At 37.5% G+C, this 226799-nt stretch overlaps 2 protein-coding genes across 9 annotated transcripts; one reads left to right on the forward strand and one right to left on the reverse strand.

Moving 5' to 3' along the window:
• Nucleotides 1-18033: 18033 nt before the first annotated feature.
• LOC117394346 (oxidation resistance protein 1-like) lies at nucleotides 18034-173514 on the forward strand. 8 transcript variants are annotated; one of them, XM_059012690.1, is made up of 18 exons: nucleotides 18034-18181; nucleotides 32915-32998; nucleotides 78440-78639; nucleotides 126505-126587; nucleotides 133322-133429; nucleotides 133918-134031; nucleotides 138887-139039; nucleotides 139481-139665; nucleotides 142458-143224; nucleotides 146607-146699; nucleotides 147836-148004; nucleotides 154377-154539; nucleotides 159413-159493; nucleotides 160930-161055; nucleotides 163443-163595; nucleotides 164725-164820; nucleotides 165563-165636; nucleotides 171191-173514. In XM_059012690.1, exons 2-18 carry the CDS (start codon nucleotides 32982-32984, stop codon nucleotides 171324-171326), a joined length of 2718 nt encoding a protein of 905 aa, XP_058868673.1. In that variant the 5' UTR covers nucleotides 18034-18181; nucleotides 32915-32981; the 3' UTR covers nucleotides 171327-173514. The 8 variants fall into 8 exon arrangements, with proteins under 8 accessions (XP_058868673.1, XP_058868674.1, XP_058868676.1 ...); XM_059012691.1 differs by having other exon boundaries at nucleotides 146610-146699; XM_059012693.1 differs by lacking the exon at nucleotides 159413-159493.
• Nucleotides 173515-175945: 2431 nt separating this feature from the next.
• On the reverse strand, nucleotides 175946-179081 carry LOC117435224 (actin-binding Rho-activating protein-like). The gene is made up of 2 exons (XM_034058226.3): nucleotides 178388-179081; nucleotides 175946-177461 (listed from the first exon to the last, which is right to left on the reverse strand). Exons 1-2 carry the CDS (start codon nucleotides 179029-179031, stop codon nucleotides 176978-176980), a joined length of 1128 nt encoding a protein of 375 aa, XP_033914117.2. The 5' UTR covers nucleotides 179032-179081; the 3' UTR covers nucleotides 175946-176977.
• Nucleotides 179082-226799: the final 47718 nt, after the last annotated feature.

Consider the following 226799-nt stretch of genomic DNA (forward strand, 5'->3'; position numbering starts at 1 on the left):
GTCTTCCTATGTAATGGTTCACTCAATCACGGAGGAAGTGGCTAAAAGTCAGCACTGCAGAGATCTGGAAAGTAGCAGCCCCTACTAGGACTAGAATAAAAAGCACAAGCATAGTAACCATAGTACTTTAGTATAAAAATGTATATTATATGCAATCACATTCACACTTAAAAGATGGGTCTGTTAAAACAATTTTCTGCAAACTCTCACAGGATTACAACTTCACAAGATCAAGATTTAAAAGAGAAAAAACTTAAGATTACATTTTAATTATTTAACAGGTAATACAGTAAATAACAAAATAAACAAGAACTTTGCTAAAGATAACAGGTGCTTTTTATGGCATTGAATGCAGTTTTAGTATTAATTAATTTCACATAATTCTTATCTTTTTTTAGTATTGTCCGCAGGGACATTTTAGTTCAGGCACTCAATGAAAGATGTGTGTGTGTATGAAGACATGCACATATTTCACATTTCAAGAAATCACAACATTATCTTTTCAAATAAGAACATAATTACAATGTCAATATTTTCTCAGCCTGCAATTAGTGTAGGTCAAGGAGAGAACATTCTGGTCACACAGAAAGCCAAATTATCTCTCCACACACTATACTGGATTTAAATAGTCAATTAGATGTTCATGTCCCATGGTAATGAATCCGGTTCTGCATCCATGATCAATTACATGTAGACTTATATCAATGACTGTTCTCATTATAGTTGGTAGAGGCCAGTAAGTTTTAATTGGTTCTACTGTATGCAGATCAACCTCTCCTGCGTTTATCAAACTATCAGAATTAAGTTGGCCAACAACCCCAACAAATCCTGCAATTCTCACCAAATAATTATGGAATCTGATTTATTTTTTCATTATGATTATAATCCTACTTTTTGATTAAATGTGGTCTCTTGAGTAATCTAATGCACAATAACTAGGAAGATGAAAAGGTAAACAATTATAGAGTTTTTCACTACCTGTTCAGATCTAGTTCCATTTATGGAAATTGGTCTCATTACAAACATCATGTATCAATGCAAGCAATACTATGCCAGAAAGATAAGATACTTTCATTTAATCATTTTTGTTCTTATATATATATATATATATATATATATATATATATATATATATATATATATATTATAACTGGAAACTAAACTAATTTATTTAAATGTATACACCGATAGCAAAACCGGCAAGGACTGTTTCTCCTCAGGTGTTCTTCATACAACTAAACAGAAAATATCCTTAGTTCAACAACTGAATTTTAAAAGATTACATTTAGTTCACATGTTTAGAAAAAACACAATCAATATCTTTCAGTTGGAACAATGACGGCAACAAAAATACATTATTCTTGCTTGATTTTAATAGATCTACTTAAAAATAGTCATCTAATAACCCGTTTTTAACAATTGTGCTGATCTGAATTTAATATAGAAAATATATCAATGCAAATGCTATTTAACCTTAATGCACTTTACAGAGGGGTGCTCTTTCCATTAGCAAACAGTAGCATTACCATCAAGAGAAATACACTGGACCAATTTATTAAGGTGTTTGCTTGCTCGTGATAGCGTCATTCAGGGCTCTGCTCATTTATGCTAATTTACAATTTATCAACACATTTCTCTGTGTCTCAGGAGCAATTTGCCAGCATATATCAAGTTGACACCTGTAGTATTTGGGTGTGTGCTGCATGTATAATGACATGGGAGATAAATGTATCAATCATGTTTAGAGATGGTAATATCAGATGTACAATTCTGACTGGTTTTTACTTATGTACTGTTGAATTGACAAGACTAAATTATATTTGCTGCTTCATTTATTTTTTTATAGATACATGCATCTAGTCAAACTGTTTACTTATGTTAAATAAATCATCAACAAAGTGCATTTATGTGCAAGGCTGTGTTATAGACTCAATTGGGTTCAATAACGAGGCACAATTTGGAATGGTGCAATTTGCCCAGTCATTCTGTGGCATTGAATACGAAAATGCTATTGATATTAGATCTCACAAAATTATAGCAATTTTTTCATTAACTACCTATATCCCTGTGGCAGGGAGGGGGTTAAATTCCTCCCTGCCAGACCACACAGGTGTATAAAAAGGGAAATCATGGGTGTTAATATTAGAGTTAATGTCTGTGAGAGAGTTAATGCTGGTGTTAGGTGGGTGAAGGTATTGTTGATGTGTGCTGTGCTGTGCTTTGTTTGGATTGAAGGCCGTATGTACAGTTGTTTTGTCGTTTATTTAAACCTTTTATTTTGGCCCTTGTGCCTCTTTACTTGTTTGTTTAGTGTGTCTTTGTTAGTTTTTGTAATGAATGTGTGCAATAGTGCTTAAACCTGCAGCTTCCTTTGTCTGAGTGTCTCTCCCTGACGAGAACAGCCTTGCCAGTGACGCTACTCTGTCACAAACCCCTTTAAGACATGCTCCAAAACCCAAGTGCTGTAGTTTTTTTGGAATATCGCCAAATCTAAATCTTATCAAGCATCTGTGTTACAATAAACTGAATTTTGTCAAAAACCTTCGAAAAGCAAAAATAGATGGTGTCAACTTACGGAATTGTATTGAAAGGTATTCATCAAGGTATCTTTGGATGTCATGGTATGAACAACATGTTGTATGTACAAAGATTATTCTGAAATATACTTTGTATACCTTGTATAAACCTTTAGCTAGGGTGTGAAATCTCCCACCAAGGAATTTTTAAAGGGTTAAGACCCTGGCTGCTTTCAATTCCTTTGGGTATTCATCAGCAGATATGAACAGATTACAGAGGACAGCAAGGGGTAAATTGGTTTAATTAGCTGACTGTGACTATAGCTAGGTGTGTATCAAAACCATCTGTCCCTCTAGATACTGTACATTTGAATTTGATAACTTGAATTTTGCTGAAAATGAAAGATGCCCTGCCTAGTGGCTTAGAAACAAACAAAACACACATTTTCAGACATCTTCTACTGATCATTGCTGAACATTGTATCAAATCTTGAAGAGGCTGAACTAGAGAGAATGATATTTTGGACTTTATCCAACAACGTCAACAACCCAAACTTATATACTGTACAGTTGCTTCTTATCAAGCTGAGACAACCTGGGGCTCTTTGCAGAGTAATACAGAATAACTTAAGTTATACAGAAACAAAAGTTAGTGAAAAGAAAATGGCGTAGGTTAGATTTAAACACAGAAAGAGTAGCTGAACCCCTAATATACAATGGCACCTCTTGGCAAAGACTCTATAGTGAAGGTGGAACATAGCTAAAAGACTACTAAGCTTACGTATTGGAGACCAGCATCTGGGGAACTAAACTGTGGTATGTGGGCATAATGAATCAGAAGATATGATACATAGCTTGGAGTAAGACATGTATGTGTGGTATTTTTTAGTAATGTGGACTACAGGTAAGTGTGGACCTTCAAACACATTTCACTTACCCAACGAGATTCAAATCCCAGGCTAGCTGCCTAGACACCAAAACCTACTGCCACTGAAGAACGCTTATGTCAAGAATGAAATAGCCAATAACAAACAGAGGTGCTAGAATTTAAATTTTAATTAGACAAATAAAATCAAGGGGATAATTGAGGTGCTAAAATTTAAATCATGTTTGAATCATAGCTAACCAGTTTCTTACGTAACGTAAAGTCTCAAGCTTATAGTCCTTATTCTAGTTAAGCAAATGTCAATGACCTTCTGATAGGTTATAAAAGTATTGTAGATTTTTAACACTAATGATACACCAGTGGGGTAAAGAAGGTGCTCTACAGGTTAGCAATCGCCTGCTATGAGCAGCACATGCATGAGTCATTGAGTTACAATAGTAGTTTTGCTTTTATGCATAAAAAGCCTATGCTATATATTTAAATATGAGTTTAATCTACTGCTTCCATGCCAGCATTCTCATTTATTGTATTTTCTGAAAAAGTAACTCATAGATATGTATCATTGGGAGGTTAGTTAGTCGAGCATAGCCACACAACCCACTGTAAAAACAGACTATTTAACATCAAATACACATTTTTTTTAATTTTATTTCTTGGCTTGCTTACTACATAAGCCTCTCTTTCTGGCATGCATTTGTTATTTTGTTTCTGCAGTATAACTTAACAATATGAAATCAACTTGTTTTGAGACATCTAGGCACATGAACACTGCAACATCTGGGGAAAGAAGTCCATTCAGAGGTGGTACTGTTATGTATGGTGTCCTGTTAATGATATTTAGGTTATTTGCTTGTATTTTATACTTAAATTTGGAATATACAAATAACCAATGGATTTTCAGTACAATACAATGGTGACCATTATGTTAATAATTATATACATTAAAAATATATATATATACAAGAATCATGCTAGTATCAAGCAACCATAAATTCAGGTTCAAAGCAAAAACAAAACAACACAAAGATTAGGAAGAATTTCTTGCACGCCTTGCACAAAAAATGGTGTACTACCTTAGTACATTATTATTACTGATTGAATTGCCAGCTACAGTGATGATATGAGATTACACCTGCTGTCTCAGCTAGGACAGCGTGCTGATACGAACTATAGAACAGAGCAAAGGTTAGTCATTATCACTATTATGACAATACAGGAGAAGTTTTAAAAAAGAATGTATGGACTGTTGTCACATGTATGGATCTGGATCAGTTTGGAAGTTAGTTCAAGGATAGAACTCATGAAGAAAGGACAGCAGCCTGGGTCCCTATGTAGTGAGGCTGCCTCTTTGTTGAAAAGAGGTGTAAAAAGGTGACTTTCGTAAGTTTTTTATTTGGACTTTTTTTTAAAAAAGTGCACATCCCTATGCTGAAACTTAATGTTGCTGTTCTGGTAATGCCTGCTTGCCTGCCTGACCATCAGTCAACCCTTTACAAGAGCATTCACACCAAGGTGTTTCAGGGTGCTGCACAATATGAAAAAAAACTAAATCAGGAACATAATAACAATAAGAATAAAACAAAAACAAGCAATAAACAGTAAATTTTAAAATACATTTAAAACAGGTAAATACAAATAAAAACCTAAGATCATAAAAACAACAATTACAAAAACATTAAAAGTTTTAAGAACAAGTTCACAGGATCACTGTAAAAAAGCTGCCGAGAATCTTAAGAATGGATTCAACGCTGATGTGGAGTCCTGAATGCAGTCAGGCAGAGAGTTCCAGAGAAAAGGGGCAGCACAGCTAAAACTACGCCCACCAAGAGTAACACATGTGGGAGCCACAGGCTTTAGAAGTTCAGAGTTTGACGATCTTCCAGGAATGTATAAGGGCTGAGAAGGTCCATAATGTAACTAGGACCCTGATCGTGCAAAGCCTTGTATGTCAGCAACAGAAGGAAACACGAGAATGAACAGGAAGCCAATGCAAACGCATAAGGACCGGGGTGATATGTTCTCTCCACGTAGTGCCTATCAAGACCCTTTCTGCTGCATTTTGCACCATCTGAAGACGATTCAGAGAATGAGTAGGAAGACAAGCAAAAAGAGCATTGCAGTAATCCAATCAAAAGGTTACAAAGGCATGCACGAGGATCTCTGCTTCCCTGGGAGACAGAAAACGACAAACTCTGGAAATTACTTTAGGTGATAAAACCATGCCTTAACCACAGTAGAAATATGTGTTATGCCACTATGTAGGTCGGATCGTCTCTTTAATGAAGGAAAGTCACGTTTTATATTCATGAAATTGTTCAAGACTGCTGTGGATAGAGGGCTTGGACACTTATGGAATGAATTGGGGTTGTAGTCCCTAAGGAAACTGGTGTTTAAATTAGTTTTAGGTTCTTTCTTCATTTTGTGTTTTGTTTTGAATATATACAGTACTGTGCAAAAGTTTTAGGCAGGTGTGAAAAAATGCTGTAAAGTAAGAATGCTTTCAAAAATAGACCTGTTAATAGTTTATATTTATCAATTAACAAAATGCAAAGTGAGTGAACAGAAGAAAAATCTACATCAAATCAATATTTGGTGTGACCACCCTTTGCCTTCAAAACAGCATCAATTCTTCTAGGTTCACTTGCACACAGTTTTTGAAGGAAGGTTGGCCCAAACAACTTGGAGAACTAACCACAGTTCTTCTGTGGATTTAGGCAACCTCAGTTGCTTCTCTCTCTTCATGTAATCCCAGACAGACTCGATGATGTTGAGATCAGGGTTCTGTGGGGGCCATACCATCACTTCCAGGACTCCTTGTTCTTCTTTACGCTGAAGATAGTTCTTAATGACTTTCGCTGTATGTTTGGGGTCGTTGTCATGCTGCCTCATCTTGTTGTCTACTGAAAGACTTAGGGGGAAGGTCCAGGACAGTGACCTTCTTTATGTAAAGCTTGTATAAATATACATTAATGTAATAATAATAACAAGGCTGGAGTGTATCCCGTAGTGAAGCCTCTTATGCCTTTTTCAAACTGTCTTATCTTCTTTCATTTGTATTCACATGGGGAATCTCCCTGTTCTCAGAAGGTGAAGGGAGACTGTTCAGATCCTGTTATATACCTGTTTTTCAACCAGACGTTTTTAGGTGATTCTTCCTATGCTGATACCAGGAGGTTCCCGGTTCAAATCCTGGCTCAGCCATTGACTCACTGTGTGTGACCCTGAGCAAGTCACTTAACCTCCTTATGCTCCGTCCTTCGGATTGAAAGTAAAACCGAGGTCCTATTGTAAGTGACTCTGCAGCAGCAGAGTTCACCCCCTGACAGCATACAGAATGCATATAGAACCTTGAGTGGTTTTATTAAAATGATATATACCGGTATATATAGGAGAGATAGATGTTTTGTGATACAGTATGACAAAGTAGTCTTGCATTTGTATGTATTATAATTACACCATTTTATGTTTGAAAAAAAATTGTATTCAAATTAATTTAAAGTACAGAGCACTGGCAGAGGCTTAAAAGAGGCTACACACCAGACACGATACGACAAGCAAAACTGTGCAGCAAAATGAATAGAACCTATACTTTTGATAAGTATCTTTCACACCACAGGCGACGTGACAGGGGCACCGGGGTAGCTAAATAAATAGGATTGAAACCTATTTTTCGAGATTTTATGCATGTCAACTAGGGCAATGAGCAATCAGAGAACAGCTTCAATGCATGTGGTCCAGCAAAATGTCATTCAAAATGATGGGCGAAACAATAATACTTTTATGTTGAAAAAATACCCAGAGCTTTATGACAAAGGGCATCACAATTATAAAGATACAGATTTGAAAGACAATATATGGGAGTCAATTTCGAAGGAACTGGATAAGCCTGGTATGTAGGATTTATTGCCATATGTGTTGAAATACTGTCAAAGAAGACACTCATAATTACTACATCATAGATCTGTCAGTTTTCAAACCTGTCGCATCGCCTCTGTGTCTCGACGCCAATTAAAAAATCACATCACATCTGGTGTGTGGCAGCCTTAACCCAGACAGTTTATAAGAAACTGCTTATTATTATTTTATTATTATTATTTATTTCTTAGCAGACACCCTTATCCAGGGTCGATTTACAGTCGTAAACAAAAATACATTTCAAGAATCACAGTACAAGTAATAATACAATTAAGAGCAAGATAAATACAATGACTTTGGTTCTAGCAAGTACAAGTATGACAAAATACGATTCAATAACGGAGCAGATAACAGTGATAGTTACATCAGGATATAATTAAATACAAAATACTACAGATTAAATAACACTTGACAAATTACAGTACTCTAAAGTAAAGGCTTAAATTCAAAAAATAGGAGGCAGATAAGAGGAAGCAAAGCGCATTTGAGGAAGAGTGATAAGTGTCCAGAGGGAAAAAAAGAGGGAGAAGCAGGGGTCCAGGGTGACTCCGAGGTTCTTAGCTGAGGAGGGAGAGTGTGGTAGATTCCAGAGGAACAGAGATAGAGAGATCAGAGGAAGGGGAGGAGGAGGAGGGAAATAAATGGAGGTCAGATTTAGAGAGGTTGAGTTTGAGGTGATGCGAGTGCATCCAGGAGGAGATAGCAGACAGACAGGTAGAGATACGGGAGGGGATGGTGGAGTCAGAGATGGGGAAGGAGAGGAAAATCTGAGCATCATCAGCATAGAAATGGTATGAGAAACCATAGGATGCGATGAGGGGGCCCAGGGAGCGGGTGTAGAGAGAGAACAGGAGAGGACCCAAGACTGACCCTTGGGGGACTCCTGTTGAGAGAGGGCAAGGTGTGGAGGCTGCTCCATGCCAGGTTACCTGGTGAGTGCGGTTGGAGAGGTAGGAGGAGAACCAGGCCAGAGTAGTGCCAGAGATTCCCAGGTCAGCGAGACAGGATAGTAGAATAGAGTGATTGACAGTGTCAAAGGCAGCAGAGAGGTTGAGGAGAATTAGGACAGAGGAGAGAGATGCAGCTCGAGTTTAGTGAGGGCTGTCACCAATGGTTGTAGCTAGCATTTGCAGGTGTGGCTCTTACATGTGTTTCTTCGAAAACTACACATTTGACGCTCAACCACTGTAACCTAAAAAAACATACATTAGTAACTGAGGATCAAACTTCAGTCTCTAGGCTCAGAGACTAAGAAGTAAAAAAAAAATGCAGGCTCCTTCAGAGGATTCAGTAGACTATACAGTATATCATCAGACATATCAAGAGTTTTAATAACAGACTTAAACTTTATACATTTATTTAAAAAAATCTATTCAGAAGTATAAAGTGAAACATTGCAATGCACTTTGTTGCAATACAAATTAAAAGTCATTTCAGTAGTATTTCTAATTTGGATTCAACTTAATTTACTTCAAAGCAACAGCTAATCATGTGCATAGTAATATCATCCACTCATGAGGGTTGCATTTACTAATCCAAATTAATGGCACTGGTTCTATGAAATTACCATTCAGTTGTCTCATTGTCTCACCTCCTTGTTAAACCTGTCTCATTAAGGTCCTTATATTCTTCAGAATCCTATTCAATTAATTACAGAAAAATTGAACGACTTTCTTGAATAGCCTTTGACATGTTTAATATTTATGAAAATCTTGTGTGAATTTTTTCTTTTAAATATAAGGAGAGGCAGGAAGCATTTGATTAATACTTTATTTCAAAGAAACGCCTTAGTTCGTGAAGCATTTCAATTTGAATGTAAAGCAGGGGTTTTGATTAAATTACCTACAGTACACTATCTTAGTAATTTTGTTTGTATTGTGATACAATATGAAACATGTTAAATGTCATATTATGCTTCAAAGATGTAACCACATATAATGCAAAATCCCAAGTCATTATTTCTCCCTTAAAACACCCTTTTCTAGAATGCATAGTGGGTAAAAGCTTTGGGATAAGGTTGAGAGTAAAGAATGTTTTTTTAAAAACACTGAAACATACTTTGTGAAATTGAAAATAACCTTATTAAGAAATGAAGAAAGTGTTACGCTGTACATTCTAAAAAACACTTCATTCCCCCGGCTTTCCAATGTGAAGAAACAGACATCCATTTTACATTACCCAGAGAAGATGTTTTAATTGTGACATAATGCCAAAGCTTTGAATCTGATTATAACAAAACCACATATTTATGCCTTTTGAGATTAGGTTTTATGTCAGAAATAGACAGACAATCTGTAATGGGTTTAAAAAAGTATGTAAATGAGTTGTATGTAAAACCCTATAATACCATCATCTTACTGGATTTTGTTTGTTTATAAGAGAAGACATAAAAGTGACATCAATCTGAAACCAAAAGAAGCATCGTAATTGCTTGTTTGTCATGCACAATATGCCTGCTTTTTATATGGAAAACCTTACCTCACACAGGTAGCAGATTAAAGGTTTCAGTGTGTACAGGTGTTTTGCTTCCTCTTCGCACTTCTCAGCCGTCGTGGATAACATACTGCTATGATTTGCTAAAATCGTTGTAAACGTGTCTATATATGCAGATATACCTATGTATTGTAGATAAACACATTGACTTGATTGATATTAGGTAGCCATTAAAATGATAAAGTTATAGGAGAAACCTCTGTTTGATATAACTTGTCTTTTTTATATTTTCTCAGTTTCAGATTCTTCACTAGAATGTAAAAGCACCATGCGGAATGTTCTTTCTAAACTCATTAAAGCATTTGTTTTACACGTCAAAGTCAAAGAAGTTGAACAAAAATCAAATGTAAGCCTTTTATAGAATTCATACCAACTCTTCATTTTAGCCGTCAGTTGGCAAATATTCCTTTGACAACCGTGTTTGCGAGCATAGCATTACAGATTCTTTGAAATGTTGAAATGCAACTTAATTTTTTATACAGCTAAGTAATATATATGAATTCCCAGAATTACATTTGGAAATACTGATGGAAGCATAATAAAACCATTTGTCCAGCAGCCATCTGGAATAACATTTCTATTTAAACTATTAATACTAGTTGCTGAATCCCTGAAAACAAAATATGTAACACATTACGTATTCTGTAACAAACTTTAATTTGGTAAAGCAGTATTGACCAGTGTTTATTTCACGTAATGAAACAAACAGCTTATGGATTGACACATTTATACAACACCCATTGATTTTGGTGTCAGCAGCAGTCTCACTGTACCAGGCGGAGTACAGGTCTAAAGTGCTTGGGGTGGAGCCACTTTCAGAGGAGAGGCTGAGTTGGATTAAAAAGGTAGTGTGTATGTAGATATAACTGGGGAATTTCAAAGGCCACTTGACACACTGCCAGTCTAACAATGCATAATAAACTGTTCATAATGCATCTAGGAATGTTTGAAATTATGCAGAGACTAATATCCTTGGAAAAACTCAGAGACCTGTGTGTACAAGGTTAAAGAGGGTAATGTTTGTAGCAAAACAGCTGGCAGCAGTGTATGTCGATATGCAAAACAGAAAATGCCAAAAAGGGAGGAGCCACTGCTGTCTCCAGAGCCAAAGGGGGAGGAGCTGCTGCCGTCTTCAGTGCCTAAGGAGGAGCTGCTGCCGTCTCCAGTGCCAAAGGAGTAGAAGCCTCTGCTGTCTCCAGTGCTAGAGGGGGAGGAGCTTCCGCTGGCTACGCCTGCTGCGCAGGGGAGCACAGCGGAAGCTAGCCGCACATCTGGAGGGTCCAGCATCTGCACATCCAGAGGGTCCAACGCTGCCCCTGTCAGAGTGCTCAGCACTGCATACTTCACAATTGTGTTTTAAACACGCAATGATCTTGCATTATTTATGTACGGATATGGAACTGTCGCAAAGACTGTTCACGTAAAGCAGTTTAGTTAAACAACATACCAACAATGTGTAAGAGTTCAACAACTAATAAACCAGTAGCGTTATCTACAGTTCACTGAACCACGTCTTGTCATTTATGTTGATTTAACAAACATTACATGGTACCAGAAGTGGAAATACTACAACTGCAAGCAGTAAACACAATCCAGAGCCATAACAGAAGTGATAAAACCATCGGACCATCTACAGATGGAAGGAAATATAGATAGTAAGACAGCATTCAAGCAGAGACTGACACTGTACCTTTCTGTAATCGGGGCATCGGATAAACCAGACGAACGTGAGGTCACCTTGCTCCTAACAATAGCGGGGGCAACAAGCTATCAATATTTACAACACGTTTGTATTCGAGAATGAAGCTCACAAAGACAAGCTGGAAGAGGTACTGTAGAAGCCTGATGCATACTGTTCTACTAAAAAGAATGTGACATATGAAAGGTATGTTTTCCGTTGTCGCGTTCAGAAACAGAGAGAGACATTTGATAGTTTTCTCACAGACTTTAAAGCGAAGGCCTGTAACTTTGCTGAATTGAAAGCTTCTATGTTAAGTGATCAGATTGTCTTCAGAATTAATGAAAATAAAGTAAGGGAAAGGCTATTGAGAGAAACAGAGCTTAGCTTAGAAGATACAGTCTACATTTGCAAAGCTAGTGAACTTGTGCACCTGCACATAAAGACTTTTAACGAGAGTGCAGGCAGTAACGCAGTAGCGAGTGAAAGTGCAGCCGTGGATGTTGTAACACAAGCAAACAAAACACACACAGAGCGGAATAATTCAAAACAAACAAGCAATGAACTCTATGAATGCAAACGATGTGGAAAGAAGTATCAACCAAGGTAGTGCCCAGTATATGGGGAAATATGTAAGGTGTAATGGAAAAAAAACACTTTGCTAGAATGTGCTTCACCAAAGACAAACTGGAACCTAATAAGCATGTGTGACAGGAATGGTGTTGTGGTGACGTCAGGCCAGATGCAGGAACCAACCACACGCAGGCAGTACTGCAGTTCAAAAGATGCTGCACACCATTTACTTAAATAATACAAAAATAAAATAAAAGGTTTAACAAAAACACTGCTCACAGAGCAAAATAAATAGTCAAATAAAAACAAAGTCTCGGACACAAAAGAACGCTAAGGTCAGGCTGAGCAACTGCCTTCACTGATCCTTATACATGTAAGTTAATCCAGTTTTCTTACTTTTAGTTTTATTTTTCTGTCTCTCTCGCACCCGTTTCTCCTTTCAAACACCCGTCCCGAGTGCCGAGAGCTGCAGGCTTTTATATTAGTGACGAGAGATTAACTAGCTATCAATTATTTATTAATCCCTCGGTCACATTCTGCACGAGTTTTCTAATTACACCTGGCAGAGGACCTAGATTGCTCCAGTAAAAAAAAAAAAAAAAAAAAAAAAAAACACCCAACTGTATAAATGGGTAATTGTATGTAAAAATAATGTGATATCTGTATAATGTGAAATAATGTATAATGTGATATCTTGTAACAATTGTAAGTCGCCCTGGATAAGGGCGTCTGCTAAGAAATAAATAATACTAATAATAATAATAAATAAGAGGACGAGCTACTGACCTCGCCTCTGCCAGAACACATTTAAAATAAAAACAAAACAATAACAAACCAATGTACGGCTACGCCGTCCTAACTACACTATTATTATTATTATTATTATTATTATTTATTTCTTAGCAGACGCCCTTATCCAGGGCGACTTACAATTGTTACAAGATATCACATTATACATTATTTCACATTATACAGATATCACATTATTTTACATACAATTCCCCATTTATACAGTTGGGTTTTTACTGAAGCAATCTAGGTAAAGTACCTTGCTCAAGGGTACAACAGCAGTGTCCCCCACTGGGGATTGAACCCACAACCCTCCGGTCAAGAGTCCAGAGCCCTAATCACTACTCCACACTGCTGCCCTAAATAAATCATAATACAAACAAATACAAAACAACAAATTGCACAGGGGTGGAGGGGGAGACCCTGTTCTAAAAATAAATAAACAAATACCTGTACAGGGCTCCTCGACCTGTTACAGCATGAAAGATATACAGGCTCTAAAAACAAAACCTAAAATAATAAGCAGATCTGTGGCACTGAAAGCATACAATGGGCAAGTCATCGAGACCAAAGGGATGTGCAGACTTAATGTGTTAGTGAAAAACAAGAACCATGTCTTGATGTTTGTTGTTGTGCCAGTGGGACATGACTCGCAGCTAGGAGATAAAGCATGGACACTGATTTAATATCTCATCCGCAGGATGGAGCACAAGGAGGTTATGTGACTTGCTCAGGGTCACACAGTGAGTCAATCAGTGGCAGAGGTGGGATCTGAACCGGTGACCTTTTGGTTACAAGCCCTGGACTTTAACCACTAGACCACATGCCAGAGAAGTACATAGTGGTCACTGACACTTTGTCATGGGCAACACCAGAGAAGAACCAAGGGAAGCAGAGTTCTACTGAAGAGAACATCACACTTCAAGTAGACATGGTAGTCACAGCACTTCCTGTTTCAGATAAACAGTTAGAAAAAAATTGCAGCAGAAACAGCAAAAGATCCAGTCCTGAGGAAAGTGATTAAAAATCTGCAAGACGGCTGGCACAAAGGATCCTGTAAGCAATACTACCCACTACAGGCAGAGCTAACAGTGGTCAATGGTGTATTGCTCAAAACAAACAGAATCATGATACCAATGTCAATGTACCAAGAGATGCTGAGCAGAATTCACAAAGGACACATTGGAATGGAGAAATCAAAGAAAAGAGCTTGTGAGGTGGTCTATTGGCCAAATATGAACAAAGATGTGGAGCAAATGATAGGTAATTGTGCTACATGTCTGAAGTACCACTACAGGCAAGTGAAGGAGCCCATGCTGATTACGGACATGCCAAAAAAGCCATGGCAGAAAGACTATTTGTTGGTCATTGATTACTTTTCAAACTATCCTGAAATGTCTCTACTGTCTAACACACCTGCAAGCGCAGTGATTTTGCACATGAAATCAATGTTTGCCAGGCATGGCATTCCACAAACTGTTCTTTCTGATAATGTTCCCCAGTATTCCAGCAGTGAATTTAAACGGTTTGCTACACCCTACGAGTTTCAGCATGTTACCTCCAGCCCACTGTACCCCCAAGCAAAGCAGAAAAAGGAGTACAAATCGTGAAGAGACTTCTGAAAAAAACCACACAGCAACACAGATCCCTACTTGCCATTGGTGTCTTACAGAACTGCACCACTGGAATGTGGATTGTCTCCAGCACAACTACTCATGGAACGTAAGTTGCACACAAGACTTCCACACTACAGAGACTTCCTCATTACAAAGCAATGAAGAGCTGATGAGTAGAACCATGCAACTAAAGGAAAGGCTAAAGTCAACTAAAGTTCTTAAGCCACTGCACAGAAGAGATGGGGTGTGCATTGAAGCACTAGGAACATGGAATAGAAGAGCAACTGTCTCACAGCAAGTGGCACCAAGATCCGACAATGTGAAGACTGAGGATGGACAGATCTAACAGAAACAGAAGGCGTCTGTTAAAAACCAATGAAGCATTTAAGACCCATTCACATGCTGGAAATGAACCACCAAGTACAGAGCAATCAGGAATGGATAATGCTTGTGATAAAGTACGCAATGCATCCCAAACAGTGAATACTACAGTTGTGACCACTGATCTCGGTTTTCAGAAACAGAAACATTTTTAAAACCACTAAGTCTAAGAAGGTCACAGTGCAGTATCAAACCTCCAGCAAGACTGAATCTTTATTGTAGTCCATGACCTAACGGAAGGGACATAAAGACACTAGTAAAATGGTTGTATTTCTTTTCTTTTTAGTTCTTGTCTCAAGAGGAAGGATGTACTGATATGGAACGGTTGCAAACACTGTTCACGTAAAGCAGTTTAGTTTAACAACGTGTAAGAGTTTGGACGACTAATAAACCAGTAGCGGTAGCTTCAGTTCACTGAACCATGTCTTGTCATTTATGTTGAGTTAACAAACATTACAATGGAAATATAGTAAAATACGTTCCTCTAATAGGTGAGTGATTTATCACAGTATTTTGGGCACTCATTATAAATTCAAGTCCTAAAGTAGTTAAGTTAACAGATAAACACAACCTTGCTTTATTGATGTATTGATATCTACAAGATGATGGATTGATATCCTACAAATTTGAATCATATCCTGATCTAACTATCACTATTATCTGCTGTATTATTGAATTGTGGTTTGTCACACTTGTACTTTGCTTGAACAAAAGTTATTGTATTTCTTGCTCTTATTGTATTACTTGTATTGTAACACTTGAAATGTATTTGCTTACGATTGTAAGTCGCCCTGGATAAGGGCGTCTGCTAAGAAATAAATAAATAAATAATAATAATAATAATAATAATACAAGATAGATTTGTGAAGAATGTCATCTTGGTGGTACTGATAATACAGTATTTTTCACAGTATAACAAAACAAAACAAAAAATTGCATAAACTCCAGGAGGGTCTAAAAACTGTAAAATCTAATTGAAATTCATATTATATATTGTAAAAATGCTGGAAGACCAGTCTTGAACGACATGGCATTACATCTTCACAACAGGTTTAAACAGAAATGTTTTTGCACTGATAACCAAGTATACTTTTGCATCATAAAAATAATATTACCGTCACTGATGCAGAAACCTATGAGTTAATTTCAACTATCTTGCAAATTTGAATCTGTGGCAGGCTGAGTCTCTCAATAATACATTCTCCTCCTACAGAAGCACAAAAGGGAGAAACAAACATCCATATATGTTTCATCATCTCACATAAGTTAAAGAAATAAATCTGTGCTATTTATATAAGACTAAAATGACTTTATATTACATGGTATAAAGACAAATACATATTTAAATGATATGCAATTAGCCATTTATTGAAGTTTAGTTACATGTTATTAAACAGTAAACAGCAAGTTTTACCATCTAGCATGATGTATGAATGAGTAATCATTCATAAGAAAATGCAGTCACCTGTTTTGTTCTGTGGGTGATGTAAATAGTGTGTGTTATTGTAAATAGAGTGTTCATATCCATCCCTGCCGACAACCATGTGTGGAATGTGTCCATTCTCTAATTAGGTAATTGAGTGCTAATTGGGGAATGGTCACATGTATATAAAGGGAAGAAAAGCCTGTTTATGGGTGGAGTTTGGAAGGAGTTTTGGATGCGGAAGTCCATTGAAGGCACTGGTCAGCCTGGACAATAAGAAGCATTTGTTTTAAAAGAAGGTTTTGTCTTTTGTTTGAACCTTTTATTTTGGCCCGTGGCTTGTTTCTTTGCTTTGTTTATTTAGTGTTTGTTAATAAATGTGTGCACACAACGCTTTCACTGCAGCATTCTGTCTGAATCTCCCTCCTGCCGGATACACTCTGTTGTACCACTAGTATTGTGAGAAAACATTGACGTTTGAGGCCACTCGGAACTTTTACTTCAGGGTATAAAATACGATGACTGAAACGGAAAATGCTTTTCTAAAGAAGAGTTCAGAAATCTGTGATATTCCATACCTGTACCAAATTGTTCTTCAGTTTTGGCTTGATATGGCTACATTATTGCACATTCATTGATGGTTTATTAAAATGTAATTGAACCCGTTTCAACTGTTAAGCAACATTGAGCACTCAACATATGTTTACCTGAGGTCATTTGAGAAATCCATCAAGGACATACCTTTGAAGGTTTTAGGGAAAATGGACCATGACGGTGTGGCTAGTAGTCTTGGATGATGACATCTGAAACAGCTTAAAACAGGATGAGGCAACACTTGTTTCTTGGTAAAGGTGCTTGTTCTAGCCAAATTAATCCATGAAAAATCCATCACATTCCATCGCTTTCATTTTTCACTTTTTCAGAAGAACTGACCACATTGTTAGTCACATTGAAAAGCTGTAAATGAACTGATATTGTGTAACACAGAAAAAACACATACAAATCATACCTTAAACAACAACAACACAAAGAAACAATTTTATTTGTCACTTACGTTTTCATGAAAATTCCATGTTCACTTCGTGACACTAATGATGTACACCAGTGCCATGTACAGTGCTTGTGAAAGACATGATGTTTATTGTAAATAAATAATAAACACATATCATGTATATTTTAAAAAAATCTAACTCGGAAAAATCTTTGTATGTAGCAGCTCGTTTTTATGAACACCGTTCCTTTAAATATTGTACAATAGTGTTTTCCACTCAGCCACACAATGAAAGAAACAGCTGATTCACCCCTGTGTATTAGACTGCAAATCCACGTGAAGCAGATTCTATTGAACAATGTGATTCACTACAGTCCCTCAAAGGCATGAGAGACCTACAAAAACACAGTTCTCTGTGCAGAAAATATGTGACGAAGATTAAAATCATTTTTGATATTTACATTGCTTTAAATGTATTATTATTGAAACCAATCACACATTGTGCAAATAATGTATGTGTTTTTACTTTAATTACAATGAAAATAAATGTTTAATATGAAGAACGAATTTGACTAATATTTGTAAATTGAATACAACATGTTATTAATTAACTGTATACATACAGTACAGTTAAGCAAATATTGTAATGTTATAGAATAACGTTTTATCTCATCTCCCTGCAGGAAAAGCCATAGACTGGCATTCATCGTTGGTTTAATCCATCCCTCCCCCGCCTTCACTGGTAGTGATGGTAGTTTCTATTATGAGAAGGTCAAATTACTGAGCATGCCTTGTGTACGCATCTGAGCTGAGATACAGTTGCTGATGAATTAGAAGCGACGGCTTAGGTTTGCAACAAAGTGCTGGTGTTTACTAACGAGTGGACTGAGACATGGTGTAAAACATAAAGCTCCTGCCTTGTAAGTTGCATTGTGTTTATACTCATTTAGGGGCTCGTGTTGTGTTGGCTGTTTTTTCTGCTAGCCTATATATATATATATATATATATATATATATATATATATATATATATATATATATATATATATATATTACTCCTTACAAATGCCTGATATTTCTAGAACAGGATAATAAAGGGAGTTGTTCTGTGTTCTGTACACACACAGAAGGGATGCTGCCAAAACGCTTACGAATAGAATTAGAACTTGGAAACAAAATGAAACAAACACTAATACAGACGGTCTTTGATTCTGTTGACGTTGACGACAGGTGTAATGAATGTTGTGCATTAGTAAATGTCAGTATTTCTGTGACTACCAAAGGGTTGTTATAGGCTGGAGAGGGAAAGTTTTCCTTACCTGTGTACATTGGTCTTATCGGATACAACATTGTTGATCCTACTGCTGTGTAGGTATCAAGTGACGACCGCACGCATTTTTCGTTATGAAATGTTCGGTTTTCATAAAGCGTAAGCAACATTGCTCATATTAACTTTATTATTGTGCTTTCATTATTAAAGCGTGATCATGTCTGGTTGAGTATAATATGAACTACATTTGTGTTACACTTTGGTGTTATCTTTCAAGTATAGAAATAATTTAATAATACCATTTTTTTTAGAAATTAAAAGCATTAATTTGGAGTATGGTAGTTCACGATCTATAGTGATACAATTAGCATGAATGTTTGCTTGTGTAAAATACACCTGTGAAACTGAATACTGTACATATTTTCATGACATTTCTATATATTTATTTCGATTCAGGGGTTGTCAGAAACCAATGTTTGGACATATTGCTTTAAAAATATTGGATTATTTTATGTTTTAATTTGTATATGTTTTTTTTGAAAATGTGTATTGTAATATCGAGGTAATACAGCATCAACGAGCACATCTAGATTCAGTTGGTATAAATCTTCATTTTTCTGTTTATCCATCTAATGGAATACTAACCTACTGTATGGGGATACTGGCATTTCTATAGACAACAGCTGTGCATTTTGTTCTCAGTTTTGACAGAAACAATATCTATATAGTGGTATCTGCTAAGAAATAAATAATAATATCGCTTAAGTTTGATGTTCAAGTCAAGAAATGCACTTCTTACTTAAAAACATGCATATGATGACACTGTAACAGTGTTACAAACTGTGGTAATTGCTGTATGCTGTCTTTTTAGTCTGTAGCATTATGCAGAACAAACGAAAAGCAGACATGCTCCCCCATGTTAGAGTTCATGTTTATTGGAAATCATAACTTGACTGCTTTCAATCACTGGCATTGGCAGCATTTATGATAGGTGTAATAAATTACAGGTAGGTTATTTTGATTTCTGGTCTAATGAGAGATACCTTCCATTAAGGTGCGACATCTGACATTGGTCAGAGGCCACCCTGTACGGCAGATGGATGACCATCAACAGCCTTTTTGAAAAGCAAACCATGTATTAAGTGGGTTTTAAAGGAGTTTGCAGCTACTCCGCTCGATGTTATCTAGGTCAACAGAGTTGTCTTGAGACCTGTGGTTACAACAGAGGAATGTTGATCCTATTACCATGTCCCAGTCCAAGCCGTGTATTAACGAAAGGGTTCTAACATGTGATGTCTGATGCTAACAGGTTTCTCAAAATGACTGAGCATGTCTTGCTGCAGAAAATTCTCAATTACATGTTGTGTTAGCAAACCCACTTGGATGTCTCTGAGTGGCATTCTAAGTGAATTTAATGGGATGACAGTCCTGACCAATAATAAGCTTAAGCTTAAATCACAAACTGATACTATATTTCCTTTTACAATTAATATACCTCTGAAAAGACAAGATAACCCTTCAGGGTGTTTTTGAACAGCCCATGTAATATGTTGAGAAAATAAAGACAACAGATGAGGACCGTTATTGGTTCGCTTGGGAAGAGTTCATAAAGAAGATTTTAACTCGTGCCACTTCATTTTTAATTTTATTTTGTGTAGGGTTACTAAAGGGGAAGTATATTTCCCATGATGCTTTTAAGGTATTAAATGAGAACTAAGTATTTGGATGAAATCTCATTTTTAGTGGTTGGGATAATCATTAGGTTACTTTTATATAAATTGTACTTTTTCTGTATTTTTTAAAGATCACTTCTCAAAATACAGAACTTGTCAAATGTTCTCATTCCTGGTCAATGGGTAATGTAAATTGGTTAGTAGCAGAGGTTAATTTGTAGGCAAAAAGGTACTGGATATTATAATTAAGGAGGAGGGATAGCATTTCTGTTTAAAATCATAATGATCTAACCTTGATTTACAGTAACTCCCATATATGATTCAAGTTCTCATCTGCTTGTGAATCAGAGTTCGTGCCTTATTGTTGGTGTTGGCAGCTGCATGCCAACCTTTACCTAGCCATGTTTTAACATAATCTTCAGGTTTGAACAATATCAATAGTAGGCTGAATAATCTGATGAACAGGAGTTAGGTTAGGTGTTGTTTTGTTTAATTTTTTTGTATATTTGAAGAACAATAATAAGTCTGTTTGTTTGAACTATAAACAAAGTCTACGAAATAATAATTGTCTATTATTACCACCCTGTACCGACCATTATATAAATATATATATATATATATATATATATATATATATACAGCTCTGGAAAAAATTAAGAGACCACTGCAAAATTATCAGTTTCTCTGGTTTTACTATTTATAGGTATGTGTTTGGGTAAAATGAACATTTTTGTTTTATTCTATAAACTACTGACAACATTTCTCCCAAATTCCAAATAAAAATATTGTCATTTAGAGCATTTATTTGCAGAAAATGACAACTGGTCAAAATAACAAAAAAGATGCAGTGTTGTGAGACCTCGAATAATGCAAAGAAAATAAGTTCATATTCATTTTTAAACAACACAATACTAATGTTTTAACTTAGGAAGAGTTCAGAAATCAATATTTGGTGGAATAACCCTGATTTTCAAGCACAGATTTCATGCGTCTTGGCATGCTCTCCATCAGTCTTTCACATTGATGTTGGGTGACTTTATGCCACTCCTGGCGCAAAAATTCAAGCAGCTCGTCTTTGTTTGATGGCTTGTGACCATCCATCTTCCTCTTGATCACATTCCAGAGGTTTTCAGTGGGGTTCAGGTCTGGAGATTGGGCTGGCCATGACAGGGTCTTGATCTGGTGGTCCTCCATCCACACCTTGATTGACCTGGCTGTGTGGCATGGAGTATTGTCCTGCTGGAAAAACCAATCCTCAGAGTTGGGGAACATTGTCAGAGCAGAAGGAAGCAAGTTTTCTTCCAGGACAACCTTGTACTTCAAAACAATGTATCATCAGCAATCAGTTTGTAGGACCTGCCTGTACTGAATCCACATAGATTTGCATCTCAATGGACTTTTACCAATGAGAGCCATTTCATTTTCATGAAAATTAGCTTTTAAAATATGCTATACTGCACAATGGTATAAGTGGAATCATCCATTGACTTTAACCCTAGTTCCATATGTAGGATTTGATCTCAACATTTTACATCCTTGGTTGAAAGAAGGGGGGGTGGGGGGTATTGATATTGTGTGTTATTAACATTATATTTTATTGTACGTAACATTTCTGTTGAAATGCTTTAGCAACAGTGGCTCACCCCTGTCATGCTAATAAAGCCAGTTTGAATTTGAATTTGAATTTGAATTCCTGTTCATCCCTTTTCTTACAACACCATGCCAGTATCATATAACCTGCGACTCATTTATACTGCTGTGTGGAATAATCTTACAGTGTTTTGAAAACGTAACTAAATCTGATAATATGTAAGGGAATTTAATATTATATATAGATCAGAATATAAATATATTTAAATGACATCAAATCAACCCAAGAACATGTTACTGGAGACTTACTTACTCTCTCTCTCTCTCTCTCTCTCTCTCTCTCTATAATATATATATAGAGAGAGAGAGAGATTTAGTGGAAAGCAGATTGAAAAAAATATATATTTTAGTTTTTTGAGTTGCTTTGCTTTTTTGGGGTTTTTTTAAACCTTGTATTTGTTTTTAATAGTGACTAACGGCATTCCTTTAAACACATTTCTGTGACAACAGTATTTTTTTTTTTTGCTTGGGTTGCTGAGTAGCATAAGCCTATATCTGATTCAGCACTGATCTGGCTTGCCATTCTATTGACTTGGATGAATAGCTTTTGCGAGAAAAGCATTTAAATCAAATCTTTGATAACAACTGCAGTTAGCCTTTGCCATAGGTAAATGCAATCCTAAATACATTTAGGAATCCTGGTATTTACCTACAGTAATGCAAAAACAACCTTTGCGCACCATTGTGGATGGGAATTAGCAAAACATTCAATAATAAAATAATAGCACATAGGGAAATACAATATGGTGCATTTCTTTCAGTTTGCTATTGTTTACCATTTCAAGTCAGATGTTATCTTTTCCATTCATTCTTACTGTGGCAGGGCAAAAGCCCTGCTTGTTTTGAATGTGGGACTATAAGGTTGGCAAATGTTAAAACTCAGAATAAAAGGCCTTACATGGACTGGATCAGCTGAATCTGAAACTTTTATTCAGATACTTTGCTGTTTTCTTTTTTTTTTTCTTGGGTGTTTTGTTGCAGTGTGAATGAAGGAACCTGTGAACAGCAAAATTGTTTCTGTTCCCCTAAAGCTGTTTATATTAGTGCCCACTGCAGTACATGCCAGGGGAGTGCTCGGTCAAGATCAGGTTTATGGCGGCTTACAAAATCAGCCCACCAAGCTGACATCGATAGATTATGATGGATTTGCATTGCTACAGCTACCACTCACTTATTATTTCAGCATATACTGTATACTAGTAATATGGAAATTTCTTTATCCCTAACCATAGATGGTTATTCATGGCAATATCTTTTTTAAAGAAATATTGTTAGGGCTTCTATGCCCATTTACTGATGTATTCATAATACCTGAAGGTCACTTTTTCAAACTTCAATGCTGTTTAGTAATTTATGGAGAAAATATGAAGACACAGGCTGCAAGTGATTTATCAAAGATTCACCTTTTATAAAACTTGTTGGAGAAACTTGGTACAGATCTGTAATATCAGTTATCTTAACTGATGTATGATTTGTGTTTAGAATCATGTTGTATATTATTTTCTGTTTGTCATAACATCCTGGTAACAATTTAAAACCCATTACGAACAAAGATTTTGCAGGATTTATCAAAAGGCTTATAATACTGGAGGAGTACAAATTGCAAGCAAGAAACCTATTACGTATCTACCTTCAATTTAAAAAGACTGAATCTGAATTATTCAGTGCTGGCGCTAGGATTTACTGGGCCCTGGTGCAAGACTGTGAAGTAGACCCCCACCCAAAAAAAAACAAAAAACAAAAAAAAGCACGCAACAAAACCAAAGACAACCTTTTGAAAATGAATACATCAGCAGCAAAATCTGAAATCGTTCAAAAACATTATTTTTTATTTTCCAACAAAACATATTCTAACGTTATTTTAGGACAGTGAACAAGACAGTAATCAATCAGGTAACAGCATATCCAAACATTTTAATAAATATATTGTGTAACAAGATGAATCAATTTCATTAATTTAGTTAATATTGAAACATATTAATAGCTTCAGATTAGTCACATAACGCATTAATCATAGGCATCAGTTGGATTTTTAAATGAATGTTATCAAGTACAAAACAAAGTTAGTATGAAAACGTTTCTATAAAAATAAAACACGTCTGCATCTCAAAACTTATCGCACAGTACAAATGCATTTGTTACAACTCATAAGAGAAACCATCATTCTATGAACACACTTAACAAATTAATATCCCAAAAGAATGTCATTTTTTTTTTTTTATAAACTGAATTTTTACTTTCTGTTAGTTAAGGCGGAATTTCGTGAGGCGGACACACTCGAACATGTTCAGCTTTTTCGACGTGGAAATAGAACAGGTTTTAGCCTTTTCGCTAAATCATTTAGTTCATTTAGCGATTTCGGGACGCTTGTGCATTGTGATGGTTTTTTTCAGACAGAAAGTTCCAAGCAGTAGTTATATGTAATAAACTATAACATTAATATTATTGGTCAAATATATAAAACATCTTGCTGTATTTATTGTATTTTGCCAGTATTGCATGTACAAATTTACCTATAGAATACAGTGAATTAGCAGTACAGCTATGGCCAAAAGTTTTCCATCTCCCAATATAATTAAAACAATTTTGCCTGCTGAATAATGTTACGTTAACATATTGAATTACATACCGCTTTGCAGTTTTCCATACTTAACGAAAAACGGACAACATTTCGAAATCCACCATGAAATACTGTACACACGGTATAGTTTTGTGATATCGTTCTGTAGTAGTTTCTTTGATTACAAGATGTTAAACTAGATTAACATCATTTAGAATTTTTTTTTTTTTTTTAATTGTCTCAACCCAACAAAAAAAATGTATAGGCAATGCAAAACTTTTGGCCACAGCTGTACCTGCAGGGCTTCACCATGTTTCACCGTGAGAAGACCGGGCTCTTTGACCGAACAACATGTTCCACGGCAAGAAGGCGGAACCATTTTGCCAAATAAGGTTGTTCAGTTCTGTTCGGTCTCACGAAACTATGCCTTTAGGATCACATTTCCCAACAGAGCAATCACATGACTTTAACACTGACCTATTGACGCTTGCTGAGTCCTGCCTCCAGATAATCAGCTGTGATTTGTGAATTTCAGTTTTGATTGATAGTCCACCAATACTACCTTGCTGCGGTTTCTTTTTGTAATCGCAGTAGATTAGATGGCACCTCTACATTTTTTTTTTATGTATAGTCATTAAAGTGGGCTCAGAAAAATATAAAATATATATATATAAAAAAAATATATATATTGACTCTGGACTTGGCCCCCACAAAGACTGGGCCCGGGTGTAGTTGCACCCCTTGCACCCCCCCCTGATGCCGGTGCTACGTGCTGAAAAGCATAGGTTTTTCATCACAGGATTGGTGCATGCTCAAAAGTCTACAATGCTGAAAAGCCTAAACCTTGTAAAAATGAAAACCATTGATTAACAAAAATTTTTACAATATATAACCACAAAATCCAGAAAATGATGCAAAGATCCAGTGGTGAAAGTAAGCCTGTACGTTCCGGTACGGCGTACCGGTAAGAATTTCAGTGTCAGTATGCAGCATGCTGCCGACAAAACATTGTGTTATTAAGGATAAGGATGTAATATATTATAACTTGAACAAATCAAAACATTTTAATTTAATGTACATTTAAAAATAAAAAACAAAACACGCTGCTTCAGACTCTACTCCCAGTCAGGTGGGACACGTTCACGTGATTTAGAATGTTGCCCTGACAAACGCCTTTGTTTTTTGTCAAGTCAGTCACTTGAAGCACAATTTACAACGAAGAGTAGTAGTTTGTTAAAAAATTTGAACAAAAAATGCTGCCAAAGAAAGTTGAAGATTAACAGACCTTAACTGGTCTTTTTAAACGTAAAAGTGAGGAAGTAGGGGAATGCCAATCAAAGAAACTAACAAGAACTGAAGACACAGGAAATCGTCTGGACGAAAACTCGGCTATGTTTTACCTTCGTCGTCGTCAAGTGAGCCCAAACCCAGAGAGGAGACGAAGGAAACTATTGAATTGGTGAGTAAGCCTACTATTGAGACTGTAACTCAACAGTACCCTGCTGTGTGGTCAAAAATGCAATTTGACGAGTTCAAAAGAAAAAAACAGTTGTCTGTTTGCTTCATATGACAAACTTAGGTGTACAATAAGTATGTCATGAACATTTCCGATTTGAAGATGCATTCTGCAAGAGGTGTCAACATCTCTTTAAACTGGGCTGCGTGTGAAATATCCTCTTATGGAAAGAATAAAGAGACTGAGCTGTCCTCCATTCGCAAAAAAGTAAGCAAACATACTACCGTTCGTGTATTCCGCACAGCTTACTACATTGCCAAAACAAATTGTCCACTTAGTGACCATGAGAGTCTCATTGACCTACAGCAAATCAATGGGATAGAAATGGGGCGATTAGTTACTGTTACTGTTTTTGATTCCATTCCAACCTAATAATGTTTTTAAATCAAATTATTTTTCTATTGTAGCTTTTATTATTAATGTGATTCAAATGTTCAGTCCACTTAATTTAACAGTGTTCTACATTAAAAGGGGATAAGGGGATGGGGGTGTCAACAGTACCAGTAAGAAATTAAAGTTACTTTCACCACTGCAAAGATCTTAAAAACATGCAACATATTTAAAACAAAAACAAAAAAAAGTGACGAGCTGTGTCTCGTTTTGTAGCCTATTCTGTAGACTTTGTCTTTTTTTCTTTCTTTGTTGATTGTGATGTGAATATGCCTTATACTTCCTATGTTTATAACTTTGACTATGGACAAACTTGATACAAAAAGACTTAACAATATTTACTGAAAACTTGAATTTTCTGAACTAGTATTGAAATGAAACCTGGGATCATAAGCAATGTTCTCTTTAAGACCATTGACCAAATCCTACATCCAGCCACCAACAGATCCATCTCCCGTTCATCCTCCTCTCTTACCTATCATGATGTCTCCTCTTTTTTTCGGAACAAAATTGACAACATCTATTCTATGCTCTCCCGCCACAAACCCAGTCTACTACTTGACTACCTTGACTCTCCTCTGGTTGCTCCTCCTGCCATCTCCTCTTTCTCTCCTCTCTCCATTGCTGATGTCTCCGGCTTACTGTTGAAATCAACTACCGCCATGTGCCCCCTGGACCCCTGGCCGACTAACCTTGTCCGTCTCTGTGCTTCTGATCTTGCTCCTTCCATTAGGCGCACTCTCAACCTGTCCCTGGACTCGGTTCCTGCTGCCCTTAAGCTTGCCTGAGTTATGCCAGTACTCAAAAAACCCTCCCTCGACCCGGCTGACTTATCCAATTTCCGTCCCATCTCCAGTCTCCCTTTTGTCTCCAAAACTCTCGAAAGGGCTGTAGCCAGTCAGCTGATGAAACATTTCACGGATAACAATCTGCTTGAATCTCTACAGTCTGGTTTCCAGCCGCTTCACAGTACTGAAACTGCTCTGCTCTGGATTGTGAATGATCTCCTGCTTAATGCTGATGCTGGTGCTCCCTCTGTGCTTGTCCTCCTTGACCTAACAGCCGCTTTTGACACCATAGATCATGGCATTCTTCTTGACCGCCTTCAGAAGTATCCTGGGATCTCTGGAACCTGTCTCCTGGATGTCCTGTTACCTATCCGGACGCATGCAGTCTGTTTTCTATGCTGGCTGCAGTGGTGTCGCAAACCCAGTCACTTGTGGTGTCCCCCAAGGATCTGTTCTTGGGCCCCTTCTCTTCAATATCTTTGTTATCCCCAAGCAAAAGTGCACAACACTTGGAAAACGCTCGTTTAGCTTCATGGCTCCAACTCTTTGGAACTCTCTCCCAACTTTGGTGAGTGATGCTCCCACCGTCGCTCACTTTAAATCAACTCTCAAGACCCACCTGTTCTGTCTTGCTTTCCATCCTCTTTAAGCCTATCTGCTATTAGCTGCTGTGTTGTTGCTACTATTTCATGTATTATGCATTTTTCACGCTATTTAATGTATTATTCATTGTTGTTTTTTTTACTGTATATCATGTATTATGCATTTCTCTGTATTTAAAGAATTACGGATTTTCTTGTTGTTACTGCATCTTGTAAAGCGCTTTGTGATGGTGGTCCACTATAAAAGGCGCTATATAAAATAAAGATTGATTGATTGATTGATGTAATAAATGTGATTGTGTGTTTCAAATGAATGTACACATTATGTATTTGTTAGAATTGTGCAGAATGAAACAGACGAGAGATGGGGGCAAAATTCGAGATGAGATCACTTTGTACTATTCAAATATAAGTAAAACCGACAACAAGACAAGAGGAACATGAGCAAAAAATAGAAGAGGAGAGTAATAATCTAAAAACATGAAGCTTATATTTCAGAATGACCTGCACTTTCTTAGAATTGGTTTGAAATAAAAGCAAAAAAAACAGTGACAAAAAGCCTTGTCTGCACCATATTGAATATTGTAGCCAATCAGATGTGACGGTGGTCCTTCCTGATTGGTTGATTCAGCCCTTAGGCTTTTCAGCACAGCGAGGCTTTTCAGCATGTAACACCTGCACTGGAATTATTCTTTATACTCTGACTCTAAAGCTGAGCACCCGTGGGTGCAGTTTATACACAGGGTAATGGTGGTGGGCAGTGGTGTGGAGTAGTGGTTAGGGCTGTGGACTCTTGACCGGAGGGTTGTGGGTTCAATCCCCAGATGGGGGAGACACTGCTGTTGTACCCTTGAGCAAGGTACTTTACCTAGATTGCTCCAATAAAAACCCAACTGTATAAATGGGTAATTGTATGTAAAATAATGTGATATCTGTATAATGTGAAATAATGTATAATGTGATATCTTGTAACAATTGTAAGTCGCCCTGGATAAGGGTGTCTGCTAAGAAATAAATAATAATAATGCCGTCCTCCATGGTGATTCATATGCGATCTTAATAAAAGTTTTCCAGGTTTATAATATGCTATTCTTTGATGAGGAATGCTTGATCTTTGCCACCCACAGATCAGATGGGACCACATCTGAAGATTTGAACCTCCCAACAGTGCTGTACCCCCACACACTGCTGTTGTGTTAATAGATAAAAAAAATATTGAGATCTAGATCCATGCCAGCTTTAAAAAGGAATATTTAGTCACAAAGCTGATTCAGCATCAAATGGCCCAACAATAGCCCCCCCCCCAAAAAGCCATCAGCCTGGGCCCTTATGAAACAATTAGAGATTGGAAAAGGCATACTGTTTGTCAATATCTTTTAAATCCATACATAAATTAAATAATTGTGCATACATGCTGTTGGAAAGTAAACAAAGAAAAACAAACATTTGCCTCGGAGCAATGCAATTTAGCAGTTGTAGGGGCCCACAGTGGCTCATCCAGTGGGATTCTGGCATGGAATTACACCATTCATATTTAGTCTCGTTTAGACAAATTTAGATTAGCAGTATTTACACACACGTTTTACACATGTTTAGAAGAAAATATATAGACTGCCAACAACAAAATACATTGATGAAATAAAACTGATAGGCTAAATGTATTATATGTAGCTGTTTTTATTTATTTAAGCAGTTAGACAATTTGGTATATGTACGTATTAGTATTAAACTGTTCATTGATTTGATCGTGTTACACGGGTGTGTTTTTGGCGTACATGGCTATAGTGTTTTGGTCTTGAAAGGGATGTTTTGAACGTGAATTCAAAGAGCAGCGTGTTTTGAACGTACGCTCATTACACTCTAGAGTGTTATCAACTTCAGTCGCTCTGTTTATCCAGACTGGTTTTCCATCCTCTCTCTCTCACTTCCCTCAGCGGAGGCTAAAGGGAGGATCACAACAGTAGATAAAAAGCTTGGGTAGCGGTTGTTATTATTATTATTTGTTTATTTTACAGAGACTAGGGTGTGTGAACTATGCATCAGCTGCAGAGTCACTTACAACTACGTCTCACCAAAAGACAGAGCACAAGGAGGTTAAGTGACTTGCTCAGGGTCACACACAATGAGTCAGTGGCTGAGGTGGGATTTAAACCGGGGACCTCCTGGTTACAAGCCCATTTCTTTAACCACTGGACCACACAGCCTCCTAACATTGCTATTGATAGCTGAACCAACTTTCATCAATACTGTTAACCTTTAATAATGCTTTATTCAATTACAGTATGCAACCCACAAAGCCTGCGGAGGGCTTCAATACATTATATGCCTGATTGCTAATTGTATTGGTCATGAGACTAAACAGTGGAAATGTAAAGATGTTGAATGGAGCTAGTGGCTAAGTAAATCTATATTGAAAAACCCACATCATATTTCTACACTGCCCAAATGTTAGAACTGTATGGAAAGGTTTGAAATAGGTTTGAAGACAATGACTTTGGATATATTGGGGATCTTCTTCATGTTCTTAGTGTTTCATTTTATAATCCAAAAATTGTAAGAACCAAGGCCTTTAGGAGGAGCTTGAATCTTCAAATGACCACAACTGACTGTTGTCACCAGCCAGGCATTTCTTAGAACATCATCATCTCTATAAATGTATTCTTCTAATCTGCATAATGTACACATGTGTCACCTGTTAATTAAGACTGCTACTGTACATCATTGTTAAAGCAAGAAAAACATAAATAACGACTCCAATTAGTCTTAAGTCAACATCTGGTGGCATCATTATGTACTATACTGTACGTTGATGTTATTTAAATGTACATGTATTGTTCTTGTGATGCTGGGAGCCCCTTAATGACACAGTGTTTCCTTTTAGTTGGAGGTCCTTTCAGAGCATGCATGAATTAGTTACAGGTCAGTTTGCAGGGTGAGTGTGAGTGTTTGCAGGTCAGTTTGCAGGGTGAGCGTGAGTGTGTGTGTGGGTGTGTGTTTGTTTTCACTAATATGCTTGGTTACACCTTATTTGGACCCATGGGTAATCCAGATTATCGTATCGTGTGAGTAGCTTTTGTTACTGCATGACTTGTAGAAACATTTTAATATAAGCGACACCTTATATTTATGTACTTCATACTGTATATTCGTGGAGAAACAGTAGTGACTTTAGAGAAGAGGTTAAAAGATTACACATAAATACTATATACCTTAAAAACTGAGATTACAAAAAAATAGATGGAGGTGTACATTTACTTGTGTGTCTGTATATATTTGTTTTGTAATGGGACATTTTTCTTTACTTTAAAATCTGTTTCATTTGAATTCTTCATGATTTACATTCATGTTTGTGCTTCTGTTTTATTGGCTCACCTTTTTTATACAAGCTTTTAAGACTTATGTTCCTTCAAAAGATGGTTTAATAAAATAAAAATAGATACAAATAAAAAAAAATGTAAATACACATATTGTACAGTGGTATGATCACACCAGGTTCTGTATTTATTTGTGTGTACGGATACAGTTTAGAATTGTCGCATGATCATGTGATTTAGAAGGTAATACTTGCTTGCACAAATGATAAATACATGCCTAGAATCTTGTATAAACACTATAGCTATAAGAAATGGTTTCTTCTTACTATTATTTTATTATGTTTTATATTCTGGAATTTTTTTGTTTATAGTAGTGCAGTGTCAGTCAAGTGTTCATCTTTTTCTCATTGCGCAGGTAGCCTTGCAAGAGAGTTATCAATATTTACTTTAGACTGAAGGCAAATGTCTAGTGAATTTTAATGGAAAGACCCAGTCCTTCTCTTCACTTCCTGTACCCGGATTGCAATCCTAACATTTGTAATTAGCACCGTCTGTTAAGCCATAATGATTACATTTTTTTTTAAAATAACTATTTGACAGCAAAATACTGTACTTAGTGAGTTTCCAGTCTCACACACATCATTTTGTATTCCACAGTGAATAGTCAACTGATACAGCTTTGACTTCCCAAATGAGTTACCGTGATTGACTTTTGTAAAGTACGACTGGGCATGTTATTGAATACGACTGAGAAGACAATGTGATGCGATTAAAGATAAGCTGTGGATTTGTTAGTGGATTTGGGGCAGCAATGTGGAGTAGTGGTTAGGGCTCTGGACTCTTGACTGGAGGGTCGTGGGTTCAATCCCCAGTGGGAGACACTGCTGCTGTACCCTTGAGCAAGGTACTTTACCTAGATTGCTCCAGTAAAAACCCAACTGTATAAATGGCTAATTGTATGTAAAAAATAATGTGAGATCTGTAGAATGTGATATCTTGTAGCAATTGTAAGTCGCCCTGGATAAGGGCATCTGCTAAGAAATAAATAATAATAATAATATTTGGTGAATGGATTTTTAGCAGAACCTTGGAGTCAATTTTGAGATGGTGTATTTGGAATTCAAATCCTCTCCTGTGCTGCATCTGTTTAGTAGCTGCCACTCCTAGAATTGTAAAGTTAGTAATTGCATAACTTCTTCCGGTCTCCAATTACTATCTTGTTCTTGATCAGACTTTGTATTTGAAAAAAATGAAAGCGTGTAACACTGACGACAAAAAGACCCAACACGTCCGGTATACAGTCATGTGGGATGTTAAATTTCAATCCACGCCCACTATAGCGTTTCAGTGGCAGCATAGCCTTTCACACATGACTTTAGGTGCTTCGTAAAATATGACGGCTCTTTGACAGTATAGACAATTCACGCAGACCAAAATGCTGCATCAGTGCCGGTTCTGAGTCGTCATAACTCATCTGTGTGAAAGGGGTAAGAGAGATACTGAACTGTGCAAATATGTGTTTAGAAGTATGACACATATGTATACAGTACTTTGATCTGCTCTTAGCTCTCCATCTCAAGGACTACCTGCAAGCTGATATATGTTTTGTACTCTACCCTCAACTTGGACAGAGATATGCAAATTAGCTCAATATCAAATATTAACTTAAAAGGGTAGACTATGAATTAGTGAGAGGATCATTACAACTTGAAAAGCACTGTTTTATTTCCTGCAGGTTTTTTTGGTGTTTTAGCCACAGTGAGTAAAGAGAGGTTGCTGGCAGTTTTGGAATGGGCAACCTTGAACCCAGACACATTTGTTAGTTGCCCTTATCTGTCTGACTGCAAAATGTCATAAAACTAATTTAATACCCTTTCTCTCTGTGAACAGGTCAACCCCAGAAGGCACACGTCTTTCCTTGTCCTCGTGAATTGCTTTCAAGGAAAAAGAAGGCGAGATGTTTAGCACCAAAAGGTCAGTGTTTTTCTTTTGGTTTTGGAATTTCATGGCATCATTATGTTGGTCGAATGTTTATATTTGGAATAGTGACATGGATATAATGCTATTCATACTGTTCAGACTAATTTTAAAAGAATGTAATTATGTAAAATGATGTGAAACCTCTCTTTAGAGTCTCCTGAACTAAGCAGTCACCTGCTCTTGGCAACAACATACCTTTCTACCTATACATTTGCAGTTTGATTAATCTCAGGATTTTTTTTAGCACAGAAACAATTTACAGTAGTGATGGCATTTAACATTACAGTACTACCCCATTATAATGCGACCTGTTACAGTGCAGAATCGGTTATAACAAGGTAAGGTTGTGGCTCCCATTTCCACCCTTAATGCAATTTGACTCACAAACGTTGGGTGAACGTTCCAGATATACAGTACGAAGCATGGCAGTCATTTTAAATCTGTGTTAAAGTGAGACTTGATGCAGTGGACAGAGTAAGAAAAGGTGAAACTCAAGCAGCAGTTTCAAAACATATAAATGTTGCAGAATCTACATTGCGTGGATGGCTAAAAGATGAAGAAAAAGTAAGAGGTGTTCTTGATAAGACTGACGCCAAAGAGGGCTGCTCTAGGAAAAAAAATGTACTGCGCTAAAGAGTATGAATTAGCATCTGCCTTATTCACTAGGCTATGCAGGAACATTAACAGAGAGGCGGGGGCATGAATGCATATAGGGGGTTGCCCACATCAGTGCGGGCAGAGCCGAGTGAGACAAGCTGCTGTGAATGTGTCTGTTTGTTGTTTTTGGTGTGGCCCAGGCCGTGGCTGGGAATAATCATCCCAATAAACCTTGGATTCGAGTACCTGCAAATTGTGTGTGCCTCCTTCCTTCATTTTCCACTATACATTACAATATTCATTTGGCTTGTAGGCATTGTAAATCATTTTGGGTACAAAAATGCCAATAGTCGTTATAAGGCGAAATGCAACTAACGCGGCCTCCTTATTATGGACCCCAACAACTGCATTATTATTATTTGTTTATTTAGCAGACACCTTTATCCAAGGCGACTTACAGAGACTAGGGTGTGTGAACTATGCATCAGCTGCAGAGTCACTTACAACGACGTCTCACCCGAAGACAGAGTGACTTGCTCAAGGTCACACAGTGAGTCAGTGAGTGAGCCGGGATTTTTATATTTATTTTTTAACAATTATTTTTATTTATTTTCCAATTTTTCTCCCAATTTTTGGAATTTGCAATTAATATTCAACCTGGCTTACCGCCACAACCCCCGAACTAACTCGGGAGAGACGAAGACGAGCACTCCGAAACGAGTGCCGTCAGCCGTCCACTTTTTTTTGCTCCGCAAGCCCTCCGTGCAGCCACTTACAGCGGCGGACCACACAGCCCCCTTATGGGGGTAGCCTTATAATGGGGTAGAACTGTATTTTTACCTTAGAGGCCATTGCAAAGTTGCTGTTTATACCTGGGAATTTGAACCATTTTAATGTATATGTTTCATCATTATGATTCTTCTGTTTAGTGGTCTCCATATCAAATGTTAACCAGGGAGTGCAGTAGTTTGTGATTCATTGCATTAACAGTTTCAATACTCATTTTTGCTTTGTATCTGCAGCTTAGGTGATGTTTGCTTCTTACAGTGCTTGGGTGTTTGTCAGATTGATGTCTAACATAGCGACACAATATTTTTTTAACCATGCAGAACTTTAAAAATGCAGTGCTCTGTACAGTATGAAACAGTATTAACTTATTTTGTAAATATGGTGTTCCTAAATAACATTATATAAACTGCATTTGGAATCAAAAAAAGATACAATTGTTCAGTTTACATTTTAATGTTGCAACAGTAGTAACAAGAGCACTGTTTAATTTACAGCTTGATAGACAAACTGGAAAGCCAGGAAGGTTTATTTTCTGATTGAATGGAGTGTATGTGTATGAATATGTAGGCCTACAGTATCTTCATCAACCTTTTACAATCATCACACATTGACACCAAGCTGTACATTATCTGTTTCCCTGTATAGCAATATACCCCCTGCTAATGTTAAATAAACACTATTTAGGCCCCACAGAGAAACCAGCAAAGGTCAATGTTTGTGCCAAAGGAAATGTGTTTCTCCTTTTCACAGAAAGGATCGATAATGAATGTGCAAAAGGTTTGCTTCATTTTTTAATGAAGCAAACAGAGCTCATCTAAGTTTACAACTTTCTTTTGGCAGACATTTTAAGCTAAAGTTATGATATTACATTTCACAGTTTTATTCTTTTCTTATCCAGGAATGTTCTCAGGTATCTGCGCTATTTTTTCCTGAGATTGTCTACTATGCAATGTATGCCTCTTTTCACTGAAACAAAACAACACAACAAACAACCATGGACTGTATTCAAATCAGTAATGTGCCAGTGAATTCAGTAGTAACCCACACATTCTTTATCAATATAGCCCCATAGCCAATATTAATCAAATATATTTATTCTAGTAACAATATATATATATATATATATATATATATATATATATATATATATATACACACACAGTGCCTTGCATAAGTATTCACCCCCCTTGGAATTTTTCCACATTTTGTAGTGTTACAACCTGGAATTAAAATTGATTTAATTGGGATTTTTACCATTTGATTTACACAACATACTTAACACTTTGAAGGTGCAAAATATTTTTATTGTGACACAAAAGTTAATTAAGCAAAAAAAAAAGACATTTGTTGGTTGCATAAGTATTCACCCCCCTGAGTCAATACTTGGTAGAAGCACCTTTGGCAGCAATTACAGCTGTGAGTCTTTTTGGGTAAGTCTCTACCAGCTTTGCACATCTGGATGCTGCAATTTTTGCCCATTCTTCTTGGCCAAATTGCTCAAGCTCTGTCAAGTTGGATGGGGACCGTTGGTGAACAGCAATTTTCAAGTCTTGCCACAGATTCTCAATCGGATTGAGGTCTGGGCTTTGACTGGGCCATTCTAAGACATTCAGGTTCTTGTTTTTAAACCACTCCAGTGTAGCTTTGGCTGTGTGTTTAGGGTCATTGTCCTGCTGGAAGGTGAACCTCCACCCCAGTCCCAGGTCTCTTGCAGACTGAAACAGGTTTTCCTCTAGAACTTCCCTGTATTTGGCTCCATCCAACTTGCCCTCAATCCTGACCAGTTTCCCAGTCTCTGTCGATGAAAAGCATCCCCATAACATGATGCTGCCACCACCATGCTTCACCGTGGGGATGGTGTTCTCAGGGTGATGAGCAGTGTTGGCTTTGCGCCACACATAGCGTTTTGCGCTAAGGCCAAAAAGTTCAATTTTGGTCTCATCAGACCAGAGAACCTTTTTCCACATGTTTGCTGTGTCTCCCACATGCCTTTTGGCAAAATCCAAACGGGATTTGATATGGGTTTTTTTCAGTAATGGCTTTCTTCTCGCCACTCTTCCATAAAGCCCAGCCTTGTGGAGTGTCCGGGTTATAGTTGTCCCATGGACGGTTTCTCCCATCTCAGCTGTGGATCTCTCCAGCTCCTTCAGAGTTACCATTGGCCTCTTGGTTGCTTCTCTGACTAATGCCCTCCTTACCTGGTCACTGAGTTTTGGTGGACGGCCTTCTCTAGGCAGTGTCGCGGTTGAGCCATATTCTTTCCATTTTTTAATAATGGATTTAACGATGCCCCGGGGGATGTTCAAAGTGTGGGATATTTTTTTATAACCCAACCCTGATTGGTGCTTCTCCAGAACTTTATCCCGGACTTGTTTTGATAGCTTCTTGGTCTTCATGATGCTGTTTGTTTAGATATGCTCTCTAACAAAACTCTGGTGCCTTCCAGAAACAGGTGTATTTAATCTGAGATCATGTGACACTTTAATTGCACACAGATGGACTCCATTCAACTAATTATGTGACTTCTGAAGGCAATTGGTTGCACCAGAGCTTATTTAGGGGTGTCACAGCAAAGGGGGTGAATACTTATGCAATCAAGACTTTTCAGTTTTTTATTTGTAAATAATTTTGAAAAATATGTAGATTTTTTTCCCCACTTCGACGTTGTGGACTATTTTGTGTAGATCAGTGACAAAAAATCCTAATTAAATCCAGTTTAATTTCAGGTTGTAACACTACAAAATGTGGAAAAGTCCAAGAATTTTTGACTCATCAAAGTAGCCACCTTTTGCAGATATAACAGCCGAACACACTCGTGGCATTCTTTCTACAATGGAAATCAAATATTGTTCGGAAAGTTCTTCCCAACACTGTTGCAGAAGTTTCCACAAATGTGTTGCACTTGTAGGTTGCTTTGCTTTCACCCTTCTGTCCAGTTCATCCCAAACCAGCTCGATGGGGTTTAAGTCTGGAGACTGTGCTGGCCATTCCATGATTTGAAGCCTACCGTCTTGTTCTTTTCTTCTAAGGTAGTTCTGACATAGCCTGGAGGTATGTTTTGGGTCATTATCTTGCTGTAGGATGAACCCCTGACCAACTAGGCGTATACCAGAGGGTATTGCATGGCGCTGCAAAATGCTGTGGTAGCAGTTTTGGTTCAGGGTGCCACTCACTCTGTGCAAGTCGCCGACTCTGGATCCAGCAAAAGAGCCCCAGACCATCACGCTTCCTTCTCCATGTTTGACAGTTGGTGTCACACACCGAGGAACCATCCTTTCACCTACTCGACGGTGTACAAAAACCCTGCGTGATGAACCGAAGATTTCAAATTTTGATTCATCGGTCCATAAGACCTTCTTCCAGTCTTCAGTAGTCCACTGGCGGTGCTTCCTGGCCCAGGCAAGCCTCTTTTTCTTATTTTGCCATCTTAGCAATGGCTTTCTTACTGCTACTCGACCTGTCAAACCTGCAGCTAGAAGTCTTCTCTTCACAGTTGAAACTGAGACTTGCTTACTTCGACCAGTGTTAAGCTGTGCTTGAAGCTGTTGTCCTGTGAGCCGCCTATCACGTAAGCTGTTGACTCTCAGAAACTTGTCTTCTGATTTTGTTGTGGCTTTGGGTCTGCCAGACCTCTTCCTGTCAGAGTTTCCTCCAGTTTCCAAGTGCCTTTTGATGGTGTAGGAAACTGTACTCACTGACACCTTGGCTTTCTTTGCAATTTCTCTAAAGGAAAGACCTACACTTTTAAGGGTTATAATTGGTCCATTGCTGCAGAACAGCTTTAAGTTGTTAACCCATTTCTTGTTCCCTGAAAAAGGCCTTTTTGTATAACTCTGAAATGTACATTATTTTTCAGTTTTTGGTAACCTAAACCTTTTTTTTTAACCTCTGTCAGTTTACCGCTTACCTTTGTACCATTTCAGGTTATTCACTGGACTTGAACTGCTTAAATTTCAATAAAAACTGGAAAAATGGGGGTGTTCTAAAACTTTTGACCGGTAGTGTATATACGACTGTAAGAAAATCACAGGCTGTGAATTTGTTGCGGGAACCACAACTTTTTACACAAACTACAACTTTTTATAGTTGCTGCAACTTTTAATGTGACTACAATGTTTCTATTATTTATATGTAATTTCATTGCAAAATAATGCTGAAAAATAAACTGAAACAGAAAAGGAAACGTCACTCTCACATTGTAATTCGCTAGTGGGGGATTGGTATGCCTTGTCATCCTCTCTAGCCAATCAGTGATCTTCTTTCCCGTTGCTACCTATTTGTATGTTTATTCTTATTGTTGTTTTTGAACAAATGAACATACATCCATCTTGAAAGCAAGTATATAAATGTGCAAACTGTTTATATTTATGACCGCGCCAAAACCGCAACTTTAATACACAGTGACTGCAACGTCTTGATAAATAAATCACGATTTTCTTACACCCTTATATATATATATATATATATATATATATAATATATTTTCTGGATAAAAATCCCACTGTTGAAGGATCATTGGTCAGGCTGTGAATCTGAAGGAAAATGAAGACCAAAGAGCATTCTACAGAAGTTAGAGATAAAGTAATACAAATGAATAGATTAGGGAAAGGGTACAAAATAATATCCAAGTGTTTGGATATCCCAGTGAGCACAGTTGGATCAATAATCAGGAAGTGGAAGCTGCATCACACCACCCAGGCACTGCCAAGAAAAGGCTGTCCCTCAAAACTCAGCGCTCAAACAAGAAGGAGACTTGTGAGAGAAGCCACAGAGAGGCCAACAATCACTTTGAAGGAGCTACAGAGTTCAGTGGCTGGGAGTGGAGTAATGGTGCACCAGTCAACCATATCAAGAGCTCTGCATAACACTGGCCTGTATGGGAGGGTGGCAAGTACCATCTGAAAGCACGTCTGGAGTTTGCCAGAAAGCATGAGAGTGACCCAGCTGCGATGTGGGAAAAGGTTTTGTGGTCAGATGAGACCAAGATAAAGCTTTTTGGCCAAAACTCAAAGCGCTATGTGTGGCGCAAACCTAACACTGCCCATGCCTCAAGACACACCATCCCTACAGTGAAGTATGGTGGTGGCAGCATCATGCTGTGGGGATGCTTCTCATCAGCAGGGACTGGGCATCTTGTTAAAATTGAAGGAAGAGTGGATGAAGCAAAATACAGGGAAATACTGCAAGAGAACCTGCTTCAGTCCGCTAAAAAACTGAAGCTTAGGAGGAAATTCACCTTTCAGCAGGACAATGATCCCAAGCACAAGGCCAAAGCAACACTGGAGTGGCTCAAGAACAAAAAGCTGAATGTTCTACAGTGGCCCAGTCAAAGTCCTGATCTCAATCCCATTGAGAATCTGTGGCACTATTTGAAAATTGCGGTCCACAAGCGTCGTTCAACCAACCTGAACAACCTGGAGCAAATCTGCCAAGAAGAATGGGCCAAAATCACTACCGACATTGTGTGTGCAAAGCTGGTACATACTTACCCCAAAAGACGTAAAGCTGTTATTGACGCGAAAGGTGGCTCTACCAAATATTAATGTGTGGGGGTTGAATACTTATGCAAGCAAGATATTTCAGTTTTTTATTTTTCTGAAAAATATTTCCCAACATGAAACCAATGTTACCTTACAATAATTGATTTTAAGTTTCAGTGTTTTAAAATAAAATATCAACAGAACGAAATTTCAATGTACCATTTGTAATTCAGTAATATGAGAGAATTGGTCAGAGGTCTGAATACTTTTGCAAGGCACTGTGTATATATATATATATATATATATATATATATATATATATATATATATATATATATATAATATATATACACACAGTACTGTGCAAAAGTTTTAGGCAGGTGTGAAAAAATGCTGTAAAGTAAGAATGCTTTCAAAAATAGACATGTTAATAGATTATATTTATCAATTAACTAAATGCAAAGTGAGTGAACAGAAGAAAAATCTAAATCAAATCCATATTTGGTGTCACCACCCTTTGCCTTCAAAACAGCATCAATTCTTCAAGGTACACTTGCACAAAGTCAGGGATTTTGTAGGCATATAGTCAGGTGTATGATTAAACAATTATACCAAGCAGGTGCTAATGATCATCAATTCAATATGTAGGTTGAAACACAGTCATTAACTGAAACAGAAACAGCTGTGTAGGATGAATAAAACTGGGTGAGGAACAACCAAACTCAGCTAACAAGGTGAGGTTGCTGAAGACAGTTTACTGTCAAAAGTCATACACCATGCCAAGACTGAGCACAGCAACAAAACACAAGGTAGTTATACTGCATCAGCAAGGTCTCTCCCTGGCAGAAATTTCAAGGCAGACAGGGGTTTCCAGATGTGCTGTCCAAGCTCTTTTGAAGAAGCACAAAGAAACGGGCAACGTTGAGGACCGTAGACGCAGTGGTCGGCCAAGGAAACTTACTGCAGCAGATGAAAGACACATCATGCTTACTTCCCTTCGCAATCGGAAGATGTCCAGCAGTGCCATCAGCTCAGAATTGGCAGAAAACAGTGGGACCCTGGTACACCCATCTACTGTCCGGAGAAGTCTGGTCAGAAGTGGCCTTCATGGAAGACTTGCGGCCAAAAAGCCATACCTCCGTTGTGGAAACAAGGCCAAGCGACTCAACTATGCACGAAAACACAGGAACTGGGGTGCAGAAAAATGACAGCAGGTGTTCTTGACTGATGAGTCAAAATTTGAAATATTTGGCTGTAGCAGAAGGCAGTTTGTTCGCCGAAGGGCTGGAGAGCGGTACACGAATGAGTGTCTGCAGGCAACAGTGAAGCATGGTGGAGGTTCCTTGCAAGTTTGGGGCTGCATTTCTGCAAATGGAGTTGGGGATTTGGTCAGAATTAATGGTCTCCTCAATGCTGAGAAGTACAGGCAGATACTTATCCATCATGCAATACCATCAGGGAGGCATCTGATTGGCCCCAAATTTATTCTGCAGCATGACAACGACCCCAAACATACAGCCAAAGTCATTAAGAACTATCTTCAGCGTAAAGAAGACCAAGGAGTCCTGGAAGTGATGGTATGGCCCCCACAGAACCCTGATCTCAACATCATCGAGTCTGTCTGGGATTACATGAAGAGAGAGAAGCAACTGAGGCTGCCTAAATCCACAGAAGAACTGTGGTTAGTTCTCCAAGATGTTTGGGCCAGCCTACCTGCCGAGTTCCTTCAAAAACTATGTGCAAGTGTACCTAGAAGAATTGATGCTGTTTTGAAGGCAAAGGGTGATCACACCAAATATTGATTTGATGTAGATTTTTCTTCTGTTCACTCACTTTGCATTTTGTTAATTGATAAATATAAACTATTAACATGTCTATTTTTGAAAGCATTCTTACTTTACAGCATTTTTTCACATTTTTTCACGCCTAAAACTTCTGCACAGTACTGTACACACACACACACACACACACACACACACACACACACACACACACACACACAGTATATATATATATAATTTCAGGTTTGGTGGCGGCCCCTTTGAGTTTCCTTATGACTGTATTACATTTAAAAAAATAAAAACATTAATTAAATCACCACTTGTGCAGCCAGCTTCTGTGTTATTGCTGGAGTGATTTTCTCATGCCGCTCGCAGGCTATCAATGGTTGCTAGGCAACAGTTCCAGGGCACGCAGCCAACATCACGTGGAAGTATGTAATCAATGCTTATGCAGTAACTGTATGCGAAGTGCTGAGCCAGCGGAATGACAGAGGTGAAGTTGGCCAAATTCAATAAATTGTTTGTTTTAATTTGTTAAGAGAAATGTTGTTTTTTTTCCCTTGCTGGGAGCAAAATGTGCAATTTAATAACCGTATGTAATGTTAAATGGCAATAGATTCAACCTGTATTCATGTGTTATGGCTGCTTTTGGTGGGAATCCACATGCCTTCAAACTACTATTTGCGCACTTATTTTTCGTTGGAGTTTTTTTTTCTTTGAGAAAGAGAGAAGTAATAGGCAGCTAGTAAATGTAAATGAAACCCATTTAAATAGTTATTTATCTGTACTGTTGCACTGATTAGTGTTAAGCACTGTTTGAATTCTGTGTGGTTTTACATTGTGAATTCTGTGTGGTTTAATATTGTTGACTGAAAAGATGACAGCGACTGCAATGTGTTTGTTCAACAAATTGTAACATTTTTGCAACGAGTCATAAAAGATTTTAATTCCAGGAAAAGCAATTTAACTGAACTCGCTTTTTGTGTTCGGTTTGAATTAAAAATAAGGAACTGCCTATTTATTTATTTATTTTTACATTATCAGTGAAACAGAATCATAGTCTCATTCATGTTATTGGAGTGTGACCCAGGTGGCTTAAGGGTGACGTCAGACCAGGAAGTAAATGACAATAGTAATGGGGTATGGAAGAACAAAACAAAACGGCACGGTGGCCAAAAGAGACAAACACATCAGATACATAACCAACAAGTATCATGCTGGTGAGAAACCAGCACGGTTAGCAATTGGTTTCTAGATGTATTATTTTTATCTCATGACTCACGTCTCACATTCCGCCTCTGAAAACACTAACCCTGATGAGCGGCTGATCTGCTCTTTATAGATACGTGACCATGTCCAAATTGATAATTGTTTAATTAATGTGGAGATGGTCACATTATGCACGTGTTTTAGCTGGATGGGAGATTTTAACCCCATCCATGCTGTAAAATAATTAACAACAAAACAACGTTCAAGCAAAGACAGTACCTTTAAATAATAATACTATAACATAAAACATAAAGTACGCACAGGGAAGGGGAGTACCCCGTCCCAGGAAGAAAAAACTAAAGTGATCTTGTTTCACAATCAATGCTTTTCCAAGAGTTTAATTAAGAAACTGAGTTCAATATAACTTTAAAGGGACATCACATGACCAAAAATAAAAACCGAAAACGAAGAGCCCATTTAATTACACTATACAGTATTTCCATTACCCAGAGTAATATGCATTTATTGTGAAGCAATCAATCATTAAGGTTTGTGTGCAACTTATATAAGCAGCTTTATAGGTATACTCAGTATACTGTACATGCAACCAATTTGCACTGCTTAAGAGTGTCTTCCATGCCTGATTTTGCTGTGTTCAATATCTGGCTGGATTCTAAAACAAAGTAATCAACAGATTCCAGACATACTATTCCAAAGTGAAAACAAAATCTGTAAATTAAAGGAGCATTTATCTAGATCACTGGTCTTCATGATACAGTCTTCAGGCCACCTGCAAAGGACCCAAAATACTGTTTTATCTAGTTAGCAAATGCCCAGTTTGCCAGAGCAGCTACTACTTTAACCAGTTAGCAATTCTCAAGCATTTGCTGAGGGTACATTTTTTCAGTCACTTTTGTATAAAACTGTCATTTTAAATGAGAATTAAGATAATTATCCATTGATTAAGTAGAGACTAATGTGGGCCCAACCAATTGTGAGCAAGAACCACTAGTAGAGATAAACTGTTTTATTTGACACCACAGATTTATAGCATGCTTGACCTGATAAGAATAAAATAAGGAAATTATAGTTTAATTCATCGCCTTTAATAAATCACAATACTCCTGAACAAACCTGTCCAGACAGGGCACTAAATCAACAAGAATCTTGTCATTATACCAAACGATTGAAGAAGTATGAACTTGTATAATAACAATGCTTTTTAATATATAAAGGCTGAGTAATCATGTGGTATAGTTTTCAAGATGTTTCACACTGTTTTGGTGGCCAGTCCAGACAGTTTTGTCTTTGCCCGGTTTTCATCCACTCCCCAGATGACCAAGAGGTTTTCCTCCTGCTACTCCTGTTTTAAATTTCACTCGCAGGCACAACTTTTATCTCAAGACAGAATTGAGAGGAAAAAATCGCTGCAACTGCTCTTAGAAAACTCACATCTCTTTTGAATATCTGGCCCATGGTTTGTGCGCTTTTAATTGAAAAAAGTCTTCATAAAAGCTAGTTATGAACAATCTGTGTTTTTTTAGTAAACAATATTATTTGAAGGCTTGATACAACAATTTCAAATGGCATACTATGAACCTTTTGAGGGAAGAATAGAGTTTATTGGCTAAAAAAAGCCCTGTTGCTAGCAGGCAATTTTCTAAATCACATTAAGGCACTGTCACATCAGAGAAAGCCAGCTGTGCCCATAGTTGTCACATGCCACCTTAAATAGAGCTTTACTATTATAGAAGGTCTCAGGCCGCTCAAGGGTTTGGCATCTTTCACGGTTATGGGTTCACTGATTTTACAGCATTGCTCTTGGCTTTTGCTCGGTTCAGAGCTCTGGGTTAAGGAACATAGCATTTATCAGACCTTGTTAAAGCATCTGTCATGTACAATCAGCATTGCAATCACATAATAATATTACATCTGTTTGTGGGGGTCTGCTACTTCATTAGCATGATGTAATGTTCCTCATTTGTTTTTTGTGTGTTTGCCATTTTATGCAGTAGTTCACATCAGCTGAAATACTAATAGCACACAGATAATTGATATCACTGTTCAAAATAGTCTCTCTGTTTTTTATATGTACTGTAAACAGTAACAGATAACTGGAAGAGAGATTTTAGCAGTGTGCAGATTTGTGGAAAAATGTTTGTTTTGTTTGTGTATTAAACTTTTTTATTAAAAGGTACTGATTGTGTTTATCAGTTCCCAAAGCCGTATTGGCACTATTCATGTACTCTACATCAATCTACATAACTAAACCAACATTTCCAACAATATCTTGTGCATTAATAAACACAGAGCTGGTTGCAGTGTGCAGTAGTTGTCTATGTGTTGCAGAGATAGCATGATTTTGATACTTATTAGGCTCATAAGACATTTTCTCTTTCTTGTGTTGAACGCCCCTCAGAGTAAGTTGAAGAATGTTTTTAGTTTGATTCCAAGCAGACTCATAATATAGAATTGTGTTGAAAAATAAATTGCTGCAGTACATACTGTACCCTAAATTAATTAATTAGACCAATTAAGCTTCTAATAATAACTTAATTGGTCCATTGGAACAAAAACCAGGAGGGACACTGGCCTTCCAGGACCACGGTTGCCCACCCCTGCCCTGGAGTGTTCCTCACTCTGTCGCATTCAACAGAGCAAATTTGGTAATATTTGTAATAAAGAGAATAAGATAATAACAAAAGGGACAGTAAAAACCCCAGTAAATGTGAATGGTTAGAGAAAGCATCTGGCTGGAACATTTATTAATACGTTTTTTATTGTTTGCCTTTTTTTTCTGTTTCAAGTGAGTAAAAAAAGAAAGTGACTCCTCCACACTGTGCACCCTTGTTATTCACACAGCTTTGAAGTGTGATTTGTTCTCATCTGAGTCCTTGTCCTTGTTGTCTTGTTCTGCTTGAATGGAGATTACTGTAGTCTACAATTTATGTCTAGCTCAGTTAAAAAAAGAACACATGTAGTCTTTAGTTTTGGCTTTGGATGACAGACGGTTTCCGGTACTTAAACAGAAGTACTGTACAAAAGGGCTTCAAAAGGCCTGTATCCTGTTTATTTTTACAATTGGTAATATGCATGAAATGTACCAACTTACAGCCAAAGTAATAGACTTCACTCTTATAAAATTAAAAAACAAATTTGTAGTAGCTTTTTATAGAATGTACCCCTGTTCTGTAACCTAAAACCTAGCTCTTCTAAAGAGTTGTTTTTTAAAACCAATATGAAATGATATTCACTTTGTATTTCAGTGCTTAGTGCTCAGAGCACAGTAAAATAGTCGCCATCATCAAACACAAAAACCTCAACATCTCAACATATTAGCTAGCTACTACAGCAAATGATAGCAAATCAAATAGCTAATTCAATTATTCAATTTCAGAAGGTAATTTATGAAAGCAACTTACATAATCAAAGATAATTCCACAGCGCTGCATAGTAGGCGTGATCCTGTGGCTTTGTTTGCTCTCGTTGTGCCATGCCCTCAGCTGAATGGGCAGCCCGTTGTCCCTTCCCCAGCCATGATTTGACATATGGTACAGGATTTGACTCAGTGTAGGGAGGCCCAACGCTTGAAAGGAAAAGTAGATCCTCTACATGAGGTCAATGCAGTCCGTTTATCCGTGATTATATTGTTCATAACGCTGAAACCTCTTTCGCAGTCAGCACTGCTCGCTGCAAGAGTGTCTACAGCAAGGATTAGTTTTTTAATTTATCAGGAACGGTTCTTCCTGCAAAGACTTAAATTGCACAAATCCCAGGTGTGTTTCATGGTGATTGACCTTCAGAGTTTCACACAGTGCACGAATTTCACTTTCTCCAAACCTGGATTCTCTGTGTGTTGTTGTCATGTTTCAGGTTTTGAAACAGACACATTCTCAATACGATTGTGGTAAGCGCTTTCCCTGCTTTCTGCTGTGCTTTGATTAGCCTTGTTAGCGATGGTGGTGAACAACTTACACCTCATGTTGTCAACAACTGCCTGAATGAATTGTGAAGAATTAATTCTGCGACTTTTCCCGGTGCCTGTCAATTTTGTGTACTGGTACATCACAGCCACTTCGGCTCGCTGTGTCTGTTCAGTGTGCAATCCAGGGATTCTATGTAGGCTCTCGATTCTCTGCACATACATTTTCATCAGGTTGTCTGCTTTTGGGACTCGTTCTTGTAAGAGTTCAGACAAATTCTTGAGCTCAGTGAGCACATCTAACGTTATAGACAGGTTATTCACAACATTGTCCAAACACAGTTTTGAAAGCAGACCTTGAAATTTCGCTTGATCCCCTTCCATCCCTTGACTAGTCTTGTGAGGCTTCCTCGAAATGTTTAGCTAATGCTGGGTAAGTCTGCCAGACTGCATAGACAGCTTTCCACGTTGATGCTACCCATCGTACATTGAAAACTCTGCCGATTTTGCAACTTGTTGGCATGTGCACTGAGCTCACAGGCTTTTTTTGGTGATTGACAGTACAGCAAGTACAAGCTGTCTAAAAATACATACGCTTCAGTGCTCAGTGCTCCCCCTATGGGTATCAGTGAACTGTGCAACACATATGCGCTACTGCAATCAGCTTTGCCGAGTCTTTTCAGAAGCAAATAAATAAAACGGAGAAACTATGAATATATTGTTGGCACAGATCTCTGTGCAGTCTGGAAACACCTTGGGCAACATCAGAACACTCTCTTTGAAGCTATAAAGAAATTAGAATGCAAAACTCAAAAAACTAAAAAATCCTAAAAACAGCCAGGGGTTCTGTATAAAATGGACTTGACAGATCAAAGGAAACAGTCGCTGGCAAGATCAACCTGTCATAACTGCCATAACAAGACATTTCTAGGTTCGAGCTCAAGCACACATGAATTTGGATTAAAAATATATGTATAGATTTTCAGTATAACAATATGTTTAAAACACATTTATGATAAATGGTTGATTTTAACCATTTTTGTATCATTTTATACTTTAAATAAACAAACAAAAAAAATCCTTACATAACAGACCAATACCAATGTGATATTGAAGCATTAAGGCATGTCAGTGGGTGGGTTGACAGAAGTGGTTAGGGCTCTGGACTCCTGACCGGAGGGTCGTGGGTTTAATCCCAGGTGGGGGACACTGCTGTTGTACCCTTGAGCAAGGTACTTTACCTAGATTGCTCCAGTAAAAACCCAACTGTATAAATGGGTAATTGTATGTAAAAATAATGTGATATCTTGTAACAATTGTAAGTTGCCCTGGATAAGGGCATCTGTTAAGAAAAAAATAAATAAAATAAAACGATTATAAAATTATTAGATGTATTTACTTTTTAAATTAACACAGCAAATTAAAAAATATATATTTTCCAAACCAGTAACTATCACTACACACAAAATAGTTCCAGTGAAAAGTAAACATTTGTTTATTTTAATAAATGAACATCAGTTTATTCATAAATATAATAAATATTGATTAAAATGTGTATTAAGTAAATCGTTTCTGTAATATTGTTATATTACTTGCTAATTTACTATTTCATTAATGGACTTAAAAATGGTAAATGTTTTTTTGAGGCTGTTTTTAGACAGCCACGTGTTTAATTGTTAATTGTTTTATTAATTTAATTAGGGACATCTGCCTGTAATTAGTTAGGCAGGTATTTAAACAAGTCTGTAAGGTGTGTCTGTAGGCTGTATGAAGGCGAAGGCCTGAGAAGAGACCCGTGTGGTCAGACCGAAAAAGGTAAAGCAAGGGACCGTGTGGACTGTGTTCAAACTTGTTATTGTGATACGAGTATTTTGGTGACTGGTAAATGGCTTAGCCGTCCGGTTATAGTTTAGAACTTATTTAAAAGTTTAGTTTAACACTCCTTGATGGAGTTATGCTTTTGTTTTGTTTATTTTGTGTTGTACTATCTGTTGTACAGTGTTCATTTACACAAGAAGACAGTGTGAAATGTCCCGAAGCGTGGCAAAGCATACCCCATTTTACGACAATATATAGCAAAGTCTTCTGACTCCATTATTTATCAGCACTGTAGTTGATTCGAAACTGTGACGTACTGCACCTGCACAGCAGAGGGAGCAACATCACACCATAACCAAAGAATGTCAGTATAAACTCTTTAGTAGACATTCTTTTAACCATAGTGTCATAACTTTATTCATATACGTAACAATTTGATATAAATGTTGAAAAATATAACAAAAAAATAAGCAGATTTAAACGCAAACATTTCAATTCAAAATAAGTAATTGATCAAAAAGGAAGCAATTAGATGAAAAATCACATTTAAAAATCAACCAATCTCTGTTAAAAGTTCATGAAAATTACAGTACATCTTATCCTGCGTACAGATGTCATCCCGTGCAGACAACAAATGACACAATTATACGGTTGAAGAACAACCCCACCTTTTATGTTGACAGCAGTTTTGAGAACTGTCTTTGTTTCTGTGATTGATAATAAGTTAATACGTTGTGTGTCGGGTGTCTCTTACTATAAACTGAACAAGATGGCATCTTTCATACTAAGTGACACCCTACACATGACATATGAACTTATATAACACAGAGAATACAGGTTCTCTTGCTTGTTAGCAGACTCACTTTATTTGTTAGAGTTTATTTGTGGCCTGTGTTGACCTCAAAACGTAATAGAAGCAGTTTTGTAACAGTAACAACTTCAAATTAGGTACTAATCACAGTTTCCCTTCAAAACAGCTACAACTTCAAATTAGGTACTAATCACAGTTTCCCTTCAAGACAGATACAAATCACTTCTGCCATGCTGACATTTAATGACATTCATCAGAGTTTTTTACATGCTTTGCATAGCTAATAGAGCCAAATGGAAATTCATAAAGTTATACGACCAGGAAAATCAGTGCTTTTTGCTAGAGTGTGAAAGGCCGTATATCAGTATTTCCTTCCTGAAGGTCACCTGTCAGTATTCTAAAAGATTCAGATTGCTATCATTTACCATCTGTCATCAGACGACTCTCGATACACAACAAAAAGAACTGTTCTGATATTCTAAAACAAAAGAATTGAGGTCACTGAAAGGGGAGAAAGAAAATACAATACCCAAGTGGTAAATCAAATCATTAAATACAGTGCCACCTCATGACGTTATTTTCCTGTTATTGCATTAATCTAACATCCAGACACAATATTGTTCATATATATATATATATATATATATATATATATATATATATATATATATATATATATATATATATATATATACAGCGCCTTGCATAATCATTCACCCCCCTTGGACTTTTCCACATTTTGTTGTGTTACAACCTGGAATTAAAATGGATTTAATTAAGATTTTTTGTCACTGATCTACACAAAATAGTCCATAATGTCGAAGTGGGGAAAAAAATCTACATATATTTCAAAATTATTTACAAGTAAAAAACTGAAAAGTCTTGATTGCATAAGTATTCACCCCCTTTGCTGTGACACCCCTAAATAAGCTCTGGTGCAACCAATTGCCTTCAGAAGTCACATAATTAGTTGAATGGAGTCCATCTGTGTGCAATTAAAGTGTCACATGATCTCAGATTAAATACACCTGTTTCTGGAAGGCCCCAGAGTTTGTTAGAGAGCATATCTAAACAAACAGCATCATGAAGACCAAGAAGCTATCAAAACAAGTCCGGGATAAAGTTCTGGAAAAGCACCAATCAGGGTTGGGTTATAAAAAAAATATCCCAGACTTTGAACATCCCCCAGAGCACCGTTAAATCCATTATTAAAAAATGGAAAGAATATGGCACAACTGCGACACTGCCTAGAGAAGGCCGTCCACCAAAACTCAGTGACCAGGTAAGGAGGGCATTAGTCAGAGAAGCAACCAAGAGGCCAATGGTAACTCTGAAGGAGCTGGAGAGATCCAAAGCTGAGATGGGAGAAACCGTCCATGGGACAACTATAACCCGGACGCTCCACAAAGCTGGGCTTTATGGAAGAGTGGTGAGAAGAAAGCCATTGCTGAAAAAAACCCATATCAAATCCCGTTTGGATTTTGCCAAAAGGCATATGGGAGACACAGCAAACATGTGAAAAAATGTTCTCTGGTCTGATGAGACCAAAATTGAACTTTTTGACCTTAGCGCAAAACCCTGAGAACACCATCCCCACGGTGAAGCATGGTGGTGGCAGCATCATGTTATGGAGATGCTTTTCATCGGCAGGGACTGGGAAACTGGTCAGGATTGAGGGCAAGTTGGATGGAGCCAAATACAGGGAAATTATAGAGGAAAACCTGTTTCAGTCTGCAAGAGACCTGGGACTGGGGTGGAGGTTCACCTTCCAGCAGGACAATGACCCTAAACACACAGCCAAAGCTACACTGGAGTGGTTTAAAAACAAGAACCTGAATGTCTTAGAATGGCCCAGTCAAAGCCCAGACCTCAATCCGATTGAGAATCTGTGGGAAGACTTGAAAATTGCTGTTCACCAACGGTCCCCATCCAACTTGACAAAGCTTGAGCAATTTTGCCAAGTAGAATGGGCAAAAATTGCAGCATCCAGATGTGCAAAGCTGGTAGAGACTTACCCAAAAAGACTCACAGCTGTAATTGCTGCCAAAGGTGCTTCTACCAAGTATTGACTCAGGGGGGTGAATACTTATGCAACCAACAAATGTCTTTTTTTTTTGCTTAATTAACTTTTGTGTCACAATAAAAAATATTTTGCACCTTCAAAGTGTTAAGTATGTTGTGTAAATCAAATGGTAAAAATCCCAATTAAATCCATTTTAATTCCAGGTTGTAACACTACAAAATGTGGAAAAGTCCAAGGGGGGTGAATGCTCATGCAAGGCACTGTAATATATATATATATATATATATATATATATATATATATATATATATATATATATATATATATATATTTTAACAAGAAGTATTATTACAATTCCAGTTTGATCGTGTGCAGTAGGTTACAACAGTTGTCCTTCATCTGTAATTATAGCAGTCTTCCTATTTGGCTTTCAAGGTCAATCAGTAGCCCTAAAAAAAATATATACTGTCAAGTAATTCTTACTGCCATCTCCTTACAGGAAATAAAATCAGCATTAGAAGCATGTTGCCAATTAACCGTGTTTAGCTCTGCACTGGAAGCCTACAGGCTTGGACTACAAATTATACTGAAATTTCTACCTGAGAAAAACAAACACACATTATGTACTGCACCCAATATGACCCACTTATACTGCTTATATTCACTACTCTATACTGAACATGTGTATTTTATCTTTTGTGGAGAACCGATATATATGATGAACTAGATTAAAGTATTTGTTAATTTTTACAATTATTACTTTATTCATTAGATACTGAGATTTATGCAACGTTTTTAGAATGTGTACTGAGTACAAAGTCAATATCTTGAAGTGTTGGGTTTTATCATCCGGAAAACAAACACACAGTCACATGACTTTAATATGGCTGCTGGATCTGTAAAGTCATACAGCCTTACAGGAATGCTTGCTATTGCAAAAAACAATTACACAAGCCTGTGCAATCTTTGATAAAAGTGACCCTAGTCTTTCATCATGCCTTGAATCTTCTGCTGGAGTTCTGGAATATTATGTTTGAATACAAGCCTTGATTCCTAGGGATACAAGTCACAATGCTGTTTACAGGCATGCTTAGGTTAATGGAGGTTTTCAGTGGTTGCTAGCAAGCTGTTTCAGCTCACTAACCTGTTTTAGGGCTATTTTCAGAGGCAGTATGAGCTTCTAAAGATTACATTATTTGGTATGTTTGTTGTTCAGTCATAAACTCATAAGCAGTCTTTGGCAATTCTCATAATAATAAAGCAACCCATTCTGAATTCATATCGAAATCCACTTGAAAAAAAAATGACAAAAGATTTACAGTAAAATGTGCACACTGATTTCCAAGGCATAAAAACAAAACACACCCTACAATACATAAAGGTTACAACATGCACATTTTAAATTATGAGCAGACAATTTTTTTTAACATACACATCATACATCTCAAATGAATTACATAATATAACTGAACCTTCTTGCTTTGGAAGCTACTACTATTTGTATGAATAAATGTAAAACACCATGGGTAGCGAGATTTAATATACCTTTTAGTTTATGTAATATAGTGGCAACAAATTGAAGGGTACAGCATTTACTGCTGTTTTGTCATGCATAATTCATAGTTTTGCTCTGTACAGGTCCAATAAAAAAACACAACTTAGAAAACAAATTCTGAATCTGAATAAGAATAAAGTACTCTCTGGAGTTCAGTATGGGTTTTGAAACATACCAACCTACAGCACTGCACTTAACATATTGCAAACAATTCAAAACAAGGGAACCTAAATACAAGCATGATGGCATTTTTTTTTTCAATTTAGCTGCATCCTGTAGGTTACATTATATAAGCATACTTCTGAAAAAAGATTGAATTGGGTAAATAAAAAAATGTAAAAGATAGAATTTGCTGGATACGCATAATAATACATTACTGAAGGGATCTGTCAGGTTAATAAATCTTGTATGAATCTTTACCTCATGATCGGGCAGCAGTATTTATCTTCATGTACACAAGGCAAAGATTGAGCCTACTGGAAATATCAACCAGCTTTTGACAAACTTCTAAGTAGGAGCTGTGCTAAAAACTAAAAACACTCCAGCTAAAAGCTAAAAACTAAAAACACTCCAGTGATGACGTGAATTTGTATTTGTGCTGCATACCGTGTCTTTGACACCCAATGCATGTTTGTGACCAGTTCCAATTGTAAAAGTGGCAACTCCTCCACCTTCTTAACCTGGAGGTTCTTATGTTGTGTTTAACATCGGATAAGAGAAAGTGAGGAAACAGCAGGCTTATGCTAAAAGGGTACATAAGGACCTTTTTATTTTATTGTGTTACATGTTCCCATGTGTTGCTACAACTGTTTACGTAAGGTGTGTGTATTGTTTTAATTTTTTTAAAACTTTTAAATTGCATTCCCTGCCTCAAGATGGCTTCCCATGTACCCGCATGGACCTCTCAGAACTACATTTCCCATCATCCTCCTGCTCACATATGTAGCGGAGATGGATTTACCAGTGATCTTCAAACTCTAAAATGCTTGGTGGTGTCATTAAAGCACATGTTTCAATGTAGGGTACTGACTCCCCAGCCATGATTTAATGTTACTTAATGTAACTTCCGGAAAATGTTTCTGTTACATGATAAACAATGATATCAGTAACACTTCTTTCAAGGCATAAATAAGTATTTAAGTTGACATGTTGAGTATGTTTACTAGGACTTATAATTGTAGTTTCCTGCAACACCAAAATAACACGTAACAATACTTTTTTTATGTGCTTAATTTCCAGTTAGCAAATATTTTATTCATGAAAAACGTTTTTTTTTTTTTTTTTTTAGGGGTTCTCTTTCAATCAGTCATTGTGTGTCTCTCCTTAACCGAGTGTAGTGACTTAACAGTTTTCAGTGTGTGCTGTGACTGGGTGTGAGCTTGCATGTTGGTGTCATGTTAGTTTTCTGTGCAAAAGCTCACGTTAAAGTGAGACTTCTGAGTCATTTAATGTGGAATACAGTAGTCAGAGTGCTTTTCCTTTGTCTGTTTTGAGGTATCCATATTATTCATCACGTCGCCAACACTACCACATATACAGTGCTATAAAATGTTATCTGTCTAGGTGCTATTTATTTGGTAAAATAATTATATAAAATTCATAAATGTAACCTTAAGTGTGGTTCAGCATGCTTATAATAAGTTATCACTGCCGTCTAGATCTTCAGTCAGTTTTAAATGCCTTTAAAAATCACAGTGCTGAAATACAGTGCTGCAAATGAGAATTCCACTTAAAATATAACAAAATGAATAGCCAATATAATCAAACAGTATTATCTTCCACTGGGCTGGTAAACCAATGTTATTTGCTCGATTTTTTGGGGTATCCATTATATTTTCCTCTTAGGTCCCTGTTAGCACAGGTAACTTATCAGTGCCCAGCATCCCAAATGCTTCTGTTTAATCCAATTAAAGGGAGAATGGAAAAACAATGCATTTGCTTGCAGAAGTTCAAATTTGCAAATGTGTCTCACCCAAGTACAGCTTAACGACAGATTAATGTGCTCTGCAGATTCAGTAAACATACGCTACATGGTGCGTATCTCACTTTAATAAAAAAAAAAAAAAAAGAGTATTAGAAGTGCATAGTATTTATGATTTGAATTTGCTGAAATCAGCTTAGACTGCTTAGTTGGCAACTACAGTGTAAGCCAGTAGAATGATAGAACAGTGATTGTTTATTGTCCAGCACAAGTTGTCTTATTTTACCCTCGAACTGCCTCAGTCAGGATTTTATGGGCTGCATTAATGTAAAACGACTTACAATGATGCATGATAATTGATGTTGCCAGAATATATATCCAATGGTACAATACTGCAGGATATGTTTTCTTATTTTCTGTATGTATTCTTGCCAAGGCACTGGCCTACTTGCCCCTAGACCTTCCTCTAATGGCATCTGCAAGTCTGTAGGCTGTTTGAAGTTTTCACTGTGCATCCAAACCAGCTAAATGAAAGGAGTGGGATCATAGAGTGTAGGCCAGAAGTGTTAAAGCTCTATATATATATTTTGGAGATTTGCAATTCAGTTTTTCAACTTCAGAATTCAGCACTACATGGCAATGCCTAGAGGTTGGAATAATGGCAGGATGCACCATTTCTCCACTGGCTTTTACCATGGCAATGGAAGTAATCATTAGGGCATCAAAATGGGTAGTAGGAGGAGAGCGCTTGGCTTCTGGAATGCGACTACCACCAATTCGAGCATACATGGATGACATGACAACCATGACTACAACAGTAGCCTGCACTAATCGATTATTGGGCAAATTAACCAATAACATTGAATGGGCACGAATGCAATTCAAGCCCACTAAATCAAGGAGCATCTCTATAATTAAAGGCAAAGTAGTAGATAAAACATTCTTCATTAATGGTGAGGCAATACCAACAGTGTCTGAGAAGCCAGTGAAGAGTCTTGGGAGATGGTACGACGGGGATCTAAAGGACACAGTTCGTGTGGGAGAAGTTAGACAACAAGCAGTGGAAGGGTTGAAGAGCATAGACAGCTGCGCTCTACCAGGTAAACTAAAACTCTGGTGCTTTCAGTTTGGTCTACTGCCGAGGTTGCTGTGGCCACTGACTGTGTACGAGGTTTCTTTGACAACAGTAGAGAAGCTGGAAGCTTTAATCAGTTCATACATCAGGAAATGGTTGGGAGTTCCACGCTGCCTCAGCAGAGTGGGACTTTATGGTAAAGGAATACTGCAGCTACCAGTCTCTGCTCTAACCGAGGAGTTTAAATGCGCCAAGGTCAGACTGGAAATGACATTAGTAGAGTCACGCGATAAATGCGTAAGGGAGGCAGCACCTGTGTTGAAAACTGGAAGAAAGTGGGCGGCAAAGAAAGCTGTGGAAGATGCAAAGGCTGCCCTTCGAATTGGTGATATCATGGGGCAAGTTCAGCATGGAAGAGGGGGTCTTGGTTTCAGTTCAACTCCTCCTACATGGCACAAGGCGGCCCCAGCTCAAAGAAGGAAGCTGGTAGTCAACGAGGTGCAAAAGCAGGAGGAGAGGATGAGGTGTATAAAGGCCATTTCCCAGGCCAAACAGGGAGAATGGATGAGATGGGAGAGTGTGGAACAACGCAAGATTGGCTGGCAAGACCTATGGTCAATGGAACAGAGCAGGATCAGTTTCCTCATCAGGTCAACATATGATGTTCTCCCATCACCACAGAACCTAAACCTCTGGGTAGGAGAGGATCCCTCATGTCCTTTGTGTTCATCACCTGCAACATTAAGGCACATTTTGACAGGATGTGAGGTGGCTCTTAGCCAAGGACGGTTTACTTGGCGCCATGACCAGGTGCTGCGATGTTTGGCCTTAGCATTGGAAGACAAGCGTAACATGACCAATAAGTTGCCACCTGTTCCATCAAAACATTACACACAAAAGACAACATTCCTCCGCCCAGGAGAGCAACCACCAAGAAAAGGTGTTAAAACCAATCCTCGCCCAGGACAACTGGAAGCTGCTAGAGACTGGAATATGCTGGCAGATGTTGGTCAACGGCTTATTTTTCCACCTGAGATTGCCACCACTAACCTTCGACCAGATATTGTCTTGTGGTCTGGATCAGCACGCCTTGTTCACCTGGTAGTGTTAACAGTGCCATGGGAGGACGCTGTAGATGAGGCGTATGAGAGGAAGAAACTGCGGTATGCTCAACTAGCCACTGAAGCGGAACAGCGAGGATGGAGAGTTCGGGTTTACCCAGTGGAAGTGGGTTGTCGAGGATTTGTGGCACACTCTACAACCCGGTTTCTCAGAGACGTCGGATTCAGTGGCCAAGAGTTGCGTCGCACAGTGAAGAACGTATCTGAAGCAGCAGAGAGGAGCAGCAACTGGCTGTGGTTGAGACGGAAAGATTCTGGCTGGGGACAGGTAAGTAAGCTGGGCTGAGTTGAGTGGGGGACGGAGGGGGGTGATGCTGGGACGCCAGAATCACCGTCGAGCCCTCTTGAGGTGTCGTGGGCTAGTCGACGAAACACCGAGGATGGAAGGTGCCCACTTGAAAACCCCAGAGATGTACCCTACTTAGCTCAATCCAGACGGTTGTCATGCTGATGCGTTGGGGAGGCCGCACTTTGGTTGATCCCCGGAGCCAGCATCGCAGCCGTTGTGTGTGCTGATGCGCCAGGGAGGCAAAATAAGCTGATCCCTGGAGCCAGCATTACACTTCAGCCATTAACACCAGACAGAAGGATATCTACATCATCATATGGAAGGAAACGTAAATGGATGGAGACGCATATGGATCACATTAGTTTACTGTAAAGCTACGTCTTAGTTGGTGCTTATCTTGGCGAGAGCCGAGTTCAAATCAGCATGAAGTTTTAACATCTACTCTCGTGTAATGGAAATCATTATATATATATATATATATATATATATATATATATATATATATATATATATATATATATATATATATATATATATATAAGGAAACTGATGCATTAAGGTGAGTAATAAACAAAATGCATTAAGGTGAGTAATTATTATTATTTATTTCTTAGCAGACGCCCTTATCCAGGGCAACTTACAATTGTTACAAGATCTCACATTATTTTTACATACAATTACATTATTTTTTTACACATTATTTTGACATACAATTACCCATTTATACAGTTGGGTTTTTACTGGAGCAATCTAGGTAAAGTACCATGCTCAAGGGTACAACAGCAGTGTTCTCCCACCAGGGATTGAACCCATGCCCCTCTGGTCAGGAGTCCAGAGCCATAACTATTTCACACTGCTGCCCTCTGACTCCATTGTGATTTAGCAAATGCTGGAATTTTTCTGTATAATTCTGTGTAAATAAATATAACACTATAAAGAAGGGGCAACAATATTAATCCTGTTTTTTATGCTGGATTGTTTTTTTGTTTTTTGGATAATAATAATAATAATAATAATAATAATAATAATAATAATAATAATACAATACACATTTCACTTATATAGCACTCTTGATGCAAGCATTCCAGGGCACTTTACAAAATAAATATAAAAAAGCCTGTGTGTCTAATATATAATCCAGCTACAAATAAACAGACCCAAACAAACACATTTTCAAACAGGATTTAAAAGATTAAATTGTGCTATCATTCCTGATATGAATTGGGAGTAAGTTCCAAAGACGAGGGGCTGTCGAAGTTTCCAGGAGAACTATTTCAAGAAAGTATCTTAACCATTTATTCCAGGGGAGTGTATGAGGGGGGAGCCAGCGTTGAACAATCAATTTTTTGGCTGCCGTTAAGCCAGTGAGCCACATTTTATGTTGCTTTATAGATTCACAATCATCATTGAGCAAACACAATACTGAGTCTAAATGAAGTTCTACCCCGATCAGAGAGGATAGTGTGTGAGACACCCTGTTCCAGAATGCATACACTTCAGGATATTCCCATACCATGCGGAGCAGGGTGCCCGTCACACGCTGTGCACATAAAATAAATCAGATTGCATGTTGCCCGCTGTCACTCACGCTGTGGGATTAGCATAAAAACTTGGATCATGTTAATAAATTTAGAACCAAAGGCTCATTTTTCAAGGACGCACCACAGATACTCCCAGTCTAAATGGTCGAAAGCTTTTTCAGCATCTGAAGATCAAATCGCACAGGGTTGTTTTAAAGTATTGGCTTGTTCAATTACATACAATAGTCTGCAGATATTATCTACTGCCAGGCGGCCTTTCTTGAATCCGGTTTGATCTGGGTGTATCAATTTATCTGTATAATTTTCCAGACGGAGGGCAAGAACATGAGCAAACAGTTTCATATCAGCATTGATTAATGAAAGTGGACGATAATTAGCGCATTTATTGGCATCCTTCCCCGTGCTGAGAATTAGAGCGATCAAGGCAGTGTTGAAATCACAGTGAAAAGCACCCTTTTCAATAGCAGTTCACGGTATCTAGCCACAGTGGGCCGAGTATGTCCCATAGTGATAACAGCAGCTCAATTGGAATACCATCTAAACCTGAAGTTTTGACCTTTTTTGAGTCTAGCAGTGCAGATTTTAATTCCTCGAGAGTAATCGGGGAGTCCAAAGCAGCAGCTTCAGTTTGTGTCACTCTTGGAAGGTCCAACTTTTGTGAAAAAAAAGCCTTACATTTTGCTGGGTTTGTGGCAGAGATCTATCACGTTTAACTCTCAAATAAATGGAATCAGTGCCTGTGAAGCTGTTATCTGAGCGTGAGAGATATTGCTGGTATTCGATTTATCGATTTGTAGATCGTGGTGAGAATTCATATCTACCCCAATAATGAATGGTTGGTTAATAACAGAAGTTCTTCAGACAATAGTGGAAAAATGTGGGTTTAAATACCGCAGGAGCATAAACACTTATAAAAGCATACTTTTTGTTTTGTAAGGTTGTGCAGAAATATGTTAAATCTGCCAGATTGATCTGTGCTAACTTTATCTATATGTAGGTTTAGATTCCTTTTTACTAAAATACACAACCCTTTAGTTTTAGTCTGAGTACTAAAGGCTGAGATCATTTTATAAGTTTTGTTTTGTAATCTTGTAGTAGTGCAATATCTACTTTTTTCCTTTGAAACAGGTCCAGTCATTTTGTACTTTTATAAGGAGAATTGAGGCCTCTACGAGATAAAACCGATAATTTAACCATTCTCAAAAGGAAGTACAGTGAACGTAAGCAAGTTAAAAACATAAGTCCCCCAGAGGTCGAAGCGGACACACTCATGTATTAACAGCAGTAAAAGTAACACTCTTGTCGTCAAACATGAGAACTAAAATTAGCTATTTTCTCTACAAAGATATACAAAGAATGAGATCCCACATGCCCCCCCTGTCTCAAAAGCCTGTTTACCCCCCCCTAGTGTTAACAACTGTGACATACGTAGTACATTGTCAATTGGACAATAAGCTCTACTCCCCTTAAACATGAGCTTGGTAAGTGAAAACAGCGAGTCCTAAGGAGAAACTAAAGTCCTTATTGCATGTGCATATATATATATATATATATATATATATATAGGGTCATTATCCTGTTGGAGGACCCATGACCTGCGACTGAGACAGAGCTTTCTGACACTGGGCAGTACATTTCGCTCCAGAATGCCTTGATAGTCTTGAGATTTCATTGTGCCCTGCACAGATTCAAGGCACCCTGTGCCAGGCGCAGCAAAGCAGCCCCAAAACATAACCGAGCCTCCTCCATGTTTCACTGTAGGTATGGTGTTCGTTTCTTTGAAAGCTTCATTTTTTCGTCTGTGAACATAGAGCTGATGTGACTTGCCTCAAAGCTCCAGTTTTGACTCGTCTGTCCAAAGGACATTCTCCCAGAAGGATTGTGGCTTGTCAATATACATTTTAGCAAATTCCAGTCTGGCTTTTTTTATGTTTTTCTGTCAAAAGTGGAGTCCTCCTGGGTCTTCTTCCATGGAGCCCACTTTCGCTCAAAAAGCGACGGATGATGCGATCAGAAACTGACGTACCTTCACCTTGGAGTTCAGCTTGTATCTCTTTGGCAGTTATCCTTGGTTCTTTTTCTACCATTCGCACTATCCTTCTGTTCAATCTGGGGTCGATTTTCCTCTTGCGGCCGCGCCCAGGGAGGTTGCCTACAGTTCCATGGACCTTAAACTTCTTAATAATATTTGCAACTGTTGTCACAGGAACATCAAGCTGCTTGGAGATGGTCTTGTAGCCTTTACCTTTACCATGCTTGTCTATTATTTTCTTTCTGATCTCCTCAGACAACTCTCGCCTTTGCTTTCTCTGGTCCGTGTTCAGTGTGGTGCACACAATGATACCAAACAGCACAGTGACTACTTTTCTCCATTTAAATAGGCTGAATGACTGATTACAGGATTGGAGACATGAGTGATACTAATTAAAGAAACTAATTAGTTTGAAATATCTATAATCCAATTATTTATTATCTTTTCTAAGGGGTACCAACAAATGTGTCCAGGCCATTTTGGAATATCTTTGTAGAATAAGCAATAATTCATCTCTTTTCACAGCTTCTTTGCTTTATTCTATGACATACCAAAGGCATGCAAGTATACATGATAAAATAGCTTTTAATTTCATCACTTTTCAGGAGGAATGAAGCATTATTTCAATGAGCTGTAAGGGTACCAACAAATTTGAGCACGTCTGTATATACATATAGATGCAATAAGGACTGACAGGGTGTCCGTATACATCGAATATACAGACGCCTCAGGACGTTCTGCATCACAAGGAGAAGCCAAATGCCTCCAACCACGAGAAATACATATATTCGACATATACGGACACCCTGAAGGGCCTTATTGCATTTATAATCCAGGTAAAACAGTGGATTTGAAGAAGAAAAAAAAGAATAAATCATTTTTAGAGCAAACCATTATTCGTTTTAAATATACTTTCGCCAATAAAGTAGTCCCATTTATAACTCTGAACTACACACTAAGTTAAACTGAGTAAATTAATTTAATTAAAACATGTAAAAGAAAGTACACCTTTATTTTTAATATTGTGCACATTGCCATTGAAAAGATAGACCAGGTGCGGAGTTGAGATCGCACTGAGTTATTATTTTTTTTCCTGTCACTCAGTGCAGACACACTGTTTGAGCAGAACAGATGTGAGGAATAAAAATAAATTAAATGACATCTTGGATTTCAGTAATTTGTTCAAGGTATGTGTCAGAGAGGGGTGGATAATGTGCAAAAGTGTATTTTTGTGTTTTTCTTTAGCGTTTGCAAACCGCTAAAAATACATTATTTGAAGTGATGACAGCAGTTATTTTTGGTTTCTTTTTCTGTTTTGCTATCTTCCAGTTCATTTAATAGTTCTTCATCCAAAATGGGCATGTCTACTTCTAAAAAAAATATGTAAATTAATATTTGTTATGCAACATTCTAAGCTTTAAGCTGTTTTTTTAATGTTTGAAAACACTTCTAAATGCAGTTATAGTAAAGGGAACTTTATCACTGGGTTTTGGTAGTGTATTTTAAAGACAGAAACAATGGCATATATTAATACAGCCACCTTTAATCTTTGCAGGCCTCTCTCCTCGCTGCATAAAATTGTATTATATGAACCTGTTTACACAGGTTTATTGTATATTGTGTTTTAGCTACTACCTGCACTTCAATTTTTGTACCGTATGTGGATTAATATGCCTGGACACAAGCATTAAACGAACACACCAGGACAAACTGCTAATCTAGGTAATCCTATTTGATCAGAAAAGTGGATTTGGAGTCAGCTGTGTTTGGCTTTGTGTCCCAGAGGGCTGCTAAGGTCTTTTTACAATAGCTTGTCTAATGTTGCAGCATCCTTATGAAACCCTGTAAGAATAGATAGATTAGCAAAATGAGCTAAACGAACTGGCGGCATCATCAATTAATACGACTTCAATTTCTTCTTTAATTAATAAGCATTTATTTACCAACTAAACTAAACAAAAGTGAATTGGTATATTATGATATTTTATCATTTCTGTTGAAGTTTTAAGTTGTACTGGCCATGTTTTCTATATATTTAAGTCTGAAAGGCTGCAATATTACACTTTTGATTCATTTGTCGAATAAATTTCTATTAAGGAGCCATACCATCATTATCTTTTAAAATATCTAAATATAATAGTGGTTTTAAGTGTTAATGTAGGTGTTAAAGCGCTGCCGTGGGGAGCACAGGATAAGTCATACAGCTTGGACAGCGCCGGTTCGTGTCCAGGCTGTGCAAAGAGGCCGAGCTTTCCTGGGGACTCCGAAGGGGGCGTCACTGACGCTCCCAGGGGTGGGGATGGGAAACCAGCAGGGACTTACTCTCCTCATCATGCAACAGTGAACCCTACTGGCCAGACACCGAGCATATTCAGAGTGGATAATAGCAGGGCTGATCTCTGTCTTCTGGAATCGATAGCCCGTCCACCTCTGCTCTGGATTGTTTGGCGTAAAAGCGATTCTGGCTTTAGGCTTGTGAGATCGGAGGACTTTCACACGCCCTCAGAAGGTCTGACGTGTGGAGACTCGCAGAAGAAAAGTATCAAGGACACAGTCATGCTGTTTATCAATATAGGCAAGGTCAGCTTGTTTGATTTCTGCATGTTTTTGGCATTTTACTGACAAGTAGCTGGGACTAGAAAAAAACTTGAAATAATGTGAACAATTTGAATGCTAACTCGTGTTCTTTTCAGTGATTAGCATCATAGACATGTTACAAGAGTACAAAGGCACTACCTCAGCATATTAAGTTCTCAGACTTTCTAAGGGCTCAGTCCAAGGTGGTTGATGCTAACAAAATGTAAATGACTCAGATAATGAAATATACGTGCTTATTTATTTATTTATTTTAATTTGCCTTTTTTCCCCAATGTTATTATTTAAGAATCAATTTAGTCTATAGATAATAATTAATATATTGGAAGCCATATGGCACACATATTTTTCTCTTAATAAAGGAATATTATAAATAGTAAAGGAAATGTAATGGAATAGAGCTTTTCAGCAGCTATATGACTCATCATAGTGAGGCTGATTATGGTAATGCAATCAATTCCTTTGTATATACATGCCTAAAACAAGACGGGGCCCCTATATGGTGATTGTTAATAAATATATTTAAAATGCTGTCACTCTCTCTACACATAATGCACATCAGGCTTGTCGTGTGAATAATGCCTTCATTGAATGATTGCCTAGTCTTGGAGAGGCAGAAAAAAAAACATGGGATAAATGAAGACGTAGATAAGATTTAAATGTGTCAGCTAAAATCTACAATATACTTCCGATTTTCATTTTGTGATTTTGCTAATACTATACATGGGACAACATTGTTAGAAAGTAAGCTGGGCAGCTCCCTTCAGCCTTTTACCTCAACTTCTGACCATTTTACCAAGTATTTCAATCTCTATTGCAGACATTTCAAAGGCTAAAAGGGTTGCAAGCTCTTTGACATTTATTGTTTAGTCCACCATTGGCTGAGGGTACACCCAGGTATGTTTTTTTTTTTATTTATTTTTTTATTCTGCTAGATAAGGCTCTATTCTGATTAACTGATCATGGCAGGATGTCTACAAGGGAATGGATGGGAATGGACTGATCTACTGGCCTTTCTGTACAACTGTGTAGAGTTGGCCCATATAATGTGATTTAATAGCAATCAAGCTATTTTAACAAATGCATTCATTACTTTTAAACTGCTTCGAGATTTTTTAGTGACTTACTAAGTTTTTGTATTTATTGTTTACTTTATTCAGGCAGATTTGATTAATAGATTAGCAACAATTTTAGTCAGTTAAAGCTAATTCATCTGTGAATCTCTTAATCTTTATCAATTAAACACCCCAGCTCTGAGTAAGAAGGACATGGACGACATGTCGTGGGCTCACCTAGCAAGTTATTGGCTATACTGGAGAATACCAGCTTGCTGTCCTCAGCTGAGGCAGCATTGCATCTTTCTTAAGGCACCTTCATTGAGCACTAAAGCTGAATTCTGAATTACATTTGATTATCTCTTAATTTAAATTAACCTGAAATTCTTATTTATTTTTTATATAATTTAAAATTAAATGGTAAGAAGAGATATTTCAGAAATACAGCATGTGTGTATAGCACATCCACAGATTGATTGCATCAAAAAGTTTAGGGGAAGGGAATTTCTGTAGCTTCCTCCTACACAGCATTCATTAGTTATGTTAATCAGTGGGTTATTATTATACCTGATTTCACGTGACTTTTAATCACAACTGTGCAACCAAAATAAAACATTTTAACACAGCTAGTATTTAGTACTGACTGGGATCATTAGTACTGGTGTTCCCAAGCAGGTGGCTGTTAGATGGTTTCATAGGGGCCACAGCAAAATGTATTCCTAGATGACCATGAAATCTGACTCAAAGCAAAGTTTCCCCAGGCCAGGGGATTAATTCATTTACCCTTAATGAACTCTGCATGTAGGTGCATTGGCATGTTTGTAACATTTACCATCTTGACATCAACTAAACAATGTCTACCATAATGCATCCTTCACTGGGTCGGATTCAGGATGTGTATTATGTGTTATGTTGCGTGTGGTGTGTTAATGTTGGTGTATAGGTATTGGTGCACGGGATGTAAATGAGTCTGTTTAGCACAAGTGATTTAAAGTATATCATTGTATCTAGGCACGGGGATTGCACAATCACTTCACTTGCAGATAAATTATGTAATAGTATGTGAGCACGGGGATTGTACAAATTAGTTCACGTGCTGGGATTCAAGTGAATAATTAATTAGTAATTGTATCCCAGCACAACTGTATATATAGAGGCATGACGCACTCACTCGGGGTTGGGTGTTTGGTGAGTAGAGAACGGGAGAGAGAAGGAGAGTAAATTAAATTAAATAGTAACAATTGGTATTTCGTGCTGGAAGCACCAGCACGGTACTTGTTTGTCTGTCTCACTGTGTTTGTTAGTGTCGGTCTGTTCGTTTGGCCATTGTGCCCTTTTATTTTCAGTGTTTTGTTTTCTTTTTAAACCTTTTATTTATTGTGTATTGTGTTTCTTCCGGGTCTGACGTCACCACTCAAGCCTTCCTGTCACAGACCCCCACCCCCCACCGTGCTCTCATGGCATTTGAATGTCTCAAGATCCCAATTTCAGCTTCATTCTTTACTGTGTGGGGGTTATTGCAAGGATAAGACACTTGGGTTTAAAACACAATACAATATTAATACAATATTCTATTTTATAGCAGGAATTATTGCAGTTCACTTCCACCCTACCTTAACTCCACTACTTCCCTTCTAAATTATAAATGTGAAAACCTGCTATTGTTTCACTTTTGCTGACCCTGAAATGTTTGCTTCCTGGAAATAGTGGTCCGTGATTTCATTGCTAAATGGCATGTAATAATCTTAGTCACTGTGTCTACCCAAACTGTGGGTATGAAGGTAAGAAATGTATTGTTTACTTTTGTTGTGCTTGAGATAAAAAAACATTTTAATGCACTAAGGCACTGAGGCCTTATGTACAGTACTGGACTAGGGGTTTCACCATAGCAATGACAGTTTTTTTTTTTTTTTTTTTTTTAATTATGATGAACTTTTAGATTCACAATAAGTTCCAGTTCTAGTTTCTTCCATATCTATAAAATACTCAATAGTGGTACATTTAGAAATACTAAAATAAACTTTCTAAAATTCAAGGTCAAACATTTCGAACAAAACATTCATTGAATTATACAAAGTTTCTTTTACTATTTATAAGTTTCAAGTTGCTAACAAGCAGAAACTTTGGAACACCATTTAAAAACCCATCGATTGATTTATCTGTGAAATGTCAATTTTTATGTATCAATGATTTCTTTAACAGTGATGTTTCAAGATATGTTAACACCTGCATGATCATTTATTATTGAAACATGCTTTTCTGTAAATTAGAAATTGCACTCTGCACCTCACAGAAAGCAAAGCTGTGTTTTATTCCCTCTTTACAGTATCATGCTGTATTTGGTTTCTCAAAGAAATAAAACATGTTCCTAACTGTCCCTTATGTCTAACATCACTTCCACTGATGGGAGTATATATCCCATTTTGCTTAAACTAAATACTGCCAAACGAACAAGCTGCCTGTTAACTGGTGCTGAGATGTCAGACTTGATGAGCCTTGGCCAATCTGTCTGACAGTGCTGCAGGGAAAAGGAAGCATAAAGGAAACTTGAGGAATAAAGGTCACACCAGGGAACACATACTCAAGCAGAAATAAAACATTTCCAATTTAAGAATTCAGTCTTGCCGTGAATGTGGACATGCATTGGGATGCATTTAAGGAGTCTTTAGGGACATGAGGATTTGCTCTTTCTTTGTGAAGATGTCTTTCAAACACTTAATGAGATTAAAGCTCTGTAGGTGTTGTCAGTTGGTGTCAGTGATTTGAATTGCGACAGATGTTGAAATGGCTTGTTATGAGCACTCAACAGATGAAGTCAACAGATACACTGAAAAAGCAGAAATAATTTGGCAGTGAAATGTTTTGCCTATATTTGAGATTGGAAAAGTTGGAGCTTGACAGATATTGGGGTGTGATTCACAGAATAGTTTTGGTGGCATTAGTACCATTTATGTCTTGAGGCTGTGTGGTCCAGTGGTTAAAGATAAGGGCTTGTAACCAGGAGGTCCCTGGTTCAAATCCTGGCTCACTCACTGACTCATTGTGTGACCCTGAGCAAGTCACTTAACCTCCTTCTGCTCCGTCTTTCGGGTGAGATGTAATTGTAAGTGACTCTGCAGCTGATGCATAGTTCACACACCCTAGTCTCTGTAAGTCACCTTGGATAAAGGTGTCTGCTAAATAATAATAATGTGCTATAATATAATAATATGCAAATAATAATAATATTAGTGCTAATACCTTTCTTCAATAAATGATCTAACCCACAAACGTCAGTCTGTGTGCTTGAATTAGTGCTAGAAGCACGTTTTCTTAATAGCACCTTGTGAACGCAATTGAGGCATTCCTGTGGCAATTATATAATCTGCAAACTACCAAGGTATAAGACATTTGTGGGGCTCCCGAGTGGCGCATCCAGTAAAAGCACTCACTAGAGTGCAGGATGCGCTCTATAGCCTGGACGTCGCCGGTTCGAGTCCGGGCTATTCCACAGCCGACGGTGGACGGGAGCTCCCAGGGGGCGGCACTCAATTGGCCGAGCGTCGTCCGAGGGGAGGGAGGGTTAGGTCGGCCAGGGTGTCCTCGGCTCACCGCGCACCAGCGACCCCTGTAGTCTGGCCGGGCGCCTGTGGGCTTGCCTGTAAGCTGCCCAGAGCTGCGTTGTCCTCCGACGCTGTAGCTCTGAGGCCGCTGCACGGTGAGTCTGCAGAGTGTAAAGAAGCGGGCGGCTGACGGCACACGCTTCGGAGGACTGCGTGTGTTCATCTTCGCCCCTCCCGAGTCAGCGCAGGGGTGGTAGCGGTGAGCTGAGCCTAAAAATAATAATTGGGCATTTCAAATTGGGGAGAAAATAATAAAAAACTGATTGGCAACGACTAAATTTAAAAAAATAAAATAAAAAAAATAAGACATTTGTTAGCACCTTCCCAAAGGCGCGTTATTAAAACAAGGAGAGGTCCTTTTTTTAAGAATAAGTTAAATTTAGACAGTTTCCCAGGTGACGTGTTTGTTAAAAGGTTTGGCCTACACAGCATGCAATATCAGAATTATGCAAGGAGCTCAGACCTGAATTGGAATCTACCACCAGGCAAACACATACAATATCTGTTGAGGCTAAGATTTTATCAGCACGTTTAAGTGGCGGTTACGGAGCTGCATTTTTTTGTAATTTTACTGCATTTATTAACAGTGTATGTTATTTCCTTTTACAATTGTTAGTATTTATAATACAAAATGACCCAATTTAACTGTTTGGTCCGGAGATCACTCAAATTGGCCTGTCACATAAATGTTTATTTTGCAGTGAGATATTAATTTGGTAATGTTTGAATCAATGACCGATGTATGGATTTGTTGCAGCACCAACTACTGATAATACCTCAGAAACTGGCATCTTAAAATGTTCAGTGTTATGGAAAGTCCTGGAACAAAATCTAATGGCACCCTAGGTCATTACATGTGACCTAAGGTGGCCGCCGTATTGAGGATCCTGGCCGTCATATTGGGATCATACATAGATGATAATGATCTAAGGTTTCGAGATATTGGCTTCATATTCGATACACTTGCAATATTCAGTATTAAATGATTCCGTAGTTAAAGTTCAATCTGGGTTGTCATTGAAGAACAATATGAACACGTTTGTGTGCCCCTGCCACAGTAGCAAAGACCCAGAAACTGTTTGTGGTAGAGACTTTTGTATTTTCAGTTATATAAACCTGCATGCCTAATGTGTTGGTGGCCATGACATTGACCTCTGACCTAATAGGTCTTTCATATTGAGGCCTTGTGAACGCTGAAGTTACAGCTGTATTGAGATAGTACACTTTGAGCTACCCTCTTCATGTTTGGTACACAGCTGTATTCTTTCATTTTCTTAGATAGGTTCCATTACCAGTGTTGTCTATTACACATTTTAGCCACTGCCCATACTAGTGATATAGACCACTAGTAATCAGACAGTGGGGTTACAAGCTGTATTCTTTCAATAAAGTTACATCATAGGTGGTGTTTAGTAGAGATAAACCTTTTAAAAAAAACCACATTTTTAACTTCTATCAATTAACTTTTTCACATTCACATATTACTTCATGTTTATAAACACATCAGTATTTTTAGTTGTTTTTGTAACCTGTAACCAGTCTGTCAGTTCAGCTTGTAGCAGATGTTTACTTAATTTAGTTATCTAGGTAATTACTCCCAATTACTAATTTTGTTTTAACTTGTATTCCAGTTATTGCCCCCAAAAGGAAATAATCGCAATAGGAATATACACAATGAACTCTATAGTAATATTCATCGAGTTCAGATCCATCAATCCTGATGAAACTTTAACATTGATATAATATTAGACTGGATTATTAATTAGTACAGTGCATAGTAACAGATCAAAAGCAAACACAGACACTGGTTTAAAAGTATAATCAATTTATTTATAGCACAAACTAACAACACAAACTACAGAATTCCTAAATACTAGTGGTCAAACTAGCTTAATGTGAGAAGGAAGGAGATTTGAGTCAGTATTGCATCACACACCAGAATTTGTACCATATGTTTACATAAGTCAGAAATGCTGGAGGAGGATGTGTGGTCCAGTGGTTAAAGAAAAGGGCTTGTAACCAGGAGGTCCCCGATTCAAATCCCACCTCAGCCACTGACTCATTGTGTGACCCTGAGCAAGTCACTTAACCTCCTTGTGCTCTGTCTTTCAGGTGAGACGTAATTGTAAGTGACTCTGCAGCTGATGCATAGTTCACACACCCTAGTCTCTGTAAGTCGCCTTGGATAAAGGCGTCTGCTAAATAATAATAATATGCTTTCATGTAACCTTTGAAACTGGGATTAATATACATTTCAACAAACATTATTTAGATAAGGAATCATATGCTTAATCTATGCACCAATTGAAGTACAGTACAATGTCGCATATCCGACCCCCTGTGGACGGGAATAGGCAGATATGTGAAAATGTCGGATTTGCGAACATCTATAAAAAAAGCATTTACACATCCATAAATAGGTTAGTGAACAAAAACAACACGCAAACGGCTTTAAACATGGGGACATTTTATCCTTTAAAAGTAAGCAAACGTAAACAAGATTAATTAGGCTAGAAATACACAGTGTTGCTATGCGGTTTGCTATAAGCCATCTCCACGCAAAGCTTTAAAAAAAAAATACAAAACAAACAGTAAATCTACAGTAACCTACAACTGATGGCTTCTTTCTTAACTGCCTCCTGCCTCCTGCCTCCCTGGTTCTGTTTTCTTAATTAATATCTCTGTCACGGTACTTTGCACTCTTTCTTGATATTGCCAACAGCCGATAAGCAGCTCGGTTTGAATACTGCTTCGGCTATTTTAAACAAACGGCCGGTAAGCATTGCGTTTATGAAGCTTGCTTTGTTTAATTCAAATGCATTTAAAAGCTACAACAACATGCTGCCAATATCTGCAAGCATACGCTCCATCATATAAACACATTGCACAACAAAAAGCTTGTGAAACGTAGCAGTGAAACGTCACTGCTACACACAGCTGACTGACACACGCACACAGCCCGCCTCTCTTAAAGAGGAACGTGCCAAAAGGCTAATTTCCTATAACGCTTTTTTTTCAGTTTCCATCGCAGAAGCTGTATTTGCTGCCAATGCCATTACTCTTGTAGCCTACTTTTAATATTTATTTATTTATTTAGCGAGGCGATTAATTGATCAGATCGGTTATGTGACAGGGGCGGCACGGTGGCGTAGTGGTTAGCGCTGCTGCCTCACAGCGCCAGGTTCCTAGGTTCATATCCGGCCTAGGGTACTGTCTGTGTGGAGTTTGCATGTTTAAAAACCAAAACTCTTGGAATTAACTACGTATTTTAGTTTCACTTTTGGTCCTTTTTAAACACTTTGTAAAGTGCCTTTTTTCGCTGAATTTTTTTTTTAATTGATCTATTAAACCATTTTGGCCATTTTGTTTTAGACTTAGATTTGTCTACTTTTGGGATGTAATTGTTTTGCGCCTCTAGTATTACATTTTTTAAAAAACAGCCATCTCTTTTCTGTGGATGTTTTCTCTATTTTACTCCAATCTACTTCTGTTAGTCTCTGTTTTATACCTTCATAGTTTGCTTTTCTAAAATTGTAAATCTTAGCTTTAGTCATTACTTTTGGGGTTTTAAAAATCACTTCGAATGAGACCATGTTGTGGTCTGAGTTTGCCAATGGCTCTCTGACCACTGTTTTAGTTATTCTGTCTTCGTCATTTGAAAAGACTAAATCAAGGCATTCAAGTTCTAACATTTTGTTTCTGAGACATCTAGCATTAAGATAATACATTTAATGGCTGTCTTACCTGAGTTGTTGCCTTTGTTTTGATGTGGTCTCCCTTCTGTTTTTTTGTTTTCTCCCCCCTTCCTTTCTAGTTTAAATGCTTCTGGACCTCCTCAAGGATCCTTTGTCTGAGATTGGTTCCCTTTTTGTTTAAGTGCAGTCCGTCCCACCTATATAGATAGTCCTTGTTGTAGAATGTGCTCCAGTGTTCAAGAAAGATGAAGCCTTCCTGTGTGCACCACGATTTCAACCATGCATTTTTTGTATTTCCAGCTGTACATATGTTCCTATGCAAGGTGTGGGCAGTATCCCAGAAAATACCACAGTTTTGGTCTTGTCTTTTAATTTCCTTCCTAGCTCTCTGAATTTGTTTTGCATTGATCTTGGCCTGTCTCTTCCAATGTTGTTTGTACCGATGTGGATGACTAGTACCGGGTCGTCTCCTGTTCATTCTAGGAGTCTGTCCACGTTCTCAGTGATGTGCTTGACAGAGGCTCCTGGAAGGCAGCACACTGTTGTAGTAAGGGGGTCCAAACTGCGAACCGAACTTGCTGTGTTTCTCAATATGGAGTCTCCAACATTCATGACCTCCCTTCTTTTTGCTGCCCGGCCAGCACTGTTTATAGGGTCCTGGATGTTGTTCCTTTCATTCTCTTGATGTTGGTTTTGGTCATCTAAATTTTGAAGTGGCTCAAATTTGTTGGATGTTTGGATTTCTGGTGGTTGTGTTTGAAGAAGTTTCTTTTTTTCCCTGCTTCTGCCTATCTGAACCCAGCTGTTTCGACTCTCTTCCATCTCCCTGGTGGCTTTCAGTCTGCTAGGGGTGCAAACTTCCATGAATTGTGGGTGTGTCAGCTCCGCAAGCTCCTGTTGCTGTCTCATTTCCTCCAGCTCCATTTCTAACAGACTTACTCGTTGAAGCAAGTCCTGGATCGTGCGGCACTTAACCCAACAGAGCTCAACCAAGTGTGTGTATTCTCGGATTTCCCACATCATGCAGTTGTCACAGATTACTGGCTTGAAGACCATGTTTTTTTTTATTTTTTCTTTTTTTTTGGACGCTTTATGTTTTTGTGTACGACAGAAGTGGTACACATGTATAGGTCCTTTTCAACTAGTGGCATGAAAGGAATAGATAGGTATTTTAAAGTAAATTAAGTAGAGATAGTTAATATGTTACAATGTTAAAATATATCCAGACCACTAGAGAAAGCTACCACGCTGTATAGCCTATTATATAAACTCAACCTCAACCTGTGGAGAATGTTAGAGATATCTGTGTGTGAATGTGAGAGAGTCAGTCAGCGCAGCTCAAGGCAGTAGGTAAAGGACAAACACTTGCAGTTTCGGGTCGGGTTGCAGGTCTTATTAAAGCAGGTCGGGTTGCAGGTAAGAAGATGGTGATGCAGCAGGTTGCGGGTTCGGGTCGGGTCCTGTAGTAGTGGGTCTGGGTTGGAAGAGACCCACGCAGGACTCTGTCTTGAGATGCACATTTGGGTTGTCCATTGTAAAGTAGTATTTGTTCTCCAAACTTGAGTCATCTGCCCCCGCTCTCGCTGACTCTTGGGGTATTTTACGTCTTACTGTATTATAAGCCTCAAGTAGGTGTCTCCAGCATCTTGTTCAATATGGATTATGAATGTTTTGAAGAAAATGTTTCTTTGTAGCCTCTCCACATAACTGTTAACATGCCCCAGAACATTCTAGAACTTGCCATATAGGTTTATGTTCTTGTAAAATGGGAATTATAAGCCAAAGCAAACGTATGGCTTTGCAGAGTGTGCTGCTATAGCTAGTTCCAATTAATAACCCACAGGATGTATGGGACAACATTGTGCAACTGTATTGGGATACTTCTCAGCCAGAATAATGAATCTTGTGTAGAACATTCTTGAAATGTATTTTTGTTTATGACTGTAAGTCGCCCTGGATAAGGGCGTCTGCTAAGAAATAAATAATAATAACTATAAGTATGCTGTGACTTCTCAAATTGCTTTTGTTTCTGCAGTTTAAGCCAAACCAAGTGAACCCCTGTTGAGCTATTTAATCTTCACTTTGTCATTTTGGCACTGTGCTGCTTCATGTCTAGGCTTTATGAACTGGAAAACACTTTTTATTACTCCAAACTTTTTATTTTATTTTCACCATGTATTTATTCCTGTCAACTTTTGTCTAGTTGACTGACAAGACATTTTTTTCCCGCTGTAGGCCTCCTTAGCAAACCTGCACAGTAAAATCAAAACTGGCAAATAGATTGTGTGGCCATATATTGGCTTTGAAAAAGTATGACAAATGATGCTGTCCAAAACAAGAGTCAATAAGCATTACAGATTAGATTTAGGGATGTCCTGCTGACGTGTACTGGTGACAGGTCTAGTGTTGTATCTCCCTCCCTCAACACAACTCATAGTACATATTTATCACAATGTGTCTGCCATCTGCTGCTAGAAGTGTTTGACAGAGAATAGTGTCATCTTTAAATAGACATTGTCTATGGTTCTTAATCTTCCAGCCTTGATATGAAGTGTTCTATCAAGTGCCTTAATATTCTAAGCTTTTGTCAGAATATAAAGCATTAAGTCCTTCTCAAACAATCCAAAACTTCTAGGCTCTTGTATAATAAACTGTCAAAGGACAAAAATGTGTGCAGCAAGCACTCATCATTTTTCAAGATGGGAGACTGAACAGTAAAATGTATTGTATATTGCCTTATTAGCAATGAAAGGACTTAATTGAATAAGCTCCAGCATGTGTATGATGTAAATGTGTATGATATATATATACATGTTGTATTATTATTATGATTTATTATATATTTATATGACTGCGAAAAGCCCTTATTATTATTTAAATGTAGGACGGGCGGAAATACCGTCTGCCATTATGTGTTATTGTTTTGTGTGTTTTAGTACCTCTCATGAGAACACGTGGCTGATCAGCTAAATGATTATTGAATTAGCTGACAGCCACCCAGATTTTTTTAACATGTGCACATGTAGCCATCTCCAGATTAACTGAATGATTTGTTGCATATATAAAGGGCACATCAGCTTTCGCTGGGAGGTGTGTTAGAATGGAGCGGAGCGATACACGAATAGACAGAGGGCTAAAAGATTGCTACCTTCTTACTTACTTCCCTGAAAGGCACTCGTTTGTTTGTTTGTTTGTTATTTTGGCCATCATGCCGTTTATTTTGTGTTTTTGTTATTTAAAAGTGTTTATGATTAGAAAATAAATACCTGAGCGCAGCCAGCGTTTCATTTGCCCGCACGTACTGCCTTGTGTCCATTCATTTCCTGGCCTGATGTCACCACACAAGCTATCCTGTCACAGCCTTACAGGGAGCTAATCATAAAACTACAAAAGGGGAGGGCAATGGTGTCCTTCCATAGCCGTAGGACCTTGGCCAGATTAGCAGCTCTGAGCATAATGATTTCTCAACTAAACCAGATATCGAAGCTTCTGTTCTATGTTTGGAGAGGGCCTGGATTTGTTTTAGCATCATATTATTCGTCTCTTTATTTTTCACATTAGAGAACTCATTCAGTATGGCTGACTTTTAAAACAAAGTTTGTACTGCAAAAATTGTAAACTCTTTTATGCTAAAGGAAACTATTAAAAAAATTATTACACAATGCTGCATCACTATATAAGTCACATCTGCCTAAAAAGTAGACCCAAAACAGTAGCACATTTCCTGCTGCTCATGTAAGCACTTACCCGTAACACTTTTTTTCATAACCATTAGTGCCCCCATGCTGAAAACAACAACAACAACATTCTCAAATAAAACTGTTGAACTACTTTGTTTGTTTAATAATATTATTACTTGTACTATATACAGTATGTGATTTTTGGTTTTTGGCAACACTGGAGTTCAATTTATCTGTTAGGCAGGGATATTGCAAACAGTGGAAAACTTATGTGTATGAGAAGTTCAGTTCATTCCTGTTCTCCTGTGGCAATTATGCAGGGTTTTGTGGTGGAATCACAATCCAAGGCCTTCAGAAATGAAAGGCTGTTCATTCTATATCCATCTAAAAAAAAAGTGATGGGAAACAGATATAGCCGTTGATAGTCCTTCTGATCGGTAAGTGTGCTGCAACAGTGAGGCAATCTTCAAATTGGGCATTTCAAATCGAGTAGAAAAAAGGGGGTACAATGTATAAATCAGTGGTGAAGGTGAAGCACGTTGATACAGGATACAGTCATGGTACTGGGCTTTTTGAGGGAGGTGGTAAGCGCACCTGTCCTGACTTGAAGACCCCCCCCCCCCCCCCCCCCCCCACCTGTCGTTTATGCAGTTTTTTAAATTGTTTTTCATTTTTACCAGGTGGGCCCAGCATGAGCTCTGCATCCATGCATAGCTAGGCACTGCTGCCAGTCATAATGCTCCTGGGTTGCCTGTAAGCCTGAAGAAATACTTAAATTGCAATTCATCATTTATTGTCTCGGGCTGCACCTGCACAGTAAGGCTTCATATAATTGTGGGTGACTGATGTATTGAAATAGAGTGTTCTAGTTTAAAAAAAAAAAAGTCTAATGACTTAAGCACACATCTCAGGTTTCTATTGAGGTTCTTACATGTCAGTGGTAACTTGGCCACCTACTGTATAGTTCACTACTGGAGCTATCCCTTATTATATGAAAAAAAAATTGAAAATGATTAACAAGTTTCATGTAAAAAAAATAAAAAAAAGATGTTCTGGAAACTGGACTTTTTATATGTTTCCAGTCTGTATCTTGATTTCTGCAGTTGTATAAATTGTTTTATAAAAACACATACATATTATGATAATGTGTATTATTTAATTGCACTTACTTTTTATTTTAAATACTAATAAATAGCTGATTGTGAAGATACACTCCAAAAAACTCAGAAGTCATAAAAATCAAAGCATTTCATTATGATTAGGTTGTCACTGGGCGGGGCAATTTCTGGTGTGTGAGGGCTAGGGGTCCACTGTCCCAAAGCGGCTGCCCCTTGAAGGGAACACCATTGCAGAGGTTGTGGAGCAAATCACTCAGATAAAAAGAAGGAAGACATACCCATTTAAATAGGAAGACTGTTTAGTGGATGAAAGACCTGCGGAACTATAACCAAGGGTATGAGAGTATCCAGAATACTGTGACGGCACAGATCATTCTTCCTCAGAATCGAAATTCCACTTGTAAATACTTGCAATATGATACATACTCTGGTACTGAATATCCAGGATACTAAAGTATTCAGGATCACAACTATATAAATATAACAATTTAAAGGGAATGAAAGCATGTTATTTAACATGTTTTATAGGAAGTGATTCGCACTTTAGGCATATTCTGTGACTTGGATGGTTGTTTCTTGTTATGCTGTAGGTATTTAGATAATTCAACTTTATATATAAATGAATCCTTTTTTCATTCAGATTTGAGCAAGTTTATGGTACGTCAGAAATAGTGAATTAACAGCAGTGGTTTTTTTTGGTTTGTTTTGTCATTTGAATTTAGATAGTAAGAGGATTTTCTTCTGTAATATGACTGACAGTTACAATACATGCAAACCATTTAGCAGTTCCCTGTTGAATTATTGTTCAGGTTCTCAGGGCTTGAAATGTACTTTTGGATAGAAAAATCCACCGGCCACACAGACATTTTACCGGCCAATATCGTTCCGGGGGGTGACAACGACAAAAGAAAATGCAAAAACAAGCAACATTTGAGCAGTCTCAACAGGGTCTGGAACAATCTGCCTCATGAGTGAGGATATAGCTTCTGAGATGTGTTGGGCATCTGCCCTCTCCACAGACTGCATTCGCACAAACTGCACAGTCACCAGCCCTTTCTGGCAGAATCATACATATACTAGCTACTCTTCTATGACAGTGCTATCGGTTGAACCATCACTGACAGGAACTTTGCACTTTTATTTTCTCTTGCAGCTGCCTTCTTTCTACCTCAGCAATGTAGTGCATAAATACTCTTGCTTGTTTGTCATTCCAGTAAGTACGTCCTAGATTTAGCCCATTCTGTTCATCAACCCTATATTGTTGTTGTTGTTATTATTATTATTATTATTATTATTATTATTATTATTAAATGCTATTTTCTATTGTCACACTTTCTGACTGATGATCTGCTAATTAACTTACTATGTTTTTTCAAGCTTTAAACAAGTCAGTTCAAGATAAAATTGATTCCACTAAATAGTAAATTAACCAAAATTCATCATTAAGGATACGATTTTGTCACAGGCAAGTTGCGGGAAGAAAACAAGAATTTACGAAAATGTCACAGAAAGGTCACCAAATAATGTAGCTTAGTTACATCAACATACACAAGGGCTTTTAAACAGTACACCAAATCCAATAATATAAAGACTATTGCCTTTTACGTTTAAATGTTACTTTAGAGTACAAAACTCAGTTAAAGGTCCTTTCACACCAACGAGTTGAAAGGTCAAATCAACTTGAGTTTCACAAAGTGTAATGGTTACCTTATTTTCTTACTCCTAGACTGAAGAAAAAGTCCCAGTCAGTGGATATGAGTGCACAAGGATATCCTAGTCCCCTGGTGATAGATGCAAATTCATCACAACTCACCAAGTCCCCACTTGTCGCCAAGACAACCACTTCAGAGAAAGAAGAAAACAACGCAACCAATTCCCAAAGACGCAGCCCTCGTCGCAGTGACTTGAAGAGATATTACACCATAGGTAAGTGAAAGCATGATTTTCAGTAGAAAGACTACATAAGGGTATTCTAAACTAGTGTTCTGGGTTCAGTAGGACTTTCATTTATAAACTCATATGGGACCTCAGTTCCCTGACATGAAAGTGAAAGCCAGTAAGAGTGTGTGTGTGCATTAGTGTTTCATTGACATTATTGTGATACAAGTACCGTTGAACAAATTAGATTATTTGATATCCATGGAGTTGGACGTTCAAAAACGAGTTTTCTATGAGTAGACGAATGGTTCTCAATTGTGGCTCGTTAATATTTTTCCAACCAGGTCCTAAATGACATTAGAAAGTGGAACAGTGACTTGGTTTACATGCAGTTTAGAAACTCCAAATTATCTCGCCATTGTTGTGACAATGTGACATACCACGCACATATAACATACCACGCACATATAACATACCACGCACATATGACTTACCACACACATATGACATACCACGCACATATAACATACCACGCACATATAACATACCACGCACATATGACTTACCACGCACATATGACATACCACGCACATATGACTTACCACGCACATATGACATACCACACACATATGCACATTCCTCACCCTATAGGAAGTGCACAGCAACAAGTTTGGAAGCCGTACCATATGTTCCCACGATTTCAGCAATGGAGATTCTGTTTGTCAGGTAACCTTAGGCAATTTTCTACTATAACTAAAGGCTGTACCAAGTAATTCTTTATTAACAACTGAGATCTGCTCAGTATGTTTTTTTTTTTTTTTAACGTGACACCATTTATTCAATGTTGGTGACTCTTAAAATGATAGTACCCCAAAATGTATTAGCATAACTGAGAATTTGTGCCAGTAGTCTCCTTTATCATTGGTGTGGGCTACCAACCTCTGTATGAGGCTTGAGCGGCCGTGTATAGAGTTGAAGTAAAATCTCTTAAACCTAAATTTGTTTCACAAGAACGCAAACATGAATATATATATATATATATATATATATATATATATATATATATATATATATATATATATATATATATATATATATATATTAGAGGTCGGCACGGGTAGAAAATGTGGATCCAGGTACTCGTCGTGAAAAATACCTGGGTACCCGGATCTTTTCCAGGTAATCAAAACAAAACAAAACAAAACAACACATATATTAACTTTTTAAGTTCATTATACAGATTTAAATACTATATAGTACACATACATGTAGTCCCTTCAGATCTGTAGACTTGTGTAACCTTTTTCAGTATTTAATAATAATAATAATAATAATAATAATAATAATAATAATAACAATAATAATAATAATACCTCCGTTGCCCATTTCTTGTAAAGACACCAACATATCTGAGTTTTGTTCATCTTGGTTTTCTTTTGAAACTTCTCCAATCACATGAAAATTTGTTATTTCCCTCATCTTGGTTTGACAGGTTTTCAAACTACTGGAAACGAGTAGCCATCGCGCCGATACATCAGTGAATGATACTACATTACCAGAGTACATTACAACTGAGCTATGAGAATTGAGATCTGTGGTTTTTTATGTTTTATACTGTCTGCTAAAAAAAAAAAAAAAATATTTTTTTTAGTCAACCTTTAGGAATTTCTAGTGGCACACGTACGCCTAAATTAAAATTTACGTTCGCAGAAGCACATTTTTAGTCACATATGCGACCAAATTAGTCACACTGTAGAGTCCAGTTATGTTGTTTTGTTTCCGATTTAGTTCCTGAGAATAGTCGCCGCAGTTATTATTACTGAGTTATTATTGCCGCTCGATGTGTCAGTTAAGAAAAGGATTAATGTAAAAGCTTGTATTAACATTGTCTTTATTACGCCGGCCAGAGACCCACACTTACAACTGTATTGTCATATTTTCTACATTTTCTTTAAATTCTCAAATGTACTAAATCGAAACCCAGATAGTAAGAAGGGAACCGGGTAGCGTCGGGTAATTTAAAACTCCGGTTTTCGGGTACCTGTGCCGACCTAATATGTATACAGTAGAATTTTAACATATTAAAAAGTTATTTTTTTTATTTTTCTGTGCATCCGTGAGTAGAATATTATTGTGATTCCAAAACTACTGATGTATATTTTTATCAACCAATTATATCATCGACCACGTGGGTCCACCTTCCCTTTATTACCTTACGTGAATGTAACATCAAAGCCTCTGTTTACTGTTTTACTCAGGAAACCATAATGTCAAAGTTAAGGGAAGGAAGGAGATTTGTAAGTCTTTAGCCCCAAACATGTTATCTCTGAGAAAACACAGGGTCCCTTTTTAAATTGCCATTTGGTGCACTTCAAAGATTTCTCCTTGTCATCTGTCTTCCAGCTCCAGTAGTCTTAAACTAAACAGTTAATCTTTTCAGCTATAGTTTCCCGTAAAGCGTATGGTTTCTCCAACATGTATATGACCTTGGATTTTATCCGTCACATACATGACACACTTGGTCGCACTCTCAAACAGCCTTTTAACTTAAAACATGACCACAATGCTATTTTGTATAAAAAAATGTATTTGTTTTATTTGTTAAAACACTTTAAAAGAAAACAAACAGAGCTCTGTTTGTTGTTTTCATTTAATTTTTTTTAATTTTTTTTATTTGAGCAACAATTAAGCAACGGGCAGCAGTGTGGAGTAGTGGTTAGGGCTCTGGACTCTTGACCGGAGGGTTGTGGGTTCAATCCCCAGCGGGGGACACTGCTGTTGTACCCTTGAACTTTACCTAGATTGCTCCAGTAAAAACCCAACTGTATAAATGGGTAATTGTATGTAAAAATAATGTGATATCTGTATAATGTGAAATAATGTATAATGCGTTATCTTGTAACAATTGTAAGTCGCCCTGGATAAGGGCGTCTGCTAAGAAATAAATAAATAATAATAATAATAATAATAAGTTTTCTGCGTGGATCAAATCTGGCATGAAGTTGAGGGTGTTATAACAGTGAGGGGGAATATTGTCTCTAAAGCCCCTTTCTCACTGGCACTCTTACCCGGGTCACAATCCTGCATCTTGTGAAACCAAGTACCTGGGTCATATCCGGGTCACAGTGACCCACCTCAGGATGTGGGTCAGCACGCTTTGACCCGGGCTGAGTGAGATAAAATGCATGATGGCCGTTCATAAGCCGATGCAGTAACAAACAGCCACGCCTGCGTGAAGGTTTCACTTCCGCAAGGAACGTTTCTGTTTATTCTGTTTAGCCATATTTTTGTTGATTGAGACACACCATAAGCCACATTGCAGCAGGGATGAAGAAACATTTACTCTAATCATTTTGGCCAATGGTTCAAGATGGAGACGCTTGGATGGAAGCGTCCGTGACAAGTTCCTCCCAGGGCATTGATACGCACATTGTGTACTTGCGCCTGTCACCCAGGTCAACCCTGCTTTATCAAAAGCAGTGTGAAATCGCGTAGCCGACCCACATGACACCGTGCTCTGACCTGGGTAGGTTCTGACTCGGGTAGAGCATGCCAGTGTGAAAGGGGCTTAGGACACTCTATACGTCCTGTTTTTTTTTTTTTTTTTAATTCTCACTACGGCCCTGTTTATGATATGTGTTTATCCAAACTATACCATGTTTTTTTATTACAGCATTCACAATGTTAATGTTTGTTGAGTTCCAATACTGTATAGTAATACATCATCTTTTAGAGTGGGAGCTGCTTCTGTTTTGTGGAATTTTTACTCAGGGCAGGAATGTTTTCCACTTGAGGCCCACTAATTACACAACGAATGCTAGTCTTTCCTGGGAGTTGTACCAATTAAGAAACCTTTGCCAGGTGTACAGCTGCAAGCTTGCGGAAATGAGGTCCCAGTGTGAGAGAAAATTAATCCAAAGAGGGGACTGTGATATGTTCTACTGGGTATAAGCTCTCTACTGAATCACCAATACTGTATATACAGTACTGATGCCATACAAGCAGCAGCTCTAAGGTCATGTCTTATTTAATATGTTTGTTTTGATTACAGACTAGAATGTTATTGTGTGTATTTGTCAGAATTTTTTCAAACCGGATCAGAAGAGCACCTATATGTGACAGGAAACATTTAGGGCCTATTTTCCACTGTGGGCAAATCGCCTTTACCATTTACTATGGTAAACGCAATTTGGCAGCAATTTGCCTTTAGGGGCCTTATTGTTTTTAATATTGTTATGGTAGTTAAAAAAATATATAGCACGACAGTACACCTGGAATAAAATAATCGCAAAAACAAAGTGGCGTTTTCCACAATTAACACATTTGTGGGGCCTACTGTTTATTGATTCTGTTTTTGAAGAGTGGATGGTTATCTGTTACAGGATACCAAGATATTTAATGAGCAAGAAGTCTTGAATACAATTTTTCCAATGTGTAATTCTGCTTCCAAGTTGGCTGTAAATTCATGGAAACAGTTTTTTTACTTTAAAATAACATTTTCCACATACTGTGATCAGCTGATAGTGATCTACTTTGTCACAGTGCTGACAGCTGATTTGATCACCAAACCAATTTAAATTTATTGGAGGGTGGGGGAAAACACTGACACCGGAGACAGAAAGTTGGGTTTCTAAACACCCCTTGGGTGCACTATTTATTTCTCGCCACAAGGTGGCACTGAGACACCGTTGTTACCAACGATGGTAAAGGTGTCTCAGTGCTCACCTATAGCGCACCTGCCATCGCCATAAATCATAAGAAACAGAAGGCAAAAAAGAAAACAAAAACAAATACACAAAATCTACAAAATAAAGGTACTGCACTCAGCAGCCAAAACAAACCCCAACCGTCGCTAGCCGCACGGCCCGGGACTCCGTCCTACACTCCCACTGTTCCCTGCTACGCTATACAATTTGGGGGTTCTGCCCATTTATTTTCCCCGCTACACTTATTCTTTCTGTGTGCGTTGTCTTTGTTTTTGTCTTTTCAAGTCGCGCGCGGCTCTCTTCCAGCCCCGCTCTGTTCGTCCGTAGGGTCTCTGCTGGCCCATTCATTAAAATCTGGCAGACCTGAGGAAACAGTAGAGCATTATCTTATAGGGCCAACAATCACCCCAAGACCCGCCTCCCAGCCATTCAGAGAGAGGGAAAGTCCACACACCCCCTCTCCCACCTCCCCATGTCACGGCCATGACTGACAGGCAGTTGTTGGACGACTGCTGCCCTCTTCCTGCAGCACTGTGAACACGCCAGCAGAGTCAGCACAGGTCTCCCCCTGTTACAGAGTACATGATGAATTATAGGGTTATGAGCTAATAAACAGAAGAACAGTCTGAGAGCAAATAAATGTAAGTCATCAATTAATCAAATAATTAAAATATAAACCTTGTAAATGTTTTTAAATATAATTATGTACTACTAAGCTGTCTTACCAGTCAGTCTACACCAGCAGTCCTTGGCTCAATAGGAGTGTAATTTATGCAACTGCATGAGTTATGCTTGAAGTCACCCATATTGTCATGTGCTTAATCTAAATTGTGGGTACTTAATCAATCAATCAATCAATCAATCAATCAATCAATCTTTATTTTATATAACGCCTTTCATAGTGGACCACCATCACAAAGCGCTTTACAAGATGCAGTAACAAGAACATCCATAATACATTAAATACAGTGGAAAGTGCATAATACATGATAGTAGCATAATACATGAAATAGTAGTAGCAACACAGCAGCTAGTAGCAATCAGGCTTAAAGAGCATGGAAAGCAAGAGAGAACAGGTGGGTCCTGAGAGTTGATTTAAAGCAAGCCACTGTGGGAGCATCACGCACCAAAGCTGGGAGAGAGTTCCAAAGAGTCGGAGCCATGAAGCTAAACAAGCTTTCTCCAAGTGTGGTGCACTTTTGCTTGGGGATAACAAGCAGGCCAGTGTCGGAGGACCTCAGCTTGTGGGCAGGGACATAGCGGGTCAGCAGTTTGAGGAGGTACTTGGGACCTGTGTGATGAAAGGCATTGTAAGTGAGCAGGAGAGTTTTGAAAATAATCCTGAACTTTACAGGTAGCCAGTGCAGCTGGGCAAGACGGGGGGGTGATGTGATCACGTTTTTTACATCTGGTAAGGATCCTGGCAGCGGCATTCTGGACTAGCTGCAGTCGGTTTATGGTGCGTGCCAGGAGACCACCATATAGAGAGTTGCAGTAGTCGAGTTGAGAGGAGACAAATGCATGACAAAGTATCTCCGCATCTGGGAGGGAAAGGTAGGGACGGACTTTGGAGATGTTTCAAAGATGGTAGAAGGAAGATTTGACCATGGAGGAGATGTGGGCATCAAAGGAGAGGTTGCTGTCAAGAAGTACACCAAGGCTTCGTACTGTGGGGGAAAGCAGCAGCAGACAGTTTCTGAGGTTCTGGGCAGCTATATTTAGATTCTTAAGCTGAGTTTTAGATCCTACTAGAAGGAGTTCAGATTTGCTAGTGTTCCGCTGAAGAAAATTGGCAGACATCCAGGCCTTGATGTCTTGAATGCAGGCCGAGAGCCGGACCATGGCAGAGGGGCTACCAGGGTCGAGTTTTAAGTAGAGCTGGGTGTCATCAGCATAGGAGTGAAACACAAGGATGTTTTGGCGGATGAGGTGACCCAAGGGAAGCATGTAGATATATTTAAGCGCCTGGTATATATGGGCAGCTAATATGTTCAAAGTTTTTTTTTCTTCAGTGAATTGTTGTTTTGGCCTTGAGTGAGGTTGTCTATTGAAAGAATAACAGGTATTGAAATCTATCATTTCATCCTCACGGTTCCATGGCGCAGTGGATAGAGCAATGTACTGTAGCGTACCAGCTTTTCAGGAACAGTGTTAGAGTTCGACGAGAGCAGACAGGAGACTGTAACTTCGGTCTGGAATGGCAGTTCAAAAAAAGTCAAGATCTCCTACCACATGGTAGAGAAATGTTCATAAAGGAGGACATAAATAATGAGGGGAAAAAACAAATAACTTTGTTAAACAAATAACGTTTTAATTTCAGAGTTATTTATAGTTTATCTGGACAGTGCCAAATATCTGAATGGAGCAATATTACTGAGCAGTCTATGCATTAGTTTGTTGTTGTTGAAAGATGCTGAGCTCCAGTCAAGCTGACAGGCTGTGATTGGCTGACTCGGCAGTTGCGGGTACATGATTGGTTGCTTTCGTCGATGCAAAGTATTGATTGGCTGGTTTTGGAAGATGATGAAAGACATGTGGACCAATTGTGTCTTTGTTTAGTATTTACTTTAACTTTTTTTCATTTAGGCAAGTCAAAATGAAAAAGCTAGCACTTCTGCGGATTTAATTGAAATTTGATTCACAGTTGATACTGTGACATTCCAGTCGGCATCTGCCATCTGATAGAAGCCTGCTAGAGTTGGAATCGGATTGGCTAATGGACTAAACCGTTTCACAATCCACCATAAACAACATAGTTAAACATAACAGAATCATAGGCTAGAACAGCCCATTGATGTCAAAATGTAAAAATCTGAATTTTTTTTTACAATTTCCAAATATTTTTGGAGACTCTAAAAACATTCCTTTCAATGTACATTATGACACAGAAAGCATAATTCTGAGAATTGCCTGAGAGAGAAATGTACAGAAAAACAGAACAGAAGAAAATGTACAGAAGAACAGAAAAAAAGCATTGTCTTTATAAACAATTAAAAAAAACACACATAGCTGCTAGTTTTTCCATTCATTATGCATAATAATTCTCATGAAGTGATTTCTCATAGTGAAGAATCTGATATCGGGGACAAACAAGCCCCTGAGTGTATTTGGTATTCACTGGATGCTGGTGCTCATGTTGCTGTTATTTATACTTAAATGGTAGAGAGGCTTTTGCATTAGGGAGTTGCAGCAGCATGAAAAGGCCAGTATTCATAAAGGTAACTATGAGCAGGACTGAATGGGTGTTTAAAATCAGTTACATTTTATTTAAGCCTCAGAAGGGTACAAGGACATTTATTTTTCGAGATGGAATAATTTAACTTAAGCCTTGTAGATTTATGCAAAATTTCCTGTGCCATTAGAGGAAAAATAGAAGGATATTGCCACCTCCATGCCTGACAGTATGTATGGTGTTCTTTTCTTTGTACGCCTCAGCAGGCTTTCTCCAAACATAACGACTATCAGGGTGACCATATAGCTTGATTTTTGTTTCATCGCTCCACAAAACCTTTGACCAGAACTCATATTTTTTGTACAAGATATTTTTTGTACAGTACGCTCAAGATATTTGAGTTGAAGAGATTTTTTGTACAGTACTCTCAAGTTGTTTCTCGTTTTCTAACATTGACTTGTTTTTTTTTAATTGAAGAGTTTGATACGGCTCAGTGTGCTGGATTTTCCACTTTTTTTTACTAAGATGTGTTAGTTTTACAGGACGTGCAGTAAATAAAATGTAAATATGGAACAGAAAGTGTGATTATTGATCAAATTAAATAAGCCAGTGTCCCGCCCTTTTGTATTATTATTGTTATGATTTATTGTATTATTATTGTTTTGGCACGGACGAAAGCCGCCACCATTATGTGTTATTGTTTTGTGTGTTTTTAGAACCTCGTGAAGGTGCGTGACTGATCAGCTACTGAGTATTTAATTAGCTGACAGTCATTATTAAAACTCGTGCAGTCTCTGGCCGAGGGGTAATAAGATTACTAGCTAGTTAACCCCTCTGCCAGAATATAAAAAGACCTGCAGATTGGTTGCACAGGGAAGAGAGTGTTCAGGGAGTAATGAACAGGAGTTAAGGAGAGGAGAAATAAAAAGAAAAACTAAAACAACTGCTATTGTGCTATTATAGGTCAGTAGCTTTGCAGGGTTTTCCATGAATCATCCTCATTGTCATTCTCATGAATGATGATTTTTAAAAAATCAGCCCAATACAATATCAGCAAAACAATTAATGTTCATATATTTTTCACCCTTTGCAATTCAAATTATACATTTTAATTTGGATCAAAAGTGGTGATAAAACCTGCCATAATGCCTTATTTGACTGCATACCAGGCCAGTTTAACAATGCATTCATTCATGAACTAGGGTCATATTCATAAATATAGTAGATAACCCAAGGTGAATAAGATATCAGTATGCAAAGAATCATATTTTATATGTTTCTGAAGATACAAATGTAGATTTTTTTTTTCTTGTGCACATACTATTATTTTTGTGAAACTAAGACTTCAGGCAGGTTACCAGTGATTATAAAGCTGTTCTTAGACATATTTTAAGTTATTAGAGATTCTCTTTCCCTGGCACCCAAAGTTTCTACACACTTTCACAAAGACAAACACAATGGAAGCTGTTGCTATAACAGAGGGGTGATAACATCCATATAAAATGACAATTTTCAAACAAAGAGAGATTCATCTAATCTTCATCAGAATTCTTGTAACATTCCATGCGTTTAAAGAAAACATTGTGCTAGAAGGCATTGCTGCTGTTAATATCATGGGGTTTTAGCACAAAAATGCTTTCTTAAGTCAGCTATTTTACAATTATCAAGTGTGCCATTTCGAGTGCCAATTATAAAGTGTGCAGGCAAAACAGTTACAGATCCCTGCTTGTAGGTCCCATGGATGTGATTTTTGTTATTTATATTCTCCCACTGTGAACACTGGCTGGCAGGTTTTAAATTAGCCGCAGTTCAATAATGGACCAAGTGTTGACTGAGACAGGGGCCACTATATATTTCTTAAGAGGGATCTGCTTGAACACATAATGGCTGACTCTTATTCCTAGTGCTGTTGACAACAACATGAGCACTGACTTCTCTGTACTCAATATCATAGCTTGTTCCTTTAACGGCAGTGCCCAAGCAGGAAGACGCTGTTGAATCTTGTTCCTTATTTACATCACTTTTAGAATGGAGGTTTGTAATAGTAAGTTGTGTCATTTAATGGTCTCCACTTAAAGATTGAGATTTGTATGTATTTGCTGCATGATGGAGGTGAGGACTGCAGTACATTTATTTTTTTTGTTTTCTTTTCAATGTGAACTCTTCTCATTACCAGTGTCTTTACTTGTTGTGCTCTTGTTAAAGGTGTATTTAAAAATGCCATTGCCTTATAAATATGATTAGGGATTTCAATGTCAACATTCAAAACTTTTTATGGCCTTGGTTATGTAAAAGTCTTACACAGGACAGTCTATACAGAATGGTCACTATTTTATGGATTTGGTTTGCATGTTATTCAAGCGCATCTGTTAAAGCATTTAAAAAAAGTATTCTGTTGGATCCATGTAGGGCTTCATGTTTAATAGTATTCAGACATACACCTGCTAACATGGTAGCTTATGAAGGAGAATGTATTTCACTGAACCTCTGGCATGTGCTTTTCAAAGTAAGGATATCTTGTAATACACAGGCATTCTCTCCATAAACCTAGCTTGTCTGGTTGGCCAAAAACATCCCCATTTAGGGTATTGCTGTGAGGAAATAAGAAACATTATTTTAAATGAATAAATAAATGCAAGCTCTGTAAGAGTGCTCCTCCTAGTGGACAGTACTACAGTACTGAAAACAGATAAAGATACTGTACAGCACATAGACATATTATAAGTAGGGGTCTACTTAAATCACGGTAAGTTTACGTATTTTTCACGGGTATGTTGCGGAATAAAATTATGATTTTGCGGACATTTCGCGGACCTGTTTAAACATTAAATAAACCTAAGTAGACAGTATTTCAGAACACTATAAAGCCTAAAAATAGTGGTACTAGCTTCCTTAATAATACAGAGTGCTGTCATTTGTTAAAGGTGAGTAGGCAGCATCCTCCTGCAGTTGACTTGCCCATACATTGAGACTGCACGTTCTGCACACACTGAATTGGTTGGAATTTAAGGCAAAGCTTTGCCAAGTTATACATATGTGGATATCGATTAGAAACAACCCCAAAACTCGGTTACACAAGGGCATTTGGCATACTTTAATAAAGTCAAAGTATGCAGCATGTTCGTTGTCATGTTATTTGTCTCATCCAATAATTTATTTTATTAGTACCGAGTCAAAACAAAGAAGACGTGGCTATTCGGGTCTAAAATTCCAACTGAAGCAGCGGGTTGAAGCGAGGTGGCTGTGCTGGATCGTTTTAGTTCTGATTTAACTAGAAGACAGGAATACTTTTTGTCTGGGCTGATCCAGTTTGGTTTCTGAAAGCTGTTTATTTTACGTTCTGTTCAGCAGCCTCTGTGGTAGCCTTTTGTTTAATGTATGATTCTGAAGCTAGCGATTGATCGTATTTTCTCCAAAGACACATTAAGATATGGAAAACAATTAACTCAGTCTGCATGTACAGTTTCTTTGGGAAATATCTTGAAACGATCATCAGCCGAAATATACTTTGCTTTTTTGTACTATTTTAGCTCCAATGCTGAAAACTAGATTTTAGCAACCTAAATCAAAAACAATCCAGCACCAACTTTGTCCCACACCCTACTGCACAGTACAGGTCACATAAAAGCAGTAAAGACGCACTGATAGGCTGATTAAAACATCGTCATTTGAATAGTAAACAAGAACGTTAACTGCTTAGGACAATTTATTTTGTAAATGTTACTTGTGGACGTTTTTTGTTTGTTTGTTTTTTGCTTGTGTGCAATGCACACGGGACGGTGAAGGAATCACAAAGGGCTATCTACAGAAGGAAGATACGTAGTTTGCATCGCTTGCATTGTGCAGTAGTTCATTTAAACGTTTTTTTTTTTTTCCTTTCCGTACTTGTTTGTATGCATTGGCCCCTAAGAGGTGAATTTCGCGGTGACCCCTCAATTTCACGATTTCCGCGAAATCGCGACTTAGGTAGGTCCCTAATTATAAGCCCCCTTTCTATCCATTTACCAAGCGAGTTTATAAGTTACTCAGTAAAATTGCTACAAAAATAGTAGCGACATAAGGGTGAAAAAATGGTTTTCCGTCCACTGCAAATTCTAGCGAGTCAAAGGGAATTCCCTGTGGCGTTTCCTGATGTCATAGCCAATTTGCATGTATCGTAATATTTTCTGCCAACTCGCAAAAAATATATTCGCGAAATGATTTTCCATAAACTTTTTTTAACTTGCTTGCTAGTCTAGAGAGTATACATTCTACTGAGCAAGCACCTTAAAAAATGGAAATTAAACTTGATCCAGTTACATCATCATCTTAATAATAATAATACTAATAATGCTAATAATACTAATAATAATATTTTATTAGAAATTTTCCACTGTGTTTATTTATTGAAAAACAATTTTGTTTCACTTACACAGTATATATATATATATATATATATATATATATATATATATATATATATATATATATATATATATAATTTTAAAAAAAGAGGTTTTGGAGTAGCGGATTTGAAAGCGAGTCACGCGAATGGGTCCCCGAAGGGAAAACACACCACTGCAAAGAACGCTTCTGTTTGGAAGATTACTACTGCTTTTGCTGTTTGCTGTTTATTACTAACTGTGTATGTCAGCACTTGACATGGGCTGAACTTGGGGAGTTAGCGATTTAGCAAACCATCAACAGCATTAGTGTTTGTGTTTCAGTAGAAATGTGAAAACCAGGTCTAAACTGTACGCAAATTACATGGTCGACTGTAAATACCGTGGAAACTACCAGGGAAGCAGACAAAGAAAAGAGAGAGAGAAAAAAGAGAAATAAAAGAAATATGGAGTGCGAACTGGATTAATATGATATTTTATAATGTGATACTTTGTAATGTGATACTTTGTACTGTGCTTTTTTAACAATTGTAAGTCACCCTGAAGGGCGTCAGCTAAGAAATAAATGTCTGACACACAATGTATGCAGCAATTTCGCCTCTACAGACAAACACTGACATCTGCCAACTGCTTCAGGCTGACCTGGAAGGAGGCATGCAGAGAACACACTGTTTGCCTGTAGCACTAAAGTACATGCACCAACAGAGAATAGGCAACATGTCAACGTGCTTTAAGTGTGTGATTTGTGATGCAAACAACTACATCACAAATGTGTATGCAAACTATCGTTGTTCTGCTCATGACTTGTTTATCCTCGTTAATTCACAGTTTAAATGTGCTCGTACTGTAATTGAGCGAACATTTGGAATCCTCAAAATGTGATTCCGATGTCTGTGGCAGAACACTACAGTACACACTTCAGAAGGTTAGCAACATCATCCTGGCTTGTTGTGTTTTACACAGCATAGCTTGTCATGTGAGTAAACACTTCTTAAAAGTCAACTTAAACCTTTTTCCATAGCGTTTGTTGCATATATTTTCTTATTTGCATAAGTTTTACCAAGCTTAAAAGTTGGGTGGAAAAAGGCTTATAGACCAACAGTGGAAGTTTTGTTAATTTCTTGGTTAAATTTGTGTTGCTTAATGGTTAAATACATTGATAATGCTCAAACAGACTCACAAAATATACACTGGTCTTGAAGATCATTTTTAATTTCTGCAGTGCAGTTGCAGTAGTGTACTGAGCAGTAGTTCAATCAAAACGTTCTTGCATTTAGCTGGCGCCTTTTTTTTCTCTGACTAATTTAACTATCGTACTAAATGCAGCTTCTTTTTATATAATATTGCCATACAATCCAAACACAACATGCTTTGAAACAAAAGAATGTAAATCGGTAGATTTAACAGATTTTAATCAAAACAAAAAAAAATGTATTGCCTTAATTTTTAAATCAAGAAAACGTGAATACAATAGGCCTACTTCTGAGCTGGCTTGTCCAAGACGAATGTAGAGGCCTAAAGTGTGTATCCTTGCAACGTGCTAATCTACCGTACTAGCACTAAAAGAAGCGCACTCTTACACACTCAAGGTTTTAATGCTAAACGGCAACAGGAGACTTCAGACTGGGTTCTAATTTGATGCATCAATTCACCAATATGTAATCGAAGCTCTGGAAATTTAAGGACAGATGATCAATAAATCGATGCATCGATTAATTGTTGCACCCCTAACAATAATTAAAACGAGAAGCTTCTAGGTTTAACTAGGTTGCCTCAGTCTTCTGTGGGAATGTTACCTCGAAGTGACCTTGGTTTGAATTGTGTTCAGTGCCAGAAGAAATCAGAATCCTGGGCTGAGCAGCATATTCTAATCATAACCACGGTAAACAGATTAAGAAATCACATTAGTGGGATCTCTCCAGGTGTGTCACTCGGAGCAGATGGATTTTACACCTCGATCTGTGCAGGTCATATTATTATTTATTTCTTAACAGATGCCCTTATCCAGAGCGACTTACAATCGTAAGCAAATGCATTTCAAGTATCACAGTACAAGTAATAATACAATTAAGAGCAAGATAAATACAATGACTTTGGTTCAAGCAAGTACAAGTGTGACAAAATACAATTCAATAATACAGCAGATAACAGTGTCAGTGATAGTTACATCAGGATATGAATAAATACAAAATACTACAGATTAAACGCTTGGCAGATTACAGTACTCTGAAGTACAGGATTAAATGCAGTAAAATAGGGGGCAGATAAGAGCAAGTAAAGCGCATTTAAGGAAGGGTGATAAGTGTCCCAGGGGAAAAACAGAGGAGTTCTACAGGTGCTGTCTGAAGAGGTGAGTCTTAAGGAGGCGCCGGAATGTGGTCAGGGACTGGGCAGTCCTGACATCTGTAGGAAGGTCATTCCACCACTGCGGAGTGAGGGTGGAGAAGGAGCGGGCTCTGGAGGCAGGGGAGCGTAGAGGAGTTAGAGCCAGTCTTCTAGTGCAGGCGGAGCGGAGAGGTTGAGTGGGGGTGTAGGGAGAGATGAGGGTCTGGAGGTAGCTGGGTGCAGTCTGGTCAAGGCATCTGTAGGCTAGTACAAGAGTCTTGAACCGGATGCGAGCGGTGATCGGGAGCCAGTGGAGTGAGCGGAGTAGTGGAGTTGCATTAGAGAAGCAAGGCAGAGAGAACACCAGGCGGGCAGCGGAGTTCAGGATCATATGATAGCTTTTATTCATGTGCCCTAAAATTAAATTATTTCATAACTTTTTATTTATTTGGGGTGTGGCAACAAAGAACCAGCTGCAATTTGTACAGTTTTGAAACCATAAAAACAAATACTGTATTGTGACAGGGTGGCTGGGCGGTGACGTCACGGCAGAAGCAGGAAGGAAGAACTCTGACACCAGGCACTGCAGTTTAAAGTAAATGACGTGGCGCGCCGTTTTATTTTCAAATAACAAAAATAAATCAAAGGTTTAAACAAAAAGACTGTGCTCACACAGCGAAAATAAAGCAGTAAACAAAAATAATCACGAACACAAACTAAATATAAAACAACACAGGTCAGGCTGGGCAGATTGCCTTCACTGTTCCTATGTCTTTTAATTTTCGTTTCATTTTGTTTCTTTCGACTCTCTACGCTCCTCTCGTACACCCACCCCGAGCTGGAGAGCTGCAGGCTTTTTATACAGGTGACCACCTTCTGCACGAGCTTTCCTAATTATTCCTGGCAGAGGACGAGTACCCACTCTCGCCTCTGCCAGAAAACATTTTAAATAAAACGATAACAAACCCGCGGCGTTTCGCTGTCATTTACAATAAATAAATCATAATATAAAACAAATACAAAATAAAACACTACACAGGGGCGGAGGGGGAAACCCCGTTCTAAAACTCAACAAATACATTTAATGAGCAGGGCTTACTACCGCCCTGCTACATGTATAAAATATATTTTGGCTATATCTTCTAAAAATCATCAAACTTGGTATAGCCATTCTTTACCGGAAAGTCTTGACATCCTTAGAATCCAGATCTTGGTTTTTGGTACTTTTTTTGTGTAATTTATATACTGCAGAGGTATATGAATGTTAATTTCTCTTTATCCTCAGGAAATATACACAATTTACAAAAGAGAAATAATTCAGTAGCCTATTGTGAAAATGGCTATAGTGGTGTTTTTGTTACTGACACAATATTTTTTGGACCCTATAGTTGCAGAATAGTGATACACATGGAGACACTTTTACTACGACTCACTTTTAAATTTGCTTGGATAGTGACTGTAGCAGGATAGTGTCAAGAATGAAACTCAGAGGCTAGAAACTGCAGTTAAAGCACTGCTGATGCACATTAATTAACAAAATAAACAAAACAAACACAGGAACAAAGCAACTGGAACAAGGGCCAAAAAAAAAAAGGTTCACACAAAACAAAACAATACTTATGTCCGGCTTGGCATTCACCTTCACAGACCAAAACAAAAATACACAGCACACAGCTAGAATCACCTATCACTCTGCAAATTAAGACCCAAGCCACATTCACACATGTATTCTGACATGGAGGATTTTAACATTACACTTCAGCCATCAACACCAGGCAGAAGGATATCTACATCATCAGATGGAAGGAAACGCAGAAGGATCACATTAGTTTACAGTAAAAGAAGCTATGTCTTAGTTGGTGCTTATCTTGGTGAGAGCTGAGTCCAATATCAGGATGGAGTTTTAACACCTACTCTCATGTAATGGAAATCATGAAGATCTGGATGTGTCCAGTGACTGCTATGAATAGTGTAGGTGGCGACGAGGGAAAGACCTTGTGACAGCCTGGAGAGACAGCTGACAGGAGGAAATAGACCCCATTGGGGCTGGCAAGGGTTAGCCACCCTAGATGGCAGTATCCAGCTCTGTGTTTTCAAATGGAACAGATTCCTGGAGACACACGCCCAAAAAAAGAAAACAAAAGAAAAATACCCCTAGCGTCTGTGAGAGCGGGGGTGGAAGATGACTCAAGGTTTGACAACATGGTTAACAACTTAGGAAAGGAAATGGATATGAGAACAGAGAGCACTTTGCAAAGGACTAGCTCAAGATCTGCAGTCAGCAAAGACATGGAGCTCCAGGTTTGTGTCTGTGGCTGGAGCAAAGTGACAACGGTTAGGGGTTTGAAGATTCATCAAGGGAGAATGAAATGTTTGAGGGGGAAGGGGAGTCAGTCAAGTCAGTCGAATGAAATCCAGTGACAGGAACCACTGTTCGCAGGATATCAGCACCCCTGTCATAGATGGGAGGAGGACTTGCATAAACACAACTAGTGATAAACCTAATACTGGGAGATGTTTTATGTTTTATCTTGGCAACTAAAAAAACAAACTACAAACTCCCACATTAAACATATTAATAAAAAGATTTATCATTGACCAGTAATCCAAAAGAAATCCATTTATGCTTCAAAGATTTTTATAACAACTTATATGCTTTAACAGGGGGGAGATACAAATGATAAAATGGATAATTTTCTTAAGTCTTTGAAGTTGCCTGTGCTATCATCTGAGAACAACCTATAACCAAGGGGGAAATGTTGGCCACCCTAATGAGATTACAGTCTGGTAAAGCAGCGGGCTTAGATGGATATACAAATGGGGATCTTTCTCCCCACTGAGCAAGAGATATGCGATATATATATATATATACAGACGTGCTCAAATTTGTTGGTACCCCTCCACAAAAAACGAAGAATGCACAATTTTCTCTGAAATAACTTGAAACTGACAAAAGTAATTGGCATCCGCCATTGTTTATTCCATATTTAATAGAAATCAGACTTTGCTTTTGATTTTTTATTTCTACATAATATTGCAAATAAGAAAACAAATGAAAATGGCATGGACAAAAATGATGGGACAGCTAACCTAATATTTTGTTGCACAACCTTTAGAGGCAATCACTGCAATCAAACGTTTTCTGTAGCTCTCAAAATGAGACTTCTGCACCTGTTAACAGGTAGTTTGGCCCACTCTTCCTGAGCAAACTGCTCCAGCTGTCTCAGGTTTGATGGGTGCCTTCTCCAGACTGCAAGTTTCAGCTCTTTCCATAGATGTTCGATAGGATTCAGATGAATGACTAATTACAAGATTGGAGACATGTGTGATACTAATTAAAGAAACTAATTAGTTTGAAATATCTCTATAATCCAATTATTGATTATCTTTTCTAAGGGGTACCAACAAATGTGTCCAGGCCATTTTAGAATATCTTTGTAGAATAAGCAATAATTCATCTCTTTTCACAGCTTCTTTGCTTTATTCTATGACATACCAAAGGCATGCAAGTATACATGATAAAATAGCTTTTAATTTCATCACTTTTCAGGAGGAATGAAGCATTATTTCAATGAGCTGTAAGGGTACCAACAAATTTGAGCATGTCTGTATATTTGTCACTTTGCCCCAGATGTAAGATCCAGGAAGGCAGCTTTCTACACATGATATGGGAATGCTCCAAACTTCAACCATGGTGGTAAGCTCTAGAGAGATTGATGAGTAATGTACTACAAAAAAATCTACATTTAACCCCATTAACTGCTATCCTGGGGGATTATACAGAGTTAAATCTTTCTAACCTAATAATTAATAAATTTTAATCTAGCTATAGTGGCTGCTAAATGATGTATGGCATTTAAGTGGAATCAGGAGGATTTATATGATAAAACCCAGTCCCCTAGTTAACCTATATAGACACTCTAGAACCTGCTCTATTACATCCACAAATATAATAGCTGTAATGGTATTTCAGGATATTTTGACTGTACCTTTATCACGGTATATTGAATGCACAAGCAATGTTAACATATGACCCAAGTTTGTTATTATGTTTTTACTGTATAAGTAAAATTTGGATAATTTAAAAAAAATGTCAAAAAGAAAAATCCTTCTCTAGCTGTATATGTGCCAGTTGATGAAATTATGTTCATTGTGACACTAGCATTGATGGGGGATCATAGTGGAATGAATAGCAGTGTGTTTAATTTGAGAGCCAATTTGCTTTGCAGATCAATCTGTTTTGCAACTTGCGATGTTTATGAATGTAGATTGTTGGAGCATTTATACCGTAGATCTTTCAAATGAAGAGTAAGCAGTTTCCAGAAATGGCTGGGAGGCGATATTGATTTTCTTTTCCAACATGACAAAGGAAGATCCGCCTTTCTAAATAACTGTTCATATTGATTTTATTTTTGATACTGTTTGTTAGCTTAACTATGATATGAAATCACTAAACCTTCAAGACTTCATATGTATCTTCTGTGTGAAACAGGTGTTATTGTTTACATTTGTATGTCATTAATTATGTTTTAACCCATATAAACGTCTTGACTTGATGTAATTTTTTTAAACACGGTTTGACTTAAAATACTGATATTTTAGTGTTGTAAATATATAACTGTTTTAGGACTGCCTTTTATCATGCTTTCAAATGAAGCAGGAAGTATCACTGCAATGTACACATTTTGCCACAGTTTCTAACCACTAAAGGATAAAATCAATTGTCTGGATTCTTGGGGACTTTTTTGGAATAAAAATTTAAAATATTGAGTAAAAGGTCTTTAGAAAAAATTGTAATGAATAAATATAAATATCTGTTTTGCAAAAAGGTTGACAGATGAAATACTATTTATCATATCAGCCAGCTGCTTCAGAATGCCACTGATCTTCTTTATCTGACTGTCTATCTAATTGCCTGATAGCTACATCTATTTAAACATGCAGTACGTATTCTAGTAGTTTTCTCTTCCAAACAAGACAGACCTGGATCACGTTCAGGAATTCTGAATTCTTATCATTTTGGTGATTATTTATCTGGAATGGCTTTACTGATAGGCCACTTCTTGTTTTGACTTCTGTTTTCTGGAAATCAAGGGTACAAGGTACAAACACACCACATGCTGTTCCACAATAACAACATTTTACAGGCAGTTTGTGGCAATGTGCCTCGCCCTTGTGTGCGTTTCTATGTTGTATGTTGCGTGCGTGTGTTAATGTTGGTGTATAGAGATTGGTACACGGGATATAAACGGGTCTGTGTTTCACATGTGATTTAAGGTATAATTGTATTTAGGCACGGGATTGCACATCACTTCACGTGCATTTAAAGTATTTAATATGTGAGCACAAGGTTGCACGTAATTAATTCACGTGCTGGGATTCAAGTGAATAATTAATTAGTAATTGAATCCCAGCACAACAGTATATATAGATGCACGTTTGACTCACTCGGGGTTGGGTGTTCGAGAGTGGAGAACGGGAGAGGAGAAAGAAAGTAAGAAAGAAAGAAAGAAAGAAACGTTTGTTTTGCTTCACTCACCGTTTGTCTGTCTGTTTACTGTTTTAGTCCGTCTTTGTTCGTCTATTTATTTTGGCCTCAAGTGCCGTGTACTGTTTTTGTGTTCTGTTTAAACCTTTTACTTTGTTAATAAACGCTGAGTACTACCATTTGCACTCAGCTTCTCATCACCACCGTCTGTCTGTGTATTCCTTTCTGGTCTGACGCCACCCACTCCAGCCGTCTTTGTGACACAGTTGCATCTGCCTAGTACCATACAATTTCTCTTCGAGAGTGGACCATTAATAGTATATTCCCATGGGTATATTTTGTTTAGGCTTTAGGTGAAAAATGAAAATAACATAGATACATTGGTGGATTATAAAGGGCTATTCTAGTCAGTGGTCCTGTTGCATATGTTTTCAGATTTCACTTTTTTCAAAAAAGTGGTCATCCAGTTCTAGGAAAACAACAACCAATGACAGTGCCCACGGCCACAATCATAAATGTGGCATTGCCAAGTGCAGTATTATTCAGGGGTCAAATAAGTAGCATATAGCACATTCTGTAGTGTGTACTGCATTGTAAGGCAATTAATTACTTACCGATTCAACACTTATCCTTGTTTATCTCTTACTAATATAAGAAAGGTACCTTAATTCAGAACTATAGTGAAAGGGTGAGCCATTTAACTGCATTGTATTGTGGTTCCTAGGCAATTCAGGGATAAACCACTTAAGAAAAGTGAAATCAAGACAGCACATTGTCTAGATAACGTCAGGTAATTTTAAGATGCACAGTATTGTAAAATATCTTTTGCAGTTTTAAGATTTGGAAGGGGGAGGATTTGATAACATCCTGCCAAGGGGCAGAACTCCCAAACAACATGGCACTGCATTTAATTTTCAGGCTCTGCTTGTATACAAACCAAGATTTACACTAGAACATGAATTTTGTTGCTCTAAGCGTGTCGCTACTTCGAGAACACCCTAGGAAAGTTTGTATCATGATTAGAGAGTATAGTTTTAATTTCACTGGCATCCTAAAAATGTGCTGTGCTGTGTATCATTTTTGTACAGGAGAATGTTCTCAATGCATTCAGTGTCTTCAGACTCTTCTATGATTTATTGTTTTCATTTTGTTGGCATTGACAGATAAGCATGTATTTTCCATTAATTGTTTTTTAAACATACTTAACAGTAGTATTTTTCAAATTTCAACAAAGTATAAAAAGTGTATGTTAATTTTTGTGGGTCTTTATTGACTGTATGAGACTGCTATTTTGGGGTTAAAATATTTTATTTGATGCAGTTTTCTGCCTCCAAGCATGGGTGGGATGTCACTTAAATAAACTTCTAAATACTTAGAATGCCTCAGGCTACTAACATCATAAACTGGTTTTGCAATGAGTCTTATTTATATAAAAACTCGACTTGCTAAAAAGAACCCTGCTAAATCCAGGATATGTACCTTTGTATTGCTTCTGTGCTGTTGACTTTATTAAACTTTATGTCAGTTTTTTTTTTTTTTTTTAATAAAAGTATTTATTTAAGGCTAGTTGAAACTTGGAATCATCACATACCCATCTGAGGCCAAAATAAAAGTACCCCCCCCCCCCCCCCCCCCCCACAAATAATAAAAAAAATGATCTCCAAATGATTTCCCTTTCAGAGGTTTGCCCCGGCTTTTCCAATGAACATATTAGATACCAAAAGTGATTGATTTGTTGTTTATGAAAGCCACAAAACTGCAAAATTATTGGTAATAAAAGGTAAACTTCATTGATCACAATATCTATTTTTTAACAACACTATCATCACGCACATGAAGATAGAGCATGCCGCTTTTGCAAGTAAAATTATCTCCATCATTTGCATACACTGAACAAATACTTGTTTCATTTCTTTCACTGTAGCTCATTTGGCTTCATGCTCTTTCATTTCATGCCAGAGACATTTTGAGATGTAAATATAAACTTCAGGATAGGTCTGTACCCTGTTATTGTTTTTAATAAAATGACAACATAAAGTGCAATGATGCATGGTTGATCTGTTTCTTCATCCAATTTGTTTCCTGCAGCTTTTCATGCGGCCTTGAATAACAAATGGCAATTTATCAGCAGTGATGTTAAAAATATCTTCACAGAAATGTTTTCAACTATGTTTTTTTTTTGTGACAAAACTATAGTCATACGTATGAAATAAGGCCCAACGGGGTGTCCGTATACATCGAATATACGGACGCCACGGGGCGTTCTGCATCACAAGGAGAAGCCAAATGCCTCCAACCCCCAAGAAGTCCATATATTCAACATATACGGAAACCCTGAAGGGCCAATTTGCATTTATAATCCAGGTCAAACAGTGGATTTGAAAAAAAAGCAGAAATTATTTTTAGGGAAACAAATGTTTTGTTTTTTATTAAATATCCTTATGCCAATAAATGGACCAGAAAATTAATCCAATTTTTAACTTTGAACTACCCACGTAAAGCTGTGTAAATTAATTTAATTTAAACATGCAAAAGTAAGTAAATATTTATTTTTGTACATTGGCAATGAAAAGATCTACCATGCGCCGGTGTTGAGACGGCACTGAAATCTTTTTTTTCTCTCAGTGCAAGACGCTGTTTCAGCAGAAAGGAGGGACGGGTGGAAAAATAATTAAGTCAATGCCACCTCGGATTTCATTACTTTTTCAAGGTCTGAGAGGGTTGGATGATGTACAGAAGTGTCTTTTGGGGTTTTTTCTGTAGCGTTTACAAACCGCTAAAAAGAAGTGATGAAGTCGGAGTGATAAAAATAAGCACCGAAAAATGAAAATAATAAAAACCTAAAAACAGAAGCTCTGATTTATAATATACAATAAACTATGGATCCCCACCATTCTGTATTCAATATGTATTTATACTCATCATCACCACAGTAAAAATCAAGCTATTGCATATACCACCACCTTCTGTATTTTCATGGTGATACATTGACAGTGTATTGAATATATTAAAAAATACATGCTTCAGAGTACAGTATGATTTTTATCTCATGAAGCATGACGTATATGCACACATCTTTACTTAAACTGTACCGCATAACACAATAATCGCTACTGACTGTCGACAAGCCATGTTGGTGTGGATTAAAATTGTAGGAGTCCAATGTGAGTGTTAATTGTGCACTCGCTGGACACTTTGTTAGGAACCCACTCCTAATATCGGGTTGACTCCACAAAGTTCCTAGTCGTGTTTTGGACAAAGGAACACGAGTAGACTGTAATTTATATTCAAATAGAAGTTGTGGAGACTAATAACTGGTCATTTACAGGACCAATCTCCTTGTACTGTATGTCTATTGTACACAATTTGGCTGCAGGAAGCAAACCTAACACAAGGTGCTAGTGAGCAGTCATGCTCATCATTTGTAAGCTTATGATAGAAATCTCACCCTGATCTAGACAGAACAGCCATATGTGACAGCAACACAACAACATTTATAATCTGGACACGTATGTAGGCTTACTTTTTTGTACAAGGTCATCAAATTGACATATTCCTTCTTTTGTATGTTATCAGCACACCGCCCACATCCATACACTATTCCAGTTAACTACACAGCCATCCACTCACATTTTAATTCCTCTTCATTACAATCATCTTGTGGGCCCTCTCTTAGCCTCCCTCAGCTTGTTGTTGGCCAACTGAATTGTGCTTAGGCTTCCAGCCCCATATGACACAATAACCACCCGTGGATTTCCAGCCTCTCCATCCCACCTCAACAGGATAAACCAAATCCTTATTTCTCATTAACACTGAATTTAAATCGAGAAAGTCAAGATAAAAAGACATACCTATGTTCAAATTTAATATGTGTTAATGATGAATTATTAATCATAATCCCTAATCCAATAGAGTTTATTTATTTTTATGTTTTACCAGGAAACCCTGATTGAGATTACAGTACATCTCATTTGAATTTGATTCTGGGTTTTAAAGTGGAAACGGTCTCCAACATAGGGGCAATTTCCATGGAAAAAGAAAAATAAGTCTGTCCTTTTTCTCACTCTATTTTGGTAGTAATTTCAGGCTGTGTGTGTTTCCATGTAGTTTTATTTAGCCAGAGAAATTGTTGTTCCAAATGCAAATAACCTAATTAACCCTTAGCGGTCCAGTTATTCAGCGCGTCTCAGGCGCGTCAGGTCCAATTTATTTTCACACGCGCAGTTTATTTTAGACGCGCCGTTTAAAAGTATTTTTTTTCACAGTAAAACAGGTTTAACAGGCACTGCATATCAACAGGACACTCAGTACTGAATCTCCAGCCCCGCCCTATCGCTTGTTCGCTGTATTTTTCACATACCTCTTCATAGTTGTGCATACTGATAAATCATCTCCTGATCACTTTATCACCACACTCCTTAATAATGTGATCCAAGTCATTATTTTATTACTATAACATCCCAAAAAGCTCTACAAATGTCCATGATATTCTTAGAGCACTGGATGCAGAAGCAGCTATCTTGTTTGTTTATGGCCGTGTTATCTCTGTGGTGCCAGGGCTATGTGTATTGCTCAGATGCGCCCCTTTTTTTTCGGCTTCTCTCGGCTCCTATCGGTCTCACTCGGCCATTGAATGGTTTTCTCTGCTTTTTCCAGAGAATAAACGACTAGAGACTTGTGTTTTACGTCTTTTTGATATTGGACCGGAAAGGTATGACTTCCCCTTTTTGTACAGCTTTTTAGTATGAGAAGATGATTTACCCACTCCTTAAAGGATGTGCGTGTTTTAGACACGCACATCCTATAGCGTGTGGAATGTGCATGGCAGTGTGTGCTACGTCACATAAATAATGACCGTGGAGAGAGAGTGATGACTTTCTAAGCTGCATGGAAACCCGGCCATTGTATGTAACAATAAAGGACCACGCAATAGCTTAAACCCAACATACCTAACTTGACAAAGTTATGAGATTAATCAGCTACTAGAACTGGACAGGTTTAGATGTTCCAAATGGTGTCTTGTTGTTTTAAAAAAAAATTAGGCTGTGTGGCCCAGTGGTTAAAGAAAAGGGCTTGTAACAAGGAGGTCCCCGGTTCAAATCCCAGCTCAGCCACTGACTCATTGTGTGACTCTGAGCAAGTCACTTAACCTCCTTGTGCTCCGTCTTTCGGGTGAGATGTTGTTGTAAGTGACTCTGCAGCTGATGCATAGTTGACACACCCTAGTCTCTGTAAGTCGCCTTGGATAAAGGCGTCTGCTAAATAAACAAATAAGAATAATCAGAATAATATATACTAAATAATCCAACACGTTCCGCCAGAAATGCCATTAGCAATGAGTCTAACACTACATTGGCTCAAACAAAGTAATTCCAACCAGCTTCCTGTATTCTTCTGACAAGTGCACACTGATTACAAACCAGCACTGTGATATAAGAAATGGTTAAATATTAAAGAACAGACCATTCTGGCACCTTACAGGCCTGTTTAGCTGATCTAGATCTTTAGTAAAAGCAACATCCACTGGTGTAACAAAAATGTGACCAAATAAACCTGAATTCAACAGGTTGTTTGTAGCTATCTGTACACCTTAGAAATTGGTAACCTTGCCTGGAAAGTGGCTGCCTCTACATAGACTTTTACTGTCCCTGTAATCCAAGCTTTACTTGTTTTTGTGTTAAAACAAACTAAAAACTGAAAAGGTTTTCAGGAAGGATTACATTTTTTAGAAACCTTAGCATAGGAGCAAAACATACATTGCAACTTAGTGACAAGCAAAAGGTTTCTTGTGAGGGTTTCAGCCACTCCCATCCAGTTCTCTTGCCAGCATGTTTGTTTCTGATTGTTTTTGAACTGTGAAGCTATTTCCAATTCAATTATTGTAATTAACTGATAGCAAAACAAATGCAATGAAACAAGAAATTTATTGCATGATGAACGCTTGATTGAATTCACTGTTAGCTACATTAGTGCTGCTTGAATAAACAGTTTTCCTGAATTTATATTAGTGGATTTTGGACTGCAAATTAAAGATTGCCAGGGGAGAGGGAGATTTTTCTGATGCTTTGTTTCTTTTGCCTTTCTCTGTTATATAACTGTAAATGTGCTGTACCTAGTGCACAGAGGCAGACATTTCTCAGCAAGGCTTCTGATATGCTGTTTCATAACTACATTCTTTCTCTCATCTGGATTACACCACCACACCTGGCTCATGGCAAGAATATCTGTGTAAAGTCTGGTTTACTGGTATGCCTGTCTGCATCGATTTACAAACAAAATTAACAAAATACTTACTTAATGTTACCTGAACACAGGCATGTGTTATGCTATTCCAGTTCCCTTTCAAGTACGAAATGTAACCATTACCATATGGTTATTCACCTCCTAAAGACCCGAAACCTGAATATTGTATACCAAAGCTGCCCCGCAGTCATAGCCTGCCCCTGTGGGTACAAAAAGACTGCGCCATTTTTCCTTTCAAGACTGACCTGATCGGAGAGCCTGGTTCAGATAAGTACTTGTTACTTCTGACTGTATAATTTTTCACAAATTATTGTGTTTTACAAAAATGTATGTGATATTACATTAACGCTGTAATAGTTTTACTAATTACGCATATTTATTATCATAACTCAAAATGGCTTTCTTGCTTGCTGTCACCTCCACAAAGCGTGTGAGTGAGATGCAGGCATTCTCTATAGTGAAAGCCTGCTTCATTTTTAGAGGCAAGGGAAAAGGTCACACTCCGTACCAGTCCTGCCTTTTTGCTGAAGACGATCTCGGCATTCCACGTCAACCAGTCTGTGGAATTGGAGGCTTTCCATCCACCTCCTTTCCAGTCTGACAGAGCGACAGCTCCATATGCTCTGTCCAGTTTGGGCCCTGGCATACTACGTTGACAGGACGAAAAGTTGGAGGCATCCAAAATAAGTTGCTTCAAATTAATTTTTTTAAAATATATTTTTTTTAACTGTTCCTTTATTTTTTATGGTGTTTGTGATAATCCTGAGTGGTTCTTAGTGCAAATACTCCAATATTGTGCTTTTTTCTGTGTTAGTGCTTTCGCCTGCTGTAGCACCTCTGTGACAGTATGGTTTTGACTTTTAGCAGGAATGTGTCTTTCAGAGCCTCTGCTAATTGTATTACTGTATGCCTCGGTAAACGTAACCTTCCAATTACCTCAGTGTCAGAGTAAACTTCCACCGGATTTTTCTCAGACAGTGTTCGTAGAAAAAAAACGTTTTGATAGGAAGCCAGTATATTTAGAAGCCAGCACTTTCTAGTGAACTGGTACACAGGATCAAGTCTATTTTTGTATTGTGAGGAAAACACAGCTATGTTTATAAACTGTTGTTAAAATTCACAAATAGGGAAGGTGACAAGTTGTCTGCATTTATACATTGTTGAAGTCCTACATAAACAGTGTGGTCTAAAACAGGGGTTCCCAAACTGTGGTCCGCAGCCCAAAGGTGGGCCGTGGGAGCAATGACCTATGACATTCTGTTTTTTTCCTATTAATAGTGAAAAACAGGCATCGGCTGCAGCTGTAACTGTAGAAGAATAAAGTGTAGCAAGGCAGTATTGGCGGGCTGTCAATCAAAGCAGAAATTCACAAATCAGAGCTAACAGATTGTTTACCTGTAGGTGGGATGTAGAGCAAGAGCTCTGACAATAGGACAGTGTTAAGGTCATGTGATCGCTCTGCTGGCAGATGTAAAAAGTGTGTTCAGTATTAATAAAATTACAATATGTTGAATCCATTACCAAAGAATATGTTTTGCAAAGTATAAAGAACAAAAAAGACAGGCGTTTGAATGCATTTGTACCATGGGCTCAGTTTTGAGGTGCTGGAATGGGTTTTTTCTTTTGTAGAAATGTTTTCTCAAAATAACTTTTGTACTTGATAACATTCATTGCTGTGTATTGCCTGGGATTATTATTTGTGATCACCAGAGCAGGATTATAAATAAATATTATTGCACTTGGATTATCGTTGTCTGGCTTCTCATTGATCAACACATCTTGGCCACAGAGACACATACTGGTTTTTCATTAAGTCCCTTCTTTTAATGATCAATTAGTATTTAAACCAGATTATTTTATTTCAGCTAGATTCTATTTACCAACCTCATTTTTTAATAACATTCTTGTCTATTTGGTCTCAGTTGGGTTTTTTTAGAACTGAAAACTCAGATCATTCAAACAGAAGCCGACAATATTGGCAGCTACACTTGAGAACCAAATAAATTATATTATGTCATATTTTTATTACCGACAAGTACCTGTACTACAATACGCACTTTTCTGGAGTTTATTGTTTAATGTTGATGAGAGTGAAATGCTCTCCCTCACAACTATCATGGGTTCTAGAAATGTGTACTTCCATAGATTGCAGTGGCCTCAGGCAGAGAGAACACCAGACGAGGAGTTCTGGATGAGCTGGAGCGGATGGGTGGCAAACGCAGGGAGGCCAGCCAGGTGGGAGTTGCAGTAGTCTAGGCGGGAGAGTACCAGGGCCTGGACCAGAAGCTGGGTGGCATAGTTGGTGAGGAAGGGTCAGATTCTTCATATGTTGCTCAGGAAGAATCGGCAAGTGCGTGACCAGAGTGGAGATGTGCTGGGAATAAGTGAGGCAGGGGTCCAGGGTGACTCTGAGGTTCTTAGCTGAGGAGGAGGGAGAGGGTGTGGTAGATTCCAGAGGAATGGAGATAGAGATCAGAGGAGGAGGAGGAGGGAAAGAAAAGGAGGTCAGATATAGATTTGGTCAGATTTAGGTTGCGTTTGAGGTGATGCGAGTGCATCCAGGAGGAGATAGCAGACAGACAGGTAGAGATACGGGAGGGGATGGTGGAGTCAGAGGTGGGGAATGAGAGGAAAATCTGAGCATCATCAGTATAGAAGTGGTATGAGAAACCATAGGATGCGATGAGGGGGTGTAGAGAGAGAACAGGAGAGGACCCAAGACTGACCCTTGGGGGACTCCTGTTGAGAGAGGGCGAGGTGTGGTGGTTGCTCCTCTGACTGAGGAGTTGTCACCTCAACTAAGAGCGGCTCCTGTTGATCCAAAAGGCAAGATCCTTGGCAACATTTGTCATTTCTTAAGTTAAGCAACAGCCCATTGATGAAGGCTCTAATGTGGTAGTTGACCATGACTGGAGTGATGCATCCCAAGCCAAAAGCAAGGGTGCTAACAAAACTCAAGGTTAACTGCCACATGATAGATCCTTCATTGAAAGGACTCTATCGCTATCATACAACATGTTCTTATTATTTTCTTTAAAACAAACAAAAAAAAAACACTTTAAAACCTTATTATTAGGAAAATAATTATTATCAGGAAAATAATCCTGAAAATATTCATAAAGCTCACATACATAATGAGAAAAAAAACAACAGATACCTTTATTAAACAAATAACTTTATTTGTCAGTTACTTATAGTTTATCTGGACAGTGCCAGTTATCTGAATGGAGCAATATTACTGAACTGTCCATGTCTTGGTTTGTTGTTGTTGAAAGATGCTGTCTGAGCTCCAGTCGAGCTAACAGGCTGTGATAGGCTGACTTGGCAGTTGCACGCTCAGGACTGGTTGCTTTTGTTGGTGAAAAGTATTGATTGTCTGGTTTTCATGAATAATAAAATTAATTTGTACCAATTGTCTTTGTTTAGTATTTGCTGTCCAATAGATGTGAACTGGGCTTTCAATACAGAAAGTCATATTGAAAAAGCTGGATTGATTTTTAAATTTGATTCACGGTTGATGACGTGACGGGCATCTACTGTCTGAAAAAAGTCAGCTAGAGCTGGAAGCTGATTGGCTAATGGTGCAGAATCATTTTAAAATGTAATTTCTTCACCAACACATTTGCCTTGATTCTTGGATAGTATGCTTAGTAATTTGTGCATATAGTAATCACATTGAGTCTGATGCATGTCACTGGCAAAGCCTATAATGTGTGTGTAGGAAAATTGGTAATTAGTAGAGCAGGTGAAGTGCAGGTGCAGTAATCCAACAAGAAAGAACAACAAAGTACAGGTGAAATGGTTTCTGATGACCAACACAGTACACAATAAGAGGGCTGACAATACACAGCGATGTGTAATGCACAGTGGATAATTATGGGTAGCAGTCCCGTAAATAATAATCCAGTACATAATAACAGTCCAGTACATATACACACAAGACACAAACATTGTCATCAGTGAAAAGTGAGTGCTGTAGTGCTCGCTGTGAAGTACAATTTATCTGTGATATAATGTGCAGGGTTGTCTGGGTTTAGTGCTGGCCATGGGCGACAGCTTCGGATCGTGTTAGCCGTCTAGTCTAACAAACAAACAAACAGTGTGTTTTTGACAGACAGACAAAACAAACAAACAAAACATTGACAGTAATAATCACAGTACGGGTCCTTTCAGTTTTTAGCGTAACCATCGCAAGGAACAGATCACATCACTACGTCCCCTTTATATACTGTCAACCATGACCCCTTGGTTAACGACTACAACCGCTCCTCGAATCCGTGGATGCCACACAATTAACCTTCCGGGTCAATGATTTAGTGTACCATAGCTCTGCTCCCTTTCTAGATGGCCGACTTCCACGGAACCCGGGGAATGAATTGTCGGACCATCCAGTCCAGGGTACTCTGTTACCTTTACACAGCGCCCTTACAGGTCGGGCAGGAGATCTAACACCAAGAATCATTCGATCTCTGTCACAGTGTGTTATACAAATTTATTTTGAAAAAAATAAAATAAAATTATATATATATATATATATATATAAATATAAATGCTTGTAGAGGGATCAAAACAATTTATTTTAACATTAAAATTAGCTATTAGCTTTTACATCCTATGTGAATTTTTTGTTTAACTCAAAACTTCCTGTTTAAAGCACCACTGTGACCTCAAGTAGGACTATTAAACTCTTGTATACATCAACCAGTAATTTAAGATGGCGGTCTATTTCTTTGCTTGATGGGCCAACCATCCAATTAAGGGTAAAAAGGTCTGTCAACGGACACTGGCCATGTTTCACATTTATTTAAATGTATCTGGTGTTATGGGGGACCACGAGGCAAAAAAAAAAAAAGTGAACCCCTGTATTTGGCATATATGTTTTGCTGTTTCAGGATGTTAGCCTCACTGTAAAAGGAGGACAGGTAAGAAGACACAAGCTTTTTAGAAGTAGGTCATAGAGTAAAAGGAATCGATATTCCTGCATATATTAACATTTGAACTGCTCTAATTCTCAAATGGCCTGACTGGTGTGCAGCAGACTGCATATGCTAGAATGTGGGTTTGCCTGAGGTGCATAAAACAGGTACTATAGAGATTATTAAGAACATAACAACATAAGAACATAAGAAAGTTTACAAATGAGAGGAGGCCATTCAGCCCATCTTGCTTGTTTGGTTGTTAGTAGCTTATTGATCCCAGAATCTCATCAAGCAGCTTCTTGAAGGATCCCAGGGTGTCAGCTTCAACAACATTTGTCAGCTTCAACAACATTCCTTCAGTCACGTAAGGGCCTTCAGCAGTGCCTGTGCTTCAAAAATAGCCTTTATTGAAATACTAAATATGTATATTATACAGAACAAATACATTGGGAGCCTGTCAGATACTGTATGTTTTTTTTTTTTTAAGTAGTTTGTTTATGCTGTTATATTTCATTATGCTTTTTAAAATTACATTTTGGGGTAGGTTGGACATAAATGTGAAAACTGAATGGTGACTACCTTGGCAAAGTATAAATGATTTAGATTAGTGAAATGGGATTCACATAGGATGGCAAATTCATATTTGAAATTTGTATTAGCTGTCATGTACTGATGACTTTCCAGATGTACAAAAATTATAATTTCCAGCAACAGTTTTTGTATAATGCAGATTTCTATCCTGCAGTTCACCTTCTGAAATAATTTATAATTTTTCCAGTTCAGTACCGACTTATTCTTCCCAATGATAACCAGTTCCAGTCCAGTGGATGTTTTTAATTTACAATATTTCTCTTTGCATTGGAACCATAATCCAACTGTTTCAATAATGCCTACAATAAGAAATCAGCAAAACCTCAGCTACCTCAGGACTTCAGTATGCAACTCCAGGTAAAACACTGTATTGTGGTAATAATCTCAAATTCCTGTTTCTAGTCAGATCATTATTTACAAACCACAACGTTCTAGTCTCAATAGGTTGCATTGGAGGCCTCAGTTGAATTAGTGAAATTAGTTTGGTTGTCTCAATGTATCCTCTGTGGACACACAATTTGCGTAAAATGTCAATCTTCATGCATGCCCTAGCTACAGAAACTGCCCCCCCCCCCCCCCACCCACATGTTTGAACACCATTAATTACAGTTCAAATGTAAGGCTGTAGTTAATGCATACCCTATAAGTTAGCATTAAAGTATATACTGTATTTAACCAGGAAAATAAACCTCCAAATGAAAACGAGTAAATGAAAAACCCCAAAAAGTACTGCGAAGGCATTTCTAATGGTCCTTTCACAGACCTTTGTTAATCTATGAACATTTAGGTTTTGTATATTAAAAATAATCTGATTGTGTTATGCAGCACCATTTACATTTTTCACTCCAAGAACATTTTATGTGAAATAATGATGACGAATTTACATGTGGTCAGTCACACATAGAAGAGATAAGGGTCCCTATTATTGGAGCATGAATATACTTTACTGGCGCTCTTAGTTAAATAGCTTTAGGTCTGTGTTTATTTTTCACTTTGATAAGGGCCTGCAGGGTAAAAAAAAAAAAAAAAAAGTGTTTATGGTTTTGCTTTAACCTTACTTATTAAGCATGTACTGCTTAATACTACTGCAAGACACACCTGTTCAGACAGCATCTGTAAACTTCACAACTCTCGACCATACTGGACTATGTGGCACCCAGTTGTACCAGTACTTGCATCAGCTTATACTTGCACTGAACTGCTCCATACCTTGCCTTGCATTCAAATACTTTTGGATATTTTGTAACAATTGTAAGTTGCCCTGGATAAGGGTGTCTGCTAATAAATACATAATAATAATAAAATAATAATAAATAATAATAATTTTTTTCTTGTCATTATGAAAAATAAAGCAACTTCAGTGAGGGGTCAAAGTTTAACAAACTAAAGGGGCACTACACGTAGCCATGAAGTAATTTAATGGTAACAAGGTACTGGCAGTTACGTTTTTAATCAAGAAAACCAGTGGCCTCTGTTTTTTTTTTGTGGGAGGGGGTTAGCAATCACATTATAACACAAATACTTTTTGCACTACGTACAGTCATACAGTAAATTCCTGTCACTGTAAGGGTTTACAAGAGCATTTTGTGTAGTACACAGCAAATGGCGGTGGCAAGAAGGCTTCAAGGAGGAAGCCTGTGAAGAAAAATGTTAACTTTACAGACTGTAAACAAACAAGACAGCACTTGATGTTTACATCTTTCATAACCACTTCTTTGTTTCACAAAATAGTCCCCATTGTTCAGGTTACATCATTCCATTTGCTCCAAATCTTCATCACCTGCGTTAGCAAAACAATTCTGCTTTCCACCAGCATTAGACATTGAGGCCTTGCAAGTGCTGCAACTATTTACAGGGACCCTTGAAACTCAGTACATTCTCTAAATAACGTTTCATTCAGTTTATACTATATCTAATCAAGCAGTGAGCATGTGCAACTCCCCCCCTCCCCCCTCTCTCTCTCTACTGCTGGCTAACAGGGCTGACAAACATTGGAATACAAAGTCCAAACAGCTACAGTCTAGCACCTTCTCAGTAACTTTTCATGGACTTGCCTTTGGCTTGTGGAAGGTCATACAAAACTGTTGTTATGAACCCTATCTTGATACCATCTTAAGTAAAATAAAATACACAGACACAACAATATTTTATATTGCAACATTGAAAACATGTATAACCATTTGTATATATCCCATTAAAACATGTGATATCCATAGGGCTTGAAATGGCAGGTAACTCAAATTCAAACATAAACACAAATATGCAGTGTCACATTTGATGCAGTATCGCATTTTGATTGACACAACATTGATCAGGTAGGGAAATATATCCACAATATATCCTTTTTTTTGTCCTGCCATTTACCAGAAGTAACACTGGATATGGGCCAACCAGACTTAACATAAGGCTCAGGGGCCGTATTCACAAAGCTGACTTAAGCCCATTGTTTGGTCTTAGACTTAAGTCACTTTTGCTGACTTTGTTATGACCGAGTCTTAAGTCCGTTTCACAAAACGATTTTCTGGGGGGTCTTAACTTAGACCAGCGTTTCTGTCCTCGCGCAACATCTTCACTGTCTTCCGCTGCCTGAGGGACAGATTAATAGTTTTGCTTCTTCACTGGGACTTAAGAAAAATCATTATGTCATGTAAATATAAATAATGTCAAATGTATATATTTTATTATAGAATTTTGTAATTTTATATTAAAAAATATATATTATTAATTATATTTAAATGTATGATTAAACTGACCTGTTGAATTATTTTACAGTGGTTAGGCTCTCATTGATATATAATTTCATCACATGTAATTACAGTGAAATAAAAACAATGCAGAATGTTATGTAATGTTTATGTGTATTGTATTTAATGGAATATTTGTTAATATTTGTTATTTAAAAATATTTGTTTATCTGTCTATCTTTCTATTTGCTTTTAGATGTGTATCCCTTTAAGAAAGACGTTCTTGGTTTTTAATAAGATGCAAGTATTTTTAGAAACAGGATTTAGTTTCCTGTAATGAAGTAACCAGGCAGAGGGGAAAACAGGAGAAGCAGTAGTAGGACAAACAAAAAAAGGTACACAGGTTGTAGATGTGTTTTATAGCTGTGGAAAGCTTGAAATACATTTTTGCTAAAAAAAAAAAAAAAAAAAAAATGCTATAGATAACAAACACAAAACTACAACGGAGCTGGTATTACTGTGTATGTTCTACCTCTGCTAATAAAGTCTTCATTCTTCTCAAGCCGTGCTTTTGGTGCTGTTTTGTTATAAATTAAACGTAGATTTACAGCCCTAATTATAGTTATAATGTTAATGGTATGATCTACATTGCAATAACATACCATGTAACTTTGAATTAACACCTCACTCAGATACCAGCTTTTTAACAGACGACGCCCTCAAATAAACGCCGCTCTCAATAAGGAAACGTAAAGGTATTTTTTTTTCTACCCCTGCTAAAAAAAATAAAGAAAGAAACTCGCAACTCTGCCTCTGTACATGACACACCTGAAGAGACTGCAACCTCAATCCAGCATGTAATACAAACTAATGTACCTAGTAAGCAAATGTTATTTTTTAGTACAATCCCAAAAGACAACCCAAGATGAACTACTTACAGCACAGCATTCCTTCACGTCCGTTTTTTTTTTCCAGCAGAGTTCAGTGTCAACACAGCAGAGGATCAAGGGTGGTCTGTTTACCTTGTCGTCAGATTGTATAGTGAAAACTTAAACTCTGAGGAACTTAGAGCTTTGCCGGTCACTCTAAGCGCTATCCGAAAGCTGGCTGAAGATATCTTCTTGTAGGGGGTTTAGTTTTTTTTTAATATATTTTTTTTATTCAATTGGAATTTTACTCAGTCCTGTACAATTATATATATATATATATATATATATATATATATATATATATATATATATATATATATATATATATATATATAATAAATAAATAAAATTGCTTACTATCTATGAGAAGAGTTTGTTTTGGTTTCTCTTACAGAGAAATTACAAACAAGCAGGTAAATTACAGTGTCAGAAAAAAACAACTGAGTAGGATATATTTTAGTTTTATCAGAAATCAAACCGATATTCAGAGGTAATATTTTTCCTAAAGAAAAACAATTGCATCACACTCAAATACCGTTCTCTCTCCTCTTCTTGTCCCATAGCAACCAATACACACTCCTGATTCACTGGTACAGTACTCCCATGACCTCCCAACTCCCACCTAATAGGCTCTCGTTAACTGTCAGTAAATGTACTGTATTCAAGCCCCAACAACACACAAGAGTATAGTGCTGCAGATCGGAGCCTTTCATGGTGCTGTTTCTTTTTTTTTTTTTTTAATTTATTATAAAATTTAGTCGTCGCCAATTATTTTACCCCGATTTTCACCCCAATTTAGCATGCCCAATTATTATCTGTATCCCCGGCTCACCGCTCACAACCCCCGCGCCGACTCGGGAAACGGAGGCTGGAACACGCGTCCTCCGAAACGTGCTCCTGCCAAGCCGTAATTTTTCACACTGCAGATCCACAGCAATGCCACCAGACCTATAGTGCCGGAGGACAACACAGATCTGGCGGCTCCGCTGCAGAGCCACAGGCGCCCTATCGGCCACAGGGGTCGCTGATGCGCGGTGAGCCGTGGATTCCCCTGCTGACCTAAGCCCTCCCTACCTGGGCAGCGCTCAGCCAATTGTGCGCCGCCCCCTAGGAACTCCCGGTCATGGTCAGCTGTGACATAGCCTGGATTCGAACCTGCGATCTCCAGGCTATAGGGCACATCCTGCGCGGAGCGCCTTTACTGGATGCGCCACTCGGGAGCCCGGCGTCATGGTGCCGTTTCTAAAATGCCTTCAATCATTTAATAAAATATTGCAGCGTTTGTAAAGCACAGTATTATTAATAAAGGCCGCCCTTGTATAATGGGCGCCCTTGTTTAAGGGCCGCAGTAATTTTTATCAATTTAAAATAAACGCTGCTGCGCCAAATTGAAGTAATACGGTATTTAAAACCGGTTAGTTGATGGAGATAGATCGGTATGTTAAATATTTGGTAAGGTTTCAATTGACTGTCTATTAAAAAGGTATCGGCTTCTCAATTCAGTCTTAGGTTAGAATTGCTTAGGGCAATTCTCATCTGGATGATCATCAAATAAATCATATACTGTCATCTGCCATGGCAGAAAAAAAAAGTTGTTTCAATGGCAGATCTGAACTTAAGCCTCCTTCAGGGTAGTCTTAAAGTTAAGACCTTAGTTAAGGCCAAAATTCCGTAAAGACTCGTTCGTGAATAAGACTTAAGTCCAAATTGACAATTTATGACCAGTCTTAGACTTATTTATTTATTTTATTATTTATTTCTTAAAAGACGCCCTTATCTTGGGCGACTTACAATTGTTACAAGATATCAAATTATTTTTTTACATACAATTACATTACTTTTTACACACAAGTGCATTTATACAGTTGGGTTTTTATTGGAGCAATCTAGGTAAAGTACCTTGCTCAAGGGTACAGCAGCAGTGGGATTGAACCCACAACCCTCCGGTCAAGAGGCCAGAGCCCTAACCACGACTCCACACTGCTGCCCGCGACAGTTTAAGACAGGTTTGTGAATACGGCACCAGAAAAATAATTCTACTGTACATGTGTCCACTGCTTTACTGCAGACATGTCAACCCCCTGTTGAAAAACCTTGGGATTAATGAAAAACCTTAACCTGGACCACTAGATTGTGTTTTGGGGGCGGGGTGCTGGTGACGGATCAAGATTTTTGCACATGGTTGACAGCTACGCCACTGACCTAGATTTAAGGGCTATGCACACCGGAAGCGAAGCAAATGACACTAATACAGCACGAGTACATAAACAATAAAAAAAACCCACAACCTTAGCTAGTCATAAAAAGAAAATACTGTCGTCTTTTGCTCCTTTTGTGGAGACGAAATAAAATAAATAAAACAAAGAAATAGTTTGGGCACACCACACACACAAAAAAATGTAATTATTATTATTGGTCAACATTAAAACAAAGAAGCGTCATTTTACAGAAATACGAAACAAGTATGTGGCGCTCCCCGTCACTGACTAAAATTAAGGTGAAATAAAGAGAGACATACCATCAGTTTCCAATTTTTCTATTATTTCTTACCATATCACGTATTTCTTTTTATTGTCTTTATAACCACAAAGCACCATAAAGAACATTATATGTTTCGACTTTAATAATTAAATTATCATTTATGTCCATTTCTCTTTTATTTCGGTGGTATTTCTGCCTGAACGACACAGTGACAGCCTCTCCTTCGACTATGAGTATGACGTGCTGTGTACAGAAACATAGAAGGCTCGCGCAAACAAACCGTCAGTTTGAGCCAACAACGCAATTCTGTCTTTGGAGTAATAAGGGTGGAGGTTGCGTAGCAGCTACAGGAATATATAATGGTAATGTACACCATGGTGACCCCCCACCCAGCCCCCCGTACTCGCCCAAAATGAAATAATACGCTTGGACAGTTGTATTGGATTTACCGCTGTATCATGTATAAAGGGTTTCGCAGCCTCACAAACAATAACAAACTTATGCACAAACGTGAGAATCCATTGCACGGCCGAGAGACTCAAAATTGTGAGGCTGTGTGGTCCAGTGGTTAAAGAAATGGGCTTGTAACCAGGAGGTCCCCAGTTCAAATCCCACCTGAACCACTGACTCATTGTGTGACCCTGAGCAAGTCACTTAACCTCCTTGTGCTCCGTCTTTCGGGTGAGACGTAGTTGTAAGTGACTCTGCAGCTGATGCATAGTTCACACACCCTAGTCTCTAAGTCGCCTTGGATAAAGGCGTCTGCTAAATAAATAAATAACAACATGACACGGGTAAACCTTGAGACTTGACCTCCATGTTACTGGTGCTAGCCCACAATGCGCTTTATTAATTTCATTGTCCCATAACTACTGTGTCCCCAGTATACTACCCTGTGACAGATACATTAGTGCATAAATTACATTTAACAAAGATACTGTCTTAAACACACACACTGTACATAGTAACCTGTTTGTAATGAATAACAAATTGTGTACTAAAATAAAACCTGATATAATTTGCTAAGCAGTACTACGGTGTTATAGTTTAAAAGTTTATTTAACCAGTTAATAAAATAATAATAAAAAAAAAAAAACATGACCAATATTGGTATTTAAATACTCACAACAAGCTTTGCAATTGGTCCTCCTTATTAGTGCATCACCTAACTATGATGTTAAATGATATGCCACATTTACCTGCTCCTCTTTTCAAACTGAAGATAAGAAATTAGCAACATTATTTGAAAGGCGTCACGTCTAAATCCAACATTATTAAAAATCTAATCGAATACATTTTAAAAATGCAAACTTTCCAAAAAATGAGAGTTAGGACATGGCAACTGTTATTTTAACCGTGTAAACAACGATCTACCTAAATACTTGTAGTCACAAGAAAAGTGACAGGTACCTACTTTAAAAAATGTTTTACTCCAGCCATTGCCCTTTTAAGAGGCGTCACAGATAAACTTCCAGTTTCTGTTTTAACACATACCATGTGCTTTACCTAGTACTGTACCATAGATTTAGGAAGCAGCCGAGGTAGTGTCATTGCCTGTTTAAAATAAGTTTCCCGCAGTTGTTGGTGCTTCTCAGTTCCTGTTTGAACTTGTGGTGTTATATTAGCTGGAGTTCGCTTCACTTGTATTTTGTTTGAAACATGGCGTCTAACTAGTATAGAAACATTTAAGAACTGTAATTCGTTTCCCTGTAGAAAGGCAGGTGTCAAACGTATTGAAATGGAGTATTTGTTGTCATTTACGGGTAAAAGTGCCCGAACTTTGAGAGAGATTGTTTTCAACAGAAGTTATCCTGGAACTCGAGAAATTCAGTTTAAAGGTTCCCTAACAAAAGATGAAAATGTTGAAACTGCCGATCACAATACGACTGTACAGCAATTAACAGGTTTGGACATGTGCCTTTTTATGGATAATATATTGATAAAACGCTTTTTGATAATACATGGCTAGCATAAATAACACTTGACCTTTTTAACCATGTGTTTATTTCTTAGCTCAGTTTGCTTTGCAGACGGTGTCGGGTTAGTTTGCGAAATGGTCTCGCAGTTTCCAAAATAAAATAATGACGTACTCAGTATTATTATAAAACAAATGTACATCGTGTTTATACATCAGAATTTACTGCATACAGTACTTTTCTACGGGGCTTATCCATTTGTAATATCTGATTACAACCGGATCAAGCGTTCCTCAATAAACACGTACTGTCTGTATTCCAACGGGATTATGATTTCCAGAAGGGAATGAAGTTATTTCTTGGAGAGAGCACTTGTCGCATTTTGAAGCAGATATTATTTTATATTTTGGGAAGACATACAATGAAATAACCGCGTGTCTGGTAGATGTAATACATTAGAATCAAACTTTGCCTGTGATCATTTTCTCAAAATAGTTTTTCAGAAGCCCAAATCAAACACTTAATCTTTAGATACATTCAGCAATATATCTGCTGTTAGGTGTGCGCACAAACCATGCAACTAAGTGCTGTTTATTACCGTGTTTATTTATATTTTAAATGCAATAGGGGAGCAGTGTGGAGTAGTGGTTAGGGCTCTGGACTCTTGACCGGAGGGTTGTGGGTTTAATCCCCAGTGGGGGACACTGCTGTTGTACCCTTAAGCAAGGTACTTTACCTATATTGCTCCAGTAAAAACCCAATTGTATAAATGGGTAATTGTATGTAAAAAAAACATATATAATGTGATATCTTGTAACAATTGTAAGTCACCCTGGATTAGGGTGTCTGCTAAGAAATAAATAATAATAATAATAATAATAATAATAATAATAATAATAATAGTGGTGGTTGTTTCTCAACATTCCAGTATATTAACTAGACATTCAAGTGTATTTGTGTAGCACACCACCATAAAATGAAAGTTTGAAAAAGTTTTTTCAGAAAACCATAACTATTAATAATGCACAGAGTTCAGAGATATTTTATAAAGTATTGGATCCAAGTCAAGTATGGCAGTGCTGTTAAAGTAGGCCCAGTTGTGGGTCTTCCTCGACCTTTAAGTAATATTTAACTGGCTTGTGCATTTCCATTCAAACCTACCACGCCAACATTGCAGACCTTATGACATTAAATAAATAAATACATAAATCAATAAATAAAAACCAAAAAAATGTGAATGTGAATATTTTCAGATGAGAAACAGTTAGATGTGTGCATTTAAATAGAAAATTACAGTAGGCAGATGGAGGAACAAAAGTACTTTAATAAAGTTATATTTAGACTATGTATTTATTTGAGAAATGCTTTACAGCCAGTGTACCGATAATATCATCAATTAGTAACTCAAGTGTGGGGGATGAAGTAGTAAGCACACTGACATAACGCACTCAATCCAGCAGTGATGGAAGTGTAGTCGGTACCTATTTCAAGATGATATGTACGTCCATAAGGATTTTATTATTTCTTTCTTTCTTTATTTATTTGCATTGGCTGTTTATGAGGTGGTGAAGGGCCAAATACCCTTTGGGAAAGTTTTTTAAAAAAGGTAGATTGTCTGTTAATTTGTTTGCTGTAACATTGATGGCTAAAATAGTAAATCTAGGAGCAAGAAAACTCATACAGTAGAAATAATGAGTAGATCAAAGTAGAAAAGTGGTACAGTAAAACTTAACATGTTCTTGTTTTCTCCTGCTGCAGAGTTAATAGCGTGTATTGCTACTGAGCCCCTATCTATCTATCTATCTATCTATCTATCTATCTATCTATCTATCTCTATCTATCTATCTCTATCTATCTATCTATCTATATCATTTTTTTTTTGTTTTGTTTTCTCTCCTGGCTGTTTCCTTAGACACTGGTGTTTGTCAGTGTACCTACTGTACCAACAGAACCAGTGCCATTGTCACATGATTTAAATGGAAGGAGGAAGTATGTACTCTACAGCCAAGCTCAAAGTTAGGTACTGTAATTGGCAGATTTAGAGGAAAATGATGATACAGGTTATTTAAAATTAGAGCAAGATAACCCAGAACCACTCAGAATGAAAATAACAAGGGAAGAGCTATTGCTTTTGTCTGACCTAAAATTGATGGTCCTAATTTGTTTGGTTCAACAAATCTGTGTGTTAGTTGTTGTTTGCAAAATACGCCTGTATATTTCAATGTTCTTTGTTAATGTGATGAAAGGCATAATAACAGACTGCATTGCTGCTTTGTGTCTGTATTTATCAACCACAGAACTAATTTATTTAGGTTAATTTGTCACAGTTGGCTCTTGAGGGAACAATTTCCAGCAGAGCCTACCTGCCGAAGGTCATAAGATGTAAGATATAAATAGCTGTGATATGCATGCAAGCAAGCAGCAGATTGTAATACAGTCTGTGTCAGGAAATGGATCACAAGTGTTTTAAAGTTACACCTTTAGTATATTTCAAGAACTCCTTTTCACTTTTTTTCAGTATCTGTGCAGGACTGTATTAAACGGCTTGCAGTTTTATGTTTTACTCTCTGGTTTAAAATATTGGATTGTGTTTAAAACGTCTACATCTACTTGAATTTGCTTGACTACATATCTTCCTGATCTCTGGTGGCAGCTGAGATCTCACGGGAGTTGGTGGATACCTAAAAGCAACAGTGCAGGGACGCGCGGCGCGATAAGTGCAGGGCTTGTCTCTGCTTATCTGTTTCTTGGAAGTGGTCCGAAGCAGTTTCTTATATATTTATGTATAGAATATATGTTTAGTATAATGTAAAAATCTCAATCCAAGTTAGCGATAGCAGCAGCAATAGTGAGTGTGTGTATTTGAGTTTGTTTTTTATTTTTTATGTTTTTTTAATTTTAATCCATTACTAACTATTTTGAAGTATATTCTTTTGTTTTTATTTTTGATCTCTTTTACTTCTAGGTCTTTGAAACTTGAGGATGTTCTCTCTAATGGGACACACATGAGTGTTGAAGTGCATAGTTGTGTTTGGTTTTTTGCATACACTGGTACTTTATATTTTACCACGGATGATCTATTTAACTTATTAATTCAGCATGGTGTTAAAATCTCAGTGTCACAGTTTTTATTGGTACTAAACAAATTCTCTCTATATATGCACGATTATCTTCTTGAGAGTTGTGCATGTTTTAAGTAGTTGAGTAGACATGGTACTGTTTGTTACTATTTGATTGTTGACTGTTTCACTGATTGTTGATTGTATTATTATGATTTTTTGTTTTATTTTTGTACCTGTGTTTTTGTACCGTGTTTTATTGTGTTGCTGCTGCCTTCCTTGGCTAGGTCACACTTGTAAAAGGGATTTTAATCTCCGAGAGCACACTCCGAGAGCCAATGTCTCCGCTTCCCAGCCTCCTTTGCGTACTACAATGACAAAAAAAGTATACATTTCAAAACTTAAGAATGTGTTTATTAACATTTATGTATTAAGCTAAATCAGAACTTTTTTTTGGTTAAATCTAGGACAAAATACACGATTTACATTAAATCCGGGAAAAACACGAAAATATGAGAGTTTTTTTTTTTTACTCTTGGCGCCCCATATGTGGAAGCCACCATTTCGGCTGTGTTCACTGCAGTTTCACTGACGCTCTCCTTTTCAAACATCGTTTCTCCAGTTCTACAAGTCCCAGAGTGATCGTCAATGGCTCATTTGAAAGGTAATAACTTGAACTAATTAGCTGTCATTTATGTGTTTATTAAAAATGTTCTATCCTTTCAAAAAAAAAAAAAAAAACTTTAATTTTTTACAGAACTGCCTCTTTAGTCGTTGATGCGCCCTCCTTACTGACTCTCCGAACCCCACACTTTGCACCACTGGTATAGATAATAGCCACTGCATTTGTGCTCTTTTCTTAGACAATGGTAACTGCAAATATGTTTAAATGTTTTACATTAAATGTCTTCTGTTATCTTACAGATTAGCCATTGCAGGTTTCTTTTTTGGAAAATCCTCAGAATTATTGGTAACTGGTAATTATTAAAGGCCTTTACTGATATGCAGACCAGGTCACTGTTTTTAATATTTTAAACATTAAAGGGACAGGTGCTTCACAGAAGGAGTGTGTTGCTCAAGATAATATTGACAGCTTCTTGATCTGTTCTGTATTGATCCAATTGATACAAGGACATGATATATACAGAGCCCCCTGTTGCTGTGACACAAGGACCATGTTATTGTTTGTCACGTATCACTTTAGTGGAGCGTCAGAATCTTACCTGTAAGACTACATATTATTCTGAATCCACACATTTAACTTACCTTATTGAAGCACTACAAACATAACTATGTTTCTTAAAGTGTGCAAATTGTTTTGTTTTGTTTAGCATCGTTGTTACCTTTTGCTAATAACCAGCTACTTGGTGATTTAGAACATGTCATGGTTGTTCTTCCCAGTATCAAACATCTTTGTTTGGTGTGTTCTGTACGTTTTTATTATTCATGCTGTTCATGCAAAATCTAGAAGTCCACAGTGTATCAACAAATAAATACAGTCAACCTCAGGTAACTAGACACCTCACGGGTTACCATTTCGTGTCGACTTATCCATGAGTTAACCACGGGTGCACATGAGCCATGGCATTAACATGCATAAGCAACAGAACTCGCACGTTTACAGTATTTACACATTTATTTTTAGTTAAATGTCCTTATGGAAATGGTTGAAAGAACTGCAATGAATGAATCAATTACTGTAATGTACAAACTCATTGTAATGTCCTTACTCTTTAGTAAACATGTAATGAAGATTCAGATACACAGGTAGGTCTGAATTCACATGAACTTTATTCCACGGTTTATTAGTTAACATTAATGATGTTTCTTACTATTCTCCTGCACTAATCTGCCACTCTGCTGTTGCTATTCTTGCCATATCTATTCACACGCTGTCTAATGAGCCTTCCGATTCTTGACCTTACTTCCTTTGTGCGACTGCTGGTTACGTTGTATTACTTAAAGGGGCAGCAGTACATTTCTGGACACTAACTCGTATAGTTCGATTGAAAAATAATTAATAAAATAACTACAGTGTTATTTTTACGAAAACAATCCAACCACAAACTGCGCAAACTGTTGACTATACTTTTAGGTATTGGCTTGTACTGTCTAATCTGACGATTTGGTAGTTGCGAAGGAATGAATGAACTGTTTCAAGTCCAAGAGTTCAGTTCACAGGAGGCCGTGTGGTCCAGTGGTCAAAGAAACAGGCTTGTAACCAGGAGGTCCCCGGTTCAAATCCCACTTCAGCCACCGACTCATTGTGTGACCCTGAGCAAGTCACTTAACTTCCTTGTGCTCCGTCTTTTGGGTGAGACATAGTTGTAAGTGACTCTGCAGCTGATGCATAGTTCACACACCCTAGTCTCTGTAAGTTGCCTTGGATAAAGGCGTCTGCTAAATAAACAAAATAATAATAATAATTATGTGAAACGACAGTGTCGAGTTATCCACTAGTCTTTTATCTCTTTGGTACCGGTAATAAGTGTCGAGTTACGAGTAAAGTGTGGTGTCGAATTAAAAAAATAAGATGGAGGATGCATATATTTTATATGGAGAAAATTCGACAGTCTTGGTCCCGAATTAAGCAAAGGTGTCGAGTTATCCACCAGTAATGCTCAGACATGTGGAATGTCAAGTGTCTGAAGTCTCTTGATTTGGGAATGAAAAAAGAGAGAGCAAGAAAACGTAGTGTTACCAACCTAGTTAAAAAGTTATGGTAAACATAATATATTTCCTGAATATTTATTCCGGTTCAACCGACATATTTTTTGATCAGCCATTGTATTTGAAAAAAATGAAAGCATGTAACGCCAACGACAAAAATACCCCAAAAAAAGTCTGGTATATAGTCATGTGGGATGTTGACTTTCAGTCCACACCCACTATAGCGCTTCAGTGCTGGCATAGCATTTCACACAGGAGTTAAGATGGTTCAGTGCCATTTCTGGACCACCTCACATTATAGGCAATTGACACAGACCAAAATGCTGCATCAGTACAGAGCCATCATAACTCATCTGTGTGAAAGGGGTATTGGTGTGTAGTTCAAAGTTATAGGTGGGACAACTTAATTGGCCTAAGGATATTTAATAAAAAAAAAAAAAATAATCAGGTTTTGCCCTAAAATGCCACAGTTTAAACTTGATTATAAATGCAATAAGGCCCTTCAGGGTGTCTGTATACGTTGAATATACAGACTTCTCGGGAGTTGGAGGCACAACGCCCAGAGGCGTCCGTATATTCGACGTATACGGACACCCTGTCGGGCCTTATTGCGTACATACCCTAATGTTCATTAGAAAATGCGTCCGAGATTTCCTTTAACCTGCTTGGCTAATATTGGGTCCAAAACGATAGTAAAGGACCTCAATTGGTACAGTATTTTTCAAACTATGTTTAATCTCTGTTCTAAATCAATACGCTGGAAAATATGTAAGTATTCCTTTTTGTAATTGTGACGGGGAGCCCTGCCCCTATATATATTGTGCACTATTTTTGTAATTTATTATTATTATTGTTTGCGGCGCGGATGAAAGCCGCCACTATTATTTGTTATTGTTTTGTGTTTTTTGATTATTAAAACCTTGTGAGGATGCGTGACTGATCAGCTACTATTTAACTAGCTGACAGTCACGCATCCTTATTAAAGTTGTGCAGACCATGTCCGAGGGGTAATAAGATAATTAATTAATTAATTAATTAATTAATTAATTAACAGCTAGTTAACCCCTCGGCCAGAATATAAAAGCCTGCAGCTGTCTGCGCTGAGGGAGAGTGTACAGAGGAGAGTACGGGAGAGCGAGCAAGGAGAGAGTTATTTAAATATAAACAATTGCTAAGCGTGCTGGTTTATACACCAGCACAAGACTTATTTGTTTATTTCTGTTTGTTTGGCCAACGTGCCTTTTTGGTTTGTAGTGTTTTGTTTTGTTTGAACTGTTAGTGTTTTATTAAATAATAAAACAGAGCGCCGTTGCGCTTCAGTGTTTTGGTTTGTGTTCCTGGTCTGTGACGTCACCACACCTGCACACGGCAAACCATCCTGTCACACTAATTTACCTGTTTTTGCATGATGAAAGAATATCTATGTTCTTGTACACACCCTCTGAATGTTGTCTTTCAAATAATGTAGACTTAAGGCTGCATTCTCGGTGTCCGGTACATTCCGTTTATCTATTTAAATTGAGTTTAGCGAATAAAGTTTAAAAAAATGCAGAATGTGTTTGGTGAGTCAGTGGCAATACAGCAGTCCCAACAGCAAACGCAACATGTTTCAATTTTGGATGACAAGTTGTAAGAAATCAAACACGATACAGACTGACTTTATTTCAGCACAGCATAACAACAACCACAGTGTTCTCTTCTGCTTCAAATGTGCTATTCAAAGGCAGATATACATGTTCACTTGGGCAGTGCATTGCTACTGATGATTTAAGACAGCACTATTATTGTTTTTTATTTCAAAATAAATCTGTGCATTGCTTAAGAAAAAATGGCAAGTGACAGATGCTGTGAATCAAAAATAAACCCTGCAATCTTTGCTTTGAATTTGAATAAATGCAGGCCCTTTTTGTAACATACTGTACAATAGCAATTGTTTCTGGCACCTACACTGTGTTGGAAGGGTATTTCTGTGTAGTACTATAGGAAAACAAAATGAAACCTCTAAGCTTTTGTAATGGGGTAACCTTTGTTGATATTATATATCAACTATTCAGCCTATCCCATCTTAGTGACCCCATAGGATGTTAGTAGGTATCTCCGTTGTTTACTGCCTCATAGAGGTCAAGGAGGTCTTTGTCAGTCTGGAAACAGCTTGGTGAAGAGAGGAATCTGTGGCTATCGGTTGGCTGGGTGTGTTAGAGAAGCAGAGGGGTAGAGTCTCTTGCAGTGCAAACTGTTTTTAGCTGACAAAGGAGCTGTCTGCCCACAGGGCTGGATTCAGCAGCCTGTGACAATCTTGGTAGAGGGCAACATGAACGTAATGCGCACCTTACCTCGTTTGTTTTCAGATACTGGTCAGAAGAAGACTCCAGAGAAGAAAGATGGGCGTCGGATGTCTTTCCAGAAACCTAAAGGGACCATTGAATATTCTGTAAGTAAAGTCTGTTTTAGTCAGGGCAACAATGGATAGCACTTTTCAGTGGATGTGCTTCTTGTTCTTTGTAATGCTTTGTAATGTAGCATCTCTTTGGTTTCTTACATTGCTACAGATCAGTTCCATAAACATAATACTGCTTTAAATTGCTGGTTGATTTAATGTTTTTAGTTGATAAGTTACAGGAGCTTTTCAGACTTTTTCTGGCTGCTAATTTAAATTGCCTTGCAGAGCATTGTTTCTAAAGAAAAAAAAAAAAAAAAAAAAAAATAGATTTTAGTTCTATATTAATATATGCAATATACGTTGAGTCAAAATTTCAGTTTTATATGAAAACACAACTTAAACCCCAGAAAGAAATGCTTTAATACAGCTGGCTGTTATTTATTTATTTTTTTGTTTAAGTGTGGTTGTTATTGAAGTGCATTCATCTACAGTGTTTGCCAAATGACCTTCCAACAGTGTTATCATTTCTATTGATTTGCTGTCTGTGGAGAGAAGCTCCAATTACCAAACATTAACTGAAAATGGAGCCTGTCTCCGTCTGTGATATATTCTTGAAATGACCCTCATTTCCAGCTGCAGTCAGGTTTTTTTCACACTCCGTGATTACGATGGGAGTCTAATGTGAAGCTTCCTTTTCGGACATGTGTTACAAGCAGGGAGCATTGTTTTGACATAAAGTGTCCACATATATAATTTGGACAGCAAAGTGATTCAGCTTGATTTAATAATGTGCCGTGGCATCTGGTTCTCTGGTATTCTCTCTAAATGAAATTATACAGTATAAATATGGAGAGCACATGTAAAGTGCATCAAAACTGTATCTTCTGAGTTCAACACATACTCCCCATTAAGCAGGTTTTGCTAAATATCTTTCCAACAAATGTCATAAAAAAAGCCTCCATAAAGCAAATGTTGTCCACCTGTTTTCTGTTATGTGGACTGTAATAAGTGAGCACCAAAATAGTGAGGTTTTTTTTGTATTCTAGAAATGTTTATTAAACTTAAATTTGTCTCTTGCTTTTTCAGTGATCACATAAGTTGCTCTTTTTTTAGAAACAGTGTTGCATCCACAACCTCTGCACTTTCGTAACTGTGTTACCGGCTGCTGAAAATATCCTCTCTGCAAGATGTCACCAGTTTACATAATATTTCCCTTGCAAGTTGGTATTTTAATAGAAATCCCACACATCTGACTGAGATATAGCCTTTCTTTGAAAATGAATTGATTTGGAGTTAAGAATCATACATCTTTTAGCAGACACAGTTTGTATTCTTGCTCTTATTGTATTACTTGTATTGTAACACTTGAAATGTATTTGCTTACGATTGTAAGTCGCCCTGGATAAGGGCGTCTGCTAAGAAATAAATACAGTGAAACTATTCTGATGGTCACATTGCTGAGTAAGGAGGGGCAACTGTAAAACAAAGCATCTATTAATATGACATAATTACAAAAAAAAAAAAATTCTAATTTAACACAGTAATATAACATATCTATTGTGTGCTATGAGGGAATCTTAATTGAAACATTTAACAACAAATTACATTCAATCATCCTCAGGAGATAAAAATATATATCTACCTGCTAGAATGTTTCTTTTATTATTCTAAAATCTTACAAAGTCTTTGTAAACACCCTTTTTAATACAATGCACGTTTAATTGATGGTACATTCTTATGATGCGTGATTAGCATAGCCCCCCACCCATTGATGCAGCACTTAGAAGTTTGTTTTAAACCCATGTCATAATAAATAAGTTCAGGGTCAAGTGGATTTTTTTTTTTTCTAGAAAAATAACACTACTATCCTAGTGTTCTTATTAATTAAATTAATCTTGCTGGTAAAATAACTGCTTGGAAAAAGGTCAAACTGCCTCCTTTAAGCAAGGTCTAACCAGTTCTTGACCTGAGCATTTTTGTAACTACAATTATCTCCAGCAGGCGATGCCAGTGTACCCGTCCATACTTGGCTATAATATAAGAATCTCTCCTCCAGTTGTGATGAAACTGAGAACTTTCCTAAACTCAAGTTCTTCATGGTATCAAAATGCAACATTTGCTACTGTGTCTTGAAATGATTCCACATGCTGACCTACAGATGGTGACAGTATCTTACTATTTTATATACAGTACACTGACACCTTGAGGTCTATTCAGTGGATCTACAAAAACTGTGGCAGATACTATATTGCAGTAATTTAAATCATTAAAATAGGATTGTTTATCAGAACCTCAATACATAAAGAGCCCTGCTGTATCACAATCGAAACAGAGACAGTATTTAGGACTGCCACTGTATTGCTATATCCTAGTGTTATTATTGTCTTTATATCCTGTCTAACTAACCTTCAATGTAGTTCTGTCAAAGCATTATTCAAGATATGCGTTTAACCTTTTGAAATCGGAGCAAATATGTTATTGTCATACTTGCTTTCAAAAAGTCACATTTTTTATTCATAAGAACGTATGTTAAGTTCCCAGCCTTATCATGCTGAGACTGAATATTGGTTACTTTTGACTGCAGTATGTGTTGAGTGTACCAATAATGAGACTGTATTGCACAGCCAAAAAATGGTAAAAAAACAACATTATTTTGTTTACCTTCTTGTTGAAGAACAAATATACAGGTAGCAAATGTGTACGTAATTGCTTGGAATTTGATGTGTTTCTGCCTTTTTTAAAACAAATAGGCTAAAACAACTTTAGGCAGAATACTAACACTTTGCACAGGTTTAATTAGTTTACTTACATTTCTTAATTTCATTGGTTTTTCCATAACATTTCAGTAAATTTCCTAGTATGTGTAACTGTCAAGCTGATATCTAAGGAGGCTGTGTGGTCCAGTGGTTAAAGAAAAGGGCTTGTAACCAGGAGGTCCCCGGTTCAAATCCTACCTCAGCCACTGACTCATTGTGTGACCCTGAGCAAGTCACTTAACCTCCTTGTGCTCCGTCTTTCGGGTGAGACGTAGTTGTAAGTGACTTTGCAGCTGATGCATAGTTCACACACCCTAGTCTCTGTAAGTCGCCTTGGATAAAGGCGTCTGCTAAATAAACAAATAATATCTGCGGAAGTGCATGATACAGGGCTGGCATTAAGGCTCTTGGCTTATTTGGTATTTGAATAGAACAATCTTTCGAGAAAACAATGATGCAAACTAATAGTTACTTTATCTCAGCTAAATAATTCAGTGAAAATAAATATAATATTTGTGGAAATAATAAAAGAATAGAACAGAAGTTGGCATATTGGTTTAATGTTTTTGCAAGAATCCGGATATCTCGGATAAATTACAGCCTGTTGAAGTAATAATTTTGTATAATCAAGCACCCTTCCTGACAGGGTCGGTACTGTCTTAACAGCTGCAGTTTACAAGCTAGTATGCACAGGATGGCACATAACTGCTTTAGCCTCAAAGAGAGATTTCTCTTTTCAATAGAGTGTTTAAATATCAAATAAATGCTGAATTTGTCCAGGCAATCGCATGTCTCGTATGAGGAACAACTTTTTTTATTATTATTCAGTAGTTTTTGTATATGGTATATAAATTGGGTTTCACACCCCAGGAGATTCTGTAATTTTTTTGTTTACAATAATAATAAAAAAAACAAAAAGCTTAACACTCAACAACACGTTTTGTTTATATATACTGTATATATACAGTACTGTGCAAAAGTTTTAGGCAGGTGTGAAAAAATGCTGTAAAGTAAGAATGCTTTCAAAAATAGACATGTTAATAGATTATATTTGTCAATTAACTAAATGCAAAGTGAGTGAACAGAAGAAAAATCTAAATCAAATCCATATTTAGTAGTTATACTGCATCAGCAAGGTCTCTCCCAGGCAGAAATTTCAAGGCAGACAGGGGTTTCCAGATGTGCTGTCCAAGCTCTTTTGAAGAAGCACAAAGAAACGGGCAACGTTGAGGACCGTAGACGCAGTGGTCGGCCAAGGAAACTTACTGCAGCAGATGAAAGACACATCATGCTTACTTCCCTTCGCAATTGGAAGATGTCCAGCAGTGCCATCAGCTCAGAATTGGCAGAAAACAGTGGGACCCTGGTACAACCATGTACTGTCCGGAGAAGTCTGGTCAGAAGTGGCCTTCATGGAAGACTTGCGGCCAAAAAGCCATACATCCGACATGGAAACAAGGCCAAGCGACTCAACTATGCACGAAAACACAGGAACTGGGGTGCAGAAAAATGGCAGCAGGTGCTCTGGACTGATGAGTCAAAATTTGAAATATTTGGCTGTAGCAGAAGGCAGTTTGTTCGCCGAAGGGCTGGAGAGCGGTACACAAATGAGTGTCTGCAGGCAGCTGTGAAGCATGGTGGAGGTTCCTTGCAAGTTTGGGGCTGCATTTCTGCAAATGGAGTTGGGGATTTGGTCAGAATTAATGGTCTCCTCAATGCTGAGAAGTACAGGCAGATACTTATCCATCATGCAATACCATCAGGGAGGCATCGGATTGGCCCCAAATTTATTCTGCAGCATGACAACGACCCCAAACATACATCGAAAGTCCTTAAGAACTATCTTCAGCGTAAAGAAGAACAAGGAGTCCTGGAAGTGATGGTATGGCCCCCACAGAGCCCTGATCTCAACATCATCGAGTCTGTCTGGGATTACATGAAGAGAGAGAAGCAACTGAGGCTGCCTAAATCCACAGAAGAACTGTGGTTAGTTCTCCAAGATGTTTGGGCCAACCTCCCTGCCGAGTTCCTTCAAAAACTGTGTGCAAGTGTACCTAGAAGAATTGATGCTGTTCTGAAGGCAAAGGGTGGTCACACCAAATATTGATTTGATGTAGATTTTTCTTCTGTTCACTCACTTTGCATTTTGTTAATTGATAAATATAAACTATTAACATGTCTATTTTTGAAAGCATTCTTACTTTACAGCATTTTTTCACACCTGCCTAAAACTTTTGCACAGTACTGTAGATTAAGTATATGGCAAGTTTACTTTTAACGAAATTCTTCATACAACAATATGAGGTAGAATACTTAGTTACTTCATCGTTTCACTAAAAGTTAATTCACATGCAAAGTGTGCAAACTAAATAAGTAATAGTTTAATTCTATGCGAATGTGTTACAATTAATTAATTTAGTTCCATGAAGGGAAAATGCAACTGGAATTATACTCAGTGGTTCCTTGAAGCTTAGACTTTTGGTCCACTGGTTTGGAAACGCAATCTGTTGAAGTGTCCAGTACAAAATGCTCTCCTCTCGGCAACCAAGTCTTCAATCCCACAGTGGATCAAACTCTGCAACAAAGCTTTCAATTCTCGATAGAATCAACAAACAGATGCAACAAAGTCTTCAGTCCTTGGTATAGGATCCACAACAGCGCCTGTCCGCTCTGTCCTCTTCGCTGAATATTTTAGCTACACAGGTAGCAGAACACAGTTTCTTTTGGATACTGTGATTTTAGGTGTACAGCAGACCCAGACTGGTTTGTCTGATAACAGTCGCTGTATATTTTACAGCAGTCTTCCAGCCGGGCCTCAGTCTCGTTGCTTGTGGGCGTTGACTCGCTTGCAGCTTGAGTTCCGTCTTGGGTCCGTTTTTCGGCAGAGTCCCGGAGTTGCAGCTTCGCTTAGCAGAGTGACAGTACCTTGTTTAGCATTCGATGTGGAGCGCTTAGTTTTGCTTGGATATTTATAGTCTTTTCACTCTGCTGAGTAGCCACTTTCAGGAGATCATTTGTGTATCTTGCCTTTTTAACTCATGAATCTTTGAGATTTGTCTTTGGTATGCTTCCTTTCTTCCAAAGGCTTGTTGTTGCATTTGGGACTTGTTGACATTTATACTTTGTCTTCCTTGCACCAAACTGCTTGTGTTTGCAGTTTTAGTGTCTTTTCATTGTCCTTTTAGCCTCACCTAGTCCAGATGACCCAGTCTGGTCATCTTCAGTTGAGTATTCCTGCCAGGAACCAAGGGGCCCTTTTCCTAAGACAGAGCAGTTTGCTCTTTTCCTAAGACACAGCAGTTTCATTAATTAGTCAAGATATATCATTAATACACGTTCAGGTATTAATATCATATTCAGGGAATATGTCCCACAGACTACAGCAGACAGGGAATTAAGACTTCTAATTGACTTGCAGAAATTGTTTAAGATAACTGGCAGTTTTGAAACGCCCTGCTGTATAGATGCATGGTAATTGTTTTAATTAGATTGATGCAAAACCATGTTAATTGTTTAAGAATATTCATTTGTCACGTTTTTTCCACCTGTTTTGTGTATGAAAATTGTTTAGGCTTGTGCAAGGATTTTTAATTGACTTAGCTAGTTCTAAGTTGGCGCTTTCATTATGGGGTCCAGTGGTCCTCTCATTCTCCCCTTTCACAGGAAAATAAAATATATTTTTTTCCTGGTATTGGAACATATGGAGTCAAAATTACTTCCTCCAATGTCTATGATGTTTAGAGCTTCTTGTTTATGGCCTATGGCTTATTTTACCAGTGTTTTGGTTTTTTCTTGTTATTTAATTATTATTATTTTTTTACTGTATTCATATATTGTGTTTATTGTCTTTGTATGCGTTTGATAAAAATCATGGCACTTACTCATTACATCCTTACGTCCTTCATTGTCAGGTTTTAGAAAGCTGTGATTTTTTTTTTTTTCCTCCTTTGACTTAGCTAGACAATGTTGTTCAATTTTGAGATTATATAACTTCCAAGGATAGGAAACTGATTTTTTGTGTGTGTGTAGGTGGAATCGAGGGACTCCTTGAACAACATTGCTCTGAAGTTTGACACCACACCCAATGAGCTAGTCCAACTGAACAAACTTTTCTCCAGGGCAGTTGTTGCTGGTCAGGTAAAGTTAATATATGAAGTCACAGAAAAAATGTTGTTTTCTGCATTGTATGCCTTAGTTTACCTACCTACAGTAGTAATATGAGCAGATTTTTCAGCATATATTATTATTGGTTATTTTTTTCCATTTAATGTAAATGGTTCATTGCTTCTAATGAATTCTAGTAGGATACTAAAATTAGATAACAGAAGTGTTACACATACATTTTTTAAATAAATGCATCTTAAAGATTTAGATAACAAAAGGAAGCAAACAGTAGTTCATTTGTTTCAGATTCTATAAACTTCATAGACTAGAACTTAGACAAGTACATACAAATAGGATGTATCTATATTTGCATTATAAATGGAACATTAATAAGAATCTTAACAGATTTTGTGCTTTTTTGGTTGTTTTACTAAAATGATTTTTTGTTGCATTCAAAAGCATGAACACATTTACTAATGCTACTTATTTGGAGGTAATGAATCCTGTTTTTTTTTTTGCAGATTCTTTACGTTCCTGATCCAGAATACATTTCCAGTGTTGAGAGTTCACCATCTCTGAGTCCCATCAGCCCTTTGTCACCAACTTCTTCTGAAGCAGAATTAGAAAAAGTTACGGTATGGGCCCAATTATAAAATAACACTTAAAAGAAGGCCTCCCATTCGAAATGCAGGAGAATGGAGAGGGACACTTAGCAGAAGAGTTATAGAAAGTATGCATTTATTGCATTTAACTTGTAGCCACTGTTGTGTAAATAATAATTTCGTTATTCTTTATACTCAAAAGAACAAGTGTTAGGAAAAAATATCCCCAGCAGGAGACCAGTTAATGTATAGTCAACTCAGCATTGCACTACCATTTGCCTGCCAGTTGCTGGGTATTTTGTTTCTGGACAACCATAAAATAAATTCATTACTCCCTCGTCATATGGCTTGCAAATGCGAAATGGTAAAGTTCCTTTTATACAGGGAAGTAGAGTACAATACAATTTAATGAGTTTCAAATCATGGTATTTTGTTATAATTTGAACATGCAATGAGTAAGTCAAGCAAGCCAACAGCCATTTTAAATAGAAATGAAAGGGGAACAAAAACATAAATATAGGGTCTCTAGAAACTCTGGCATTATATGGATCAGTAATGACATTAAATTAAAGCTAAATGTAATGTCCCATACTTGGCATACACAATCTGAGTTCCAATGTTTAAATGCTCGGAGAAAAAACTGTTGAAATTGTATAGAGTTTTTACAAGCAGCAGATGTTCTATATTAGTGCAAATTACAGAAAGGTTTAACACCAGACAAGACATTGTGGCGAGCACTACGTGGACCTGGCCACTATTTTGGCCTATTAGATTGAGATATCAAGACAAGAACCAGTGCACACACAAACAAAGGGTCCTAATAATCGCATAAATATTTCTTAAACTTGTTTACCTTGCAGAGGAGGCAAGGGAGGCAGTGTCTCCTCAATTTCAAAGTGAAAAAAATAATACAAAATATATCAAACAAAATACAATTATTGTTTAAAATGTAAGAAAAAATTACATTTGAACCTGACCCTTAGTCAACGTTCCTGTATTAACAGTTCTGGCTGCTGAGATGAGCCCAGAGAGGTTTTTTTTTTCTCAACAGGAGACAAGACTGTTATAAACTCCTATAAGTCCTAGCAGTAGCAGATGACGTGATCTGAGAACAGGTTTTAATTGGAGGAGCCTAGAGAGTTGTTTTCCTCAGAGGAGGCAAGCCTCTGTTTAAAAACTCCTATCCTATTGGCAGATGACGTACTGGCTTTTTCATTTTGATTTGCCGTATTTTTAAGTGTAGTTCATCAATTGGACAGCAAATACTAAACAACACAGTTGGTCCAAATGTATTTTATTGTCCACCAAAACCAGCCAATCAATACTTTGAACCGGCGAAAGTAACCAATCCTGTAAGTGCAACTGCCAAGTCAGCCTATCACAGCCTGTCGGCTCGACTGGAGCTCAGACAGCATCTTTCAACAACAACAAACCGAGACACGGACAGTTCAGTAATATTGCTACATTCAGATATTTAGAACTGTTCAGATAAACTAGAAGCCGTTCTAATTAGTATACAAGTTTGTTTAATAAAGTTTTAAAGTTTTTTCTCTAATGTGCATGATCCTTTATGAACATTTTCGGGACAAGTTTCCTGAACCTTTTCTCAGTGTACCTGACAAATCATTATAAGCTCAAGGTAAATGTAGGTTTCAAAATGGTGGTGGCGGTGGTGTTGTGTTTTTTTTTTTTTTTAAATAATGAGAAGTATCATTTTCTAATAGCGATAGTGCGCTCTTGATGAAGGCTCTACCGCGTGGTAGTTGACTTTTGTTAGTGCCCTTGCCATTGCCGGTCAACTGTCACACGGTAGAGCCTTCATCGGCGGCCACTATTTTGCATCATTAAACACAGCTGTTTTGTCATCGAATCAGACTCAGTTTACACAGAAAAACTTTGTATAAAAGGGACCAAAAATTGACATTTCAGTGGGTGGTATGAGAGAGTGATTGACTGACCGGGGGTGCAGCTAACCGCCTTGCTGGCCAAGTTTACTTTTCAGTAACTGCGGTAATTTGCTCACATGGACAAAGCATGGCTCCTTTTTTGCATGGCAGATGGATGAAACAACGTGTTTGTAGTGGAGCCATATGGATTAAACCCATATGGAATCTGAAAGGTCTATAAGTGTAATAAAAGTAGAAAAGATGGTGACAACAATTACTTTCACTATGTAGAGGTTAACTGATGTTATTTTTAATTGAGACCCTAAAAACTTGTGGAGATTTAGCAGATACTGGAAATATCTGAGGAATTCCATGTGATTAATTACAATTTAATAAAACCTCAAAATTTGTTCATCACTAGCAAATCGTTCCCTTGTTTGCCCCTTTTTTAACACAATCATTGAGTTCCAATCAATAATAATCTGACAATATATAACCTGTCACGATCAAACCACCTATTGCTATTATTTGTCTTACCTTTCTTTTATCCTTTTGATATAAAATCCTTTGAATTCATATCCTGATTTTCACTTTGCTCATTTCCATAGAAACACATTAGTCTCCCAATGTGGGCTACATCTCTGTTTATAAATCATCATTGATGTCAACGATTGATACTAAGTTCTCTAGATCAGGGCAAATTAAGGAAATACAGCTTGTCTTGTGAAATAAACACAGTTTTAACAGACTTTTAACAGAATTTAATACCCTGTGACAAAAAAAAAACATGTCCTTACTCTTTATAACTATTCTTTGAAATTCTGTAAGGCAAATTTTGAGGGTAATATTTTACAGTTTGTATTGTATGTATTGCCACTCCTGTACAGAAATTTCCACCATCATTATTACCACACTTGTAATTCCCTGAAGACAAAGCCAGTTATTTGTCAGAATCTGATATTTGTGTTTGCATTGTAATATTTGGCTGCATTTTGGATTTTTTTACATAATAGGAAAATGAGCCATTTATTTTCTGAATGCCTTCTGTTCTCATGGACTTCTCATACACGAGTGGTGCTGCTTATTCAAGCCCCTCATTACCATGTGGTTGCATTTCCTGTTGTGCTGTTCTAAATTTAAAAGCTATTGACAAGCGAGATGGAAGAGGCAATTTTAATCACCTGCATGGGTCTCATTTAATATGAAACAACAGAAACCAGGTTAAAACTGACTCAATGCATCCTAATAGGTGTTTTTTTTTTTTTTACATTCTCTAGACTTTTATTATATATATATATATATATATATATATATATATATATATATATATATATATATATATATATATATATATATATATATATATATGGCAACAGGCCCCTAGACTGGAAAAAATAAATCCTGATATTAATTATGTTCATACGTTTCATATTATAATAGATTTATATTATATTTCATATTGTTTTTCGTATTTACGCTGTAAAGTGGAGAGTAGGCTGGAGAGTTTCACACCAATACCAGAAGAATTTAAACAAAGGTTTAAGAGGAAGAAAATGAAAATACAAGAAACACTTTTAAGAAGGCAGACTTTAGACAGATATTAGTCCAATCCAGAAAATGTAAAGAAATGTATACCACTTTAAGTAGCAGTCAGCAAGCACTGTGTAACTGACAGTGTACAGTTGTTACTGCACCGTGTCTGAACTGTTTAGCACTACTGTCCTTGTTTTATAATGTGCCGTGGTTGGTTTAATTGGTGTTTATGTATGAAATCAACTAAGTTTAGGTTCTCAAATGGAATACTAATTTATGTACAGGTCAAGTTTTAACTTGACAGATTACTGTACGTTTCTAAGAAGACTGCATTATTATTATTATTATTATTTATTTCTTAGCAGACGCCCTTATCCAGGGCGACTTACAATTGTTACAAGATATCACATTATACATTATAAGACTGCATTGTTATCTATCGGATCAACATGTGACTGTCACAAGACACCTTCTGATGCCTGTGCTAAATGGTCTACTCAAACAAAACATGAACTGTATTGACAAGTGACTTTTAAACAGGGATTCATGTTGGTTGTAATTTTAAATATGACTGCATATTTGCATACTAAAATAAACCAGCCCATATGTTAAATGTTATAAATAACATTTTAACTCTTTCAGCAGTACAAAATAACTCCACTGCAGATTTAGTGTAGTCTTGCATTCAACACCTGATTTAGAAAAAAACCTTATTTAACTTTTTTTTTTCTGATCCGCACACTGCAAGTGAGTGTCTTAACCACTGTACAAAGAAACTACTGTAATAGGGGTCAGTATCACATACAGTAACACTGCCTGTTACACTTTTAAATGTAGTTAAAGCAGCTACAGTACTTCAGTATTACAGCATTTATTGCTGTGTTTAGTGCAGGTATCGTGGTAACAACCTGTATCACAATATTTATCATCCTCATACTTCTTAATTATGATCTATTATAAAAGCCCTAAAGTTTAGTGCACTAATTCAGTATTTTTGAGAGCTGTCTAACTTGTGGTTGTTGCAGTCATTTTATGTAGTCAGGCCTCCAGATATACAAATTGTGTACAGCCTTTAGGATTTTTAAATCTGATACTTACTTTTGTTAAAATTGTTCATTTTTTCAACAAGTACACGCACAACTAATTTGCAACCAAAAAGTTAATCTTACTATATTTTACACACATTGTATGTTGGGGACATCTTCTGAAAGTCATCACAGAGCAACCAGTAATGAAGTCCATATTTGTTAGTGCTGGTGCTGCATTTTTGTCTTCCTTTGAGTGGTAGGCCTAGAACTCTCCAGATAATGCACCTATTGCAAAAGTTTGCTCCCTGACAGGGCTCATTTCTGGTGTCCGAAGTCAACCTTACAATAAAATGTATTTAATTTAGTTGTTTTCATGTTCCCTTTTGTTTTATTCATACTAATAATACATCTTCCTCCTCCTCCTCTTGCCCTTGTGTCAAGGTTTCTGATGGTGTCCCGCGAAAGGAAGCCACGTCTTTTCCGGCACACGTCTGCACCCGCCCTGCCAGAGTGGTGTCATCCACCTCTGAGGAGGAGGAGGCACTTACAGAGAAGTTCCTGAAAATTAACTGTAAATACATCACAGATGGCAAGGTATTTCCCATTGATTACACCAATATATTAGAAAGGCTAATCATTAAAGTATTTCAACACAATACAGCCATTGTGACTTTTGATGTTAATATTTAAAAGAAAGACATTAGAAGAAGCCTAAAATAATATCAAATCAAAGTACCAGCACAGTGTCTGGATATAGTTGTTTTTTGAGGTCTGTGTAAATTTCATCAAAATGACAGACACAGTTTATCACAGCATGTGCTGATTGTGTACTGAGAGTATAATGTAGGATAACAATTCCACTATTGTAAAATATTTAATACTCTGACTGATTTTTTAAATTTTAATTTTAAGGACAGTGCTTTATGGGACCTGAGCTTTTCATATTGTCTCAAAATGATGAGCTAGCCTTCATAATAGATGTTGTATCAATATATTGTTGACGGTTGTACCTTTTTGGTTGTGGTTTTATTTAAGGGGACAGTCAGTGGGGTGCTACTGGTGACTCCCAACAACATCATGTTTGATCCACATAAGACTGATCCCCTGGTCCAGGAACACGGCTGCGAGGAGTATGGCATCATGTGTCCCATTGAGGAGGTCATGACAGCTACCATGTACAAGGACATAGTCGACACCGAAATCAAAGAATCATTGCCTCCGTAAGACTTTTTTGTTTTTTAAATACACTAACCTCCAAGGTATTGGTACATATGAGGTCTTAGGTGGTATGTTTATTTGCAGTTAAACATTTCTTCTTGTTCTCAAACGATCCCCAGCTGGTATGCATATCCCTGGCAAGAGGCATATATGTTCTCATGCCTTGCATTTTTTAGAAAGAACCCCTGATCAAATTGGGATAGACACTGGGAAAGGACATTCTTTAGTGCAGGTTATTAAGAAAGGGGATATACTGTATGGATGTGAATGTTTGAATGTAAAACTTGCTGTTTATGTGTAGGCCTACTCATGGGGATCTATCTTTTTGTAAGGGGTGTGTATGTAACTGACATGCTTGTTTTTCTCCTTTTCTCAAATTAGGGTGGTCAACATAATATTAGATTTCAACAAACAAAATCCAAAATAGATTATTATTTTTTTACCTAACTTAAAATTATTTTACCAAGTTTAAACATATCTGAAATCAAAATGCCCCCAAAAAATTAGTTTCAATCCTGTAAAATTTAGTTTTTACACACCAAATTCAGCTACATTTTCTACCAGGTGGCCATCTTATACTCCTTTCACACAGACGAGTTATGACGACTCAGAACCGGCACTGATGCAGCATTTTGGTCTGAGTGAATTGCCTATACAGTCACAGAGCCGTCATATTTTATGCCACCTCGTGAGGTGCTTCAGAGACAGCACTGAAACGTCTTAACTCCTGTGTGAAAGGCTGTGCCAGCACTGAAGCACTATAATGGGTGTGTATTGAAAGTCAGCATCCCACATGACTGTATACCGGACGAGTTGGATATTTTTGTTGTCGGTTGTACACAATTTAATTTTTTTCAAATACAATGTCTGATCTAGAACGAGATACTAATTGGAGACCGGAAGAAGTTAAGGAATTGTTAACTTTACAATAGTGGCAGCTAGTTCAGCACTTTGAACTGTGCAGTAGAATTTGGGGGCACAGACCCTGCGCAAATCCAATTAATGTGATCGGGGGACTTCTTGATAATGCAGAGGAAACTCAGACAATCCTACAACTTTTAATACACTGCAGTTGGAATCGGACGGCTGAATGAAAATAATATTAATAATGCAACCCCAATTAAATATATATACATATATATTATTAATAGAGAGGACAAAGCGAGCACAGGGACATTTACAGTACACTACAGCTCTCCAGCGGCATTCATTAAAAGCTAAAAAAAATGATATATATAAGTATATAACATTCCTTTTTTATTTTGTTTCCGTTGCCATGAAAATGATCTGTTGACTGACAGGTTTGACAGTTGTACTCACAAAGTATTATACCGCCATAAATTGCGCAATTTCGTGCTGTGTGAATGGGCATTTTAAATACTTTTTTTAACATCTCTGAGACGACTCAGTAGTGGCATTTGTGTGTGAAAGTGGTATTGGATTTGAGTTTTGCCCTCTACTGACCTTGAGCCTTCATAGCTAAAAATATATATATATATAGGGTAGATGGTGGTTTTAAATTGAAAGGCCAACATTTTAAGTGCACAAGGCAGCCTCTCAAAATCACATCTTTCACTGATGGCTTTGCACGGGCAAGTCTGTACTGCAGATAAATGCGTATGTGTCACTTTTAAAGGCATGGGTTTTGTATATCTAAACACAATTATGAAAGTCTTACATGAAATGTAATGTATTAGTCTAAGAAAACAGTATTATGCCTGTGCTGCAGTAATTTGTATAATATAGTTTTGAGGTTAAAAAGCCGCTGTGTCAGAGGCAGCACTGGGTGAAGTTCGCCCCATCCTCCCTACATCATCGTTGTAAAATGACGCGCATGCACATGTTCTACCCCAATAGCTAAAAACGCAAGCATGATAAGCTTTTTGTTTAAATTACGATGCATTATAGACACCTTCAACAGCAAATAGTGTCTTATGTCGACCCTGATTGGTTTAGATTTTGTAATCTGAGTAAAGGAAGGAAATGTGTTTTTTTTTTTTTTTTTTTTTTTTAAATCCCTATGTATGTCGTCCATACAAGAGCCTACACTGGCAGAAAGCTTAGACCTCCTACTTTTCATTTATTATACATCCATTTCTTTTCATTGATGTTAACTTCATTGTCACCTCTTTTGAGGTCCCAAATTGGCCTCTTTCCTACTCAACCAGAGCCAATTGCTACTTCTTACTACCTCCTCGGATAGCCTTCAGTATACGTGGCAATTCCTGTCCACTGAATCCAGTATCGCTGAGAAGCCAGGTCATGGAGTGCACAACAGTTCCCAGACAACCCACCTCTACTGGATTAACCCGGACTTTGCACCCCTGCTTTTCCACCTCAATGGCTAACTCATCATACCAGAGTTTCTTCCTCACGTATGCCTCATTCACGGAATCCTCTCTGCCAGGAGAACAAGGCGTGCTGAGACTGACCACAGGACAATGTCAGGTCGAAGGGTAGTTGTCGCAGTCTTGGGTGGGAAAATCAGGTGCTGGTCAACATCTGCCTGCATTATCTAATCTCCAGCAGCCTCCAAATGTCCCAGGCGGATCTTCCTTCTACTAATCTTTCTTGTTGGTTGATCTCCTGGGAATGTTGTTCTGTGTGTGTGAGCTGTTGTAATATGTACTGTAATGGGGTTTAGTGTTTTTATATCATGCTGACATCCTCACCCTAAAAGTCTTATAAACTTAACAGCAATGGTTTTGAGCATGCCAATAGCTTGCATTTGAGGAAAATTATAACACACAGTAACCACTTCTTGTGTATCTTTTTTCTTTTTCTTTCTTTACAGAGATTTAGAATATTTAATTTCTGGAAGAGAACCATGTCATGTAAAAAGAATATCACGGAGCAACACTGATGAAATGGAGTTAAAGCTTCAGGAGACAGCGAATGACAGTACCAGTACTGCACCAAGAAGCACAGAGGAGTCTTTGTCTGAAGATGTCTTTACGGAGTCGGAACTCTCCCCTATTCGGGAGGAGCTTGTTTCTTCTGACGAACTCAGGCAAGACAAATCATCCGGGGCCTCTTCAGAATCCGTACAAACCATAAACCAGACTGGTGCAGAATGCTGCCTCGCATATGAGGCAGGAGATTCTACAAAATCAACTGCTGAAGAAGTATCTGCCAATGACAGTGGCTTTCTGAGTCACACAACGGAAGTGGAAAGATCAGAACTGGAATTGAAACAGGAGGAAAACCTGTCCCAGAGCCAAACTATAGACCGATCTCCAGCGGGATCAAAAAGGCACGGTGTGGGGCATAAAACAGGCACATCGACTAGCAAAGAGCAAGATTCCGCCTGTGAGGATGATGCAGCAACAGAATGCAAAGTGTCAGACTCTCAGTGTTCTAAGAACAAAGAGGAGGCAGAAAAGGGCAAGTTTATCAGGGAGCGCACCCGGGATTCTGAGACTGAGGTGGAGGAGCTCAGAAAACTCTGGAAGAGTCACACTATGCAACAAACCAAGGAGCAAAGGGATAATGTACAGCAGACTCACATAGAAGTCAAGCATAGGCCAGGGGAAGCCGTAGAAGGACAAGGGCCAGGAGAAGGTACCCCCCTTCTTTTTATAAATATATAAATTGACTTTATAATGCTTTTTAAATGTGTTTTTTTTTTTTTTTTTTTTACAGCTGATCCCAATTAGCACAAATGTAGTATTGCAAACTGTTACATTTGGTAAGGTAGTCTGTTGCTAATCAGGAACTATGAAACTAGATCATGTTTTTCTAATACTGCAAATTAAACACAGGTTCTTCTTGAAATCATAACATACATCTTAATGTTGTTTGAAAGTCTTTAAGTAACCTTATTTAAAGCTTTGTAAACAGGGCCCAAAAATACAGTGGAGTTGTGTGCACGAAACTCCAAATCCTTTTTGTATAATACATAACAAGCTTATTCTAAATCACTGTTGCGGAATCAAGAAATAATGCAGTTAACACTTTCAGTTTTTAAGCTAAACTTTTTCAAGTTATTATACGGCTGCAATCATTTTAATTAATTAATCTGTTAATTGCAGGCCTTTTGGAATCACAAACATTCCCCTCTGACCCATTGTTACTTAAGGATTAATGCTAGATAATTGACCACGGCAACAGTTAGGGGTTCTGACCTACAGACAGTGACTGCTGCAGAGGATATTAATGTTTTGTGTTTTTAGGTCATATTTTGGCCTGGGTCTGCTAGGATATTTTAGTCTGCTTGAAATGTATGTTGCCGTTTTAAAGTAAGTGTCAAGATTTGTAAAGTCCTTTTAGATTTTAAAGCTACTCATATTTCAGACTTGCGACCACCAAGATCATTTTGGATTTCTCATGTGGCATAGCATTATATTTGGGTATTCTATTAGGTGTTCCATATTTCAGCTATAAATCAAGTCTTTATAAACTACAAGGGGCATTAGTAGATAAACAGAGTACATCTTGAGACCTTTTTGAGCTTTTAATGTCCATACATGTTCAAAGTTTCACTTGCTAGCAGAGCTTCTGTGGAGCCATATTTTAGAAATATTGTTATTATTTATTTCTTAGCAGACACCCTTATCCAGGGCGAATTACAGTTCTTACAAAATATCACAGTACAACATATTACAGAATATCACATTACAGATAAGAGCAGTTATAAAGTACAGTAAAATCAGTAGAAAATAAGATCAATTTCTAATAAGAACAACATAAGGAATACAGTAAATAAATATATTTAAGAGCGAGTTTGACTAAGAGCAGTTAAACATATAGTAAAAATGTTTGCTTATACAAGTCCATTAAGAGCATGTAGTAAGTATGGTAGATGGATAAGAACCATTTCAAATTAGAACAATTACAAAAAGCGTGCATACGGATACCTATAAGAGTAAAGAGTACAAGATACAAGAAATAGGTCGTTCCACCACTGAGGGGCAAGGGTGGAGAAGGAGCGGGCTCTGAAAGTGCGGCGGGGGGGCGGACGACAGATAAATCTGCCGGTGGTGCAGGAGTGGAGGGGGTGTAGGGAGAAATGATAGTCTGGAGATAGAAGGGAGCAGAAAGCGAGCAGCGATAGGGAGCCAGTGGAGGGAGCGGAGCAGTGGTGTAGCGTGCGAGAAACGAGGAAGGGACTTGAAATGATTGTATGAATTCTTTACCAAATACAGTAGTCTCTGGCTAAGAGAGCACCCGTCGGGAAGCAAGCAAAGTGTTCTTATTGCCGAAGTGTTCTCTAAGATGGAGTTAGCCACCAGAAGTTGCGCGACAGTTTCAAAAATGGCAAATGAAAAAGAGCTCTGTGTGATATGTGAGATTTAATATGTTTTAAAAACAAAGGATCAACACCGCAGCTCTCGAGTCTCTATTTAAAAGTTTTAAACAGGAAAAAGTAAACAAACCAGATTATGCGCGCGCACGCACGCATAATCTCTATGGCAGGCCATCTGGGTCAAAATTGCGTTGTGCTGCTTTAGAGCGAGTCAGAATCTCATGCGACAGAAAAAAGGCAAGCACATCATTCTGAAATACCTCGCTTAAACTGTGCCCAACTTGCTGGAAATGTTGTGAAGTGATTTTTATATAGATTTTATATATTATATATTTTTTGTTGGGACTTTCTATTATGTGGAATGTAATAAACGAGAACCAAAATGGTGAGTTTTTTCCCCTTTATTTTACAACGCCAGTGTTTAAAATTAAAATTTCAGTTTTCGTTTTGCTTGTTCAGCTACAAAAAGACACAAGTAAACTTCATGTTACTTTATGAAAACATGTCTATGGCCACTGTTTACTGAGAAGAAACAGCTATGACAAGGAATGAAAAAAAAAGTAAAAAATAAATAAAATGCGGTGTCAACTTCTTGTACTATTTATTTCAGGAATAAACAAAACAAAGTAATTTGAACTGCTATTTGTCATCCTTTGTTTTGTAGTTAATTCACTGGGGTGAAGTAAGGCCAATACAACGTATGCTTTACTCCTGGGATATTTTTCTACTGTAACGTGTTACATATTGTAATATCTTGCTGTAAAATAAAGGCACACACACACAGGGGCCACCCCCCCCTGCCCCTGCTGCTATGCTGTCTCTAACTGCATTCTGAGTAATATAATGGCTTTCATTACTTTTTGAAAACCAAACAAATATCCAAACGAATATTTAAATTGTGTGAATATCCGAACATGAAAATCCTTTGTCCGTCCCAGCACTAATATTTAGCATGGGCTTGGTGCTCACATTGCTGGCAGATTTTTTATATTTCAAAAAACTAAAATGGCTGACCTAGAAATACCTTTCTGTATTGCCATAGAGAACAGTCTTCTTAAGAGATGGATACAAATAGAAGTGTGTCAAACAGTATGCAATACTGTAGAGACTGCACATAGTTTAGCTTATCATAATTTACATAGAACCCACATCTGTTCCTTCAGTCATGTGCTATCTAGATGGATGTAAACCTACACAATTCCATTAGTGAGTACATAAAGTGTACCATTATTATTAATAAAGTGTGCAATATTTACAGCAGAAATTCTGTACTTTTTTTAGGTAGCTGAATATTTTCCTTTTCACAGTTGAAAGATCAATTGGTTTTTCTGCAAGCACCAACTACACTGATTTACTTAATTTTAAAAATATACATTTGTTTTACTAATAGTCAAATAGCAGTTCCATGTGGATAAGATTTTGGCTTTCTGCCAGTGGAATAATGTTATCAGAGCTAGACAATACAATCTGCTTAGGGTGCAAGTACTTCTAGTCAAGTTAATGTATATAAAAAGCATTCTTGCATGATACGAACTGTATACTTTATTGAATTGTTTAGTATTTACAACCAATGCACATGTTACTGTTGCTGTCTACTGCACTGTGCATGCCTCTGCTATTCTTTTTTATTATCTTTTTTTCAACATAATCGTCCTTGATCTTAATATTTTTATTCCTGTGGGCTGGATATTCTCCCAGTAGGTCAAGCAGCTGAGCACATTCCACTAAATATTACGAGCAGGAACTTGGGATCAACTGGGACAGCCTATCAGATAAACGCCATATCCCCTGGTGCGTGTGTTCAAAGAGAATCTCCCCGTACAACCATGCATCTGCTGGTTTTCTGTTTTCCAGCTAGCATGATAGTAATTGCTATTTGTTGTAACACTGCTGTGTTGTGTATTTCTTATATACTGTATAGTCTTGAAGGCTTACTCCTCCTAGTTTGAACAATAGGCTTAAAAGACCACTTAACACATCTGTAAATAACTCATGTGTTAACTTTGGACCTGGTCCAACATCGCAATTTTCCCTTTCCGGTCCAATGTCGGACCCTGTCCGACATCATCAAAAAGACGCAAAAAACAGGTCTCTAGTCGTTTTTTCTCCGGAAAAAGCCGAGAAAACCATTCAATGCCAGAGAGAGACCGATAGGAGCCGAAAAATAAAAAAAGAGGGCGTATATCATGAATACTGATAGACCCGACACCACATAGATAACATTGACATAAACAAACAAGATAGCTGCTTCCGCATCCAGCGCTCCGAGAATATCACAGACATTTGCAGAACTTTTTGAGATGTTATAGTAATAAAATAACGACTTGGATTGCATTATTGAGGAGTTTGGGGATAAAACGAGTGATCAAGAGATGATTTATCGGTATATATTAATATTACGAGTTATTTGAAAAATACAGCGAACGAGGGGTGGGGCCGTGCTGGAGATGCAGTACTGAGTGTCCTGTTGATATGCAGTCCTTTTAAACCTGTTATACTGTAAAAAAAATACTTTTAAACAGTGCGTCTAAAATAAACTGTGCGCGTGAAAATAAATTGGACCTGACTCGCCTGACGTGCGCTGAATAAATGGACCGCAGAGGGTTAAAGCTTTGTTAATGGGGCCAAAATTCAAGTCATATTTGAAGTTAGTTTGAACCTGAATAGGCCTTATGTACTGATTAAGAGCTTATTCTTTACTTAACCTCATTCATTTTGTTATGGGAATATTACACCTGTAAGGTGTGTTCTTATTACTTGATACATATTTCCTAAAGTCATATGATTGTACTGTAGCTGATATTAAAGCTGTATTTTTAAAAAACGTACCTTTCTTATAATGGTTCAACCATTTACAATGGGTGCCATTTGAATGAAAAGCACATTTCATAAAGTGAAGTGTAAAACGTGTTTCCTGTATCCCACAGGGACTGCTGTCTACAAAGAGAAGAGAAGACATAGATCCCACAAGTTCTTATGTCTTCGAGTTGGGAAGCCTATGAGGAAGACTTTTGTATCTCAGGCAAGTGCATCCATGCAGCAGTATGCACAACGGGACAGAAAGCATGAATACTGGTTCGCTGTTCCACAGGAAAGGTATGAAGGCAATGGATATTATACTGTATTATATTTTTTACCAAGCACTTATTATTACTGTCAAAGAAAGCTATTTAACATGAATATGTCAACTTGGCAGTGCTTTTGGCCCGATTTTTGTTTTTGTTACGGTATTGTTTCAAACAGACACTTTTTTTTGTATTGGTCTTGACACATTACAGTCACGAAGAAAGTGTTAAGTAAACTTTCCAGTTGAGATAATGTGTTTTGATAATTTTGAAATATACAGGGATTTATATACAATACAGTATTTGCCCCCTGTCTGATTTTCTGCATATTTGCACATTTTCCACATTTGGTATTTGGTCAGATTTTTTTGTGGGTTGTAGTAGTATATAGAGGGAGTCTGAGGGAAAAAATGACACCAAAGTTTGGTGCTTCTTTCATTTGTTTGGTGTGCAAGGTAATCAAACATGCAATCTTCAGATGTGAAAAAGTTGTTATTGCCCCCCCTAGTTAACTCAACCCAATTAAAGGGATAATTAGGGTCAGCTGTTTGAGTACTTTGGTTAACAACCAGGCCTGATTTGGGCCAGCCCTGGCCAATATAAATCTGACTAACTTTGGCCCTTACCATCAGAGTGAAGTTGTCAGCACACAGGTTCTAGAGGCACATCATGCCACGAACAAAAGAAATTCCTGAAGACCTCCGGAAAAAAGTTATTGATGCCTATCAGTCTGGAAAGGGTTACAAAGCCTTTTCTAAGGCTCTGAGGCTCCACCGAACCACAGTCAGAGCCATATTGTCCAAATGGAGAAAGTTTGGGACAGTAGTGAATCTTCCCAGGAGTGGCTGTCCTGCCAAAATCTCTCCAAGAGCAAGGCATAAAATCGTCCAGGAAGTCACAAAGAACATCCAGGGATCTGCAGGCCTCTCTCGCCTCGGCTAAGGTCAGTGTTCATGACTTCACCATCAGAATGACACGGGGCAAAAATGGGATTCATGGCAGAGTAGCAAGGCGGAAATCATTGCTCACTAAGAAGAACATAAATGCTAGTCTCAAGTTTGCCAAAAAGCACCTGGATGATCCTCAAGAGTTCTGGAACAATGTTCTATGGACAGATGAGTCAAAAGTGGAACTTTTTGGCTGACATGGGCCCTGTTATGTCTGGCGAAAACCAAACACTGCATTCCACAGTAAGAACCTCATACCAACGGTCAAGCATGATGGTGGTAGTGTCATGGTTTGGGGATGCTTTGCTGCATCAGGACCTGGACGCCTTGCCATCATTGAAGGAACCATGAACTCTGCTCTGTATCAGAGAATTCTACAGGAGACTGTCAGGCCATCCGTCCGTGAGCTGAAGCTGAAGCGCAGTTGGGTCATGCAGCAAGACAATGATCCGAAACACACAAGCAAGTCTACATCAGAATGGTTGAAGAACAAGAAATTTAAAGTTTTGGAATGGCCTAGTCAAAGTCCAGACCTAAACCCCATTGAGATGTTGTGGCAGGACCTGAAACAAGCAGTTCATGCTCGAAAACCCACAAATGTCACTGAGTTGAAGCAGTTCTTCATGGAGGAGTGGGCCAAAATTCCTCCACTGCGCTGTGAGACTAATCAACAACTACAGGAAGCGTTTGGTTGTAGTTATTGCTGCTAAAGGTGGCGTAACCAGTTATTGAGTCTAAGGGGGCGATTACTTTTTCACACAGGGGCATTGGGTGTTGCATAACTTTCTTTTTTTTTTTTTAATTTAGTAGTTGCCAATTTATTTTTATTATTTTCTCCCAATTTGTAATCGCCAATTATTTTATTATACTGAGCTCACCGCTACCACCCCTGCGCTGACTCGGGAGGGCGAAGACGAGCACACGCTGTCCTCGGACTCTGTGAAGCAAGAAATATTAAACAAATAGAAACTTTAGATGCTGTCTATAAGTTAACTATAATAATGATGTTGCACTATTTTGATAGATATTGTTACTGTATAAATAAATTCAAGCTGTACGATTAACATATCAAATAGGTTACGAAATAGTTAAAAATTATTTTAATAAAACATAGCAGTTCCCAAATGGTTCAACTTGTATTGGCACATTGCAGTAACGTAAACATTTATTTACTAAAGAATATTGTTCAATCTGACAGTTTTTTACTTGGACTACCACTGAAAGTCATAAAGCCCTTGAGCAGACATCTACAGGTGTAATTGCAATACATTGTTAATATCACTTCTTAGTATGCTTTAAGGCTGTCTGTTCAAATGAACAATGCATACCAAAGTAATTTGATAATGTCTGCCATAACAATAAGGTCATACTTTTTGTGATCCCATGTACTTATCAAATGTTGTCCATCATTTTTGCAGCAAAAGCTATCTGCTAAAATCCAGTCCATGGTCAGATCTTCCACAGTTGTTTTCCAATTGCTTGCATGCATCTAGGGCTGGGACGATAATGTTTTTTTTTTTTTTTTTACTATCAATGCATCGTTTTCATAAAGACCCGATGCATCGTTTTTCATAACCCAAAAGAAACATGTAAATAATAAGTACATATATTTTAATCCGATCTAATCACAAAAAGTAAACGTTTCTCCAGTTGAACTTAAAACTACACATTTCTAATTATTTATGTTTAGTCACACTGTCAGCGAGGTTCCCCACAAAAAGTTAATAAAACATAAAAAATATTACTGTCTGACCTTAAGATGTCTTGACAGCAACTGGATTAGAGGGAGAAAAAAATAAAACTCTAACATGGAACACAAGATTAACTATTTACAAGTCCAACGTAACAAAGTCTGTGCTCTCTCCAGAGCTTATTTTCTGTTTTTATTCAGAAATATTATGGCATCCACATTCTCTGGTTTCAAAGAAGAACGGAGTTTGTTCACAAGCATCCCTGCTTTACTGAACACACGCTCGCTCGGGACCGATGTTGCAGGGATACTTAACATGCTCTTTGCCAAGGCTGCTAGGTTGGGAAAGCGTGTCTGGTTATTTTTCCACCAAATCAGGGCATCTTCGCTGATGTTTAATGGAGTTTTAGAAGCATAAATAGTCATCTCTTGTTGGATTAAGGTTTCCTTGGAAATAGTGTGTGTTTGTTGCCATCCACGAAGTAACAATGCCATTGCTTGTTTGGTCTTAGTTTTCTTTTTAACAGGTAAGTCCTCTTTGCTGCACTCACTTGTACATGCAAGATTTCCGTCATATTCGAGGTTGTCCTCCACCAGCCTCACTAGTTTGGAAGACAGTGCTTCAGACACATATAGGAAATCCAGATGGCGAAATCGTGGGGTCAAGAAATGACACAAAACGCAGTGGCATAACCTCATTACTTGGGTCATTCAGCTGATGTAAACAAAATCGCTGAGACAAATTACGCACTAGCTTATCTCTCAAACTGTTTAACTGGAATTAGCAAATCAGTTGATTAAAGAAGACGGTGTTTCCTCTTCATCAGGAACTTCAGTCAGTCTGTGTTTTATCCCTGTTGCAAGTGGGTACAAAGAACTAGCCGTAATGTTCTTCTCTGCACTCAAAAGTACTGTAGCGCCAGTTTGAATGTTTGTAGTAGTATCTCAGACATTAGCTTCATGAGATCTAAAGTAGTTGAGTCAGACTTTTTGGTCAAATCTGGGTTTGACAAAACAGCAATAACTGGCCATTTTAATTCAAGGCGGCTTTCAAACATACAATAAACTGTGTCCTGTATTAACTTGAGTGGTGCTTTTTCTGTGTTCAGCATTTCTGTTTGTTTCCTATTTAAAGCACTTGTTGCCATATCACTCTTTTTAAAATGTGCAACCAGTCTCCTTGCTGCTGCCACTAACGTATGGACTTGTCGTACATCCTCCAAGCTTTTCTGAATGCAGATTCATATTGTGCCCTACACAGCTCACACTTGCCACGCTACCAAAAAGTAACACAGCACGCTCGCTTGCAGAAAGCAAAGACATTGCTCTGCACTAGAGAGTGACACAGGAATTAAACTTCAGTCCTGTCCCATCCTGTCCTGTCAAAAATGTTCCTGTCCCATCCCATCCCGTCCCATCCCATCCCATCCCATCCCATGAAAGAGTAATCATTTCCAATCTTGTCCTGTCCAAATTATTCCCGTCCCGTCCCGTCCACTTTTTTTTTTTAAATTCCCATCCCATCCTGTCCTGTCAAAAAAAATCCCGTCCCATCCCATCCCATGATAAACAGACATCAACTATTATTTGGAGGTACAGATATTTTATATCCATGTATAAAATAAGGGTTTATAGGGTTTTGCATTAAACACTACTGGTATACTACTAGTAATTTGTTTTTAGTTTTTGTTTTTTCAGAAAAAAATACAGTGCAAGCACAGGGTCTTTATAAGCATATTCATAAGAGATATCTGAAACTGATAATATTAGGCTACAATCACTTTAACTGTCGCTGTCATCCATACAGACAGGTGCAAGTAGCCTGCAGGTATCTCACTCTGTGAGGTCACAGTCTCCTGGCCCCAAACCAGGAAATGGAGATCGCCCTTTGTGTATTTCCGGGTATTATTTGATTCATTGTAACGCGATTTAAACATAATTTGGTAAAATTAATGTGATTTATATGTTCAAGTGAGACCTGTTAATATTATTTTGTATGTTTATGGTAACAGTCAAGTTCCATGTCATGGGCTCTTTTACGACTTTAAAGAGCAAAAAAACACTTTTCCCTTCTGCTGGTGGCAGAGTAGTCCCGTCCCTTCCCATTCCCGGAAGCTTAAATCCCATTCTTGCCTGTCCTGAGAGGTTTATTTTTTTTATTTCCCAGTTCCCCCCGTTCCCGTGAGCTTCACTCCTGTACCATCCCATCCTGCAAAATTTAACAATTTTTTTCCCCGCGGGAATCCTGTAGGTCCCGCAGGAATCCCGTCTTCATGTCACTCTGCTCTGCACACGTTGGCCACGTTGTCATGAACACAAGCTTTACTTTTGTATCCATTTCAAACTCTGTGTTTATCTGATTGATCGCTTCTGCTAAATTCACAGCTGTGTGTCTCTTGTGTAATTTTCGTGTCATTAATACTTTTGATTCGAGTTCCCAATTTTTTGCTTAATGTAATGGCAGATGACTGTTAAAAACGCTTCTTGTGTCATGCTTGTCCATACATCGGTAGTGATGGACATTGAATTACACTCCTGACTTAAATCCTGTTTAAGCTTTTCCTTTGCACGTTCGTGATCCAGAGTAATGAATTTGGAGATTGTCTTTCGACAGGGCATTTCATGGCATGGAGCAAGATTCACAATCAGATTTTTCAACGCAGCTCCCTGTACTATACTAACAGGTCTGATATCTTGTGTGACAACATCCACTATCGGGCCTGTTATTTCTTTTGCTCTGACGCTTTTTGGATCAACTTTATTTCCAAAATAAGCTGTCACTGAAGGTGCTGTTTCCTTATGTTTTTTACTTGTGTTCCCGCTGTCATATTTTGTCAGGTGCTGTCTTAAATGATCCCGCAGGTTGGTGGTATTGCCACAGAAGCTCATTAAAACTCCACAAACAGCGCATTTTGCCTTTCCATTTTGTTATTTTGTAAAAAAAACAAAAAACTTCCAAACGTCTGATGGCATTATTTAAAATTAAATTAAATTAAAATTTAACTAGCAAAATCTGATCGTGAAATGCAGCCTACCTAGTCTCTTCTCTAGGGTTTTTTTTTTTTTTTTGGGTCACGCTTAGTTATTCCAACGATTTGATGGATCGATGTGTTGTCCCAGCCCTACATCCATCCGTTCCAAAAGAAGGAAAATAAATAAATTCCATTAACATACATGTATATTCATATTCTGCTGTTCTTTCAAAGCAGAGTTGAAAAGTAAATTTAGCATGAAGTGCTGTTATCTACATTGCTTTTTTAAGTTATGGATGCTCATATAAACACTACTGTATTCTTCATCTCGTCAGTGATGACCTTGTAGGAATTTAAACAAACCTGATTTACAACCAATTGATTTCTACTGTACAGCTATGGCCAAAAGTTGTGTATCACCTAGAATTTTAGGATTGAGACATAATAAAAATAAACTATATGAACATAATTTAGATCTTTTATTTAACACAATGTAATTAAAGAAACTACAAAATATCGCAAAAGTCCACTGAAAGCCATAATAGCAGTTCAGTATTTCATGTTAGATTTCAAAGTGTCAGATTTTTTATTTAAAACATACCTACATATTACAATTATTTCTTGCTCAATATAGTGTACACGCTGGTCTACTGTTTTTTTTTAATCTTTGTATAAAAGTGTATACAGCATATCCTGTTTAAAATGCCAAACTGACCCTGTATTCTTATTGCCAGTCTTGCAGTTGGCCTAAAGGTCGTCCTAATGACTGATCTATCCTCTCGTCTTATTTCTAGGACGGACCATTTGTATGCGTTCTTCATACAGTGGAGTCCAGACATGTATGGTGAAGGAGCTGGAGTTTTGGGAAGAGAGCCAGGGTTCATGGTTGTAAAAAGGAATGAGGAGTCAGAAACCGGTGAGGAACCAGCAAGTGAAGTAACAGCAAAGGACTGGGAGGTAGGACTACTAGAAATCATTTTCCTATTCTGCACCATGTTCTGCTGAATTAATGTTTAATTCAGTGTACATTGGTATGAAGCTTATTTAATTGCACAATGGTTGCTAATAAATGGCTTATATCTTTCCAAGATAGTGATCATGTGCGTCAGTTAAATGTTGTTCTGCTGAGTAAACAGTGTTTGTTGTTTCAACAGTTTTAATGGTTTTCTGTGATGTTTGTGATTCTGTGCAGCTGAACTTTTTTTTTTATTCTCCTTGCCCCTGCTGTGATTTGTTCTTTGCTGAAGGTATTTTGTGTTTGTACTGCTATTTTAGTATATCTGATTTTGCATCATCTGCATATTCCATCCTGTTGCATTGTTTTAAGGTTTAATTTGATGTTCTAGCAGCCAGTATGGTATGCATGCTTTGAATATACATTATATATTTTACTACATAAAGGTGGCAATATGATGATGTCTTGCTCTAGTATATCTTTTAACAAGATGCATTACTTAAATATTGAATGTAAAAGTCTACTTTTTTTTCCTTCATAAGTCTTATGTTTTGTTAGGCATGTAGCCATGCAATGTTTTGTTTGTTTGTTTCTTCATTTAATGTTTTTGTTTTCAAATTCCACCAACCTATTATTCAGTAACACAGAGGAAAAAACTGAAATTGTATTTAAATGGAAAATATTATTTTCAGTTGGATCAAGAGGTATGCAAAGACATGTGCAGACAAGAGCTAAACTGGACTTGTAAGGCATAGAGACAGCCTGATAGAGAGGTGGGGTCTCCATATTTATATTGCCAGTGGCTGGCGATTTAAATATCAGCTTAACCTGTCTACAAAGAAAATGTTGAGGAAATAAGATATCTGTTTACTGTTGTTTTTTTTTTTTGTTTTTTTTTAAACAGTGGGTACAAATGTGTTTTTCTACATAAAACGTTGGCGATCCTACACCCAAATTCCAGTCCAGTTAGGCTATATAATGGAATCCTAATAATAATAATAATAATAATAATAATAATAATAATAATAATAAACATTCAAACAAAATGACTTTACCAAGTCATGAGTGACATTGTATTGTGTGAACAGGGGTGTAGGAAATTGCAGCAGGAGACCATATAAAGTTAACCTGTACCAATTACAGTCTGCCACAGCCAAAAGCACTGGATGTAAAAGATTCGATTCTATGAAATTGATAGCTACAGAAGTTGATACCTGAATTTAAATAGTAATGCAAATAAATGAAGTAGGAAACAAAGTGGACTGATTTGTTCTCCCTGGACTGATGGGGTAACTTGAAAAGTCAAATGGTCTTGTGATTTGAATATATTGAGCTGTGTTGATTCAAACATTCTTCTTACCTACCAATGTTATCATATTTTCCTTACTTTTTAAAATTTAATAGTGAATGTATTAATTTCCATGAAAAACCATCTACTGCTCATGATTCTGCTGAGATGTGTGAATAAAATTACTCTAAGAATGCCTGCAGAAATGTTGACTGGAAGAGGAAATAAGTAACAGCCTTCAACCTCATCTTTTTAAATCTGGTTACAGGTTTAGATAATCCTAATAAGAGGGTTCAAGGCTAACCACATCCACATTATTGCTGGTATTGTTATTCTTAAAATAGCTTTGGCTGTTTTGTCTGCGGTTTCATATCACAATGTTTTATTTTGCAGTTGTAGTTACTCAGCAAGAATATAGTTACTGTGTCTTCTTGATTAGTGGAAATACCGCCTTCTGGCACTTTGGAGACAAATCACGGTAGAGGGATCGCATATTCCGGCAATGCCATTGGCTGTTTGCTTTACAGACCTGAAAAACGAGAGAGGTTGGTCGGTGCAGTTGGGGAGATTTAAAAGTCATGAATATTACTCACCTATTTTTATTAATATTTTGAATGGGAAATGTTTCCTTCAGGCGGCTAAAAGAAGGAAAACAACTAATGGCAAAATATACTTATACTGTGGTAATACTTACATTCTCATAGTTACAGTCACTACAGACGCGGTGCAGTTTCTCTTAGGACACTGAGTGTTTACAGACCAGCTTGGGAAACTTTGTAGCATCGATGTGTACATTGTTTGTGTGGCAGCACTAAAGTAATAATACCACTATTGCATTCACATTGATCCCATTCTGTATGATATATCACACACGTACGCACAATGACAATAATTACATGCATACATCTCTTGTAAGAAGCGTAAGAGTTGACAAATATGAACGTAAACCGTAATTTCTATGTAATGTCACTACTGTAAAAAAACAATTACCAGCCATCTTCATCTTACTGTCCGTTTGTTTGTAGATTGTGCGATTATATATATAAGAATATATATATATATGTATGTCTCAATTATAAAATTCTAGGTGATGCAAAACTTTTGGCCATAGCTGTACAGTACTGTATGGTACCAGGGAGGAGATATTTGTGAGGTGTGTCTATGGATTTACAGTTCTGAAGAATGTGTTTTTGAGTTTTTGAAATTTGAAATTGCGGTACTTGTCATATCTACTTTTTTCTCCTCAGTTAAAGATGTTCTGTAGGCTGAAGTCAGTATTATGAGTGTGTTCATTTCTGGGCTATTTGTTAATATCTCTCACTGCCTGGCAGGCACATAATATAATACCTGCTGGAAAGCTTGTTTTACACTGTCTGGTAATTCTTCATTTTCTAGAAATGTTTCAGTATATGATTAGTCATTGATCAAAATAATTGCACACAGTATGTACTCAGTTTCTTTAGAATGCACTTTGCTTATATTTGAGTTTGTTTATAGCTCCCAAATATAATTTGGCCCCAAGATTTTGCACACTTTGCTATAAACAAACGGGAATATAAGCAAAGTCTGCATTCTAAAGAAATTGTGTGATTCAAAACAGTAGAAGTATATTTAAGTTGAGGGAAAGGATGTATTTTGCAATCAGTTTTATTTACAAGTGAAATTTAAACTGAGAATGCAAGATTGCGAAGAAAAGGGACTTAACAATGCCAGTGTTTTACAAGGGTTTTGACTTTGCATAGTTAGTAAAGTTTTAAAAAGGTTCTAGCTAATGAAGTAATTGAGTAAGTTGGTCTATCTGCACTTTTTGTTCTCTTTTGTAGTTCTCGCATGTGCAGTCTTGAAAGAAACAAAAGCATGTTTTTCATTTAAAAAAAAAAAAAAAAAAAAAAAAAGCTATCTGGTACCAGAAACCTCTGTTATATGCACTTCCTAGGTCATTTTACCTGGAGACTGAAATTCACTCCATTCTTTCTTTCTTGACATTAACCAAGTAGCTGTTTCCCCTAATGACTGACATGCCTTGCCATCAGTGTCTTCAGGTGAAGAGAATTTCGGTCTCCACATGGTGACCTAGAAACTGCACAGTATCACGTAATGCATGCAAACAGCTTTCTGGTATCAGGTTTAAAGAAAAAAATAATACAAACATGAAAATACATGCTTGCTGCAATGTCTGCTTCTTTCAAGACTGTACACAAGACCTACACAGGGAATATAAGTGCATGATATGTAAGGATTTAAATTAACATTTTTTCAGCATGTTTGCTGTTAAAAAGAGACTTTCTGGTTCTGGATGTCACAATAAATAACTGCAAATATATAAATGAAGTTTATTGCTGGTTTTAATATGCACTATATACTATTTTCTGAAATGTCCATCATAATACAATGTTACATGAGAAGTTTTGCATGGAACATAGACGCCATGGTGTCCATGTTACGCACATATTTAATATAATAATATCCCTTTCAAGACAGGTAAATATTAGGACAATAAAATGACATTTAAGAAAAAAAAAATCATTACTTGTGATGTCTTGGAACCAAAAATGAGTAAGTTCCAGTTGGATTTCTGTATAATAACACAATGTTGAATGAGGTCAATATTGAGACAGTTCCATGCATTGCATGTTTGAGGATGTAAAACATAATTTAAATTATATTTTGATAAATGTAAGTAAGCAATCCATGAAAGTCTTCAAAAGGACATATTGTGCAGTGTTTTATAACTCGAAGTGGCATGCTAAATATAAAAAGCACACTTTTTGTGTCAATGTTACATAAGAGTAGTAGGGTGGTCCTTGAATAAAACTGTGTGTCAATTGAAAATGGCAGTTTTTGTTTGTTTTTTTTTCTTAAGAGATGCATGTTATATAAACGTATACCTTGCACAGTTAACTAAAGAAATAAATGCAATTAAGTCATTTTTTAAATTTGACACTTTGGGTACCATGTGTTCGAGACTGACCCTCATACCAATATTAAAAAAATGTAGATGTACAAACTTCCAATATAAGACTTGCACTTATGAAGATGTGATTAAAGCATACTGTACCGTTGATGGCACCCCTGCAGCTATCATCACTGATTGCATTGATGACCAAAAACATACTTTGATAATAAACCATTTCTGTAATTTCAAAATAAACCTTTTTACCCCTACCCAGAAGTGTTTTAAATACTACATATTTTATAATTTAATATTTTTACATTATACTGTACATTAAAGAAATATTTTTTTCACAGTGGGTCATTCAGATCACCAGAACGATTGTGTCTTCGGTGACTGTGAAAATACCAATGACCTTTTCTTGTTTATTTTTTTCCCACTGGTTTACATAAATAGTCCGGTTTGTATTTTGGCTTGTCCCTGGATCTTAAAATATCAAGGCTAGGGTACTGGCTGCAGAACAAAACAGTTAAACATAGACTTGAGGTGGTGAAGTGATGAATTCTCTTTGCCACAGGCGTGGATACTCCCTCCTTTCCTGTCCATATTTTCAATCTTTTGTTTATCCATCCTTTTACTTCCTCCTCTTCCTCAGTTGTCAGCAGCATTATTCTCTTCCTGTCTCTGTATTCAGGTAGTGTCAGTGGCTGAGTATCACCGCAGGATCGATGCTCTTAATACTGAAGAACTCCGCTCACTCTGCAAACGTCTCAAGGTGCCCCCTTCAGTAGTTAAACCCATTCTCCAGAGACTCCAGTACATTGTAGTGTTCTTGTCTGGGGCAAATCCCACATCCAATGGGTTTGTCAGTGGCTTCTTCACTACAAAAAGTTTCTGCAGAAAATTCCTTCATTTCCTGAAGAGTTAGTACAATTGCTGTGATGTGCTGTAGTGTTTGGAACATTTTAACTATAGCAATGCCCAGTTCTTGATATGTGTGTGTTTTAATATTAGTCTGCCCCAAGTTACACATTCAGTTATGATTGTGGTTAGATTTCATACATTTCTGTTTTGAGGGGTCATTGATATGGTTAAAGAAATATGCTTTGTATTATACTGCAAGTGTGGCAGGGCTATTTCATTATCTTGTTTCAAACAAATGAGGAATTTTCTGTCTGCCTGCTTAGTGATGACTTACAAACTGTGCTCCATTACAGCATCTTCTGTGGTGATGAGGACCTCCTTTCAGATTTATTTTTCATTTCTAAGGGGCTGGGGGGGGGGGGGAGAGATTGAGATTGTGGTTGGGAGGAAGTGTGTTTTGTTTTGTTTTGGGTTAGTATCAGCTGAATACAATACAGGTAACCATTCAAGTCCTATATGACTTGAGTGCATTCAAACTTTCCCAAGCATGTATTACCTAAAGTATAACCAAACTAGTACAGTAACCAGATAACTTTATTTTCACATCACAATACTTTTTTTTTTTTTTTTTAATTCGATTAAATTTGATTCATAGTCCAATTGATAATTCTGTTTTTTCTTCAGCTGATACCCTTTACCGACAGTACTAACAATATAATTCTCCAAAATGCTGTTGATTTACACTGCAGTAGTAGATTAGTTCTGTGGAGTGCTGTGATCTTACAGTAGGTAGAAATGTGGAAGTTAAACAAATGTCCAAGAGAACTTTGAAGAAGTAAAAAAAAAAAAAAAAAAATGGTGTTAATAAATAAATACAGCGAATGAACAAATCATTTTAGCCAATATTTTCTATCAGTTTGATTTGGCTTATTTTTTTTAAATATTCAAATGTAAGATAAAATATATAAAGTAAAAAAAAAAATTCTCATCTTGGATATTTGCATTTGTTTGAAGAACCCTTTTAGCTTTCCTGTTTCAATAAACAAATTAATGCTTTAGTTTGGATTGCTGGAGAGTCTTGATAAAAAACTGTACTAAAAAATGTCTGTACTAACAAAGAAATACCCCTGCCTGGAGTGAACACGATCTGTGTCGTGACATTGATCAGGTTTAGTTACTGAGCTTAGAGCTCAGCTGTGGTGTTGGTCGGCAAGGATGCAATTATATTTGAGGCAGTAAATGTTGCTTTAATGTTATACTTGCATTCTTGTAACACAGTATGTTATCAGTAGAAAGGGTGTTTTATGTAATTCTTTATCTGTACTAATGACTTGTTTGTTTTATTAGATAACAACAAAAGAAGATGTGAATTCAAAACAAGGTCCAGCCATCAAGACTGATTTAGAACCAGACACTTTCAGACCAAATCTAAGTGAACCGAGTGAACTGCTTCAGCCCGGGCAGATTGAGAAAGTAAGTTTTTATTATTTCCTGTAAAAGTCCATTACTTGTTGGTGGTTTGGTGTTTGTATACTGTATGAATATATAAGTATAGTCATAGGAATTTTATTCAGTGCCAGGTTTCACATAGCTAAGGCTGAAGGTATAATACGAAGAATTCTGTATTAACAGTATTACACTGCCAAAGTCATGCTGTAATTAAGTAGTTAGATCTCATATAACTATGTGCTATGGACTTCAAAAACATTATTTTCTTGACTGATTCATGAAACAAATATGGACTGCAGACCTTGGCACAAAGCCAAAAAGCTGTCTAACAAGGATGAGCAATACTTATCCTTAGGATAATATCCTTAAGGGATAGAAAGAAAACAAGCATTGAATTGACAAAAGAACTGGCAGAAGGCACAGGTGTCGTTGTCCATCAAATCAACAGTACGAAGGTCACTCTTGAAATCAGGACTTAAAGGATGTGTTACAGTTAGAATACCTCAGTTGAGAAAGGGCAACAAGACTAAAGAATCTGCACAAGAACACAGAAATTGGACTATGGAACAATGGTCAAAGGTGCTTTGGACTGTTGATGGATGGACAACCCCAATGGAAATGTATAATTTCTAGAAATTTCTCAAACAAAGAATTTTAGGAAAAATCTTTTGAAGCAAAAGATTTGCTTTTGTGGATGAGGAAAAAGTTACAAGAAATAGATCTCTACAATTTATTTATTTCAGACCCTGACAAAGACAATGAAATTAATAGCTAGTTGTGGCACCTTTAGCAATAATAACCTCTTTTAAACGATTAGGATATCTTTTGGCATGATTCTTTAGTGATTTTTGACCATTCTTCAACGCAAAATTTGTTCCAGTTCATTCAAATTCCGAGGACTTCTCTTGTGCACAGCCTTTTTCAACTCATACCAAAGATTCTCAATCGGATTGGATCAGGACTTTGACTAGGCCATTCCAGAACCTTGATTTTATTCTTCTTTAACCATTCTGAAGTAGATTTTGATGTGTGCTTTAGATCGTTGTTGTGTTGGAACATCAAATTGCATTTTAAACCAAGTTTTGTAGCGGAGGGTTTCAGATGATTGGCCAATATCTTTTGGTATGCTATGGAATCCATTTTATCATGTATTGGAACTAAATTGCCTGTGCCATTAGAGGAAAAGAAGCCACATAGAAGGGTATTACCACCTCCATGCTGGACAGTAGATATCAATCAATCAATCAGTCAATCTTTATTTTATATAGCGCCTTTCATAGTGGACCACCATCACAAAGCGCTTTACAAGATAGTGAGGAACAATACATTAAATACAGTGAAATACAGGGCATAGTACATTAAACACAGGTCTAGGGTGTGAATTCTAAACATTCTGGATGCGTGTGTCATACAGAATCATACAAATAAGATGGAATAAAAAACATGAAATAGCAATTTTGACAACAGCTAGTAACACATATCAGGCTTAGGGAGCATTGAAAGCAAGAGAGAACAAGTGGGTCTTGAGAGTTGATTTGAAGCGAGCGACTGTGGGAGCTGCATGCACTAAAGCTGGGAGAGAGTTCCAGAGAGTCGGGGCCATGAAGCTAAAAGAGCACTCTCCGAGTGTGGTGTACTTTTGCTTTGGTGTAACGAGCAGGCCAGAGTCAGAAGACCTCAGCTTGCGTGCAGAGACAAAGCGGGTCAGCAGGTTGGAGAGATATGCTGGACCTGTGTGATGAAGGGCCTTTTAGGCAAGCAGGAGATTTTGAAAGTAATCCTGAACTTTACAGGTAGCTAGTGCAGCTGGACAAGACAGGGGGTAATGTGATCATTTTTTTTTACATCTGGTAAGGATCCTAGCAGCAGTATGGTGTTCTTTTCTTTGTACGCCTCACCAGACTTTCTCCAAACATAACGACTATCACCGTGACCAAATAGCTCAATTGTTTTTTCATCCCTCCACAAAACCTTTGACCAGAACCGATATCCATCATTCAAATGCTGTTTTGCAAACTTTAAGCGATTGTCCTTATGACGTTTTCCTAAGAGTGGCTTTTTCCTTGGCCTGTAACCATTGAGACCTTCACCATGCAATTTTGGTTGAAATGGAAACCCCAGTCCCACTTGCAGCCAATTCAGTTTGAATCTCGGATTGTTATTAACCTTCCCCACAATTCTTCTACTTATTCTTGGTAAAATTCACAAAATTGGTGGCTTCAATCCAGCCTGTTAAATCGGAAGCATTTCATTGGTTCCCGACTCCTTGACAGGTTTTTTCTTTTGCATTGGTACTACAAATTAAGTGAATTTTTTTTAGGCATTCTTAGTTAAGAGGCAGTGCCAGATGTTTAGAAGAATGTTTTTGAGATGTATCATTTCCATAATCTGTCTATCTGCTTGCTTTTTAGCTTGCAAAGCATCTTCCTCCAAGAACAATTGGTTATCCATGGACACTTGCATTCAGCACAGCAAGAAATGGCATGAGCATAAAGACGCTATATCGTACAATGCAGGGTCAAGACACACCAGTGTTGATGGTCCTAAAAGACAGTGATGGACAGGTAAAATATCTGCAAGTTGTAGTTTTGTGAAAGTTGATGCACCTCATGTCTTAGCAAAAGTACTTGGCCTAATATTGCATTGATTCTTGACTGATTTTGTTCAGTGGTTTTCAGAACCAACTAGAAAACTACTAAATTAAGTTATTCTAACTTTGATAGTATTATTATTATTATTTATTTCTCAGCAGACGCCCTTATCCAGGGCGACTCACAGTCGTAAACAAAAATATATTAGCATTGTAATGTGGTATTTCTTTCTTTGACGGGGATATGCATTTTACTTACATACCTGGTATGTTTTACTGGGTAAATCTGTTAGCAGGCAAACCATTAAAATAGTTTCAATGCAGATTCAGTAGTACATGTTAACTTGGCCTCGCCTCTTCTCTTCTTACAGATTGCATTTTACCAGAAACAAATAAATATACTGTAACGAGACAAATAATCATGGACAAGTTTGAATTCTAGAGTTTTATTATCTTAACTAGGCATCAGTTATTTTAATATTGTAGAGTTCATATTGTAACATTCACACAATACTATTCATATGGAATGTGATGTTTTCATTATGTTAGCATACAGAGGTAGCTTTTTATACAACTGGTTTGCATTATGCAAAAGATGCAACCAAAGGCACGTGTGCGCAGGAAAAAAAAAATTCTTAGTGATCAAAGTTGAAATATATCCAACGACCTACTGAGAATACCATATCTGGTGTAAATTAACCAATCTGATTATATGACCACATTTTCAGCAACAACCTGCCTGATCGTCAACGTTTAAACTGAATGCAGTGCTGTTTGGTGCGAGACAACGCTGCTTTAGTATATTGACGTAGATTCCTGCTGCCATTAAGTGGTACTGTAGAAACCTGTACAGCTGCTCATTTAAATCTGAAAATAAATCTACAGGGTATTTTTAAAGGGTAAAGCCTGAAGCAAATAATACAAATAAATAAGTTAACAAAAAAAAGTGATAAACTGAAAAGGTCCAGCTAACAGCAGATCAGTTTTTCACGGAGTTTCGCATAGGTGTGGTTATAATTCCGAATGTAAATACTACTGTATATAAAATGCAATTGAATTTGAAAGTCAACAGTTATTTTTTAATTTTTGTATTTTCACGGTAGGTCTTTGGTGCACTAGCATCTGAGCCATTCAAAGTCAGTGATTGTTTTTATGGAACTGGGGAAACATTTCTTTTCACGTTTTGTCCTGAATTTGAGGTAAGATTGTCTGTAATATGATTTATCTTTAGGAATTGTTGCATTTGTTTGTACAGTAAAAACTTGATTATCTGGTCTTTGACTTTACAAACATCTGTCATATTGAGAGCAAATCTGTTGAATCGTTTTCATAGCTGCGATAACCAACCCTTATATTTGCAGTTTAGGGTTTTATGTTGTATGACTTTAATATGATGATTGTGTATTTCATATTACCAGTTTTACAGTAGTTACGAACACCTTGAGAATGGAGGTTGTTTGTAAGTCTGAAATGTCTGTAACTGAGTTTTCAACGGTTTTAATGAATGTGTACACCTGCTATCTACACCCTCAATCTGGCGAATAATACAAGGATACAACACAGTAATGTAATAGTCATATTGTTATGGTTCTAAAGTCTTTAAAAGAGTATTATAAATGGAAAAATGCTAAATTTAAGTTAACATTGAAATTGTAGCAAAACACAGATTTAAACGTTCAGGAAAACCTGGGTTAACGTAGTGCTTGTTTTTAAACAAAATTAATTTGTGCGGCTTGCTCAGGCATTCAACCTCCTTTGGCTAGTGGGGGCTACCAGAAATGGTGTATTTTGGTCTTTGTCTTATTAATCAGCGGCTAATGTTCACTAAATGCTTGTATTTAACATGTTTTCTTGAATTATCTTATATTAAGTGTAGTGTGTCAATACTTTTGTCTGCGACTCTATATGTTAAGGTAATGAAGGGCACGACTTATTTTTCAGGTCTTCAAATGGACAGGAGACAACATGTTCTTTATTAAAGGAGATATGGACTCTTTAGCTTTTGGTGGAGGAGGGTAAGTGACCTTAGCAAAACAATTTGCATCACAGTGTGGTTCCCCTTCAAGTACGAAATGTAACCATTAATGTATGGGTATTTACCTTGTAGTGACCCAAAACCTGAATAAGATATACCAAAGCTGCTGTCCGAGCCAGTGACACAGTCATGGGCCGTCAAATAGATTACGCTCACAGATCTCATCGCAATTGTTTCTTTCAAGACTTACCGGACAAGAGCCTTGTTCAGATGTACTTGTTACTTCTATCTGCTATATATTTAATGTTTTATTGTGTTTTTACACAAATGATATGCAATAGTTTTTTCTATTTACGTGTATTGTGTGCACTACAGCCTATTGCTTGTTACGTCCTGCTGCGGCCTTGTGCCCCGCGTAAAGCCAGCAGCTAGAGTCGCTCCATCCCAGGACACTGTGTGGAATGGCAAGGGTGTGCAAGGTGTGTGGAAACCCCCTTGGCAGAGTCTCCACATCAGTGCAGCTGCAGGCAGTTTTACCTGGCCTTGCAGAATTTTTTGCAGGAGGTTTGAGGGAGACATGTGCTGTTTTTACAGATAACACAACAGTAGTGGCTTACATCAACCACCAGGTCGGCCTCAGGTCACCCAGTCTCCATCGTGCGGCCTGCAAGCTTTTGCTCTGTACACAAGCGAACCTCTCACTACAGGCAGTACATTTGCCTGGGGTGACAAACTGGGCTGCGGACCTCCTCTCAAGGAGAGCCTCATTTGGGAGAGGTTCAGGCGAGCATAGATAGATCTCACAGGAATCAACCCACTGGTCCCTGTGGTTCTTCATAATAGACGGGGACCCGCTGGCAATAAGTGCCTTGGCACACCAGTGGCAGAGGCAACTATTATATGCCTTCCCACCAGTCTCTTATTGGCCCAAGAGACTGGTTTTCAACCTTTATGCAGCTGCTGAGCGGCCAGCTGTGGAGACTGCCCAAGCATCGTGACCTGCTAGTCAGGCACCGGGGACCTTATGGCATCCCGTCCCATCGAGCCTGCAGCTCTGGGTCTGGCCCCTGAACAGCTGCATTTGAGCCCGCTGGGACTTTCCAACAGGGTTAATGACGCCCTGCAGAATGCCAAGTCATCGTCCACGCATTCCCAGGATGGGTAGTGGGGTGTTTCCAGACATGGTGTCTGCCTCGTGAGTTTGACCCCACGACCTGTGGAACTGGAGGATTTCCATCCACCTTCTTTCCAGTCTGACAGAGCGACAGCTCCATACGCTCTGCCCAGTGCGGGCCCTGGTGCACTACGTTGACAGGACGAAAAGTTGGAGGCAGTCCGAACTATTTTTTGTCTGCTATGGGGCAAAGTCCCATGGTCAAGCCCTGTCTAAGAAGCAGCAGTCCAAGTGGATAGCAGACATGGTCAAGACTGCCTATGAGCTGGTCAACTTGCCCCCTCCAGAAAAGCTTACTGCCCATTCCACCAGGGGCATGGCAACTTTGTGGGCTATATTGTAGGGTGCATCTGTCACAGAGATTTGCAGTGCAGCGGTGTGGGCTACTCACCTTACCTTTACTAGGTTCTACAGACTTAATGTTGCGGATCCTCAAAACCCTGTAAGGGCGGCTTCCCAGTACTGCATCTCCAGCCCTGCCCCACTCCTTGTTTGCTGTATTTATCACATATCTCTTCATAGTGTAGCAATTCCCATGCTACATAATGTGGGTGTAAGTCTCACCCACCTGTCCCTTTAATTAGGGTCAGTAGCCTGGCCAGGTCAAAACTTCATTTCCCATAGTTCCTTGCAACCACCCTCTATTCATCCTCTCTCCCCATTGGCTCATTCAGATTTCCACCCCTCCAATCTCAGAGCTCCTTAGTAGCCAGCAGTTGTATTAAAGCTGGCTAATCAGGCCTGAGGGAGACTCCCTTTCTCAGCGGAATCCATTAAACTACAGCATTTTCTTTACTTAAATTTCAGTGAATCCATTACCATCCTTAGATAATTCCAGTGCATCCGTTCATTTTCTTTTGTCACTGCGCTTTGTCTAAACTGCTCTTTTTGTTTTCACTGTTACTTGTTTAAGTTTAGCTGTTTTTCTAGGTCTGTTTAGTGTTTGTTGTTTTATGTGTGACGGTCTCAATTTTTTCCTGATCCTCCTGATTTTTTTCAAACAACTGTTCACCATTCAACTCAACACTACTGGACAGTCTCAACAATTTCAACGTACTCAATGTTTTCAACCTTCTACAATCACCATCATTTCGGGACACTTTGCTGGACTGCCTTATTTGTGGGTGAGATCATTTCTTTTGTGTTTGGATTTTTTCTACTTTAATTTGATACTTTGTGGCCTATATTTTTTGTTATTTTGTTACTTTGTATGGATTTCAATTACCCTGCTATTACTGGACTTGTTGGGCCTACCTGTCATTCTCCCACCATCTTTTGTCTATCTGTGTGTGTTGTGTTTGTGAGTGTGGGTTTATTGGAGACCCTCCGGACACCATTCATTTTCTACTTTGTGAATCTGTTTAGCCTTCTGTTTGTCCCTATATACTTATCTGTACCAGCTTTTCTTACCTGTTACCTGCAATTATTTGAATTCCTTTCTTATCATTATTCATTTCATTCATTTGTTCATTTTTTCATTTGTTGACATTATTGTTCACAATAATAAACTGATTGTTCGTGAAATTGACACCTCTGACGTCCCTGCTTTTGCTGTCTGTCACTCTTGCTGACTTATTTAGCTATAGGAATAGGGCCAGTAGTATCTCCTTAGGGAGGACAGTGCAACTGCTTCTCAGTTGTGCAGAGTGATCGTTACAATAGTCGTGCATACTGATAAATCATCTCCTGATCACTCGATTTATCACCAAACTCCTCAATAATGCTATCCAAGTCATTATTATATTACTATAACATCTCAAAAAAGTTTGGCAAATGTCCGCGATTTTCTTTGAGGGCTGGATGCAGAAGCAGCTATCTTGTTTGTTTATGTCCGTGTTATCTATGTGGTGCCGGGGCTATCTGTATTCATGAGATACACCCTTTTTTTTCGGCTTCTCTCAGCTCCTATTGGTCTCACTCAGCCACTGAATGGTTTTCTCGTCTTTTTCCAGAGAAAAAACGACTAGAGACCTGTTTTTTACGTCTTTTTGATGATGTCGGACAGGGTCCAACATTGGACCAGAAAGGGAAAATTGCAATGTCGGACCAGGTCCGACATAGAACTGCAAAGGGTTAAAAGCACCCCAACTACTGAGCGACAGCACATTCATACATTTCTATTGGAGACTGCGCTTGCGAGATTTAAAATGAGATTACAATGAGGAATGGACACTTGTTTGTGGGAATTAACACTAGAACCGCAGAGATTTCAGACTACATACAACCGCCACACCCGCAAAATGTGAGGCTCCATTTTAAAACGACTTCGATATGAAAATGAAAACCAAACAATCGGGTACAACTTCATATTTTTATTTATGAACATCATACATAACATTTTCAGAGCAGAAACACCGTATTTACATTGAAACTTTTTTTTTATTATTTTTTTAAAAGAGCACATATACATAAACATAAACTGTAATAAAATAAACTTTACGCAATAAACTTCTGTGTAAACAGGTGTAGAAAGCTGTACGCACAAATTATAGAACATAAATAACTAGTTGTAAAAATAGCATAAAACAAAAATATAACCTAATGCAATGTGAAAGTGGTTTGAGTGAAACAGAGTTCAAAGGCTCTGTCTCTCTGTTCAGAGTTCTATTACAGCTTTCTAACTACAATCTATGCAGAAAAAACACTTTTCAACTACCAGGGCATTTGCCACAGACTGCCTTTTCACAACAGGCGCAGACATCAAAAGTTCTGTTTTTATTGCATTTAGCAACCTGGCATTCTTTTATTCCGTGTGCCAGTGGGTGCAGCGCTGGCTGAAGGTTGAGGGGCATTTGCCAGCCGGCTTTCGTGTCTCTTATCAAAATGTTTCTGCCGTAGCTCCAGGGCTAGCTGCAAAATGATGTCCCTCTGAGTGATTGTGTTGCCGGTGCACTCCTTGTACAAAACCAAAGTGTTGATGGCTGCCAGGTCCAAAACATTATAAAAAACAGCCACAGGCCACCTGCGAGTACCACCTTTGACAGAATACAGCCGTGCCATTTGATCCAGTATATCCACACCGTACTTTGTTCCAACAGTCTCTGGCTTTTGTTTAGGATCAGTCCCGATGGTCACTGATTTGTGCAGAGAGCTTAGAATAAGCACTTTTTTTTTTTTTTTTTTTACACCTTGTATTGTGATTCAATGTGTATTTTGTGACAACTGCCTAATTAATTAATTAATTAATTAATTAATTAATAATATATGATGTGTAGAATGACTGACTTTCATTAGTGTTTCAGCACTAGACAGGAGTATATAATATGTTGTTTCACAATGACGTTGATTTTATTGCAAAGCCCATTCTAACCTGTCTGCTATATTGTTTTGATTATTCTGCATAAACTGCGGGTCTGGCAGTTGAAGAAGCAAGTGCTTATAACTTATTCATTTTTACGATTATGCAGCTGAAACACCGTATGGGTATTAAATTCAAATATTTAGTAACACTTAAGAACGGACATGCACGAGATTCACATATGCGGAGATATTCAAATTTTAATTGCAAAAGACGTTCAAAATGTAGCTATCGTGGTGCTAGTGTTAAAGCTATATTACAGTTAAGATATGGAGAATTTCAGACAGAATTGCAAATGTGTTGCAAAATGTAAAAAAATGCCTACACTCAAAAACCCCAATAGAATGTGCCAGTGACCATAAGGAGTTCGTTGTGGAAGACAGCAAAGGAAAGAGGGTACAACTTAAGTGTGCAAGTACCAAACATATTTTTACAGAAAAATAAACGCCCAAGCATTGTGGAAAGTAACCAAAAACAATAATTTCATACAGTATATAAAAAGTGAAAGCCCAAAGAAAAAAACAATTTACAGAAAAACTCAAAAATAGCTAAAAAAATAAGCACTGAAAAATGAAATTAATAAAAAACGAAAAACAGAAGCCCTAATTATAAGTTGACCGCACTTGTGTATGTGGGGTGCATTTGCAACCCTTTCCACCTTCCACGTGAGCTCAATTATTGCAGCTGACAAAGGGTTCCACTTGGGGAACTTTTGTTCCAATACAACACACATTTTTAGGTGTGTAGGGGTTTCAGCAATGGTTAATGTGGCTTATTTGTTTCTACAGTCCCAACAATACAGTACTGTTTTTACAAATGCTTTGGCACCCCCTAGTGGTCAGAATATTAATCAGTTCAGCAGTCAATCTTGTCAATCTTGTCAAATGTATTTCTGCGGTTACGTTGTCTTCTGTAGTTTGGCTTTCTTTCTGCTGTATAGATAGGTTGCCTGTAAATTGAGGGGCTAGAGAACCACCTTCCATATGTAGCACATATATAACCTTTTTGCTTAAATAAGTTATCCATCATGATTAATTGTTAAATCTCTAACTCGTATATAAAATAATCTCCAATTAAATTCCTTTAATTAAAACTAAGTGTGCCATTTTCCTTTACTTTTAGGGGAGAGTTTGGGCTATGGCTGGATGGAGATCTCTACCATGGAAGAAGTCATTCATGCAAAACATTTGGAAACCATACACTCTCAAAGAAGGAAGATTTCTATGTGCAAGATATTGAAATCTGGTCTTTTGAATAAAACAGTTCACAGATTGCCATAATGAAACGGATCATCCCTAAAGTGGCTGTGTCCCATACCTGACTACATCATTAAAAAGCTTGCTTTAAAGTACATTGTGTGCTTTTTGTCTGTAAACAGCTCATTCAGTACAGAACTATTTTAGTTTAGGTACTTTGGTGTGTAACTGTCAAAAAAGCAAATTAATTACATTTTGAATGTCTTATAACCTATCGTTCCTGTTGCCCTTGTTTGTTAAGATTTAGAAGAGATTTCCAGTTGGCCACTTTTACAATTGCTGATGAAGGTAGTACAGGTTTGGGACAGAAAAAACAACTAACAGTCCTAGACTTGTGTACTGAAGAAATAGCATTAATCAGCTGTATTAGATTTTAGATGATAGCCATCTGAGAAGCTTGCACGAGAAGAATGTACAGTTCATCCCTGATAAGATACCACTTTCTGATTTGAGGGCTAAATGAAGATCTAAGAATGCACTCATTTTACAAATAGGGAAGGACAGGAAAGCTTGATATCATCTTATTAGGGTTGATCAGTATATGACAATAAAGAGCTGGATCTGTTACTGTTAGAATACAATCATTTAGAAGAAATTAAGCAAACTTTCAATACCAACAATTCTTCCTTGAATGAAGTAACTACAGTACTGTATTATAGTTCCTCTGCCATTCAGCATCATAGCACATAGCTAATATCCGAATACCCATAGTTGTAATGTTCTGTCAAGTGGGTGTGTGTGTGAGTTCAGCTAGCACTAGCCCTAAAGAAAATTAGTGTATAAGTAGACAGTAATTTGTTACAATAGATTTGTGGAATATGCAAATTGCTGTCATGTGACCTCAAAAAAAAAAGAAAAACAAATAACAGGTCAATTGTAGTGCAATAGTTACTGTCATTCTATTAGACAGACATGTGAAGCTATTATAGCTTGAAATGACTGTTTAGAAAGCCAAGGTGTATTTCTGTGTGTTAATAGTAAAGCCTGGTGACATGGTTTGTTATGTTTAGGGCTTCTGATTGTTGGTGTTTTACACAGACTTTTTTACTCTCTTTTAAAAATTCAATTGATACCTGTTAAGACTTTTGTGTATCACAATTGCAACTGAGAAACGTGTTAATAGTAAAATTGATTTCATTTACAGTGTGTTTTTTTTTCTGTAAGGGCTTTTAAATCATAAGTCTTACTTTTTCATTTCAAAGCAGAAGCGACTCGTCTTTATTAATGTAAATACAGTTACGCAGCACGATTGTAATAAATTGTGTCCAGGACAAAATACTTTATTTTTCATTAGTTTTAATAAAGATTAGTCGTGTATTAACATGTTGCAATCTCGTCAATGTAGCGTTGTCATTCTGCTTGTAAATGACAAATTAAGGCTTGGCCAATTTAAAAGCCCATTTAGTTGTTTCACAGAAAAAAAATGCAAATTAAATCAATTTTACTATTGACACATTTCTCAGTTGTGGTTGAGATACATGAATGGCTTAACAGGTATCAATTGAATTCTTAAAAGAGTATAAAAGTCAGGATAAAACACAAAATCAGAAACCCTAAGTTATGTTTTACAAAATATACTGCTGTTATGTGGGACAGACCTTTTTTTGTGCTGACATTTCAGCTTGTTTCAGATATATAATGTATATTACCTTGTACAGTTATGTTAAAATAGTAGATTTGTTTCTATATATAAAAATATATAAAAACTGTGGATTTGTGGGTTGCTTATAGCACTTTAATCTAGAAGTTTTTAATAAATGAAGCCCAGTACTTAGGCATCATTAGAAGTAGCTGTACAGTACTTTTCTTTGTCTAGTCCTAAAGATGTTATCTGTCTTAACACGTGCTGCTACAGTCTAAAAGAAAAAAGGGCAAATGTAATATTCTGTACTCAAACAAAATACTATATATGCTGAATGTTAAAGAAATACAGGGCATCATTTTTTTCCTCAATGTTTTTGCTTATAATTCTGTAACTTTGTTAGTATGTAGACTAAATGTTTACAGACTGATATAGAACTTGGAGTTGTAAATACAATTAAATCAGCTTTCTTCCCTTTTGGTCATCCACAGCAATCTTATTGTCTTTGTGGAGTTACAGCTAACTATACAATAATCCTAAAGGGGTTTTACGAGAGCATAATGTAATAGTGATGTATAGTATAAAAATAAAATTATTGTAATCTGGGACTCCTGCCTGAAATTTGAGTTTTGTTTGGGGTCAGTTGTACACCAGAAGTCCAATATAGCCATGGCTTAATTTTGAGTCCACTTTCCTATATATACAGTGCTCCCTCGCTATAAGGCTCTTGATATAACGCTCCTACAGCATGTCCCCCAATTCCCTATACTAGTGATTCATGCAGTACTTCTACAGTAAATACAGTACCGGTGTTCAAACTGTAAACAACTTATCAGTCTAACTTCCGTTTCTGTCTCTCCCTTTTGATACAGTATCTGAACTGAAGCTGCGCTGGCACTTTATAACACATCTTATTCAGCATTTGTTTTATAACTAAATAAATATTAGGCTTATTACGGGTTTTTCTTTTCTAATGTATTTACTTTTTTGCTGCGAGGGGAGCTGCGGCTTTCTCTGGGAGACGAGAAGCTTCAGCTTTGCTTCAGCCCCACTCTGGCAGCCGAACCTGGGGCGAGCCCATTCCCTCTTCCCCTCTCCCGACCCGCTCTCCTTCTCACACTTGCTTTGCTTGTCTGTCTCTTCGAACTGAACTCCCAACCGCCGTTTAGCCAGGCTATTTATAGTTTAAAAACTGCTAATTAAAATGATCCACGAGTGGGAATGTTACCTTTTTTTTTTTTTTTTTTTTGTAAAAAATGTAGCGTTGATTACATGGTGCTTTATGCATTGTTAATTCATGGAAAGTTACATTTCTGCTTCACTATATGTGCATTATAGAGAGGGAGTTATTTAATTTTTGTATTTTAGTCAGATGTGTTTTGTTATGTATCAATATTTGTTTACAGTGTGTACTTTCATAAGTTAGTAAGGGTAAGTGACACAACCACTCGTTTAATTCAAAAAATAATTGGAATATCAATATTTTACTAAAGAAGAGCCCTGCTCTGCCTAATAATCATTATTGGTGAAAGTTTGTATTAAAAAAAAAAAAAATGTTGTGCTTCACAGTTAAACCGATTGTAAAAATTGAATAATGAATAAGTGTCTAACTTTAGGTTTGAACTACCATCTGAATAATGAATAAGTGTCTCTGGGTACATGGCAGCAGATGTCATGGTTCTGCCTCAGATCAGGATAGCAACACAATTAAATAAGGTATACTTTTTATAGGTACATTTTTTTAGGTAATTTGAATTAGTTCATGATTAGCTATTGGTTTGCTTATTTTGAGTTTTACATAAAATAGTTAAACACATTTTTATAACAATAGAAAAGAAGAATGCATTGAGCTTTTATACAATGCAGTGTGTTTGTTCACAGCAATAAATCAAATTTACACAAACACATTTCTGATTTATTTATGAAAGACTTCAAAAAACAAACTTTAACAAATCAAAATATGTTCACTATGTATTACTTCAAAAAATGCCTTTTATTTTTGGTAGCATTGATGTATCAACAGAAGCGGTTCCACTTGGCAAAGGGCTGTCATCCCAGTAAGCTGGACTTTGTTTTACTGAAGGGCGCAGACTTCTCCGTTATAAAATACAACACAGACTAGGGTTGTCAGTTAAGCCTCCAAATAACAATCGATTAGTTGTGCACACAAAATGTAGGAGTTACGGGATAAATGTTTTACCAGCTGATTGTACTTGCATGGACTAGATGTGGTCATCAATCAGGAAACGCAGACGAGCGAGCAGCCCGGTATGAAAAATATATTGTAAAAAAGCGAAATAAAAACAGCATTATTGCCAGGTTTAGTAGTTCATTTTGAAACTCCAAAGAAGCGCAAACTATATACAGTCAGTTTTCTTCAATGTGCGCAATTTACTTACATGTGCGTTTGCCAGGAATACAAGCTTGTCGACCTGCTCTGGATACAAGGCGGCGAGTTTTTTGTTTACATCGAATACACAGAGGGCGTGTAAGCATTTTCAAAACTGATTTGGTGGTAGTCAGGATGGGACCAGCAGATCAGATGCTAGTTAATACTTGGCACGACTTGGACGCAAGGGTGTCCGACAACTAACAAAAACATCTTTTGAGATCCGAAAGGAGGAAAAGGGGGTGTGTGCCTCGCATATAATGAGAACACAAACTCACCTCAAGATCCGGCTTCAGCCTCCATCGCAGCTGCTTCCCTGCCTTCCTCAGTGTCATTTGAAACTCCACCCAGACCATCCACATCATCAGCTTGTGCTCAGTCCTCTAGTTTCGAGGTGCCACTTTCGATGCAGAAGTTCACAATAAACGGACATGTGCAATTTATTTTTAATAAGTGAATAATAAATTAAATTACTTTTGGGATTATATTACACTGCAAATGTATACACAATTGAAGTTTCTGGTTTTGTCTTAGTTTTAAATGTGTTTAAATTATTTTAATTATTTTTCTTCCAATTTTTTTCACAACGCTTAAGTGTCGCCTGTGGTGTGAAAGGTTCTTATTAATTAACATTAGAACAGATTCAGTATTATTATTATTTATTTCTTAGCAGACTTACAATTGTTACAAGATATCACATTATTTTAACATACAATTACATTATTTATTTATACATTATTTTTACATACAATTACCCATTGATACAGTTGGGTTTTTACTGGAGCAATCTAGGTAAAGTACCTTGCTCAAGGGTACAGATTCAGTATCATCAGCCAATGAGCTTCCAGCTACAGCGTACATACACATAATACACATTAGATGCCTGCTGGAACATCACCGCATCACCTGGGAATCAAATTTAAAATCAATCCACGAAAGTACTGGCATTTTCTTTTTGACATGCTGCATTTTTAAGCGTAGTTCACATCTATTGTACAGTAAATACCAAACAAAGATGTAATTGGTCCAAATTCATTTATCCACCAAAAACAGCCAATCGCCAAAAGCAACCAATCCTGTACCAGCCTGTCCGCTCGACTGGAGCTCAAACACATCATCTTTCAAACAACAACAAAGAGAGACACGGACAGTTCAGTAATATTGCTCCATTCAGATATCTGGCACTGTTCAGATAAAACTATAAGCGGCCCTGACGAGTAAAAAAGTTATTTGTTTTTTTTCCTCTCTAATTATGTGTGTGATCCTTATGAACATTTTTGGGACTATTTTCTTATAACTTTTCTCAGCGGAAGGGTACCCGAGGTAAATGTTTTTGTTTTTTTTTATTTTATTTTTATTTTTTTAAAAGAAAATAATGAGCAAAATAATTTTCTAATAGGGGTAGTGCCCCCTCGATGAAGTTTCTACCGTGTGTTAGTTGACCTTGACTTTCGTTAGTGCTCTCGCCTTCGGCTCGGGACACACAACTCCAGTCGCCGTCAGCTAACACAGTAGTATAGGCAATATTATTTTTGTTGCATCGCAGCACTTCACTTGTCGCATCGCATCAGGTATTCAGTCCTAAAATTGTCAAAGATAAATACTAACTTTACTACATTGATTTACAGTATACAGTACTGACAACACAATTTTAATATAAGTGCTGATGCAATCCAGAAACGTTATTCTAAAAGAGTAATAACCACATGGTCATCTCTACCTTGCCATAACATTTCACCCTCAAAATGCAGCTTTCCGTGCTTCCTGGCCCTCATGAGGATGCCAACCACCTTATCAGAAATACGCACATATCTATCAAAAAGTTGTCCAAAATTGACTCTGATTTTGCCGTCTGGTCCAGGGTCCTCCATGGTTCTGATAATGAAGCACATGTCACTGATCTCGCGGTGAATATGGGCCTCTGCTCTTTTTGCACGTTCTGCAGTCTTGGTGCCCTCCTTTGGCCTTCCATAGCCTTCATCACCCTTGTGGAGACGGGTGGCCATGGACATGCTGTAGTCAAAGTTCTCACTGAAAGGGTTTAGCTTCTGAGTCACAGTGTGCTGTTCAGCCCAGTTTTGCCATCTGCTCTTCAGGTTACCCACAGGACTGTGTTTCTTAGCAAGAAGATTGATCCTTTTTGCTTCATCCACATCTTTATTCACCCTACAGAAAACATGTGTCAAATCACAAGTCAATCAAGTTTATGCTTTATTTATAAGGCATTTCAGTGCAGGTTATTAAAAAGATACAACAAATGTGTTTTTAAGGATTCTGTTTAATTTTGAGTCCACTTTCCTATATATACAGTGCTCCCTCGCTATAAGGCTCTTGATATAATGTTCCTACAGCATGTCCCCCCAATTTTCTTATTAAAGGAAAATAAGAAAAAGATCATAACTTATACAAGGTACCAGGAAAACATTTGAGATCTAAATCACTCACTACCTCTTTGATTTTATAGATATGTTTATACTAGATGTGATAGTTAAAAATGTATTTAATCTGTGTAAGATGGCCCTGATACCAGAGACTTGACAAGAATATAACCTAAACAGGAGGGACTTCAATTATGCTGGAGATTCTGTTCCTACCTCTATCAGTAGGTGTCACTGTTGGACAGTGATTTGAAAATAGTTGTAAGAAAGAGGTGGTGAACATTTGCAATCAGGAATAAAACCTCTGGGCCTTAAATAAATCTTAATACTGACCACTCCTTAGAAAACCTTTTTATCAACAATTAAGCATTCATGTGAGGGAAGCGTGTACGTATTTGAAAAGCCTCTGATTCTACAACTACTAATAACTCACCTGGAAAGCAAAAAATCATGCCATTGACCTCTGACCTAATATGGCTGCCATATATTAAGATCATGTAAATTCTGCTTTAAGAAGACAGTATATTGTTTGGTACACATGTTTTAAAAGCAGCGATTATCTCATGCCTTTTTCAATTTTCTGTAGCAGTTAAATTAATTGTGTTAACATTTAGTATTTTAAGAGAAACAAATTGTATACAATTTCATTAAAGGACACATTTTTTTCTTTCTCTATACATTAAGGAAACGTTTAATCTGTACCCACATACTTACAGTGTAGTTGAAGGTCGTTTGATCCTGACAGGTGAATATGCTGTTTCCTCCTGTTTCTCAGATATTTCCATTTCTTCATCTCCCTCTAAAAAGCCACTGTCCTCAGTGTCTATGCTGTTACTCCGGGTCTTGTGATCTTCATTCTCCATGTCCTTCCAGCCCTTGGTGAGCTCAGAGACGAGGTTGGAGCACTTTCTCCTCCGGGTTGGAGACTTGTTCCCGTACAGGATTTTATCAGCCTCATTTGTTTCATTTTCATATCTATTTGTCAAAAAGCTAATGTCGCTCCCTTTCTCCTGAACCTTACTTGTTATGGTTTTTGTCACCTGTTTGCTTCTGATTTTTGACTCCAAAGGTTCCTTACCAGAATCACCTTCAAGTTTCTCGGTAGATTGAAATGCCTTTTGAATAGATCCCGTTGTTTGATCAGCACTTCTCTTTTTATATTGCTTTGGTTTTTCTTCTTTTTCAGCATGAGGTGCCCATCCTGAAGGTTCACTGGCATGCTTATTCTCATTTTCTGAAGCCCACTGCTGCCAACTTTTAGTCAAGCTGCACACCATGCTTATGGTCCACAGTTTTTTAATATTTTTGTTGGTTGTGGTTGACTTATTCAGATTTGATTTCCTATCTGATTCTGACATGTTGTCTTCTTTCTAACTCTTGCTTCTTCTATTTTGTATTTCAGCATTGCTGTGCTGGCTGGAGGAGGCAGTATTATTTTTAAATAGGATCAGTCACTTTATGACGATGGAAACTATGTCAAGTATTCCCACTACTTGATGATCTTGTTCTGACACTGTCACCTTAAAGTCCTTGGATCACATTTCATCACATAAGATGAGCATTGCAGATGGTAAACAAGACTTGATGATAAGGCACGCTAATCTTTTACAGCTGCTGTGTTAATGAAAGATGAAGGGGGAAAAAATGACAGTTCTTTAAAAGCAGGCACATTCTACAAGGGCAACTTGAGTGGTTTTACACTAGACCCTGCTCAACAATGCTTTCAACATGTTTAACATCATATTATGTGCATTTTGTATGGTTCTATAGTGTTGTTCATGTTAGTTCATTATTTGATATGCTTACTAACTATCCCACCAAACAAATGCTTCAGAAAAAGACTCCCAATGTTTAATTGTGGGGAGGATGTCTGTGTTGCACATGCATCAGTTCATAATTCTTCACTTGTGTGTCTTAGTGCACAGTGCAATGCTATGACTATTTATTCTAACAGGATCAGTTCAAGCATAGTTTTTTGTTATACTGAGGTGATTCTACAATGGTGTGGTCATTTCTATTCATACGGAATGCTACTGTAGGATTATTCTGACAGGACATATGTGGTACATTACTGGAGGGATTATCTGGAAGATCCCAGAATATGTAAATAGCATATTACATGTCATGATAAAATATCTTTGTAATGAGATCAACTGTTAATCTCTTAATTTAATAAAAAGTAATGCATTTTTATTCTCTTTGTATTCACAGGAACATTTGTCTAGTTTATTTGACCAATTTAGTTCTTAACCAACAAAGTAGGTGATGGATAAACCAAATTATATTCGCTTTGGTGATTGTGTGTACAGCTGTACTATGTTAAGTTTAGAATCAATGCCAAACTTTATGCATATATGTTACATACATAGTTTTATCATAGCATTCTAAAAATTAATTTAAAAAAAAAACATTAATTATTATTGAAAACTATTTATAGAACAAAAACTACTGAACCAAAACAAGCAAACGGGTACAGTTTTTAGCTACTTCAGACATCATGTGTAAGGGGCTCACAAACACCTCTGGAAAGTCCCATCATTTAGAGGCTCAACAGACATACTGCAACAAGACCACTGTTTTCAAGCATTGCCGATTTAAGATTTACACTCATGAACCTTTAAGTTGCTAAGCCATGGGCAACATGATACATGTCTAACCAATACAAAGCCAGCTCGACTGGGGTGACGGATTGGCTGGCTTGGGTATGAGTGAAAATCTGGCTGAAGAGTTTTGAACAAGCTGTGATTTTGCAAAAGGGTTAATGGAACCTGTTTTAGTAGAGCATTGAAAAAGTCATGTCTGCTCGTTTTGTTTCTCAAATAGTGAGAAATGAAATGTGTCAGCTCTATGTTCCAAACTTAAGAGATGTTTACCAAAACAAAGTATATAAATGTTGCCAGCTGGGTTTCCCACAGCATCAGCACAAAGTGGCCAAGTTCTATAAACCAGATTTTTAATTGAATGCTGTTATGTGTCAGATAAACACATGTGTTGAATAGTTACAAAGTATCTATATGTAAGGGACCTCTAGTTACAACAGACACATGTTTAATTTTAATAATATATTTAAATAAATATATTTAAAAAATCTGAGCTGTTTTATTAATTGAAAATAAATCCAATGCTCTGTATAAAAACAGATTATGATTTTATATTTTGACTTTGTGACTGCCAAACATTACAGAGCTCCCATGATGAAAGATTTATTGTCTCAAAGATAATGTCATGACTTGTCTTATAATATTTAGGACATGTATTTATTAGGCAGTATATCATAGTGTAGTGTGCAGCACTGTTTGTCCAAGGGTGTTTCTAACCATAGAATATGGTTCAGGGTCCAGTACAATGTCAATTTTTGATTGTGTGCTGTACACGGAGATTTGTGATTCACATATCTACATTAACATTTTTCTAATTGGATATAATTCCTTTCAGAATTATATTAATCTTTCTGCTTGACAGAGGAATTGTTTGTAATATGAAGCAACCTTCCACAGAACCAACTGGCTGTGTTCACACTAAGTTTGTTAGGGGGGGTTGGTTCCACACTCAGTACAGTTCAGTTCCCATTTCAAACAAATTACATGAATAGATTAAAAACATACTAATAAATTAGATTGTCTGTGGTATGATTCAGGTAGAGAAGCTGTTCTCTTTCCCAAGGTAGACTTCCCCCCAGGAAGAGAGAGTCCTACTGCCCAGGGTTGGTGGATTGAAAACTTGAAACAAATGATAAAAAACAGGTAAATTCAACATTTATATACATATTTTCTTTTAAAAACAATTCATACCTCCGGATATTCAAGTGCAGTGATACTGTAAACAAATCCAAAATACAGTGCGTAGTGCAGTATCCAGCCACAGACAGTGTGCAAAACGTGCTAAAAACTAACACCGTTCGAGGTTATGGTAGATTACAATATTTAAAAACAACAAAAGTGCAAACGTGCTACAGCTTCTACACTCAAGGTCCAAGATCTTTTACGTCCAGCGGCCATCTTCCTTTTATTTACCAACTTGACCTCTGACCTCTTTCCAAGTGAATAAACATTTAACAGACATTTAAAACTATTTACCCGTCAGTATTTCATATATTTTATACACAAATTATATTTTAAAAACAGACGTTAAAAATCAAAGCAGGCAATTAAATAAATGGGTTTATTCATTATCTCCAGACGGCTAAACCGTCACAGATCCCTTAAATCAAATGCAGCTTGAGAAGTATTTTTGCAAAACATACACCTCCAAGCTCATTTGGAGTGAGCAAAGGTTGAAACAAATAAAAGTTCTGAACCTAGTATGCTAACTGTCCTCACCATATTATATTATATAGCCAACTATACGAAATTAAATATTACAATAAAGTCACAATTTTTAGACACTGCAATACTTTTTTTTTCCTTTTTTTAAATGTAATGCCATCTTCTTTATATGGTGTGTGATTTAAGCAACACTGGGTTATATCTGTGCAAACAGCATGTTATGCCATTACTTTCCTACAACCCCATGACCTTAGAGCCTTCTTCATCACTGATTTTATAGGAGTGTTTACATGATACATTAGCACAGAAGCTTGGATCACTGTCTTTAGGAAAATGCTTGGCAGCCCCAGTAGCATGCCATTCATCACTGTGGCTGCCTGATACCAGAGAGAAGACTCACTGGCACATGGTAAGCATGCTGTGCATATGAGGCTGCAACATGACCCAAATAAAATGATAGGAGACACACTTCGAGAGAACTACATGTGCTTACTTTCCCATAATGCTTCCTTAGGAAAGGAGTGGTACGATACTAGCAATGTTACCTGGAAATAACTCGACAGTTGATATACATTGAGAAGCACTGCATCTTAAAGTTGGAACACCATAGAATGGATTAAATGCATAACATATTTCCTACAGCATCAGTTTACAAAGGAACAACAAACATGGTTGGACATATACTACTGACTAGGTTTTAGATTCAGGGCTGTTTTCTAATACTTCACAATTTTCACCAAGTATGTTAACTGAAGGGCTCCTGAATAGCCCTTATGTCCAAGCCATAATGTGTTGGTAAGGGTGTGTAAAACAGGTTGGGGCTTTCAGTGTTAAGTGAATACACATTTGACTAATATCTTTACATTGTGTTCTTTCTAAAAGGCAAAACAACAACTAGAAAAATCTAACGACATTTTGACCTGTGATCTAAGATGGCCATTATATTGGTCTCAAGCTTTTTGGTTTCCAGATTAAAAACACCTAAGGCTTGAGGATATTGGCTTCATACTCGGTATACATGTGTATTCTGTTACCTCTTTTCAAGGAGCCTGGTTGTTTTTCCACTGCAGAGCCCAAACAATGTAACTGATACCACACGCAATGAATTTGTCGAGTCACATGTATGGCTATGGACAAAAGTTTAGGATTGAGACATCATTTAAAAAAAATAATAAAATACATATATATGTTTAGAAAAAAGAACATCTGTGCACTGCAATGCTTAACCCGAGTGAGGTGCTGACCATATAAGGCCATTGTATTTCTCAACTCAATCCACCAGCCTTGATTTATAGTTTGAAGTCCAAAAGCCCAATTGGTGGCACACTCAAAATCAGACCAAGATTTACTGTAGTAAAAAATAACCTGATGAAGTCCTGTTGTGTTGAAATGTGTAGTTCTACTACCTTTTTGTTTGTTTGCTCGGTTTTGTAAAAAAAACATGTTCTAACTAATAAAATGAAGAAAATCTTTTTTAAAAGACTACAGTTTATTATTATTATATTTCTTAGCAGACGCCCTTATCCAGGGCGACTTACAAGATATCACATTATTTTTTACATACAATTACCCATTTATACAGTTGGGTTTTTACTGGAGCAATCTAGGTATAGTACCTTGCTCAAGGGTACAGCAGCAGTGTCCCCCACTAGGGATTGAACCCACAACCCTCCGGTCAAGAGTCCAGAGCCCTAACCACTATTCCACACTGCTGCCCAGTAAATCTTGGTCTGATTTTGAGTGTGCCACCAATTGGTCTTTTGGACTTCAATCTATAAATCAAGGCTGGTGGATCGATTTGAGAAGTGAGAGTAAGCCCAAACATACTTTCTTTTGTTTTAATCAATCAATCAATCAATCAATCTATCTATCTATCTATCTATCTATCTATCTATCTATCGATCGCACTTAAGGTTGGTTCATACTTCAGACTCCAACATCATTTCTGATTGGTCGAGGGTCTCCGACCCTTTGGAAACAGGTCAGAATTACGTCATCCACACACTTGTGATGTGCGACTTTTTTGGAAAGGCATACAGCCTTTAGATGTAACACAATTTAGATATTTTATTTGACATCATGCAATCAAAGAAACTACAAAATTATATTGGAAAAGTCTACTGGAAACCATAATAGTAGTACAGTATTTAATTTTAGATTTTCAGTTTTTGTCAGTTTTTCATTATGCATATGGAAAACTAAACAGTAGTATGTAATTAGGAGGCTGTGTGGTCCAGTGGTTAAAGAAACAGGCTTGTAACCAAGAGGTCCCCGGTTCCAATCCCACTTCAGCCACTGACTCATTGTGTGACCCTGAGCAAGTCACTTAACCTCTTTGTGCTCCATCTTTCGTGTGAGACGTAGTTGTAAGTGACTCTGCAGCTGATGCATAGTTCACACACCCTAGTCTCTAAGTCGCCTTGGATAAAGGCGTCTGCTAAATAAACAAATAATAATAATGTGTTAACGTAACATTACTGCAGTTTCATTCAACTTTATGAAGCAAAATTTGTAAATTCTATAGGGTGAGGCAAAATTTTGGCCATAGCTGTAGATAATGCGTTACTAACCCCTTCAACGCCAGATGTAAAAATGAAGGTGCACGCCAGGTACCAGATCTTGAAATAATTTTAATTGCTATTTTTACCCCTGAAATTGCAATAGAATACTATTAGAAAGAAAATAAATCACAATTTTTGCTTTTTGCAAAGAATAACCCAAACATTATACACAATAAAAATAAAACATGTTTTGTAAATAGCAACACATGCAATGAACAATAAAATAAACAATTTATGTATAATACATACAAAACACAATATTTCTGAAGAATGAAAAATGCAGTTTTTTAAAACAGGAAAACATACATAGATTTGTGATGAATAAAAAATAATTCTGTAAACAATCACATGCACATTATTACTATATGACGCATAATCGCTTGTTTGTTGTTGGTGCAAGTGCACAGAGGAAAGTGAACATCTTGAAAGTATGCAGCGATGAATGGCGGGGTGTATTCCACTATTGAAAGCATGCAGAGATGAATGGCGGGGTGTATTCCACTATTGAAAGCACACAGAGATGAACAGCGAGGTGTGTTGCTTTATTGAAGGCACACAGAGATGGACAGCGAGGTGTGTTGCTCTATTGAAAGCACACAGAGATGAACAGCGAGGTGTGTTGCTTTATTGAAGGCACACAGAGATGGACAGCGAGGTGTGTTGCTCTATTGAAAGCACACAGAGATGAACAGCGAGGTGTGTTGCTCTATTGAAAGCACACAGAGATGAACAGCGAGGTGTGTTCCTCTATTGAAAGCACACAGAGATGAACAGCGAGGTGTGTTCCTCTATTGAAAGCACACAGAGATGAACAGCGAGGTGTGTTGCTCTATTGAAAGCACACAGAGATGAACAGCGAGGTGTGTTGCTCTATTGAAAGCACACAGAGATGAACAGCGAGGCGTGTTGCTCTATTGAAAGCACACAGAGATGAACAGCGAGGTGTGTTGCTCTATTGAAAGCACACAGAGATGAACAGCGAGGCGTGTTGCTCTATTGAAAGCACACAGAGATGAACAGCGAGGTGTGTTGCTCTATTGAAAGCACACAGAGATGAACAGCGAGGTGTAGTCTTCTATTGCTGTATATACTACGGTGCAAAATCCAAGGATGGTTTCGACTCCATCTTCATCTTTTTCACAAAATAAAACCTTCTTTTAAAGTTTTGGTTTTCAGAACACCCAATCACACATCAAGACTCTTCTTTACTTCCGGTGTCAATCGGTCTTGTATATTGACATATTTAGTTTGCAATAATAGCAAGCAAGTTATACGAATATAAAATAAAAGTAAAATAGATACTGCAGATAAACTGTACCATATGTGATTACATAGGTGAAGTTCGATTGTGGGTGCTGTACATAAAAAAAAATTGTTTAGTGGCAATTTCTGAGCAAAGTTGCCCCTGCCATAGTGAAAGCCTCATATACTTAGTACACAATTTCATTACCTAGTTTGAATGTAAAAAACACACATTTTAAATGCACTCGAAAATGCATTTTTCTTTAGAAATGTCTCAAGTGTAATTTAGTGACCTCCTACCTAAAAACTGTGGAAGCCACAACCCTCACGAACTAGGATCAGAAAGAATTTTATAAATACCATGTCTGGTTTTCATTTTACACCAAATTGTTTGATTGGTGCGTAATGTGAAGAAGTTCGCCTTCAGATAGATTTGTCGACTCATCAACATCTTCTGCAAATTTGTTTTTTTTTCTTTCGGGTCGGTAAGCATTCTTGGTTATGTAAAGCAATTTAGTATGCTCTCCAGTAATGCTGTGCTTTAAAATCATAGTATATACGATAATCGAAACCGAAACCAAAGATAACTGAAATGTTGGACCTCATAATAAAAGGTATTTCTATTGGCCTGGGGCTTTAGTGAAATGCATTTTGATTGGAAAGTCATCCCTAAAGTTTATCCTATAAATATTTCTCTACAGTTAATATTTTGTTAATTTATTTTTGGGTTTATAAACATTTTGGACGATTTAGTATGATTTCTGGTAAGCTTGTACATGTGATCGCCAAATCTTCTGACAGAAAAACAAAACAAAACTAAAACTCACTTGTCTAGCTTTCTGTTTATCTAACTTTACTTTCATTTTGAAAGTATATAAAACCATCCCTGATTGGTTGTTGGAGCCTTTGGAGATGTCAGTCATTTGGTAAGCAACCAATTGTTGTTTAAAAAGACTTCAAATGTAGCAGAAGGGTTAAGGCCTGTATGCAGTTCTTGATTGTATGCCTGAAGTGTTTTGCATTTGTAAGTTGAATGATATGTGAGTTTTTCCTGGTAAAGTATTTTAAATAAATATCCCAAACAAATAAAAAGAGCAATACTTACTTTAGACAAGAGCATTCTTATTAATCAAATGATTACCATGCACATTGTTCCACGGACTAATGTTGAATTACATTTTTTTGGTATGTGCTGTATTTTTTGCCCTTCGACACTTCCAATGAGAGACACCTGAAACCTAAATGAGGTCAGGTATTAAGCCATATATTCAGTATATTTCTGGAAACTGGATAGCTTGGAGTTGTGAGGTTAAAAGCAGCTGTCATCTGCTTTCACAATTAAGGGTGTACACTGAACGTGTGCAGAGGGTTAGCTCAGAATGAAATTTGGAATGGTGTTCTATTAACAGTAACATGTAAATGTTACAGTGTTTACAGCTAAGTAACAGGTACGTCCTTATTAAAAACATGTTTAAAAAAAAAATGCTGTATTGCCGTTATTTCACTCTGGGTCGCTCATCGAGAAGTTTACAGATAATATTGGGTCGGTGGTTTCAATTTCATTATGTTACACAGGTAAATATCTTCGATTGTGACACAGTTGTTAAACCTAATTTAGAAACTGGCTAGTGCTGTGATACATCTAGAGTGAATTTAAAACAATCTGCATGTAGCTTTCGTTTTTCTTTTGATTAGCTTTGAAGTGAAGCATCTGGTTATTTTCTGCATCTTATTTTGTTTATGCTATGGTACAGGAAGATTTGTCCTACTTCTGAGGCTATCATATCGACACCGTTATCACTTATCACGTGTGGGTAAATTGTGGTTTAATGTTTTATTTTTGTCCAGTGGTGTAAGCTCAGTGATCAGAGGTTAAAATAAACATCAGAAACCACATGATTTTAATTAATTTTAATATATATATCAGTTACTGCATTTGAAGTGTCAGACTTTGTTGTCTGCTTGAGTTGGTGTTAGAGAGAAACATCAGTTAGCTAGTTTTTGAGCATTTGTATAATTTACCAACATTTATTCATAATTGTTTATTTCATCTTATTTTTGTCCTGTTCTACATTTTAAAAACATTAGAATCATTTTATTTTAAATACGATTTTAATTAGTATTTTTTTCCCACCTCTCCCCACTCCCCTGAAAACTTTTACATTTCAAAACGTTTTTTTATAATTATTTGATCTGATTGCTTCCTGTTCTATATTTGGCTAAAAAAATACTAATATTGATTAGATTAGATTTTTTTTCTCCTTTCCCCATATCCCCAAAAACGATTTGCAATTATTGGCTTGATTTGATTTTTCTTTTGCTCCATTAAAAAAAAAATATTAATAATAATAATTCAGTCATATAAAAAATATTATACTGCAACTCGTAATTCTGATTTTAAAAAAAAACTAAAAAAAAAAATAACAACTTGGCTTTAAAATGTATTTCTGTTATTTTTTTTATTTTTTATTTTTTTTATTGAATTCTCTCCCCTCACAACACACATTGTAATTATATAGGATTTAATTGTATTTATAATTTTATTTGTACTGGGCAGTGGAGGTTATTTTGGGGAGAACATGTCAAGAAGGCAGCTCCGTGCTCATGCTGTTGCTGACCTCCTAACAGTCTGGTAGAGTGATTTTGTGCCAGTTAACTCTGGCAGTGAATATGAACCAAGTGGCAGTTCATCCAGTGAGATCAGCTGTGGTCAGGAAGAGGAGCCTATGGTAACTGTGCCTGAGCCCCTGCCTGAACCCAATACAGTAGGTGGGGTCTGGACCGAGGGGTGGTAGATTTCAGCCATTCTACCACTGGATCCCCCTAACATCATCCATCCTAAAATAACCCCTTTTTCTGGTGCACCAGGTACAGTATCCACCACTTACATCGTCCAGGGTTATTGCGGGCAGCCGTTTATATCGGACAAATAGCTTGCCGTTTGCCATTCCCATTGATTTCAATAACAAAGCCATTGTTTATGTTGTGTTAAGTACGCCATATATTTCGGCAATATTTTTTAACCAAAGGGCATTACATGTGTATAATGATGACATTGATTGTAGGCAACACAATGGTAATAAAGTATTTGGATAAGCCCCCCGACTGCTATCACAAAGCAGATAATAAAAAGATACTATGGTGTCAGAAGAGGTGCAGTTTTTTTTATTTTTGCAAGTGAAGACGGAGCAATTTGGTGTGCTGAAAAGCGACAGTCCAGAAGCAGCCTACACGACAGTGAGAGGGGCTCAGCAAGCAGTGAGTACGAGATTAAAAAACACAACACTGTGCCAATAGCCTTCTTTGTTATAATTGCTCTGTTTGAGGCCTTTTTTTTTTTTTTAATTTAGTTGTTGCCAATTATTTTTTTATTATTTTCTCCCAATTTGGAATGGTCAATTATTTTTAGGCTCAGCTCACCGCTACCACCCCTGCGCTGACTCGGGAGGGTGAAGACGAACACACGCTGTCCTCAGCCGACTGCTTTTTTTCACATTGCGGACTCACCATGCAGCCACTCAAGAGCTACAGCGTCGGAGGACAACGCAGCTCTCGGGCAGCTTACAGGCAAGCCCGCGGCGCCCAGCCTGACTACAGGGATCGCTGGTGCGCGTTGTGCCGAGAACACCTTGGCCGACCCAACCCTCCCTCCCCCGGGTGACACTCGGCCAATTGAGTGCTGCCCCCTGGGAGCTCCCGTCCTCGGTCGGCAAAGGAATAGCCTGGACTCGAACTCACGACATCCAGCTATGGCACATCCTGCACTCCAATGGAGCGCCTTTACTGGATGCACCACTCTGGAGCACAGTGTGAGGCTTTTTGGAAATGAATCAGTTTAAGCCACCAACCCCGCTGTTGCTTACAGGCAATTTAAGCTAAAACTGGCTTAGATGGGAACAGCTCTTCCAGCTGTGCATGACGGTTATTGGGGCAAATTATACACATCAAAATGTCCTAACTGCCATCATGTTACACACAATTGGGGAGGTATACAACACGCTGAACATACAATATGCAGATGAAGAGAATACAATGATGAGGGAGATAATGGAAGCATTTAAAAATTACTGCATTCCAAAGTTAGTGTTTGAACATCACCAGTTCTGGGGTGGGGGGGCCAGATGGTGGGATTCCTTGCTAAAAGAATTTAGCAATGTCCCGGATGCTAGGCGGGTATCTTTTTATTATTAATAACTCAGAAACCGTTTCATATTTTTTCACCAAACCCTCTAAAGGCCCTACCTCAGCACAGACCATGTGCACCTTACTCGGTTTGGTGCACAAATTCAGTAATGTGTATCCTGTACATGAGAGGAAAAAAACCTGTGTTAAGTATAGGGGGGGAAAACAGGGAACTGTGACTAAAAAAACTGGTATCCAGATCTCAGAAACCGCACAAGGTGGCATCATGAAACTCTCCACACTTTCACAACATTGCAAGTCAATGGACATGCATATCCGTGGGCAATTCCAATAAACCCTGTCAAAGGTATTGGAGTGCAAAGTTAGAGGTTTAGCACTGAGCACCCAACTCAACCCTAACTATAATTTATATATATATATATATATATATATATATATATATATATATATATATATATATATATATATATATGGGCACCAGCTGAGAAAGACAGGAAGTCCTGGAATTACATCCTCTCTGGAGCACCGTCGTCAACTCGTAAACAAAAGGCAGAAACAAACTCCCCTATTCACCAAACAGTGCCACCTACTGCACAATCTGTCTGTGTAACCAGCATTCCTAGGTACAGTCAACTTCATTTATTTAATTTATTATTAAAAATAAGTTGTTTGTATATTAAATTCATTGGAACTATTACGTTTACTGGAACTATTTTTCATAGCGTATTAATATATTTAGAAAATAAAAAATATAAACCTATATTCATTTTTAAATAAAAATATGTCTATATCTTTATTTCTAAAAACTAGTAACCCATTTTATAAGTGTAATAAGACACTCCAGGGTATTGGTTGTGCTAGAATAACTGCACTTTGTGCATACTACGCCCCTGGGTGTGCGGTTTTTCTAGCACAACCAACACCCTTATTGCTTTATATATATATATATATATATATATATATATATATATATATATATATATATATATGGCAAATAGAAGGTTGTAAACAGAGAAGAACACTAGAAACAGGTGGGGTATTTTTGTGTGTTGTCTGTATTAAAATAATTTGCCACAGTTGTAAAAAACTGTATTATATATAAACAAATGCAGACATTTGTGTTTGGCATAAAAAGGGTTAAAAAGAATTTTGCTCCAAGTGTATGGAAGGAAAAGACTGCATCTCCCACAAGTGTAGGAGCTTTTAAAAGTCTGGAAAGTAAATAAGCTGACGGGTGTTAAAGAAAGCTTAATGCATATGGGGATGCATTGTGTTGAAATAAAGAACCCTAACATAATGTGCAGAGTGATATGAATGTGCAAATAGCAGACAATTGGATGTACAAATGTTTTATTATATTTGTCAATTAACTAAATGCAAAGTGAGTGAACAGAAGAAAAATCTAAATCAAATCCATATTTAGTAGTTATACTGCATCAGCAAGGTCTGAGCACTAACTAAACATTTTATGCAGGTCCCTGACTAGCTCGCAGGACGGCTAAGCCGTTTACCTGTCATAAAAACACTGGAAACCACACAAGTTTAACTCAGCACTTTGACTGCTCGGAAGCAGAGCACACCTTCTGCCTCCTTCTACTCAGCAGCCGCGTACAGACAGGCTGCACATCTTAAATACCCTACACCTGGCATTAATTTACAATAGTTACCAGGTGCGGGTGATAATTAAACAATAAACTATTAACAAAACAATAAATCAATTAAACAAAATGTGCATACGCACATGTTTTATGCAGGGAGGATATTAACCCCCTCCCTGCTGTGTTACTATATATATATATATATATATATATATATATATATATATATATATATATATATATAAGATGTTCAATGAAACAAAAAATAAAATATTGTCTAAAATGCATGAAAAACACTCCTACAGTAGATCTGGCTCCTCAGTGGAGGCAAGGCTGAGTTAGAAACTCCTATCTGCTGTTTACCACAGTACTAGCAGTAGCAGATCATGTGATCTCAGCACATGTTTATGTTGAGGGGTCCAGAGAGTTGTTTTCATCAGAGGAGACAAGCATCCATTACAAACTCCTATCTGCTATAACTAGGGGTCTACCTAATTTGTGATTTCTGTGAAAATCAGGAAATTGAGTGGTCACCGCGAAATTCACCTCTAGTGGCCAATGCATACTGGACTAGTACGTTTTTTTTTTTTTTTTAACAGTTTGTATTCATTATTTCAATTTGGAATGTCCAATTATTATTCAATCTGGCTTACCGCTGCAACCCCCAAACTAACTCGGGAGAGACAAGCACTCGCATCCTCTGAAATGTTTTTTGTTTTTTGTTCTGCAAGCCCACCGTGCAGCCATATTATTATTTATTTTTTAGCAGACACCCTTTACAACAGTCGGCAGTGGCAGAGCTTGGATTCGAACCAGCAATCTCCAAGCTATAGGATGCATCCTGCACTCTGGGCGGAGTGCCTTAGGCTTTTTTTTATTCCTTCACCTCCTGTGTGCATTGCACTTAGGCAACAAACAAAAACACATCCTTAGACAAATAACATTAAAAAAAATATTCCAAAGTGGTTAACTTTCTTGTTTACTGTTCACATGACAACAATGAGATAGTGTTTTTTTTCATGAGATTTTTTTTTTTTTTTTGGTACGATGTCAATGCAGTCTGCAGATCCCTTTCGACCTCCTGTATGGAGTGTCCTGACGAATATAGAATAGAATCATCAGCATAGAGATGCATGTTAGTAGTAGTATCATCCAAGTTAGTTCCTAGATCATTCATATAGTATAGAGAGCAAAAAGGATTGGGCCAAGGACAGAACCCTGAGGAACCCCCAGAATTCTGGCTGTTTTCATTTAAAGAGTGTTGTGTTTATGGCATCAGTAAACTAATAACAGTTGTTTTCAAAGTTGTACTTCATAGAGGATGGCTATTATAAAACAAATAGTGTACTCAGTTGTGGTCAAGAACTTGAACCAGTGTAATGCTCCATGTTAGACCAGGAATGAATGATTGGCAAACCCTAAAATCCTGGCTTACTTGTCAGTTCCTTGCATCTGTGTCAAATACTAATTTGCTATAGTATTGTTTGCACTTTATTAAAAGAATCCAAGACTGGGTCATTTATCTTTGCAGTTTCAATTTTCTGGTAGTCTTGCACCACCTAATGGTCTTTCAAAATGTAGCTTTTGTGGAAATGGGTTGTCCCTGCACATGGCTGATTTATTTGTTATGAAAATGTTGTTTGGGACATTTATATATAATAAACTAAAAGCACATCTGCTGTCTTGAATTGTGACAGGAAGATTTGACTACAGTAATGGTATTAAAGTAACAGGCTGATTCATAAAAGGTATGGCAGTAGCCAGCACCCCTGTATCCAAGATAACTGATGGTTCACAAACAGTCGTCAATGCCTGTGGCAAGGATGACAGAGGTTGAGACTCAGAGGCAGTTTGAAAGTTCAAAAATAAAGTTTTTTTTAATAAACAAAAATACAAAATAAACAGGCACAAGGGCCAAACAAAAAGGTTCAAAACATAAAAAACACATAAAACAAAACTTACAACAAAATAAGACTTCCAGGCTGGGCGTTACCTTCACTGGTTACCAAACCAAAAAACAGCACACACAGAAAAACCACTTGCTTCCTCTTTCTAGAACTCTCTCCCCAGCCAGGGCCTCTCCCCTGGCTTTTATCCCCTGTGGATGGAGCCCAATTAATCAATAATTGCTGATTATTCAATTAGGGCTCCAGCCACATTCTCACATGTTTTCCTGGCAGGGAGGAATTTAACCCCCTCCCTGCCAGTCCCAACCACATTCATAAAGACATTGTCCAATCAGAAGAGTTCAAGTTTGAACCAAACACAAATGACAGTAAATAGCCCAATCACAAACAAATTTGAAACACACACTTTGGCAGACAGCAAGCATGGGGGGGAGGGGGGGTGGGGCACATGACCAGGGGTGCCCCCCCTACGTGTCGCCACTGGTTCTGAATTAAAATACTACTGCTGTCAAATATAGTGCTGTACCAACAAAACCAGCTATAGTACATCTAAACGGAAGCCTACTTATTTCAAAACACGGTCCTTTCATCTATGTATTTTTGACATTGTATCTTTTTTGTGATCCCTGAAAAACGAACAAGGGTTGGAATGGGCCAGAATGAAATAATCAGCTTTGCATCACACGCTTTTAATCGCCCCTGAAGTCAAAATTGTATAGGGTCGGATATATGTGAGTGCTGAATGTGTATCAGGTGACTGTATCATTCTCTGTCCAGCTCCTGTATTTCATACAAAACATCCATTCTAACTATGGTAACTGGGGAAAATTGGTATTTCTCTAAATTCCAATTTTATATGAGAGATCTATGCTATGCTGTTTAGACCTGTTTAACAGGTTTAAGTTGATGTATAGGGCAAAAAGACATGCTTTATATCAAACACGGAAGAAGACAAATAATTAGGCATCCTGATAAGAGCAACCAGCTAAATCCATAGACACTGCTTCTTCAAATGCTCACCATTTCAAATGCGGTATCTTTCATGTCAACATGTGACTTAATACCATATTGAGATCACTTTTTATTTTCCAGATGATACAGACCACATACTTTGAGATATTGCCTTCACATTTGGGACAGTACACAGCTGTATTCTAATATTCTATTGATCAGATTGCATAACCATCCAGTACAAATTTACAATTTTGGGCCACATGTGAGGGTCTGGAACCAACTCCCCAGTAATGTTGTTGAAGCTGACACCCTGGGATCCTTCTAGAAGCTGCTTGATGAGATTCTGGGATCAATAAGCTACTAACAACCAAACGAGCAAGATGGGCTGAATGGCCTCCTCTCGTTTGTAAACTTTATGTTCTTATGTTTTGTAACCACAAGCTATTTCTGAAAAACCTTCCATGATTTTGACTTTATATTTATTTCATTAAATGCATACCTCTGGCAAAATGTAACTTGACCTTAATCAGATGTATTTGTTTTATATGTCAATTTTGGTTTGTAATTTGTGTGAACTGACAGAAAACATTGTACTTAGTATGGTGTATGGGCACTAATTTCCCCTCCCCAGTAAAGCTGAAAAGTCTTTGATGTTAATGGCTGAGTGAATTTGCCCTATATATTTTGAATTTTTAAATAACATACTATAAAATAAACAAAGTTTCCCTTAGGCGCAGGCCAATTGCTTACCACAGCCAATTCTTACTCGAAATTCACTGTTTTACCATCAGGTGTCTCCGTTTTGAGCATATGCAGAGGGTTGTGCTTTTTGTAAGACTGATTTGTTGAAAGCAGAATATCTTGTTTTTGAATAAATTGCCAGAGGCTAGAATTGAGGAAGACAGGGAAGATGAAAGGCTAAACTGGATTGAGTGCCCTGTGGGAGGACAGTGGAGGTAATGACAGAGCGAGGAGTGCTTCATCCCAACAGAAACATGAGAAAGACGAGGGCTGATAAGAAGATGAGGAAGATGGGAGCGATGGCACAAGATGGATGAGACTCATCTGAGGTCAGATAGGAGTTGGGGAAAAAAATTGTGACACATCTCACGTTCAATTTAGCTTTTAAAAAGCTGAACATATTTGTTTCTCTGATCTGCTGTTCTGCACATGACCTTGCCAAAAAGGCCAACATACTCATTGAAGAGCAATGTCTAAAGCACATGCTGTACATAGGGGCCCATTCTAAACAAGCTAAAAGCACTTTAGTAGAAACGTTTATAAAAGATAGATTCCATGAGATGCAAAGTCTAATTTCCAGAGATTTACTGGGGTTAGGGAAATAACAACATTTGATCATTTAGGCAGACTACAGTTTTTGAACTGTATTGGAATTCACCCAGGCTGACTAACCAGCATGTCTACTTCCAAATAGTACCAGTGGGGGTTGTTTGTTTCATGTTACTGTTAAGAATATTCTCTCAAATAATCCCATCTGATTTGTGGTTAACTATATTTAGCTGACTGTGGAGATAAAAAAAATACAATCAATCTCTGTCCCATGAACTACTGCATGCATCTTTTATAAATGTAAATTTTGTGAATGCCTAACAATGTACTATTCAATATTACCAAGATCAAGATACATTACATCTGTTTTCATTATTTGTAGACAATAATCAACAAAACCCTGTTATGAATCATTGTCATTTTAATGTATGCTAGTTAAGAATTAATCCCAGACTAATTGCTGTTTGTAAGGCCTGCTCTGTCATTTAACACCACAAGACAAAGTGAAGGTAACAGAAAGTCATTTATTTTTGGTAAAGGACTGCTTTATGCAAATACATTCTGAGCAACAGTAACAAAATGCGTTTTAACATCATGCAGAAGACAAAGGGGTCTGTTCAATTGAGCAAAACCATAGTGGATCACTTTTTATATGTTATATTTGATTATAAACTAAAATAACTTATCAAAGTTATTTTAGTTTATAAGTAAAAACACATATTACATGATGCAGTGGTTTAACTCCAAGACTAATTTAGACAAGAAATAACTTAAATCATACAAGCAAAATGCTCAGTTTAAGAAAATAATAATTCTGAGTAGGCATGTGCGGGGGGCGGGGGCTGGGGGGGGGGGGTGGGGGGGGCGGCGGGAGGGCATAGCGGGTAGGCCTTTTGTGCGAGGTAAAGCACATCTGCAGCAAGCACACCAAACTTTTCTCAAGCTACTCGGCGTCGACTGGCAAGTATTTCTCTGAGTCCATCTTCTGATTCTACCAAGTGCTACAGTGAGTGCCTGAAAGTCATGTTGCTGTCCTGGATCTAAATATAGCAATATTTGAAGAGCTGGCCCTTCTAAAGTCCCTGCTAATTGCCCAGCTTTCATTTCCTCGGGCCAGCCATTCACCATTGCTACCATTTTAAACTTTGCTAGGTAGGCCTCCCAGGGTAAAATCTTATCATACCTCCCCGCCTTGATGATCACCCTGCTGCCTCTGCCATGGGTCGGCCGGTCACTGGGCCACTCCCGGCATGGGCTCCGCTCGTCCCCTACGGCTGCTGGGCTGCCTTTTCGCCGTCTCCCTGCTCCTGGGCTGTCTTTCAGCCGTCTCCGGGCTCCTGGGCTGCCTTTCAGCCGTCTCCGGGCTCCTGGGCTGTCTTTCAGCCGTCTCCGGGCTCCTGGGCTGCCTTTCAGCCGTCTCCGGGCTCCAGGGCTGCCTTTCAGCCGTCTCCGGGCTCCTGGGCTGCCTTTCAGCCGTCTCCGGGCTCCTGGGCTGTCTTTCAGCCGTCTCCGGGCTCCTGGGCTGCCTTTCAGCCGTCTCCGGGCTGCTGGGCTGCCTTTCCGTCGTCTCCGGGCTCCTGGGCTGCCTTTTTGCCGTCTCCGGGCTCCTGGGCTGTCTTTCTGCCGTCTCCGGGCTGCTGGAGTGGGCTCCCAGCATGGGCTGCGCTCATCCCCAAACATGGAAACAAAAAACACTCCAATGTTTATAACTAAATCAACAGTTTATTTTGTTGGTCAGGATAAATGCACCACGCTGGATTTTACCTCACATTTGTCAATCGTTTAAATCAATGTAGATAAAACATTCCAGTTCCAAATTCCGCAGTCCTGTGATTGTACACACGAAAACATACCGCTCAGAGGTGGAGGGAAACAGACATTGAACAGACAGCAGAAGAAACTGACTTTACTACAATTTCAATTTTTTTGAAAGACAACTTAGTACCAAACTGCATAGGGAATTATTGGATTCCAGCGCGAGAGGATAATCAAGCAGGATTCTATTTGCAAATTCAACATCTGTGATTTTTTTTTTTAAATGAACAATAATAACTAAATTCTGATAATGCGCCCTTACCCCACGAGAGGACAGGTGCGCATCGCCAAGCCACAGTCCCGAAATCGATGCAAGATCAGCCCAGATTCATTATCATTTCATTAAATGTGCACATATCTTAATATTAGGGGTGGGCACCAATATCGATATTTCGATATGATATAGATATCGATGAGAATTTCTATATGGCGATATCGTGGGATAAAAAAAAAATTACTTACTTTTGCTAATACTGCTAAAAATACAAACGCAGTATAATCAAGTTTATTTTATATTAAGATACAACAAAGCCTATACATAACAATCAAGCTGTGTACCCTCTCTCATATGCTCTGCTCCCATTTCTTCACCTGTTTCCTCTCACCAGCCAATCCCTTACCGGAAACTATATCAAGTTTACAAAAACTAATTAAACTAAACAGGGCCGTCTTTTTTAAAGGGATACACAGATAAAAACAAACATGACAAAAAAACATAATAAAACAGGAAAATGGGCTTAAATAAGTTGATATATGTATATATATATTTTTTTTCTTCCATTCAGAACGTGCTCGCAAGGTACCTAATGCTATTTGCATGGTGCATTAAGCACTATTAGGATTATTTTGAGATACGCACATGCATCAGTGTGGTTCATTGCATTTTTTCCATGCGATTACTTACACTGTATATATTTTTAAAATGTGAACTTTTGGTATTATAAATGAGATGTACTTTTAAAACATCAAAACACATCTCAAAATAATGCAACATTCAGCATGGCACCGTACTTAATACTTTTAGATGTGTTGTGCATTTATACGCAGAGAAGATTACATTACTTCTGGATTGGCTAGCCTGTGTAGTGAAGTATATAAATATTTCGATTTTGAGGTGGCATGGAATAGTAAAACAATATAACAAGACCTTGTTTTTCTCCATGGATATTGTGAAGCAAAGCACTACTAAGTTAAAGTAAGTTTTTGCTTTTCTTATGTAAATATCTGTGAACGTCTATATATATGTTTCATATTGCATTTGTGGTGTTATATTATTCTGTGTTTTGGAAGACTTCGATATTATCGTGCACGATATCGATATACAATTTTCATATTGATGCCCACCCCTACTTAATATAATTTTGTCCAGAAAAATCCAGCACATGTGTGGTTCCACGTCCTATGCTCGGAGGTAGAATGGAAGGTGATGACTCGCCTGATATGTTTGATAAAGACTGAGCGGACGACATACTAAAATAGTGAAACATGAGAGGACTCTGTTGTGCATGGTTGCTCTCGCATTCGGCTACCCCCATGAGCTGATGTATACCTGATGATGTTGGAAATGTGCCATGGGCTGACTCTACGAGTTAAGGTGAAACTAATCTGGAAAATTACTTCGATATTTTTTTGCACATGATGTTAATGAAACAAGGAAAGTTCCGCAGGGATCAGGATAAATTTTGAGGAAGTAGTAGGACTACATTTATGTTTCAATCTTTGTGAATTTGAGCATGGAGTTTATTAGAAAGAGGACGTTCGGCAACAGAGTGACATGACTGGTAATCGCTGTTCTACCGGAACTAGAGAATGAAGGAATGCAGCAGAATGTAATCGCAGCGCTTTGAAATGAATGCCGTGCCCTAGGTTTACGATTGGAGAATCGAGTCCATAATGCGAAGGTAAGAGACTCCACAGACATGACCTGCAGGGATATGAAACCGAACAAAGCAACGACAGGTTATATATAGGAACAGTTTGATTATGTATGTGATTAGGGGGATGATCCTCCTTTCTGAAACACAAGTTTCCAATTGAGGCCACCGTATCACTTTCACGCTAAATATGTTTGCTGCCTTGTTTCTTACATTTTTTACTCTGATGGGTTAATGTTTTTGCATTTACGGTATTTTTCTGACCCTTTTTCTTTTCCTAATACATAAAACTGCATGTGTCACAAGTGACCAAATTGGTTTATGGGGGAAACGTGTTTTATTATTTCACTGTTATAATGGTGTTTTGATTGATTTTTGTTGTGATTATTTTTACCCCTTTTTGATTTATGAGGGAGAAGCAGTCCATTGTTTGTGGTGGTGTTTTTTTGCTTTGTTTGTATTTCTGCACAGACACTTTAATAGATAAATTGGCCACAAACTTAATTCAACAAATTCAACATCTGTGATTTTTTTTTTTTTAAATGAACAATAATAACTAAATTCTGATAATAGATAATAGAATAATTCTGATAAATTGGCCACAAACTGGTAGACCATCCACAGCTGAAACCTACCTACCCTATATAGGCAGAGTTAGTACACTGTGGGATGCCTTCTGTATACTTTGTTTAGGCTCTGGGACAGCATGCACAGGATTGTATATTTAAATCTCATTCTTTTGCCGGTTTGGGCAACTGTTTCCGCAGGTACCCGGGCCGAGGGTTTTGTGGGGTATCCAAAAGGACTTTGAAACCAATCTGATATGCGGTACACCAGTGTGAGTCTTGGGGGATCAGTGGCTGATGAGAGGTGGGTCTGATTTGACCCTGGATAAACCACAGGACTACCTTTGGGTTTCATGGAGGAGCGTGAGTGCACATTCGTGACTGTCCTGGCCTTGGGAGCCCAAATGATCATTGTGTTGCTGACCAGTCGTTTGTTTGTGTATATTAGATGAATTACTGTGCTGCTAATTAGTTGTCCTTGTTTTCATATATTAGGTATATTATATGACTGATTATTGTGCTGCTAACTAGTCGTTCTGTTTACATATATTAAGTATACTATATAATTGATGAATGCCCTGCTAACTAGTTGTTTTGTTGACCAATATTAGGTGTTCTGTAAAACAGATTAAGGTGTTAATTAATCATTTGGTTTGCATGTATTATACTACCCTCATGTTAGTATTCGACCATTAGATGATTTAATGTCATTTTTCAGAAGCTGTCTATCCAACTGGGAGGTGTGTGTGAAAATTGATGTAATAAAGAAATTTGAGTTTTACTTCCTTGGTCTGTGGTCCTTGGGTTATCATCTGGGGGTCGGGGTGAGCAATACGGAATATAAAAGTACCTGTGGAGAAAGAGAGACCAAAGTTAAAGGAAGCGCCAAGTTGTTTGGGTTTTTCTTGTTGTCGCTGGTAGTTCTTGACCAGTTCAGTGCATATTGGTGTGTGACACATGTTTAATTTCACTTTATCTTTTGAGTTCTTTATACAACCTCGGCCAAAGAAGCTAAAGGACTTGATATTCCTGGCCTTGCCATCCTTGAAGACCCTCTAGGATTTGTACAGCTACTGCCAGAAGTTTAGCATCACTCTAGAATTAACTAATTTTGCTGCAAAAAGTCAAGTGAAACCTGCTGAATAATGTTACATTAACATATTGAAATGATACCACTTTGTAGTTTTTCATACACTAAACAAAAAACAGACACAAATTGAAAAATGTGACCTTTCGAAATCTAACATGAAATATTGTACAGTATACTATTATGGTTTCTGGTAGACTTTTGCAATATAATTTTGTAGTGTCTTTGATTACATGATGTTAAATAAAAGATTTAAACTATGTTGATAGTTATTTTTTTCCTAAGATTCTAGTTGATGCAAAACTTTTGGCCATAGCTGTACGTCCCAGACTTAAATCATAGAAGGAAAAGTAGAACACATTTTGTATAACATCTAGCAAGTGATATGCCGTTTGTCTTATTGAAAACAATGATTTCAATAAAGGGTTATTATACGTAAATTAAATACCGACATTTGCTTTGCTTTGGAATATATATCTCTCTGAAACAAAAACACATTGGAAATGTGAAAAAACGTCAAGTTATCAAAAGTGCCCAGCCATTCAGATATCAAAAAGATAAGCCAAGTTTCAAGAAACTATTGGGGCAACCTTGCCCAGCAAAAAGCAAATATGCACAATTGTAAAATTGTTCAACCTATATTGAGGCAATGTAGTGCCATTTTGGATAGGGTAAATGTAAATAGTAGCTTAGTTTGTTGAAAGGGTTAAGATGTGAATCTGTGTAGTTGGAGTGAAAGTATGTCTAGTTGGGGTTCAAATCCTGCTTTTTAAATATGCATGTTAAAGTTATGGGTATAAATGTATGTATGTTCAATGAAAGTGTCATTCATATCAACTACATTTTTTTCACATTAAAAATGTTTGTTACATAAATAAAAGTTTTAATTTTTTTTTAAGTTTGCAATATAAACCCTGTGTGGGAACTGAACCCAAGACATGCTTCCAATGCAGTTTATAATGCAGACGCCCTAGTTTTCACGCCACAAAGTTTGTCCTTCCATTTTACTGCATTTGCAAGTAGTAAAGTTAGAGTTTTTTTTTTTTTTTTTTTTTTTTTTTACAGTTCAGTACGAACCATTGCTATGTTCCCCAGCTGTTCGGATGAACGGGCTTCTAATAACCCTACGTTTTAGTCTTGGCACTTTCACTGCATATTCTCTCCAGGCACAGCTCACACATTCACTCGGTCGCACCCACAGTTTCTCATTCAAGTCCAGCGCTGGACTGTCTAGAGTTCCCAGGCTCATGCACCCCTTTATTATACAACCTCCTGTCATTTCCTGCTGCTGTCCGGCTCATCAACCAGTCACAGCCATGCTCTGCAACCCCCGAAAACAGCAACACCCATTCTCCCCACTCATTCACTCACTCCCCCTTCCCATGCTAAGTAATGGTGTGACCCGTTTCCCTTACAATACATGTAACATAAAAGACAGATGAGACAAACTGAACAGACAACAAGTCCTCCAACAAAGCAATTGTCTGGGTCGTTGCAATATATTTAATTTGAAAGTAAACATATATGAAAGCATGATGACTTATGTACAAAAATCTTCACTAATATACAATTGAACAAGAACTGAGTCTTTGTTTTAGTTTCATACAGTATTAAATGGCAGTGTTTATTTATATCATAGTGAAAAATAAATATAAGATAAAGAAAGAAATGTCTATCGATTTATGTATTCATTTATTTCAATATTTATTAATGTGTTTATTTATTTGTTTTACTTTTACCAAATATATAGGCTATCCTTCAGAATAGCTCGTTCTCCGAAATTAACGTTCCTTTTTGTCCAGTGGGACCACAAATAGCGTTACTCTCATCAACCAGTATCGAGGAACCATACTTCCTTGCGCCAATAGGGACCACAATGAGCGTTACACTGACAAGAAACCAACATTTTTCAAAGATCAAGATCAGAATAATGATGATGATGAAGATGAACAATGACTCAAAATCTCCAAAATATAACAAGTCCCAAGAATTCTCAACTGGCTGACTTCATCTTTCAAAATACTCATCAACTAATCGTGTAGCACTGACAGTTAACACAACATGCTTACAACCTGAAGGTTATAGTTTCAAATCCAATTTGCAGGCAAATGTTCAATTTTAAAACAGAAATAAGTCATTTAATATAAACGATAGACGTCAAAATAAATGCGTTCCCTAGTATATTTCCATCTTGACAAAACAAGTTAATTGTAAACTTTCTTGTCCTGTAATATACATATGAGTGGATAAAAGTGCCAGGGGTCTGCAAAAAAACATTGGGAGAAAAAAAGGACATTTTTACCTTATTTGGCGACTTATTTATCTTACTGTATGACAGGTATGGACTCTACATTTCACCTAAGAGTGTTGGGAACTACAAATTAAAAGTGAAATGGTGCTTTTGGCTGATTTACTTTTGCTGTGCCAATACCATGAAAACACGTAAACTATCCTTGCTGTATACAGAGTCTGGCAGTTCTCTTGCTTCGCTGAGAACTTGGTGTGAGGAACTACCGTTGCTCTAAATTGTGAGGGAGTGTACATTCCAGATCAGAATATGGCAGCTTTAGGACCCTTGGGGTTAGTCATGTACACTCCATCGTGTTCAAAGGGCTTAAGTGCTTAAATGGTTGTATTGTTTAGTTAATGGGGTGATTCACATACCTGGAAGTGCTTGTGTGAGGCTTTTAAAAGAAAGCTCTAACTGGGAGAGACTACCAGGGAGGTACAGAGAGCAAGAGAGGAGAGTTGCTAAAAAGGTAAACAAGACTCTCTAAAAGGTAAACAAAAAACTGAAGAACTTGTATGTGTTTTTGTTTCGAGAGAAACTGGAATAGCCTGTCCCCGATTAGACAGGGACATCACTATGTTTATTTAGTTTTTTTTTTGTTTGTTTGGTTAAACTGTTTTTGTTTGTTTGCAGTAAACATAAGCCAAGGCATTTTCACCTCAAGCATTGTTTCCAAGACACGACGCTGTTGAGGGGAACATTCTTCACAGTATATATATATGTTTATATTGCATGCTTCTTTGCCCTGCTCTCACTGTCTCTTGCTGGAATTTGGTGTGAGTTTACCATGGTCTCCTGTTGTCTCTGTAGCCTGTAATGACTAGTATGGGTTATTGTGCGTTTCTGCACTCAGGCGAATGGCTAATGTATACTGCTTCTTTTGGCTGTGTATCAGGACCTTGGCTTTGATCTAACTACTTATTTTATCACCAACAGGTTGAAGCACACTCATTAAAATCATTTTTCTATACACAGTAGGATTCCAGGAAGTGGAGGTATAAGGACAATAAAAATCATAGTTTTAAACGGGGTAATACTAGATTGACATGTGTACTTTATTAAGGAGTAGTTTATTTTGAATTTCTCATGGGTTTTAGTTTGTGGTATGAAAGTGAAACACCAGGGGTTGTAAAATATTACTGGGTTACTGGAACAAATGCTAAATGACAATAAGCCTCAAGCTTCACACTTTCTGGTCCAATAAGTTTGCAATTCCAGATGGCATACATGTATCCTTTCCTCCATAAAATTAAATCCTTCCATTGTATTAGATTATCAAGCAAAAAAGGATTTGGAGGTCAATTGGCCTTACTGCCCCACCCCGCCCCGCCCCTGGGTGTGTAGTTTGTGTTGTGTAGCACAGATTATTTAAAACGTATATTTGTAGTTGGGCACGGGGATTGCACAATCACTTCACGTGCAGTTTAAAATGTATATTTGTAGTTGGGCACGGGGATTGCACAATCACTTCATGTGCAGTTTAAAATGTATATTTGTAGTTAGGCACAGGGATTGCACAATCACTTCATGTGCAGTTTAAAATGTATATTTGCAGTTAGGCACAGGGATTGCACAAATTAGTTCACGTGCAGACTCAAGTGAATGATTACTTAGCAAGCGAGCCCCGGCACAGCTGTAGATAAAAGGGGTTAGTGTGTTCAGAGGAGGAACGGAAGTCGTGACTAGGAGAGAAACAGAATTAACAATTGCCACGCATGCTGGGTATACTCCAGCACGATACTTGTTTGTTTTGTTCTGTGTATGTTTTGTCTGTTTCATTTGGCCACTGTGCCGTTTTGTTTAAACTTTTCATTTATAATAAATCTGTGCAGCAGTGTCTTCACTTACCATACTGTGTCCTGTCTACTTCTGGGTCTGTGACGTCGCCATGCAAGCTATCTGTGACAGTATCAAAAATGTTTTTTCTGACTATTTTCTTCATAGACCGTTCTTGCATGTATGCTTTGAGTTTGAACCTCAGTGGATAATTTATTACACATTAGTCCAAAGTAGTGACTTTGTATCATTTTAATTTGAGGTGTACACTTTTTAAAATACAGAGCTTCATATTTATATTAATAAAGTCAAAGATAGTGCAGGTCATTTTACCTTCTTGCTGGTTCATCATCTACCATAGGCTTAATTGCAGTGTGAGTGTTACATTTAATTTGTCGAGTACTTTTAGGAACTTTTTTATACAGCCTGCTATTTGGTACATTAGAAAATAATTCAGTACCATCAGTCAGTCAGCTTCCAGCTCTAGCGGGCGTCGATCAGACAGTAAATGCCTGCTTCAACATCACAGCATCAATTGTGAATCAAATTTAAAATCAATCTGTACAAGTACCAGCTTTTTCATATTGACTTGCTGTATTGAAAGTTCAGATTACAAAAAACAACCAATCAATACATTGCACAGACGAAATCAACCAGTCCTGTACCCGCAACTACCAAGTCAGCCAATCACAGCCTGTCAGCTTGACGGGAGCTCAGCATCTTTCAACAACAACAAACCAAGACACGGACCGTTCAGTAATATTGCTCCATTCAGCTCTGGTGTTGTCCAGATAAACTATAAAAGTAATGTTAATAAAAAGTTATTTAGTTTTTTTTTCTCTCATTATGTGTGTGTGATCCTTTATGAAAATATTCAGGAGCATTTCCATAAAACTTCAGCAGAAAGGTACCCGACGAATCATTACAAGTTCAAGGTAAATCTCAGTTTTAAAGAAAATAATGAGGAAAATAATTTTCGAATAACTTTAGGGCCCTCTCAACGAAGGCTCTACCGCGTGTTAGTTGACCTTGATTTTCGTTAGCGCCCTCGCATTCTGGACGCGTAACTCTAGTCATGGTCAGCTACCACACAGTAGAGCCTTAATCGAGAGGACAATATCATTTAAATAACAATAACTCCTCAGTTTACAATTGCACCAACAAACTGTGCAATTGTTTTTAATAAAAAGAAAATGTATACGTCTTTGTTTCTGGCCTAAATGGTTTGTTTTACTTTAACTTTAGTGCATGAGTGTGGGGGTTATGCACTGTGAATGGCTTATGTTCTCTTTCAGGGCTTCCTAAAACTTAATGTACTGCACTTGGTTAGTATTCTAAATTAGGTTCTGTATCTATCTAGCACTAAAATCTAATTTGAAACTATGACCATTTATTTAAACTTCTTTCTTACACACATTCTGGCAGACTACCAGACTAAATCTAATTGTCTATTCTAAGATACTGTATTACTCTTATCTAGGAGATTTATTATAGGGTTATTGGGCTATTTTTGGTTCTGTAGTAGTCTAATACCAGAAAGCTTGCTAAGAAACACGAAGAGGCCAAAGCGAGCCTGCGGCATGTTGTTTACACAAAGTCTTTTACAACGTCACTGCATTTTTTTTTACATGTTTTATAAGGCAAAACTGTGACTCCACATCAGAATGCATTGTTCTTGATGCATTTTGCTATAAACCTTTTACAAATAAGGTAAATATTTTATAAAAAAAACAGCCCCCCACCCCCCATTCTGTATTATTAAAAACTAAACACTGTTGACCCAGCTTCTCGTCTATCCTGTTTCTACACCCTACCATTACTAACTCAGCTTTTTGCAGTCTCTTATACACACCTGGATCATTTAAACCAAATTGAACAATTACTTGATTGATTGGCCCACAAATCAAAGGCCACTGTTTCCTCTGTTGCAGCCACATTCTCACATGGCTGGAATAGAGGGAGCCAGAAACCAATTTACATGTTGGGATAGGGATAAGCCTTATTCCTGCTAAGATAAAATAAAATATAATAATGTGACAGGGAACACCTCACCCTGCCACACAATTATGAATTACAGATTAAATGATGAATTGGTTATCTGAATAATAAATAGTAAGAACACCAGGCATAAAGCTGCTGAACAGCTATAGGATTCAAATTTCACAGGATTTTTGTCTCCTTTTTGATCTGGATAAAAGTCCTAAAGAAAAGGATTGAACATCCTTATCAGACGTACAATAACATAAAACAATGCACTATTCAAATCCTGTCACCTAAAACACGTACATTATTTTTTAAACCAGCATATAGTACAGGAAAGATATGTCTACTTAATTGAGTTTACAACCATGTATGTGTTGTAACATCAGGATGAAGATAGTATAGTGTTAACCATTCGTAATGTGATTAGGTGCCATGATACAATAGTTGTATTTTGCTGTGATTACCCTTACTTCCTGAGAAAGGGCTCGATAAGCTGGCTGAAAAAAAACAGTTGAGAATCCATCTCAGAGAAAACAATGGACTGCTGTGTTGAACCAGCAAGCTGTAACTAATGGTGCATGGTGAAAAGCAAGACATTATTCAGAGGAAAAGTTTTCTGCAGTTGTATTGATGGAAAGCTGACAAGATAATCAGAAATAACATCTTCAGACATTGTATGGTTTGAACAAGCACTTTGACCTAGAACACCAGATATTGTGGATTTTCTACGGTTGCAGGTTTAATGACTATGGGCCCGATTCACAGAATGTTTTTGTTGGCATTAGTACGATTTCTCTCTTAATACCTGTGCTAATACCTTCCTTCAGCAAATTATCTTACCCACAAAGGTTAGTCTGTGTGCTTAAAATTAGTGCTTTTAACACATGTTCTTTATAGCAACTCATTTTGGGCATTCCCATGTTAATTATACGATCTGTGCAATTTACAAAGGTGTAGGACACTTGTTATCTCCTTTTCAATGTAGCATTATTAAAACCAGGAAAAGCACACTGAAAAAAAAAATTAGGTATTAACCCAATTATTATACACAGGAGTAGTAGGAAGAAGTCTACCATTCTCTGGCTATAAAGAAGGCGTCAGAGAGCAAGAATTAGGCTTTTTTTTAACAATGCACACTTTTTTCTATAACAATTATTATAATGTAGTATTTTGTCATACACCAAAATACTACACATTCCAATATACGAATATCCTGTAAGAATCTTGCAGATGGTTCATAAGCCACATGACCGACCAGATTTAAATGTTTGGTCCATCCTGGATATCAGATAATTGATTCAGTTTATGTGGCAGTGAGAGATTCATTTGGTAATGTTAAAATCAATGACCAAATGATTCATGGATTTGTTGATTCGCCTGTTAAGTAGGCTACATGTATAAAACAATACATATAATAAATAAATAGGCTGCATTAAACTTACAAGAGGATGGGTTGCCTGTAGTTTAACTCATGACATGCAACATAGGCTTACATATTGTATTTTAATCATATTACATTCCTATATAGCAAATATGCAGCCATTCAATGTATAAATATGAATTTAGGTTATACACAAAAACAAATAATAAGTGAAAGTGTGCTTCTGTTACAAAGCTTATTTAAATAAATGCCATGAATGTCATATCTGCTCCCCCAATTCCTTCAATGCTTTCCATTTTCATAGTTAAGAGGACGTTTATCTCCAGAGGGGTTAAATAATTATCCAGAGGACCACCCAAGCAGATTTTTTGCCAATGTAAATTTTTGTTTTGTTTTTTGCTTTAAGTCAGTCCATCGTTGTTGTTGTTTTTTTTTTTTGTTTTTTGTCCGACAGCACATATTTTTTTAATATTGATTTTCAAATGATGCCTCTCCTGGACTGGCTGTGTTTTGTTCCTTGACTTCCAACTATCATTTTATATTTCTTAATAATCTCTTCAACTAAAAGCAATTCAGCTGTAGCACTCGTATTACGTTTTAATAAGAGTGCCTGAAAGCCGGACCAAGACAAAACTACCCAGACAGGGCACTGAAACAATTAGAAATGTCTTGGAAACTATACAACACGATTACTCTAGTCTAGGCATTAAAAATAATTATCATTATATTAGTTTTTTTAGTGCTCCATCCAGGCAGTTTTGTCTTTGTCCAGAAGCATTTGCATTTATTTAAAATATATGAAAATATACGTAATTATTTTTAATATGTCCACTATAGAGATGGAGTAATCATGTGGTATAGTTTTCAAAATGGTTTGCATTGTTTTAGTGCCCTGTCCGGGCAGTTTTGTCTTGGTCTGCCTTTCACCCACGCTCTGTTTTAATATACAGGTAGTACAACCAAAAAATGATTAATTGTAGGGTGAAATTGTAATCACTTGAACTAATCAGGAATGTTTTGAATGCTCCTACCTCGGACCTACATTTTTTAATAATTAAAATTTGTAATCTCCCTAACAAATAATTAGTTACAGGAAATCATAGGAGTTTCAAATCATACTGAGTCAAGCTGAAAATAATCTAGAGAACTTCAGGGACTTATCTTGACTGTTGCTAGTGAGAAGTAAAAACAATTAGTTTTAAAACACTTGTATTATTACCCGTAGGACCACCATGGCTCAAACTGTACCAGAGACAAGCAGAAACTATTTTATCTTGAACCTGATTGAAATACAAACAGAGCTTTATATATTAGGTAAAAGGTATAATAAGTCATAATAAGAAACCTATGATCACATGGGGAAGCGGATCAGGTTTCCAGAGGCAAATGAGATCACATCCTCAGCAATGAGAAATGTTGCACTTTGAACTTTAACATAAATATCAAGATCTAAAGCTTGTTAAATGGATTACCTTGAACAGAACACTCATCAGACAAGAAAATGAGTCTGTTGGACCCCAGTCCTTAGCAGTACAAAGACCAGTCATTTATTTGCCATGCTGCAAACATCTCAGCCAAGCATGTCAAAGCATTTCCATCTTTTTAAAGGCTGACCATACTTTTGTAGGATAGTATAGCTTGTTTGCATTGCAATACAAAATACAATTAGGTTACGGATGTAACCCTGGTTCCCTGAAAGAGAAGACGACCACCAACCTATACTTTTGGGATATGTGTGCCACAGGTCAGGTATTTACTGAGCATTTTATGTCAGAGCTGCCGATAGGCACCTCCGGGGGGTGACATCCTCGGCCCCGCCTACCGAGGGAATAAGTAGTCCCTCCGTGGAGCTAACTTCCTCTTTTGCATCTAACCCGCAAATGCGAATGATGCGACCTCACAAGGTTTCGTGGTCGTCTTCTCTTTCAGGGAACCAGGGTTACATCTGTAACCTAATGCTCTCCTTCAATTTGAAGATGACCACCAACTAGTACTTCTGGGAAAAGTATACCAAAGCCATTGCGAGGGAGCGTGAGCGGAGACAGCTGACGAGGGATGACTCGACACTGCCAAACCACAGTTAGCAGTGCGAGCATGCAACCTCAAGGACCCTTGAGCCTATTGAAGGCATAGAGAGCTCTACCACATTACGCTGGTAGAACCTGGTGAATGTATGAGGAGTAGCCCAGCTAGCCGCAGTACAAATATCAGTTAATGAGGCATCTCTAAAGAGGGCATAGCCACTCTTCTGGTATACGCAGTCGAAACTGTGTCCATAATTCAATGGGACAGTCGCTGCTTTGAGAGCGCTTGACCCAGGGTCCTTTCATCATGACAGACAAAAGAGGTGCTCAGAATGACACAGCGCTCTCGTCCTATCCACATAACTTCTCAATGCCATAATCGGGCAGAGGCAATTTAATCTCCGATCCTCCTCCGAAGAAAAAGGAGGGGGATGGAAAGCCTCTCGTTCCACTGAATGGTTTAAGTGGAAAGCCGTAACGACCTTAGGGAGGAAAGCGGGGTTCATGCGTAATGATACCCTGTTTCCATCATCCCAAATACACATACAGGCACTGTGCACTCACAGAGCCTGTAGCTCACTAGAGAGATATTTCAACGCTATGGAATGTATAGGCTCAAACGGGGCCTTAGTGAGAGTCTCCAATACCACATCCAGACTCCACTCGGGAAGGGTGTCCTTTCTAGGAGGATGTAGCCGCCGAGCACCCTTTAGAAATCGGGTCGCCAGAATATAAGCTCCTAGGGAAACTGAGTCAATGGGGACATGGCATGCAGATATAGCTGCTAGGTACACTTTCAGCGTAGAGGGGGACCTGCCCACAGAAACTGTAAAATAGTTGCTATAGGGCAACAGATGGGATCATGACCTCTGGTCATACACCACTTTTGAAAATACCTCCACATGTAGGCATACAGTGCCCTTGAGGAGGAGGCCCTAGCATTCTGCAGTATACTGACGACTGCGTCTGAGAGCCCTAAGGCGGACAGATGGTCCTGTTCAGGGGCCAGACCCACAGTTGGAGTCTGACCAGTTCTGAGTGCCAGAGGGTGCTCCTCGTCTGACTGAGGAGATCCAGGCGCAGCAGGATCTTCCAGGGCTGGCCTTGCAGCAGCTGACAAAGTTTAAAAAAACAGATTCTCCTGGGCCATCTGGGGGCCACCAGAAGAACTGTCACCACTTCTCTGCGGACTTTCTCTAGGAAAGTCTAGAGCAACGGTATTGGCGGGAATGCGTACAAGAGCATCCTGGGCCACTCCTCTCCCTCTGGTGCTAGAAACAATGGCGAGGGCTCCTCACCCTCTGGCGTTGGAGATGTCTGCGCTGGGACCTCTCCCTCTGGCATTGGAGATGGCAGCGATGGCTCCTCTCCCTCTGGCGCTGGAGAAGGCAGCGATGGCTCCTCTCCCTCTGGCGCTGGAGAAGGCAGCGATGGCTCCTCTCCCTCTGGTGCTGGAGAAGGCTGCGATGGCTCCTCTCCCTCTGGCGCTGGAGAAGGCAGCGATGGGGCTTTTCCCGATGGAGCTGGAGATAGCGGGAGCCCTGCCATATCTGCAGCCAGGTAGCGGATTACCATGTCCGCAACCTCTGGGAGGGACTCTGGGCAGTGTTGCTTTTCCCAGGCTTCCCATCGCTCTCCATCTCTGGCCCACAGGAGGTTGATCACATCGGGGAGGGCATCTTCGGCATTCCTCCCAGGCTCCACCAGCCATCCCCAGATTCCTTCAGAGGAGAGTGCTTTTGTCGGCCTCTGAGCCATCGGGACCTCTCCCCCCTGACGCCAGACGCTCAAGCTCCTCCATCTCCTGCCATGTGTGGCTCTGGCTGAGTGGACGATACCTGACCTCTCCATACAGGAAACACCACCCTTCCTCATCCAGACAGGCCAGGCAAACATCCGGTGTGGTAGAAACGCGACAGGACCTGCGACCGGCCCCACGCTGCTGTTGATGCGCCTCCTGCTGCTGTTGCTGCTTTCTCCTGCCGCTTCTTCCCATTATTTATTTATTTTTTTTTTTTCTTCCCAATCACAAAAAAACACTTTTTGAAAAAAAAACAAACAAAAAAAACTCCCTTTACTGTTCCTGGTTTGGCTCCTGGAGGCGTTGTTTGTCCCACGCAGGACACCATATGTGACAGGCTGGCTTGCAGTGGTGAGGTGTGGTGACGTCACGGACCAGGAAGTACAGAAACCAAACAATGGATGGGCGGGTGAAGCTGAATGCAACTGCACTCAGCGTGAATTTATTAATGAACAAAACAAAAACAAAAGATTTAAACCAAACAACAAAACAAAGGGCACGAGGGCCAAACGAATAAACAGACAAACAAGTAAGTGTTGTGCTGGCTAATCCAGCACGTTTTAGCAATTGTTAATTCTGTATTATTCTCCTCGCATTCTCTCTCTCTCCGCTCTCCCGTACTCTCCTCTCTACACTCAACCAACCAACCCCGCAGCACGGACAGCTACCGGTTCTTATACTCTGGCCGAGGGGTTAACTAGCTGTTAATTATCTTATTATCCCTCGGCCACAGTCTGCACGCGTTTGGTAAGGATGCATGACTGTCAGCTAGTTAAATAATCAGTAGCTGATCAGTCATGCATCCTCACGGGGTTTTAAATTATCAATATAAAAACAATAACAAAAAGACACGGCGCTTTTATCCGCGCCGCAAACAAAAATACAAATAATAATACATAGGGGCGGGACACTCCTCCACAGATACACCGTAAAACATTAACATTAATTGACTAGACCTGACCCTAACCCAACCCGAACCCGACCTGAGTGTTGCATAACAATTCTCTATCTGAAAACCGTTTGGGTCCGGGTTGAATCTCGGGTCCTCGGGTCCACCCGGATGCATGAAGACCTCTAGTGCAAACCTACCAAACCATTCCTGCATGCCGACCAGGAGTTTATTCTTAAACTAATTAAAGCAGTGGTCTGTCCCAGCGGGCCCCATTCTTAAAGACCTGTGCCAGTTTCACCCGGATACATTCAGAACATATAATCTATTGTTTGTTTCTGGTTATATTATTTTGCATTGGTACATTTCCCTATTTTTATTAATATATTCCCAGAAGAACTATGTGAATAAGGGACTAAATCTGGAAAGCCTGGATTATATATATTATATATTGTAAAGAATTTGCTGTCGTTTACCAGGTTAAAGATGTTGTGTTGTGTAAAATAGTTGAACAAATGCAAACAAAAGCCATACTTGCAGTGAAACACGCCGGAGCATGGTTTTATTTGAAAACAAAACAAACAGAAAACAAACAAAAACCTATCCCGTTCTCGGGTCCTAAACTACACACTTATTATTTTCCCTTTCGCTGAGCCATCCTCTCAAACGCGAGCAGGTAGGCTTCCACATCATCCGTTGAAGTCATTTTCTGGAGAAAGTGACTGGCTCGTACCGGGTGTGTGACCGGAGCTGCTGGCTCCCAGGTCAACGGAGTAGCGCCCAGCTGCTGAACCATAGCGCTCCATTCGAGGCGATCCTGTGCGGCTTGCTCTGCCATAATTCGGTTATTTTCCTGCAGTACAGCTGTGGCTTGTTGCTGTGCGGCTGTAGCCTGCACAAGTCTCTGAATTACTTCTTCCATTCCTCTGGGTCTTTATGCAAGCTCCACTTCTGGTACCATATGTAAAGAATTCGCTGTCGTTTACCAGGTTAAAGACGTTGTGTTGTGTAAAATAGTTGAAGAAATGCAAACAAAAGCCGTACTTGCAGTGAAACACGCCGGAGCATGGTTTTATTTGAAAACAAAACAAACAGAAAACAAAGAAAAACCTATCCCTTTTCCCGGGTCCTAAATTACACACTTATTATTTTCCCTTTAAACTAAACAGGGGCAGGCTAATTCTGCTTACCCTAAAAACAAAGTCTCTTTTGCACTTTTACAGTTCTCCATTCTCTCACCGTTTCGTCTCTCTCTGGGTCTCTCCTCTCTCTCCCTGACCATCTCAGCTTAACCCGTTTTAAGTGCTGGGCAATCAAGCAATTACACAATTAAGACCAATTGCTAAATACTCTAGACAACCGCCTGTTCCCCATGGCCTTAAAACCCATCACTTTATTATTTTACTTTCCTTTGAAAGCTTTAGCACAACATTTACCTGGATGGAGTGTGTACTCCTTACAGCCACGGCCTCACAGCTGACCAAGATTGCTGTGGAATGTACACTCCATCACAATATATATATATATATATATATATATATATATATATATATATATATATATATATAATAGAAACTATGATATACTGTACATTTATTAACGTTACAAAATAATCCGAAATAAAGTGCATGCAATTATTTTTTTAAAACAAATGACAAAATAGAACTAGCCATTGGAGGTTGAAAGTCCACTCTAGGTCACACGTGATATAATATTGGTGGTCTCAGCTTAGTCCACGCTGTGAGTAAATGACAGTGCTGGTCCTTTACTTTTGCCATAATAAATAGCACTATAATGGCATTGGTTTTGTACCAAGGAACAATGGTGGGACAAGGGTAGATATACTGACATGGGCCAAGAGTAGAATGGTACAGTGGTGAAGGGAGTAATGATGACCAAACTTGTCTTTTATTACCTCTCATTAATATAACAACTTGTAAATCCCTTATCAGTTTTCTGTGCAGCTATGGGAATTTCGTGCTTCAGGTGCGGTCCAAATATCTGCTGCGGATGGAGTGAATCTACAGTGTGGTTACAGATTAAATAAGCACCATCAGATTTGTTGTGAAAATACAGTCTGTAAAACTAAACAGAAGATTCTGTATGTCATTGGTGGCAATAAAACATGTTTAATGTATCTTTAATTGCTTGAATCAGGATTTAAGAAGGGATTTAATGTAACATTCCTTTACAAACTCAGTGAGGTTCAACAGCATATCTTACTCTTAACGAGCTGTAAGATTTTATTTTATAACTTCATGGTCGCTTGAATCAACAGCTGTTTGTCTGTGTGGTTTCTGTTCATGATGAATATTGAGAAAAATGAGGGTGAGAATTTGTGTCAAGTTAGTGGAAAAACTTTTTTTTTTTTTAAATGCCTTTCAAATTCTACTATCCTCCATTGCTATCCCTGCAATAAAATAAACATTTAGACTAAAAATTAACAATATTATATTGTTGAAAGTTTCAGTCATACCCTTTAATGCTGATTCTAAATTTTAAATGAATTTGCAATAAAACTAAGTAATAAAACATTTTTTTTTTTTTAATGTATTTATCCTGGTTAAATAATATAACTATTCGTCAATTAAATAATATGCTTCTCTAAAGATCTACCTGTATGATGCAAATCCACATTAAAAAATAATGTCTTACAAATCATGTCATGAAAACCATCTATCAATACAAGTAGATACATTTTCTTCAAGATAGAAATATTTTTGAAATTATTAGTGGAAACCTGTGTGGTCTAGGTACTGGCAATTCAGTAGTTTCATTTTAAGGTAATAACTAAATGACTAACCATAGCACTTTCTTGGGAATTATTTTTGTTAATATTCCATGCAAAATTATGCTGGTAGGTGATATTATGGAACATACTGTGAGGGTTATACACACTTCAGACAACTATAACAACATATCCTGATGTAACTATCACTGACACTGTTATCTGCTCCGTTATTGAATCGTATTTTGTCATATACTTGTACTTGCTAGAACCGAAGTCATTGTCTTTTATCTTGCTCTTAATTGTATTAATACTTGTACTGTGATTCTTGAAATGTATTTTTGTTTACGACTGTAAGTCACCCTGAATAAGGGTGTCTGCTAAGAAATAAATAATAATAATAATAATATAATTCTACATAGTCAATTAGAACGTCTTAATATTTACTAAACATTTCATTCATCATCTCTTCATTCATGTACATATTTTTGTACATGAATTAAAATAAAAGTAGTTTTGATTACTGTGGTAATCAGTATTGTGCATGTATTATAATCTGTTTTGTTTTCTTTCTGTATAATTACAGTCCACTGCGGTTTATGTGTTATATGAACAGTGCACATGTAAGTGAGTATCAGTTAAGTTGATGCTGTGTGTAGTAATATAAATGTATAGTACATCAGTGCTCAAGTCCCAAGCAAAATAAGTGCCGTTGTAGTGTTATTTTCAGGTAAGCGATAAAAAGTGGTACTCAGTGCACTGTGCTTGCTTGCGCATGCCTAAACAACTTCCGCTAAGAAAGCAGGGAAACGCTTGTTCAAATCTGGTACGTTATGCTGTTTTCGGTCTTTTTTAATTTAATTTATCATATTTTCCAGTCTTTTACATCGTTGTTAATGTAATTTATCATACTTTTCCACCATTAAGAAAACAGTATGCAAATATTTATCATCCATTCATTGGGTCTGTACATTTTCTTACTTGTGCAACTTTGCGGTGGACTTCTCATTTTATATTGTTTGTCGTTAATTATTTTTTCTTTTTAGAGAAATTGATTGTTTCTGGTTTAAGTTTGCAAAAAAATAATATACAATGGTAAATGTACTTCTGTTTGACAATAGGAAAACATCCATCAGATCCCAATTGATTGCACCTGTACCAAAATCTGACAGCGTGCCACTTTCTGACGTTACACGGGTCAAGCTTTGGTGCGCGTACCACATTCTGATGATGTAACACTTTCTAACACTACACCAGTGTAATGCATCCCTTAGAAAAATGCATCCCTTGGTCATATGAGCATGCGCAGTAGAGTAGCTCTGTCAGTCATATGGGCATATGATACTTGTATGATACCTGTTTATAAATACCTGTTTCAGTAATACCCGCCTCACTCTTTTGACCCGCATAGTAATTTTTGTTGCATCCCGGCCTCTGTCAAATCATTTAAACTAGCGAGATTCAGTTTAATTGCCCAAATAATTATACAGGATCTTTCTTTTTTTATTGCCCAAATAATTGTATAGGATTTATATTCTACCTTCCTACTGTTAAGAAATGTGTTAAAGTTTTTTTTTGATCTGTGTTTTTCAATTCAAACAGAGAATGGGTGAAATCGACCTTTATGCTTTAAAAAACAAAAACTTTTTATGCCATTGAAAAAACATCTAATTTAGCGAAACCCCTTTATCATATTCAACATGCAACAAAACCATGATTACCAACATTGTAATTGAAATAATGTTTGGTCACAGCGGAGCTATACCTTGTAAAGATAAAGCTGCTACACAAATTTAAAAATGGTCTCAAATAAACCGTAGAAAATGCAGCATTTAAATGTAAATTACATAGAGACTTTTATATCATAAATTTATGGTAAAAATAATATGCACAGAACAAAACATTACATAGTTCAACAGAACTAACTTGCACTTATTATTCGGGCCCTGAGCTCCACCCCTCTCCTGCTTCAGCACAGCTGGACTCACTAGAAGGCAAGGCAGACGGGCCCGCTTCATCCTGCCGCAGAGACTTCAGCCGTCAGTCAGGGTATTGTGCACAGTATTCATTAAGTGTTTTTCTCTTGCGCCCCATTTTCAAATCAAACTAGTAACTGTCACTGTATACCTAAAGCAAAAGCTTACATACACCTTAACCCATTAATTTCAAAGTAGCCGCTTTGAAAGACAGGCGCTGTGGCTAGCAAATGAAAGTGCACAGTCCGTGCACGTCTTGATGACTGACAGTCATTTAAACAAATGAGAGCATTCTAGCACTGCTTCAGTCAACGAGATCTGTCAGAACAGGGTGAAAGTACAGTACTAAGGGACCACTGCAATGACTGACAGTGACCCCCAGCCATTCAGAGCGGAAAGGAGACGGGACAGACAGCAAGTATAAAAACTACACAAACTAGAGAGGATTTCTAAATTATTTTTGGTAAGAAAATAAAAAATAGCGAGTGGTTTTACCAACGTTTATTGTATATAAATTTATTTCAGTCAAACTCATATTTTTTGGGGACGTATAACGAGCTTTACCGATTAATATTGAAAAGTAGCAAGCCTACTTATAGATGTCAGGAAATAAAACAACATTTTGAACGGAAAAAATGAAATAATTCTTACCCAAATAAAACGATACATTATTTAAAAAAAAAAAAAAAAAAAAGATTTTCACAGGGCTCCAGTTTTTCTATTTAAAATGGCTTTTCGACCAAAAAAATACCTGGACACCCTAATGTCCGTTTTTAAGTGAAACGCATAAGAAACACCAACCTTCCTTAAATATTTTCTTTGACATACCTTATAAAGGAATAGTGGAATTTATTTTGGCTTTATTGGCGCTTTGGATTGTATCGCCAATAATACTTCCACCAATCAGAGTGTGGCATACAGTGTGCGATCCCACCCTCTGACAGACTGGTGGTATGTAGGGCTGCCAGATTGGCAGTTTTCCAGCCAAATTTAGCTTGTTTTTAAAACATCTAGTAGGTAAATATTGTCTTTGGCGGTTTGGCTATTTTTTGGCTATTTTTACGGTGCACCTTTTTTTCTATTACTTTTGATTATGCGGTCATCATCAGTATAGGACTTCAATCACCACAATGCCCTGCATACTATACCACGCCCTGGGGTGTGACTTTGTTCTGAAGCTCAGCATCCAATAAAATGACACATCACACAAATGCCCACACTTGCATTCAGCAAATCTGGCTGAAGAAAATGGTGAATCCGCCTACTTCTTTCCTCAGGACTGGTTAATACGGGGATTCTTAGAATGACACTCGTATGCATTTGGCCAGGGTTCTTATTTAATTTAAAATAGGGAGAAAACGTTTTTTTGTTTGTTTCTTTTTAATTTGTAACAAATTAAGAACTGTATCAGTTGTATATATTATTATTTATTATTTTATTTATTGTTTTATAGACTATACACCGACAGTTCAGGACAATAAAAAATCGTGGATCGCATTTGCTCTCATCACATAACAAACAGCAGTGCTTGTATTGTAAATTGTGAGAAAAAAAACAAGCAATGGCCATATATAAATAAATAAATAAATCGTTTATACCATTACTTACCTGCGTTATTTTTTTTTTAATATGTAGCACTTATGTATGCTTTTGTAATATATATAATTAAGTTTTAAATGTAAGTACAGGTTTTTGACTGGTTTAAAAAACACAATTTGGCTACTTTTTGGCTGGTTACTTACAAAATCTGGTGGGGCGTTGCAAAAAAAAAAAATCTGGCAGTGCTAGTGGTATGCAGCACAGGTTAAAGAAGCGTGTGCTGGACAAGGGAAAGAGTCAGATGTCAAAGTGAATATGAGAATGGCAGTGAGTGATGAAGCCAATTTGCTTAAAAAAAGTTAAAAGCAGACTGGACATTTTCATCAATGGATTTAGGAAATCTGGAATTTATGATGTGATCAGAAACTGAGGCTGTGTAAACTGCGCCTGCTACTGTGTAGAACTGTTCTCTTTTAGGTTAAGCAGTTTTGTGTTATTATTTATTTATTTTTTTACAAGGGGTTAATTAAGTAGCAGCCAAAATTGTTTATGCCAGACTTGTTAGCACATCTGTAACAATGGTGCAAATTTGCTTTGGATTGTTATTGTCGATACGTGTAGATACTACTATCCACCGTGCAGGAATTGTAAAGTCCCTAAACAATATGTTAAAATAAATTAGTTCCAGGGGCTCCCAAGTGGTGCATCCAGTAAAGATGCTCCACATGGAGTGCAGGATGTGCCCTATAGCCTGGAGATTGCTGGTTCAAATCACTGAGCAGCTGCTTTGTGGGTCACATTTTTCAAAAACTGTTCAAATATGTTCTTCCTTAGCGATGTGTGCTGTAACTTTTTCGTATCACCATAAAGCCCAACACTACATGTACTCAACTCCTTTAAAGCCACATATAAGATTTTGAAGAATAACTAGCCTGCGTTTGACTCCAACAAAACGGAAATTGGGCATTCAGTGGAGACATGGGTTCCGATTCCAAAGAGCTGCATCTTCACTTTCTAAAGGGGATTTTTTTGTTCCAGAATACTTGTTGGTGTTGATTGTTATAAATATTTTGTCTTTTTTTCACACTTTACTGGTTGCAAATCCCCGTAATCATTTCTAGCAGTGTGGGGGGAGGAGTGCACACATATTTTTCCAAACTGGCAGATACGAACTGACGAGGGAAGCCATCTCGCGAGCATTCTTTCTCAGCATGGGATGTTGGGAAATGGCGTTCAAAATAAAAACAAGTGGAGATTTTGCTTTTATCGGTTTTATAAAATAAATGCCGATAACTTGAACATTAAATTCGGCAGGTATTTATCGGCAAAAAAAGTTTTTTTTACCGAAAACCGGAACTTTTTTGATATTTATTCTTTTGATTGCTGTTCTACTTATTCTTTGATTAAGCTGTGTTTAATTAATTAACTTGTGTAAGTAATGTAATTCATGTAAATAATTGAGTGTTAATTGATTGAATGTGATTGCATTTGTATTGCTGTGTTGCCAATTGAGACTATACCCTGATGAAGGCTAGTTTTGCCGCTACGCGTCGGTAGTCTGTTTGTTTTTTAGAACATGCTGGCTTTGTGTTCTATTTTTAACATTCCATTTTTGGATATTCCTGTTAATAAAGGTTTTTAACCGATAAGTTTGTAAGAGTACCTTGGTTTTTGGTGATTTGCCTGATGGATTCATTTAAATCTGCATGAAAACAACTGCTCAATACTATATTACTGAAGAAACTCAGATTTCTCCAAGCAAGACCAAAGCCATGTATATAGATTTTTAGAGACAAAAAGAGTACATCTAAAAATCTAAAAATAAAAACTGGAGCAACAGAACTAAGAACCATCATAAAATTATCATAAAATATAATGAAAATGAAAAAATGAAACATTTTAATGGTATCTGAAGCAATTCACCACTAAAGGAAATAAATCCACACTGAAACATAATAAATGATAATACCAGTACGTAAGAGGCCTACTGTACAAACACAAAGAGATTACATAAAGGGGCATTCTTAACAGAAAATAGGAGGCACTTTTTTAGAATGAGAATTGTGAGAGTCTGGAACCAACTCCCCAGTAATGTTGTTGAAGCTGACACCCTGGGATCCTTCAAAAAGCTGCTTGATGAGATTCTGGGATCAATATGCTACTAACAACCAAACAAGCAAGATGGGCCAAATGGCCTCCTCTCGTTTGTAAACTTTCTTATTACAGATTTGAAAGTGGCCATAAATGCTGCTTTAATGTCTGAGGGTCCAATCTGTTTGTGTTACTTAAACTGCAGAACACTTAGTCCTGATTATTATTCTTACATTAGATGATTTGTTTTAAATTTAAAGATACAAATCTGTTCCAATCAAGACTAGTAACCTTGCACACCTCTGTCTAAGAATTAGATTCTGGTTTGAATTAATGCACAACATTACACAGAAACCTGGCTTTGTTCCACAATAAAAATACAAGGAAATAAATTCTGGCCTCTGTCAAACAACTAGCATACATCTTCTGTATATCTGTGCTCACATGGTTATAGTTATATGTTAAATGACTGCATAAACCTGTGGGTTTGGTCCACTGTAAATAGTGTTGGTTTAGGCCTGTACATATTTGTTCTGTGTTGTATAAGTTTGATTTGGTCATACATCTTTTCCAAATACCGTGACATCTCAAATTAAAACAGTTCTTACTGATACTGTAAACATAATATAAATTACAGTTCAAATGTATCCTGGTAAACTTTTTTATGGGTTGTATTATCGTCCGTATCAATTGTTCTTGTGTCACAACCCTCTGCAGCTGTCTCCTTCTCCCAAAAGTAACCAGTTGCTATGGACTGTTAATAGGGTGGTGAATAGACTACTGGGCCCCACCTACTTGCCTCAAATAAATCGTAAGTCATGTCTAATTATGATGATAGGCAGAGTGGATTTGAAAACAAATGTTTAATTCTCCTTTTTTTTTAACAATCTTGATGTGTAGTTGAGCTGTGGATGAGCTATGGATCAAGCAAATATTGTCAATATAATATTGTCAGAAAGAATAGCTGCATCACATACTTAAGCAAGGTAAAATGTGAACTTTTTGGCATTTGTAAACAACTATCAACTGCATTATAAACAGTCCAACGCACAAATAATTGAGTGTTTCATAATCTTGGGGTATGGGAAAGCATCTGTACCACAAACTTAAATTGTTATATGCCCTTACAGTGTTTTATTGTTGTATTCATATTTTCCTTTTCGTAAATTGGGAAAGCATCAGTATCTTGCTAACCAGCTATGGCCATTAGTTAATATTTAAACGTTTATTTTGTTCTTTCTGTTTCTGTACCTAAATGTATATTCTTATTTGTCATGAAATTGGCTGCAATTTAAAATGGCACCACATTAGACAAAACTGTGCAGTAAAATGATAATATCTTAGTAAGTACCAGTGGGTCATGCTTTTATGTGGTAACTTCTGGAGAAATAAGTGTGTAAGTACATTGTGTACAATGGTGTTACTTTGTAATTACATCCATTTCAAGGCCATTTCTTAGTAAATACAAAGTAGTGTGTAAGAGCAGCCAGGAATGATTGTTATTTAATCAGTTATTTTATTACACTGATTGCTATTCACGTGCTAAAACCCCAAATTCTACCATGAAAGCAAATATCAGACAAACTATGCCCTGGAAATAAACCACAAGCCAATTACCATGCTCATTTGCATGTGGGGTTTTTTATGCGTGATGATAGAGAGTGACGACATTCTGTACCGGTGGGCTCTGATAATGCTCTGTAATGTATGGAAAGTCTTCTTAAGTCTTGTATGACCAAAAGATACTCAGTGATACATGGTTATGTCATGTTTTGACCTTTCACCCAAATTTACTGTGGTTACACGTTATAAAAGGATTACGTTCTTAACTACTTCTCAAAGATTGTATACTATTTATAATGCTTATGTCTCAATTATATAAAGGAGTCTGTGGTATCTTCTTGGCTGATATCCTCTGACCTACTGTACAGTTGTCCTGCCACTGCAGACATTACACAAATACAAATTATGGAGGTTCTTCACATGCACTTTTAACAACAGTGAAACTGCGTGTAAAGCATTGCAAGCATTATTTATATTGTTCTGTGTTGTGTTTTTTCAGGGGAACGTAAACTAAAGTAATGGAATTTATTAACTAAAAGCAAGTGTTTTTTAAGCTAGTTGTCTCAACAGACACAGTGGTACCATACTTAAGCTGACCTTTTTAGTATTTGCTTCATGTTTTCAGTAATCTCCTGAAGTTATTTCGAATAAAAAATCAGTAGTAAACCTTCGGCGAACAATTACAGAAACAGTTGTGAAACACAGTAATATATAAATGCACTGGAGTGGAAATTCAGTCTCTACAGTGGCTAGCAACATACATTTTATTATAGTAGCATACTTCTGATAATATGTAATTTCAGACTACAGGGTTTTTAGCAAGAGTCAACTGTATAACAATCAATGTCTTGCTCTCGAGTCTAATCCTAAATTTGACTTTGTCTTTTTTTAATGATAAGTGCTGTACAGTATTTGTAAGGCTTTTATGAAGTGAAGCAATAGTACCGGAAAGCCTTAGCTTAGGTGTGGCATTGTGCTTATTTTGAAGAGTTTTATTTGTAGGTTTTTGTTCAAACCTTTGTTTTGTTATTTGTGATTTATTAACAGTGCGCGAAAAGCGAGAAAACTGCAGTTCTGTGTCTGGGTCTAATATTTGAAAGGGCGCAGGCCGGGACGCTACGCCACAACCATATAATCATATTTCATTGTATAATATCTGTCTTTTGGCAAATAGCATATTTTAGTTTTTAACAAAATACTGTATGTCACAGTCTTGCTTATGTGTGGAATCCAGCTCCTGATTCAGAACAATAAAATAGATAATAAATAAATAAATAAATAAATAAATAAATAAATAAAAATTATAATAATACACGATTGTAATATTTTTTTAAAACTCTCTTGAGGACCCTCAAGAGAGAGTTTAGCTTTGATGATCTGTACTTAGCTCTGGACCAATGAAGCAGAAATATCTGCTCTACGGAAATATCTGCAGTATTTCAGAGCAGCTACTTAAAAAAAAAAAAAAAAAAAAGTATGTTCTAGGGTTGTCCATAGCATGTCCCAAGGGCCTGATCACTGGACTGTTAACTTCAGGAAACGAGCTAATAAACAATTGCTCAACTGTTGCAGCCTTGCAGCCTTAATGTAATGCATCCAGAGTGCTTATCCACTTATCAATAGCCTCATTCATGCCAGCATAGTCTTCTTCCCACATATCTGTAACAAAATGTCATTTTTTGGATCAAACAACATCCATCATTTGGTACATTATTTTGTATTTGTCATTTCCAATAATCAAGAAAACGAGCCCTCTTTTATATGGTCTGTTGAATGTACCCGGCTACTACTAATAAAACATTTCATACAGCTCCTATCTGCATTTCATTTAAGACTAATGTATTACTATGCTTTCCAGTGGCACAGTCTCAAAAATGCTTTTCCAAAAATAAGCTGCCGATGAAGGCCAGCATTGCTTATAGTCTAAGTGAAGTCCTGTGCAGCATGTCCATCATTTCTACATGCTCTGCAACACAGCTCTAAACACTGATGGTCTGGAGGATCTTAATACCAACGCCCTTAAAATTTGTTAACCTGATTTTTTCTTGGACCTCATTCCACTGTATTTTTTATAGCATGTAGTAATGTTAATATGTGTGTCAATGAATCACTTACAGTGGAACCTCCAGCAAGATTAATATATAGTTAAAGAGTGCTGGAATTTAAATCAGGCGCTATTTAAATTATTAAAATTCTGTTTTTGTTCACACCATTGATCAGAGGTCCTTATCTACTTATCAATAGCCTTGTATAAAAATAGCCTCCCATGAAAGCGTTGCCGACTTATTATCAACTCATGTATATTTTAATATATATATACTATATATATATTTTATTTAAATTACATTTGAAGGTTAATTGAATTGTGGTCATACAAGCTGACACACAGGTCATTTCTTGTGTCAACTTTGTTCAGCCTTGCCCTGTCTGAACTACAGCCCATCACACCATTGACACACTCATGTATATGTACACAGGAGGAGTCCAGTGCAGTTTCTGAACTATATATAGAAAAGGCTGAGCATCACATCTTGGGACACCCCCATTCATTACTGTCACTATATATATTGAAACAGAACCACACGTTAAAGCTGTCAGTAGTCTGTTGGCACAGAAGTAAGTAAGAAATAATGCACAAGAAAGAAGGTGTTGCTTTATGCCTCACAACACACCTGAGGTGTGGGCTATATCAGTACAATGTTTGAATGTCAGCACTTTCTGTAGCCCACTACTAATACTGGATCATGGCTGACTGGCTTTGCAACAACCCTATTAATAGGTACTGTATTTGTGTAAAGATTGAGGAATGGGGTTAATCCTTTTGAAGGTGTTACTGTCCAGATTAATTTATATACTAATTCAGAAGGTTTAAACCTGCAAGCGTTATCAGCTTGGTGTAAGTAGTAGAGAGGATAGTCTTTACCAGGGTTTTCATAGCAGTTAGAGAACGGAATTCATGTGTAATGAATCTGTTCATTTACATTAAACTGTGAGTACAAGAGATTGGGTAAAGCCAACAGACTGTACATTTACAAAGACTACAGTTACAAAAATGTAGCATCTGCTTCCAAGATTATGGATTTTGGAAAGTACTAAATCAAAACAAGCTCTGCTTGGAACAATGTCGACATGGTCTAAATTAAATGTATTTTTTCTTAGCTACTCTAGATGGTATAACAAAAGAAAATATAACTAGAGCAAAATACACGTCTCCCTGGATTAGAATTTGAAATGTGATTTCCATATTGATATTATACACGGTGGAAACATTACGTTAGATTTCCTGTAAAAGAAAGAAAATAAGATTTTCATACTCATAACAGAATATTATTCAAATGAATCTGCATTTTATTGACAGAATGTGTGTATAGTATTTTATAAAATAATTTTACAAAGTTTAATCTATAGTTTAATAGGATACAGTTTTTATAATGGAGACTTTTTAGCAGTTTTTAAATAGTATATAACAAAGCAACTGTGATAATGATAAGTGGTGGTGTTTGGCATTTAATACAGCATTATCACTAAATAATTGCAAATATCTATTAGAATTTTTGTTTATATCATTTTTCACAATATTTTCATTCATCAAACCACAATCTACAGGTATAGCCAAAAGTTTTAGAATGAACTAATTTTGCTTCATACAGTCAAATGAAACCTGTGGAATGATGTTTCATAAACATAGAATTACATACCACTTTGTAGTTTTCCATATACTGATAAAAATTTAAAAAATGTGACATTTCGAAATCTAACATGAAAAACTGTACTACTATTATG

This window comes from Acipenser ruthenus, chromosome 3, assembly GCF_902713425.1.
Source record: "Acipenser ruthenus chromosome 3, fAciRut3.2 maternal haplotype, whole genome shotgun sequence".
Lineage (NCBI taxonomy): Eukaryota > Metazoa > Chordata > Actinopteri > Acipenseriformes > Acipenseridae > Acipenser > Acipenser ruthenus.

What these genes read in the sequence shown, in the direction of transcription:
- LOC117435224 (XM_034058226.3), bottom strand. Translation starts at nt 179,031, where the DNA reads ATGTCAGAATCAGATAGGAAATCAAATCTGAATAAGTCAACCACAACC. An exon ending in AAACGACCTTCAACTACACT is followed by an intron (nt 177,462 to 178,387) that starts GTAAGTATGTGG and finishes TGTTTTCTGTAG; the next exon opens with GGTGAATAAAGATGTGGATG.
- LOC117394346 (XM_059012690.1), top strand. An exon ending in ATCAAAGAATCATTGCCTCC is followed by an intron (nt 139,666 to 142,457) that starts GTAAGACTTTTT and finishes CTTTCTTTACAG; the next exon opens with AGATTTAGAATATTTAATTT. An exon ending in CGTTTTGTCCTGAATTTGAG is followed by an intron (nt 164,821 to 165,562) that starts GTAAGATTGTCT and finishes CTTATTTTTCAG; the next exon opens with GTCTTCAAATGGACAGGAGA.